Source organism: Anomaloglossus baeobatrachus, chromosome 1 (assembly GCF_048569485.1).
Source record: "Anomaloglossus baeobatrachus isolate aAnoBae1 chromosome 1, aAnoBae1.hap1, whole genome shotgun sequence".
Taxonomy (NCBI): domain Eukaryota; kingdom Metazoa; phylum Chordata; class Amphibia; order Anura; family Aromobatidae; genus Anomaloglossus; species Anomaloglossus baeobatrachus.
The window spans coordinates 14,711,656-14,980,969 of record NC_134353.1 but is presented as its reverse complement, the minus strand read 5'-3'; the positions used below and the strand labels follow the sequence as shown (position 1 = coordinate 14,980,969).

General features: G+C 52.1%; 1 protein-coding gene across 5 annotated transcripts; it reads left to right on the top strand.

Annotated features, from left to right (window-relative positions):
* The first annotated feature begins 118,117 nt into the window (after positions 1-118,117).
* Positions 118,118-242,718, top strand: LOC142303933 (PC-esterase domain-containing protein 1A-like). Of its 5 annotated transcripts, none has more exons than XM_075345821.1 (14): positions 118,121-118,205; positions 168,899-169,296; positions 169,685-169,780; positions 202,474-202,553; positions 203,829-204,061; positions 204,134-204,513; positions 209,278-209,379; positions 216,861-216,977; positions 217,537-217,638; positions 221,253-221,369; positions 229,236-229,337; positions 234,454-234,555; positions 241,006-241,071; positions 241,312-242,718. In XM_075345821.1, exons 2-14 carry the CDS (start codon positions 169,230-169,232, stop codon positions 241,470-241,472), a joined length of 1,725 nt encoding a protein of 574 aa, XP_075201936.1. In that variant the 5' UTR covers positions 118,121-118,205; positions 168,899-169,229; the 3' UTR covers positions 241,473-242,718. The 5 variants fall into 5 exon arrangements, with proteins under 5 accessions (XP_075201952.1, XP_075201936.1, XP_075201961.1 ...); XM_075345829.1 differs by lacking the exon at positions 118,121-118,205 and adding an exon at positions 125,642-125,726; XM_075345837.1 differs by lacking the exon at positions 168,899-169,296 and having other exon boundaries at positions 118,118-118,205.
* The last annotated feature ends 26,596 nt before the right edge of the window (positions 242,719-269,314 follow it).

The window sequence follows — 269,314 nt, the reverse complement described above, 5'->3', positions numbered from 1 at the left end:
CTGTGGTCGCACCTCCCCCGTACTCGCAGTATATACACGTCCTGTGCTCACACCTCCCCCGTACTCGCAGTATATACACGTCCTGTGCTCACACCTCCCCCGTACTCGCAGTATATACACGTCCTGTGGTCACACCTCCCCCGTACTCGCAGTATATACACGTCCTGTGGTCACACCTCCCCCGTACTCGCAGTATATACACGTCCTGTGGTCACACCTCCCCCGTACTCGCAGTATATACACGTCCTGTGGTCACACCTCCCCCGTACTCGCAGTATATACACGTCCTGTGGTCGCACCTCCCCCGTACTCGCAGTATATACACGTCCTGTGGTCACACCTCCCCGTACTTCGCAGTATATACACGTCCTGTGGTCACACCTCCCCCGTACTCGCAGTATATACACGTCCTGTGGTCACACCTCCCCGTACTCGCAGTATATACACGTCCTGTGGTCACACCTCCCCCGTACTCGCAGTATATACACGTCCTGTGGTCGCACCTCCCCCGTACTCGCAGTATATACACGTCCTGTGGTCACACCTCCCCGTACTCGCAGTATATACACGTCCTGTGGTCACACCTCCCCCGTACTCGCAGTATATACACGTCCTGTGCTCACACCTCCCCCGTACTCGCAGTATATACACGTCCTGTGGTCACACCTCCTCTGTACTCGCAGTATATACAGGTCCTGTGGTCACACCTCCCCCGTACTCGCAGTATATACACGTCCTGTGGTCACACCTCCCCCGTACTCGCAGTATATACACGTCCTGTGGTCGCACCTCCCCCGTACTCGCAGTATATACACGTCCTGTGCTCACACCTCCCCCGTACTCGCAGTATATACACGTCCTGTGGTCACACCTCCCCCGTACTCGCAGTATATACACGTCCTGTGGTCACACCTCCTCTGTACTCGCCGTATATACACGTCCTGTGGTCACACCTCCCCCGTACTCGCAGTATATACACGTCCTGTGGTCACACCTCCCCCGTACTCGCAGTATATACACGTCCTGTGCTCACACCTCCCCTGTACTCGCAGTATATACACGTCCTGTGCTCACACCTCCCCCGTACTCGCAGTATATACACGTCCTGTGCTCACACCTCCCCCGTACTCGCCGTATATACACGTCCTGTGGTCACACCTCCCCCGTACTCGCAGTATATACACGTCCTGTGGTCACACCTCCCCCGTACTCGCAGTATATACACGTCCTGTGGTCACACCTCCTCTGTACTCGCCGTATATACACGTCCTGTGGTCACACCTCCCCCGTACTCGCAGTATATACACGTCCTGTGGTCACACCTCCTCTGTACTCGCCGTATATACACGTCCTGTGGTCACACCTCCCCCGTACTCGCAGTATATACACGTCCTGTGCTCACACCTCCCCCGTACTCGCAGTATATACACGTCCTGTGGTCACACCTCCCCCGTACTCGCAGTATATACACGTCCTGTGCTCACACCTCCCCTGTACTCGCAGTATATACACGTCCTGTGCTCACACCTCCCCCGTACTCGCAGTATATACACGTCCTGTGGTCACACCTCCTCTGTACTCGCAGTATATACACGTCCTGTGGTCACACCTCCCCCGTACTCGCAGTATATACACGTCCTGTGGTCACCCTCCCCCGTACTCGCAGTATATACACGTCCTGTGCTCACACCTCCCCCGTACTCGCAGTATATACACGTCCTGTGGTCACACCTCCTCTGTACTCGCAGTATATACACGTCCTGTGGTCACACCTCCCCTGTACTCGCAGTATATACACGTCCTGTGCTCACACCTCCCCGTACTCGCAGTATATACACGTCCTGTGGTCACACCTCTCCCGTACTCGCAGTATATACACGTCCTGTGGTCACACCTCCCCCGTACTCGCAGTATATACACGTCCTGTGGTCACACCTCCCCTGTACTCGCAGTATATACACGTCCTGTGCTCACACCTCCCCGTACTCGCCGTACATACACGTCCTGTGGTCACACCTCCCCCGTACTCGCAGTATATACACGTCCTGTGGTCACACCTCCCCCGTATTCGCAGTATATATACGTCCTGTGGTCACACCTCCCCCGTACTCGCAGTATATACACGTCCTGTGGTCACACCTCCCCCGTACTCGCAGTATATACACGTCCTGTGGTCACACCTCCCTGTACTCGCAGTATATACACGTCCTGTGGTCACACCTCCCCCGTACTCGCAGTATATACACGTCCTGTGGTCACACCTCCCCCGTACTCGCAGTATATACACGTCCTGTGCTCACACCTCCCCCGTACTCGCAGTATATACACGTCCTGTGGTCACACCTCTCCCGTACTCGCAGTATATACACGTCCTGTGGTCACACCTCCCCCGTACTCGCAGTATATACACGTCCTGTGGTCACACCTCCCCTGTACTCGCAGTATATACACGTCCTGTGCTCACACCTCCCCGTACTCGCCGTACATACACGTCCTGTGGTCACACCTCCCCCGTACTCGCAGTATATACACGTCCTGTGCTCACACCTCCCCCGTACTCGCAGTATATACACGTCCTGTGCTCACACCTCCCCCGTACTCGCAGTATATACAGGTCCTGTGGTCACACCTCCCCCGTACTCGCAGTATATACAGGTCCTGTGGTCACACCTCCCCCGTACTCGCAGTATATACACGTCCTGTGGTCACACCTCCCCTGTACTCGCAGTATATACACGTCCTGTGGTCACACCTCCCCCGTACTCGCCGTACATACACGTCCTGTGGTCACACCTCCCCCGTACTCGCAGTATATACACGTCCTGTGGTCACACCTCCCCCGTACTCGCAGTATATACACGTCCTGTGCTCACACCTCCCCTGTACTCGCAGTATATACACGTCCTGTGGTCACACCTCCCCCGTACTCGCAGTATATACACGTCCTGTGGTCACACCTCCTCTGTACTCGCAGTATATACACGTCCTGTGGTCACAGCGCCCCCGTACTCGCAGTATATACACGTCCTGTGGTCACAGCGCCCTCTGGCGTCTCTTCTTGTTTCGCGTTGACTGATAATCTCCCCGCGCAGTGAAAGCTTCTAATTATTACTTCAGCCCCGCCCAGTGTGTAACTCCGCCCACTGGTTTCTAGCCTTTTTATTGGCGCTGATCTTCATAAAACGGCACATTGCTGTTAAAGGGGAGGAGCCAGTGGGTGAGTGACAGTTGGCTGTTGCTGAGGGGCGTGTCTTCTGCGGGCAGTGGTCCGGTCCTGTGGACGCCATGGTCGGCAGATATCGTCATCCCCGGGGAGGCTGTAATCACGTGTCCTGCGGGTGCTGGGACATGTAGTGCTTATACAGTGCTGCACTGGAGTCCCCACCTCTGCTGAGCTCTGCACAGGCCAGACCGGCTGTGGTGAGAGGAGCACGAGCACTGCGCATGACGGAGCGCAGCGCGGAGCCGTACCCCACCGAGCGCAGCGCAAAGCCGTACCCCACCGAGCGCAGCGTGGAGCCGTACCCCACCGAGTACACTGCGGAGCCGCACCCCACCGAGCGCAGCGCGGAGCCGCACCCCACCGAGCGCAGCGCGGAGCCGCACCCCACCGAGCGCAGCGCGGAGCCCACCACCCCCACCGACCGCAGCGCGGAGCCGTACCCCACCGACCGCAGCGCAAAGCCGTACCCCACCGAGCGCAGCGCAAAGCCGTACCCCACCGAGCGCAGCGCAAAGCCGTACCCCACCGAGCGCAGCGCAAAGCCGTACCCCACCGAGCGCAGCGTGGAGCCGTACCCCACCGAGTACACTGCGGAGCCGTACCCCACCGAGCGCAGCGCAAAGCCGTACCCCACCGAGCGCAGCGCAAAGCCGTACCCCACCGAGCGCAGCGCAAAGCCGTACCCCACCGAGCGCAGCGTGGAGCCGTACCCCACCGAGTACACTGCGGAGCCGTACCCCACCGAGCGCAGCGCAAAGCCGTACCCCACCGAGCGCAGCGCAAAGCCGTACCCCACCGAGCGCAGCGCAAAGCCGTACCCCACCGAGCGCAGCGCAAAGCCGTACCCCACCGAGCGCAGCGTGGAGCCGTACCCCACCGAGTACACTGCGGAGCCGTACCCCACCGAGCGCAGCGCAAAGCCGTACCCCACCGAGCGCAGCGCAAAGCCGTACCCCACCGAGCGCAGCGCAAAGCCGTACCCCACCGAGCGCAGCGTGGAGCCGTACCCCACCGAGTACACTGCGGAGCCGTACCCCACCGAGCGCAGCGCGGAGCCGTACCCCACCGAGCGCAGCGCGGAACCGCACCCCACCGAGCGCAGCGCGGAGCCGTACCCCACCGAGCGCAGAGCGGAACCGCACCCCACCGAGCGCAGCGCGGAGCCGTACCCCACCGAGCGCAGAGCGGAGCCGTACCCCACCGAGCGCAGCGTGATGCCGTACCTCACCGAGCACAGTGCGGAGCCGTACCCCACCGAGCGCAGCGCTGAGCCGTATCCCACCAAGTACAGCGCAGTGCGGAGCCGTACCCCACCGAGCGCAGTGCGGAGCCGCACCCCACCGAGCGCAGCGCAGAGCCGTACCCCACCGAGCGCAGTGCGGAGCCGTACCCCACCGAGCGCAGCGCTGAGCCGTATCCCACCAAGTACAGCGCAGTGCGGAGCCGTACCCCACCGAGCGCAGTGCGGAGCCGTACCCCACCGAGCGCAGCGCAGAGCCGTACCCCACCGAGCGCAGCGCTGAGCCGTATCCCACCAAGTACAGCGCAGTGCGGAGCCGCACCCCACCGAGCGCAGTGCGGAGCCGTACCCCACCGAGCGCAGCGCAGAGCCGTACCCCACCGAGCGCAGCGCTGAGCCGTATCCCACCAAGTACAGCGCAGTGCGGAGCCGTACCCCACCGAGCGCAGTGCGGAGCCGTACCCCACCGAGCGCAGCGCAGAGCCGTACCCCACCGAGCGCAGCGCTGAGCCGTACTCCACCGAGCGCAGCGCTGAGCCGTACTCCACCGAGCGCAGCGTGATGCCGTACCTCACCGAGCGCAGCGCGGAGCCGTACCCCACCGAGCGCAGCGTGATGCCGTACCTCACCGAGCGCAGTGCGGAGCCGTACCCCACCGAGCGCAGCGCTGAGCCGTACCCCACCGAGCGCAGCGCTGAGCCGTACTCCACCGAGCGCAGCGCAGAGCCGTACCCCACCGAGCGCAGAGCGTAGCCGTACCCCACCGAGCGCAGTGCAATAAACATTTGGAGAATCCAGGAGAGGGGGTGACCGGATCAAGACCCTGAATCAGAGGGAGGCGTTTTGGATCCCCCAGTTACAGACGCTGGACCCGTACGGCCGCAATAGGGAGGAGAACGTTGCTTTACGGTAAGGCGGGATTCACAGCAGTGTTTTCTGCCTGAAGACAAGAAAACGCAAACTGCATGTGACTGCATCCGTTTTTGTGGAGTACAACGCATGCGACCGCAAGTGACCTGAACGGTTTTAACTGGATCCGTCCAGATCCTGCATAAAAACGGACCCTTCACTTGTGTTTCCATGCGTTTGGGGCTGGTTTTTTTGCTTATTTTTGACTGATCCGTTTTTTCTATGTCGTCTGCCATTCATCTCTGCTACATGGCCGCTGACAGCAGAGATAGACAGAGCGATGTAGTAGAGCTGAATGGCCGCTGACAGCAGAGATAGACAGAGCGATGTAGCAGAGCTGAATGGCCGCTGACAGCAGAGATAGACAGAGCGATGTAGTAGAGCTGAATGGCCGCTGACAGCAGAGATAGACAGAGCGATGTAGCAGAGCTGAATGGCCGCTGACAGCAGAGATAGACAGAGCGATGTAGCAGAGCTAAATGGCCGCTGACAGCAGACACAGACAGACCCATGTAGCAGAGCTGAATGGCCGCTGACAGCAGAGATAGACAGAGCGATGTAGTAGAGCTGAATAGCCGCTGACAGCAGACACAGACAGAGCCATGTAGCAGAGCTGAATAGCCGCTGACAGCAGACACAGACAGAGCCATGTAGCAGAGCTGAATGGCAGATGACAGCAGACACAGACAGCCATGTAGCAGAGCTGAATAGCCGCTGACAGCAGACACAGACAGAGCCATGTAGCAGAGCTGAATGGCAGATGACAGCAGACACAGACAGAGCCATGTAGCAGAGCTGAATGGCCGCTGACAGCAGACCCAGACAGAGCCATGTGGCAGAGCTGAATGGCCACTGACAGCAGACACAGACAGAGCCATGTAGCAGAGCTGAATAGCCGCTGACAGCAGACACAGACAGAGCCATGTAGCAGAGCTGAATGGCAGATGACAGCAGACACAGACAGCCATGTAGCAGAGCTGAATGGCCGCTGACAGCAGACACAGACAGAGCCATGTAGCAGAGCTGAATGGCAGATGACAGCAGACACAGACAGAGCCATGTAGCAGAGCTGAATGGCCGCTGACAGCAGACACAGACAGAGCCATGTAGCAGAGCTGAATGGCAGATGACAGCAGACACAGACAGAGCCATGTAGCAGAGCTGAATGGCCGCTGACAGCAGACACAAACAGAGCCATGTAGCAGAGCTGAATAGCCGCTGACAGCAGACACAGACAGAGCCATGTAGCAGAGCTGAATAGCCGCTGACAGCAGACACAAACAGAGCCATGTAGCAGAGCTGAATGGCCGCTGACAGCAGACACAAACAGAGCCATGTAGCAGAGCTGAATAGCCGCTGACAGCAGACACAGACAGAGCCATGTAGCAGAGCTGAATAGCCGCTGACAGCAGACACAGACAGAGCCATGTAGCAGAGCTGAATGGCCGCTGACAGCAGACACAGACAGCCATGTAGCAGAGCTGAAAGGCCGCTGACAGCAGACACAGACAGAGCCATGTAGCAGAGCTGAATGGCCGCTGACAGCAGACACAGACAGAGCCATGTAGCAGAGCTGAATGGCCGCTGACAGCAGACACAGACAGAGCCATGTACCAGAGCTGAATAGCCGCTGACAGCAGACACAGACAGAGCGATGTAGCAGAGCTGAATGGCCGCTGACAGCAGACACAGACAGAGCGATGTAGCAGAGCTGAAAGGCCGCTGACAGCAGACACAGACAGAGCCATGTAGCAGAGCTGAATGGCCACTGACAGCAGACACAGACAGCCATGTTGCTGAGCTGAATGGCCGATGACAGCAGACACAGACAGAGCGATGTAGTAGAGCTGAATGGCCGCTGACAGCAGACCCAGACAGAGCCATGTGGCAGAGCTGAATGGCCACTGACAGCAGACACAGACAGAGCTATGTAGCAGAGCTGAATGGCCACTGACAGCAGACACAGACAGAGCTATGTAGCAGAGCTGAATGGCGACTGACAGCAGACACAGACAGAGCCATGTAGCAGAGCTGAATGGCCGCTGACAGCAGACACAGACCGAGCGATGTAGCAGAGCTGAAAGGCCGCTGACAGCAGACACAGACAGAGCCATGTAGCAGAGCTGAATGGCCACTGACAGCAGACACAGACAGCCATGTTGCTGAGCTGAATGGCCGATGACAGCAGACACAGACAGAGCGATGTAGTAGAGCTGAATGGCCGCTGACAGCAGACCCAGACAGAGCCATGTGGCAGAGCTGAATGGCCACTGACAGCAGACACAGACAGAGCTATGTAGCAGAGCTGAATGGCCACTGACAGCAGATACAGACAGAGCTATGTAGCAGAGCTGAATGGCGACTGACAGCAGACACAGACAGAGCCATGTTGCAGAGCTGAATGGCCGCTGACAGCAGACACAGACAGAGCCATGTAGCAGAGCTGAATGGCAGATGACAGCAGACACAGACAGAGCCATGTAGCAGAGCTGAATGGCCGCTGACAGCAGACACAGACAGAGCCATGTAGCAGAGCTGAGTGGCCACTGACAGCAGACACAGACAGAGCCATGTAGCAGAGCTGAATGGCCGCTGACAGCAGCCACAGACAGAGCCATGTAGCAGAGCTGAATGGCCGCTGACAGCAGACACAGACAGAGCCATGTAGCAGAGCTGAATGGCCGCTGACAGCAGACACAGACAGCCATGTAGCAGAGCTGAATGGCCGCTGACAGCAGCCACAGACAGAGCCATGTAGCAGAGCTGAATGGCCGCTGACAGCAGACACAGACAGAGCCATGTAGCAGAGCTGAATGGCCGCTGACAGCAGACACAGACAGCCATGTAGCAGAGCTGAATGGCCGCTGACAGCAGACACAGACAGAGCCATGTAGCAGAGCTGAATGGCCGCTGACAGCAGACACAGACAGAGCCATGTAGCAGAGCTGAATGGCCGCTGACAGCAGCCACAGACAGAGCCATGTAGCAGAGCTGAATGGCCGCTGACAGCAGACACAGACAAAGCCATGTAGCAGAGCTGAATGGCCGCTGACAGCAGACACAGACAGAGCCATGTAGCAGAGCTGAATGGCCGCTGACAGCAGACACAGACAGAGCCATGTAGCAGAGCTGAATGGCCGCTGACAGCAGACACAGACAGAGCCATGTAGCAGAGCTGAATGGCCGCTGACAGCAGACACAGACAGAGCCATGTAGCAGAGCTGAATGGCCGCTGACAGCAGACACAGACAGAGCGATGTAGCAGAGCTGAATGGCCGCTGACAGCAGCCACAGACAGAGCCGCACAATCAGAATGAAGTCGGATGAACGTCACCCGCCTTCATTGCCATCCCGCGGCTCTGTCTGTGTGTCATGGCCTGATTTTCTGTCACCAGTAAAAGTCTCACCGGTGACCGCAAATCCCCTGAGTGACCGCAATGAGTTGTGCAATCAGCGGTGCCGTCACTGAGGTTACCCGCGGCCACAGCAGAAGTCCACCCGCTGAGATCTGTGGCCGCGGGTAACCTGAGTGATGTCATCGCTGATAGCGCGACTCACTTCAGTCGCTGCAGGGAGCTCACAGAGAGCGGTCGTGGTCTGTGACTGCTCTCTGTGAGCTTCTGATGTAGCAGAGCTGAAAGCGTCGGCGTGGGACCTCGGTGGATTACGTCGGACATGGAAAGGTAATTGAGGACTTTAATAAAGTGGTGAAAGAGGGTGTTGTTTTTTGTCATTTATTACAAATAAAGGAATTTTTGGATGTGTATGTTTTTATTTTCTTACAGATTAATCATGGAAGGTTTCTCTGGGAGACATCTGCCATGATTAATCTAGGACTTATTGGCAGCTATGGGCTGCCATTAACTCCTTATTACCTCGATTGCCACCGCACCAGGGCAATTCGGGATGAGCCGGGTACAGTCCCCTGGGACTGTCACATCTAATGGATGCGGCAATTCTGGGTGGCTGCTGGCTGATATTGTTAGGCTGGTGGCCTCCCCATAACGTGGGGCTGCCCATCCTGAGAATACCAGCCTTCAGCTGTGTGGCTTTATCTTGGCTTGTATCAAAATTGGGGGGAACCGCATGGCGTTTTTTTAAATTATTTAATTATATATTTTACTTCATGATATAGACCCGCCCACCGGCGGCTGTGATTGGTTGCAGTGAGACAGCTGTCACTCAGCGTGGGGGCGTGTCTGACTGCAACCAATCATAGGCACCGGTGGGCGGGGAAAGCAGGGAATACGAGATTGAATAATGAGCGGCCGGCATTTTCAAAAGAGGAGAAGCTGCCGAAGGTTTGTGACAGCCGTGCAGCGCCGCGTCGGGGATCGGTGAGTATGAGAGAGGGGGAGAGGGATAGACCGACATGGACAGAGAGAGACCGACAGACCGAGAGAGACCGACCGAGAGAGACCGACCGACAGACCGAGAGAGGATAGAGACTTTAAAAAATAAAATAAAAAGATAGTTGGCTAATGAAGAGATACAGAGATATATAGATCGAGAGAGAGATAAATATAGATAGATAGATTGATGCATAGAAATATGTATGTATGTGTGTGTGTGTGTGTGTATATATATATATATATATATATATATATATATATATATATATATATATATATATATATATATATATGAGAGAGAGAGGAAGTAAGCAAGATTATAGAAATAAATATATATAGATCGATAGGTTGATTTTTAATTTAAAATAAAAAAAAAATAATAAAGGAAGTTTGATAGATTGCTATAGATAGATAATGATAGATGAATATTGATAGATATAATGTTAAATATAAATATAGATATATAGATATTTTTTTATATATATATATATATATATATATAATTTACAGTATATATATATATACCTTTTAAGTTTCTATTTTGAAAGATACATATTTATTAATAAATATATAAATGTATATTATAGATTTTTTGTTTAAATAAAGATTTTGAAGAATTTAAAAGAAAACTATGAGCTTCAGACCATGTTTTCAACGGCAAAAAGGATCCTTCCAGCCGCATACAACCGCAAGTGAGAAAGCCGGATCCATCCCCCATTGAAATGCATTGCAGCTAGTGTTGCAATGTACAGGATCCGGTGAACTGAAGTTTTTGGACGGAGGCAAAAAACGCTACATGTTGCGTTTTTGAAACATGGTAAAAAACTGCAGCTCATCGGATCCAGACATTGCCGCATGCAAACGCATGTTGCCGCAAGTCCATTGACATTGCATTGAGCTGACAACGGATCCGGCAACATGCGTTTTGCGTTTTTCTGCCGCCCGGCAGAATACCGCTGATGGAAACCAGCCTGAGTGGGACAGTTCATGGGCTAGCCAATGGGGAGATCTGTGTTGCTGTTGATGGGCGGGTCTGACTTTAGTGGATGAATCCATGGTGATGGCAGGGACGTCATCTGGTGGATCCATGCTGATGGTAGGGTCTGTGATGTCATCGGGGGCCATTTTGGGTTCCTCTGAAGACTGACTGGCTTATGTATAGAGAATTGATTTCATTGAACACACTTCTCACAGTGCTCTATGTCCAGAGGTTAATTTAAGTATTTCATCTTATGGCTCTCCTCAACAATACTGTGTATAGGGGGGGTGTAGATGTATGATACTGTGTATAGGGGAGGTGTAGAGGTATCATACTGTGTATAGGGGGGGTGTAGATGTATCATACTGTGTATAGGGGGGTGTAGAGGTATCATACTGTGTATAGGGGGGTGTAGAGGCATCATACTGTGTATAGGGGTGGTGTAGAGGTATCATACTGTGTATAGGGAAGGTGTAGAGGTATGATACTGTGTATAGGGGAGGTGTAGATGTATGATACTGTGTATAGGGGGGTGTAGATGTATGATACTGTGTATAGGGGAGGTGTAGAGGTATCATACTGTGTATAGGGGTGGTGTAGAGGTATCATACTGTGTATAGGGGAGGTGTAGAGGTATGATACTGTGTATAGGGGAGGTGTAGAGGCATCCTACTGTGTATAGTGGGGTGTAGAGGTATCATACTGTGTATAGGGAAGGTGTAGAGGTATGATACTGTGTATAGGGGGGTGTTGAGGTATGATACTGTGTATAGGGGGGTGTAGAGGTATGATACTGTGTATAGGGGAGGTGTAGAGGTATGATACTGTGTATAGGGAAGGTGTAGAGGTATGATACTGTGTATAGGGAAGGTGTAGAGGTATCATACTGTGTATAGGGGAGGTGTAGAGGTATCATACTGTGTATAGGGGAGGTGTAGAGGTATCATACTGTGTATAGGGAAGGTGTAGAGGTATGATACTGTGTATAGGGGAGGTGTAGAGGTATCATACTGTGTATAGGGGAGGTGTAGAGGTATCATACTGTGTATAGGGGAGGTGTAGAGGTATCATACTGTGTATAGGGGAGGTGTAGAGGCATCCTACTGTGTATAAGGGAGGTGTAGAGGCATCCTACTGTGTATAGGGGAGGTGTAGAGGTATCATACTGTGTATAGGGGAGGTGTAGAGGCATCATACTGTGTATAGGGGGGTGTAGAGGTATCATACTGTGTATAGGGGAGGTGTAGAGGTATCATACTGTGCATAGGAAGGTGTAGAGGTATCATACTGTGTATAGGGGGGTGTAGAGGTATGATACTGTGTATAGGGGGGTGTAGAGGTATCATACTGTGTATATGGAAGGTGTAGAGGCATCCTACTGTGTATAAGGGAGGTGTAGAGGCATCCTACTGTGTATAGGGGAGGTGTAGAGGTATCATACTGTGTATAGGGGAGGTGTAGAGGTATCATACTGTGTATAGGGAGGTGTAGAGGCATCCTACTGTGTATAGGGGAGGTGTAGAGGTATCATACTGTGTATAAGGGAGGTGTAGAGGTATCATACTGTGTATAGGGGAGGTGTAGAGGTATGATACTGTGTATAAGGGAGGTGTAGAGGCATCCTACTGCGTATAGGGGAGGTGTAGAGGTATCATACTGTGTATAGGGGAGGTGTAGAGGCATTATACTGTGTATAGGGAAGGTGTAGAGGTATGATACTGTGTATATGGAAGGTGTAGAGGCATCATACTGTGTATAGGGGAGTTGTAGAGGTATGATACTGTGTATAGGGGAGGTGTAGAGGTATCATACTGTGTATAGGGGGGTGTAGAGGTATGATACTGTGTATAGGGGAGGTGTAGAGGTATCATACTGTGCATAGGGAAGGTGTAGAGGTATCATACTGTGTATAGGGGAGGTATCATACTGTGCATAGGGAAGGTGTAGAGGCATGATACTGTGTATAGGGGAGGTGTAGAGGCATCATACTGTGTATAGGGGTGGTGTAGAGGTATCATACTGTGTATAGGGGAGGTGTAGAGGTATCATACTGTGCATAGGGAAGGTGTAGAGGTATCATACTGTGCATAGGGAAGGTGTAGAGGTATCATACTGTGTATAGGGGAGGTGTAGAGGTATCATACTGTGCATAGGGAAGGTGTAGAGGTATGATACTGTGCATAGGGAAGGTGTAGAGGCATGATACTGTGTATAGGGGTGGTGTAGAGGTATGATACTGTGTATAGGGGAGGTGTAGAGGTATCATACTGTGTATAGGGGGGTGTAGAGGTATCATACTGTGTATAGGGGTGGTGTAGAGGTATGATACTGTGTATAGGGGAGGTGTAGAGGTATCATACTGTGTATAGGGGTGGTGTAGAGGTATCATACTGTGTATAGGGGAGGTGTAGAGGTATCATACTGTGTATAGGGGAGGTGTAGAGGTATCATACTGTGCATAGGGAAGGTGTAGAGGTATCATACTGTGCATAGGGAAGGTGTAGAGGCATGATACTGTGTATAGGGGAGGTGTAGAGGTATCATACTGTGTATAGGGGGGTGTAGAGGTATCATACTGTGTATAGGGGTGGTGTAGAGGTATGATACTGTGTATAGGGGAGGTGTAGAGGTATCATACTGTGTATAGGGGTGGTGTAGAGGTATCATACTGTGTATAGGGGAGGTGTAGAGGTATCATACTGTGTATAGGGGAGGTGTAGAGGTATCATACTGTGTATAGGGGAGGTGTAGAGGTATCATACTGTGTATAGGGGTGGTGTAGAGGTATCATACTGTGTATAGGGGTGGTGTAGAGGTATCATACTGTGTATAGGGGAGGTGTAGAGGTATCATACTGTGTATAGGGAAGGTGTAGAGGTATCATATTGTGTATAGGGGAGGTGTAGAGGTATCATACTGTGTATAGGGGAGGTGTAGAGGTATCCTACTGTGTATAGGGGAGGTGTAGAGGCATCCTACTGTGTATAGGGGAGGTGTAGAGGTATCATACTGTGCATAGGGAAGGTGTAGATGTATCATACTGTGTATAGGGAGGTGTAGAGGTATCATACTGTGTATAGGGGGGTGTAGAGGTATCCTACTGTGCATAGGGAAGGTGTAGAGGTATCATACTGTGTATAGGGGAGGTGTAGAGGTATCATGCTGTCTATAGGGGTGGTGTAGAGGCATGATACTGTGTATAGGGGAGGTGTAGAGGCATGATACTGTGTATAGGGGAGGTGTAGAGACATCATACTGTGTATATGGAAGGTGTAGAGGTATCATACTGTGTATAGGGAAGGTGTAGAGGTATCATACTGTGTATAGGGGAGGTGTAGAGGCATTGTACTCTGTATAGGGGAGGTGTAGAGGCATTGTACTCTGTATAGGGGAGGTGTAGAGGCATCGTACTGTGTATATGGAAGGTGTAGAGGCATCATACTGTGTATAGGGGAGTTGTAGAGGTATGATACTATGTATAGGGGAGGTGTAGAGGTATCTTACTGTGTATAGGGGAGGTGTAATGGCATCATACTGTGTATAGTGGTAGTGTAGAGGCATTGTACTGTCTATAGGGGTGGTGTAGAGGTATGATACTGTGTATAGGGGAGGTGTAAAGGCATCATACTGTCTGTAGGGGTGGTGTAGAGGTATCATACTGTGTATAGGGGAGGTGTAGAGGCATGATACTGTGTATAGGGGAGGTGTAGAGACCTCATACTGTGTATACGGAAGGTGTAGAGGCATCATACTGTGTATAGGGGAGTTGTAGAGGTATGATACTGTGTATAGGGAAGGTATAGCGGTATCATACTGTGTATAGGGGAGGTGTAGAGGCATTGTACTGTCTATAGGGGTGGTGTAGAGGCATTATACTGTGTATAGGGGAGGTGTAGAGGTATGATACTGTGTATAGGGGAGGTGTAGAGGCATCGTACTGTGTATAGGGGAGGTGTAGAGGCATCGTACTGTGTATAGGGGAGGTGTAGATGTCACGCTCCCCCGGGTCCCGACGCTGTCCCTCACTCACCACTCCGGTCCCCGGTCCTCCTGCCTACGGCCACACAGCTCACTGTTCCCCCCTCTGCGTCCTCCATGCTTCCTGTTCCCCGCTCCCGGCGTTCCCTTGTGACCCAGGACACACTGTCGGGCTCTCTTGCATCCTCTGCACCGCTTCCTGCTTTGGTCTCCAGCACTCGGGCTTTGCGCATGCGTATTAGGGCGCGCGCGCTGTCATTGACCTCCTCTTAAAGGGCCAGCGTTCCAGAAACAGGATATTGCCAAATTCAGGTACAGGGTATATTAGGACCTTCCTTCCATGTGGGCGGTGCCTGTTCAACGTGTTTCCCTAAGCTAGGTGTTCAGGTCCCCTCTTGCCTTGTCTCCTATTAACCCTGTGTCTTTCGCAGAGCCCGTCCTGCCACTCTAACCCGGTCCTGACCACGGTTCACCTAGGAAGTCTTTTGGTGACTGTCGGCTGTGACCCTACCATCTTCTTCAGCCTGAACCCGTCTCCGATCCTCGGCTTCACCTGCTGACCTCTGCCCTCTTGTTCAGCTGGACCTGGATCCCGCCTGACGTCCCTACCCGGCACCTGAACCTGAGCCTCGTCATCTGGACTACCTCCAGGAGCTCCGTGGTCCCAGAGACCTCTTCATCCCAGTCTCCTGAAGGACTCTGTTCCTGTACCGTTAGTGCTCCGGCTACCGTGCATCTAGGCCCTCTGGTGGGGTGATCGGACAGTCCCTGTACAGGGGTTAGCTCCGGGCTGCCTTACTGGAGGAGTCCAGTGCACGGCCCAGAGTATCCACCACCAGGACATAACAGTTTGAACAGGCCATGGATCTCGCCGAAGCACTAGCGTCCCAGCTGGCCGGATTACAGCAGGAACTGGTACGATAACGCGAGACCCAATCTCGCATGCTGGCCTTCATGTCTTCAGTGGACACTCGCCTCAATACCCTTCAAGCAACAGCCATGTCCCTGTCAGCTCCAACCACGACTGCGGCCCCTGTGGGGATTTCCTCTGAGACTTCTAAACTTCGCCTGGCCCCTCCGCCCCGGTATGCCGGGGACCCCAAGTCCTGCAGGGGATTTTTGAATCAGTGCTCACTACACTTCAAGCTGCTTCCGCACCTCTTTGCCTCTGACCAAGCGAAGGTAGCCTTTGTGATGTCCCATCTAGAGGGCGAAGCACTGGCCTGGATGAATCCCTTGTGGGAAAAGGAAGATCCTATGACAACCAACATCCGGGACTTCCTGGAAGCCTTTCGTACCACCTTTGACGAACCCGGACGTGCCTCCGCGTCCGCCTCATCCCTTCTCAGGTTACGCCAAGGGGCTTTGACGGTTGGGCAGTACGCCATCCGGTTCCATACTCTGGCCTCTTAGCTAGGCTGGAACAATGAGGTATTGACAGCAGCCTTCTGGGAAGGGCTCTCCGGTCACATAAAGGACGAGTTGGCCGGCCGCGACGTCCCTCCTACCCTGGATGCCCTGGTCACCCTAGCAACCCGGGTTGATCTCCGTTTCCAGGAATGGTCTAAAGACGTATCCGGCGAGAGACGCCCGACACAGCACTCCCCCTCTCCGTTTACCTCCACCGTCCCTCAGTCCGCGCCTTCTGGCACCTCTACTCACGAGCCCATGAAAATAGACTGACTGAGGCAATCCGAGCAACGCCGAGCAGAACGGCTCGCCAAGGGCCTGTGTTTTTACTGCGGAGACAGTACACACCTGCTGCGTTCCTGCCCTGAGAAGCCGGGAAACTCCAAAGCCTAGGGTTGGTAGGAGAAGCCACCCTAGGTACCGGGACTCTCTCAGACCCAGTTACATGGACTGTCCAGGTGATGACGGAGGAGACCCGGTTCACAGCAGAGGCATATCTCGATTCTGGGGCAGCAGGCAACTTCATCCAACAGGCTACGGTGCACAAGTACCGGGTACCTTGCTATCCCACTTGCAAAAACCCCTTGTGATTGCCTCTGTGGATGGGAAACCCCTATCTGACGCCGTGTTGTTTATCACCAAACCTGTGGAACTTCGTATCGGAGCCCTGCATACCGAGAAAATCGCTCTCTATGTCCTCCCGCGTATGTCTCACCCGCTCCTGCTGGGCTTACCCTGGTTACGGGTACATGAACCTTCTGTCAGCTGGCGTTCTGGAGAGATTACCCGATGGGGCCCGTCTTGTCATGAGAACTGCCTGCAGTCCGTACAGCCCATCCATCGACCTCCGACCCCGGAGTCCCTACCAGGACTACCCTCCGCCTATTGGTCCTTTGCGGACGTTTTTGATAAGAAGGAGTCAGAGGTATTGCCGCCACATCGACCCTATGACTGTGCTATCGACTTACTGCCTGGAACCACTCCTCCTCGGGGAAGGATATACCCCTTGTCTCCTGCTGAAACACGGGCCATGTCTGATTACATTGCCAAGAACCTGGCAAGGGGATTAATTCAGAGATCCTCGTCCCCTGCCGGAGCAGGTTTCTTCTTCGTCAAGAAGAAAGAAGGCGACTTACGCCCCTGTATCGATTACCGGGGCTTGAACCAGATCACCGTGAAAAACAAATATCCCCTGCATCTAATAATAATAATAATAATAAATAATAATAATCTTTATATCTATAACGCCAACATATTCCGCAGTGCTTTACAATTCAGGAGGATCATATACAAACAAGTAACAGTTATAGAAATACAATATTTAGAGGAAAAAAAAAAAACACAACCCTGCTCGTGAGAGCTTACAATCTACAATGAGATGGGGGGGAGAGGCAAGGTTCAAGGGCTTATTTACAATGACAATCCAGCCATCTCATGGAAATGGGGGCTAGATAGTGGTTTCCTCGACCAGTGGGCCCGAGCCTTGAGATGCCTTTGGGTGCTATGGAGTTTGATGTGGAGTTATGTTGTGAGAAGTTGTAGAGGGACTATGTGAATCGAATCTGTTTAGGGAGTGTGTGATAGGCCTCCCTAAAAAGATGCGTCTTTAGGGTGCGTCTGAAGCTGAGTAAGTTGTGATTTGTCCTAACTTCTTGGGGTAGAGCGTTCCAGAGGGTTGGTGCAGCTCGGAAGAAGTCTTGGATCCGGGAGTGGGAGGTTCGAATTAGTGTGGATGTTAGTCGAAAATCGCTTGCAGAGCGTAGAGAACGGGTGGGATGATAGAGAGGAGGGTAGAGATGTAGGGGGTGCAGCACTGTGGAGAGGTCGGGTGGGTGAGAACAAGCAGTTTGAATTGGATCCTGTGATATACAGTGCCTACAAGTAGTATTCAACCCCCCTGCAGATTTAGCAGGTTTACACATTCGGAATTAACTTGGCATTGTGACATTTGGACTTTAGATCAGCCTGGAGGTGTGAAATGCTCTGCAGCAAAAAAGAATGTTATTTTTTTTTTTTTTTTTAAATTGTGAAAAGTTTATTCAGAGGGTCATTTATTATTCAACCCCTCAAACCACCAGAATTCTGTTTGGTTCCCCTAAAGTATTAAGAAGTATTTCAGGCACAAAGAACAATGAGCTTCACATGTTTGGATTAATTATCTCTTTTTCCAGCCTTTTCTGACTAATTAAGACCCTCCCCAAACTTGTGAACAGCACTCATACTTGGTCAACATGGCAAAGACAAAGGAGCATTCCAAGGCCATCAGAGACAAGATCGTGGAGGGTCACAAGGCTGGCAAGGGGTACAAAACCCTTTCCAAGGAGTTGGGCCTACCTGTCTCCACTGTTGGGAGCATCATCCGGAAGTGGAAGGCTTATGGAACTACTGTTAGCCTTCCACGGCCTGGACAGCCTTTGAAAGTTTCCACCCGTGCCGAGGCCAGGCTTGTCCGAAGAGTCAAGGCTAACCCAAGGACAACAAGGAAGGAGCTCCGGGAAGATCTCATGGCAGTGGGGACATTGGTTTCAGTCAATACCATAAGTAACGTACTCCACCGCAATGGTCTCCGTTCCAGACGAGCCCGTAAGGTACCTTTACTTTCAAAGCGTCATGTCAAGGCTCGTCTACAGTTTGCTCATGATCACTTGGAGGACTCTGAGACAGACTGGTTCAAGGTTCTCTGGTCTGATGAGACCAAGATCGAGATCTTTGGTGCCAACCACACACGTGACGTTTGGAGACTGGATGGCACTGCATACGACCCCAAGAATACCATCCCTACAGTCAAGCATGGTGGTGGCAGAATCATGCTGTGGGGCTGTTTCTTAGCCAAGGGGCCTGGCCATCTGGTCCGCATCCATGGGAAGATGGATAGCACGGCCTACCTGGAGATTTTGGCCAAGAACCTCCGCTCCTCCATCAAGGATCTTAAGATGGGTCGTCATTTCATCTTCCAACAAGACAACGACCCAAAGCACACAGCCAAGAAAACCAAGGCCTGGTTCAAGAGGGAAAAAATCAAGGTGTTGCAGTGGCCTAGTCAGTCTCCTGACCTTAACCCAAATGAAAACTTGTGGAAGGAACTCAAGATTAAAGTGCACATGAGACACCCAAAGAACCTAGATAACTTGGAGAAGATCTGCATGGAGGAGTGGGCCAAGATAACTCCGGAGACCTGTGCCGGCCTGATCAGGTCTTATAAAAGACGATTATTAGCTGTAATTGCAAACAAGGGTTATTCCACAAAATATTAAACCTAGGGGTTGAATAATAATTGACCCACACTTTTATGTTTAAAATTTATTAAAATTTAACTGAGCAACATAACTTGTTGGTTTGTAAGATTTATGCATCTGTTAATAAATCCTGCTCTTGTTTGAAGTTTGCAGGCTCTAACTTATTTGCATCTTATCAAACCTGCTAAATCTGCAGGGGGTTGAATACTACTTGTAGGCACTGTATGGGCAGCCAGTGCAATGACTGGCAGAGAGCAGAGGCATCCGAGTAGCGGTTAGCCAGATAGGTGACCCTGGCTGCTGCATTAAGGATGGACTGTAGAGGAGAGAGTCTAGTTAGGAGGAGACCAATTAATAGAGAGTTACAGTAGTCAAGGCGAGAGTGGATCAGGGCCACGGTGAGGGTTTTGTCGTTTCCATTGTGAGAAAGGGGCGGATTCTAGAGATGTTCTTGAGGTGCAAGCGGCAGGAGCGGGCAAGAGATTGTATGTGGGAGGTGAAGGAGAGATCAGTGTCAAGTATAACACACAGACAGCGGGCTGCGGCCTAGGACTTATCGTTGTGCCACACACAGAGAGGGAGATGTCAGGTTTAGGAAGGTTGGGAGATGGAGGGAAAAGAAGAAGTTTTATTTTGGAAAGGTTAAGTTTCAGATAGAGAGCAGACATGATGTTGCAAACTGCAGTCAGGCAGTCACTTGTGTTCTGTAGTACAGCGGGGGTGAGCTCAGGGGATGAGGTGTATAGCTGTGTGTCATCAGCATAAAGATGGTACTGGAAGCCAAATCTGCTGATGGTCATTCCAATTGGGGCAGTGTAGAGGGAGAAAAGAAGAGGGCCTAGGACTGAACCTTGAGGGACCCCAACAGTGAGAGGGAGAGGAGAAGATGTGGAGCCAGCAAATGATACATTGAATGAACGGCGAGAAAGATAGTTAGAGAACCACGAGAGCACAGTGTCCTTTAGGCCGATAGAATGGAGCATAGAGAGAAGGAGATGGTGGTCAACAGTGTCGAAGGCTGCAGAAAGGTCAAGAAGAATAAGCAGAGAGTGGTCACCGTTACGTTTTGCTGTCAATAGGTCATTGGTCACTTTGACAAGGGCAGTTTCTGTTGAGTGTAAAGGACGGAAGCCAGACTGTAAAGGATCTAGAAGAGAGTGAGTGGAGAGGTAGCGTGTGAGGCGAGAGTAGACCAGGCGCTCCAAGAGTTTGGAGATGAAGGGGAGATTGGAGACTTGTCTGTAGTTACTTGTGCAGGACGGATCAAGAGAAGGGTTTTTTTTAATAATGGAGTAATGATAGAGTGAGGGACCAGGGGAAGATACCCGAAGAGCGAGAGATTTGAAGATTTTAGTTAGGTGAGTGGTGACAACCGGAGAGAGGGACTGGAGTAGAGGTGATGGGAAGGGATCAGTAGGGCAAGTGGTAGGACGAGAGGAGGATAGGAGCCTGGAGACTTCCTCCTCTGTGACTGGGTCAAATGTGGAAAGTGAGCTGGATGGGATATGGGGAGGGATGGGATTCACAGTGCTTCGTGGCTGGGAGCTGATCTCTTGGCGGATGTTTTCTATTTTCTCTGTGAATTACGAGGCCAGGTCATCAGCATGAAGGGCTGTGACAGGGGTCTGTACTTTGGGACTGAGGAGGGAGTGAAAGGTGTCAAAAAGCTTTTTTGGATTGTTGGCAAGTGAGGAAATAAGGGTGGTGAAGTAGGTCTGTTTGGCGAGGTGAAGGGAAGAGTTGTAGGTCCTTAACATGAACTTGTAGTGGATGAAGTTTTCTGGTGTGCAGTTTTTCCTCCATAGGCGTTCGGCACTCCTGGAGCATCGCTGAAAAAATAGAGTTTGGGATATGAGCCAGGGCTGTTTTACTCTGTGTTTGGTCTTTCTGAAGGTGAGGGGTGCTACTTGGTCTAGGGTACTTGTGAGTGTGTCATTGTAGTGCTTTACAGCCAGATCAGGACAGGAAAGTGAGGAGATAGGGGACAGTGTTGAGTGTAAAGAGTCTGAAAGTGTCTGAGAATCGATGGCCTGTAGGTTTCTGAATGTGTGATTGGTGTGAGTGTGCTGGGGTGGGCGAGGGTTTGTTAGTTTGAAAGAGAGGATGTTGTGGTCAGAGAGGGGAAGAGGTGAGTTGTCAAAGTGAGAGATGGAGCAGAGGCGGATAAAGACCAGGTCAAGGGTGTTTCCATCTTCATGTGTCTCAGTGGATGAGAGCTGTGAGAGGCAGAAGCTGGGATGCTGATGGGGAGGGAGGGCTGTTCATGGGGATGTTGAAGTCTCCTAGGATAAGGGTTGGTAACTCTGAGGACATGAAGTGCGGCAGCCAGGCTGAAAAGTGGTCAAGGAACTGGCTGGGTGAGTCTGGTGGACGGTATATGACCGCCACTCTGAGGGAGAGGGGATGGAAGAGCCTGATGGTGTGGACCTCAAAGGATGGGAATGAGAGTGATGGAGCTTGGGGGAAGACCTGGAAAGTGCATTGTGGGTACAGGAGTAAACCGACTCCACCACCATGTCTGTTTCCAGGTCTTGGTGAATGGGAAAAGTGTAGACCACCGTGAGAGATGGCAGCAGGGGAAGTAGTGTCAGAATCCTGAATCCAGGTTTCAGTGAGGGCTAGTAGGTTAAGAGAGTTATTGAGAAAGAGGTTGTGGATGTAAAGAAGCTTGTTACATACAGACCGTGGATTCCAGAGAGCACAATTAAAAGAGGGAGGTGAGGATGTACAACTAATGTTAATAAGGTTATCAGGGTTTCTATGGGAGGAGGGGGAGGGGGTAAAGTTAGCATGGGGTGGCCCGGGATTAGGAGAGATATCACCTGATAGAAGTAGGAGTAGAAGGAGAAAGATCAGATGGTTTTTGAACTTGTGGCATGGCTTTTTGTGTAAGTCCCTGGAGCTTGATTGAATGAGATTATTCAGATAGGTGAAAAGAGCCTGGGAGCTGTACATAGGAGAGGAGAGGAGAGAGGGACTGATGTGGATGAGTGGTGATGGAGGGGGGAGAGGGCGGGGAAAGTGGACAGTAAAAGCATATAGAATGATAGAGCTATAAATAATAGTCATGGTTAAAACAGAAGGTGTCAGAGAGTAGTTTACCTGACTCCTGCCCTGACTAACTGCCATTGAAATAACTGCCAGGTACTTCGCAATGATGGCACGCATGCAACACCCCGCATGCATGCACCCCTTAAGACACCCCCAGATATATAGGGCAGACTAGAGGAGTAGGTAAGGGGAATTGTGGGAGGCCAGCTTGTAATGGGAAATTAACAAATGCTGATCACACCAGGGAATGATGAAGGAGTCAAATCCCAGAATTATTCGATCGGCTCAGAGGGGCCCGTATATTCACCAAGTTAGGCCTCCGCGGAGCCTACAACCTGGTTCGTATTCGCTCAGGGGACGAATGGAAGACTGCATTCAACACCCGCGATGGGCACTACGAGTATTGTGTGATGCCCTTCAGTCTTTGTAACGCTCCGGCTGTCTTCCAGGAACTGGTGAATGACGTGTTCAGGGATCTCCTCTACGTCTGTGTGGTCGTATATCTGGATGACATCCTGGCCTATTCCCTGGACTTAAAACAAGAGTAGGGACGTTTAGATCTGTCATAATTAATAAATATCACTAGACCCCATAATGAGCCATACACAGAAACAAGAGAAAGGAGGGGTTTCTACTAGTGAGACCAGCTGCGCAGCTCCCCAAGGAAGGTCACGAAACGTGCGCGTCGGAGCACGCCACGCCGGGTTGTTAGCACAGATGGGTAAGTCTTACATGTCCTCTGCTCAATAACTCTTATGGTCTTATTATGAATGTATGAGCGTGGACACTCTTATACAGTCAGGGCCAGAAATATTTGGACAGTGACACAAGTTTTGTTATTTTAGCCGTTTACAAAAACATGTTCAGAAATTCAATTATATATATAATATGGGCTGAAAGTGCACACTCCCAGCTGCAATATGAGAGTTTTCACATCCAAATCGGAGAAAGGGTTTAGGAATCATAGCTCTGTAATGCATAGCCTCCTCTTTTTCAAAGGACCAAAAGTAATTGGACAAGGGACTCTAAGGGCTGCAATTAACTCTGAAGGCGTCTCCCTCGTTAACCTGTAATCAATGAAGTAGTTAAAAGGTCTGGGGTTGATTACAGGTGTGTGGTTTTGCATTTGGAAGCTGTTGCTGTGACCAGACAACATGCGGTCTAAGGAACTCTCAATTGAGGTGAAGCAGAACATCCTGAGGCTGAAAAAAAAGAAAAAATCCATCACAGAGATAGCAGACATGCTTGGAGTAGCAAAATCAACAGTCGGGTACATTCTGAGAAAAAAGGAATTGACTGGTGAGCTTGGAAACTCAAAAAGGCCTTGGCGTCCACGGATGACAACAGTGGTGGATGATCGCCGCATACTTTCTTTGGTGAAGAAGAACCCGTTCACAACATCAACTGAAGTCCAGAACACTCTCAGTGAAGTAGGTGTATCTGTCTCTAAGTCACCAGTAAAGAGAAGACTCCATGAAAGTAAATACAAAGGGTTCACATCTTCAATGACCTCACTGCTTCACCACCGTGCGGAGCTGCCGCCCCACCACCGTGCGGAGCTGCCGCCCCACCACCGTGCGGAGCTGCCGCCCCACCACCGTGCGGAGCTGCCGCCCCACCACCGTGCGGAGCTGCCGCCCCACCACCGTGCGGAGCTGCCGCCCCACCACCGTGCGGAGCTGCCGCCCCACCACCGTGCGGAGCTGCCGCCCCACCACCGTGCGGAGCTGCCGCCCCACCTACACCCCACCTACTGTCTCCTCCCCAAAATCCTTTAGGATGTAAGCCCGCAAGGGCAGGGCCCTCTTCCCCCTGTGCTAGTCTGTCTATTGTAACGTGTACATGTATTCTGTATGTAACCCCCTCATGTACAGCACCATGGAATCAATGGTGCTCTATAAATAAACAATAATAATAATAATAATAATCTAGATGCAAACCATTCATCAATTCCAAAAATAGACAGGCCAGAGTTACATTTGCTGAAAAACACCTCATGAAGCCAGCTCAGTTCTGGAAAAGTATTCTATGGACAGATGAGACCAAGATCAACCTGTACCAGAATGATGGGAAGAAAAAAGTTTGGAGAAGAAAGGGAACGGCACATGATCCAAGGCACACCACATCCTCTGTAAAACATGGTGGAGGCAACGTGATGGCATGGGCATGCATGGCTTTCAATGGCACTGGGTCACTTGTGTTTATTGATGACATAACAGCAGACGAGTAGCCGGATGAATTCTGAAGTGTACCGGGATATACTTTCAGCCCAGATTCAGCCAAATGCCGCAAAGTTGATCGGACGGCGCTTCATAGTACAGATGGACAATGACCCCAAGCATACAGCCAAAGCTACCCAGGAGTTCATGAGTGCAAAAAAGTGGAACATTCTGCAATGGCCAAGTCAATCACCAGATCTTAACCCAATTGAGCATGCCTTTCACTTGCTCAAATCCAGACTTAAGACGGAAAGACCCACAAACAAGCAAGACCTGAAGGCTGCGGCTGTAAAGGCCTGGCAAAGCATTAAGAAGGAGGAAACCCAGCGTTTGGTGATGTCCATGGGTTCCAGACTTAAGTCAGTGATTGCCTCCAAAGGATTCACAACAAAATATTGAAAATAAAAATATTTTGTTTGGGTTTGGTTTATTTGTCCAATTACTTTTGACCTCCTAAAATGTGGAGTGTTTGTAAAGAAATGTGACAATTCCTACAATTTCTATCAGATATTTTTGTTCAAACCTTCAAATTAAACGTTACAATCTGCACTTGAATTCTGTTGTAGAGGTTTCATTTCAAATCCAATGTGGTGGCATGCAGAGCCCAACTCGCGAAAATTGTGTCACTGTCCAAATATTTCTGGACCTAACTGTATGGCCTGATATTTATGCAATGTCATTATTGGAATGCTGATCGGTATTTTCTGTATACTGCTTGCTGTCAAGATTGAATTAACTTTAGTCCTTGGTCCAACTACTTATCAAGTCAGCCTTTATTATCGCTGTCTTTCAGGGTTAACCCCTTTACTCTCTGTACTTGTTATATATGCAGTTGGTTCCGTTCATACATCTTATTTGACTTTGGCCCTGATAGGCTGTCTGACTAGTTTTTTTCGGGGGATTTCTGCATATACTCTATTAATTACAACCTAATATTCTTATATGTGCGGTTACTCCGGAACATTTTTGTCATTTCTGATAAAATGTATTATGTCTGGCAGATTACCTTCTATTGAGCCCATGGGAGGTTTTCAGTCTTGATTGCTCTAGACTCCTTTCAGCTATTTGTACCCTTTCAGCCATTGAGTGTACATTTTGTTTTCCCATCTGTGCACCACCTGACGTGTTTGGGTCGTGGTATTTTCCCGTCTTTACCTGGTTGTCCACTGTATTTATGTAAATTATAATAATGTACTTGATAATAAAAAAAATTCATTGTATTTTCTCAAGAGGCTTATTGACTGTGTATTATTTCTGACCATTCACTGGTCTCACTAGTAGAAACCCCTCACTTCTCTTGTTTCTGTGTATTCCCTGGACTTGCAGACCCACAGAGAGAACGTGCAACTCGTGCTACAAAGGCTTAGGGAGAATCGCCTGTACGCCAAGTACGAGAAGTGTGTGTTTAAGCTGTCGTCCCTTCCCTTTCTAGGCTACGTGATCTCTGACACAGGCCTGCAGATGGATCCCGAGAATGTCTCTTCTATCCTCGACTGGCCCCCTCCTTCCGGACTGAAGGCCATTCAACGCTTCCTCGGCTTTGCCAATTATTACCGCCAATTCATCCCTCACTTCTCTGCTCTGACAGCGCCTCTCTCCGTCTTGACCCTAAAGGGGGCTAACCCGAAAGACTGGTCACCTGAGACCGACGCCGCGTTCTGCTCCCTGAAGCGGGCGTTTGCTTCTTCCCCCGTTCTCCACCAACCAGAGTTGAACCGACAATTCACCTTGGAGGTGGACGCCTCCTCCTCTGGGGCCGGGGCCGTACTTATGCAGAAGTCCTCCACCGGGAAGATGGTCACCTGCAGCTTCTTCTCTAAGATCTTCTCGGCACCTGAACGCAACTACACCATTGGCGATCAAGAGCTTCTGGCTGTCAAGCTGGCTTTGGAGGAATGGCGTTACCTCTTGGAGGGGGCGGTATACCCGGTGATCATTTGCACTGACCATAAGAACCTAGAATATCTGCGGTCTGCCCAAAGACTGAACCCGCGCCAAGCCCATTGGTCTCTGTTCTTTGCCCGGTTTGACTTCCAACTTCATTTTCAGCCCGCGGATAAGAACGTGCGGGCGGATGCCTTGCCCCGGTCATTTGTGCCAATGGAACAGGAAGAGGAGACGTTCCAGCCCATCATCTGCCCCAGTAAGGTCATTCCAGTGTCTCCCGTCACTCTGGCTCAGATACCCCCTGGGAAGACTTATGTCACGGAGACCGACAGGCAGAAAGTCCTACAATGGGGGGCATGCTTCGAAAATAGCCGGCCATGCCGGTCAGAAGAAAACATGGAGTACGATTGTCCGTCACTATTGTTGGCCGTCCCTTCGCAAGGACGTTGTCTCCTTTGTCTCTGCCTGCCCTTCCTGTGCCCGGAACAAAACGGCCAAGCACCTGCCCTATGGTCATCTTCTGCCTCTGCCGATTCCCTCCGTTCCATGGCAACACATTGCCATGGACTTTATCACGGACTTGCCCCTGTCTTCCGGACATACGGTCATCTGGGTCGTGGTGGATCGTTTCTCGAAGATGGCTCATTTCATCCCCATGGTCGGGCTGCCCTCTGCCCAGGACCTCGCTGACGACCTTATACAGCATATCTTCCGGCTGCACAGCTTTCCCGCACACATTGTGTCCGACAGAGGAACTCAGTTCACCTCGCGCTTCTGGAGGGCCCTCTGCGAACATTTGGGAGTGTCTTTTCCTCGGCCTACCACCCCCAGTCAAATGGCCAAGTGGAATGGGTCAACCAAATCCTGACTTCCTTCCTGCACCAATACGTCAACGTTCATCATGACGACTGGTCCACGCTTCTCCCTTGGGCTGAGTTCTCTCATAGCCATCACGTCAGCGAGTCCACCTCCAGCTCTCCCTTCCATGTAGTCTACGGACTTCAGCCTTACGTTCCTTTACCGGTATCCGCGGTTTCCGATGTCCCCGCTGTAGATGCCCTGGCCAGAGTCTTCTCTGCTATATGGACCTCTGTCAAAACCTCCCTTGAACGTGCTTCCACACAGATGAAGAGACACGCGGACAAGAGACGCCTTGATCCTACTCATTTCTCTCCTGTGGATTTGGTCTGGCTTGCCTCCAAATACGTCCGATTGAAGATGCCATCGTACAAGTTGGGTCCGCGGTACATCGGTCCGTTCAAGGTCATCGGAAGGATCAATGAGGTCTCATACAAGCTGCAGCTTCCGGTCACGATGCGGATACCTGACTCCTTCCACATCTTGCTCAAGCCTGTTGTCCTTGGTCCCTTCTCCGTTGACGCCAGTACTCCTCCTCCTCCTATTGCAGACGATGACGTCTATACGGTAAGAGATATTGTAGCCATGAAGACCGTGAGGGGTAAGCAATTCTTCCTTGTCGACTGGGCGGGTTATGGTCCCGATGACAGGTCCTGGGAACCCCGGGAGAATGTTGGCACCCTTCTGATACGTGACTTCTTGTCCCGGTTGCGGGGAGGGGGGGCGTGGGGGATGGGTACTGTCACGCTCACCGGGTCCCGACGCTGTCCCTCACTCACCGCTCCGGTCCTCCTGCCCACGGCCACACAGCTCACTCTTCCCCCTCTGTGTCCTCCATGCTTCCTGTTCCCCGCTCCTGGCGTTCCCTTGCGACCCAGGACACACTGTCGGGCTCTCCTGCATCCTCTGCACCGTTTCCTGCTCTGGTCTCCGGCACTCAGGCTTCGCGCATGCGCATTAGGGCGCGCGCGTGGTCATTGACCTCCTCTTAAAGGGCCAGCGTTCCAGAAACAGGATATTGCCAAATTCAGGTACAGGGTATATTAGGACCTTCCTTCCATGTGGGGGGTGCCTGTTCAACGTGTTTCCCTAAGCTAGGTGTTCAGGTCCCCTCTTGCCTTGTCTCCTATTAACCCTGTGTCTTTCGCAGAGCCCGTCCTGCCACTCTAACCCGGTCCTGACCACGGTTCGCCCAGGAAGTCTTTCGGTGACTGTCGGCTGTGACCCCACCATCTTCTTCAGCCTGAACCCGTCTCCGATCCTCGGCTTCACCCGCTGACCTCTGCCCTCTTGTTCAGCTGGACCTGGATCCCGCCTGACGTCCCTACCCGGCACCTAAACCTGAGCCTCGTCATCTGGACTACCTCCAGGAGCTCCGTGGTCCCAGAGACATCTTCATCCCAGTCTCCTGAAGGACTCTGTTCCTGTACCGTTAGTGCTCCGGCTACCGTGCATCTAGGCCCTCTGGTGGGGTGATCGGACAGTCCCTGTACAGGGGTTAGCTCCGGGTTGCCTCACTGGGGGAGTCCAGTGCACGGCCCAGAGTATCCACCACCAGGACATAACAGTAGAGGTATGATACTATGTATAGGGGAGGTGTAGAGGCATCGTACTGTGTATAGGGGAGGTGTAGAGTCATCGTACTGTGTATAGGGGAGGTGTAGAGGCATTGTACTGTGTATAGGGGAGGTGTAGAGGCATCGTATTGTGTATAGGGGAGGTGTAGAGGCATCGTACTGTGTATAGGGGAGGTGTAGAGGCATCGTACTGCGTATAGGGGAGGTGTAGAGGCATCGTACTGCGTATAGGGGAGGTGTAGAGGCATCGTACTGCGTATAGGGGAGGTGTAGAGGCATCGTACTGTGTATAGGAGAGGTGTAGAGGCATCGTACTGTGTATAGGGGAGGTATAGAGGCATCCTACTGTGTATAGGGGAGGTGTAGATGCATCGTACTCTGTATAGGGGAGGTGTAGAGGCATCGTACTGTGTATAGGGGAGGTGTAGAGGCATCGTACTGTGTATAGGGGAGGTGTAGAGGCATCGTACTGTGTATAGGGGAGGTGTAGAGGCATCCTACTGTGTATATGGATGGTGTAGAGGCATCATACTGTGTATAGGGAAGGTGTAGAGGTATCATACTGTGTATAGGGGAGGTGTAGAGGCATCCTACTGTGTCTAGGGGAGGTGTAGAGGAATATTCCCTGAATTACCACTTCTCTCCTACAAACAGCCCCCTAACTTAAGGAATCTCCTTGTTAGAAGCGTCCTCTCATCACCATCAGAGATGGGCACATTCCCCTGTAATGGTAAGAAATGCAAGACCTGTACGCACATTTTACCAACAAATACGGTCCACATAGCCAACACAAATCAGGACTACAAGATCATGGACCTCTTTTCATGCGCGTCCTCCAATGTGGTATACATGATACAGTGCACAAGGTGCCCTGGAGGAACATATATTGGGGAAACTAAACAAAAACTACAAACAAGGATGAATCTACACAGGCACACCATAAGGAATGAGCTGGACATGCCTGTGGGAAAACATTTCTCCAGACCGGGACACAGCATGACAGATTTAAAAGTATCAATACTGAAAGGTCATCTTAAGGATGACAGAGAAAATAAATTGGGAATTTAAACGGATAAGTATGTTTGGTTCCTTAACAAAAGGACTGAATGTAAGCCCTGGTTTTATGCCTCACTCCATGGACACACGTCACACCTCCACCAGAAGAACCTCAGAAGTGATCTGAACAGACCACCTCCAACTCATCACATGGACACACGTCACACCTCCACCAGAAGAACCTCAGAAGTGATCTGAACAGACACCTCCAACTCATCACATGGACACACGTCACACCTCCACCAGAAGAACCTCAGAAGTGATCTGAACAGACACCTCCAACTCATCACATGGACACACATCACACCTCCAGCAGAAGAACCTCAGAAGTGATCTGAACAGACCACCTCCAACTCATCACATGGACACACGTCACACCTCCACCAGAAGAACCTCAGAAGTGATCTGAACAGACACCTCCAACTCATCACATGGACACACGTCACACCTCCACCAGAAGAACCTCAGAAGTGATCTGAACAGACACCTACAACTCATCACATGGACACACGTCACACCTCCACCAGAACCTCAGAAGTGATCTGAACAGACACCTCCAACTCATCACATGGACACACATCACACCTCCAGCAGAAGAACCTCAGAAGTGATCTGAACAGACACCTCCAACTCATCACATGGACACACATCACACCTCCAGCAGAAGAACCTCAGAAGTGATCTGAACAGACACCTCCAACTCATCACATGGACACACATCACACCTCCACCAGAAGAACCTCAGAAGTGATCTGAACAGACACCTACAACTCATCACATGGACACACGTCACACCTCCAGCAGAAGAACCTCAGAAGTGATCTGAACAGACACCTCCAACTCATCACATGGACACACATCACACCTCCAGCAGAAGAACCTCAGAAGTGATCTGAACAGACACCTCCAACTCATCACATGGACACACATCACACCTCCACCAGAAGAACCTCAGAAGTGATCTGAACAGACACCTACAACTCATCACATGGACACACGTCACACCTCCACCAGAACCTCAGAAGTGATCTGAACAGACACCTACAACTCATCACATGGACACACATCACACCTCCACCAGAAGAACCTCAGAAGTGATCTGAGCAGACACCTCCAACTCATCACATGGACACACGTCACACCTCCAGCAGAAGAACCTCAGAAGTGATCTGAACAGACACCTCCAACTCATCACATGGACACACGTCACACCTCCACCAGAAGAACCTCAGAAGTGATCTGAACAGACAGCTCCAACTCATCACATGGACACACATCACACCTCCAGCAGAAGAACCTCAGAAGTGATCTGAACAGACACCTCCAACTCATCACATGGACACACATCACACCTCCACCAGAAGAACCTCAGAAGTGATCTGAACAGACACCTCCAACTCATCACATGGACACACATCACACCTCCAGCAGAAGAACCTCAGAAGTGATCTGAACAGACACCTCCAACTCATCACATGGACACACATCACACCTCCAGCAGAAGAACCTCAGAAGAGATCTGAACAGACACCTCCAACTCATCACATGGACACACATCACACCTCCACCAGAAGAACCTCAGAAGTGATCTGAACAGACACCTACAACTCATCACATGGACACACGTCACACCTCCACCAGAACCTCAGAAGAGATCTGAACAGACACCTACAACTCATCACATGGACACACATCACACCTCCTTCAGAAGAACCTCAGAAGTGATCTGAACAGACACCTACAACTCATCACATGGACACACATCACACCTCCACCAGAAGAACCTCAGAAGTGATCTGAGCAGACACCTCCAACTCATCACATGGACACACGTCACACCTCCAGCAGAAGAACCTCAGAAGTGATCTGAACAGACACCTACAACTCATCTTCATTTCTAACAACAGCCTTAATTTGATTTCCTTGGCTTGTCTTTAGGAGGCCTCATCTTTCCCATGTCTTGTTGTAACATTCATATAAATGTTGTGTTTGGTCTTAATTTGTAATTTGCCTGAAGAAGGAGCCTCGATGCTCTGAAAGCTGCTAATATAAGTTTTCTGGTTAACCTATAAAGGTATCACTCCTAAAATACTTTTGTCATTCTTGGGGCATAATATTTCAATTGGAGTGTGGGAAGAAACTGGAGAACCTGGAGGAAACCCACGCAAACACGGCGAGAACATACAAACTCCTTGCAGGTCCTTGGTGGGAATTGAACCCAAGACCCCAGCGCTGCAAGACTGCAGTGCTAACCACTGAGTCACCACAAGACTGCAGTGCTAACCACTGAGCCACCGTGACACCACGGTACATCCCATGCAGCGGCTTGTCTTGCTATGGGACTTCATGTTCCTGTTCTTCCTTCCCGGACTGTTGTTAAGACCACTTTACACACAGAGATAAATCTGCGGCAGATCTGTGGTTGCAGTGAAATTGTGGACAATCGATGCCAGGGTTGTGGCTGTGTACAAATGGAACAATATGTCCATGATTTCACTGCAACCACAGATCTGCCAAAGATTTATCTCTGTGTGACGGGGCCTTTAGGCTCTCCCTCATCATCTCATCTTTTGGTACCAGTTTTCTGATGTATTCCTGGATACTTCTTGTTTCATCCATGACGGTGGCTTGGACACCTATCAAGCCTCAACCACCCTCCTTACTGTTGGTATACAATCTTTTGGTGTTAAGGCCCTGTCACACACACACAGATAAATCTGTGGCAGATCTGTGGTAGATCTGTGGTTGCAGTGAAATTGTGGACAATCAGTGCCAGGTTTGTGGCTGTATACAAATGGAACAATATGTCCATGATTTCACTGCAACCACAGATCTGCCCAAGATTTATCTCTGTGTGTGTAACAGGACCTTTAGGGGTACTTTGCACGTTGCGACATCGCTAGCCGATGCTTGCGATGCCGAGCGCGATAGTACCCGCCCCCGTCGCATATGCGATATCTTGTGATTGCTGCCGTAGCGAACATTATCGCTACAGCTGCGTCACGTGCACTTACCTGCCCTGTGACGTCGCTCTGGCCGGCGACCCGCCTCCTTCCTAAGGGGGCGGGTCGTGCGGCGTCACAGCGACGTCACACGGCAGGTGGCCAATAGAAGAGGAGGGGCAAAGATGACCGGGACTTAAACATCCCGCCCACCTCCTTCCTTCCGCATTGCCGGCGGACGCAGGTAGGAGATGTTCCTCGCTCCTGTGGCTTCATACACAGCGATGTGTGATGCCGCAGGAACGAGGAACAACATCGTAACAGCGGTCCTTCCGAAATTATGGAAATTACCGACGCTGCACAGATCATACGATTTTGACGCTTTTGAGCTCGTTAATCGTATCAAAAACGATTTACACACTCTGATATCGACTGCGACGCCGGATGTGCATCACTTTCGATTTGACCCCACCGACATTGCACCTGCGATGTCGTAGTGTGCAAAGTTCCCCTTAGGCTCTCCCTCATCATCTCATCTTTTGGTGCCATTTTCCTGATGTATTGCTGGATACTTCATGTTTCATCTATGACAATGGCTTGGACACCTATCAAGCCTCAACCACCCTCCTTACTGTTGGTATACAATCTTTTGGTGTTAGGGGCCCTTGGCACACTACGACATCGCAAGCCGATGCTGAGCACGATAGTCCCCGCCCCCGTCGCAGCAGCGATATCATGGTGATAGCTGCCGTAGCAAACATTATTGCTACGGCAGCTTCACATGCACTCACCTGCCCTGCGACGTCGCTCTGGCCGGCGACCCGCCTCCTTCCTAAGGGGGCGGGTCGAGCGGCGTCATAGCGACGTCACACGGCAGGCGGCCAATAGAAGGGGTGGAGAGGAACGGAACGGAACCATCCCGCCCACCTCCTTCCTTCCGCATAGCCCACGTGAGTCGCGGTGACGCAGGTAGGAGATGTTCCTCGCTCCTGCGGCTTCTCACACAGCGATGTGTGCTGCCGCAGGGGAACGAGGAACAACATCGCACCGTCGCAGCAGCTAAATTATGAAAATGTCGGACACTACACCGATCATACGATAACGACGCTTTTGCGCTCATTAATCGTATGTAAAAGGATTTACACACTATGACATCGACAGCGACGCCGGATGTGCATCACTTTCGATTGGACCCCACCGACATCGCACCTGCGATGTCGTAGTGTGCAAAGTACCCCTTAGGGTGGAGACCTCCATGCATTGTGAGGAGCTTCCGAGTCTTCACATCTGCAGCTTCCATTTCTTCTTTTGGCCAGCACACTATGCCAGCAGGGTATCTAATAACTGGCAGAGCAAATGTACTGATGGCACGGATCTTAGGGGTACTTTACATGCTGCGACATCGCTAGCATTTGCTGGCAATGTCGAGCGCAATAGCACCCACCCCCGTCGTAAAGCCGATATGTGGTGATCGCTGCCGTAGCGAACATTATCACTACGGCAGCGTCACACGCACTTACCTGCTCTGTGACGTTGCTGTGACCAGCGAACCGCCTCCTTCCTAAGGGGGTGGTTTGTTCAGCGTCACAGCGACGTCACAGCAGCGTCACTAAGCGGCTGCCCAATAGAAAAGGAGGGGCGGAGATGAGTGGCCGGAACATCCCGCCCACTTCCTTCCTTCCTCCTTTTCCAGTGGACGGAGGTAAGGTGATGGTTGTCGCTCCTGCAGTGTCACACACAGCGATGTGTGGTGCCGCAGAAGCGACGAACCACATCGCTACTGAGCAGAAAACGATATTTTGTTTTAGAACAACCTCTCCATGACCACCGATTTTTCCCTCTTTTACGGTCGCTCAGAGGAGTCACACGCTGCGATCTCGCTAACGAGGCCGGATGTGCGTCACAACCACCGTGACCCCGACGATATCCCCTTAGCGACATCGCAGCGTGTAAAGCACCCTTTATTCTTCTCATTGAGTTGGCTCTTCAGGACCTGTCTTACCATGATGGTTACCGTATCCCTGCGGGATGCCGAGGTACATATAGCAGGTCCACACTTCTGCTATGTGCCCTGCCGAAATCATCAATCTTTACTACCTTGCCTCTCTTCATTACCAACCGGCCACATTTCTCCAGCCCAAAGGACATCCTGATGTCTTTGCTGTAGATCCTCCTTGTCAGGTGGATCAGTGAGCTGATTTTTGATTTCTCGTTCATTTTTTGCATACAGCTTGCTGTCATCCATGTAGAGTAGGTGGCTGATGCTCCTTCTACTCTTGAACTTGTTTCCATATCCAGACTCTGTAATTATCTGGCTAAGGGGGTTCAAGCCTATGTAGAACAGCAATTGGGACAGTGCGTCACCTTGGTTTATGCCACATTTGATGGACACTTGTGCTAGTTGCCTTGAGTTGACTTCCAGTGTTGTTCTCCATAGCCCCATTGAGTTGCTGAGGAAGGTTCTTAATTTCCTGTTGACATTGTAGAGAGCCAAGCATTCACAGATCCATGTGTGTGGCATTGAGTCCTAGGCTTTCAATCAATCGAGGCTGTGCTGAGATTGGTCTGTCTGGATCTTGAGTCTTGAGCGACTGCTCTATCCACTAGCAGCTGGTTCTTAGAACTTCTGGTGTTGTTCCCAATGCCTTTCTGAGCTGGATTCATGTACCGATTCATATGGTTCTGTAGCTTGGTGGCTATGATGCCTGACAGGAGTTTCCATGTCGTTGTAAGGCAGGTTATTGGGCAACAGTTGGATGGAATTGTTCCTTTATGAGGGTCCTTCATGATCAGCCCTTCCCTGTGTTAGCCATGCTGCGTGGTCGACTGCTTCCAGCAGTTGGTTTATTTGCTTTGCCAGGCGTTCATGTGACTCAGTGTTGGGCCGCACTAGTCCGGGGTAGTCAGCGGTGGCGGGGTGCGACTCCGTGACCCTGGTGGAGTCAATTAAAATGGCGGTATGGGGGATGGTAATAAAGTTTATATAAAATTCGTGATGCCACCTGTGGTAATTTTCAGCTATGGAGCAGCAGCTGCTGGAAGGGACCTCCGGGGCTGATGTTATGGCAGCTGAGGTGTTTCATGCTCTCCACAGGTAGAGCAGGTACCCCGGGGCAACCTTTGGTGCTTCGTAAAGTCTATGGTGTTTGTTTATGAGGTGCAGAATGGAGCAGACGACACAGGGCTTGCAGTCAAGATGTTTACTCACTGTTCAGTTCAATGCGGTAGCTAACCGGTTACCCACGGAGTGCCAGGATCTGCCGTCATGGACCTCCACCGATCCCGGATAGGTCAAGGGTCAGTACCGGTGCACCCCTCTTTGTGTCCTTTCTGACTGTCTCCTGAGCGCCTATGCTGTCTTGCGCCTCCACCACAGGGCCTGTACAAAGGTGGCTGACCTCAGTCGTATCTTGCTCGCCTTTACCGGTGATCTGTGGCGGGTTGTGGCCTTGGGTGCTTGAAGCAATCTCCCCAGCCGTCGGTTTCACTGAGTGTAATGTCTTTCTTCTCTCAGTCTAGGGACCGTCCCCTGATTGCAGCCAGATCCCTCCACCTGATCTTCTAGTGGAACAGGTCATGGGACTACCGTCCTTCCGTGGCCCTGGAATCCCTTCTCTCGGTGTCACCTGGGCCTAGCAAGACCCTAGGATCTTCACTAAGAACCTCCTCCTGTCTTTTTCCTCTCAGACTGCTGTCCTCTCCTGACAGCCACCTCCTCACTCCTCAACTCCCTCTCACAGATTGCTTGAACTTGAACTAACTGGTTCCTCCTCCTACCACCTGACTCCACCCACACTCCCTCTGGCTAGGCCCCTCCCCTCACCATTGGGACCAGTGGATGGGACTTACAGCCCCATGAGCTAAACATCTATGGGGGTTACTGCCACTATCCCTGACCCGGTGTGTGCCTACCAATTGGTGTGTGAGTTTTGTCTGTGAACCGGTAGATGACCCCATTCTTACCCGGGATGGGATACCACACCTCTGGGTGAGGTGCAATATCTCTGTGGCAACGGAAGCCTCAGGGGCGCCACACATGTACCGCTGTTAATTTCTTTAACCAGTAAGGGTAGATCATGTCTGGGCCAGGTGCTGTCCAGCTCTTCATGTTCTTGACACGCTGTTGGATGTTTGCTTCCATAATGATGACTGGTTCTTGTTCTAGATGGTTGCTGTTTCATTCTCAGATCTTGCAGCCACTTTGCACCGGTGTTGTGTGTTTTTTTCCTCCTCCCATATGTCCCTCCAATATTGTTCCGTCTCTGGTATTGGTAGATTTGCTCCTTTTGTGCTGTTACACTGTAGTTGGGAATAGTTGGGAATACACCTTGGCTGGTTCCATGGAGAACAAATCATTTATCCTCTTGGCCTCAGCTTCTCTAGTGTCTCTCCCTAGTCTTGCGACAAGTCCTGTATGCCTTTGTTTTGCAGTCTCTAGAGCTTCAGATGGAGTCAGGCCTTTGTCCTTGTCCAGCTTAGTCTTGTTCTTGATCTTTACACTTCTGTTAGTTGGCTGACTTCCCTTCGTGTCACTTGGATCTTGGTCTCCAATCTTCTTTTCCATGGTGGGCACGTGCTTCTGTTCTTGTTGGTATAGCCAAGCATTTTCAGGATTACTGAGGCAGTGGCGAGGATCAGTTTATTAGTTTGTGTTATGGTGGTGGTAGGTATTGATGCAAGTGATCTGTTGGCATCTTCAGTCATTTCGTCTGGTGGTATCTCTCTGCTGAGCCTAGGCAGTCGGTCTTAGGTGGTTCATGGTCTTTAGTTTATCCATGATTTTCTGCTTCAGATCGGCTGTCGGACCCTCTACAGTAGTTGCAGGATTAAATCAGGATTTTCAGGGGGTTGCACATGTTGTTCTTTCAGGTCTTGCAGTGGTGTGGCTATGCTGTGCATTTGGTCTATCTCAAGTTGTGATAATAGCTTTCTCTTTATGATATTGAAGCGTTGGGTGACTAGTTGTTTCTCAGTCAATGGACATGCAGGTCTTATATCCGTCCATAGTTTCCTCATACGCTTCATGTATCCTCTCTCATTTGATCTACTGTTGTAGTAGCATTTTATCAGATCCAGGTTCTCTTGCCTGGTCCATGTATGGTTTGTTCCAGTAGCCCATTTATCATCAGGTTGTCCTGGTTCCTCAACATCTGACGCGGACCTTGTTAATCTGGGCAACGCCCGAGCCGACATGACTCTTTTTGTTCGTGACATTCTAGTGTTTATTTAGGTAGGCATTATAGTGTTAGGAGTCTTGTGGTATTGTCAAGGGAGAAATATAGGTAAGATTGCTAATGGAGTCTTTGTTCAGGGCAAATCCAAAGGAGGGGTCCAAATTAGCTATCTGCGCAGATATTATAAATAACTCAGAAGCAATGATCACCGAAACTGTGTTCACCGTTTGAGCCAGTGTAGGTGACTGACTCGTGTATTAAAAAGACTCGTGATTATACCATACAACATTCGACTTCGACCTTGAAGTAAGAACAGGGAGTAATCATCCCACATATAACATCCCTTATTTCAGCTGTGAGAGAATCATAATTATAAAATTCTCTCAGTATATTATGAAATACCTCTCTGTTCATTATTCATTCTGGCTTAATTATCTAGTTAACACATTCCTTCTTTGTGTGAAATCACTGATAAGACTTTCACTAAGCAGGGCTTTACTGTTCATTGTTTATACATCTGTTCACTGGTCCTTGGTTAAAGGTACCGTCACACATAACGAGATCGCTAGCGAGATCGCAGCTGAGTCACCGTTTGGTGACGCAGTAGCGATCCCGTTAGCGATCTCGTTATGTGTGACACCTACCAGCGATCAGGCCCCTGGTGTGAGGTCGCCGGTCGTTGCAGAATGGTCCAGGCCATTTTCTTCAAAGGCGCTCTCCCACTGTGACACACAGATAGCTGTGTGTGACAGCGAGAGAGCGACAAATGAAGCGAGCAGGGAGCAGGAGCCGGCGTCTGACAGCTGAGGTAAGCTTGTAACCAAGATAAACATCGGGTAACCAAGGTGGTTACCCGATATTTACCTTAGTTACCAGCCTCCGCAGCTCTCACGCTGCCTGTGCTGCCGGCTCCGGCTCTCTGCACATGTAGCTGCTGTACACATCGGGTTAATTAACCCGATGTGTACTGTAGCTAGGAGAGCAAGGAGCCAGCGCTCAGTGTGCGCGGCTCCCTGCTCCCTGCACACACAGCTAAGCGGTGTGTGCCGGTAACTAATGTAAACATCAGGTAACCATACCCGATGTTTACCTTAGTTACCAGTCTCTCCGCAGCTTCCAGACGGCTGCTCCGTGCAAGCGCAGCGTCGCTTGCACGTCGCTGCTGCTTGGGGGCTGTTCACTGGTCGCTGGTGAGATCTGCCTGTTTGACAGCTCACCAGCGACCATGTAGCGATGCAGCAGCGATCCTGACCAGGTCAGATCGCTGGTCGGATCGCTGCTGCATCGCTAAGTGTGAAGGTACCTTAACTCTTTCTTGAACATACAGCTTAGAATCGTATTATGGCGTCTGTGCGATTGTCAGATAGACACAGATAATTTTGCAACAACATCTATATTTTGATTATTTACATACACAGATAATCTTATTACATTTGAACAAACAACCTATAGCCCAGGCTACCTTCACAGTATATGTGCATTTAACCCCTACGTTATAACAGCCACCCGAAGGTAGTTATAGTGTTAGGAATCTTGCCTGAGGTATATGGTATATATCAATTGTATTTTTTCCACATGGCAGAGCCAGGATTTGAAGGCCAGTCTCCCACTTTTGAGGCACCACGCTATACCAGCCTCTACATAATATATGGGTCACAATGTGAAAACGAGCGCGCAGGTAATAGGCTTCACTTGAGAACATCTAGAAGGTTCACATTATTCACTCATATCAGGGAATACAGAATACAAATACAATGAAAAAACATACTGAGACCAGAGGGAAAAAAATAAGGATTTATGTGTCAGAACCCAAGAATGGACTGTGTGCGGTGTCACCAGCACTGCGACCAAACGCTGCCAATATGGAAGAAATGAGATGGTACTCACTGAAGACTTCAGCATTGTGATTGATTGATTGATGGCCTTTGATTAATTTATAATTAAATATAATGTGATTAAGTTTGTAAACATTTATTAAATGTTGGAACTGAAAAGAAAGTAACGCTCAGTGAAAAAAATGACGACCAGTCAGATAATAGAGAGAATCCCAACGGGCTGGAAATGTGCTCCAAAGCTGATCGTGAACGGAAGTGACCTGCGCATGCCGGAGAGACCGTGGGAAAATGAACAATGCGCATGCCGGACAGCCCGTGGGAAAATGAATAATGCGCATGCCGGACAGACCGTGGGAAAATGAACAATGCGCATGCCGGAAAGACCGTGGGAAAATGAACAATGCGCATGCCGGACAGACCGTGGGAAAATCAACAATGCTCATGCCGGACAAACCAGGATAAAATGAACAATGCGCATGCCGGACAGACCGTGGGAAAATGAACAATGCGCATGCCGGAAAGACCGTGGGAAAATGAACAATGCGCATGCCGGACAGACCGTGGGAAAATCAACAATGCTCATGCCGGACAAACCAGGATAAAATGAACAATGCGCATGCCGGACAGACCGTGGGAAAATGAACAATGTGCATGCCGGACAGACCGTGGGAAAATGAACAATGCGCATGCCGGACAGACCAGGGAAAATGAACAATGCGCATGCCGGACAGACCAGGGAAAAATGAACAATTCGCATGCCGGACAGACCAGGGAAAATGAACAATGCACATGCCGGACAGACCAGGGAAAATGAACAATGCGCATGCCGGACAGACCAGGGAAAATGAACAATGCACATGCCGGACAGACCGTGGGAAAATGAACAATGCGCATGCCGGACAGACCAGGGAAAAATGAACAATGCGCATGCCGGACAGACCAGGGAAAAATGAATAATGCACATGCTGGACAGACCAGGCAAAATGAACAATGTGCATGCCGGACAGACCAGGGAAAAATGAACAATGCGCATGCCGGACAGACCGTGGATAAATCAACAATGCGCATGCTGGACAGATCGTAGGAAAATGAACAATGCACATGCTGGACAGACCAGGGGAAAATAAACAATGCGCATGCTGGACAGACCGTGGGAAAATGAACAATGCGCATGCTGGACAGACCAGGGGAAAATGAACTATGCACATGCTGGACAGACCGTGGGAAAATGAACAATGCACATGCCGGACAGACCGTGGGAAAATGAACAATGCGCATGCTGGACAGACCAGGGGAAAATGAACAATGCTCATGCCGGACAGACCGTGGGAAAATGAACAATGCGCATGCTGGACAGACCAGGGGAAAATGAACAATGCGCATGACGGACAGACAGTTGGAAAATGACAATGCGCATGCCAGACAGACCGTGGGAAAATGAACAATGCGCATGCCAGACAGACCGTGGGAAAATGAACAATGCGCATGCCGGACAGACCATGGGAAAATCAACAATATGCATGCTGGACAGACCGTGGGAAAATGAACAATGCTCATGGCGGACAGACCGTGGGAAAATGAACAATGCGCATGCCGGACAGACCGTGGGAAAATGAACAATGCGCATGCCGGAAAGACCGTGGGAAAATGAACAATGCGCATGCCGGACAGACCGTGGGAAAATGAACAATGCGCATGCCGGACAGACCAGGGGAAAATGAACAATGCGCATGCTGGACAGATCGTGGGAAAATGAACAGTGTGCATGTCGACCAAGGATACTATCGGACAGACCATGGGAAAATGAACAATGCGCATGCATGTTGGCCCAGGTTACTATTAGACAGACAATGGGAAAATGAACAATGTACATGTCAGCCTGGTCATCTTGAACAGTCTTCCGATTCTGTGAAATTCCTGGTCTTCTTGTCTGCCCTGCTCTTCTTTGGAGATGTCTTCTAGTTCTGTGAGATGCCCATATCCTCTTGCATGCACTGCTCTTTCTTGGAGATGTCTTATAGTTCTGTGAGATTCTTGTCTTGTCTTGCATGTTCTGCTCTTTTGAGGTCTAGCCACAGATTTTCAATGATGTCCAGATCAGGGGACCTTCGGGTTGCGCCTTTTGAGGTCGTCTATTGTGGATTTTGTCAGGTGTTTAAGATCATTTATTATACATTTGTAGACACCAACCTTTTATCTCCTCTTTTCAACTTCAGCTTTCTTACTGATTGGAACTTGGTTAATAGCTGTAAAATCTATCTATTGTGATAAGGCAACAGTTCCTGCATGAGAGGTTTGTGTACTGAGGTGAGAGCAGGACAGGTCCTGCATGAGAGGTTTGTGTCACTGAGGTGAGAGAAGGACAGGTCCTGGATGGGAGGTATGTGTCACTGAGGTGAGAGCAGGCAGGTCCTGGATGGGAGGTATGCGTCACTGAGGTGAGAGCAGGCAGGTCCTGGATGGGAGGTATGTGTCACTGAGGTGATAGCAGGACAGGTCCTGGATGGGAGGTATGTGTCACTGAGGTGAGAGCAGGCAGGTCCTGGATGGGAGGTATGTGTCACTGAGGTGGGAGCAGAACAGGTCCTGGATGGGAGGTATGTGTCACTGAGGTGAGAGCAGGACAGGTCCTGGATGGGAGGTATGTGTCACTGAGGTGGGAGCAGAACAGGTCCTGGATGGGAGGTATGTGTCACTGAGGTGAGAGCAGGACAGGTCCTGGATGGGAGGTATGTGTCACTGAGGTGAGAGCAGGACAGGTCCTGGATGGGAGGTATGTGTCACTGAGGTGGGAGCAGAACAGGTCCTGGACGGGAGGTACGTGTCACTGAGGTGAGAGCAGAACAGGTCCTGGATGGGAGGTATGTATCACTGAGGTGGGAGCAGGACAGGTCCTGCATGGGAGGTATGTGTCACTGAGGTGAGAGCAGGACAGGTCCTGGATGGGAGGTATGTGTCACTGAGGTGAAAGCAGAACAGGTCCTGGATGGGAGGTATGTGTCACTGAGGTTGGAGCAGGACAGGTCCTGGATGGGAGGTATGTGTCACTGAGGTGAGAGCAGGACAGGTCCTGGATGGGAGGTACGTGTCACTGAGGTGAGAGCAGGACAGGTCCTGGATGGGAGGTACGTGTCACTGAGGTGAGAGCAGGACAGGTCCTGGATGGGAGGTACGTGTCACTGAGGTGAGAGCAGAACAGGTCCTGGATGGGAGGTACGTGTCACTGAGGTGATAGCAGGACAGGTCCTGGATGGGAGGTACGTGTCACTGAGGTGAGAGCAGAACAGGTCCTGGATGGGAGGTATGTGTCACTGAGGTGAGAGCAGGACAGGTCCTGGATGGGAGGTATGTGTCACTGAGGTGGGAGCAGAACAGGTCCTGGATGGGAGGTATGTGTCACTGAGGTGAGAGCAGAACAGGTCCTGGATGGGAGGTACGTGTCACTGAGGTGAGAGCAGAACAGGTCCTGGATGGGAGGTACGTGTCACTGAGGTGAGAGCAGGACAGGTCCTGGATGGGAGGTATGTGTCACTGAGGTGAGAGCAGGACAGGTCCTGGATGGGAGGTATGTGTCACTGAGGTGGGAGCAGGATAGGTCATGGATGGGAGGTATGTGTCACTGAGGTGAGAGCAGGACAGGTCCTGGACGGGAGGTATGTGTCACTGAGGTGGGAGCAGGACAGGTCCTGGATGGGAGGTATGTGTCACTGAGGTGGGAGCAGCACAGGTCCTGGATGGGAGGTATGTGTCACTGAGGTGGGAGCAGGACAGGTCCTGGATGGGACGTATGTGACACTGAGGTGGGAGCAGGACAGGTCCTGGATGGGAGGTACGTGACACTGAGGTGGGAGCAGCACAGGTCCTGGATGGGAGGTACGTGTCACTGAGGTGAGAACAGGACAGGTCCTGGATGGGAGGTATGTGTCACTGAGGTGAGAGCAGGACAGGTCCTGCATGAGAGGTTTGTGTCACTGAGGTGGGAGCAGGACAGGTCCTGGATGGGAGGTATGTGTCACTGAGGTGAGAGCAGGACAGGTCCTGGATGGGAGGCATGTGTCACTGAGGTGAAAGCAGGACAGGCCTGGATGGGAGGTACGTGCCACTGAGGTTGGAGCAGGACAGGTCCTGGATGGGAGGTATGTGTCACTGAGGTGAGAGCAGGACAGGTCCTGGATGGGAGGTATGTGTCACTGAGGTGGGAGCAGAACAGGTCCTGGATGGGAGGTATGTGTCACTGAGGTGATAGCAGGACAGGTCCTGGATGGGAGGTATGTGTCTCACTGAGGTGAGAGCAGGACAGGTCCTGGATGGGAGGTATGTGTCACTGAGGTGGGAGCAGGACAGGTCCTGGATGGGACGTATGTGACACTGAGGTGGGAGCAGGACAGGTCCTGGATGGGAGGTATGTGTCACTGAGGTGAGAGCAGGACAGGTCCTGGATGGGAGGTATGTGTCACTGAGGTGAGAGCAGGACAGGTCCTGGACGGGAGGTATGTGTCACTGAGGTGGGAGCAGAACAGGTCCTGGATGGGAGGTATGTGTCACTGAGGTGAGAGCAGGACAGGTCCTGGACGGGAGGTATGTGTCACTGAGGTGAGAGCAGAACAGGTCCTGGATGGGAGGTATGTGTCACTGAGGTGAGAGCAGGACAGGTCCTGGATGGGAGGTATGTGTCACTGAGGTGAGAGCAGGACAGGTCCTGGATGGGAGGTATGTGTCACTGAGGTGAGAGCAGGACAGGTCCTGGATGGGAGGTATGTGTCACTGAGGTGATAGCAGGACAGGTCCTGGATGGGAGGTATGTGTCACTGAGGTGAGAGCAGGACAGGTCCTGGATGGGAGGTATGTGTCACTGAGGTGAGAGCAGGACAGGTCCTGGATGGGAGGTTTGTGTCACTGAGGTGAGAGCAGAACAGGTCCTGGATGGGAGGTATGTGTCACTGAGGTGAGAGCAGGACAGGTCCTGGATGGAAGGTATGTGTCACTGAGGTGAGAACAGGACAGGTCCTGGATGGGAGGTATGTGTCACTGAGGTGAAAGCAGAACAGGTCCTGGATGGGAGGTATGTGTCACTGAGGTGATAGCAGGACAGGTCCTGGATGGGAGGTATGTGTCACTGAGGTGGGAGCAGGACAGGTCCTGGATGGGAGGTATGTGTCACTGAGGTGAGAGCAGGACAGGTCCTGGATGGGAGGTATGTGTCACTGAGGTGAGAGCAGGACAGGTCCTGGATGGGAGGTATGTGTCACTGAGGTGAGAGCAGGACAGGTCCTGGATGGGAGGTATGTGTCACTGAGGTGAGAGCAGGACAGGTCCTGGATGGGAGGTATGTGTCACTGAGGTGAGAGCAGAACAGGTCCTGGATGGGAGGTATTTGTCACTGAGGTGAGAGCAGGACAGGTCCTGGATTGGAGGTATGTGTCACTGAGGTGAGAGCAGGACAGGTCCTGGTTGGGAGGTACGTGTCACTGAGGTGAGAGCAGGACAGGTCCTGGATGGGAGGTATGTGTCACTGAGGTGAGAGCAGGACAGGTCCTGGATGGGAGGTATGTGTCACTGAGGTGAGAGCAGGACAGGTCCTGGATGGGAGGTATGTGTCACTGAGGTGAGAGCAAGACAGGTCCTGGATGGGAGGTATGTGACACTGAGGTGAGAGCAGGACAGGTCCTGGATGGGAGGTATGTGTCACTGAGGTGAGAGCAGGACAGGTCTGGATGGGAGGTATGTGTCACTGAGGTGGGAGCAGAACAGGTCCTGGATGGGAGGTATGTGTCACTGAGGTGGGAGCAGAACAGGTCCTGGATGGGAGGTATGTGTCACTGAGGTGAGAGCAGGACAGGTCCTGGATGGGAGGTATGTGTCACTGAGGTGAGAGCAGGACAGGTCCTGGATGGGAGGTTTGTGTCACTGAGGTGAGAGCAGAACAGGTCCTGGATGGGAGGTATGTGTCACTGAGGTGAGAGCAGGACAGGTCCTGGATGGAAGGTATGTGTCACTGAGGTGAGAACAGGACAGGTCCTGGATGGGAGGTATGTGTCACTGAGGTGAAAGCAGAACAGGTCCTGGATGGGAGGTATGTGTCACTGAGGTGATAGCAGGACAGGTCCTGGATGGGAGGTATGTGTCACTGAGGTGGGAGCAGGACAGGTCCTGGATGGGAGGTATGTGTCACTGAGGTGAGAGCAGGACAGGTCCTGGATGGGAGGTATGTGTCACTGAGGTGAGAGCAGGACAGGTCCTGGATGGGAGGTATGTGTCACTGAGGTGAGAGCAGGACAGGTCCTGGATGGGAGGTATGTGTCACTGAGGTGAGAGCAGGACAGGTCCTGGATGGGAGGTATGTGTCACTGAGGTGAGAGCAGAACAGGTCCTGGATGGGAGGTATGTGTCACTGAGGTGAGAGCAGGACAGGTCCTGGATGGGAGGTATGTGTCACTGAGGTGAGAGCAGGACAGGTCCTGGTTGGGAGGTATGTGTCACTGAGGTGAGAGCAGGACAGGTCCTGGATGGGAGGTATGTGTCACTGAGGTGAGAGCAGGACAGGTCCTGGATGGGAGGTATGTGTCACTGAGGTGAGAGCAGGACAGGTCCTGGATGGGAGGTATGTGTCACTGAGGTGAGAGCAAGACAGGTCCTGGATGGGAGGTATGTGACACTGAGGTGAGAGCAGGACAGGTCCTGGATGGGAGGTATGTGTCACTGAGGTGAGAGCAGGACAGATCTGGATGGGAGGTATGTGTCACTGAGGTGGGAGCAGAACAGGTCCTGGATGGGAGGTATGTGTCACTGAGGTGGGAGCAGAACAGGTCCTGGATGGGAGGTATGTGTCACTGATGTGAGAGCAGGACAGGTCCTGGATGGGAGGTATGTGTCACTGAGGTGAGAACAGGACAGGTCCTGGATGGGAGGTATGTGTCACTGAGTTGAGAGCAGGATAGGTCCTGGATGGGAGGTATGTGTCACTGAGGTGATAGCAGGACAGGTCCTGGATGGGAGGTATGTGTCACTGAGGTGAGAGCAGGACAGGTCCTGGATGGGAGGTATGTGTCACTGAGGTGGGAGCAGGACAGGTCCTGGATGGGACGTATGTGACACTGAGGTGGGAGCAGGACAGGTCCTGGATGGGAGGTATGTGTCACTGAGGTGAGAGCAGGACAGGTCCTGGATGGGAGGTATGTGTCACTGAGGTGAGAGCAGGACAGGTCCTGGACGGGAGGTATGTGTCACTGAGGTGGGAGCAGAACAGGTCCTGGATGGGAGGTATGTGTCACTGAGGTGAGAGCAGGACAGGTCCTGGACGGGAGGTATGTGTCACTGAGGTGAGAGCAGAACAGGTCCTGGATGGGAGGTATGTGTCACTGAGGTGAGAGCAGGACAGGTCCTGGATGGGAGGTATGTGTCACTGAGGTGAGAGCAGGACAGGTCCTGGATGGGAGGTATGTGTCACTGAGGTGAGAGCAGGACAGGTCCTGGATGGGAGGTATGTGTCACTGAGGTGATAGCAGGACAGGTCCTGGATGGGAGGTATGTGTCACTGAGGTGAGAGCAGGACAGGTCCTGGATGGGAGGTATGTGTCACTGAGGTGAGAGCAGGACAGGTCCTGGATGGGAGGTTTGTGTCACTGAGGTGAGAGCAGAACAGGTCCTGGATGGGAGGTATGTGTCACTGAGGTGAGAGCAGGACAGGTCCTGGATGGAAGGTATGTGTCACTGAGGTGAGAACAGGACAGGTCCTGGATGGGAGGTATGTGTCACTGAGGTGAAAGCAGAACAGGTCCTGGATGGGAGGTATGTGTCACTGAGGTGATAGCAGGACAGGTCCTGGATGGGAGGTATGTGTCACTGAGGTGGGAGCAGGACAGGTCCTGGATGGGAGGTATGTGTCACTGAGGTGAGAGCAGGACAGGTCCTGGATGGGAGGTATGTGTCACTGAGGTGAGAGCAGGACAGGTCCTGGATGGGAGGTATGTGTCACTGAGGTGAGAGCAGGACAGGTCCTGGATGGGAGGTATGTGTCACTGAGGTGAGAGCAGGACAGGTCCTGGATGGGAGGTATGTGTCACTGAGGTGAGAGCAGAACAGGTCCTGGATGGGAGGTATGTGTCACTGAGGTGAGAGCAGGACAGGTCCTGGATGGGAGGTATGTGTCACTGAGGTGAGAGCAGGACAGGTCCTGGTTGGGAGGTATGTGTCACTGAGGTGAGAGCAGGACAGGTCGTGGATGGGAGGTATGTGTCACTGAGGTGAGAGCAGGACAGGTCCTGGATGGGAGGTATGTGTCACTGAGGTGAGAGCAGGACAGGTCCTGGATGGGAGGTATGTGTCACTGAGGTGAGAGCAGGACAGGTCCTGGATGGGAGGTATGTGACACTGAGGTGAGAGCAGGACAGGTCCTGGATGGGAGGTATGTGTCACTGAGGTGAGAGCAGGACAGGTCTGGATGGGAGGTATGTGTCACTGAGGTGGGAGCAGAACAGGTCCTGGATGGGAGGTATGTGTCACTGAGGTGGGAGCAGAACAGGTCCTGGATGGGAGGTATGTGTCACTGAGGTGAGAGCAGGACAGGTCCTGGATGGGAGGTATGTGTCACTGAGGTGAGAACAGGACAGGTCCTGGATGGGAGGTATGTGTCACTGAGATGAGAGCAGGATAGGTCCTGGATGGGAGGTATGTGTCACTGAGGTGAGAGCAGGACAGGTCCTGGATGGGAGGTATGTGTCACTGAGTTGAGAGCAGGACAGGTCCTCGATGGGAGTTATGTGTCACTGAGGTGGGAGCAGGACAGGTCCTGGATGGGAGGTATGTGTCACTGAGGTGATAGCAGGACAGGTCCTGGATGGGAGGTACGTGTCACTGAGGTGAGAACAGGACAGGTCCTGGATGGGAGGTATGTGTCACTGAGGTGAGAGCAGGACAGGTCCTGGATGGGAGGTATGTGTCACTGAGGTGAGAGCAGGACAGGTCCTGGATGGGAGGTATGTGTCACTGAGGTGGGAGCAGGACAGGTCCTGGATGGGAGGTATGTGTCACTGAGGTGAGAGCAGGACAGGTCCTGGATGGGAGGTACGTGTCACTGAGGTGAGAACAGGACAGGTCCTGGATGGGAGGTATGTGTCAATGAGGTGAGAGCAGGACAGGTCCTGGACGGGAGGTATGTGTCACTGAGGTGGGAGCAGAACAGGTCCTGGATGGGAGGTATGTGTCACTGAGGTGATAGCAGGACAGGTCCTGCATGGGAGGTATGTGTCACTGAGGTGAGAGCAGAACAGGTCCTGCATGGGAGGTATGTGTCACTGAGGTGAGAGCAGGACAGGTCCTGGATGGGAGGTACGTGTCACTGAGGTGATAGCAGGACAGGTCCTGGATGGGAGGTACGTGCCACTGAGGTGAGAGCAGGACAGGTCCTGGATGGGAGGTACGTGACACTGAGGTGAGAGCAGGACAGGTCCTGGATGGGAGGTATGTGTCACTGAGGTGAGAGCAGAACAGGTCCTGGACGGGAGGTATGTGTCACTGAGGTGGGAGCAGGACAGGTCCTGGACGGGAGGTATGTGTCACTGAGGTGAGAGCAGCACAGGTCCTGGATGGGAGGTATGTGTCACTGAGGTGAGAGCAGGACAGGTCCTCGATGGGAGGTATGTGTCACTGAGGTGAGAGCAGGACAGGTCCTGGATGGGAGGTATGTGTCACTGAGGTGGGAGCAGGACAGGTCCTGGATGGGAGGTACGTGTCACTGAGGTGGGAGCAGGACAGGTCCTGGATGGGAGGTATGTGACACTGAGGTGGGAGCAGCACAGGTCCTGGATGGGAGGTATGTGTCACTGAGGTGAGAGCAGGACAGGTCCTGGATGGGAGGTATGTGTCACTGAGGTGAGAACAGGACAGGTCCTGCATGGGAGGTATGTGTCACTGAGGTGGGAGCAGGACAGGTCCTGGATGGGAGGTATGTGTCACTGAGGTGAGAGCAGAACAGGTCCTGGATGGGAGGTATGTGTCACTGAGGTGAGAACAGGACAGGTCCTGGATGGGAGGTACGTGTCACTGAGGTGGGAGCAGCACAGGTCCTGGACGGGAGGTACGTGACACTGAGGTGGGAGCAGGACAGGTCCTGGACGGGAGGTATGTGTCACTGAGGTGAGAGCAGGACAGGTCCTGGATGGGAGGTATGTGACACTGAGGTGGGAGCAGGACAGGTCCTGGATGGGAGGTATGTGTCACTGAGGTGGGAGCAGGACAGGTCCTGGACGGGAGGTATGTGTCACTGAGGTGGGAGCAGGACAGGTCCTGGATGGGAGGTATGTGTCACTGAGGTGAGAGCAGGACAGGTCCTGGATGGGAGGTACGTGTCACTGAGGTGGGAGCAGCACAGGTCCTGGACGGGAGGTATGTGTCACTGAGGTGGGAGCAGGACAGGTCCTGGATGGGAGGTATGTGTCACTGAGGTGGGAGCAGGACAGGTCCTGGATGGGAGGTATGTGTCACTGAGGTGAGAGCAGGACAGGTCCTGGATGGGAGGTATGTGACACTGAGGTGAGAGCAGGACAGGTCCTGGATGGGAGGTATGTGTCACTGAGGTGGGAGCAGCACAGGTCCTGGACGGGAGGTATGTGTCACTGAGGTGGGAGCAGGACAGGTCCTGGATGGGAGGTATGTGTCACTGAGGTGAGAGCAGGACAGGTCCTGGATGGGAGGTATGTGTCACTGAAGTAGCAGCAGCAGCACTGGTCCTGCAGAGCATCTCGCCTATAATCCTATTCTGTCCTGCAGAGCATCTCACCTATAACCCGTTACTGTCCTTCAGAGCATCTCACCTATAACTATACTATTCTCCTGTTCTGCAGAGCATCTCACCTATAACCCGTTACTGTCCTTCAGAGCATCTCACCTATAACTATACTATTCTCCTGTTCTGCAGAGCATCTCACCTATAATTCTATACAGTTCTCTTCCTGTCCTACAGAGCATCTCAACTATAGTTCTATACTATTCTCATGTGCCGCAGAGCATTTCCCCTATAGATCTATACCGTTCTGTCCTGCAGAGCATGTCACCTATAATTCTATACTATTCTCATGTGCTGCAGAGCATCTCAGAGTATGTCACCTATAGCTCTATACTATTCCCCTGTCCTGCAGAGCATGTCACCTATAGCTCTGTACTGTTCTCCTGTCTGCAGAGCGTCTCAACTATTCTCATCATCTAGTTCTTTACACTTTGTTCTTCTGCAGCATTTTCCTATCAAGTAACTGACGACTCCCCCCCCCCCATCATGCCAGAGATGTGATAGGTCCTGAGAGTGACGACTCTGACACCCACAAGATAAAGATACAGCAGAGGAGAGTGACCGGAGACAAGACACGAGCAACAGCTGCGAGAATCCAAAGAGCCTCTGTCCCCGGGAGCTGACACTCTACACAGGAAGAAGAGACTGTACAGACTGGAGAAAGGTCAGAGGTGTGTGGAGAAGAAAGAAGAGCACAGAGTAATGTAGAAGGCAGAGGACAGGTCTAGGAGGAGGAGGACAGAGTAATGTAGAAGGCAGAGGACAGGTCTAGGAGGAGGAACACAGAGTAATGTAGAAGGCAGAGGACAGGTCTAGGAGGAGGAGCATAGAGTAATGCAGAAGGCAGAGGACAGGTCTAGGAGGAGGAGCACAGAGTAATGTAGAAGGCAGAGGACAGGTCTAGGAGGAGGAGCACAGAGTAATGTAGAAGGCAGAGGACAGGTCTAGGAGGAGGAGCACAGAGTAATGTAGAAGGCAGAGGACAGGTCTAGGAGGAGGAGCACAGAGTAATGTAGAAGGCAGAGGACAGGTCTAGGAGGAGGAGGAACGCAGAGTAATGTAGAAGGCAGAGGAAAGGTCTAGGAGGAGGAGCACAGAGTAATGTAGAAGGTAGAAGACAGGTCTAGAAGGAGGAGGACAGAGTAATGTAGAAGGCAGAGGACAGGTCTAGGAGGAGGAGCACAGAGTAATGTAGAAGGCAGAGGACAGGTCTAGAAGGAGGAGGACAGAGTAATGTAGAAGGCAGAGGACAGGACTAGGAGGAGGAGCACAGAGTAATGTAGAAGGCAGAGGACAGGTCTAGAAGGAGGAGGACAGAGTAATGTAGAAGGCAGAGGACAGGACTAGGAGGAGGAGCACAGAGTAATGTAGAAGGCAGAGGACAGGTCTAGGAGGAGGAGGACAGAGTAATGTAGAAGGCAGAGGACAGGTCTAGGAGGAGGAGGAACACAGAGTAATGTAGAAGGCAGAGGAAAGGTCTAGGAGGAGGAGCACAGAGTAATGTAGAAGGCAGAGGACAGGACTAGGAGGAGGAGCACAGAGTAATGTAGAAGGTAGAAGACAGGTCTAGAAGGAGGAGCACAGAGTAATGTAGAAGGCAGAGGACAGGACTAGGAGGAGGAGCACAGAGTAATGTAGAAGGTAGAAGACAGGTCTAGAAGGAGGAGGACAGAGTAATGTAGAAGGCAGAGGACAGGTCTAGGAGGAGGAGCACAGAGTAATGTAGAAGGCAGAGGACAGGTCTAGAAGGAGGAGGACAGAGTAATGTAGAAGGCAGAGGACAGGACTAGGAGGAGGAGCACAGAGTAATGTAGAAGGCAGAGGACAGGTCTAGGAGGAGGAGCACAGAGTAATGTAGAAGGCAGAGGACAGGTCTAGGAGGAGGAGCACAGAGTAATGTAGAAGGCAGAGGACAGGTCTAGGAGGAGGAGGAACACAGAGTAATGTAGAAGGCAGAGGACAGGTCTAGAAGGAGGAGGACAGAGTAATGTAGAAGGCAGAGGACAGGTCTAGGAGGAGGAGCACAGAGTAATGTAGAAGGCAGAGGGCAGGTCTAGAAGGAGGAGCACAGAGTAATGTAGAAGGCAGAGGACAGGTCTAGAAGGAGGAGCACAGAGTAATGTAGAAGGCAGAGGACAGGTCTAGGAGGAGGAGCACAGAGTAATGTAGAAGGCAGAGAACAGGTCTAGGAGGAGGAGCACAGAGTAATGTAGAAGGCAGAGGACAGGTCTAGGAGGAGGAGCACAGAGTAATGTAGAAGGCAGAGGACAGGTCTAGAAGGAGGAGCACAGAGTAATGTAGAAGGCAGAGGACAGGTCTAGGAGGAGGAGGAGCACAGAGTAATGTAGAAGGCAGAGGACAGGTCTAGGAGGAGGAGGAGCACAGAGTAATGTAGAAGGCAGAGGACAGGTCTAGGAGGAGGAGCACAGAGTAATGTGGAAGGCAGAGGACAGGTCTAGGAGGAGGAGCACAGAGTAATGCAGAAGGCAGAGGACAGGTCTAGGAGGAGGAGCACAGAGTAATGTAGAAGGCAGAGGACAGGTCTAGGAGGAGGAGCACAGAGTAATGTAGAAGGCAGAGAACAGGTCTAGGAGGAGGAGCACAGAGTAATGTAGAAGGCAGAGGACAGGTCTAGGAGGAGGAGCACAGAGTAATGTAGAAGGCAGAGGACAGGTCTAGGAGGAGGAGCACAGAGTAATGTAGAAGGCAGAGGACAGGTCTAGGAGGAGGAGCACAGAGTAATGTAGAAGGCAGAGGACAGGTCTAGGAGGAGGAGCACAGAGTAATGTAGAAGGCAGAGGACAGGTCTAGAAGGAGGAGCACAGAGTAATGTAGAAGGCAGAGGGCAGGTCTAGAAGGAGGAGCACAGAGTAATGTAAAAGGCAGAGGACAGGTCTAGGAGGAGCACAGAGTAATGTAGAAGGCAGAGGACACGTCTAGGAGGAGGAGCACAGAGTAATGTAAAAGGCAGAGGACAGGTCTAGGAGGAGGAGCACAGAGTAATGTAGAAGGCAGAGGGCAGGTCTAGAAGGAGGAGCACAGAGTAATGTAAAAGGCAGAGGACAGGTCTAGGAGGAGCACAGAGTAATGTAGAAGGCAGAGGACACGTCTAGGAGGAGGAGCACAGAGTAATGTAAAAGGCAGAGGACAGGTCTAGGAGGAGGAGCACAGAGTAATGTAGAAGGCAGAGGACACGTCTAGGAGGAGGAGCACAGAGTAATGTAGAAGGCAGAGGACATGTCTAGGAGGAGGAGCACAGAGCAATGTAGAAGGCAGAGGACACGTCTAGGAGGAGGAGCACAGAGTAATGTAGAAGGTAGAGGACAGGTCTAGGAGGAAAAGCACAGAGTAATGTAGAAGGCAGAGGACAGGTCTAGGTGGAGGAGCACAGAGTAATGTAGAAGGCAGAGGGCAGGTCTAGGAGGAGGAGCACATAGTAATGTAGAGGGCAGAGGACAGGTCTAGGAGGAGGAGCACAGAGTAATGTAGAAGGCAGAGGGCAGGTCTAGGAGGAGGAGCACAGAGTAATGTAGAAGGCAGAGAACAGGTCTAAGAGGAGGAGCACAGAGTAATGTAGAAGGCAGAGGACAGGTCTAGGAGGAGGAGCACAGAGTAATGTAGAAGGCAGAGGACAGGTCTAGGAGGAGGAGCACAGAGTAATGCAGAAGGCAGAGGACAGGTCTAGGAGGATGAGCACAGAGTAATGTAGAAGGCAGAGGACAGGTCTAGGAGGAGGAGCACAGAGTAATGTAGAAGGCAGAGAACAGGTCTAAGAGGAGGAGCACAGAGTAATGTAGAAGGCAGAGAACAGGTCTAGGAGGAGGAGCACAGAGTAATGTAGAAGGCAGAGGACAGGTCTAGGAGGAGGAGCACAGAGTAATGCAGAAGGCAGAGGACAGGTCTAGGAGGATGAGCACAGAGTAATGTAGAAGGCAGAGGACAGGTCTAGGAGGATGAGCACAGAGTAATGTAGAAGGCAGAGGACAGGTCTAGGAGGAGGAGCACAGAGTAATGTAGAAGGCAGAGGACAGGTCTAGGAGGAGGAGCACAGAGTAATGTAGAAGGCAGAGGACAGGTCTAGGAGGAGGAGCACAGTGTAATGTAGAAGGCAGAGGACAGGTCTAGGAGGAGGAGCACAGAGTAATGTAGAAGGCAGAGGACAGGTCTAGGAGGAGGAGCACAGAGTAATGTAGAAGGCAGAGGACAGGTCTAGGAGGAGGAGCACAGAGTAATGTAGAAGGCAGAGGACAGGTCTAGGAGGAGGAGCACAGAGTAATGTAGAAGGCAGAGGACAGGTCTAGGAGGAGGAGCACAGAGTAATGTAGAAGGCAGAGGACAGGTCTAGAAGGAGGAGCACAGAGTAATGTAGAAGGCAGAGGACAGGTCTAGGAGGAGGAGCACAGAGTAATGTAGAAGGCAGAGGACATGTCTAGAAGGAGGAGCACAGAGTAATGTAGAAGGCAGAGGACAGGTCTAGGAGGAGGAGCACAGAGTAATGTAGAAGGCAGAGGACAGATATAGGAGGAGGAGCACAGAGTAATGTAGAAGGCAGAGGACAGGTCTAGAAGGAGGAGCACAGAGTAATGTAGAAGGCAGAGGACAGGTGTAGAAGGAGGAGCACAGAGTAATGTAGAAGGCAGAGGACAGGTCTAGGAGGAGGAGCACAGAGTAATGTAGAAGGCAGAGGACAGGTCTAGGAGGAGGAGCACAGAGTAATGCAGAAGGCAGAGGACAGATATAGGAGGAGGAGCACAGAGTAATGTAGAAGGCAGAGGACAGGTCTAGAAGGAGGAGCACAGAGTAATGTAGAAGGCAGAGGACAGGACTAGGAGGAGGAGCACAGAGTAATGTAGAAGGCAGAGGACAGGTCTAGGAGGAGGAGCACAGAGTAATGTAGAAGGCAGAGGACAGGTCTAGGAGGAGGAGTACAGAGTAATGTAGAAGGCAGAGGACAAGTCTAGGAGGAGCACAGAGTAATGTAGAAGGCAGAGGACAGGTCTAGGAGGAGGAGCACAGAGTAATGTAGAAGGCAGAGGACAGGACTAGGAGGAGGAGCAAAGAGTAATGTAGAAGGCAGAGGACAGGTCTAGAAGGAGCACAGAGTAATGTAGAAGGCAGAGGACAGGTCTAGGAGGAGGAGTACAGAGTAATGTAGAAGGCAGAGGACAGGTCTAGAAGGAGGAGTACAGAGTAATGTAGAAGGCAGAGGACAAGTCTAGGAGGAGGAGGACAGAGTAATGTAGAAGGCAGAGGACAGGTCTAGGTGGAGGAGTACAGAGTAATGTAGAAGGCAGAGGACAGGTCTAGGAGGAGGAGCACAGAGTAATGTAGAAGACAGAGGACAGGTTTAGAAGGAGGAGCACAGAGTAATGTAGAAGGCAGAGGACAGGTTTAGAAGGAGGAGGACAGAGTAATGTAGAAGGCAGAGGACAGGTTTAGAAGGAGGAGCACAGAGTAATGTAGAAGGCAGAGAATGGGTCTAGGAGGAGGAGCACAGAGTAATATAGAAGGCAGAGGACAGGTCTAGAAGGAGGAGCACAGAGTAATGTAGAAGGCAGAGGACAGGTCTAGGAGAAGGAGCACAGAGTAATGTAGAAGACAGAGGACAGGTCTAGGAGGAAGAGGACAGAGTAATGTAGAAGACAGAGGACAGGTCTAGGAGGAGGAGCACAGAGTAATGTAGAAGGCAGAGGACAGGTCTAGAAGGAGGAGCACAGAGTAATGTAGAAGGCAGAGGACAGGTCTAGGAGGAGGAGCACAGAGTAATGTAGAAGGCAGAGGACAGGTCTAGGAGGAGGAGGACAGAGTAATGTAGAAGGCAGAGGACAGGTCTAGGAGGAGGAGCACAGAGTAATGTAGAAGACAGAGGACAGGTCTAGGAGGAGGAGCACAGAGTAATGTAGAAGGCAGAGGACAGGTCTAGAAGGAGGAGCACATAGTAATGTAGAAGGCAGAGGACGGGTCTAGCAGGAAGAGCACAGAGTAATGTAGAAGGCAGAGGACAGGTCTAGAAGGAGCACAGAGTAATGTAGAAGGCAGAGGACAGGTCTAGAAGGAGCACAGAGTAATGTAGAAGGCAGAGGACAGGTCTAGAAGGAGGAGCACAGAGTAATGTAGAAGGCAGAGGACAGGTCTAGAAGGAGGAGGAGCACAAGGTAATGTAGAAGGCAGAGGACAGGTCTAGAAGGAGGAGCACAGAGTAATGTAGAAGGCAGAGGACAGGTCTAGGAGGAGGAGCATAGAGTAATGTAGAAGGCAGAGGGCAGGTCTAGGAGGAGGAGCACAGAGTAATGTAGAAGGCAGAGGAAAGGTCTAGGAGGAGGAGCACAGAGTAATGTAGAAGGTAGAAGACAGGTCTAGAAGGAGGAGGACAGAGTAATGTAGAAGGCAGAGGACAGGTCTAGGAGGAGGAGCACAGAGTAATGTAGAAGACAGAGGACAGGTCTAGGAGGAGGAGCACAGAGTAATGTAGAAGGCAGAGGACAGGTCTAGGAGGAGGAGCACAGAGTAATGTAGAAGGCAGAGGACAGGTCTAGGAGGAGGAGCACAGAGTAATGTAGAAGGCAGAGGACAGGTCTAGAAGGAGGAGCACAGAGTAATGTAGAAGGCAGAGGACAGGTCCAGGAGGAGGAGCACAGAGTAATGTAGAAGGCAGAGGACAGGTCTAGAAGGAGCACAGAGTAATGTAGAAGGCAGAGGACAGGTCTAGAAGGAGCACAGAGTAATGTAGAAGGCAGAGGACAGGTCTAGAAGGAGGAGCACAGAGTAATTGTAGAAGGCAGAGGACCGGTCTAGGAGGAGGAGCACAGAGTAATGTAGAAGGCAGAGGACGGGTCTAGAAGGAGCACAGAGTAATGTAGAAGGCAGAGGACAGGTCTAGGAGGAGGAGCACAGAGTAATGTAGAAGGCAGAGGACAGGTCTAGGAGGAGGAGCCCAGAGTAATGTAGAAGGCAGAGAACAAGTCTAGGAGGAGGAGCACAGAGTAATGTAGAAGGCAGAGGACGGGTCTAGAAGGAGCACAGAGTAATGTAGAAGGCAGAGGACAGGTCTAGGAGGAGGAGCACAGAGTAATGTAGAAGGCAGAGGACAGGTCTAGGAGGAGGAGCCCAGAGTAATGTAGAAGGCAGAGGACAGGTCTAGAAGGAGGAGCACAGAGTAATGTAGAAGGCAGAGGACAGGTCTAGGAGGAGGAGCACAGAGTAATGTAGAAGGCAGAGGACAGGTCTAGGATGAGGAGCACAGAGTAATGTAGAAGGCAGAGGACAGGTCTAGAAGGAGCACAGAGTAATGTAGAAGGTAGAGGACATGTTTACAAGGAGAACAGATTAATGTAGAAGGCAGAGGACAGGTCTAGGAGGAGGAGCACAGAGTAATGTAGAAGGCAGAGGACAGGTCTAGGACGAGGAGCACAGAGTAATGTAGAAGGCAGAGGACAGGTCTAGAAGGAGCACAGAGTAATGTAGAAGGCAGAGGACCGGTCTAGGAGGAGGAGGACATAGTAATGTAGAAGGCAGAGGACAGGTCTAGGAGGAGGAGCACAGAGTAATGTATAGAAGGCAGAGGACGGGTCTAGAAGGAGCACAGAGTAATGTAGAAGGTAGAGGACAGGTCTAGGAGGAGGAGCACAGAGTAATGTAGAAGGCAGAGGACAGGACTAGGAGGAGGAGCACAGAGTAATGTAGAAGGCTGAGGACAGGTCTAGGAGGAGGAGCACAGAGTAATGTGGAAGGCAGAGGACAGGTCTAGGAGGAGGAGCATAGAGTAATGTAGAAGGCAGAGGACAGGTCTAGGAGGAGCACAGAGTAATGTAGAAGGCAGAGGACAGGTCTAGACGGAGGAGCACAGAGTAATGTAGAAGGCAGAGGACAGGTCTAGGAGGAGGAGCACAGAGTAATGTAGAAGGCAGAGAACAGGTCTAGGAGGAGGAGCACAGAGTAATGTAGAAGGCAGAGGACAGGTCTAGAAGGAGAACAGAGTAATATAGAAGGCAGAGGACAAGTCTAGGAGGAGGAGCACAGAGTAATGTAGAAGGCAGAGGACAGGTCTAGGAGGAGGAGCACAGAGTAATGTAGAAGGCAGAGGACAGGTCTAGGAGGAGGAGCACAGAGTAATGTAGAAGGCAGAGGACAGGTCTAGGAGGAGGAGCACAGAGTAATGTAGAAGGCTGAGGACAGGACTAGGATTAGGAGCACAGAGTAATGTAGAAGGCAGAGCACATGTCTAGAAGGAGCACAGAGTAATGTAGAAGGTAGAGGACATGTCTACAAGGAGAACAGAGTAATGTAGAAGGCAGAGGACAGGTCTAGGAGGAGGAGCACAGAGTAATGAAGAAGGCAGAGGACGGGTCTAGAAGGAGGAGCACAGAGTGATGTAGAAGGTAGAGGATAGGTCTAGGAGGAGGAGCACAGAGTAATGTAGAAGGCAGAGGACAGGTCTAGGAGGAGGAGCACAGAGTAATGTAGAAGGCAGAGGACAGGTCTAGAAAGCACAGAGTAATGTAGAAGACAGAGAACAGGTCTAGGAGGAGGAGCACAGAGTAATGTAGAAGGCAGAGGATAGGTCTAGGAGGAGGAGCACAGAGTAATGTAGAAGGCAGAGGACAGGTCTAGAAGGAGGAGCACAGAGTAATGTAGAAGGCAGAGGACAGGTCTAGAAGGAGGAGAACAGAGTAATGTAGAAGGCAGAGGACAGGTCTAGAAGGAGCACAGAGTTATGTAGAAGGTAGAGGACAGGTCCAGAAGGAGGAGCACAGAGTAATGTAGAAGGCAGAGGACAGGTCTAGGAGGAGGAGCACAAGTTAATGTAGAAGGCAGAGGACAGGTCTAGGAGGAGGAGCACAAAGTAATGTAGAAGGCAGAGGACAGGTCTAGAAGGAGAACAGAGTAATGTAGAAGGCAGAGGACAGGTCTAGGAGGAGGAGCACAGAGTAATGTAGAAGGCAGAGGACAGGTCTAGGAGGAGGAGCACAGAGTAATGTAGAAGGCTGAGGACAGGTCTAGAAGGAGCACAGAGTAATGTAGAAGGTAGAGGACATGTCTACAAGGAGAACAGAGTAATGTAGAAGGCAGAGGACAGGTCTAGGAGGAGGAGCACAGAGTAATGTAGAAGGCAGAGGACAGGACTAGGATTAGGAGCACAGAGTAATGTAGAAGGCAGAGGACATGTCTACAAGGAGAACAGAGTAATGTAGAAGGCAGAGGACAGGTCTAGAAGGAGGAGCACAGAGTAATGTAGAAGGCAGAGGACAGGTCTAGGAGGAGGAGCACAGAGTTATGTAGAAGGCAGAGGACAGGTCTAGGAGGAGGAGCACAGACTGATGTAGAAGGCAGAGGACAGGTCTAGGAGGAGGAGCACAGAGTAATGTAGAAGGCAGAGAAAAGGTCTAGGAGGAGGAGCACAGAGTAATGTAGAAGGAAGAGGACAGGTCTAGAAGGAGGAGCACAGAGTAATGTAGAAGGCAGAGGACAGGACTAGGAGGAGGAGCACAGAGTAATGCAGAAGGCAGCAGACAGGTCTAGAAGGAGGAGCACAGAGTAATGTAGAGGGCAGAGGACAGGTCTAGGAGGAGGAGCACAGAGTAATGTAGAAGGCAGAGAACAGGTCTAGGAGGAGGAGCACAGAGTAATGTAGAAGGCAGAGGACAGGTCTAGGAGGAGGACCACAGAGTAATGTAGAAGGCAGAGGACAGGTCTAGGAGGAGGAGCATAGAGTAATGTGGAAGGCAGAGGACAGGTCTAGGAGGAGCACAGAGTAATGTAGAAGGCAGAGGACGGGTCTAGAAGGAGGAGCACAGAGTAATGTAGAAGGCAGAGGACAGGTCTAGGAGGAGGAGCACAGAGTAATGTAGAGGGCAGAGGACAGGTCTAGGAGGGAGAGCACAGAGTAATGTAGAAGGCAGAGGACAGGTCTAGGAGGAGGAGGACAGAGTAATGTAGAAGGCAGAGAACAGGACTAGGAGGAGGAGCACAGAGTAATGTAGAGGGCAGAGGACAGGTCTAGAATGAGAAGCACAGAGTAATGTGGAAGGTAGAGAACAGGTCTAGGAGGAGGAGCACAGAGTAATGTAGAAGGCAGAGAACAGGTCTAGGAGGAGGAGCACAGAGTAATGTAGAAGGCAGAGGACAGGTGTAGAAGGAGGAGCACAGAGTAATGTAGAAGGCAGAGGACAGGTCTAGGAGGAGGAGCACAGAGTAATATAGAATGCAGAGGACAGTTCTAGGAGGAGCACAGAGTAATGTAGAAGGCAGAGGACAGGTCTAAGAGGAGGAGCACAGAGTAATGTAGAAGGCAGAGGACAGATATAGGAGGAGGAGCACAGAGTAATGTAGAAGGCAGAGGACAGGTCTAGAAGGAGGAGCACAGAGTAATGTAGAAGGCAGAGGACGGGTCTAGAAGGAGGAGCACAGAGTGATGTAGAAGGCAGAGGACAGGTCTAGGAGGAGGAGCACAGAGTAATGTAGAAGGCAGAGGACAGGTCTAGGAGGAGGAGCATAGAGTAATGTAGAAGGCGGAGGACAGGTCTAGGAGGAGGAGCACAGAGTGATGTAGAAGGCAGAGGACAGGTCTAGGAGGAGGAGCACAGAGTAATGTAGAAGGCAGAGGACGGGTCTAGGAGGACGAGCACAGACTAATGTAGAAGGCAGAGGACAGGTCTAGGAGGAGGAGCACAGAGTAATGTAGAAGGCAGAGGACGGGTCTAGAAGGAGCACAGAGTAATGTAGAAGGTAGAGGACAGGTCTAGGAGGAGGAGCACAGAGTAATGTAGAAGGCAGAGGACAGGACTAGGAGGAGGACAGAGTAATGTAGAAGGCAGAGGACAGGTCTAGAAGGAGAAGGACAGAGTAATGTAGTAGGCAGAGAACAGGACTAGGAGGAGGAGCACAGAGTAATGTAGAAGGCAGAGAACAGGACTAGGAGGAGGAGCACAGAGTAATGTAGAAGGCAGAGGACAGGTCTAGAAGAAGGACAGAGTAATGCAGAAGGCAGAGGACAGGTCTAGGAGGAGGAGGACAAAAAAATGTAGAAGGCAGAGAACAGGTCTAGAAGGAGCACAGAGTAATGTAGAAGGTAGAGGACATGTCTAGAAGGAGAACAGTAATGTAGAAGGCAGGGGACAGGTCTAGAAGGAGAACAGAGTAATGTAGAAGGCAGAGGACAGGTCTAGGAGGAGAAGCACAGAGTAATGTAGAAGGCAGAGGACAGGTCTAGGAGGAGAAGGAGCACAGAGTAATGTAGAAAGGCAGAGGACAGGTCTAAAAGGAGAACAGAGTAATGTAGAAGGCAGAGGACAGGTCTAGGAGGAGGAGCACAGAGTAATGTAGAAGGCAGAGGACAGGTCTAGGAGGAGGAGCACAGAGTAATGTAGAGGGCAGAGGACAGGTCCCGGAGTAGGAGCACAGAGTAATGTAGAAGGCAGAGGACAGGTCTAGAAGGAGAACAGAGTAATGTAGAAGGCAGAGGACAGGTCTAGGAGGAGAAGGAGCACAGAGTATTGTAGAAGGCAGAGGACAGGTCTAGAAGGAGAACAGAGTATTGTAGAAGGCAGAAGACAGGTCTAGGAGGAGGAGCACAGAGTAATGTAGAAGGCAGAGGACAGGACTAGGAGGAGGAGCACAGAGTAATGTAGTAGGCAGAGGACAGGTCTAGGAGGAGGAGCACAGAGTAATGTAGAAGGCAGAGGACAGGTCTAGAAGGAGGAGCACAGAGTAATGTAGAAGGCAGAGGACAGGTCCAGGAGGAGGAGCACAGAGTAATGTAGATGGCAGAGGACAGGTCTAGAAGGAGCACAGAGTAATGTAGAAGGCAGAGGACTGGTCTAGAAGGAGCACAGAGTAATGTAGAAGGCAGAGGACAGGTCTAGAAGGAGGAGCACAGAGTAATTGTAGAAGGCAGAGGACCGGTCTAGGAGGAGGAGGACATAGTAATGTAGAAGGCAGAGGAAAGGTCTAGGAGGAGGAGCACAGAGTAATGTAGAAGGCAGAGAACAGGTCTACGAGGAGGAGCACAGAGTAATGTAGATGGCAGAGGAAAGGTCTAGAAGGAGGAGCACAGAGTAATGTAGAAGGCAGAGGACAGGTCTAGAAGGAAGAGCACAGAGTAATGTAGAAGGCAGAGGACAGGTCTAGAAGGAGCACAGAGTAATGTAGAAGGCAGAGGACAGGTCTAGGAGGAGGAGCACAGAGTAATATAGAAGGCAGAGGACAGGACTAGGAGAAGGAGCACAGAGTAATGTAGAAGGCAGAGGACAGGTCTAGGAGAAGGAGCACAGAGTAATGTTGAAGACAGAGGACAGGTCTAGGAGGAGGAGCACAGAGTAATGTAGTAGGCAGAGGACAGGTCTAGGAGGAGGAGCACAGAGTAATGTAGAAGGCAGAGAACAGGACTAGGAGGAGGAGCACAGAGTAATGTAGAGGGCAGAGGACAGGTCTAGGAGGAGGAGCACAGAGTAATGTAGAAGGCAGAGGACAGGTCTAGAAGGAGGAGCACAGAGTAATGTAGAAGGCAGAGGACAGGTCTAGGAGGAGGAGCACAGAGTAATGTAGAAGGCAGAGAACAGGTCTAGGAGGAGGAGTACAGAGTAATGTAGAAGGCAGAGGACAGGTCTAGGAGGAGGAGCACAGAGTAATGTAGAAGGCAGAGGACAGGACTAGGAGGAGGAGTACAGAGTAATGTAGAAGGCAGAGGACAGGTCTAGGAGGAGGAGGACAGAGTAATGTAGAAGGCAGAGGACAGGTCTAGAAGGAGGAGCACAGAGTAATGTAGAAGGCAGAGGACAGGTCTAGGAGGAGAAGCACAGAGTAATGTAGAAGGCAGAGGACAGGTCTAGAAGGAGGAGGAGGACAGAGTAATGTAGAAGGCAGAGGACAGGTCTAGGAGGAGGAGCACAGAGTAATGTAGAAGGCAGAGGACAGGTCTAGGAGGAGGAGCACAGAGTAATGTAGAAGGCAGAGGACAGGTCTAGAAGGAGGAGCACAGAGTAATGTAGAAGGCAGAGGACAGGTCTAGGAGGAGGAGCACAGAGTAATGTAGAAGGCAGAGGACAGGTCTAGGAGGAGGAGCACAGAGTAATGTAGAAGGCAGAGGACAGGTCTAGGAGGAGGAGCACAGAGTAATGTAGAAGGCAGAGGACAGGTCTAGAAGGAGGAGCACAGAGTAATGTAGAAGGCAGAGGACAGGTCCAGGAGGAGGAGCACAGAGTAATGTAGAAGGCAGAGGACAGGTCTAGAAGGAGCACAGAGTAATGTAGAAGGCAGAGGACAGGTCTAGAAGGAGCACAGAGTAATGTAGAAGGCAGAGGACAGGTCTAGAAGGAGGAGCACAGAGTAATTGTAGAAGGCAGAGGACCGGTCTAGGAGGAGGAGCACAGAGTAATGTAGAAGGCAGAGGACGGGTCTAGGAGGAGGAGCACAGAGTAATGTAGAAGGCAGAGGACAGGTCTAGGATGAGGAGCACAGAGTAATGAAGAAGGCAGAGGACAGGTCTAGAAGGAGCACAGAGTAATGTAGAAGGTAGAGGACATGTCTACAAGGAGAACAGATTAATGTAGAAGGCAGAGGACAGGTCTAGGAGGAGGAGCACAGAGTAATGTAGAAGGCAGAGGACAGGTCTAGGACGAGGAGCACAGAGTAATGTAGAAGGCAGAGGACAGGTCTAGAAGGAGCACAGAGTAATGTAGAAGGCAGAGGACAGGTCTAGGAGGAGGAGCACAGAGTAATGTAGAAGGCAGAGGACAGGTCTAGGAGGAGGAGCACAGAGTAATGTATAGAAGGCAGAGGACGGGTCTAGAAGGAGCACAGAGTAATGTAGAAGGCAGAGGACAGGTCTAGGAGGAGGAGGACATAGTAATGTAGAAGGCAGAGGACAGGTCTAGGAGGAGGAGCACAGAGTAATGTATAGAAGGCAGAGGACGGGTCTAGAAAGAGCACAGAGTAATGTAGAAGGTAGAGGACAGGTCTAGGAGGAGGAGCACAGAGTAATGTAGAAGGCAGAGGACAGGACTAGGAGGAGGAGCACAGAGTAATGTAGAAGGCTGAGGACAGGTCTAGGAGGAGGAGCACAGAGTAATGTGGAAGGCAGAGGACAGGTCTAGGAGGAGGAGCATAGAGTAATGTAGAAGGCAGAGGACAGGTCTAGGAGGAGCACAGAGTAATGTAGAAGGCAGAGGACAGGTCTAGACGGAGGAGCACAGAGTAATGTAGAAGGCAGAGGACAGGTCTAGGAGGAGGAGCACAGAGTAATGTAGAAGGCAGAGAACAGGTCTAGGAGGAGGAGCACAGAGTAATGTAGAAGGCAGAGGACAGGTCTAGAAGGAGAACAGAGTAATATAGAAGGCAGAGGACAAGTCTAGGAGGAGGAGCACAGAGTAATGTAGAAGGCAGAGGACAGGTCTAGGAGGAGGAGCACAGAGTTATGTAGAAGGCAGTGGACAGGTCTAGAAGGAGGAGCACAGAGTAATGTATAAGGCAGAGGACAGGTCTAGGAGGAGGAGCACCGAGTAATGTAGAAGGCAGAGTACAGGTCTAGAAGGAGAACAGAGTAATGTAGAAGGCAGAGGACAGGTCTAGGAGGAGGAGCACAGAGTAATGTAGAAGGCTGAGGACAGGACTAGGATTAGGAGCACAGAGTAATGTAGAAGGCAGAGCACATGTCTAGAAGGAGCACAGAGTAATGTAGAAGGTAGAGGACATGTCTACAAGGAGAACAGAGTAATGTAGAAGGCAGAGTACAGGTCTAGGAGGAGGAGCACAGAGTAATGAAGAAGGCAGAGGACGGGTCTAGAAGGAGGAGCACAGAGTGATGTAGAAGGTAGAGGATAGGTCTAGGAGGAGGAGCACAGAGTAATGTAGAAGGCATAGGACAGGTTTAGGAGGAGGAGCACAGAGTGATGTAGAAGGCAGAGGACAGGTCTAGGAGGAGGAGCACAGAGTAATGTAGAAGGCAGAGGACAGGTCTAGGAGGAGGAGCACAGAGTAATGTAGAAGGCAGAGAACAGGTCTAGGAGGAGGAGCACAGAGTAATGTAGAAGGCAGAGGACAGGACTAGGAGGAGGAGCACAGAGTAATGTAGAAGGCAGAGGACAGGTCTAGGAGGAGGACAGAGTAATGTAGAAGTTAGAGGACAGGTCTAGGAGGAGGAGCACAGAATAATGTAGAAGGCAGAGGACAGGTCTAGGACGAGGAGCACAGAGTAATGTAGAAGGCAGAGGACAGGTCTAGAAGGAGCACAGAGTAATGTAGAAGGCAGAGGACAGGTCTAGGAGGAGGAGCACAGAGTAATGTAGAAGGCAGAGGACAGGTCTAGGAGGAGGAGCACAGAGTAATGTATAGAAGGCAGAGGACGGGTCTAGAAGGAGCACAGAGTAATGTAGAAGGCAGAGGACAGGTCTAGGAGGAGGAGGACATAGTAATGTAGAAGGCAGAGGACAGGTCTAGGAGGAGGAGCACAGAGTAATGTATAGAAGGCAGAGGACGGGTCTAGAAAGAGCACAGAGTAATGTAGAAGGTAGAGGACAGGTCTAGGAGGAGGAGCACAGAGTAATGTAGAAGGCAGAGGACAGGACTAGGAGGAGGAGCACAGAGTAATGTAGAAGGCTGAGGACAGGTCTAGGAGGAGGAGCACAGAGTAATGTGGAAGGCAGAGGACAGGTCTAGGAGGAGGAGCATAGAGTAATGTAGAAGGCAGAGGACAGGTCTAGGAGGAGCACAGAGTAATGTAGAAGGCAGAGGACAGGTCTAGACGGAGGAGCACAGAGTAATGTAGAAGGCAGAGGACAGGTCTAGGAGGAGGAGCACAGAGTAATGTAGAAGGCAGAGAACAGGTCTAGGAGGAGGAGCACAGAGTAATGTAGAAGGCAGAGGACAGGTCTAGAAGGAGAACAGAGTAATATAGAAGGCAGAGGACAAGTCTAGGAGGAGGAGCACAGAGTAATGTAGAAGGCAGAGGACAGGTCTAGGAGGAGGAGCACAGAGTTATGTAGAAGGCAGTGGACAGGTCTAGAAGGAGGAGCACAGAGTAATGTATAAGGCAGAGGACAGGTCTAGGAGGAGGAGCACCGAGTAATGTAGAAGGCAGAGTACAGGTCTAGAAGGAGAACAGAGTAATGTAGAAGGCAGAGGACAGGTCTAGGAGGAGGAGCACAGAGTAATGTAGAAGGCTGAGGACAGGACTAGGATTAGGAGCACAGAGTAATGTAGAAGGCAGAGCACATGTCTAGAAGGAGCACAGAGTAATGTAGAAGGTAGAGGACATGTCTACAAGGAGAACAGAGTAATGTAGAAGGCAGAGGACAGGTCTAGGAGGAGGAGCACAGAGTAATGAAGAAGGCAGAGGACGGGTCTAGAAGGAGGAGCACAGAGTGATGTAGAAGGTAGAGGATAGGTCTAGGAGGAGGAGCACAGAGTAATGTAGAAGGCATAGGACAGGTCTAGGAGGAGGAGCACAGAGTGATGTAGAAGGCAGAGGACAGGTCTAGGAGGAGGAGCACAGAGTAATGTAGAAGGCAGAGGACAGGTCTAGGAGGAGGAGCACAGAGTAATGTAGAAGGCAGAGAACAGGTCTAGGAGGAGGAGCACAGAGTAATGTAGAAGGCAGAGGACAGGACTAGGAGGAGGAGCACAGAGTAATGTAGAAGGCAGAGGACAGGTCTAGGAGGAGGACAGAGTAATGTAGAAGTTAGAGGACAGGTCTAGGAGGAGGAGCACAGAATAATGTAGAAGGCAGAGGACGGATCTAGAAGGAGCACAGAGTAATGTAGAAGGTAGAGGACAGGTCTAGGAGGAGGAGCACAGAGTAATGTAGAAGGCAGAGGACAGGTCTAGGAGGAGGAGCACAGAGTAATGTAGAAGGCAGAGGACAGGTCTAGGAGGAGGAGCACAGAGTAATGTATAGAAGGCAGAGGACGGGTCTAGAAGGAGCACAGAGTAATGTAGAAGGCAGAGGACAGGTCTAGGAGGAGGAGGACATAGTAATGTAGAAGGCAGAGGACAGGTCTAGGAGGAGGAGCACAGAGTAATGTATAGAAGGCAGATGACGGGTCTAGAAGGAGCACAGAGTAATGTAGAAGGTAGAGGACAGGTCTAGGAGGAGGAGCACAGAGTAATGTAGAAGGCAGAGGACAGGACTAGGAGGAGGAGCACAGAGTAATGTAGAAGGCTGAGGACAGGTCTAGGAGGAGGAGCACAGAGTAATGTGGAAGGCAGAGGACAGGTCTAGGAGGAGGAGCATAGAGTAATGTAGAAGGCAGAGGACAGGTCTAGGAGGAGCACAGAGTAATGTAGAAGGCAGAGGACAGGTCTAGACGGAGGAGCACAGAGTAATGTAGAAGGCAGAGGACAGGTCTAGGAGGAGGAGCACAGAGTAATGTAGAAGGCAGAGAACAGGTCTAGGAGGAGGAGCACAGAGTAATGTAGAAGGCAGAGGACAGGTCTAGAAGGAGAACAGAGTAATATAGAAGGCAGAGGACAAGTCTAGGAGGAGGAGCACAGAGTAATGTAGAAGGCAGAGGACAGGTCTAGGAGGAGGAGCACAGAGTAATGTAGAAGGCAGAGGACAGGTCTAGGAGGAGGACAGAGTAATGCAGAAGGCAGAGGACAGGTCTAGGAGGAGAAGCACAGAGTAATGTAGAAGGCAGAGGACAGGTCTAGAAGGAGGAGCACAGAGTAATGTAGAAGGCAGAGAACAGGACTAGGAGGAGGAGCACAGAATAATGTAGAAGGCAGAGGACAGGTCTAGGAGGAGGAGCACAGAGTAATGTAGAAGACAGAGGACAGGTCTAGGAGGGGGAGCACAGAGTAATGTAGAAGGCAGAGAACAGGACTAGGAGAAGGAGCACAGAGTAATGTAGAAGGCAGAGGACAGGACTAGGAGGAGGAGCACAGAGTAATGTAGAAGGCAGAGGACAGGTCTAGGAGGAGGACAGAGTAATGTAGAAGCCAGAGGACAGGTCTAGGAGGAGGAGCACAGAGTAATGTAGAAGGCAGCGGACAGGTCTAGGAGGAGGAGCACAGAGTAATGTAGAAGGCAGAGAACAGGACTATGAGGAGGAGCACAGAGTAATGTCGAGGGCAGAGGACAGGTCTAGGAGGAGGAGCACAGAGTAATGTAGAAGGCAGAGGACAGGTCTAGAAGGAGGAGCACAGAGTAATGTAGAAGGCAGAGGACAGGTCTAGGAGGAGGAGCACAGAGTGATGTAGAAGGCAGAGGACAGGTCTAGGAGGAGGAGCACAGAGTAATGTAGAAGGCAAAGGACGGGTCTAGAAGGAGGAGCACAGAGTGATGTAGAAGGCAGAGGACAGGTCTAGAAGGAGGAGCACAGAGTAATGTAGAAGGCAGAGGATGGGTCTAGAAGGAGCACAGAGTAATGTAGAAGGTAGAGGACAGGTCCAGGAGGAGGAGCACAGAGTAATGGAGAAGGCAGAGGACAGGACTAGGAGGAGGAGCACAGAGTAATGTAGAAGGCAGAGGACAGGTCTAGGAGGAGGACAGAGTAATGCTGAAGGCAGAGGACAGGTCTAGGAGGAGAAGCTCAGAGTAATGTAGAAGGCAGAGGACAGGTCTAGGAGGAGGAGCACAGAGTAATGTAGAAGGCAGAGAACAGGACTAGGAGGAGGAGCACAGAGTAATGTAGAAGGCAGAGGACAGGTCTAGGAGGAGCACAGAGTAATGTAGAAGACAGAGGACAGGACTAAGAGGAGGAGCACAGAGTAATGTAGAAGGCAGAGGACAGGTCTAGGAGGAGGACAGAGTAATGTAGAAGGCAGCGGACAGCTCTAGAAGGAGGAGCACAGAGTAATGTAGAAGGCAGAGAACAGGACTAGGAGGAGGCGCACAGAGTAATGTAGAAGGCAGAGGACAGGTCTAGGAGGAGGAGGAGCACAGAGTAATGTAGAAGGCAGAGGACAGGTCTAGGAGGAGGAGCACAGAGTAATGTAGAAGGCAGAGGACAGGACTAGGAGGAGGAGTACAGAGTAATGAAAAAGGCAGAGGTCAGGTCTAGGAGGGGGAGCACAGAGTAATGTAGAAGGCAGAGGACAGGTCTAGAAGGAGGAGCACAGAGTAATGTAGAAGGCAGAGGACAGGTCTAGGAGGAGGAGCACAGAGTAATGTAGAAGGCAGAGGACAGGTCTAGGAGGAGGAGCACAGAGTAATGTAGAAGGCAGAGGACAGGTCTATGAGGAGGAGCACAGAGTAATGTAGAAGGCAGAGAACAGGACTAGGAGGAGGAGTACAGAGTAATGTAGAAGGCAGAGGACAGGTCTAGGAGGAGGAGCACAGAGTAATGTAGAAGGCAGAAAACAGGACTAGGAGGAGGAGCACAGAGTAATGTAGAAGGCAGAGGACAGGTCTAGGAGGAGGAGCACAGAGTAATGTAGAAGGCAGAGAACAGGACTAGGAGGAGGAGCACAGAGTAATGTAGAAGGCAGAGGACAGGTCTAGGAGGAGGAGCACAGAGTAATGTAGAAGGCAGAGGACAGGTCTAGGAGGAGGAGCACAGAGTAATGTAGAAGGCAGAGGACAAGTCTAGGAGGAGGAGCACAGAGTAATGTAGAGGGCAGAGGACAGGTCTAGGAGGAGGAGCACAGAGTAATGTAGAAGGCAGAGAACAGGACTAGGAGGAGGAGCACAGAGTATTGTAGAAGGCAGAGGACAGGTCTAGGAGGAGGATCACAGAGTAATGTAGAAGGCAGAGGACAGGTCTAGGAGGAGGAGGACAGCGTAATGTAGAAGGCAGATGACAGTTCTAGGAGGAGGAGCACAGAGTAATGTAGAAGGCAGAGGACAGGTCTAGAAGGAGCACAGAGTAATGTAGAAGGTAGAGGACAGGTCTAGGAGGAGGAGCACAGAGTAATGTAGAAGGCAGAGGACAGGACTAGGAGGAGGAGCACAGAGTAATGTAGAAGGCAGAGTATAGGTCTAGGAGGAGGACAGAGTAATGCAGAAGGCTGAGTACAAGTCTAGGAGGAGAATCACAGAGTAATGTAGAAGGCAGAGGACAGGTCTAGAAGGAGGAGCAAAGAGTAATGTAGAAGGCAGAGAACAGGACTAGGAGGAGGAGCACAGAGTAATGTAGAAGGCAGAGAACAGGACTAGGAGGAGGAGCACAGAGTAATGTAGAAGGCAGAGGACAGGACTAGGAGGAGAAGCACAGAGTAATGTAGAAGGCAGAGGACAGGTCTAGGAGGAGGACAGAGTAATGTAGAAGGCAGCGGACAGGTCTAGGAGGAGGAGCACAGAGTAATGTAGAAGGCAGAGAACAGGACTAGGAGGAGGAGCACAGAGTAATGTAGAGGGCAGAGGACAGGTCTAGGAGGAGGAGCACAGAGTAATGTAGAAGGCAGAGGACAGGTCTAGAAGGAGGAGCACAGAGTAATGTAGAAGGCAGAGGACAGGTCTAGGAGGAGGAGCACAGAGTGATGTAGAAGGCAGAGGACAGGTCTAGGAGGAGGAGCACAGAGTAATGTAGAAGGCAGAGGACGGGTCTAGAAGGAGGAGCACAGAGTGATGTAGAAGGCAGAGGACAGGTCTAGAAGGAGGAGCACAGAGTAATGTAGAAGGCAGAGGACGGGTCTAGAAGGAGCACAGAGTAATGTAGAAGGTAGAGGACAGGTCCAGGAGGAGGAGCACAGAGTAATGTAGAAGGCAGAGGACAGGACTAGGAGGAGGAGCACAGAGTAATGTAAAAGGCAGAGGACAGGTCTAGGAGGAGGACAGAGTAATGCAGAAGGCAGAGGACAGGTCTAGGAGGAGAAGCACAGAGTAATGTAGAAGGCAGAGGACAGGTCTAGAAGGAGGAGCACAGAGTAATGTAGAAGGCAGAGAACAGGACTAGGAGGAGGAGCACAGAGTAATGTAGAAGGCAGAGAACAGGACTAGGAGGAGGAGCACAGAGTAATGTAGAAGGCAGAGGACAGGTCTAGGAGGAGCACAGAGTAATGTAGAAGACAGAGGACAGGACTAGGAGGAGGAGCACAGAGTAATGTAGAAGGCAGAGGACAGGTCTAGGAGGAGGACAGAGTAATGTAGAAGGCAGAGGACAGGTCTAGGAGGAGGAGCACAGAGTAATGTAGAAGGCAGCGGACAGGTCTAGAAGGAGGAGCACAGAGTAATGTATAAGGCAGAGAACAGGACTAGGAGGAGGAGCACAGAGTAATGTAGAGGGCAGAGGACAGGTCTAGGAGGAGGAGCACAGAGTAATGTAGAAGGCAGAGGACAGGTCTAGAAGGAGGAGCACAGAGTAATGTAGAAGGCAGAGGACAGGTCTAGGAGGAGGAGCACAGAGTAATGTAGGAGGCAGAGAACAGGTCTAGGAGGAGGAGCACAGAGTAATGTAGAAGGCAGAGGACAGGTCTAGGAGGAGGAGCACAGAGTAATGTAGAAGGCAGAGGACAGGACTAGGAGGAGGAGTACAGAGTAATGAAAAAGGCAGAGGACAGGTCTAGGAGGAGGAGCACAGAGTAATGTAGAAGGCAGAGGACAGGTCTAGAAGGAGGAGCACAGAGTAATGTAGAAGGCAGAGGACAGGTCTAGGAGGAGGAGCACAGAGTAATGTAGAAGGTAGAGGACAGGTCTAGGAGGAGGAGCACAGAGTAATGTAGAAGGCAGAGGACAGGTCTAGAAGGAGGAGCACAGAGTAATGTAGAAGGCACAGGACAGGTCCAGGAGGAGGAGCACAGAGTAATGTAGAAGGCAGAGGACAGGTCTAGGAGGAGGAGCACAGAGTAATGTAGAAGGCAGAAAACAGGACTAAGAGGAGGAGCACAGAGTAATGTAGAGGGCAGAGGACAGATCTAGGAGGAGGAGCACAGAGTAATGTAGAAGGCAGAGAACAGGACTAGGAGGAGGAGCACAGAGTAATGTAGAAGGCAGAGGACAGGTCTAGGAGGAGGAGCACAGAGTAATGTAGAAGGCAAAGGACAGGTCTAGGAGGAGGAGGACAGAGTAATGTAGAAGGCAGAGGACAGTTCTAGGAGGAGGAGCACAGAGTAATGTAGAAGGCAGAGGACAGGTCTAGAAGGAGGAGCACAGAGTGATGTAGAAGGCAGAGGACAGGACTAGGAGGAGGAGCACAGAGTAATATAGAAGGCAGAGGACAGGTCTAGAAGGAGGAGCACAGATGTCTTGCTAAATTCTACTAAAAAGGGGGCTGAAAGCCTATACTTACGAAGCTCTCACTGATATCCTAATCAGGCACGAATACTAATATTCTTTATTGCAAGATAGTATTTATTTTAATAGCACATGAATAGTCAATGGTACATATAGGCATTAGCATAGAATCTTATACAATAACAGAAATTTTCATCAATATTACCGTTTGTTGTAGCAATCCTTTCACATCGGAGGGATTCGATTTAATGATAAGGAAACAACATGGCATCTTTCATCACAGGAGCAGTGCGTACACTTCAATGTCCTGGAAGGTTTCCCTAACATTAAGCGAGTCCGGTGTATTTTTATAGGAAAACTTTGTAGGTTGTGTTTAAATGGTCACCAGCATGTGACAGTTGAGTCATGTTCATGTAACTTGACCACAAACTGCTGTGGGCACCAGCAGCTTCCTTCACATTTACTTGTACATCCTGCCAGTTGACAACTGACCGACCACAGTTGACCATAGTTTTAGTGAAATATTGCAATGATCCGTAAATTTCATATGCAAGCTTCCTTACACCTGTCTTTAAGCCAGTAAGTGGAACTGTAAATGTGACTTCCTCATTATCTTGAAACTGCTTCAAGACCTGTTTGACATGTTTTCTTTGGTCATAGTGAAATTGGTTATCCAGAGGACATCTCTTTGATACTGAATTATTGATAGGTCAAATAATATCTGGGATCACTCCTATCTTTTGATTATGATCCCTATCTAAATCACATTCAGTCTTCAGTCATATCACATTGGTATCACAATCGGTCCTTGATCCCAGGGATTATTTTCCATCATCAGTATTCCACTAGAGGAAGATCACTCGGAATACACCATACCGTGACCAAGAAATATCGTTTGCCACAAATTTTGTTTTCTTGGTTTGTTTGGATAAACGTTGAATCACAAATATAATCACTTTCAATACTTTTGTACAGTATATTAAAACTAAAAGCAATATTATCTGAAAAGCTCCCTTGAACATCATGTGTTTTGGCATTTGCTCGATATTCAAAGGAATCATTACACATTACATTTCCCGATATGTTACTACAAGTTTCACTAGACCCATTTATGAACATATTGGCATAAGGCCATAACATATCATGAATTGTCCTTTCCACTAAGCTGGGTTTAAAAGCATCTACAGTATTTATAGCTGTCCCAAAACTTATTTTTATATTCCCCATAGGGATGAATCCCAGGTTAGTCAGTCCAGTCTTATTTGATGGTACCCAAATTCCTCCCTTAAAAGCCAGATATTGCAAATTGGTGACTGTTGCATTCCAATTGCCTTGCCACCATGGAAGATTGATCCATCCCACTACGGAAATGGGTACTGTCGCATTCTATAGATGAACACTTCGAGTGTCTTTATCAGCAAGCTGATCAGAACAACTTTTCCACTTTAAGATTTCCTCCATCGATACCGGGACATCCAGATAAGGGATACTGGTGGCTGTAACCGAAGAATGTGTACAGATCCAGCCATCTGTGTGTTGAAAATGTGATGGTGCATCAGAAATGTATTCGCCATAGGTTCCTCCTGATGTAGACTTGTCCATCCAACGACCAAAGAGGCAAACATCAAACACAGGAATTTCTCCATCTCATCACTATCGAGCTCTTCCCAGTAACCGATACCATGGATTCCGCTTATTTACAACACCTTCTGCAAATAAAGATACACTATTATTCTCGGAAATAACATTTTTCTTGTGGGACATATTCCCACTTCCCCACTCTTGGTCTCATTATCAGGAAAGTACGATCTTTTCTGACCGCTATTACCTCTGCCTCTGAGGGCGGTCCTTGGAGGTTTTGAATCCATATTTTTGCTCCTACATTTGTAATGTTAGAGGATCCAAAACCTTTAGTACCCCGTATTGTTAATTCTGCCGGGGCAGTTCCTTCTCTTATTTCAGACAAGTTTATTGGAATTATTAACATCTGAGCAACCCTCTGGTGTTTCATCAAGATCAAAGGTTCATTTCCAAAATTTAGCATCAGTACCTTGATTTCTCCCTGATGATCTGCCTCTATTACCCCTCCCACCACTATGGCTCCTTTTAACGCTAAGCTAGAACGAGTGGCTATTTGACCATAATGATCCTTTGGTATCTGGCAACCCAATCCTGTTGAAATTGGTTTTACCTTACCTGGGGGTCCCACGACAGTTTCCAATGTACTGAGGGCTACACCTGCAGAATAAGGTGTCGCTCTTTCTGGTGTGCCCAAACAGCTGTACCTTGCCTTGTCACCTGTTGGACTGACTTGTCTGATGGCTGCTGCTTTATCGGCTTCTGAATTAAACAAGCGTTCCAGTGAGTTAGTAGGGACATGAGCATCGACATGAAATACAGTGGTCTTGGTAGTTTGAATATTCCCTTCAATGTCTTGCCACACTTCCCTGACCATCTCAAACACATTTTGCTGTTCCTCTCCCCATGGGAACTCATATTTTTTCCTTGTTACTTTGTACAAATAAGCCAACATTTGTCCCAAATGAGGGATATGTTGTCTCCAAAAATCAAACAATCCAATATAAGACTGAGTCTCCTGTTTGGATTTAGGGACCGGAAAATTAATAATTTTCCGTCTGGCATTGGGCAAGATCTCTCTGTGCCCCTTGTTCCACTGAATCCCTAGAAATGTTACCACCTGAGACGGTCCTTGAAACTTGGCATCACTGGTTTCCCATCCTTTACTCCACATATGAGCAATCAGTTTTGTCAATTGATCTTTCACACTTTGCTCATCTTGTCCTTGTATCATTATATCATTGATATAATGTGAAATCTGCATTTCCTTATGACAAGACATAACCCCAAAGGAGAATTTTCCTTCTGTTAGATTAAGAGTCATCCATTTTAGGACATCAATTCCCAAAATATATTCTGGTATAGGTACTACCAGTACCGTATACTGCTTGATAGGTAAATTACCTATCTTCAAAGCTACCTGTGTCTGAACCCCGGTGATCACTTGACCACCTAGTCCAGCAATTTTTACTCGAGGTCCTTTTATTTTTTCTGGGTTTCCATGAATTAAAGTAGCCTCCGCCCCCGTGTCAATCAAAGCTGGGACTCTTTGAACATTTCCCCCTTTCCAATGTATGCTAAGATTGACGTAGGGACGTTCGTCCCTTTTTATCGATAGGGGGGCTTGGCTGGCTACCTATGGTAAATCACTTCCTTCTGAACTTTCATTTACACAGACTTCAGTCTGTGTATTAGCCCTTCCTTCCGTGACCTTTGTGGCCACGGCTGCAGCCAGTTCTTCCCATGGATAAACTGACTGAAAATCTTCCCAAGACACATTCTTTGGGGTTTTTTCCCCTTTTCCCTCTGATTTCTTTACCTTGGGGGTTTTTGAGCCCCCTTCCACATTTGTAGTGGTCACTTTCTTTGCAGATAGAACTTTCTGTTTGTACAACTTCCATAATTCTCCTGTCTCCTTTCCATCAATCCTTTCCTTATTGATCCCGGCTTTAAGCAAAGCCTGGAACATGTCTTTGCGAGACACTCGTGGGGCCTTCCCTACTGATTTCTCTTTCCAATCAGGATTGTTTGGCTTACTGTTACCAACATGGCCTCCAGGGGACGATTTATCCCACTGTCCCATATCCTGTAACTCCCTCATCCTCCCTAGAACTACACCGATTGATTCTCCAGTCAGCGCTACAGTTAAGGTTAAAATAGCTGTTTTGTATGCTGGAGGGGCATGTTTAACCAGCCTATTTCTTATGCTGGCTGTCAATGGGTACTGGAGATAATCATCATCCATTCCCAAAAGAGGAAGAGCATTCCTCATTGCTTCTTCCTTCAGCCTTTCCATACCATCTTTTAAGGTATACCAAGGTTTATCATTGATAGGAAAGTCTGCTTCTGATGGGTATTTGTCCAGAAAAGCATGGGCTAAGATCATGATTAAGTTTTGAGTACCATGCTCATTATGATCAACAAAATTTTTTATTGATCTCTGAATTACTGGGTCCTGAGACATGGTGACAAATTTTGCCACGTCTCCAGCGTCAAAGTGCACGCCACCTCCTCCGAGATCGTGCACCCTGACCAACCAGGAAATTTCTCCTTCTCATGGTTTTTGTCTAAACTGTGTTAAAATGCTATCAACTTCTCCCTGAGAGTAACCTTCAATGGTTACTCGATTTTTTACATGAGGAATTGTTCTCTCATTTGTGATGGCATTACCATCTTCGTCATATTGCAGATTCCCCTGACCATCCCGGACATGTCCCCAGATTATCTCATTCTCTGTCCTCTCTAGGCGCCTCCTTACTGGGTTAGCCTGAATCTTCCCTTTATGGTAATCCTCCTCATCAGATGATGATGATGAATCCCACACATCCCCATCCCAAGTATCGGGATCCCAGTTTATAGAAGCTGGGATGATACTTTTATGTACTTTGGTTTTATTTACCTTTCCTCTTCTTTTCTTGTACTTATTTTGAGCAATTTTTATGGCAGCTTTTTCTGCCACATTATGATAATGTTCCAATTTATCCTTCAACAGTCTGGTATTACATTCCAGAACTGTTTTCAGGCCACCTAATTCTATCATCTTTTGTTCCATCTGGGAACTTTTCTTCTGCATCTTTAGATTACGCTCATACATTACACTATATGCACTTGCCAAAATCCAGATGCGCCGTCCTAAAGACACTACATCACCTGCTTTCACAGGGACACTACCGAATACATTCACAACATCAGTAGCTTCACTACCCTTAAGCTTATCCTGCCATTGTTTGCGCCGTGCTAAAGACACTACATCACCTGCTTTCACAGGGACACTACTGAGTACATTCACAACATTAGTAGCTTCACAACCCTTGAGCTTATTCTGCCATTGTTCTGCCAATCCACAATTGACCAATTCATGTGCTATAAGATTGTAGTGAGCCTCAGTCCAGCCGGGAATCTCCACAACAACCTCCTTAACATTATCCTTATGTTTTCTGAACATTTTGACACTATGCAAAAAGATTGAAAAAAAATATCTGGAATTTTGCCAAATATATGTTTTTAATTTCTAAATTACAAAAATTCGTTAATTACTTCTTATAGAAGTAATCCTGCCGACTACGCCAATTTATGTCTTGCTAAATTCTACTAAAAAGGGGGCTGAAAGCCCGTACTTATGAAGCGCTCACTGATATCCTAATCAGGCACGAATACTAATATTCTTTATAGCAAGATACTATTTATTTTAATAGCACATGAATAGTCAATGGTACATATAGGCATTAGCATAGAATCTTATACAATAACAGAAATATGCATCAACATTACCGTTTGTTGTAGCAATCCTTTCACATCGGAGGGATTCGATTTAATGATAAGGAAACGACATGGAATCTTGCATCACAGGAGCAGTGCGTACACTTCAATGTCCTGGAAGGTTTCCCTAACATTAAGCGAGTCCAGTGTATTTTTATAGGAAAACTTTGTAGGTTGTGTTTAAATGGTCACTAGCATGTGACAGTTGAGTCATGTTCATGTAACTTGACCACAAACTGCTGTGGGCACCAGCAGCTTCCTGCACATTTACTTGTACATCCTGCCAGTTGACAACTGACCGACCACAGTTGACCATAGTTTTAGTGAAATATTACAATGAGCCGTAAATTTCATATGCAAGCTTCCTTACACCTGTCTTTAAGCCAGTAAGTGGAACTGTAAATGTGACTTCCTCATTATCTTGAAACTGCTTCAAGACCTGTTTGACATGTATTCTTTGGTCATCATAGTGAAATTGGTTATCCAGAGGACATCTCTTTGATACTGAATTATTGATAGGTCAAATAATATCTGGGTTCACTCCTATCTTTTGATTATGATCCCTATCTAAATCACATTCAGTCTTCAGTCATATCACATTGGTAGAACAACAGATTAATGTAGAAGGCAGAGAACAGGACTAGGAGGAGGAGCACAGAGTAATGTAGAAGGCAGAGGACAGGTCTAGGAGGAGGAGCACAGAGTAATGTAGAAGGCAGAGGACAGGTCTAAGAGGAGGAGCACAGAGTAATGTAGAAGGCAGAGGACAGGTCTAGGAGGAGGAGCACAGAGTAATGTAGAAGGCAGAGGACAGGTCTAGAAGGAGGAGCACAGAGTAATGTAGAAGGCAGAGGACAGGTCTAGAAGGAGGAGCACAGAGTAATGTAGAAGGCAGAGAACAGGTCTAGGAGGAGGAGCACAGAGTAATGTAGAAGGCAGAGGACAGGTCTAGGAGGAGGAGCACAGAGTAATGTAGAAGGCAGAGGACAGGTCCAGGAGGAGGAGCACAGAGTAATGTAGAAGGCAGAGGACAGGTCTAGGAGGAGGAGCACAGAGTAATGCAGAAGGCAGAGGACAGGTCTAGGAGGAGGAGCACAGAGTAATGTAGAAGGCAGAGAACAGGTCTAGGAGGAGGAGCACAGAGTAATGTAGAAGACAGGTCTAGAAGGAGGAGCACAGAGTAATGTAGAAGGCAGAGGACAGGTCTAGGAGGAGGAGCACATAGTAATGTAGGAGGCAGAGGACAGGTCTAGGAGGAGGAGCACAGAGTAATGTAGAAGGCAGAGAACAGGTCTAGGAGGGGGAGCACAGAGTAATGTAGAAGACAGGTCTAGAAGGAGGAGCACAGAGTAATGTAGAAGGCAGAGGACAGGTCTAGAAAGAGGAGCACAGAGTAATGTAGAGGGCAGAGGACAGGTCTAGAAGGAGGAGCACATAGTAATGTAGAAGGCAGAGGACAGGTCTAGGAGGAGGAGCACAGAGTAATGTAGGAGGCAGAGGACAGGTCTAGGAGGAGGAGCACAGAGTAATGTAGAAGGCAGAGGACAGGTCTAGGAGGAGGAGCACAGAGTAATGTAGAAGGCAGAGGACAGGTCTAGGAGGAGGAGCACAGAGTAATGTAGAAGGCAGAGGACAGGTCAAGAAGGAGGAGCACAGAGTAATGTAGAAGGCAGAGGACAGGTCTAGGAGGAGGAGCACAGAGTAATGTAGAAGGCAGAGGACAGGTCTAAGAGGAGGAGCACAGAGTATTGTAGAAGGCAGAGGACAGGTCTAGAAGGAGGAGCATAGAGTAATGTAGAAGGCAGAGGACAGGTCTAGGAGGAGGAGCAAAGAGTAATGTAGAAGGCAGAGGACAGGTCTAGGAGGAGGAGCACAAAGTAATGTAGAAGGCAGAGGACAGGTCTAGGAGGAGGAGCACAGAGCAATGTAGAGGGCAGAGGACAGGTCTAAGAGGAGGAGCACAGAGTAATGTAGAAGGCAGAGGACAGGTCTAGGAGGAGGAGCACAGAGTAATGTAGAAGGCAAAGGACAGGTCTAGGAGGAGGAGCACAAAGTAATGTAGAAGACAGAGGACAGGTCTAGGATGAGGAGCACAGAGTAATGTAGAGGGCAGAGGACAGGTCTAGGAGGAGGAGCACAGAGTAATGTAGAAGACAGAGGACAGGTCTAGGAGGAGGAGCACAGAGTAATGTAGAAGGCAGAGGACAGGTCTAGGAGGAGGAGGAGCATAGAGTTATGTAGAAGGCAGAGGACAGGTCTAGGAGGAGGAGCACAGAGCAATGTAGAAGACAGAGGACAGGTCTAGGAGGAGGAGCACAGAGTAATGTAGAGGGCAGAGGACAGGTCTAGGAGGAGGAGCACAGAGTAATGTAGAAGGCAGAGCACAGGTCTAGGAGGAAGAGCACAGAGTAATGTAGAGGGCAGAGGACAGGTCTAGGAGGAGGAGCACAGAGTAATGTAGAAGACAGAGGACAGGTCTAGGAGGAGGAGCACAGAGTAATGTAAAAGGCAGAGGACAGGTCTAGGAGGAGGAGCACAGAGTAATGTGGAAGGCAGAGGACAGGTCTAGAAGGAGGAGCACAGAGTAATGTAGAAGGCAGAGGACAGGTCTAGGAGGAGGAGCACAGAGTAATGTAGAAGGCAGAGGACAGGTCTAGGAGGAGGAGCACAGAGTAATGTAGAAGACAGAGGAGAGGTCTAGGAGGAGGAGCACAGAGTAATGTAGAAGGCAGAGGACAGGTCTAGGAGGAGGAGCACAGAGTAATGTAGAAGACAGAGGACAGGTCTAGGAGGAGGAGCACAGAGTAATGTAGAAGGCAGAGGACAGGTCTAGGAGGAGGAGCACAGAGTAATGTAGAAGGCAGAGGACAGATCTAGGAGGAGGAGCACAGAGTAATGTAGAAGGCAGAGGACAGGTCTAGGAGGAGGAGCACAGAGTAATGTAGAAGGCAGAGGACAGGTCTAGGAGGAGGAGCACAAAGTAATGTAGAAGACAGAGGACAGGTCTAGGAGGAGGAGCACAGAGTAATGTAGAAGGCAGAGGACAGGTCTAGGAGGAGGAGCACAGAGTAATGTAGAAGGCAGAGGACAGGTCTAGGAGGAGGAGCACAGAGTAATGTAGAGGGCAGAGGACAGGTCTAGGAGGATCACAGAGTAATGTAGAAGGCAGAGGACAGGTCTAGGAGGAGGAGGAGCACAGAGCAATGGAGAAGACAGAGGACAGGTCTAGGAGGAGGAGCACAGAGTAATGTAGAGGGCAGAGGACAGGTCTAGGAGGAGGAGCACAGAGTAATGTAGAAGGCAGAGGACAGGTCTAGGAGGAGGAGCACAGAGTAATGTAGAGGGCAGAGGACAGGTCTAGGAGGAGGAGCACAGAGTAATGTAGAAGACAGAGGACAGGTCTAGGAGGAGGAGCACAGAGTAATGTAGAAGGCAGAGGACAGGTCTAGGAGGAGGAGCACAGAGTAATGTGGAAGGCAGAGGACAGGTCTAGAAGGAGGAGCACAGAGTAATGTAGAAGGCAGAGGACAGGTCTAGGAGGAGGAGCACAGAGTAATGTAGAAGGCAGAGGACAGGTCTAGGAGGAGGAGCACAGAGTAATGTAGAAGGCAGAGGACAGGTCTAGGAGGAGGAGAACAGAGTAATGTAGAAGACAGAGGACAGGTCTAGGAGGAGGAGCACAGAGTAATGTAGAAGGCAGAGGACAGGTCTAGGAGGAGGAGCACAGAGTAATGTAGAAGACAGAGGACAGGTCTAGGAGGAGGAGCACAGAGTAATGTAGAAGGCAGAGGACAGGTCTAGGAGGAGGAGCACAGAGTAATGTAGAAGGCAGAGGACAGATCTAGGAGGAGGAGCACAGAGTAATGTAGAAGGCAGAGGACAGGTCCAGGAGGAGGAGCACAGAGTAATGTAGAAGGCAGAGGACAGGTCTAGGAGGAGGAGCACAGAGTAATGTAGAAGGCAGAGGACAGGTCTAGGAGGAGGAGCACAGAGTAATGCAGAAGGCAGAGGACAGGTCTACGAGGAGGAACACAGAGTAATGTAGAAGGCAGAGGACAGGTCTAGAAGGAGGAGCACAGAGTAATGTAGAAGGCAGAGGACAGGTCTAGAAGGAGGAACACAGAGTAATGTAGAAGGCAGAGGACATGTCTAGGAGGAGGAGCACAGAGTAATGTAGAGGGCAGAGGACAGGTCTAGAAGGAGGAGCACAGAGTAATGTAGAAGGCAGAGGACAGGTCTAGGAGGAGGAGCACAGAGTAATGTAGAGGGCAGAGGACAGGTCTAGAAGGAGCACAGAGTAATGTAGAAGGCAGAGGACAGGTCTAGGAGGAGGAGCACAGAGTAATGTAGAAGGAAGAGGACAGGTCTAGGATGAGGAGTACAGAGTAATGTAGAAGGCAGAGGACAGGTCTAGAAGGAGGAGCATAGAGTAATGTAGAAGGCAGAGGACAGGTCTAGGAGGAGGAGCACAGAGTAATGTAGAAGGCAGAGGACAGGTCTAGGAGGAGGAGCACAGAGTAATGTAGAAGGCAGAGGACAGGTCTAGAAGGAGGAGCACAGAGTGATGTAGAAGGCAGAGGACAGGTCTAGAAGGAGGAGCAGAGAGTAATGTAGAAGGCAGAGGACAGGTCTAGGAGGAGGAGCAAAGAGTAATGTAGAAGGCAGAGAACAGGTCTAGGAGGAGGAGCACAGAGTAATGTAGAAGGCAGAGGACAGGTCTAGGAGGAGGAGCACAGAGTAATGTAGAAGGCAGAGGACAGGTCTAGGAAGAGGAGCATAGAGTAATGTAGAAGGCAGAGGACAGGTCTAGGAGGAGGAGCACAGTGTAATGTAGAAGGCAGAGGACAGGTCTAGGATGAGGAGCACAGAGTAATGTAGAAGGCAGAGGACAGGTCTAGGAGGAGGAGCAAAGAGTATTGTAGAAGGCAGAGGACAGGTCTAGGAGGAGGAGCACAGAGTAATGTAGAAGGCAGAGGACAGGTCTAAGAGGAGGAGCACAGAGTAATGTAGAAGGCAGAGAACAGGTCTAGGAGGAGGAGCACAGAGTAATGTAGAAGGCAGAGGACAGGTCTAGGAGGAGGAGCACAGAGTAATGTAGAAGGCAGAGGACAGGTCTAGGAAGAGGAGCACAGAGTAATGTAGAAGGCAGAGGACAGGTCTAGGAAGAGGAGCATAGAGTAATGTAGAAGGCAGAGGACAGGTCTAGGAGGAGGAGCACAGTGTAATGTAGAAGGCAGAGGACAAGTCTAGGATGAGGAGCACAGAGTAATGTAGAAGGCAGAGGACAGGTCTAGGAGGAGGAGCAAAGAGTATTGTAGAAGGCAGAGGACAGGTCTAGGAGGAGGAGCACAGAGTAATGTAGAAGGCAGAGGACAGGTCTAAGAGGAGGAGCCCAGAGTAATGTAGAGGGCAGAGGACAGGTCTAGAAGGAGGAGCACAGAGTAATGTAGAAGGCAGAGGACAGGTCTAGGAGGAGGAGCACAGAGTAATGTAGAAGGCAGAGGACAGGTCTAAGAGGAGGAGCATAGAGTAATGTAGAAGGCAGAGGACAGGTCTAGAAGGAGGAGCAGAGAGTAATGTAGAAGGCAGAGGACAGGTCTAGGAGGAGGAGCAAAGAGTATTGTAGAAGGCAGAGGACAGGTCTAGGAGGAGGAGCACAGAGTAATGTAGAAGGCAGAGGACAGGTCTAGGAGGAGGAGCACAGAGTAATATAGAAGGCAGAGGACAGGTCTAGGAGGAGGAGCACAGAGTAATGTAGAAGGCAGAGGACAGGTCTAGGAGGAGGAGCACAGAGTAATGTAGAAGGCAGAGGACAGGTCTAGGAGGAGGAGCACAGAGTAATATAGAAGGCAGAGGACAGGTCTAGGAGGAGGAGCACAGAGTAATGTAGAAGGCAGAGGACAGGTCTAGAAGGAGGAGCACAGAGTAATGTAGAAGGCAGAGGACAGGTCTAGGAGGAGGAGCAAAGAGTATTGTAGAAGGCAGAGGACAGGTCTAGGAGGAGGAGCACAGAGTAATGTAGAAGGCAGAGGACAGGTCTAGGAGGAGGAGCACAGAGTAATGTAGAAGGCAGAGGACAGGTCAAGGAGGAAGAGCAAAGAGTATTGTAGAAGGCAGAGGACAGCTCTAGGAGGAGGAGCACAGAGTAATGTAGAGGGCAGAGGACAGGTCTAGGAGGAGGAGCACAGAGTAATGTAGAAGGCAGAGGACAGGTCTAGGAGGAGGAGCAGAGAGTAATGTAGAAGGCAGAGGACAGGTCTAGAAGGAGGAGCACAGAGTAATGTAGTAGGCAGAGGACAGGTCTAGGAGGAGGAGCAAAGAGTATTGTAGAAGGCAGAGGACAGGTCTAGGAGGAGGAGCACAGAGTAATGTAGAGGGCAGAGGACAGGTGTAGGAGGAGCACAGAGTAATGTAGAAGGCAGAGGACAGGTCTAGGAGGAGGAGCATAGAGTAATGTAGAAGGCAGAGGACAGGTCTAGGAGGAGGAGGAGCACAGAGTAATGTAGAGGGCAGAGGACAGGTCTAGAAGGAGGAGCACAGAGTAATGTAGAAGGCAGAGGACAGATCTAGGAGGAGGAGCACAGAGTAATGTAGAAGGCAGAGGACAGGTCCAGGAGGAGGAGCACAGAGTAATGTAGAAGGCAGAGGACAGGTCTAGGAGGAGGAGCACAGAGTAATGTAGAAGGCAGAGGACAGGTCTAGGAGGAGGAGCACAGAGTAATGTAGAAGGCAGAGGACAGGTCTAGGAGGAGGAGCACAGAGTAATGTAGAAGGCAGAGGACAAGTCTAGGAGGAGGAGCACAGAGTAATGCAGAAGGCAGAGGACAGGTCCAGGAGGAGGAGCACAGAGTAATGTAGAAGGCAGAGGACAGGTCTAAGAGGAGGAGCACAGAGTAATGTAGAAGGCAGAGGACAGGTCTAGGAGGATGAGCACAGAGTAATGTAGAAGGCAGAGGACAGGTCTAGAAGGAGGAGCACTGAGTAATGTAGAAGGCAGAGGACAGGTCTAGGAGGAGGAGCACAGAGTAATGCAGAAGGCAGAGGACAGGTCTACGAGGAGGAACACAGAGTAATGTAGAAGGCAGAGGACAGGTCTAGAAGGAGGAGCACAGAGTAATGTAGAAGGCAGAGGACAGGTCTAGAAGGAGGAACACAGAGTAATGTAGAAGGCAGAGGACATGTCTAGGAGGAGGAGCACAGAGTAATGTAGAGGGCAGAGGACAGGTCTAGAAGGAGGAGCACAGAGTAATGTAGAAGGCAGAGGACAGGTCTAGGAGGAGGAGCACAGAGTAATGTAGAGGGCAGAGGACAGGTCTAGAAGGAGCACAGAGTAATGTAGAAGGCAGAGGACAGGTCTAGGAGGAGGAGCACAGAGTAATGTAGAAGGAAGAGGACAGGTCTAGGATGAGGAGTACAGAGTAATGTAGAAGGCAGAGGACAGGTCTAGAAGGAGGAGCATAGAGTAATGTAGAAGGCAGAGGACAGGTCTAGGAGGAGGAGCACAGAGTAATGTAGAAGGCAGAGGACAGGTCTAGGAGGAGGAGCACAGAGTAATGTAGAAGGCAGAGGACCGGTCTAGAAGGAGGAGCACAGAGTGATGTAGAAGGCAGAGGACAGGTCTAGAAGGAGGAGCAGAGAGTAATGTAGAAGGCAGAGGACAGGTCTAGGAGGAGGAGCAAAGAGTAATGTAGAAGGCAGAGAACAGGTCTAGGAGGAGGAGCACAGAGTAATGTAGAAGGCAGAGGACAGGTCTAGGAGGAGGAGCACAGAGTAATGTAGAAGGCAGAGGACAGGTCTAGGAAGAGGAGCATAGAGTAATGTAGAAGGCAGAGGACAGGTCTAGGAGGAGGAGCACAGTGTAATGTACAAGGCAGAGGACAGGTCTAGGATGAGGAGCACAGAGTAATGTAGAAGGCAGAGGACAGGTCTAGGAGGAGGAGCAAAGAGTATTGTAGAAGGCAGAGGACAGGTCTAGGAGGAGGAGCACAGAGTAATGTAGAAGGCAGAGGACAGGTCTAAGAGGAGGAGCACAGAGTAATGTAGAAGGCAGAGAACAGGTCTAGGAGGAGGAGCACAGAGTAATGTAGAAGGCAGAGGACAGGTCTAGGAGGAGGAGCACAGAGTAATGTAGAAGGCAGAGGACAGGTCTAGGAAGAGGAGCACAGAGTAATGTAGAAGGCAGAGGACAGGTCTAGGAAGAGGAGCATAGAGTAATGTAGAAGGCAGAGGACAGGTCTAGGAGGAGGAGCACAGTGTAATGTAGAAGGCAGAGGACAAGTCTAGGATGAGGAGCACAGAGTAATGTAGAAGGCAGAGGACAGGTCTAGGAGGAGGAGCAAAGAGTATTGTAGAAGGCAGAGGACAGGTCTAGGAGGAGGAGCACAGAGTAATGTAGAAGGCAGAGGACAGGTCTAAGAGGAGGAGCACAGAGTAATGTAGAGGGCAGAGGACAGGTCTAGAAGGAGGAGCACAGAGTAATGTAGAAGGCAGAGGACAGGTCTAGGAGGAGGAGCACAAAGTAATGTAGAAGGCAGAGGACAGGTCTAAGAGGAGGAGCACAGAGTAATGTAGAAGGCAGAGGACAGGTCTAGAAGGAGGAGCAGAGAGTAATGTAGAAGGCAGAGGACAGGTCTAGGAGGAGGAGCAAAGAGTATTGTAGAAGGCAGAGGACAGGTCTAGGAGGAGGAGCACAGAGTAATGTAGAAGGCAGAGGACAGGTCTAGGAGGAGGAGCACAGAGTAATATAGAAGGCAGAGGACAGGTCTAGGAGGAGGAGCACAGAGTAATGTAGAAGGCAGAGGACAGGTCTAGGAGGAGGAGCACAGAGTAATGTAGAAGGCAGAGGACAGGTCTAGGAGGAGGAGCACAGAGTAATATAGAAGGCAGAGGACAGGTCTAGGAGGAGGAGCACAGAGTAATGTAGAAGGCAGAGGACAGGTCTAGAAGGAGGAGCACAGAGTAATGTAGAAGGCAGAGGACAGGTCTAGGAGGAGGAGCAAAGAGTATTGTAGAAGGCAGAGGACAGGTCTAGGAGGAGGAGCACAGAGTAATGTAGAAGGCAGAGGACAGGTCTAGGAGGAGGAGCACAGAGTAATGTAGAAGGCAGAGGACAGGTCAAGGAGGAAGAGCAAAGAGTATTGTAGAAGGCAGAGGACAGCTCTAGGAGGAGGAGCACAGAGTAATGTAGAGGGCAGAGGACAGGTCTAGGAGGAGGAGCACAGAGTAATGTAGAAGGCAGAGGACAGGTCTAGGAGGAGGAGCAGAGAGTAATGTAGAAGGCAGAGGACAGGTCTAGAAGGAGGAGCACAGAGTAATGTAGTAGGCAGAGGACAGGTCTAGGAGGAGGAGCAAAGAGTATTGTAGAAGGCAGAGGACAGGTCTAGGAGGAGGAGCACAGAGTAATGTAGAGGGCAGAGGACAGGTGTAGGAGGAGCAAAGAGTAATGTAGAAGGCAGAGGACAGGTCTAGGAGGAGGCGCACAGAGTAATGTAGAAGGCAGAGGACAGGTCTAGGAGGTGGAGCACATAGTAATGTAGAAGACAGAGAACAGGTCTAGGAGGAGGAGCACAGAGTAATGTAGAAGGCAGAGGACAGGTCTAGGAGGAGGAGCATAGAGTAATGTAGAAGGCAGAGGACAGGTCTAGGAGGAGGAGCACAGAGTAATGTAGAAGACAGAGGACAGGTCTAGGAGGAGGAGCATAGAGTAATGTAGAAGGCAGAGGACAGGTCTAGGAGGAGGAGGAGCACAGAGTAATGTAGAGGGCAGAGGACAGGTCTAGAAGGAGGAGCACAGAGTAATGTAGAAGGGAGAGGACAGGTCTAGGAGGAGGAGCACAGAGTAATGTAGAGGGCAGAGGACAGGTCTAGGAGAAGGAGCACAGAGTAATGTAGAAGGCAGAGGACAGGTCTAGGAGGAGGAGCACAGAGCAATGTAGAGGGCAGAGGACAGGTCTAGGAGGAGGAGCACAGAGTAATGTAGAAGGCAGAGGACAGGTCTAGGAGGAGGAGCACAGAGTAATGTAGAAGGCAGAGGACAGGTCTAGGAGGAGGAGCACAAAGTAATGTAGAAGACAGAGGACAGGTCTAGGAGGAGGAGCACAGAGTAATGTAGAGGGCAGAGGACAGGTCTAGGAGGAGGAGCACAGAGTATTGTAGAAGGCAGAGGACAGGTCTAGGAGGAGGAGCACAGAGTAATGTAGAGGGCAGAGGACAGGTCTAGGAGGAGCACAGAGTAATGTAGATGGCAGAGGACAGGTCTAGGAGGAGGAGGAGCATAGAGTTATGTAGAAGGCAGAGGACAGGTCTAGGAGGAGGAGCACAGAGCAATGTAGAAGACAGAGAACGGGTCTAGGAGGAGGAGCACAGAGCAATGTAGAAGACAGAGGACAGGTCTAGGAGGAGGAGCACAGAGTAATGTAGAGGGCAGAGGACAGGTCTAGAAGGAGGAGCACAGTGTAATGTAGAAGGCAGAGGACAGGTCTAGGAGGAGGAGCACAGAGTAATGTAGAAGGCAGAGGACAGGTCTAGGAGGAGGAGCACAGAGTAATATAGAAGGCAGAGGACAGGTCTAAGAGGAGGAGCACAGAGTAATGTAGAAGGCAGAGGACAGGTCTAGAAGGAGGAGCACAGAGTAATGTAGAAGGCAGAGGACAGGTCTAGGAGGAGGAGCACAGAGTAATGTAGAAGGCAGAGGACAGGTCTAGGAGGAGGAGCACAGAGTAATGTAGAAGGCAGAGGACAGGTCTAGGAGGAAGAGCAAAGAGTATTGTAGAAGGCAGAGGACAGGTCTAGGAGGAGGAGCACAGAGTAATGTAGAGGGCAGAGGACAGGTGTAGGAGGAGCACAGAGTAATGTAGAAGGCAGAGGACAGGTCTAGGAGGAGGCGCACAGAGTAATGTAGAAGGCAGAGGACAGGTCTAGGAGGAGGAGCACATAGTAATGTAGAAGACAGAGAACAGGTCTAGGAGGAGGAGCACAGAGTAATGTAGAAGGCAGAGGACAGGTCTAGGAGGAGGAGCATAGAGTAATGTAGAAGGCAGAGGACAGGTCTAGGAGGAGGAGCACAGAGTAATGTAGAAGACAGAGGACAGGTCTAGGAGGAGGAGCATAGAGTAATGTAGAAGGCAGAGGACAGGTCTAGGAGGAGGAGGACCACAGAGTAATGTAGAGGGCAGAGGACAGGTCTAGAAGGAAGAGCACAGAGTAATGTAGAAGGCAGAGGACAGGTCTAGGAGGAGGAGCACAGAGTAATGTAGAGGGCAGAGGACAGGTCTAGGAGAAGGAGCACAGAGTAATGTAGAAGGCAGAGGACAGGTCTAGGAGGAGGAGCACAGAGCAATGTAGGGGGCAGAGGACAGGTCTAGGAGGAGGAGCACAGAGTAATGTAGAAGGCAGAGGACAGGTCTAGGAGGAGGAGCACAGAGTAATGTAGAAGGCAGAGGACAGGTCTAGGAGGAGGAGCACAAAGTAATGTAGAAGACAGAGGACAGGTCTAGGAGGAGGAGCACAGAGTAATGTAGAGGGCAGAGGACAGGTCTAGGAGGAGGAGCACAGAGTAATGTAGAAGGCAGAGGACAGGTCTAGGAGGAGGAGCACAGAGTAATGTAGAGGGCAGAGGACAGGTCTAGGAGGAGCACAGAGTAATGTAGAAGGCAGAGGACAGGTCTAGGAGGAGGAGGAGCATAGAGTTATGTAGAAGGCAGAGGACAGGTCTAGGAGGAGGAGCACAGAGTAATGTAGAAGACAGAGGACAGGTCTAGGAGGAGGAGCACTGAGCAATGTAGAAGACAGAGGACAGGTCTAGGAGGAGGAGCACAGAGTAATGTAGAGGGCAGAGGACAGGTCTAGGAGGAGGAGCACAGAGTAATGTAGAAGGCAGAGGACAGGTCTAGGAGGAGGAGCACAGAGTAATGTAGAGGGCAGAGGACAGGTCTAGGAGGAGGAGCACAGAGTAATGTTGAAGACAGAGGACAGGTCTAGGAGGAGGAGCACAGAGTAATGTGGAAGGCAGAGGACAGGTCTAGAAGGAGGAGCACAGAGTAATGTAGAAGGCAGAGGACAGGTCTAGGAGGAGGAGCACAGAGTAATGTAGAAGGCAGAGGACAGGTCTAGGAGGAGGAGCACAGAGTAATGTAGAAGACAGAGGACAGGTCTAGGAGGAGGAGCACAGAGTAATGTAGAAGGCAGAGGACAGGTCTAGGAGGAGGAGCACAGAGTAATGTAGAAGACAGAGGACAGGTCTAGGAGGAGGAGCACAGAGTAATGTAGAAGGCAGAGGACAGGTCTAGGAGGAGGAGCACAGAGTAATGTAGAAGGCAGAGGACAGATCTAGGAGGAGGAGCACAGAGTAATGCAGAAGGCAGAGGACAGGTCCAGGAGGAGGAGCACAGAGTAATGTAGAAGGCAGAGGACAGGTCTAGGAGGAGGAGCACAGAGTAATGTAGAAGGCAGAGGACAGGTCTAGGAGGAGGAGCACAGAGTAATGTAGAAGGCAGAGGACAGGTCTAGGAGGAGGAGCACAGAGTAATGTAGAAGGCAGAGGACAGGTCTAGGAGGAGGAGCACAGAGTAATGCAGAAGGCAGAGGACAGGTCCAGGAGGAGGAGCACAGAGTAATATAGAAGGCAGAGGACAGGTCTAAGAGGAGGAGCACAGAGTAATGTAGAAGGCAGAGGACAGGTCTAGGAGGAGGAGCACAGAGTAATGTAGAAGGCAGAGGACAGGTCTAGAAGGAGGAGCACTGAGTAATGTAGAAGGCAGAGGACAGGTCTAGGAGGAGGAGCACAGAGTAATGCAGAAGGCAGAGGACAGGTCTACGAGGAGGAACACAGAGTAATGTAGAAGGCAGAGGACAGGTCTAGAAGGAGGAGCACAGAGTAATGTAGAAGGCAGAGGACAGGTCTAGAAGGAGGAACACAGAGTAATGTAGAAGGCAGAGGACATGTCTAGGAGGAGGAGCACAGAGTAATGTAGAGGGCAGAGGACAGGTCTAGAAGGAGGAGCACAGAGTAATGTAGAAGGCAGAGGACAGGTCTAGGAGGAGGAGCACAGAGTAATGTAGAGGGCAGAGGACAGGTCTAGAAGGAGCACAGAGTAATGTAGAAGGCAGAGGACAGGTCTAGGAGGAGGAGCACAGAGTAATGTAGAAGGAAGAGGACAGGTCTAGGATGAGGAGTACAGAGTAATGTAGAAGGCAGAGGACAGGTCTAGAAGTAGGAGGACAGAGTAATGTAGAAGGCAGAGGACAGGTCTAGGAGGAGGAGCACAGAGTAATGTAGAAGGCAGAGGACAGGTCTAGGAGGAGGAGCACAGAGTAATGTAGAAGGCAGAGGACAGGTCTAGAAGGAGGAGGACAGAGTAATGTACAAGGCAGAGGACAGGTCTAGGAGGAGGAGCACAGAGTAATGTAGAAGGCAGAGGACAGGTCTAGAAGGAGGAGCACAGAGTGATGTAGAAGGCAGAGGACAGGTCTAGGAGGAGGAGCATAGAGTAATGTAGAAAGCAGAGGACAGGTCTAGAAGGAGGAGCACAGAGTAATGTAGAAGGCAGAGGACAGGTCTAGAAGGAGGAGCACAGAGTAATGTAGAAGACAGAGGATAGGTCTAGTTGGAGGAGCACAGAGTAATGTAGAAGGCAGAGGACAGGTCTAGGAGGAGGAGGACAGAGTAATGTAGAAGGCAGAGGACAGGTCTAGGAGGAGGAGCACAGAGTAATGTAGAAGGCAGAGGACAGGTCTAGAAGGAGCAGCACAGAGTAATGTAGAAGGCAGAGGACAGGTCTAGAAGGAGGAGCACAGAGTAATGTAGAAGGCAGAGGACAGGTCTAGAAGGAGGAGCACAGAGTAATGTAGAAGGCAGAGGACAGGTCTAGGAGGAGGAGGACAGAGTAATGTAGAAGGCAGAGGACAGGTCTAGAAGGAGGAGCACAGAGTAATGTAGAAGGCAGAGGACAGGTCTAGGAGGAGGAGCATAGAGTAATGTAGAAGGCAGAGGACAGGTCTAGGAGGAGGAGCACAGAGTAATGTAGAAGGCAGAGGACAGGTCTAGGAGGAGGAGCACAGAGTAATGTAGAAGGGAGAGGACAGGTCTAGGAGGAGGAGGACAGAGTAATGTAGAAGGCAGAGGACAGGTCTAGGAGGAGGAGCACAGAGTAATATAGAAGGCAGAGGACAGGTCTAGGAGGAGGAGCACAGAGTAATGTAGAAGGGAGAGGACAGGTCTAGGAGGAGGAGGACAGAGTAATGTAGAAGGCAGAGGACAGGTCTAGGAGGAGGAGGACAGAGTAATGTAGAAGGCAGAGGACAGGTCTAGAAGGAGGAGCACAGAGTAATGTAGAAGGCAGAGGACAGGTCTAGGAGGAGGAGCACAGAGTAATGTAGAAGGCAGAGGACAGGTCTAGGAGGAGGAGCACAGAGTAATGTAGAAGGCAGAGGACAGGTCTAGGAGGAGGAGCACAGAGTAATGTAGAAGGCAGAGGACAGGTCTAGAAGGAGGAGCACAGAGTAATGTAGAAGGCAGAGGACAGGTCTAGAAGGATGAGCACAGAGTAATGTAGAAGGCAGAGGACAGGTCTAGGAGGAGGAGCACAGAGTAATGTAGAAGGCAGAGGACAGGTCTAGAAGGAGGAGCACAGAGTAATGTAGAAGGCAGAGGACAGGTCTAGAAGGATGAGCACAGAGTAATGTAGAAGGCAGAGGACAGGTCTAGGAGGAGGAGCACAGAGTAATGGAGAAGGCAGAGGACAGGTCTAGGAGGAGGAGCACAGAGTAATGTAGAAGGTAGAGGACAGGTCTAGGAGGAGGAGCACAGAGTAATGTAGAAGGCAGAGGACAGGTCTAGGAGGAGGAGCACAGAGTAATGTAGAAGGCAGAGGACAGGTCTAGGAGGAGGAGCACAGAGTAATGTAGAAGGCAGAGGACAGGTCTAGGAGGAGGAGCACAGAGTAATGTAGAAGGCAGAGGACAGGTCTAGGAGGAGGAGCACAGAGTAATGTAGAAGGCAGAGGACAGGTCTAGAAGGAGGAGCACAGAGTAATGTAGAAGGCAGAGGACAGGTCTAGAAGGAGGAGCACAGAGTAATGTAGAAGGCAGAGGACAGGTCTAGGAGGAGGAGCACAGAGTAATGTAGAAGGCAGAGGACAGGTCTAGGAGGAGGAGCACAGAGTAATGTAGAAGGGAGAGGACAGGTCTAGGAGGAGGAGCACAGAGTAATGTAGAAGGCAGAGGACAGGTCTAGGAGGAGGAGCACAGAGTAATGTAGAAGGCAGAGGACAGGTCTAGGAGGAGGAGCACAGAGTAATGTAGAAGGCAGAGGACAGGTCTAGGAGGAGGAGCACAGAGTAATGCAGTAGGCAGAGGACAGGTCCAGGAGGAGGAGCACAGAGTAATATAGAAGGCAGAGGACAGGTCTAAGAGGAGGAGCACAGAGTAATGTAGAAGGCAGAGGACAGGTCTAGGAGGAGGAGCACAGAGTAATGTAGAAGGCAGAGGACAGGTCTAGAAGGAGGAGCACTGAGTAATGTAGAAGGCAGAGGACAGGTCTAGGAGGAGGAGCACAGAGTAATGCAGAAGGCAGAGGACAGGTCTACGAGGAGGAACACAGAGTAATGTAGAAGGCAGAGGACAGGTCTAGAAGGAGGAGCACAGAGTAATGTAGAAGGCAGAGGACAGGTCTAGAAGGAGGAACACAGAGTAATGTAGAAGGCAGAGGACATGTCTAGGAGGAGGAGCACAGAGTAATGTAGAGGGCAGAGGACAGGTCTAGAAGGAGGAGCACAGAGTAATGTAGAAGGCAGAGGACAGGTCTAGGAGGAGGAGCACAGAGTAATGTAGAGGGCAGAGGACAGGTCTAGAAGGAGCACAGAGTAATGTAGAAGGCAGAGGACAGGTCTAGGAGGAGGAGCACAGAGTAATGTAGAAGGCAGAGGACAGGTCTAGAAGGAGGAGCACAGAGTGATGTAGAAGGCAGAGGACAGGTCTAGGAGGAGGAGCATAGAGTAATGTAGAAAGCAGAGGACAGGTCTAGAAGGAGGAGCACAGAGTAATGTAGAAGGCAGAGGACAGGTCTAGAAGGAGGAGCACAGAGTAATGTAGAAGACAGAGGATAGGTCTAGTTGGAGGAGCACAGAGTAATGTAGAAGGCAGAGGACAGGTCTAGGAGGAGGAGGACAGAGTAATGTAGAAGGCAGAGGACAGGTCTAGGAGGAGGAGCACAGAGTAATGTAGAAGGCAGAGGACAGGTCTAGAAGGAGGAGCACAGAGTAATGTAGAAGGCAGAGGACAGGTCTAGAAGGAGGAGCACAGAGTAATGTAGAAGGCAGAGGACAGGTCTAGAAGGAGGAGCACAGAGTAATGTAGAAGGCAGAGGACAGGTCTAGGAGGAGGAGGACAGAGTAATGTAGAAGGCAGAGGACAGGTCTAGAAGGAGGAGCACAGAGTAATGTAGAAGGCAGAGGACAGGTCTAGGAGGAGGAGCATAGAGTAATGTAGAAGGCAGAGGACAGGTCTAGGAGGAGGAGCACAGAGTAATGTAGAAGGCAGAGGACAGGTCTAGGAGGAGGAGCACAGAGTAATGTAGAAGGGAGAGGACAGGTCTAGGAGGAGGAGGACAGAGTAATGTAGAAGGCAGAGGACAGGTCTAGGAGGAGGAGCACAGAGTAATATAGAAGGCAGAGGACAGGTCTAGGAGGAGGAGCACAGAGTAATGTAGAAGGGAGAGGACAGGTCTAGGAGGAGGAGGACAGAGTAATGTAGAAGGCAGAGGACAGGTCTAGGAGGAGGAGGACAGAGTAATGTAGAAGGCAGAGGACAGGTCTAGAAGGAGGAGCACAGAGTAATGTAGAAGGCAGAGGACAGGTCTAGGAGGAGGAGCACAGAGTAATGTAGAAGGCAGAGGACAGGTCTAGGAGGAGGAGCACAGAGTAATGTAGAAGGCAGAGGACAGGTCTAGGAGGAGGAGCACAGAGTAATGTAGAAGGCAGAGGACAGGTCTAGAAGGAGGAGCACAGAGTAATGTAGAAGGCAGAGGACAGGTCTAGAAGGATGAGCACAGAGTAATGTAGAAGGCAGAGGACAGGTCTAGGAGGAGGAGCACAGAGTAATGTAGAAGGCAGAGGACAGGTCTAGAAGGAGGAGCACAGAGTAATGTAGAAGGCAGAGGACAGGTCTAGAAGGATGAGCACAGAGTAATGTAGAAGGCAGAGGACAGGTCTAGGAGGAGGAGCACAGAGTAATGGAGAAGGCAGAGGACAGGTCTAGGAGGAGGAGCACAGAGTAATGTAGAAGGTAGAGGACAGGTCTAGGAGGAGGAGCACAGAGTAATGTAGAAGGCAGAGGACAGGTCTAGGAGGAGGAGCACAGAGTAATGTAGAAGGCAGAGGACAGGTCTAGGAGGAGGAGCACAGAGTAATGTAGAAGGCAGAGGACAGGTCTAGGAGGAGGAGCACAGAGTAATGTAGAAGGCAGAGGACAGGTCTAGGAGGAGGAGCACAGAGTAATGTAGAAGGCAGAGGACAGGTCTAGAAGGAGGAGCACAGAGTAATGTAGAAGGCAGAGGACAGGTCTAGAAGGAGGAGCACAGAGTAATGTAGAAGGCAGAGGACAGGTCTAGGAGGAGGAGCACAGAGTAATGTAGAAGGCAGAGGACAGGTCTAGGAGGAGGAGCACAGAGTAATGTAGAAGGGAGAGGACAGGTCTAGGAGGAGGAGCACAGAGTAATGTAGAAGGCAGAGGACAGGTCTAGGAGGAGGAGCACAGAGTAATGTAGAAGGCAGAGGACAGGTCTAGGAGGAGGAGCACAGAGTAATGTAGAAGGCAGAGGACAGGTCTAGGAGGAGGAGCACAGAGTAATGCAGTAGGCAGAGGACAGGTCCAGGAGGAGGAGCACAGAGTAATATAGAAGGCAGAGGACAGGTCTAAGAGGAGGAGCACAGAGTAATGTAGAAGGCAGAGGACAGGTCTAGGAGGAGGAGCACAGAGTAATGTAGAAGGCAGAGGACAGGTCTAGAAGGAGGAGCACTGAGTAATGTAGAAGGCAGAGGACAGGTCTAGGAGGAGGAGCACAGAGTAATGCAGAAGGCAGAGGACAGGTCTACGAGGAGGAACACAGAGTAATGTAGAAGGCAGAGGACAGGTCTAGAAGGAGGAGCACAGAGTAATGTAGAAGGCAGAGGACAGGTCTAGAAGGAGGAACACAGAGTAATGTAGAAGGCAGAGGACATGTCTAGGAGGAGGAGCACAGAGTAATGTAGAGGGCAGAGGACAGGTCTAGAAGGAGGAGCACAGAGTAATGTAGAAGGCAGAGGACAGGTCTAGGAGGAGGAGCACAGAGTAATGTAGAGGGCAGAGGACAGGTCTAGAAGGAGCACAGAGTAATGTAGAAGGCAGAGGACAGGTCTAGGAGGAGGAGCACAGAGTAATGTAGAAGGAAGAGGACAGGTCTAGGATGAGGAGTACAGAGTAATGTAGAAGGCAGAGGACAGGTCTAGAAGTAGGAGGACAGAGTAATGTAGAAGGCAGAGGACAGGTCTAGGAGGAGGAGCACAGAGTAATGTAGAAGGCAGAGGACAGGTCTAGGAGGAGGAGCACAGAGTAATGTAGAAGGCAGAGGACAGGTCTAGAAGGAGGAGGACAGAGTAATGTACAAGGCAGAGGACAGGTCTAGGAGGAGGAGCACAGAGTAATGTAGAAGGCAGAGGACAGGTCTAGAAGGAGGAGCACAGAGTGATGTAGAAGGCAGAGGACAGGTCTAGGAGGAGGAGCATAGAGTAATGTAGAAAGCAGAGGACAGGTCTAGAAGGAGGAGCACAGAGTAATGTAGAAGGCAGAGGACAGGTCTAGAAGGAGGAGCACAGAGTAATGTAGAAGACAGAGGATAGGTCTAGTTGGAGGAGCACAGAGTAATGTAGAAGGCAGAGGACAGGTCTAGGAGGAGGAGGACAGAGTAATGTAGAAGGCAGAGGACAGGTCTAGGAGGAGGAGCACAGAGTAATGTAGAAGGCAGAGGACAGGTCTAGAAGGAGGAGCACAGAGTAATGTAGAAGGCAGAGGACAGGTCTAGAAGGAGGAGCACAGAGTAATGTAGAAGGCAGAGGACAGGTCTAGAAGGAGGAGCACAGAGTAATGTAGAAGGCAGAGGACAGGTCTAGGAGGAGGAGGACAGAGTAATGTAGAAGGCAGAGGACAGGTCTAGAAGGAGGAGCACAGAGTAATGTAGAAGGCAGAGGACAGGTCTAGGAGGAGGAGCATAGAGTAATGTAGAAGGCAGAGGACAGGTCTAGGAGGAGGAGCACAGAGTAATGTAGAAGGCAGAGGACAGGTCTAGGAGGAGGAGCACAGAGTAATGTAGAAGGCAGAGGACAGGTCTAGGAGGAGGAGCACAGAGTAATGTAGAAGGGAGAGGACAGGTCTAGGAGGAGGAGGACAGAGTAATGTAGAAGGCAGAGGACAGGTCTAGGAGGAGGAGGACAGAGTAATGTAGAAGGCAGAGGACAGGTCTAGAAGGAGGAGCACAGAGTAATGTAGAAGGCAGAGGACAGGTCTAGGAGGAGGAGCACAGAGTAATGTAGAAGGCAGAGGACAGGTCTAGGAGGAGGAGCACAGAGTAATGTAGAAGGCAGAGGACAGGTCTAGGAGGAGGAGCACAGAGTAATGTAGAAGGCAGAGGACAGGTCTAGAAGGAGGAGCACAGAGTAATGTAGAAGGCAGAGGACAGGTCTAGAAGGATGAGCACAGAGTAATGTAGAAGGCAGAGGACAGGTGTAGGAGGAGGAGCACAGAGTAATGTAGAAGGCAGAGGACAGGTCTAGAAGGAGGAGCACAGAGTAATGTAGAAGGCTGAGGACAGGTCTAGAAGGATGAGCACAGAGTAATGTAGAAGGCAGAGGACAGGTCTAGGAGGAGGAGCACAGAGTAATGTAGAAGGCAGAGGACAGGTCTAGGAGGAGGAGCACAGAGTAATGTAGAAGGTAGAGGACAGGTCTAGGAGGAGGAGCACAGAGTAATGTAGAAGGCAGAGGACAGGTCTAGGAGGAGGAGCACAGAGTAATGTAGAAGGCAGAGGACAGGTCTAGGAGGAGGAGCACAGAGTAATGTAGAAGGCAGAGGACAGGTCTAGGAGGAGGAGCACAGAGTAATGTAGAAGGCAGAGGACAGGTCTAGGAGGAGGAGCACAGAGTAATGTAGAAGGGAGAGGACAGGTCTAGGAGGAGGAGCACAGAGTAATGTAGAAGGCAGAGGACAGGTCTAGAAGGAGGAGCACAGAGTAATGTGGAAGGCAGAGAACAGGTCTAGAAGGAGGAGCACAGAGTAATGTAGAAGGCAGAGGACAGGTCTAGAAGGATGAGCACAGAGTAATGTAGAAGGCAGAGGACAGGTCTAGGAGGAGCACAGAGTGATGTAGAAGGCAGAGGACAGGTCTAGAAGGAGGAGCACAGAGTAATGTAGAAGGCAGAGGACAGGTCTAGAAGGAGGAGCACAGAGTAATGTGGAAGGCAGAGAACAGGTCTAGAAGGAGGAGCACAGAGTAATGTAGAAGGCAGAGGACAGGTCTAGAAGGATGAGCACAGAGTAATGTAGAAGGCAGAGGACAGGTCTAGGAGGAGGAGCACAGAGTAATGTAGAAGGCAGAGGACAGGTCTAGGAGGAGGAGCACAGAGTAATGTAGAAGGCAGAGGACAGGTCTAGAAGGAGGAGCACAGAGTAATGTAGAAGGCAGAGGACAGGTCTAGGAGGAGGAGCACAGAGTAATGTAGAAGGCAAAGGACAGGTCTAGAAGGAGGAGCACAGAGTAATGTAGAAGGCAGAGGACAGGTCTAGAAGGATGAGCACAGAGTAATGTAGAAGGCAGAGGACAGGTCTAGGAGGAGGAGCACAGAGTGATGTAGAAGGCAGAGAACAGGTCTAGGAGGAGGAGCACAGAGTAATGTAGAAGGCAGAGGACAGGTCTAGGAGGAGGAGCACAGAGTAATGTAGAAGGCAGAGGACAGGTCTAGGAGGAGGAGCACAGAGTAATGTAGAAGGCAGAGGACAGGTCTAGAAGGAGGAGCACAGAGTAATGTAGAAGGCAGAGGACAGGTCTAGAAGGATGAGCACAGAGTAATGTAGAAGGCAGAGGACAGGTCTAGGAGGAGGAGCACAGAGTGATGTAGAAGGCAGAGAACAGGTCTAGGAGGAGGAGCACAGAGTAATGTAGAAGGCAGAGGACAGGTCTAGGAGGAGGAGCACAGAGTGATGTAGAAGGCAGAGGACAGGTCTAGGAGGAGGAGCACAGAGTAATGTAGAAGGCAGAGGACAGGTCTAGAAGGATGAGCACAGAGTAATGTAGAAGGCAGAGGACAGGTCTAGGAGGAGGAGCACAGAGTGATGTAGAAGGCAGAGAACAGGTCTAGGAGGAGGAGCACAGAGTAATGTAGAAGGCAGAGGACAGGTCTAGGAGGAGGAGCACAGAGTAATGTAGAAGGGAGAGGACAGGTCTAGAAGGAGGAGCACAGAGTAATGTAGAAGGGAGAGGACAGGTCTAGAAGGAGGAGCAAGAGTAATGTAGAAGGCAGAGGACAGGTCTAGAAGGAGGAGCACAGAGTAATGTAGAAGGCAGAGGACAGGTCTAGGAGGAGGAGGACAGAGTAATGTAGAAGGCAGAGGACAGGTCTAGAAGGAGGAGCACAGAGTAATGTAGAAGGCAGAGGACAGGTCTAGGAGGAGGAGCATAGAGTAATGTAGAAGGCAGAGGACAGGTCTAGGAGGAGGAGCACAGAGTAATGTAGAAGGCAGAGGACAGGTCTAGGAGGAGGAGCACAGAGTAATGTAGAAGGCAGAGGACAGGTCTAGGAGGAGGAGCACAGAGTAATGTAGAAGGGAGAGGACAGGTCTAGGAGGAGGAGGACAGAGTAATGTAGAAGGCAGAGGACAGGTCTAGGAGGAGGAGGACAGAGTAATGTAGAAGGCAGAGGACAGGTCTAGAAGGAGGAGCACAGAGTAATGTAGAAGGCAGAGGACAGGTCTAGGAGGAGGAGCACAGAGTAATGTAGAAGGCAGAGGACAGGTCTAGGAGGAGGAGCACAGAGTAATGTAGAAGGCAGAGGACAGGTCTAGGAGGAGGAGCACAGAGTAATGTAGAAGGCAGAGGACAGGTCTAGAAGGAGGAGCACAGAGTAATGTAGAAGGCAGAGGACAGGTCTAGAAGGATGAGCACAGAGTAATGTAGAAGGCAGAGGACAGGTGTAGGAGGAGGAGCACAGAGTAATGTAGAAGGCAGAGGACAGGTCTAGAAGGAGGAGCACAGAGTAATGTAGAAGGCAGAGGACAGGTCTAGAAGGATGAGCACAGAGTAATGTAGAAGGCAGAGGACAGGTCTAGGAGGAGGAGCACAGAGTAATGTAGAAGGCAGAGGACAGGTCTAGGAGGAGGAGCACAGAGTAATGTAGAAGGTAGAGGACAGGTCTAGGAGGAGGAGCACAGAGTAATGTAGAAGGCAGAGGACAGGTCTAGGAGGAGGAGCACAGAGTAATGTAGAAGGCAGAGGACAGGTCTAGGAGGAGGAGCACAGAGTAATGTAGAAGGCAGAGGACAGGTCTAGGAGGAGGAGCACAGAGTAATGTAGAAGGCAGAGGACAGGTCTAGGAGGAGGAGCACAGAATAATGTAGAAGGCAGAGGACAGGTCTAGAAGGAGGAGCACAGAGTAATGTGGAAGGCAGAGAACAGGTCTAGAAGGAGGAGCACAGAGTAATGTAGAAGGCAGAGGACAGGTCTAGAAGGATGAGCACAGAGTAATGTAGAAGGCAGAGGACAGGTCTAGGAGGAGGAGCACAGAGTAATGTAGAAGGCAGAGGACAGGTCTAGGAGGAGGAGCACAGAGTAATGTAGAAGGCAGAGGACAGGTCTAGAAGGAGGAGCACAGAGTAATGTAGAAGGCAGAGGACAGGTCTAGGAGGAGGAGGACAGAGTAATGTAGAAGGCAAAGGACAGGTCTAGAAGGAGGAGCACAGAGTAATGTAGAAGGCAGAGGACAGGTCTAGAAGGATGAGCACAGAGTAATGTAGAAGGCAGAGGACAGGTCTAGGAGGAGCACAGAGTGATGTAGAAGGCAGAGGACAGGTCTAGAAGGAGGAGCACAGAGTAATGTAGAAGGCAGAGGACAGGTCTAGAAGGAGGAGCACAGAGTAATGTGGAAGGCAGAGAACAGGTCTAGAAGGAGGAGCACAGAGTAATGTAGAAGGCAGAGGACAGGTCTAGAAGGATGAGCACAGAGTAATGTAGAAGGCAGAGGACAGGTCTAGGAGGAGGAGCACAGAGTAATGTAGAAGGCAGAGGACAGGTCTAGGAGGAGGAGCACAGAGTAATGTAGAAGGCAGAGGACAGGTCTAGAAGGAGGAGCACAGAGTAATGTAGAAGGCAGAGGACAGGTCTAGGAGGAGGAGCACAGAGTAATGTAGAAGGCAAAGGACAGGTCTAGAAGGAGGAGCACAGAGTAATGTAGAAGGCAGAGGACAGGTCTAGAAGGATGAGCACAGAGTAATGTAGAAGGCAGAGGACAGGTCTAGGAGGAGGAGCACAGAGTGATGTAGAAGGCAGAGAACAGGTCTAGGAGGAGGAGCACAGAGTAATGTAGAAGGCAGAGGACAGGTCTAGGAGGAGGAGCACAGAGTAATGTAGAAGGCAGAGGACAGGTCTAGGAGGAGGAGCACAGAGTAATGTAGAAGGCAGAGGACAGGTCTAGAAGGAGGAGCACAGAGTAATGTAGAAGGCAGAGGACAGGTCTAGAAGGATGAGCACAGAGTAATGTAGAAGGCAGAGGACAGGTCTAGGAGGAGGAGCACAGAGTGATGTAGAAGGCAGAGAACAGGTCTAGGAGGAGGAGCACAGAGTAATGTAGAAGGCAGAGGACAGGTCTAGGAGGAGGAGCACAGAGTGATGTAGAAGGCAGAGGACAGGTCTAGGAGGAGGAGCACAGAGTAATGTAGAAGGCAGAGGACAGGTCTAGAAGGATGAGCACAGAGTAATGTAGAAGGCAGAGGACAGGTCTAGGAGGAGGAGCACAGAGTGATGTAGAAGGCAGAGAACAGGTCTAGGAGGAGGAGCACAGAGTAATGTAGAAGGCAGAGGACAGGTCTAGGAGGAGGAGCACAGAGTAATGTAGAAGGGAGAGGACAGGTCTAGGAGGAGGAGCACAGAGTAATGTAGAAGGCAGAGGACAGGTCTAGGAGGAGGAGCACAGAGTAATGTAGAAGGCAGAGGACAGGTCTAGGAGGAGGAGCACAGAGTAATGTAGAAGGCAGAGGACAGGACTAGGAGGAGGAGCACAGAGTAATGTAGAAGGCAGAGGACAGGTCTAGGAGGAGGAGCACAGAGTAATGTAGAAGGCAGAGGACAGGACTAGGAGGAGGAGCACAGAGTAATGTAGAAGGCAGAGGACAGGTCTAGGAGGAGGAGCACAGAGTAATGTAGAAGGCAGAGGACAGGTCTAGGAGGAGGAGCACAGAGTAATGTAGAAGGCAGAGGACAGGACTAGGAGGAGGAGCACAGAGTAATGACAATAGTAATGATATATTTTCTCACTTCCATAGCGCCATTAATTCTGCAGCGCTCTACAGACCTCATTATCACTGTCCTCGTTGGGGCTCACAATCTACATTCCCTATCGGTGTTTGCAGTGTGGATGTGTCCAGAGCACCTGGAGGAAACCTCCGCACACACCGGGGGAGCACACAGACTCCTGGCTCCATGTTATTGTGTATATACTGTATACCGGGGGAGCACACAGACTCCTGGCTCCATGTTATTGTGTATATACTGTATACCGGGGGAGCACATAGACCCCTGGCTCCATGTTATTGTGTATATACTGTATACCGGGGGAGCACATAGACCCCTGGCTCCATGTTATTGTGTATATACTGTACACCGGGGGAGCACACAGACCCCTGGCTCCATGTTATTGTGTATATACTGTATACCGGGGGAGCACACAGACCCCTGGCTCCATGTTATTGTGTATATACTGTATACCGGGGGAGCACACAGACCCCTGGCTCCATGTTATTGTGTATATACTATACGCCGGGGGAGCACACAGACTCCTGGCTCCATGTTATTGTGTATATACTGTATACCGGGGGAGCACACAGACCCCTGGCTCCATGTTATTGTGTATATACTGTACACCGGGGGAGCACACAGACCCCTGGCTCCATGTTATTGTGTATATACTGTACACCGGGGGAGCACACAGACCCCTGGCTCCATGTTATTGTGTATATACTGTATACCGGGGGAGCACACAGACCCCTGGCTCCATGTTATTGTGTATATACTGTATACCGGGGGAGCACACAGACCCCTGGCTCCATGTTATTGTGTATATACTGTATACCGGGGGAGCACACAGACCCCTGGCTCCATGTTATTGTGTATATACTGTACACCGGGGGAGCACACAGACCCCTGGCTCCATGTTATTGTGTATATACTGTGTACCGGGGGAGCACACAGACCCCTGGCTCCATGTTATTGTGTATATACTATACGCCGGGGGAGCACACAGACTCCTGGCTCCATGTTACTGTGTATATACTGTATACCGGGGAGCACACAGACTCCTGGCTCCATGTTATTGTGTATATACTGTACACCGGGGGAGCACACAGACCCCTGGCTCCATGTTATTGTGTATATACTGTACACCGGGGGAGCACACAGACTCCTGGCTCCATGTTATTGTGTATATACTGTACACCGGGGGAGCACACAGACCCCTGGCTCCATGTTATTGTGTATATACTGTATACCGGGGGAGCACACAGACTCCTGGCTCCATGTTATTGTGTATATACTGTATACCGGGGGAGCACACAGACCCCTGGCTCCATGTTATTGTGTATATACTATACGCCGGGGGAGCACACAGACTCCTGGCTCCATGTTACTGTGTATATACTGTATACCGGGGGAGCACACAGACTCCTGGCTCCATGTTATTGTGTATATACTGTATACCGGGGGAGCACACAGACTCCTGGCTCCATGTTATTGTGTATATACTGTACACCGGGGGAGCACACAGACCCCTGGCTCCATGTTATTGTGTATATACTGTATACCGGGGGAGCACACAGACTCCTGGCTCCATGTTATTGTGTATATACTGTACACCGGGGGAGCACACAGACCCCTGGCTCCATGTTATTGTGTATATACTATACGCCGGGGGAGCACACAGACTCCTGGCTCCATGTTACTGTGTATATACTGTACACCGGGGGAGCACACAGACCCCTGGCTCCATGTTATTGTGTATATACTGTACACCGGGGGAGCACACAGACCCCTGGCTCCATGTTACTGTGTATATACTGTACACCGGGGGAGCACACAGACTCCTGGCTCCATGTTATTGTGTATATACTGTACACCGGGGGAGCACACAGACTCCTGGCTCCATGTTATTGTGTATATACTGTACACCGGGGGAGCACACAGACCCCTGGCTCCATGTTACTGTGTATATACTGTATACCGGGGGAGCACACAGACCCCTGGCTCCATGTTATTGTGTATATACTGTATACCGGGGGAGCACACAGACCCCTGGCTCCATGTTATTGTGTATATACTGTATACCGGGGGAGCACACAGACCCCTGGCTCCATGTTACTGTGTATATACTGTATACCGGGGGAGCACACAGACCCCTGGCTCCATGTTATTGTGTATATACTGTATACCGGGGGAGCACACAGACTCCTGGCTCCATGTTATTGTGTATATACTGTATACCGGGGGAGCACACAGACTCCTGGCTCCATGTTATTGTGTATATACTGTATACCGGGGGAGCACACAGACTCCTGGCTCCATGTTATTGTGTATATACTGTACACCGGGGGAGCACACAGACCCCTGGCTCCATGTTATTGTGTATATACTGTACACCGGGGGAGCACACAGACTCCTGGCTCCATGTTATTGTGTATATACTGTATACCGGGGGAGCACACAGACCCCTGGCTCCATGTTATTGTGTATATACTGTACACCGGGGGAGCACACAGACCCCTGGCTCCATGTTATTGTGTATATACTGTATACCGGGGGAGCACACAGACTCCTGGCTCCATGTTATTGTGTATATACTGTACACCGGGGGAGCACACAGACCCCTGGCTCCATGTTATTGTGTATATACTATACGCCGGGGGAGCACACAGACTCCTGGCTCCATGTTACTGTGTATATACTGTATACCGGGGGAGCACACAGACCCCTGGCTCCATGTTATTGTGTATATACTGTGTACCGGGGGAGCACACAGACCCCTGGCTCCATGTTATTGTGTATATACTGTACACCGGGGGAGCACACAGACCCCTGGCTCCATGTTATTGTGTATATACTGTACACCGGGGGAGCACACAGACCCCTGGCTCCATGTTATTGTGTATATACTGTATACCGGGGGAGCACACAGACCCCTGGCTCCATGTTATTGTGTATATACTGTACACCGGGGGAGCACACAGACCCCTGGCTCCATGTTATTGTGTATATACTGTGTACCGGGGGAGCACACAGACCCCTGGCTCCATGTTATTGTGTATATACTGTACACGGGGGGAGCACACAGACCCCTGGCTCCATGTTATTGTGTATATACTGTACACGGGGGAACACACAGACCCCTGGCTCCATGTTATTGTGTATATACTGTATACCGGGGGAGCACACAGACCCCTGGCTCCATGTTATTGTGTATATACTGTACACCGGGGGAGCACACAGACCCCTGGCTCCATGTTATTGTGTATATACTGTACACCGGGGGAGCACACAGACTCCTGGCTCCATGTTATTGTGTATATACTGTACACCGGGGGAGCACACAGACCCCTGGCTCCATGTTACTGTGTATATACTGTATACCGGGGGAGCACACAGACCCCTGGCTCCATGTTACTGTGTATATACTGTATACCGGGGGAGCACACAGACCCCTGGCTCCATGTTATTGTGTATATACTGTGTACCGGGGGAGCACACAGACCCCTGGCTCCATGTTACTGTGTATATACTGTACACCGGGGGAGCACACAGACTCCTGGCTCCATGTTATTGTGTATATACTGTACACCGGGGGAGCACACAGACCCCTGGCTCCATGTTATTGTGTATATACTGTACACCGGGGGAGCACACAGACCCCTGGCTCCATGTTATTGTGTATATACTGTACACCGGGGGAGCACACAGACCCCTGGCTCCATGTTATTGTGTATATACTGTATACCGGGGGAGCACACAGACCCCTGGCTCCATGTTACTGTGTATATACTGTATACCGGGGGAGCACACAGACCCCTGGCTCCATGTTATTGTGTATATACTGTACACCGGGGGAGCACACAGACCCCTGGCTCCATGTTATTGTGTATATACTGTATACCGGGGGAGCACACAGACTCCTGGCTCCATGTTATTGTGTATATACTGTACACCGGGGGAGCACACAGACCCCTGGCTCCATGTTATTGTGTATATACTATACGCCGGGGGAGCACACAGACCCCTGGCTCCATGTTATTGTGTATATACTGTGTACCGGGGGAGCACACAGACCCCTGGCTCCATGTTATTGTGTATATACTGTACACCGGGGGAGCACACAGACCCCTGGCTCCATGTTATTGTGTATATACTCTATACCGGGGGAGCACACAGACCCCTGGCTCCATGTTATTGTGTATATACTGTACACGGGGGGAGCACACAGACCCCTGGCTCCATGTTATTGTGTATATACTGTATACCGGGGGAGCACACAGACCCCTGGCTCCATGTTATTGTGTATATACTGTACACCGGGGGAGCACACAGACCCCTGGCTCCATGTTATTGTGTATATACTGTACACGGGGGAGCACACAGACCCCTGGCTCCATGTTATTGTGTATATACTGTACACGGGGGGAGCACACAGACCCCTGGCTCCATGTTATTGTGTATATACTGTACACCGGGGGAGCACACAGACCCCTGGCTCCATGTTATTGTGTATATACTGTACACCGGGGGAGCACACAGACCCCTGGCTCCATGTTATTGTGTATATACTGTACACGGGGGGAGCACACAGACCCCTGGCTCCATGTTATTGTGTATATACTGTATACCGGGGGAGCACACAGACCCCTGGCTCCATGTTATTGTGTATATACTATACGCCGGGGGAGCACACAGACCCCTGGCTCCATGTTATTGTGTATATACTATACGCCGGGGGAGCACACAGACCCCTGGCTCCATGTTATTGTGTATATACTGTATACCGGGGGAGCACACAGACCCCTGGCTCCATGTTATTGTGTATATACTGTATACCGGGGGAGCACACAGACCCCTGGCTCCATGTTATTGTGTATATACTGTACACGGGGGAGCACACAGACCCCTGGCTCCATGTTATTGTGTATATACTGTACACCGGGGGAGCACACAGACCCCTGGCTCCATGTTATTGTGTATATACTGTACACCGGGGGAGCACACAGACCCCTGGCTCCATGTTATTGTGTATATACTGTATACCGGGGGAGCACACAGACCCCTGACTCCATGTTATTGTGTATATACTGTATACCGGGGGAGCACACAGACCCCTGGCTCCATGTTATTGTGTATATACTATACGCCGGGGGAGCACACAGACCCCTGGCTCCATGTTATTGTGTATATACTATACGCCGGGGGAGCACACAGACCCCTGGCTCCATGTTATTGTGTATATACTGTATACCGGGGGAGCACACAGACCCCTGGCTCCATGTTATTGTGTATATACTGTATACCGGGGGAGCACACAGACCCCTGGCTCCATGTTATTGTGTATATACTGTATACCGGGGGAGCACACAGACCCCTGGCTCCATGTTATTGTGTATATACTGTATACCGGGGGAGCACACAGACCCCTGGCTCCATGTTATTGTGTATATACTGTATACCGGGGGAGCACACAGACCCCTGGCTCCATGTTACTGTGTATATACTGTACACCGGGGGAGCACACAGACCCCTGGCTCCATGTTATTGTGTATATACTGTACACCGGGGGAGCACACAGACCCCTGGCTCCATGTTATTGTGTATATACTGTACACGGGGGGAGCACACAGACCCCTGGCTCCATGTTATTGTGTATATACTGTACACGGGGGAGCACACAGACCCCTGGCTCCATGTTATTGTGTATATACTGTACACCGGGGGAGCACACAGACCCCTGGCTCCATGTTATTGTGTATATACTGTACACCGGGGGAGCACACAGACCCCTGGCTCCATGTTATTGTGTATATACTGTACACGGGGGGAGCACACAGACCCCTGGCTCCATGTTATTGTGTATATACTGTATACCGGGGGAGCACACAGACCCCTGGCTCCATGTTATTGTGTATATACTGTGTACCGGGGGAGCACACAGACCCCTGGCTCCATGTTATTGTGTATATACTGTACACGGGGGGAGCACACAGACCCCTGGCTCCATGTTATTGTGTATATACTGTACACCGGGGGAGCACACAGACCCCTGGCTCCATGTTATTGTGTATATACTGTATACCGGGGGAGCACACAGACCCCTGGCTCCATGTTATTGTGTACATACTGTATACCGGGGGAGCACACAGACTCCTGGCTCCATGTTACTGTGTATATACTGTACACGGGGGGAGCACACAGACCCCTGGCTCCATGTTATTGTGTATATACTGTACACGGGGGGAGCACACAGACCCCTGGCTCCATGTTACTGTGTATATACTGTACACGGGGGGAGCACACAGACCCCTGGCTCCATGTTATTGTGTATATACTGTATACCGGGGGAGCACACAGACCCCTGGCTCCATGTTATTGTGTATATACTGTATACCGGGGGAGCACACAGACCCCTGGCTCCATGTTATTGTGTATATACTGTACACGGGGGGAGCACACAGACCCCTGGCTCCATGTTATTGTGTATATACTATACGCCGGGGGAGCACACAGACCCCTGGCTCCATGTTATTGTGTATATACTGTATACCGGGGGAGCACACAGACCCCTGGCTCCATGTTATTGTGTATATACTGTACACCGGGGGAGCACACAGACCCCTGGCTCCATGTTATTGTGTATATACTGTATACCGGGGGAGCACACAGTCCCCTGGCTCCATGTTATTGTGTATATACTGTACACCGGGGGAGCACACAGACCCCTGGCTCCATGTTATTGTGTATATACTGTATACCGGGGGAGCACACAGACCCCTGGCTCCATGTTATTGTGTATATACTGTACACCGGGGGAGCACACAGACCCCTGGCTCCATGTTATTGTGTATATACTGTACACGGGGGAGCACACAGACCCCTGGCTCCATGTTATTGTGTATATACTGTATACCGGGGGAGCACACAGACCCCTGGCTCCATGTTATTGTGTATATACTGTATACCGGGGGAGCACACAGACTCCTGGCTCCATGTTATTGTGTATATACTGTACACCGGGGGAGCACACAGACCCCTGGCTCCATGTTATTGTGTATATACTGTACACCGGGGGAGCACACAGACCCCTGGCTCCATGTTATTGTGTATATACTGTATACCGGGGGAGCACACAGACCCCTGGCTCCATGTTATTGTGTATATACTGTACACCGGGGGAGCACACAGACCCCTGGCTCCATGTTATTGTGTATATACTGTACACCGGGGGAGCACACAGACCCCTGGCTCCATGTTATTGTGTATATACTGTATACCGGGGGAGCACACAGACCCCTGGCTCCATGTTATTGTGTATATACTGTACACGGGGGGAGCACACAGACCCCTGGCTCCATGTTACTGTGTATATACTGTATACCGGGGGAGCACACAGACTCCTGGCTCCATGTTACTGTGTATATACTGTGTACCGGGGGAGCACACAGACCCCTGGCTCCATGTTATTGTGTATATACTGTACACGGGGGGAGCACACAGACCCCTGGCTCCATGTTATTGTGTATATACTGTACACCGGGGGAGCACACAGACCCCTGGCTCCATGTTACTGTGTATATACTGTATACCGGGGGAGCACACAGACCCCTGGCTCCATGTTATTGTGTATATACTGTATACCGGGGGAGCACACAGACCCCTGGCTCCATGTTATTGTGTATATACTGTATACCGGGGGAGCACACAGACTCCTGGCTCCATGTTATTGTGTATATACTGTACACGGGGGGAGCACACAGACCCCTGGCTCCATGTTACTGTGTATATACTGTACACGGGGGGAGCACACAGACCCCTGGCTCCATGTTATTGTGTATATACTGTACACGGGGGGAGCACACAGACCCCTGGCTCCATGTTATTGTGTATATACTGTACACCGGGGGAGCACACAGACCCCTGGCTCCATGTTACTGTGTATATACTGTACACGGGGGGAGCACACAGACCCCTGGCTCCATGTTATTGTGTATATACTGTACACCGGGGGAGCACACAGACCCCTGGCTCCATGTTATTGTGTATATACTGTGTACCGGGGGAGCACACAGACTCCTGGCTCCATGTTATTGTGTATATACTGTGTACCGGGGGAGCACACAGACCCCTGGCTCCATGTTATTGTGTATATACTGTACACGGGGGGAGCACACAGACCCCTGGCTCCATGTTATTGTGTATATACTGTATACCGGGGGAGCACACAGACCCCTGGCTCCATGTTATTGTGTATATACTGTATACCGGGGGAGCACACAGACCCCTGGCTCCATGTTATTGTGTATATACTGTATACCGGGGGAGCACACAGACCCCTGGCTCCATGTTATTGTGTATATACTGTGTACCGGGGGAGCACACAGACCCCTGGCTCCATGTTATTGTGTATATACTGTATACCGGGGGAGCACACAGACCCCTGGCTCCATGTTATTGTGTATATACTGTACACGGGGGGAGCACACAGACCCCTGGCTCCATGTTATTGTGTATATACTGTACACGGGGGGAGCACACAGACCCCTGGCTCCATGTTATTGTGTATATACTGTACACGGGGGGAGCACACAGACCCCTGGCTCCATGTTACTGTGTATATACTGTACACGGGGGGAGCACACAGACTCCTGGCTCCATGTTACTGTGTATATACTGTACACGGGGGGAGCACACAGACTCCTGGCTCCATGTTACTGTGTATATACTGTACACCGGGGGAGCACACAGGCTCCTGGCTCCATGTTACTGTGTATATACTGTACACCGGGGGAGCACACAGACCCCTGGCTCCATGTTACTGTGTATATACTGTATACCGGGGGAGCACACAGACCCCTGGCTCCATGTTACTGTGTATATACTGTACACGGGGGGAGCACACAGACCCCTGGCTCCATGTTATTGTGTATATACTGTACACCGGGGGAGCACACAGACTCCTGGCTCCATGTTATTGTGTATATACTGTACACCGGGGGAGCACACAGACCCCTGGCTCCATGTTACTGTGTATATACTGTACACGGGGGGAGCACACAGACCCCTGGCTCCATGTTATTGTGTATATACTGTACACCGGGGGAGCACACAGACTCCTGGCTCCATGTTATTGTGTATATACTGTACACCGGGGGAGCACACAGACCCCTGGCTCCATGTTATTGTGTATATACTGTACACCGGGGGAGCACACAGACCCCTGGCTCCATGTTATTGTGTATATACTGTATACCGGGGGAGCACACAGACCCCTGGCTCCATGTTATTGTGTATATACTGTATACCGGGGGAGCACACAGACCCCTGGCTCCATGTTATTGTGTATATACTGTACACTGGGGGAGCACACAGACCCCTGGCTCCATGTTATTGTGTATATACTGTACACCGGGGGAGCACACAGACCCCTGGCTCCATGTTATTGTGTATATACTGTACACGGGGGGAGCACACAGACCCCTGGCTCCATGTTATTGTGTATATACTGTACACGGGGGGAGCACACAGACCCCTGGCTCCATGTTATTGTGTATATACTGTACACCGGGGGAGCACACAGACTCCTGGCTCCATGTTATTGTGTATATACTGTATACCGGGGGAGCACACAGACCCCTGGCTCCATGTTATTGTGTATATACTGTGTACCGGGGGAGCACACAGACCCCTGGCTCCATGTTATTGTGTATATACTGTACACCGGGGGAGCACACAGACCCCTGGCTCCATGTTATTGTGTATATACTGTACACCGGGGGAGCACACAGACTCCTGGCTCCATGTTACTGTGTATATACTGTATACCGGGGGAGCACACAGACCCCTGGCTCCATGTTACTGTGTATATACTGTACACCGGGGGAGCACACAGACTCCTGGCTCCATGTTATTGTGTATATACTGTACACCGGGGGAGCACACAGACTCCTGGCTCCATGTTACTGTGTATATACTGTATACCGGGGGAGCACACAGACCCCTGGCTCCATGTTATTGTGTATATACTGTACACCGGGGGAGCACACAGACCCCTGGCTCCATGTTATTGTGTATATACTGTGTACCGGGGGAGCACACAGACCCCTGGCTCCATGTTACTGTGTATATACTGTACACCGGGGGAGCACACAGACTCCTGGCTCCATGTTATTGTGTATATACTGTACACCGGGGGACCACACAGACCCCTGGCTCCATGTTACTGTGTATATACTGTATACCGGGGGAGCACACAGACCCCTGGCTCCATGTTATTGTGTATATACTGTATACCGGGGGAGCACACAGACCCCTGGCTCCATGTTATTGTGTATATACTGTACACGGGGGGAGCACACAGACCCCTGGCTCCATGTTATTGTGTATATACTGTACACGGGGGGAGCACACAGACCCCTGGCTCCATGTTATTGTGTATATACTGTACACGGGGGGAGCACACAGACCCCTGGCTCCATGTTATTGTGTATATACTGTATACCGGGGGAGCACACAGACCCCTGGCTCCATGTTATTGTGTATATACTGTACACGGGGGGAGCACACAGACTCCTGGCTCCATGTTATTGTGTATATACTGTACACCGGGGGAGCACACAGACCCCTGGCTCCATGTTATTGTGTATATACTGTACACCGGGGGAGCACACAGACCCCTGGCTCCATGTTATTGTGTATATACTGTACACCGGGGGAGCACACAGACCCCTGGCTCCATGTTATTGTGTATATACTGTACACCGGGGGAGCACACAGACCCCTGGCTCCATGTTATTGTGTATATACTGTACACCGGGGGAGCACACAGACCCCTGGCTCCATGTTATTGTGTATATACTGTATACCGGGGGAGCACACAGACTCCTGGCTCCATGTTATTGTGTATATACTGTGTACCGGGGGAGCACACAGACCCCTGGCTCCATGTTATTGTGTATATACTGTACACCGGGGGAGCACACAGACCCCTGGCTCCATGTTATTGTGTATATACTGTACACCGTGGGAGCACACAGACCCCTGGCTCCATGTTATTGTGTATATACTGTACACCGGGGGAGCACACAGACCCCTGGCTCCATGTTATTGTGTATATACTGTACACCGGGGGAGCACACAGACCCCTGGCTCCATGTTATTGTGTATATACTGTACACGGGGGGAGCACACAGACCCCTGGCTCCATGTTATTGTGTATATACTGTACACCGGGGGAGCACACAGACCCCTGGCTCCATGTTATTGTGTATATACTGTACACCGGGGGAGCACACAGACCCCTGGCTCCATGTTATTGTGTATATACTGTACACCGGGGGAGCACACAGACCCCTGGCTCCATGTTATTGTGTATATACTGTATACCGGGGGAGCACACAGACCCCTGGCTCCATGTTATTGTGTATATACTGTACACGGGGGGAGCACACAGACCCCTGGCTCCATGTTATTGTGTATATACTGTACACCGGGGGAGCACACAGACCCCTGGCTCCATGTTATTGTGTATATACTGTACACCGGGGGAGCACACAGACTCCTGGCTCCATGTTATTGTGTATATACTGTACACCGGGGGAGCACACAGACCCCTGGCTCCATGTTATTGTGTATATACTGTATACCGGGGGAGCACACAGACCCCTGGCTCCATGTTATTGTGTATATACTGTACACGGGGGGAGCACACAGACCCCTGGCTCCATGTTATTGTGTATATACTGTACACCGGGGGAGCACACAGACCCCTGGCTCCATGTTATTGTGTATATACTGTACACCGGGGGAGCACACAGACCCCTGGCTCCATGTTATTGTGTATATACTGTACACCGGGGGAGCACACAGACCCCTGGCTCCATGTTATTGTGTATATACTGTACACCGGGGGAGCACACAGACCCCTGGCTCCATGTTATTGTGTATATACTGTATACCGGGGGAGCACACAGACCCCTGGCTCCATGTTATTGTGTATATACTGTACACCGGGGGAGCACACAGACCCCTGGCTCCATGTTATTGTGTATATACTGTACACCGGGGGAGCACACAGACCCCTGGCTCCATGTTATTGTGTATATACTGTATACCGGGGGAGCACACAGACCCCTGGCTCCATGTTATTGTGTATATACTGTACACCGGGGGAGCACACAGACCCCTGGCTCCATGTTATTGTGTATATACTGTACACCGGGGGAGCACACAGACCCCTGGCTCCATGTTACTGTGTATATACTGTACACCGGGGGAGCACACAGACCCCTGGCTCCATGTTATTGTGTATATACTGTACACCGGGGGAGCACACAGACCCCTGGCTCCATGTTATTGTGTATATACTGTATACCGGGGGAGCACACAGACCCCTGGCTCCATGTTATTGTGTATATACTGTACACCGGGGGAGCACACAGACCCCTGGCTCCATGTTATTGTGTATATACTGTACACGGGGGGAGCACACAGACCCCTGGCTCCATGTTATTGTGTATATACTGTACACCGGGGAGCACACAGACCCCTGGCTCCATGTTATTGTGTATATACTGTACACCGGGGAGCACACAGACCCCTGGCTCCATGTTATTGTGTATATACTGTATACCGGGGGAGCACACAGACCCCTGGCTCCATGTTATTGTGTATATACTGTATACCGGGGGAGCACACAGACCCCTGGCTCCATGTTATTGTGTATATACTGTGTACCGGGGGAGCACACAGACTCCTGGCTCCATGTTATTGTGTATATACTGTATACCGGGGGAGCACACAGACCCCTGGCTCCATGTTACTGTGTATATACTGTACACGGGGGGAGCACACAGACTCCTGGCTCCATGTTATTGTGTATATACTGTACACGGGGGGAGCACACAGACCCCTGGCTCCATGTTATTGTGTATATACTGTATACCGGGGGAGCACACAGACCCCTGGCTCCATGTTACTGTGTATATACTGTACACCGGGGGAGCACACAGACTCCTGGCTCCATGTTATTGTGTATATACTGTACACCGGGGGAGCACACAGACCCCTGGCTCCATGTTATTGTGTATATACTGTGTACCGGGGGAGCACACAGACCCCTGGCTCCATGTTATTGTGTATATACTGTACACCGGGGGAGCACACAGACCCCTGGCTCCATGTTACTGTGTATATACTGTATACCGGGGGAGCACACAGACCCCTGGCTCCATGTTACTGTGTATATACTGTACACGGGGGGAGCACACAGACCCCTGGCTCCATGTTACTGTGTATATACTGTACACGGGGGGAGCACACAGACCCCTGGCTCCATGTTATTGTGTATATACTGTATACCGGGGGAGCACACAGACCCCTGGCTCCATGTTATTGTGTATATACTGTACACGGGGGGAGCACACAGACCCCTGGCTCCATGTTATTGTGTATATACTGTACACGGGGGGAGCACACAGACCCCTGGCTCCATGTTATTGTGTATATACTGTATACCGGGGGAGCACACAGACCCCTGGCTCCATGTTATTGTGTATATACTGTATACCGGGGGAGCACACAGACCCCTGGCTCCATGTTATTGTGTATATACTGTATACCGGGGGAGCACACAGACCCCTGGCTCCATGTTACTGTGTATATACTGTATACCGGGGGAGCACACAGACCTCTGGCTCCATGTTACTGTGTATATACTGTACACGGGGGGAGCACACAGACCCCTGGCTCCATGTTATTGTGTATATACTGTACACGGGGGGAGCACACAGACCCCTGGCTCCATGTTACTGTGTATATACTGTATACCGGGGGAGCACACAGACCCCTGGCTCCATGTTATTGTGTATATACTGTACACGGGGGGAGCACACAGACCCCTGGCTCCATGTTATTGTGTATATACTGTACACCGGGGGAGCACACAGACCCCTGGCTCCATGTTACTGTGTATATACTGTATACCGGGGGAGCACACAGACCTCTGGCTCCATGTTACTGTGTATATACTGTACACGGGGGGAGCACACAGACCCCTGGCTCCATGTTATTGTGTATATACTGTACACCGGGGGAGCACACAGACTCCTGGCTCCATGTTATTGTGTATATACTGTACACCGGGGGAGCACACAGACCTCTGGCTCCATGTTACTGTGTATATACTGTATACCGGGGGAGCACACAGACCCCTGGCTCCATGTTATTGTGTATATACTGTACACGGGGGGAGCACACAGACCCCTGGCTCCATGTTATTGTGTATATACTGTACACCGGGGGAGCACACAGACCCCTGGCTCCATGTTATTGTGTATATACTGTACACCGGGGGAGCACACAGACCCCTGGCTCCATGTTATTGTGTATATACTGTACACCGGGGGAGCACACAGACCCCTGGCTCCATGTTATTGTGTATATACTGTACACCGGGGGAGCACACAGACCCCTGGCTCCATGTTATTGTGTATATACTGTATACCGGGGGAGCACACAGACCCCTGGCTCCATGTTACTGTGTATATACTGTACACCGGGGGAGCACACAGACCCCTGGCTCCATGTTATTGTGTATATACTGTACACGGGGGGAGCACACAGACCCCTGGCTCCATGTTATTGTGTATATACTGTACACCGGGGGAGCACACAGACCCCTGGCTCCATGTTACTGTGTATATACTGTATACCGGGGGAGCACACAGACCCCTGGCTCCATGTTATTGTGTATATACTGTACACCGGGGGAGCACACAGACCCCTGGCTCCATGTTATTGTGTATATACTGTACACGGGGGGAGCACACAGACCCCTGGCTCCATGTTATTGTGTATATACTGTACACCGGGGGAGCACACAGACTCCTGGCTCCATGTTATTGTGTATATACTGTACACGGGGGGAGCACACAGACCCCTGGCTCCATGTTATTGTGTATATACTGTATACCGGGGGAGCACACAGACCTCTGGCTCCATGTTACTGTGTATATACTGTATACCGGGGGAGCACACAGACCCCTGGCTCCATGTTACTGTGTATATACTGTATACTGGGGGAGCACACAGACCCCTGGCTCCATGTTATTGTGTATATACTGTATACCGGGGGAGCACACAGACCCCTGGCTCCATGTTATTGTGTATATACTGTACACTGGGGGAGCACACAGACTCCTGGCTCCATGTTACTGTGTATATACTGTGGTTATTCCGGGTCTTCTGCAGGGGAATATGCAGGTTTTTGATTCTGTGTTCTGCGGTTTGTATATATACAGCTCTGTAGGGACATGGTGTGTACACGGTATTGCTCCGGCCCCCCTGGCAGTCAGGGGCTTATTTCCGCCCCCCTCATCCTCAGCTTGTAATACAAAGCCCTGCTGCAGTCACTTTCACTTTCATTTCTTGTTCTTGCAGGATGTTGTCACTTCTGCTGTTTCCTCCACCATAAGCCTCCGACACCGACTAATGACACTGACTAACCCCAGGGCAGATCCAGAGGAAGTAAGTGCGATGCTCTGCGTATTCTCATTTCCCACAGAGAAATTGCCTTCAGCACGTTTCCATAATAGTGTAGTCTGGTGCCGGACTGTAGTTCGGTATCACCTAGTGTCGGGCTGTAGTTTGGCGTCCTTTGGTGTCGGGCTGTAGTTTGGCGTCCTTTGGTGTCGGGCTGTAGTTTGGCGTCCTCTGGTGTCGAGCTGTAGTTTGGTGTCCTCTGGTGTCGGGCTGTAGTCTGGTATCGTCTGGTGTCGGGCTGTAGTCTGTTGTCGGGCTGTAGTCTGGTATCCTCTGGTGTCTGGCTGTAGTCTGGTATCCTCTGGTGTCTGGCTGTAGTCTGATATCCCCTGGTGTCTGGCTGTAGTCTGGTATCCCCTGGTGTCTGGCTGTAGTCTGGTATCCCCTGGTGTCTGGCTGTAGTCTGGTATCCCCTGGTGTCTGGCTGTAGTCTGGTATCCCCTGGTGTCTGGCTGTAGTCTGGTGTCGCCTGGTGTTGGGCTGTAGTCTGGAATCCCCTGGTGTCTGGCTGTAGTCTGGTATCCCCTGGTGTTGGGCTGTAGTCTGGAATCCCCTGGTGTCTGGCTGTAGTCTGGTATCGTCTGGTATCTGGCTGTAGTCTGGTATCGTCTCGTGTCGGGCTGTAGTCTGGTGTCGGGCTGTAGTCTAGTATCGTCTGGTGTCGGGCTGTAGTCTGGTGTCAGGCTGTAGTCTGGTATCCTCTGGTGTCTGGCTGTAGTCTGATATCCCCTGGTGTCTGGCTGTAGTCTGGTATCGTCTGGTATCTGGCTGTAGTCTGGTATCGTCTCGTGTCGGGCTGTAGTCTGGTGTCGGGCTGTAGTCTAGTATCGTCTGGTGTCGGGCTGTAGTCTGGTGTCAGGCTGTAGTCTGGTATCCTCTGGTGTCAGGCTGTAGTCTGGTATCCCCTGGTGTCTGGCTGTAGTCTGGTATCCCCTGGTGTCTGGCTGTAGTCTGGTATCCCCTGGTGTCTGGCTGTAGTCTGGTATCCCCTGGTGTCTGGCTGTAGTCTGGTATCCTCTGGTGTCTGGCTGTAGTCTGGTATCCCCTGGTGTCTGGCTGTAGTCTGGAATCCCCTGGTGTCTGGCTGTAGTCTGGTATCCCCTGGTGTTGGGCTGTAGTCTGGAATCCCCTGGTGTCTGGCTGTAGTCTGGTATCGTCTGGTATCTGGCTGTAGTCTGGTATCGTCTGGTGTCGGGCTGTAGTCTAGTATCGTCTGGTGTCTGGCTGTAGTCTGGTATCCCCTGGTGTCTGGCTGTAGTCTGGTATCCCCTGGTGTCTGGCTGTAGTCTGGTATCCTCTGGTGTCTGGCTGTAGTCTGGTATCCCCTGGTGTCTGGCTGTAGTCTGGTATCCCCTGGTGTCTGGCTGTAGTCTGGTATCCTCTGGTGTCTGGCTGTAGTCTGGTATCCCCTGGTGTCTGGCTGTAGTCTGGAATCCCCTGGTGTCTGGCTGTAGTCTGGTATCCCCTGGTGTTGGGCTGTAGTCTGGAATCCCCTGGTGTCTGGCTGTAGTCTGGTATCGTCTGGTATCTGGCTGTAGTCTGGTATCGTCTGGTGTCGGGCTGTAGTCTAGTATCGTCTGGTGTCTGGCTGTAGTCTGGTATCCCCTGGTGTCTGGCTGTAGTCTGGTATCCCCTGGTGTCTGGCTGTAGTCTGGTATCCTCTGGTGTCTGGCTGTAGTCTGGTATCCCCTGGTGTCTGGCTGTAGTCTGGAATCCCCTGGTGTCTGGCTGTAGTCTGGTATCCCCTGGTGTTGGGCTGTAGTCTGGAATCCCCTGGTGTCTGGCTGTAGTCTGGTATCGTCTGGTATCTGGCTGTAGTCTGGTATCGTCTGGTGTCGGGCTGTAGTCTAGTATCGTCTGGTGTCGGGCTGTAGTCTGGTGTCTGGCTGTCGTCTGGTATCGCCTGGTGTCTGGCTGTAGTCTGATATCCCCTGGTGTCTGGCTGTAGTCTGGTATCCCCTGGTGTCTGGCTGTAGTCTGGTATCCCCTGGTGTCTGGCTGTAGTCTGGTATCCCCTGGTGTCTGGCTGTAGTCTGGTATCCCCTGGTGTCTGGCTGTAGTCTGGAATCCCCTGGTGTCTGGCTGTAGTCTGGTATCCCCTGGTGTTGGGCTGTAGTCTGGAATCCCCTGGTGTCTGGCTGTAGTCTGGTATCGTCTGGTATCTGGCTGTAGTCTGGTATCGTCTGGTGTCGGGCTGTAGTCTGGTATCGTCTGGTGTTGGGCTGTAGTCTGGTATCGTCTGGTGTCGGGCTGTAGTCTGGTGTTGGGCTTTAGTCTGGTGTCCTCTGGTGTCAGGCTGTAGTTTGGCGTCGCCTGGTGCCGGGCTGTAGTTTGGAGTCGCCTGGTGTCGGGCTGTAGTTTGGAGTCACCTGGTGTCGGGCTGTAGTCTGGTATCCCCTGGTGTCTGGCTGTAGTCTGGTATCCCCTGGTGTCTGGCTGTAGTCTGGTATCCCCTGGTGTCTGGCTGTAGTCTGGTATCCCCTGGTGTCTGGCTGTAGTCTGGTATCCCCTGGTGTCTGGCTGTAGTCTGGTATCCCCTGGTGTTGGGCTGTAGTCTGGTATCCCCTGGTGTCGGGCTGTAGTCTGGTATCCCCTGGTGTCGGGCTGTAGTCTGGTATCTTCTGGTGTTGGGCTGTAGTCTGGTGCCGGGCTGTAGTCTGGTGTCGGCTGGTGTCTGGCTGTAGTCTGGTATCCCCTGGTGTCGGGCTGTAGTCTGGTATCCCCTGGTGTCTGGCTGTAGTCTGGTATCCCCTGGTGTCTGGCTGTAGTCTGGTATCCCCTGGTGTCGGGTTGTAGTCTGGTATCCCCTGGTGTCTGGCTGTAGTCTGGTATCCCCTGGTGCCGGGCTGTAGTCTGGTGTCGCCTGGTGTTGGGCTCTAGTCTGGTATCCCTTGGTGCCGGGCTGTAGTCTGGTGTCGCCTGGTGTCGGGCTGTAGTCTGGCTGGTATCCTCTGGTGTCTGGCTGTAGTCTCGTATCCCCTGGTGTTGGGCTGTAGTCTAGTATCCCCTGGTTTCTGGTTGTAGTCTGGCATTGTCTGGTGTCTGGCTGTAGTCTGGTATCGTCTGGTGTCGGGCTGTAGCCTGGTGTCGGGCTGTAGACTGGTGTCGCCTGGTGCTGTGCTGTAGTTTGGCGTCCTCTGGTGTCAGGCTGTAGTTTGGCGTCCTCTGGTGTCGGGCTGTAGTCTGGTATCGTCTGGTGTCGGGCTGTAGTCTGGTATCGTCTGGTGTCGGGCTGTAGTCTGGTATCGTCTGGTGTCGGGCTGTAGTCTGGTATCCCCTGGTGTCTGGCTGTAGTCTGGAGTCGCCTGGTGTCGGGCTGTAGTCTGGAGTCGCCTGGTATCGGGCTATAGTCCGGTATCGCCTGGTGTCTGGCTGTAGTCTGGAATAACCTGGTGTTGGGCTCTAGTCTGGTATCCCTTGGTGTCGGGCTGTAGTCTGGTATCCCCTAGTGTCTGGCTGTAGTCTGGTATCCCCTGGTGTCTGGCTGTAGTCTGGTATCCCCTGGTGTTGGGCTGTAGTCTGGAATCCCCTGGTGTCTGGCTGTAGTCTGGTATCGTCTGGTATCTGGCTGTAGTCTGGTATCGTCTCGTGTCGGGCTGTAGTCTGGTGTCGGGCTGTAGTCTAGTATCGTCTGGTGTCGGGCTGTAGTCTGGTGTCGGGCTGTAGTCTGGTATCCTCTGGTGTCTGGCTGTAGTCTGATATCCCCTGGTGTCTGGCTGTAGTCTGGTATCCCCTGGTGTCTGGCTGTAGTCTGGTATCCCCTGGTGTCTGGCTGTAGTCTGGTATCCCCTGGTGTCTGGCTGTAGTCTGGTATCCCCTGGTGTTGGGCTGTAGTCTGGAATCCCCTGGTGTCTGGCTGTAGTCTGGTATCCCCTGGTGTTGGGCTGTAGTCTGGAATCCCCTGGTATCTGGCTGTAGTCTGGTATCGTCTGGTATCTGGCTGAAGTCTGGTATCGTCTGGTGTCGGGCTGTAGTCTGGTATCGTCTGGTGTTGGGCTGTAGTCTGGTATCGTCTGGTGTCGGGCTGTAGTCTGGTGTTGGGCTTTAGTCTGGTATCCTCTGGTGTCAGGCTGTAGTTTGGCGTCGCCTGGTGCCGGGCTGTAGTTTGGAGTCGCCTGGTGTCGGGCTGTAGTTTGGAGTCGCCTGGTGTCGGGCTGTAGTTTGGAGTCGCCTGTGTCGGGCTGTAGTTTGGAGTCACCTGGTGTCAGGCTGTAGTTTGGAGTCGCCTGGTGTCGGGCTGTAGTCTGGTATCCCCTGGTGTCGGGCTGTAGTTTGGTATCCCCTGGTGTCGGGCTGTAGTCTGGTATCTTCTGGTGTTGGGCTGTAGTCTGGTGCCGGGCTGTAGTCTGGTGTCGGCTGGTGTCTGGCTGTAGTCTGGTATCCCCTGGTGTTGGGCTGTAGTCTGGTATCCCCTGGTGTCTGGCTGTAGTCTGGTATCCCCTGGTGTCTGGCTGTAGTCTGGTATCCCCTGGTGTCTGGCTGTAGTCTGGTATCCCCTGGTGTCTGGTTGTAGTCTGGTATCCCCTGGTGTCTGGCTGTAGTTTGGTATCCCCTGGTGCCGGGCTGTAGTCTGGTGTCGCCTGGTGTTGGGCTCTAGTCTGGTATCCCTTGGTGCCGGGCTGTAGTCTGGTGTCGCCTGGTGTCGGGCTGTAGTCTGGCTGGTATCCTCTGGTGTCTGGCTTTAGTCTCGTATCCCCTGGTGTTGGGCTGTAGTCTAGTATCCCCTGGTTTCTGGTTGTAGTCTGGCATTGTCTGGTGTCTGGCTGTAGTCTGGTATCGTCTGGTGTCGGGCTGTAGTCTGGTATCGTCTGGTGTCGGGCTGTAGCCTGGTGTCGGGCTGTAGACTGGTGTCGCCTGGTGCTGTGCTGTAGTTTGGCGTCCTCTGGTGTCAGGCTGTAGTTTGGCGTCCTCTGGTGTCGGGCTGTAGTCTGGTATCGTCTGGTGTCGGGCTGTAGTCTGGTATCGTCTGGTGTCGGGCTGTAGTCTGGTATCGTCTGGTGTCGGGCTGTAGTCTGGTGTCGGGCTGTAGTCTGGTGTCGGGCTGTAGTCTGGTGTCGGGCTGTGCTCTGGTATTCCCTGGTGTCGGGCTGTTGTCTGGCTGGTATCCTCTGGTGTCTGGCTGTAGTCTCATATCCCCTGGTGTCTGGCTGTAGTCTGGTATCCCCTGGTGTCTGGCTGTAGTCTGGTATCCCCTGGTGTCTGGCTGTAGTCTGGTATCCCCTGGTGTCTGGCTGTAGTCTGGAGTCGCCTGGTGTCGGGCTGTAGTCTGGAGTCGCCTGGTGTCGGGCTATAGTCCGGTATCGCCTGGTGTCTGGCTGTAGTCTGGAATAACCTGGTGTTGGGCTCTAGTCTGGTATCCCTTAATGTCGGGCTGTAGTCTGGTGTCGCCTGGTGTCGGGCTATAGTCCGGTATCGCCTGGTGTCGGGCTGTAGTCTGGTATCTCCTGGTGTTGGGCTGTAGTCTGGTGTCGGGCTGTAGTCTGGTATCCCTTGATGCCGGGCTGTAGTCTGGTGTCGCCTGGTGTCGGGCTGTAGTCTGGTGCCGGGCTGTAGTCTCGTATCCCTTGGTGTCGGGCTGTAGTTTGGAGTCGCCTGGTGTTGCGCTGTAGTTCGGTATCGCCTAGTGTTGGGCTGTAGTTTGGCATTGCTTGGTGCCGGGCTGTAGTCTGGTATCCCCTGGTGTCTGGCTGTAGTCTGGTATCCCCTGGTGTCTGGCTGTAGTCTGGTATCCCCTGGTGTCTGGCTGTAGTCTGGTATCCCCTGGTGTCTGGCTGTAGACTGGTATCCCCTTGTGTCTGGCTGTAGTTTGGCAACGCCTGGTGCCGGGCTGTAGTCTGATATTCCCTGGTGTCGGGCTGTAGTCTGGTATCCCCTGGTGTCCGGCTGTAGTCTGGTATGCCCTGGTGTTGGGCTGTAGTCTTGTATCCCCTAGTGTCTGGCTGTAGACTGGTATCCCCTGGTGTCTGGCTGTAGTCTTGTATCCCCTGGTGTCTGGCTGTAGTCTGGTATCCCCTGGTGTCTGGCTGTAGACTGGTATCCCCTTGTGTCTGGCTGTAGTTTGGCAACGCCTGGTGCCGGGCTGTAGTCTGATATTCCCTGGTGTCGGGCTGTAGTCTGGTATCCCCTGGTGTCGGGCTGTAGTCTGGTATCCCCTGGTGTCCGGCTGTAGTCTGGTATGCCCTGGTGTTGGGCTGTAGTCTTGTATCCCCTAGTGTCTGGCTGTAGTCTGGTATCCCCTGGTGTCTGGCTGTAGACTGGTATCCCCTTGTGTCTGGCTGTAGTTTGGCAACGCCTGGTGCCGGGCTGTAGTCTGATATTCCCTGGTGTCGGGCTGTAGTCTGGTATCCCCTGGTGTCGGGCTGTAGTCTGGTATCCCCTGGTGTCCGGCTGTAGTCTGGTATGCCCTGGTGTTGGGCTGTAGTCTTGTATCCCCTAGTGTCTGGCTGTAGTCTGGTATCCCCTGGTGTCTGGCTGTAGTCTGGTATCCCCTGGTGTCTGGCTGTAGTCTGGTATCCCCTGGTGTCGGGCTGTAGTCTGGTATCCCCTGGTGTCGGGCTGTAGTCTGGTATCCCCTGGTGTCGGGCTCTAGTCTGGTATCCCCTGGTGTCGGGTTGTAGCCTGGTATCCCCTGGTGTCTGGCTGTAGTCTGGTGTTGCCTGGTGCTGTGCTGTAGTTTGGCGTCCTCTGGTGTCAGGCTGTAGTTTGGCGTCCTCTGGTGCCGGGCTGTAGTCTGTAGTCGCCTGTTGTCAGGCTGTAGTTCGGTGTGGCCTGGTGTCGGGCTGTAGTTTGGAGTCGCCTGGTGTCGGGCTGTAGTCTGGTGTCGCCTGATGTGGGGCTATAGTCCGGTTTCGCCTGGTGTCGGGCTGTAGTCTGGTATCTTCTGGTGTTGGGCTGTAATCTGGTGTCGGGCTGTAGTCTGGTATCCCTTGGTGCCGGGCTGTAGTCTGGTGTCGCCTGGTGTCGGGCTGTAGTCTGATGTCGCCTGGTGTTGGGCTGTAGTCTCGTATGCCTTGGTGCCGGGCTGTAGTCTGTTATCCCTTGGTGTCGGGCTGTAGTCTGGTATCCCTTGGTGCCGGGCTGTAGTCTCGTATCCCTTGGTGCCGGGCTGTAGTCTGGTGTCGCCTGGTGTTGGGTTGCCGGCTGGTTGTCAGGATGACTTTCTGTGATGCACAGGTTGCGGTGATCGGGTGATGGTTTTCTGGACTCTTGTGTTGAGCTCCAGTGTCGCTTTTCTCTGGGTCCCTCACATGGGGTCACAGTGAAGGATCTCTGTGTGATGACCGTGTGCCGCAATGTGTGTGGTGCTGATAACCGAGCACGTGATGTGACAATGATTAACCCGTTATTGATCAGTGTGTGTGATGTGTGCACGGAGCTGATAATACTGATCGGCGGCTCGGCACGTCTGTGCTTAGCGGTCAGAAGCTGGCGGTGCGCTGTGGTCAGAAGCTGGCGGTGCGCTGCTGACGGCCGGGCCCATTCTGAGGATTTCTGAGTCCCCAACAAGTGAGCGGTGACTGCCGGGAGATTTACATGTTATTTTATAGCTATATACTCCGGTGCCAAACTACAGGCTGTATACATTCCCCTGGTGCCGAGCTGTTACATGCCCTGCATCATACTGGGGCCTGTGGGGAGTTGTACTGTGTAATGCTCCATCATACTGGGTCCTGTGGGGAGTTGTACTGTGTAATGCTGCATCATACTGGGTCCTGTGGAGAGTTGTACTGTGTAATGCTGCATCATACTGGGTCCTGTGGGGAGTTGTACTGTGTAATGATCCATCATACTGGGTCCTGTGGGGAGTTGTACTGTGTAATGCTGCATCATACTGGGTCATGTGGGGGTTGTACTGTGTAATGCTGCATCATACTGGGTCCTGTGGGGAGTTGTACTGTCTAATGATCCATCATACTGGGTCCTGTGGGGAGTTGTACTGTGTAATTCTGCATCATACTGGGTCCTGTGGACAGTTGTACTGTGTAATGCTGCATCATACTGGGTCCTGTGGAGAGTTGTACTGTGTAATGCTGCATCATACTGGGTCCTGTGGGGAGTTGTACTGTGTAATGCATCATACTGGGTCCTGTGGGGAGTTGTACTGTGTAATGATCCATCATACTGGGTCCTGTGGACAGTTGTACTGTGTAATGCTGCATCATACTGGGTCCTGTGGAGAGTTGTACTGTGTAATGCTGCATCATACTGGGTCATGTGGGGGTTGTACTGTGTAATGCTCCATCATACTGGGTCCTGTGGGGAGTTGTACTGTGTAATGCTCCATCATACTGGGTCATGTGGGGGTTGTACTGTGTAATGCTCCATCATACTGGGTCCTGTGGGGCGTTGTACTGTGTAATGCTGCATCATACTGGGTCCTGTGGACAGTTGTACTGTGTAATGCTCCATCATACTGGGTCCTGTGGAGAGTTGTACTGTGTAATGCTGCATCATACTGGGTCCTGTGGACAGTTGTACTGTGTAATGCTCCATCATACTGGGTCCTGTGGAGAGTTGTACTGTGTAATGCTGCATCATACTGGGTCATGTGGGGGTTGTACTGTGTAATGCTGCATCATACTGGGTCATGGGGGGGAGTTGTACTGTGTAATGCTGCATCATACTGGGTCCTGTGGGTAGTTGTACTGTGTAATGCTGCATCATACTGGGTCCTATGGGGAGTTGTACTTTGTAATGCTCCGTCATACTGGGTCCTGTGGGGAGTTGTACTGTGTAATGCTCCATCATACTGGGTCCTGTGGGGAGTTGTACTGTGTAATGCTCCATCATACTGGGTCCTGTGGGGAGGGGGAGTTGTACTGTGTAATGCTGCATCATACTGGGGCCTGTGGGGAGTTGTACTGTGTAATGCTGCATCATAATGGGTCCTGTGGGGAGTTGTACTGTGTAATGCTGCATCATACTGGGGCATGTGGGGAGTTGTACTGTGTAATGCTGCATCATACTGGGTCCTGTGGGGAGTTGTACTGTGTAATGCTGCATCATACTGGGTAATGTGGGGAGTTGTACTATGTAATGCTGCATCATACTGGGTCCTGTGAGGAGTTGTACTGTGTAATGCTCCATCATACTGGGTCATGTGGGGAGTTGTACTGTGTAATGCTCCATCATACTGGGTCCTGTGGGGAGTTGTACTGTGTAATGCTGCATCATACTGGGTCCTGTGGGGAGTTGTACTGTGTAATGCTCCATCATACTGGGTCCTGTGGGGAGTTGTACTGTGTAATGCTGCATCATACTGGGGCCTGTGGGGAGTTGTACTGTGTAATGCTGCATCATACTGGGTCCTGTGGGGGAGTTGTACTGTGTAATGCTGCATCATACTGGGTCCTGTGGGGAGTTGTACTGTGTAATGCTCCATCATACTGGGTCCTGTGGGGAGTTGTACTGTGTAATGCTGCATCATACTGGGGCCTGTGGGGAGTTGTACTGTGTAATGCTGCATCATACTGGGTCATGTGGGGAGTTGTACTGTGTAATGCTGCATCATACTGGGTCCTGTGGACAGTTGTACTGTGTAATGCTCCATCATACTGGGTCCTGTGGGGAGTTGTACTGTGTAATGCTCCATCATACTGGGTCCTGTGGGAAGTTGTACTGTGTAATGCTCCATCATACTGGGTCCTGTAGGGAGTTGTACTGTGTAATGCTGCATCACACTGGGTCCTGTAGGGAGTTGTACTGTGTAATGCTGCATCATACTGGGTCCTGTGGGGAGTTGTACTGTGTAATGCTGCATCATACTGGGTCCTGTGGGGAGTTGTACTGTGTAATGCTGCATCATACTGGGTCCTGTGGGGAGTTGTACTGTGTAATGCTCTATCATACTGGGTCCTGTGGGGAGTTGTACTGTGTAATGCTGCATCATACTGGGTCCTGTGGAGAGTTGTACTGTGTAATGCTGCATCATACTGGGTCCTGTGGAGAGTTGTACTGTGTAATGCTGCATCATACTGGGTCCTGTGGGGAGTTGTACTGTGTAATGCTCCATCATATTGGGTCCTGTGGGGAGTTGTACTGTGTAATGCTGCATCATACCGGGTCCTGTGGGGAGTTGTACTGTGTAATGCTCCATCATACTGGGTCCTGTGGACAGTTGTACTGTGTAATGCTCCATCATACTGGGTCCTGTGGAGAGTTGTACTGTGTAATGCTCCATCATACTGGGTCCTGTGGGGAGTTGTACTGTGTAATGCTGCATCATACTGGGTCCTGTGAGGAGTTGTACTGTGTAATGCTGCATCATACTTGGTCCTGTGAGGAGTTGTACTGTGTAATGCTCCATCATACTGGGTCCTGTGGACAGTTGTACTGTGTAATGCTCCATCATACTGGGTCCTGTGGACAGTTGTACTGTGTAATGCTCCATCATACTGGGTCCTGTGGGGAGTTGTACTGTGTAATTCTGCATCATACTGGGTCCTGTGGGGAGTTGTACTGTGTAATGCTGCATCATACTGGGTCCTGTGGGGAGTTGTACTGTGTAATGCTGCATCATACTGGGTCCTGTGGGGAGTTGTACTGTGTAATGCTGCATCATACTGGGTCATGGGGGGAGTTGTACTGTGTAATGCTGCATCATACTGGGTCCTGTGGGGAGTTGTACTGTGTAATGCTTATCATACTGGGTCCTGTGGGGAGTTGTACTGTGTAATGCTCCATCATACTGAGTCCTGTGGGGAGTTGTACTGTGTAATGCTGCATCATACTGGGTCCTGTGGGGAGTTGTACTGTGTAATGCTGTATCATACTGGGTCCTGTGGGGAGTTGTACTGTGTAATGCTGCATCATACTGGGTCATGGGGGGAGTTGTACTGTGTAATGCTGCATCATACTGGGTCCTGTGGGGAGTTGTACTGTGTAATGCTGCATCATACTGGGTCATGTGGGGAGTTGTACTGTGTAGTGCTGTATCATACTGGGTCCTGTGGGGAGTTGTACTGTGTAATGCTCCATCATACTGGGTCCTGTGTGGATTTGTAATGTGTAATGCTCCATCATACTGGGTCATGTGGGGAGTTGTACTGTGTAATGCTGCATCATACTGGGTCCTGTGGGGGAGTTGTACTGTGTAATGCTGCATCTCACTGGGTCCTGTGGGGAGTTGTACTGTGTAATGCTCCATCATACTGGGTCCTGTGGAGAGTTGTACTGTGTAATGCTGCATCATACTGGGTCCTGTGTGGAGTTGTACTGTGTAATGCTGCATCATACTGGGTCCTGTGGGGAGTTGTACTGAGTAATGCTCCATCATACTGGGTCCTGTGGAGAGTTGTACTGTGTAATGCTCCATCATACTGGGGCCTGTGGGGAGTTGTACTGTGTAATGCTGCATCATACTGGGTCCTGTGTGGAGTTGTACTGTGTAATGCTCCATCATACTGGGTCCTGTGGGGAGTTGTACTGTGTAATGCTGCATCATACTGGGTCCTGTGGGGAGTTGTACTGTGTAATGCTCCATCATACTGGGGCCTGTGGGGAGTTGTACTGTGTAATGCTCCATCATACTAGGTCGTGCGGGGAGTTGTACTTTGTAATGCTCCATCATACTGGGGCCTGTGGGGAGTTGTACTGTGTAATGCTGCATCATACTGGGTCCTGTGTGGAGTTGTACTGTGTAATGCTCCATCATACTGGGTCCTGTGGGGAGTTGTACTGTGTAATGCTGCATCATACTGGGTCCTGTGGGGAGTTGTACTGTGTAATGCTCCATCATACTGGGGCCTGTGGGGAGTTGTACTGTGTAATGCTCCATCATACTAGGTCGTGCGGGGAGTTGTACTGTGTAATGCTCCATCATACTGGGTCCTGTGGGGAGTTGTACTGTGTAATGCTGCATCATACTGGGTCCTGTGGGGAGTTGTACTGTGTAATGCTCCATCATACTGGGTCCTGTGGGGAGTTGTACTGTGTAATGCTGCATCATACTGGGTCCTGTGGGGAGTTGTACTGTGTAATGCTCCATCATACTGGGTCCTGTGGGGAGTTGTACTGTGTAATGCTGTATCATACTGGGTCCTGTGGGGAGTTGTACTGTGTAATGCTCCATCATACTGGGTCCTGTGGGGAGTTGTACTGTGTAATGCTGCATCATACTGGGTCATGTGGGGAGTTGTACTGTGTAATGCTCCAGCATACTGGGTCCTGTGGGGAGTTGTACTGTGTAATGCTGCATCATACTGGGTCCTGTGGGGAGTTGTACTGTGTAATGCTGCATCATACTGGGTCCTGTGGGAAGTTGTATTGTGTAATGCTGTATCATACTGGGTCATGTGGACAGTTGTACTGTGTAATGCTCCATCATACTGGGTCCTGTGGGGAGTTGTACTGTGTAATGCTGCATCATACTGGGTCATGTGGGGAGTTGTACTGTGTAATGCTCCATCATACTGGGTCCTGTGGGGAGTTGTACTGTGTAATGCTGCATCATACTGGGTCCTGTGGACAGTTGTACTGTGTAATGCTGCATCATACTGAGTTATGTGGGGGTTGTACTGTGTAATGCTGCGTCATACTGGGTCCTGTGGGGAGTTGTACTGTGTAATGCTGCATCATACTGGGTCCTGTTGCGAGTTGTACTGTGTAATGCTGCATCATACTGGGTCCTGTGGGGAGTTGTACTGTGTAATGCTGCATCATATTGGGTCCTGTGGGGAGTTGTACTGTGTAATGCTGCATCATACTGGGTCCTGTGGGGAGTTGTACTGTGTAATGCTGCATCATACTGGGTCCTGTGGGGAGTTGTACTGTGTAATGCTGCATCATACTGGGTCCTGTGGACAGTTGTACTGTGTAATGCTCCAGCATACTGGGTCCTGTGGGGGTTGTACTGTGTAATGCTGCATCATACTGGGTCCTGTGGGGAGTTCTACTGTGTAATGCTGCATCATACTGGATCCTGTGAGGAGTTGTACTGTGTAATGCTGCATCATACTGGGTCCTGTGGGGAGTTGTACTGTGTAATGCTCCATCATACTGGGTCCTGTGGGGAGTTGTACTGTGTAATGCTCCATCATACTGGGTCCTGTGAGGAGTTGTACTGTGTAATGCTGCATCATACTGGGTCCTGTGGGGAGTTGTACTGTGTAATGTTCCATCATACTGGGTCCTGTGGGGAGTTGTACTGTGTAATGCTGCATCATACTGGGTCCTGTGGGGATTTGTACTGTGTAATGTTCCATCATACTGGGTCCTGTGGGCAGTTGTACTGTGTAATGCTGCATCATACTGGGTCCTGTGGGGGAGTTGTACTGTGTAATGCTGCATCATACTGGGTAATGTGGGGAGTTGTACTATGTAATGCTGCATCATACTGGGTCCTGTGAGGAGTTGTACTGTGTAATGCTCCATCATACTGGGTCATGTGGGGAGTTGTACTGTGTAATGCTCCATCATACTGGGTCCTGTGGGGAGTTGTACTGTGTAATGCTGCATCATACTGGGTCCTGTGGGGAGTTGTACTGTGTAATGCTCCATCATACTGGGTCCTGTGGGGAGTTGTACTGTGTAATGCTGCATCATACTGGGGCCTGTGGGGAGTTGTACTGTGTAATGCTGCATCATACTGGGTCCTGTGGGGAGTTGTACTGTGTAATGCTGCATCATACTGGGTCCTGTGGGGAGTTGTACTGTGTAATGCTCCATCATACTGGGTCCTGTGGGGAGTTGTACTGTGTAATGCTGCATCATACTGGGGCCTGTGGGGAGTTGTACTGTGTAATGCTGCATCATACTGGGTCATGTGGGGAGTTGTACTGTGTAATGCTGCATCATACTGGGTCCTGTGGACAGTTGTACTGTGTAATGCTCCATCATACTGGGTCCTGTGGGGAGTTGTACTGTGTAATGCTCCATCATACTGGGTCCTGTGGGAAGTTGTACTGTGTAATGCTCCATCATACTGGGTCCTGTAGGGAGTTGTACTGTGTAATGCTGCATCACACTGGGTCCTGTAGGGAGTTGTACTGTGTAATGCTGCATCATACTGGGTCCTGTGGGGAGTTGTACTGTGTAATGCTGCATCATACTGGGTCCTGTGGGGAGTTGTACTGTGTAATGCTGCATCATACTGGGTCCTGTGGGGAGTTGTACTGTGTAATGCTCTATCATACTGGGTCCTGTGGGGAGTTGTACTGTGTAATGCTGCATCATACTGGGTCCTGTGGAGAGTTGTACTGTGTAATGCTGCATCATACTGGGTCCTGTGGAGAGTTGTACTGTGTAATGCTGCATCATACTGGGTCCTGTGGGGAGTTGTACTGTGTAATGCTCCATCATATTGGGTCCTGTGGGGAGTTGTACTGTGTAATGCTGCATCATACCGGGTCCTGTGGGGAGTTGTACTGTGTAATGCTCCATCATACTGGGTCCTGTGGACAGTTGTACTGTGTAATGCTCCATCATACTGGGTCCTGTGGAGAGTTGTACTGTGTAATGCTCCATCATACTGGGTCCTGTGGGGAGTTGTACTGTGTAATGCTGCATCATACTGGGTCCTGTGAGGAGTTGTACTGTGTAATGCTGCATCATACTTGGTCCTGTGAGGAGTTGTACTGTGTAATGCTCCATCATACTGGGTCCTGTGGACAGTTGTACTGTGTAATGCTCCATCATACTGGGTCCTGTGGACAGTTGTACTGTGTAATGCTCCATCATACTGGGTCCTGTGGGGAGTTGTACTGTGTAATTCTGCATCATACTGGGTCCTGTGGGGAGTTGTACTGTGTAATGCTGCATCATACTGGGTCCTGTGGGGAGTTGTACTGTGTAATGCTGCATCATACTGGGTCCTGTGGGGAGTTGTACTGTGTAATGCTGCATCATACTGGGTCATGGGGGGAGTTGTACTGTGTAATGCTGCATCATACTGGGTCCTGTGGGGAGTTGTACTGTGTAATGCTTATCATACTGGGTCCTGTGGGGAGTTGTACTGTGTAATGCTCCATCATACTGAGTCCTGTGGGGAGTTGTACTGTGTAATGCTGCATCATACTGGGTCCTGTGGGGAGTTGTACTGTGTAATGCTGTATCATACTGGGTCCTGTGGGGAGTTGTACTGTGTAATGCTGCATCATACTGGGTCATGGGGGGAGTTGTACTGTGTAATGCTGCATCATACTGGGTCCTGTGGGGAGTTGTACTGTGTAATGCTGCATCATACTGGGTCATGTGGGGAGTTGTACTGTGTAGTGCTGTATCATACTGGGTCCTGTGGGGAGTTGTACTGTGTAATGCTCCATCATACTGGGTCCTGTGTGGATTTGTAATGTGTAATGCTCCATCATACTGGGTCATGTGGGGAGTTGTACTGTGTAATGCTGCATCATACTGGGTCCTGTGGGGGAGTTGTACTGTGTAATGCTGCATCTCACTGGGTCCTGTGGGGAGTTGTACTGTGTAATGCTCCATCATACTGGGTCCTGTGGAGAGTTGTACTGTGTAATGCTGCATCATACTGGGTCCTGTGTGGAGTTGTACTGTGTAATGCTGCATCATACTGGGTCCTGTGGGGAGTTGTACTGAGTAATGCTCCATCATACTGGGTCCTGTGGAGAGTTGTACTGTGTAATGCTCCATCATACTGGGGCCTGTGGGGAGTTGTACTGTGTAATGCTGCATCATACTGGGTCCTGTGTGGAGTTGTACTGTGTAATGCTCCATCATACTGGGTCCTGTGGGGAGTTGTACTGTGTAATGCTGCATCATACTGGGTCCTGTGGGGAGTTGTACTGTGTAATGCTCCATCATACTGGGGCCTGTGGGGAGTTGTACTGTGTAATGCTCCATCATACTAGGTCGTGCGGGGAGTTGTACTTTGTAATGCTCCATCATACTGGGGCCTGTGGGGAGTTGTACTGTGTAATGCTGCATCATACTGGGTCCTGTGTGGAGTTGTACTGTGTAATGCTCCATCATACTGGGTCCTGTGGGGAGTTGTACTGTGTAATGCTGCATCATACTGGGTCCTGTGGGGAGTTGTACTGTGTAATGCTCCATCATACTGGGGCATGTGGGGAGTTGTACTGTGTAATGCTCCATCATACTAGGTCGTGCGGGGAGTTGTACTGTGTAATGCTCCATCATACTGGGTCCTGTGGGGAGTTGTACTGTGTAATGCTGCATCATACTGGGTCCTGTGGGGAGTTGTACTGTGTAATGCTCCATCATACTGGGTCCTGTGGGGAGTTGTACTGTGTAATGCTGCATCATACTGGGTCCTGTGGGGAGTTGTACTGTGTAATGCTCCATCATACTGGGTCCTGTGGGGAGTTGTACTGTGTAATGCTGTATCATACTGGGTCCTGTGGGGAGTTGTACTGTGTAATGCTCCATCATACTGGGTCCTGTGGGGAGTTGTACTGTGTAATGCTGCATCATACTGGGTCATGTGGGGAGTTGTACTGTGTAATGCTCCAGCATACTGGGTCCTGTGGGGAGTTGTACTGTGTAATGCTGCATCATACTGGGTCCTGTGGGGAGTTGTACTGTGTAATGCTGCATCATACTGGGTCCTGTGGGAAGTTGTATTGTGTAATGCTGTATCATACTGGGTCATGTGGGGAGTTGTACTGTGTAATGCTGCATCATACTGGGTCATGTGGGGAGTTGTACTGTGTAATGCTCCATCATACTGGGTCCTGTGGGGAGTTGTACTGTGTAATGCTGCATCATACTGGGTCCTGTGGACAGTTGTACTGTGTAATGCTGCATCATACTGAGTTATGTGGGGGTTGTACTGTGTAATGCTGCGTCATACTGGGTCCTGTGGGGAGTTGTACTGTGTAATGCTGCATCATACTGGGTCCTGTTGCGAGTTGTACTGTGTAATGCTGCATCATACTGGGTCCTGTGGGGAGTTGTACTGTGTAATGCTGCATCATATTGGGTCCTGTGGGGAGTTGTACTGTGTAATGCTGCATCATACTGGGTCCTGTGGGGAGTTGTACTGTGTAATGCTGCATCATACTGGGTCCTGTGGGGAGTTGTACTGTGTAATGCTGCATCATACTGGGTCCTGTGGACAGTTGTACTGTGTAATGCTCCAGCATACTGGGTCCTGTGGGGGTTGTACTGTGTAATGCTGCATCATACTGGGTCCTGTGGGGAGTTCTACTGTGTAATGCTGCATCATACTGGATCCTGTGAGGAGTTGTACTGTGTAATGCTGCATCATACTGGGTCCTGTGGGGAGTTGTACTGTGTAATGCTCCATCATACTGGGTCCTGTGGGGAGTTGTACTGTGTAATGCTCCATCATACTGGGTCCTGTGAGGAGTTGTACTGTGTAATGCTGCATCATACTGGGTCCTGTGGGGAGTTGTACTGTGTAATGTTCCATCATACTGGGTCCTGTGGGGAGTTGTACTGTGTAATGCTGCATCATACTGGGTCCTGTGGGGATTTGTACTGTGTAATGTTCCATCATACTGGGTCCTGTGGGGAGTTGTACTGTGTAATGCTGCATCATACTGGGTCCTGTGGGGGAGTTGTACTGTGTAATGCTGCATCATACTGAGTCCTGTGGGGAGTTGTACTGTGTAATGCTGCATCATAATTGGTCCTGTGGGGAGTTGTACTGTGTAAAGCTGCATCATACTGGGTCCTGTGGGGAGTTGTACTGTGTAATGCTGCATCATACTTGGTCCTGTGAGGAGTTGTACTGTGTAATGCTCCAGCATACTGGGTCCTGTGGACAGTTGTACTGTGTAATGCTGCATCATACTGGGTCCTGTGGGGAGTTGTACTGTGTAATGCTGCATCATACTGAGTCCTGTGGGGAGTTGTACTGTGTAATGCTGCATCATACTGAGTCCTGTGGGGAGTTGTACTGTGTAATGCTGCATCATACTTGGTCCTGTGGGGAGTTGTACTGTGTAATGCTGCATCATACTGGGTCCTGTGGGGAGTTGTACTGTGTAATGCTCCATCATACTGGGTCCTGTGGGGAGTTGTACTGTGTAATGCTGCATCATACTGGGTCCTGTGGGGAGTTGTACTGTGTAATGCTGCATCATACTGGGTCCTGTGGGGAGTTGTACTGTGTAATGCTGCATCATACTGAGTCCTGTGGGGAGTTGTACTGTGTAATGCAGCATCATACTGGGTCCTGTGGGGAGTTGTACTGTGTAATGCTGCATCATACTAGGTCCTGTGGGGAGTTGTACTGTGTAATGCTGCATCATACTGGGTCCTGTGGGGAGTTGTACTATGTAATGCTGCATCATACTGGGTCCTGTGGGGAGTTGTACTATGTAATGCTGCATCATACTGGGTCCTGTGGGGAGTTGTACTGTGTAATGCTGCATCATACTGGGTCCTGTGGGGAGTTGTACTGTGTAATGCTCCATCATACTGGGTCCTGTGGACAGTTGTACTGTGTAATGCTGCATCATACTGGGTCCTGTGGGGAGTTGTACTGTGTAATGCTGCATCATACTGGGTCCTGTGGGGAGTTGTACTGTGTAATGCTCCATCATACTGGGTCCTGTGGAGAGTTGTACTGTGTAATGCTCCATCATACTGGGGCCTGTGGGGAGTTGTACTGTGTAATGCTGCATCATACTGGGTCCTGTGTGGAGTTGTACTGTGTAATGCTCCATCATACTGGGTCCTGTGGAGAGTTGTACTGTGTAATGCTCCATCATACTAGGTCGTGCGGGGAGTTGTACTGTGTAATGCTCCATCATACTGGGTCATGTGGGGAGTTGTACTGTGTAATGCTGCATCATACTGGGTCCTGTGGGGAGTTGTACTGTGTAATGCTCCATCATACTGGGTCCTGTGGGGAGTTGTACTGTGTAATGCTGCATCATACTGGGTCATGTGGGGAGTTCTACTGTGTAATGCTCCATCATACTGGGTCCTGTGGGGAGTTGTACTGTGTAATGCTGCATCATACTGGGTCCTGTGGGGAGTTGTACTGTGTAATTCTGCATCATACTGGGTCATGTGGACAGTTCTACTGTGTAATGCTGCATCATACTGGGTCCTGTGGGGAGTTGTACTGTGTAATGCTCCATCATACTGGGTCATGTGGACAGTTCTACTGTGTAATGCTGTATCATACTGGGGCCTGTGGGGAGTTGTTCTGTGTAATGCTGCATCATACTGGGTCCTGTGGGGAGTTGTACTGTGTAATGCTGCATCATACTGGGTCCTGTGGAGAGTTGTACTGTGTAATGCTGCATCATACTGGGTCCTGTGGGGGAGTTGTACTGTGTAATGCTGCATCATACTGGGTAATGTGGGGAGTTGTACTATGTAATGCTGCATCATACTGGGTCCTGTGAGGAGTTGTACTGTGTAATGCTCCATCATACTGGGTCATGTGGGGAGTTGTACTGTGTAATGCTCCATCATACTGGGTCCTGTGGGGAGTTGTACTGTGTAATGCTGCATCATACTGGGTCCTGTGGGGAGTTGTACTGTGTAATGCTCCATCATACTGGGTCCTGTGGGGAGTTGTACTGTGTAATGCTGCATCATACTGGGGCCTGTGGGGAGTTGTACTGTGTAATGCTGCATCATACTGGGTCCTGTGGGGAGTTGTACTGTGTAATGCTGCATCATACTGGGTCCTGTGGGGAGTTGTACTGTGTAATGCTCCATCATACTGGGTCCTGTGGGGAGTTGTACTGTGTAATGCTGCATCATACTGGGGCCTGTGGGGAGTTGTACTGTGTAATGCTGCATCATACTGGGTCATGTGGGGAGTTGTACTGTGTAATGCTGCATCATACTGGGTCCTGTGGACAGTTGTACTGTGTAATGCTCCATCATACTGGGTCCTGTGGGGAGTTGTACTGTGTAATGCTCCATCATACTGGGTCCTGTGGGAAGTTGTACTGTGTAATGCTCCATCATACTGGGTCCTGTAGGGAGTTGTACTGTGTAATGCTGCATCACACTGGGTCCTGTAGGGAGTTGTACTGTGTAATGCTGCATCATACTGGGTCCTGTGGGGAGTTGTACTGTGTAATGCTGCATCATACTGGGTCCTGTGGGGAGTTGTACTGTGTAATGCTGCATCATACTGGGTCCTGTGGGGAGTTGTACTGTGTAATGCTCTATCATACTGGGTCCTGTGGGGAGTTGTACTGTGTAATGCTGCATCATACTGGGTCCTGTGGAGAGTTGTACTGTGTAATGCTGCATCATACTGGGTCCTGTGGAGAGTTGTACTGTGTAATGCTGCATCATACTGGGTCCTGTGGGGAGTTGTACTGTGTAATGCTCCATCATATTGGGTCCTGTGGGGAGTTGTACTGTGTAATGCTGCATCATACCGGGTCCTGTGGGGAGTTGTACTGTGTAATGCTCCATCATACTGGGTCCTGTGGACAGTTGTACTGTGTAATGCTCCATCATACTGGGTCCTGTGGAGAGTTGTACTGTGTAATGCTCCATCATACTGGGTCCTGTGGGGAGTTGTACTGTGTAATGCTGCATCATACTGGGTCCTGTGAGGAGTTGTACTGTGTAATGCTGCATCATACTTGGTCCTGTGAGGAGTTGTACTGTGTAATGCTCCATCATACTGGGTCCTGTGGACAGTTGTACTGTGTAATGCTCCATCATACTGGGTCCTGTGGACAGTTGTACTGTGTAATGCTCCATCATACTGGGTCCTGTGGGGAGTTGTACTGTGTAATTCTGCATCATACTGGGTCCTGTGGGGAGTTGTACTGTGTAATGCTGCATCATACTGGGTCCTGTGGGGAGTTGTACTGTGTAATGCTGCATCATACTGGGTCCTGTGGGGAGTTGTACTGTGTAATGCTGCATCATACTGGGTCATGGGGGGAGTTGTACTGTGTAATGCTGCATCATACTGGGTCCTGTGGGGAGTTGTACTGTGTAATGCTTATCATACTGGGTCCTGTGGGGAGTTGTACTGTGTAATGCTCCATCATACTGAGTCCTGTGGGGAGTTGTACTGTGTAATGCTGCATCATACTGGGTCCTGTGGGGAGTTGTACTGTGTAATGCTGTATCATACTGGGTCCTGTGGGGAGTTGTACTGTGTAATGCTGCATCATACTGGGTCATGGGGGGAGTTGTACTGTGTAATGCTGCATCATACTGGGTCCTGTGGGGAGTTGTACTGTGTAATGCTGCATCATACTGGGTCATGTGGGGAGTTGTACTGTGTAGTGCTGTATCATACTGGGTCCTGTGGGGAGTTGTACTGTGTAATGCTCCATCATACTGGGTCCTGTGTGGATTTGTAATGTGTAATGCTCCATCATACTGGGTCATGTGGGGAGTTGTACTGTGTAATGCTGCATCATACTGGGTCCTGTGGGGGAGTTGTACTGTGTAATGCTGCATCTCACTGGGTCCTGTGGGGAGTTGTACTGTGTAATGCTCCATCATACTGGGTCCTGTGGAGAGTTGTACTGTGTAATGCTGCATCATACTGGGTCCTGTGTGGAGTTGTACTGTGTAATGCTGCATCATACTGGGTCCTGTGGGGAGTTGTACTGAGTAATGCTCCATCATACTGGGTCCTGTGGAGAGTTGTACTGTGTAATGCTCCATCATACTGGGGCCTGTGGGGAGTTGTACTGTGTAATGCTGCATCATACTGGGTCCTGTGTGGAGTTGTACTGTGTAATGCTCCATCATACTGGGTCCTGTGGGGAGTTGTACTGTGTAATGCTGCATCATACTGGGTCCTGTGGGGAGTTGTACTGTGTAATGCTCCATCATACTGGGGCCTGTGGGGAGTTGTACTGTGTAATGCTCCATCATACTAGGTCGTGCGGGGAGTTGTACTTTGTAATGCTCCATCATACTGGGGCCTGTGGGGAGTTGTACTGTGTAATGCTGCATCATACTGGGTCCTGTGTGGAGTTGTACTGTGTAATGCTCCATCATACTGGGTCCTGTGGGGAGTTGTACTGTGTAATGCTGCATCATACTGGGTCCTGTGGGGAGTTGTACTGTGTAATGCTCCATCATACTGGGGCATGTGGGGAGTTGTACTGTGTAATGCTCCATCATACTAGGTCGTGCGGGGAGTTGTACTGTGTAATGCTCCATCATACTGGGTCCTGTGGGGAGTTGTACTGTGTAATGCTGCATCATACTGGGTCCTGTGGGGAGTTGTACTGTGTAATGCTCCATCATACTGGGTCCTGTGGGGAGTTGTACTGTGTAATGCTGCATCATACTGGGTCCTGTGGGGAGTTGTACTGTGTAATGCTCCATCATACTGGGTCCTGTGGGGAGTTGTACTGTGTAATGCTGTATCATACTGGGTCCTGTGAGGAGTTGTACTGTGTAATGCTCCATCATACTGGGTCCTGTGGGGAGTTGTACTGTGTAATGCTGCATCATACTGGGTCATGTGGGGAGTTGTACTGTGTAATGCTCCAGCATACTGGGTCCTGTGGGGAGTTGTACTGTGTAATGCTGCATCATACTGGGTCCTGTGGGGAGTTGTACTGTGTAATGCTGCATCATACTGGGTCCTGTGGGAAGTTGTATTGTGTAATGCTGTATCATACTGGGTCATGTGGGGAGTTGTACTGTGTAATGCTGCATCATACTGGGTCATGTGGGGAGTTGTACTGTGTAATGCTCCATCATACTGGGTCCTGTGGGGAGTTGTACTGTGTAATGCTGCATCATACTGGGTCCTGTGGACAGTTGTACTGTGTAATGCTGCATCATACTGAGTTATGTGGGGGTTGTACTGTGTAATGCTGCGTCATACTGGGTCCTGTGGGGAGTTGTACTGTGTAATGCTGCATCATACTGGGTCCTGTTGCGAGTTGTACTGTGTAATGCTGCATCATACTGGGTCCTGTGGGGAGTTGTACTGTGTAATGCTGCATCATATTGGGTCCTGTGGGGAGTTGTACTGTGTAATGCTGCATCATACTGGGTCCTGTGGGGAGTTGTACTGTGTAATGCTGCATCATACTGGGTCCTGTGGGGAGTTGTACTGTGTAATGCTGCATCATACTGGGTCCTGTGGACAGTTGTACTGTGTAATGCTCCAGCATACTGGGTCCTGTGGGGGTTGTACTGTGTAATGCTGCATCATACTGGGTCCTGTGGGGAGTTCTACTGTGTAATGCTGCATCATACTGGATCCTGTGAGGAGTTGTACTGTGTAATGCTGCATCATACTGGGTCCTGTGGGGAGTTGTACTGTGTAATGCTCCATCATACTGGGTCCTGTGGGGAGTTGTACTGTGTAATGCTCCATCATACTGGGTCCTGTGAGGAGTTGTACTGTGTAATGCTGCATCATACTGGGTCCTGTGGGGAGTTGTACTGTGTAATGTTCCATCATACTGGGTCCTGTGGGGAGTTGTACTGTGTAATGCTGCATCATACTGGGTCCTGTGGGGATTTGTACTGTGTAATGTTCCATCATACTGGGTCCTGTGGGGAGTTGTACTGTGTAATGCTGCATCATACTGGGTCCTGTGGGGGAGTTGTACTGTGTAATGCTGCATCATACTGAGTCCTGTGGGGAGTTGTACTGTGTAATGCTGCATCATAATTGGTCCTGTGGGGAGTTGTACTGTGTAAAGCTGCATCATACTGGGTCCTGTGGGGAGTTGTACTGTGTAATGCTGCATCATACTTGGTCCTGTGAGGAGTTGTACTGTGTAATGCTCCAGCATACTGGGTCCTGTGGACAGTTGTACTGTGTAATGCTGCATCATACTGGGTCCTGTGGGGAGTTGTACTGTGTAATGCTGCATCATACTGAGTCCTGTGGGGAGTTGTACTGTGTAATGCTGCATCATACTGAGTCCTGTGGGGAGTTGTACTGTGTAATGCTGCATCATACTTGGTCCTGTGGGGAGTTGTACTGTGTAATGCTGCATCATACTGGGTCCTGTGGGGAGTTGTACTGTGTAATGCTCCATCATACTGGGTCCTGTGGGGAGTTGTACTGTGTAATGCTGCATCATACTGGGTCCTGTGGGGAGTTGTACTGTGTAATGCTGCATCATACTGGGTCCTGTGGGGAGTTGTACTGTGTAATGCTGCATCATACTGGGTCCTGTGGGGAGTTGTACTGTGTAATGCTGCATCATACTGAGTCCTGTGGGGAGTTGTACTGTGTAATGCAGCATCATACTGGGTCCTGTGGGGAGTTGTACTGTGTAATGCTGCATCATACTAGGTCCTGTGGGGAGTTGTACTGTGTAATGCTGCATCATACTGGGTCCTGTGGGGAGTTGTACTATGTAATGCTGCATCATACTGGGTCCTGTGGGGAGTTGTACTATGTAATGCTGCATCATACTGGGTCCTGTGGGGAGTTGTACTGTGTAATGCTGCATCATACTGGGTCCTGTGGGGAGTTGTACTGTGTAATGCTCCATCATACTGGGTCCTGTGGACAGTTGTACTGTGTAATGCTGCATCATACTGGGTCCTGTGGGGAGTTGTACTGTGTAATGCTGCATCATACTGGGTCCTGTGGGGAGTTGTACTGTGTAATGCTCCATCATACTGGGTCCTGTGGAGAGTTGTACTGTGTAATGCTCCATCATACTGGGGCCTGTGGGGAGTTGTACTGTGTAATGCTGCATCATACTGGGTCCTGTGTGGAGTTGTACTGTGTAATGCTCCATCATACTGGGTCCTGTGGAGAGTTGTACTGTGTAATGCTCCATCATACTAGGTCGTGCGGGGAGTTGTACTGTGTAATGCTCCATCATACTGGGTCATGTGGGGAGTTGTACTGTGTAATGCTGCATCATACTGGGTCCTGTGGGGAGTTGTACTGTGTAATGCTCCATCATACTGGGTCCTGTGGGGAGTTGTACTGTGTAATGCTGCATCATACTGGGTCATGTGGGGAGTTCTACTGTGTAATGCTCCATCATACTGGGTCCTGTGGGGAGTTGTACTGTGTAATGCTGCATCATACTGGGTCCTGTGGGGAGTTGTACTGTGTAATTCTGCATCATACTGGGTCATGTGGACAGTTCTACTGTGTAATGCTGCATCATACTGGGTCCTGTGGGGAGTTGTACTGTGTAATGCTCCATCATACTGGGTCATGTGGACAGTTCTACTGTGTAATGCTGTATCATACTGGGGCCTGTGGGGAGTTGTTCTGTGTAATGCTGCATCATACTGGGTCCTGTGGGGAGTTGTACTGTGTAATGCTGCATCATACTGGGTCCTGTGGAGAGTTGTACTGTGTAATGCTGCATCATACTGGGTCCTGTGGAGAGTTGTACTGTGTAATGCTGCATCATACTGGGTCCTGTGGGGAGTTGTACTGTGTAATGCTGCATCATACTGGGTCCTGTGTTGAGTTGTACTGTGTAATGCTCCATCATACTGGGTCCTGTGGAGAGTTGTACTGTGTAATGCTCCATCATACTAGGTCGTGCGGGGAGTTGTACTGTGTAATGCTCCATCATACTGGGTCCTGTGGGGAGTTGTACTGTGTAATGCTGCATCATACTGGGTCCTGTGGGGAGTTGTATTATGTAATGCTCCATCATACTGGGTCCTGTGGGGAGTTGTACTGTGTAATGCTGCATCATACTGGGTCATGTGGGGAGTTGTACTGTGTAATGCTGCATCATACTGGGTCCTGTGGGGAGTTGTACTGTGTAATGCTGCATCATACTGGGTCCTGTGGGGAGTTGTACTGTGTAATGCTGTATCATACTGGGTCATGTGGACAGTTGTACTGTGTAATGCTCCATCATACTGGGTCCTGTGGAGAGTTGTACTGTGTAATGCTGCATCATACTGGGTCCTGTGGGGAGTTGTACTGTGTAATGCTCCATCATACTGGGTCCTGTGGGGAGTTGTACTGTGTAATGCTGCATCATACTGGGTCCTGTGGACAGTTGTACTGTGTAATGCTGCATCATACTTAGTCATGTGGGGGTTGTACTGTGTAATGCTGCATCATACTGGGTCCTGTGGCGAGTTGTACTGTGTAATGCTGCATCATACTGGGTCCTGTGGGGAGTTGTACTGTGTAATGCTGCATCATACTGGGTCCTGTGGACAGTTGTACTGTGTAATGCTGCATCATACTGAGTCCTGTGGGGGTTGTACTATGTAATGCTGCATCATACTGAGTCCTGTGGGGGTTGTACTATGTAATGCTGCATCATACTGGGTCCTGTGGGGAGTTGTACTGTGTAATTCTGCATCATATTGGGTCCTGTGGGGAGTTGTACTGTGTAATGCTGCATCATACTGGGTCCTGTGGGGAGTTGTAGTGTGTAATGCTGCATCATACTGGGTCCTGTGGGGAGTTGTACTGTGTAATGCTGCATCATACTGGGTCCTGTGGGGAGTTGTACTGTGTAATGCTGAATCATACTGGGTCCTGTGGGGAGTTGTACTGTGTAATGCTCCATCATACTGGGTCCTGTGGGGAGTTGTACTGTGTAATGCTCCATCATACTGGGTCCTGTGGGGAGTTGTACTGTGTAATGCTGCATCATACTGGGTCCTGTGGGGAGTTGTACTGTGTAATGCTGAATCATACTGGGTCCTGTGGGGAGTTGTACTGTGTAATGCTCCATCATACTGGGTCCTGTGGGGAGTTGTACTGTGTAATGCTGCATCATACTGGGTCCTGTGGGGAGTTGTACTGTGTAATGCTCCAGCATACTGGGTCCTGTGGGGAGTTGTAGTGTGTAATGCTGCATCATACTGGGTCCTGTGGGGAGTTGTACTGTGTAATGCTGCATCATACTGGGTCCTGTGGGGAGTTGTACTGTGTAATGCTGAATCATACTGGGTCCTGTGGGGAGTTGTACTGTGTAATGCTCCATCATACTGGGTCCTGTGGGGAGTTGTACTGTGTACTGTGTAATGCTGAATCATACTGGGTCCTGTGGGGAGTTGTACTGTGTAATGCTCCATCATACTGGGTCCTGTGGGGAGTTGTACTGTGTAATGCTGCATCATACTGGGTCCTGTGGGGAGTTGTACTGTGTAATGCTGCATCATACTGGGTCCTGTGGGGAGTTGTACTGTGTAATGCTGAATCATACTGGGTCCTGTGGGGAGTTGTACTGTGTAATGCTCCATCATACTGGGTCCTGTGGGGAGTTGTACTGTGTAATGCTGCATCATACTGGGTCCTGTGGGGAGTTGTACTGTGTAATGCTGAATCATACTGGGTCCTGTGGGGAGTTGTACTGTGTAATGCTCCATCATACTGGGTCCTGTGGGGAGTTGTACTGTGTAATGCTGCATCATACTGGGTCCTGTGGGGAGTTGTACTGTGTAATGCTGAATCATACTGGGTCCTGTGGGGAGTTGTACTGTGTAATGCTCCATCATACTGGGTCCTGTGGGGAGTTGTACTGTGTAATGCGGCATCATACTGGGTCCTGTGGGGAGTTGTACTGTGTAATGCTGCATCATACTGGGTCCTGTGGGGAGTTGTACTGTGTAATTCTGCATCATACTGGGTCCTGTGGGGAGTTGTAGTGTGTAATGCTGCATCATACTGGGTCCTGTGGGGAGTTGTACTGTGTAATTCTGCATCATACTGGGTCCTGTGGGGAGTTGTACTGTGTAATGCTGCATCATACTGGGGCCTGTGGGGAGTTGTACTGTGTAATGCTGCATCATACTGGGTCATGTGGGGAGTTGTACTGTGTAATGCTGCATCATACTGGGTCCTGTGGGGAGTTGTACTGTGTAATGCTGCGTCATACTGGGTCCTGTGGGGAGTTGTACTGTGTAATGCTGCATCATACTTAGTCATGTGGGGGTTGTACTGTGTAATGCTGCGTCATACTGGGTCCTGTGGGGAGTTGTACTGTGTAATGCTGCATCATACTGGGTCCTGTGGCGAGTTGTACTGTGTAATGCTGCATCATACTGGGTCCTGTGGGGAGTTGTACTGTGTAATGCTGCATCATACTGGGTCCTGTGGGGAGTTGTACTGTGTAATGCTCCATCATACTGGGTCCTGTGGGGAGTTGTACTGTGTAATTCTGCATCATACTGGGTCCTGTGGGGAGTTGTACTGTGTAATGCTGCATCATACTGGGTCATGTGGGGAGTTGTACTGTGTAATGCTGCATCATACTGGGTCCTGTGGGGAGTTGTACTGTGTAATGCTGCATCATACTGGGTCCTGTGGGGAGTTGTACTGTGTAATGCTGCATCATACTGGGTCCTGTGGGGAGTTGTACTGTGTAATGCTGCATCATACTGGGTCCTGTGGGGAGTTGTACTGTGTAATGCTGCATCATACTGGGTCCTGTGGGGAGTTGTACTGTGTAATGCTCCATCATACTGGGTCCTGTGGGGAGTTGTAGTGTGTAATTCTGCATCATACTGGGTCCTGTGGGGAGTTGTACTGTGTAATGCTCCATCATACTGGGTCCTGTGGGGAGTTGTACTGTGTAATGCTGCATCATACTTAGTCATGTGGGGGTTGAACTGTGTAATGCTGCGTCATACTGGGTCCTGTGGGGAGTTGTACTGTGTAATGCTGCATCATACTGGGTCCTGTGGGGAGTTGTACTGTGTAATGCTGCATCATATTGGGTCCTGTGGGGAGTTGTACTGTGTAATGCTGCATCATACTGGGTCCTGTGGGGAGTTGTACTGTGTAATGCTGCATCATACTGGGTCCTGTGGACAGTTGTACTGTGTAATGCTGCATCATACTGAGTCCTGTGGGGGTTGTACTATGTAATGCTGCATCATACTGGGTCCTGTGGGGAGTTGTACTGTGTAATGCTGCATCATACTGGGTCCTGTGGGGAGTTGTAGTGTGTAATGCTGCATCATACTGGGTCCTGTGGGGAGTTGTACTGTGTAATGCTGCATCATACTGGGTCCTGTGGGGAGTTGTACTGTGTAATGCTGCATCATACTGGGTCCTGTGGGGAGTTGTACTGTGTAATGCTGCATCATACTGGGTCCTGTGGGGAGTTGTACTGTGTAATGCTGCATCATACTGGGTCCTGTGGGGAGTTGTACTGTGTAATGCTGCATCATACTGGGTCCTGTGGGGAGTTGTACTGTGTAATGCTCCATCATACTGGGTCCTGTGGGGAGTTGTACTGTGTAATTCTGCATCATACTGGGTCCTGTGGGGAGTTGTACTGTGTAATGCTCCATCATACTGGGTCCTGTGGGGAGTTGTACTGTGTAATGCTGCATCATACTGGGTCCTGTGGGGAGTTGTACTGTGTAATGTTCCATCATACTGGGTCCTGTGGACAGTTGTACTGTGTAATGCTGCATCATACTTGGTCCTGTGGGGAGTTGTACTGTGTAATGCTGCATCATACTGGGTCCTGTGGACAGTTGTACTGTGTAATGCTGCATCATACTGGGTCCTGTGGGGAGTTGTACTGTGTAATGCTGCATCATACTGAGTCCTGTGTGGAGTTGTACTGTGTAATGCTGCATCATACTTGGTCCTGTGGGGAGTTGTACTGTGTAATGCTGCATCATACTGGGTCCTGTGGACAGTTGTACTGTGTAATGCTGCATCATACTGGGTCCTGTGGGGAGTTGTACTGTGTAATGCTGCATCATACTGGGTCCTGTGGGGAGTTGTACTGTGTAATGCTGCATTATAATGGGTCCTGTGGGGAATTGTACTGTGTAATGCTGCATCATACTGGGTCCTGTGGGGAGTTGTACTGTGTAATGCTGCATCATACTGGGTCCTGTGGGGAGTTGTACTGTGTAATGCTGCATCATACTGGGTCCTGTGGGGAGTTGTACTGTGTAATGCTGCATCATACTGGGTCCTGTGGGGAGTTGTACTGTGTAATGCTGCATCATACTGGGTCCTGTGGGGAGTTGTACTGTGTAATGCTGCATCATACTGAGTCCTGTGGGGAGTTGTACTGTGTAATGCTGCATCATACTGGGTCCTGTGGGGAGTTGTACTGTGTAATGCTGCATCATACTGGGTCCTGTGGGGAGTTGTACTGTGTAATGCTGCATCATACTGGGTCCTGTGGGGAGTTGTACTGTGTAATGCTGCATCATGCTGGGTCCTGTGGGGAGTTGTACTGTGTAATGCTGTATCATACTGGGTCCTGTGGGGAGTTGTTCTGTGTAATGCTGCATCATACTTAGTCATGTGGGGGTTGTACTGTGTAATGCTGCATCATACTGGGTCCTGTGGGGAGTTGTACTGTGTAATGCTGCATCATACTGGGTCCTGTGGGGAGTTGTACTGTGTAATGCTGCATCATGCTGGGTCCTGTGGGGAGTTGTACTGTGTAATGCTGTATCATACTGGGTCCTGTGGGGAGTTGTTCTGTGTAATGCTGCATCATACTTAGTCATGTGGGGGTTGTACTGTGTAATGCTCCATCATACTGGGTCCTGTGGGGAGTTGTACTGTGTAATGCTGCATCATACTGAGTCCTGTGGGGAGTTGTACTGTGTAATGCTGCATCATACTGGGTCCTGTGGGGAGTTGTACTGTGTAATGCTGCATCATACTGGGTACTGTGGGGAGTTGTACTGTGTAATGCTCCATCATACTGGGTCCTGTGGGGAGTTGTACTGTGTAATGCTGCATCATACTGGGTCCTGTGGGGAGTTGTAGTGTGTAATGCTCCATCATACTGGGTCCTGTGGGGAGTTGTACTGTGTAATGCTGCATCATACTGGGTCCTGTGGGGAGTTGTACTGTGTAATGCTGCATCATACTGGGTCCTGTGGGGAGTTGTACTGTGTAATACTGCATCATACTGGGCCCTGTGGGGAGTTGTACTGTGTAATGCTGCATCATACTGGGTCCTGTGGGGAGTTGTACTGTGTAATGCTGCATCATACTGAGTCATGTGTGGAGTTGTACTGTGTAATGCTGCATCATACTGGGCCCTGTGGGGAGTTGTACTGTGTAATGCTGCATCATACTGGGTCCTGTGGGGAGTTGTACTGTGTAATGCTGCATCATACTGGGTCCTGTGGGGAGTTGTACTGTGTAATGCTGCATCATACTGAGTCATGTGGGGAGTTGTACTGTGTAATGCTGCATCATACTGGGTCCTGTGGACAGTTGTACTGTGTAATGCTCCATCATACTGGGTCCTGTGGGGAGTTGTACTGTGTAATGCTCCATCATACTGGGTCATGTGGGGGTTGTACTGTGTAATGCTCCATCATACTGGGTCCTGTGGGGAGTTGTACTGTGTAATGCTGCATCATACTGGGTCCTGTGGGGAGTTGTACTGTGTAATGCTGCATCATACTGGGTCCTGTGAGGAGTTGTACTGTGTAATGCTGCATCATACTGGGTCCTGTGGACAATTGTACTGTGTAATGCTGCATCATACTGGGTCCTGTGTGGAGTTGTACTGTGTAATGCTCCATCATACTGGGTCCTGTGGCGAGTTGTACTGTGTAATGCTGCATCATACTGGGTCCTGTGGGGAGTTGTACTGTGTAATGCTGCATCATACTGGGTCCTGTGGACAGTTGTACTGTGTAATGCTGCATCATACTGGGTCCTGTGGACAGTTGTACTGTGTAATGCTCCAGCATACTGGGTCCTGTGGACAGTTGTACTGTGTAATGCTCCAGCATACTGGGTCCCGTGGACAGTTGTACTGTGTAATGCTGCATCATACTGGGTCCTGTGGGGAGTTGTACTGTGTAATGCTGCGTCATACTGGGTCCTGTGGGGAGTTGTACTGTGTAATGCTCCATCATACTGGGTCCTGTGGGGAGTTGTACTGTGTAATGCTGCATCATACTGGGGCCTGTGGGGAGTTGTACTGTGTAATGCTGCATCATACTGGGTCCTGTGGGGAGTTGTACTGTGTAATGCTGCATCATACTGGGTCCTGTGGGGAGTTGTACTGTGTAATGCTGCATCATACTGGGTCCTGTGGGGAGTTGTACTGTGTAATGCTGCATCATACTGGGTCCTGTGGACAGTTGTACTGTGTAATGCTGCATCATACTGGGGCCTGTGGGGAGTTGTACTGTGTAATGCTGCATCATACTGGGTCCTGTGGGGAGTTGTACTGTGTAATGCTGCATCATACTGGGTCCTGTGGGGAGTTGTACTGTGTAATGCTGCATCATACTGGGTCCTGTGGGGAGTTGTACTGTGTAATGCTGCATCATACTGGGTCCTGTGGGGAGTTGTACTGTGTAATGCTGCATCATACTGAGTCCTGTGGGGAGTTGTACTGTGTAATGCTGCATCATACTGGGTCCTATGGGGAGTTGTACTGTGTAATGCTGCATCATACTGGGTCCTGTGGGGAGTTGTACTGTGTAATGCTGCATCATACTGGGTCCTGTGGGGAGTTGTACTGTGTAATGCTGCATCATACTGGGTCCTGTGGGGAGTTGTACTGTGTAATGCTGCATCATACTGAGTCCTGTGGGGAGTTGTACTGTGTAATGCTGCATCATACTGGGTCCTGTGGGGAGTTGTACTGTGTAATGCTGCATCATACTGGGTCCTGTGGGGAGTTGTACTGTGTAATGCTGCATCATACTGGGTCCTGTGGGGAGTTGTACTGTGTAATGCTGCATCATGCTGGGTCCTGTGGGGAGTTGTACTGTGTAATGCTGCATCATACTGGGTCCTGTGGGGAGTTGTACTGTGTAATGCTCCATCATACTGGGTCCTGTGGGGAGTTGTACTGTGTAATGATCCATCATACTGGGTCCTGTGGGGAGTTGTACTGTGTAATGCTCCACCATACTGGGTCCTGTGGGGAGTTGTACTGTGTAATGCACCATCATACTGGGTCCTGTGTGGAGTTTTACTGTGTAATGCTCCATCATACTGGGTCCTGTGGAGAGTTGTACTGTGTAATGCTGCATCATACTGGGTCCTGTGTGGAGTTGTACTGTGTAATGCTCCATCATACTGGGTCCTGTGGGGAGTTGTACTGTGTAATGCTGCATCATACTGGGTCCTGTGTGGAGTTGTACTGTGTAATGCTCCATCATACTGGGTCCTGTGGAGAGTTGTACTGTGTAATGCTTTATCATACTGGGTCCTGTGGGGAGTTGTACTGTGTAATGCTGCATCATACTGGGTCTTGTGGGGAGTTGTACTGTGTAATGCTGCATCATACTGGGGCCTGTGGACAGTTGTACTGTGTAATGCTGCATCATACTGGGTCCTGTGGGGAGTTGTACTGTGTAATGCTGCATCATACTGGGTCCTGTGGGGAGTTGTACTGTGTAATGCTCCATCATACTGGGTCCTGTGGGGAGTTGTACTGTGTAATGCTCCATCATACTGGGTCCTGTGGGGAGTTGTACTGTGTAATGCTGCCTCATACTGGGTCCTGTGGGGAGTTGTACTGTGTAATGCTCCATCATACTGGGTCCTGTGGGGAGTTGTACTGTGTAATGCTGCATCATACTGGGTCCTGTGGGGAGTTGTACTGTGTAATGCTGCATCATACTGGGTCCTGTGGGGAGTTGTACGGTGTAATGCTGCATCATACTGGGTCTTGTGGGGAGTTGTACTGTGTAATGCTTCATCATACTGGGTCCTGTGGGGGTTGTACTGCGTAATGCTGCATCATACTGGGTCCTGTGGGGAGTTGTACTGTGTAATGCTGCATCATACTGGGTCCTGTGGGGAGTTGTACTGTGTAATGCTGCATCATACTGGGTCCTGTGGACAGTTGTACTGTGTAATGCTGCATCATACTGGGTCCTGTGGGGAGTTGTACTGTGTAATGCTGCATCATACTGGGTCCTGTGGACAGTTGTACTGTGTAATGCTGCATCATACTGGGTCCTGTGGGGAGTTGTACTGTGTAATGCTGCATCATACTAAGTCCTGTGTGGAGTTGTACTGTGTAATGCTGCATCATACTGGGTCCTGTGGGGAGTTGTACTGTGTAATTCTGTATCATACTGGGTCCTGTGGGGAGTTGTACTGTGTAATGCTCCAGCATACTGGGTCCTGTGGACAGTTGTACTGTGTAATGCTGCATCATACTGGATCCTGTGGGGAGTTGTACTGTGTAATGCTGCATCATACTGAGTCCTGTGGGGAGTTGTACTGTGTAATGCTGCATCATACTGGGACCTGTGGGGAGTTGTACTGTGTAATGCTGCATCATACTGGGTCCTGTGGGGAGTTGTACTGTGTAATGCTGCATCATACTGGGTCCTGTGGGGAGTTGTACTGTGTAATGCTACAGCATACTGGGTCCTGTGGGGAGTTGTACTGTGTAATGCTGCATCGTACTGGGTCCTGTGTGGAGTTGTACTGTGTAATGCTGCATCATACTGGGGCCTGTGGGGAGTTGTACTGTGTAATGTTGCATCATACTGGGTCCTGTGGGGAGTTGTACTGTGTAATGCTCCATCATACTGGGTCCTGTGGGGAGTTGTACTGTGTAATGCTGCATCATACTGAGTCCTGTGGGGAGTTGTACTGTGTAATGCTGCATCATACTGAGTCCTGTGGGGAGTTGTACTGTGTAATGCTGTATCATACTGGGTCCTGTGGGGAGTTGTACTGTGTAATGCTGCATCATACTGGGTCCTGTGGGAAGTTGTACTGTGTAATGCTGCATCATACTGAGTCCTGTGGGGAGTTGTACTGTGTAATGCTGCATCATACTGGGTCCTGTGGGGAGTTGTACTGTGTAATGCTCCATCATACTGGGTCCTGTAGGGAGTTGTACTGTGTAATGCTGCATCATACTGAGTCCTGTGGGGAGTTGTACTGTGTAATGCTGCATCATACTGGGTCCTGTGGGGAGTTGTACTGTGTAATGCTCCATCATACTGGGTCCTGTGGGGAGTTGTACTGTGTAATGCTGCATCATACTGGGTCCTGTGGGGAGTTGTACTGTGTAATGCTGCATCATACTGGGTCCTGTGGGGAGTTGTACTGTGTAATGCTGCATCATACTGGGTCCTGTGGGGAGTTGTACTGTGTAATGCTGCATCATACTGGGTCCTGTGGGGAGTTGTACTGTGTAATGCTGCATCATACTGGGGCCTGTGGCGAGTTGTACTGTGTAATGCTGCATCATATTGGGTCCTGTGGGGAGTTGTACTGTGTAATGCTGCATCATACTGGGTCCTGTGGGGAGTTGTACTGTGTAATGCTGCATCATACTGGGTCCTGTAGGGAGTTGTACTGTGTAATGCTGCATCATACTGGGGCCTGTGGAGAGTTGTACTGTGTAATGCTGCATCATACTGGGTCCTGTGGGGAGTTGTACTGTGTAATGCTGCATCATACTGGGTCCTGTGGGGAGTTGTACTGTGTAATGCTGCATCATACTGGGTCCTGTGGGGAGTTGTACTGTGTAATGCTGCATCATACTGGGTCCTGTGGACAGTTGTACTGTGTAATGCTGCATCATACTGGGTCCTGTGGACAGTTGTACTGTGTAATGCTGCATCATACTGTGTGCTGTGGGGAGTTGTACTGTGTAATGCTCCATCATACTGGGTCATGTGGGGAGTTGTACTGTGTAATTCTGCATCATACTGGGTCCTGTGGGGAGTTGTACTGTGTAATGTTGCATCATAATGGGTCCTGTGGGGAGTTGTACTGTGTAATGCTCCATCATACTGGGTCCTGTGGGGAGTTGTACTGTGTAATGCTCCATCATACTGGGTCCTGTGGGGAGTTGTACTGTGTAATGCTGCATCATACTGGGTCCTGTGGGGAGTTGTACTGTGTAATGCTGCATCATAATGGGTCCTATGGAGAGTTGTACTGTGTAATGCTGCATCATACTGGGTCCTGTGGGGAGTTGTACTGTGTAATGCTGGATCATACTGGGTCCTGTGGGGAGTTGTACTGTGTAATGCTCCATCATACTGGGTCCTGTGGGGAGTTGTACTGTGTAATGCTGCATCATACTGGGTCCTGTGGAGAGTTGTACTGTGTAATGCTGCATCATACTGGGTCCTGTGTGGAGTTGTACTGTCTAATGCTGCATCATACTGGGTCCTGTGGGGAGTTGTACTGTGTAATGTTGCATCATACTGGGTCCTGTGGGGAGTTGTACTGTGTAATGCTGCATCATACTGGGTCCTGTGGGGGTTGTACTGTGTAATTGTGACGCCCTGGAGATCCCAGGTAGTCTCAAATAGGCCCCCGCATTACACCGTTCCCTCATTAGGCAACACACAGCTGACCTGAAACCCTAGTCACCCCCTTAGGGAAAGATAGACACACCAGTGGGCGTGACCAGGCGGTTGGTGCACACCCATCCAGGGGTCTTGACAGCCCAGGGCGGGAAAACGAGCAGTTAAGCTTTGAAGTTGAGAGGAGGTGTGCTGGGGCTGTGTGCGGCTCCAACACAGGAGGTCAAGTTGAACAGTGCCAGGGTAGCAGCCCTGGTACCTCTGGCTAGGAGGCAGACGGTAGTTTCCATCAGCAGGAGATGGGAAGACGGCTCGTTGGAACTGAGGTGGACCGGGACAGGGTAGTGGCCCGCCGGTACCGACACGGGGTACTGTTAAAAAATATACTCATAAATATATTTTTCTTCAAATACGTAAAGGCGCATGAATGAAAAGACCTCAAAAATGTAAAAAATAAATGTATTTTATCTATTTAAAAATGGTTGCCAGGGTTCAGTTACAGAAAGGAAAAATAATATACTTTGATAGCTTACGCAAAGAGTTCATTTAGTCCATAATGATCAATGGGAAGTCTTTACCCATCTTTCCTTGGGTCCTGAATGGCAATGCAGGGGATGTCATCTCTTAGGCCGGACAACGTGTCTTCATCTTGCACAGGAGTCTTCTGACAGCAGGCAATGTGGAGGAGCGAGCAGTAGCCCCCTCCATCGTGTATTATATACCAGCTGTTTAGTCCATATAGGGTGTTCTAGTGGAACATAGTTGAATATAGTTCCATATTACGTAACCTTCTGGAAGCTTCGGGAAGAATATATAAATATCCTTCCATGCCAGTACTCAAGTATACTCAATATAGATATTTTAATACTTATCCCTTATAAAAACTTAATTAATAAACTATGCCCTCCAACATAAACAGAACTGTGAACTTATATGTCCTACTATAAACTATTTGATAACTAGATGTATTAATTTTAATGTTTTTACAATTCCCCCTTGAAGCGGGTAGAATAACCCCGAAAATTAATTAATACATCATTAAAATAACAAATCTTGTTTCCTGATTTGGCAATAACGGATTAATATCAATAATAATGATGAATAATAATTAATTTGCATTATTCATGTTGTAAGTTGAATAATATAATAATGTGGATTCATGTTATGGTAGGCCGTGACTGATCAATCATATAAAAATATATCTATACTTCACTAGACCTAAAAAGAAATGCAAAAACCGAAACCGGTCACCATATGATGTCCTCTGAGTTGATGTCTTCTTATCTCCGATGTAATCCAGCATAAACACAGTCTCTTAGAAATAACTCCTTTGATAAAAATGAATGGTTACCGATTTAGTACAGTCCCGTATTGCGTTTATCATCGTTAGATCAAAGTCCATAAACTTTATTTTTTATTCCAAAGTCCATAGCCAATGTTATAAACCACAGTTCATGAATGTAGAAGAATAGCCAAAAGTCTTTGATGTCTGTGCAGTGTAATTTACATTAGTCACCTTGTATCCTTCATGCTGCCTGTTGTCAAATCCTGGAACAGATGTTAAGACGTTCTTGGTCAGCACGACAGGGGTTAACTTTAACACGTCATTGCTCTTCTTAGTAACTTTAGGGAGGTCTTAATGCACAGACCATGTGTCATTGTCCATCCTTGAACCATAGGAGCATTATGTTTCTGAGATGCAAGCACGGTAAGTGTATTTTGTATGTTACACAGTCTTATTTGAGACGTTACCTTTTGGACCTTTTTGCAGAATCCCTTTTAACTTTAGGATAATTATAAAGTCTTTTTATCTTCTGTAATCTTGATTGAAGACTTCATTCCCTAATCTAAATACCAAATATGGCAATAACTATCACTAATAAATGTCACAGCGTACCATAACTCTAATACTATAATACCATGTCATTATTATTATCGTAAAAGTATTAATATAATTGATACTCAGAATGATAAAATACTGCATAATGGTATAGACAATAGTATTCTCTTGTAATGACCTTTTTGTCATTGGTGCATTACCCTTCCAAACCCATGGGTGGCAATGTGTTGAATGTAACCAAAATATAATATAAAATATGAAACAATATAATGTGTACCTATAACATGTATCATATTATAAATATGAAAGGCAACAATGTGGCTTTTAGTTAGATCATTTGTAAATTATAAACCAAAGCAAATAACCTTTTAGAAAAGACTGGATGATACCATCAAAACACAATAATACCCATTATAAATTATTATTGATTAAAAATATAATATATATTATTTGTAAATATAGGAAGGTAAACCTAGATGTACCTCGATCTTCCATCTTTATTACTCTAATTTAATTTATTTGATTTGTCTATTATTTATTAAATAACCTACTATAAGGAAATGTGTAACTATAAGTAATATTTCATCCTTATTGTGTTAACATACTAATATAAAAATAATGTATTACTAGGAAATAAACAATTGTATATATTGATGAAGGAAGTATCTTTTCTTCCAAAAAATGGAACTTTTCCCTTTTAATATGATTCATATTTAATAAAGTAATATTCTTATATTAGATATTACTGAACTAAATATTGAAGCGTTTTCTCAATTGAGATATTTAAAATCTGAAGAAAAAATAAAAATTGTAAAATTTAAGATTTTGATTAAAAATGTGAATATTAAATAATAATTAATATAAAAAATAGGAATAAAAGGAAAAATGAAAATTGGAATAAATAAAAAATTGAAATAAAAATAAGGCCTTCTATGTATATAACACCTATGTCTTTAATAATACATAACCTTAATGTTACCAGTATCTTATAGGATTTCCATACCTATCAGTAACCTATAAAAATAATTACGTCATGTAACCTTGCAAATAATACACTTCTCTTAGTATATAAATGCATCATGATATACTTCAAATATATATTTTTTTTTTTTTTTTTTTTATTCCCAATTCTTCCTTTGTACTTGAAATATTAATTATTAAAGTAGCCTGTAAACACATATATTTATCAAATATAAATGTGCGATTGAGACCAAACCTCCCCCTTTCAATATCATGAAATATGATATTATAAAAATTAATATGTTTAGATTAAATTAAATTAAAATTTGTGTTGTATATCTTCAAGACCATATTATAAATCTCACTTCCATATTTGAAAATAAAAATGATTACCAATCTATGTATCAGTAAAAGAAGTGACTTAACACAAAAGATCCTAACATCTCTATATTAAAGAAATATGTCTAAGAATAATATATATATATATATCCGGTATAAATTCCTTCATTTATACTTATGTACTATAACCTATTTATTCTAATAGTATACATACATATGTTATAACCTCGAAGTTAAAACAAAAATTCCCTTTTTTTTCTTTTCTGGATCCAAGTACTCAACATTGACATTAGCAGCTGCTCAAACAATCAATCATTCATAGACACATCTATGCACACAAGACTGTCATGGTTCTTTAACATATACTTTCACATAAAAACATTGACGGACACAAATCCCTGTTTTCCCAATTATTCTATGCGCATTTCAAAGATTATGTTACTAATTTGAAGTACTTCTCGAAAAAAAACAAATTCCAATGTATTACCTACTGTACATATGACCATGGAACAAACATGTATTATTAGCTTTAGTACCAAGTCACATGCTTTGGTCACGTGCAAGGAACACCATTCCAAGACAGCAAGCAGTTTTACTACACTCCAAAGCTCAGATTACATTTCTAATAACTCTAAAGGAGATATATATATTCATAAAAGAAACGTTCAAGTATACTTCTCTGACCATTGGTACCTGAGAAAATAATAATTATTATCAATCATGCTTTCGCGAATTAACCTTACACAAGAAAATATATGTTACCTGATTGAGGACAAGAACATATGTAAAAAAAAAAATAAAAAGTTAATACTCCATCAATTTGCTTTACTGATAAATTCTGAGGGAAATAAAAGAATAAAATTATTATCATATTTATGATAAAAATGAAACACTTAAAATCCGTTACTTTCTCTTATTATTTTATTTTAAATATTATTATTCATATACAGAGATCAAATTATTAATTATAACATTAAACTATCATTTTACTAAATGAAAATATGACCTTAATTTACTGTCACTACCTTTAATATATATATATATATATATATATATATATATATATATATATACATAAATGCATAGATTCACTGTATATGAATAAACATATTTATCAAACAATAAAATTAATTTACCTAGAAATCCACTTTATTTAACTGAAAACCATACCTAATTTTTTCTTCAAAGATTCGCTTTATTAAATTCACTTTGAACTTATAGGAATCTCTGAACTTATGTAATTCAAGGTTTTCTGTTATATGAGAGAGAATGTCTCTCTCTCAAAGACCACCCAGCTGCCACTGGCTATCAAATCCTAACCCAGGGAGAGGATCTCCACAAGACACCTGTTTCTGTCTTTCAAAGCTATTACTCATCATTTGTCTGGGATCCTCAATCCCAGTGACCGATCCCTTCACTGGAGACAAGGGTTTTTCCTGTGAAAAAAGATTTTTAGATGATAATTGGGATGGATTGTATGGTTTGTAACACGTATGCATCTTCCTTCGAATTTCATACACCCTGTCACAGAAATATCTGGATCTGGGAGACACTGTTGGTTTATCAGAATTAATTAATTTCTGTTTTGATTGACTCTGGCGACTTCTAACAAAATCGATAAATGTCGTACATTCGAATAGGGACTTTTTATTTACTGCCACCGCACAGGCGGCATTGTCAAGGAAATTAAATTTCTTGATGAATAAACGTATCATTCCATCCAATCTGACATTTGGAATAACCGCCCTATAGAAACGTTCAAAAACGGACATAAATGAGAACGTACTCTCAATCTGTTCAATTTGTAATTCCTTCAACATCTCATAGTTTGGATCAGATTCATTCCTTGCACAGAAGATGAGATTTTTCAGCCTTATGATATCGTTATCATTTGAACAATCAAATGTCTCATTGTCAGAAGACTTTTTTAAAGCCAATTGTCTAAAGAAATGCTGAGGTAACCACATACGGAATAACTGATTCGTCTCACTATTGGTTAAATTTAACTTCTCGATGGAACTTTCAAATATCTCTGAATTTCTGCAAACATGTATTTTAGGATTATATGCGGGAATTAATTTGCATATGTCCAATAAATTTTTTCTAAGTTTAATCCCTAACTTAGCCTGTTCTATTTTTAGAAACTGATCGTCGCCATTTTCTCTCTCCACATGTCCTTTCTGCACGTGTCCCACTCTGTCTCCCCCTTCTGGCTTCTCTACGTCATTTCCTGCTTCTTTCCCAGTGTCCTGAAAATGACCTTGATTACGTAGCACATGTCTGCCGCTGTCACAAACCACCGGGGGGGTCACTCAGAAATCCCCCGCGCTGGCTACCAGTACGTCACAATCGGGGGGTAACAAGTGGGGGGTCACCCCTCCTTTATACCTCCCGACCGACAGACAGAGCACGTGACGCGCTCTCTAGCGCCCCTCTTATAGTCAGGCCAATTATGGAATTGCCCGACAATAAGCAAGGAGGCCGCTATACTACTTATGCCGATTATTGAAGGGTCCCCGGTGAGAGTAGGGTATATATTCCCCCGACCTCCGCGGGCGGAATATATAATATCTTCCCGGATCTCACTGGCCTCCCCACAATAATCCTTGGCACAACTCGCTGCCACCAACCGCTTCACGGTAACTATTAGCCGAACACACAGACGTGGGATTCAAGATCGAGATAACAGAACAGCCCAAGATTAATTATATAATTTAATCGCCTAAAGCACACTAGAAACTACAATATATACAATAGGGAATCTACAGAATATACAGTTATGTCAGAGTACAGTTACAGATAAAGCATGGGTTACAAACAGGTATACAATTACATCAGTTACCTTGTGTGTCTGGCCACAGGGGGGCGCTGTAGACCAGGTTTCTAGGATTCTTCCTCACAGGTCTTTCCCAACCAGGCCCCCGAGCAGAAGAACACTGGAAAATGGCCGAAGTAGGGTTATCAACCTGGGCAGATCCAGGTCCCCTCCTACCTTAGTGACCTCACAGGGAAGCACTGCCACTCCCCCTGCATGGATCAGAATTATCCAGCAAAGGGGATATTGGCCATAACTTTGCCTGGGAGCGTCGTAGGCAGACGCCAATGCTCTCATTGTGACAGTTATGAATTTAGCTACAGAACGAGGGGACTCATGACCTGTCTACGAGTTCCCATATGGCTGATATCACGCCTGGGGTATTTCCCAAGCTCCCCCTTCCATAAAAAAGGTGTGCCAGCATCGTCCGCCTGCGCAAACACCATTTTTATGGTTGCCATATTTATCGGAGATATGGCTTGCGAGATATGAACCATTTTTTACTGGAGTCGTTCTGTCTGGCTACTTCCAAGCCTTGCTAATGAGATACAACTCTTGTTACAGGGTGACGGCAGGGAGCCATCCTGTGTCCATTGTCCGCACATCATCTCATCTCCATATCAGAGGAGATGGCTGTTGGAGGTGTAAGTGGGATGTGACACCTTCACAGATGCTGGACATTTGGTGACAGGAAGGGAGGGGGCACTGCCAGGGAGTGATGAGAGCAATTATGACTTCTAGTCATAATTCCTCTTCATATCCCAGGATTTACCTCACACCTCCCCCCTTTTGAGGGCGCTAGGGGGCAGCACACTCCGGTGTTCCCCCGTGCGCCCGTCCGCGACCTCTCCTTGTCGGGACAGCCCGTCTGCGTTACCGTGGTCACGGCCCCTTTTGTGGCGAATGGTGAAGTCGTATTGCTGGAGCGCAAGGCTCCATCGCAACAATCGCCCATTCGTCCCAGAGACGGTGTGCAACCAGCTGAGGGGATTGTGGTCCGTCTCCACGATGAAGTGGCGCCCGTATAGATAGGGTTGCAGACGCTGCAGGGCCCACACTATGGCCAGGCACTCCTTCTCCATTGTAGAATAGGCCACTTCCCTTGGTAACAGCTTCCTGCTCAGGTACAAGACTGGGTGCTCTTGGCTCGCAGAGTCCACCTGGCTGAGCACCGCACCGAGGCCGAAGTCACTGGCGTCGGTCTGTACTACAAACGGCCGCGTGAAGTCGGCTGCCTGTAGCACGGGCGGGCTGGACAGGGCGTCCTTTAGGGCCCGGAAGGCTGTCTCGCAGTCCACTGTCCAATCGACTGCAGAGGGCAGCTTCTTCTTGGTGAGGTCCGTCAAGGGCTTTGCCAGGCTACTATAGCATGGAACAAACCTCCTATAGTACCCAGCGGTCCCCAAGAAGGACATCACCTGCTTCTTGGTCCTGGGGGTGGGCCAGGATGCGATGGCCTCCACTTTCTCAGGCTCGGGCTTCAGCGTTCCCCCACCTACCCGGTGACCGAGGTACTGGACCTCGCTCATGGCCAGCTGACACTTTCCCGGCTTGATGGTCAAACCTGCCCGGTGGATCCGCCTGAGCACCTGTGCTAGATGCTCTAGGTGGTCCTCCCAGGTGGGACTGAAGACGGCAATGTCATCCAGGTACGCGGCCGCGTACCCTTCAAGTCCCTTGAGCAGGGTGTTGACCATCCGCTGGAAAGTGGCAGGGGCATTCCTCATCCCGAATGGCATCACCGTGGACTCGTACAGTCCAAATGGGGTAATAAAGGCAGAGCGTTCCCTGGCCTTGCGAGTCAGGGGGATCTGCCAATATCCCCGGCTCAGGTCCATGATGGTCAGGTACTGAGCCCCGGCCAACTGATCGAGCAGGTCATCGATGCGTGGCATTGGGTACGCATCGGCGACCGTGACCGCATTGAGCCCCCTGTAGTCCACGCAGAACCGAGTGGTTCGGTCCTTCTTAGGGACGAGGACTACAGGCGAGGCCCAAGCGCTGTTGGATGCCTGGATCACCCCCAGCTTCAGCATCTCGTCAATCTCCTGGCGCATGTGTTGCTGCACCTCCAGGGAGACCCGATATGCTGAACGCCGGATCGGGGGATGATCCCCAGTGTCCACGTGATGGACAGCCAAGTCAGTCCTTCCGGGCTGGTTGGTAAACAACCCCCGGAAGGGGAGGAGGGTGGCCCACAGCTGGGACCGTTGGTCCTCCAAGAGCTGGTGGCCAACCTCCACATCCTCAATGGATCCGCCTGCCCTAACCTGGGCTAGCATATCCAAGAGGGTTTCCGCTTCTCCCTCCTCGGGCAGGTTGCACACGGGGAGCGCACATGCCTCCCGCTCATGATGTGCCTTCATCATGTTCACATGGAAGGGCTTTCGCCTTCCACGGGCGGGGTCCAGGGTGACCAGGTACGTCACAGGGTTGAGCTGCTGGTACACGAGGTATGGGCCTTCCCAGGCTGCCTGAAGCTTGTCCTGTGGTACGGGGACCAGTACCCACACCTCTTGACCCACTTGGTAGGTCCTCTCACAAGCGTTCTGGTCGTACCAACGCTTCTGATCAGCCTGGGCTTGAGCCATATTGTCGTGTACCAGTTGCGTCAAGGCCTGCATTTTGTCCCGGAAGCGCATGACATACTCGATAACCGACACTCCAGGGGTGGCCAAATCCCCTTCCCAAGCCTCTTTCACCAGAGCCAGGGGGCCCCGCACACGTCGCCCGTACAGGAGCTCAAACGGTGAGAATCCTGTTGAGGCCTGTGGAACCTCCCGGTAAGCAAATAACAGGTGTGGGAGATACCGCTCCCAGTCACGCCCATGGGAGTCGACCAACATCTTAAGCATCTGCTTTAAGGTGCCATTGAACCGCTCGCACAGGCCATTAGTCTGTGGATGGTACGGGCTGGCCACCAGATGTCGCACCTGGACTTGCTTACAGAGGGTCTCCATCAGCTGGGACATGAATTGGGTCCCCCGGTCGGTGAGCATTTCCTGGGGAAAACCCACTCGGGAGAAAATCTCCAGCAATGCGGTGGCCACCTTGTCAGCCCGAATGGACGACAAGGCCACTGCTTCTGGGTACCGGGTGGCATAGTCCACTACCGTCAGTATGAAGCGTTTCCCGGAGCTGCTGGGGATGGCCAGCGGGCCGACCAGATCCACAGCCACCCTCCTGAAAGGCTCATCGATGATGGGCAGAGATACCAGTGGGGCTTTGGGGCGTGGCCCCGCCTTCCCCACTCTCTGACAGGTTTCACACGAACGGCAGTAGGCAGCCACATCGGCCCCCATTTTTGGCCAGTAGAAATGCTGGTTTAACCTGGCCTTGGTCTTAGCGATCCCTAGGTGTCCGGCCATCGGAATCTCATGTGCGATCCGCAACAACTCCGTCCGGAACGGATAGGGTACCACCAACTGTCGGTCCCTGGGCCACGCCTCCGGTGAACCCTGCTGGACCGTGGCCCGGTACAGCCGTCCTTGGTCCCAGACCACTCGCTCCGGGTCCGAGTCCGAGGGAGGCTGTGCCGCCTGCTCCTTTAGAGCTTTCAGGCTGTCGTCAGCTTCTAACGCTGCCTGAAACCCCTGACTAGATGTGGCCAGAATCGACGAGACTGTCACATCTTCAGTCAGTACCCCGGGACCTGTGTCCTGGCCTCCACCTGACTCGGCTGCCACTTGGTCAGAAGGGGAAGAGCTATCGGACCTCCGGGAGGCCCCTTGGCTTCCAGCACTCCCACTGCGGGTGACAGCGGCCACAGCCGCTGCGACCGTGGGTCGTGCCTGCTCCTCCTCCGTTCCTGACCAAGTCGCCGGTTCAGGCAGACCTACCTGGCTTCCTGACACCCCGGTTGTGGGGGAACCATGCACCGAGATCTTACCTGGGAGCACTTCCGCTCCTGGACCGGCCCCAATCTCACCTGCCTGTTCCCCTCCTGCAGCAACAGAACCCCGGTGTGAAATCTCTGGGGACCCCACATTTGCTGTGGTAGCCCCCACCCCACACACTGGTCCTCCCCCTGCAGCACCCTGCTCTCTGCTTATCCCTGCAGAGGGCAACAGATCCCAGCTCACAGGCTGGTTACTTGTAGAGGCATTGTCACACCTTTCTCTGACCCCCTCCCCTGTCACAGCTGCAGCTGTGTGTGTGTCTATGGTGTCTGTGCAAGCAGAAATATCAGAGTTCACTCCCTCCTCCCTTACATCATTCATAGATAACACATTAACATTGTCAGGAGTCATGTCAGCACTGGCTGAAGGTTCAGCCTTTGGGGCGGGGCCAAACTGGGAGGTTATTTGCCCCAAATCTGTCCCAAGTAGCACGTTTGCAGGGATCCGATCAGTTACCCCCACCTCCCTCACCCCCCGCCCTGCGCCCCAGTCCACATAAATGTCAGCAACAGGCAGCGCCGGGTCAGTGCCTCCAATCCCGGAGACAGCGAGGGTTTTTCCAGGGATCAAGTCTTGGGGGGACACCATCTCAGGCCGCACCAGAGTCACCTCCGAGGCGCTGTCTCGCAGTCCTATGGTCACAGACCGGCCGACGGTGACAGGTTGGAAGCTGTCCAGGGACCTACCACCACCCCCACCCACACAATACACCTTGGGCGGCCCTTGGGACGGGGACGGAGCCGGGGCCTTGGGACGCTGAGGGCACATGGCCTTGAAGTGTCCAGGTAGGTTGCACTGGTGGCACCGTCTTGGTTCTGCCACGGGCCTGGAGAGGGGAGTTGAGGGGGACACCCCCTGCAGTCTAGGGGCAGGTGGGGCAGTCGCAGAGTTCATCTTACCCCCTCTCCAGGTGCTGCTGGTGGCTGCTCTCCTGGCTTCAGGAGCCCGATTGTTGGTGTAGTCATCTGCCAGGGCAGCTGTAGCCGTGGATCCCTTTGGCTTCTGGTCTCGGATGAACTGGCGGAGATCCTCAGGGCAGTTCCACAAGAGTTGCTCCGTGATGAACAAGTCCAGGATCTCCGGTCCGGTGGAAAGCTGCAGGCCTTGGGTCCAGTGGTCGGCAGCTCGGGCAAGTGCCCGCCGGTGGTCAGCCCAGGAGTCCTTTGGTCCCTTCTGCAGCGTCCGGAACTTCTTGCGGTAGGACTCCGGGGTGAGGTTGTACTGTTGGATCAGGGCCCGCTTGATGGTGTCGTAGCCCTGATCCGCCTCAGCAGGCAAGTCCCCAAGGATATCCAGGGCCTTACCCCTTAAACGGGGGGTCAGGTATTTGGCCCACTGGTCCTTGTTCAGATGATGCTGCAAGCAAGTCCGTTCAAAAGCAGTCAAGAAAGAGTCCAAGTCTCCATCCTTCTCCAGCACTGGGAAGTCCTCAACACGGACCTTTGGAAGTTTGGTGTCTGGAAGGTCACGGGTGGCTGATGAGGGCCGGAGCTGAGCTAGCTGCAGCTGGTAGTTACGCTCTGCCTGGCGCTCTTCACGCGCTGCTTGCCGCTCACGCTCGGCCATGAGTTCCTTGTAGCCCTCCCGGTCTCCAGCCTGGCGTAGGGCCATAGCCATTTGAAGAAGGCTATCCGAGCCTCCCAGGCTCGGTGGAATGGCACGTGGTGATCTGCGGCCCGCTGCGGAGCCTGGTGCTTCACTGTCCATTGCAGAGCGGAGGGCTGGCGTCTGGCTCGTTGAGGACCCTTGGGCGAGCTGCTCCTCATCTTGTCCAGCAGTGCCCGGTTGTGCAATGTCCTCTGCAGAGCTGTTTTCTGGCGTCGAGCTCCTGGAGGACTCGTGGACAACCTCCTCATCGTCTCTGGCCTGAGCATCGGCCATTCCTTTGGCTTTGCTCCTGGTGCTATCAGCCATTGTTGCAGACTTTGGTCACTGACACAGAACTGACACCTGATGCCTCCACACACCTTACAGTATCTGCACTCTGACACTCTAGTGTTGAGCTGGTCTGAAGACCCCAGCAGCCACAGCTGCTGCAGGCAGTCTTTAGTGTCTGGGAGTATGGGTCTCACACTCACACGCACTATTATCTCGATCCCACCGCTATGCCACCAATATGTCACAAACCACCGGGGGGGTCACTCAGAAATCCCCCGCGCTGGCTACCAGTACGTCACAATCGGGGGGTAACAAGTGGGGGGTCACCCCTCCTTTATACCTCCCGACCGACAGACAGAGCACGTGACGCGCTCTCTAGCGCCCCTCTTATAGTCAGGCCAATTATGGAATTGCCCGACAATAAGCAAGGAGGCCGCTATACTACTTATGCCGATTATTGAAGGGTCCCCGGTGAGAGTAGGGTATATATTCCCCCGACCTCCGCGGGCGGAATATATAATATCTTCCCGGATCTCACTGGCCTCCCCACAATAATCCTTGGCACAACTCGCTGCCACCAACCGCTTCACGGTAACTATTAGCCGAACACACAGACGTGGGATTCAAGATCGAGATAACAGAACAGCCCAAGATTAATTATATAATTTAATCGCCTAAAGCACACTAGAAACTACAATATATACAATAGGGAATCTACAGAATATACAGTTATGTCAGAGTACAGTTACAGATAAAGCATGGGTTACAAACAGGTATACAATTACATCAGTTACCTTGTGTGTCTGGCCACAGGGGGGCGCTGTAGACCAGGTTTCTAGGATTCTTCCTCACAGGTCTTTCCCAACCAGGCCCCCGAGCAGAAGAACACTGGAAAATGGCCGAAGTAGGGTTATCAACCTGGGCAGATCCAGGTCCCCTCCTACCTTAGTGACCTCACAGGGAAGCACTGCCACTCCCCCTGCATGGATCAGAATTATCCAGCAAAGGGGATATTGGCCATAACTTTGCCTGGGAGCGTCGTAGGCAGACGCCAATGCTCTCATTGTGACAGTTATGAATTTAGCTACAGAACGAGGGGACTCATGACCTGTCTACGAGTTCCCATATGGCTGATATCACGCCTGGGGTATTTCCCAAGCTCCCCCTTCCATAAAAAAGGTGTGCCAGCATCGTCCGCCTGCGCAAACACCATTTTTATGGTTGCCATATTTATCGGAGATATGGCTTGCGAGATATGAACCATTTTTTACTGGAGTCGTTCTGTCTGGCTACTTCCAAGCCTTGCTAATGAGATACAACTCTTGTTACAGGGTGACGGCAGGGAGCCATCCTGTGTCCATTGTCCGCACATCATCTCATCTCCATATCAGAGGAGATGGCTGTTGGAGGTGTAAGTGGGATGTGACACCTTCACAGATGCTGGACATTTGGTGACAGGAAGGGAGGGGGCACTGCCAGGGAGTGATGAGAGCAATTATGACTTCTAGTCATAATTCCTCTTCATATCCCAGGATTTACCTCACAGCCGCCATTATCAAAATTCTGATTTGCAAAATTACAGCCAACATTACAGTCAGAATTCACCATATCACTGACTGACATTCCAAGTTCTAAGCAGTCTTTGGATTTCTCTGTCACTGACTCTCCTGACCATTCAGGTTGTCTATTTCCACCATTTTTACATTTTTCTACGATTAACTTGTGAAAATCATAGACTAAATGACAGACATTTCTGATTTTCTGTTTCTCTCTATTAAAAGACCTTGCACATTCTATACGTGAATTCTCAAGTTCACACTCACCATAAAAGCGTAACCAAATCTCTTCCACATTAGAAATATCTGGATAAGTGAACTGAAGTTTACTTTGCTTAACATATGAAGAGATAAAATCCATTTTCTTACCTGAAATGATCCGATGATCTGATGGATGATCCTGTAGGACTTGGTTCACCTTGCTCAGCACGTCCAATACTTCTTATGGACTGACTTTATCTTTCTTGCTCAAAAATACGTCAAAAGTTAACTTCTGTGGCTTTGTAAAAACTTTAAAGTTCATTCAAAAAAACTTTCATGCAACTTGACTTATACGTATTTCCTAGGTTCTGCGTGATTTTTTTATAAATTGTCGATTCCTGATCCTTTGCAGGAGATACTTGACCCCCCTTATGCAAAGTGAAGGAACAACAAAAAATGCAAAAAAAAAATTACCAATGGGTGGCTCACCAAATGTTAAAAAATATACTCATAAATATATTTTTCTTCAAATACGTAAAGGCGCATGAATGAAAAGACCTCAAAAATGTAAAAAATAAATGTATTTTATCTATTTAAAAATGGTTGCCAGGGTTCAGTTACAGAAAGGAAAAATAATATACTTTGATAGCTTACGCAAAGAGTTCATTTAGTCCATAATGATCAATGGGAAGTCTTTACCCATCTTTCCTTGGGTCCTGAATGGCAATGCAGGGGATGTCATCTCTTAGGCCGGACAACGTGTCTTCATCTTGCACAGGAGTCTTCTGACAGCAGGCAATGTGGAGGAGCCAGCGAGTAGCCCCCTCCATCGTGTATTATATACCAGCTGTTTAGTCCATATAGGGTGTTCTAGTGGAACATAGTTGAATATAGTTCCATATTACGTAACCTTCTGGAAGCTTCGGGAAGCTTCGGGAAGAATATATAAATATCCTTCCATGCCAGTACTCAAGTATACTCAATATAGATATTTTAATACTTATCCCTTATAAAAACTTAATTAATAAACTATGCCCTACAACATAAACAGAACTGTGAACTTATATGTCCTACTATAAACTATTTGATAACTAGATGTATTAATTTTAATGTTTTTACAGGTACCGACCCGGAAACCGTAGCACAAGGGGGGTTCTCGGACCCTAAAGCCAGAAATCAGAAACGACTGGACTGGTTAATTAACCGATTGAGGCCAGGACTAGAGGTCCTGTCCCACCCAAACTCCCTCAAAGAAGACAACAGCCCACCGATTAGGGATAAGAGGTCACCACCAGGGCCCATAGATCCCACGGGCCAGCGTCAGCGGACACGGCTCCTTAGGCCACATCCAGCCGGGAGCGGACTCCTGCGTTTCAAACTGGGAAGTCATTTTCTACTTAAAAACAGTGCAGAGGACAGAGATACAGACCACCAGCCGGGTGGGGACCCTGAATGCAACCGGCCGCGGCACCGGCCACCATCACCTTGGTTTACCAGAGACTCGTGTGTTTTACTAACAGTGAGTACACCAGCACCACCTGCGGTCGCTATCCCCCGCACCAAGCCACCGGGTCCCGGGGCCACCATCCCTGCCCACGGAAGGGTTAACAACTTGATGCATTACATCTCCCCCGGGTGCACCGTATCTGCAGCGGTTGTGTGCCAACTCACCACGCACCGTGGGTGGCGTCACGAACTTAATACGGCCCAGCCCGTACATATACGTCCTCCCTTTTTTTTTCGCCATGTCCGCGAGACCCCAGGGTCCGGAGACCCTAGAGCCACCACCCCTAAAGGTCCAGACTCGAGCAGCACTGGCTGCTGGCACGGGGGCGGCACATAATGCTCCATCATACTGGGTCCTTTGGGGGGTTATGCTGTCGATGACGACCATGTGTTTCTTTCAGGCTCTGCATGTCGGGCTGCAGTTATGGGGGGCTTCCGCTCCGCTGATGTCCAGCAGTTACTGCACAACAAGTACGTTGTTATCCTCGGAGACTCCAGTAAGTGACGACTTCCTCCATGTACTGTGTGTATATAGTGTACTGTATCTGTGTACTGTATCTGTGTACGGTATCTGTTTAATGTGTATGTATCCCCCTCGTGTCTGAGCAGTTCTCCCCAGTAGTCAGGTCAGGGCCGGCTGCTCCTGGTGGTGATGGCTCCGGCCTCGTGTCTGAGCAGTTCTCCCCAGTAGTCAGGTCAGGGCCGGCTGCTCCTGGTGGTGATGGCTCCGGGCTCGTGTCTGAGCAGTTCTCCCCAGTAGTCAGGTCAGGGCCGGCTGCTCCTGGTGGTGATGGCTCCAGGCTTGTGTCTGAGCAGTTCTCTCCAGTAGTCAGGTCAGGGCCGGCTGCTCCTGGTGGTGATGGCTCCGGCCTCGTGTCTGAGCAGTTCTCTCCAGTAGTCAGGTCAGGGCTGGCTGCTCCTGGTGGTGATGGCTCCAGGCTTGTGTCTGAGCAGTTCTCTCCAGTAGTCAGGTCAGGGCCGGCTGCTCCTGGTGGTGATGGCTCCAGGCTTGTGTCTGAGCAGTTCTCTCCAGTAGTCAGGTCAGGGCCGGCTGCTCCTGGTGGTGATGGCTCCGGGCTCGTGTCTGAGCAGTTCTCCCCAGTAGTCAGGTCAGGGCCGGCTGCTCCTGGTGGTGATGGCTCCGGCCTCGTGTCTGAGCAGTTCTCCCCAGTAGTCAGGTCAGGGCCGGCTGCTCCTGGTGGTGATGGCTCCGGCCTCGTGTCTGAGCAGTTCTCTCCAGTAGTCAGGTCAGAGCCGGCTGCTCCTGGTGATGATCGCTTCGGCCTCGTGTCTGAGCAGTTCTCCCCAGTAGTCAGGTCAGGGCCGGCTGCTCCTGGTGGTGATTGCTCCGGCCTCGTGTCTGAGCAGTTCTCCCCAGTAGTCAGGTCAGGGCCGGCTGCTCCTGGTGGTGATGGCTCCGGCCTTGTGTATGAGCAGTTCTCCCCAGTAGTCAGGTCAGGGCCGGCTGCTCCTGGTGGTGATGGCTCTGGCCTCGTGTCTGAGCAGTTCTCCCCAGTAGTCAGGTCAGGGCCGGCTGCTCCTGGTGGTGATGGCTCCAGGCTCGTGTCTGAGCAGTTCTCTCCAGTAGTCAGGTCAGGGCCGGCTGCTCCTGGTGGTGATGGCTCCGGCCTCGTGTCTGAGCAGTTCTCCCCAGTAGTCAGGTCAGGGCCGGCTGCTCCTGGTGGTGATGGCTCCGGCCTCGTGTCTGAGCAGTTCTCCCCAGTAGTCAGGTCAGGTCCGGCTGCTCCTGGTGGTGATGGCTACGGCCTCGTGTCTGAGTAGTTCTCTCCAGTAGTCAGGTCAGGGCCGGCTGCTCCTGGGGGTGATGGCTCCGGCCTCGTGTCTGAGCAGTTCTCTCCAGTAGTCAGGTCAGGGCCGGCTGCTCCTGGTGGTGTTGGCTCCGGGCTCGTGTCTGAGCAGTTCTCCCCAGTAGTCAGGTCAGGGCCGGCTGCTCCTGGTGGTGATGGCTCCGGCCTCATGTCTGAGCAGTTCTCCCCAGTAGTTAGGTCAGGGCCGGCTGCTCCTGGTGGTGATGGCTCCGGCCTCGTGTCTGAGCAGTTCTCCCCAGTAGTCAGGTCAGGGCCGGCTGCTCCTGGTGGTGATGGCTCCAGGCTTGTGTCTGAGCAGTTCTCCCCAGTAGTCAGGTCAGGGCCGGCTGCTCCTGGTGGTGATGGCTCCAGGCTTGTGTCTGAGCAGTTCTCTCCAGTAGTCAGGTCAGGGCCGGCTGCTCCTGGTGGTGATGGCTCCGGGCTCGTGTCTGAGCAGTTCTCCCCAGTAGTCAGGTCAGGGCCGGCTGCTCCTGGTGGTGATGGCTCCGGCCTCGTGTCTGAGCAGTTCTCTCCAGTAGTCAGGTCAGGGCCAGCTGCTCCTGGTGGTGATGGCTCCGGCCTCGTGTCTGAGCAGTTCTCTCCAGTAGTCAGGTCAGGGTCGGCTGCTCCTGGTGGTGATGGCTCCGGCCTCGTGTCTGAGCAGTTCTCCCCAGTAGTCAGGTCAGGGCCGGCTGCTCCTGGTGGTGATGACTCCGGCCTTGTGTCTGAGCAGTGCTCCCCAGTAGTCAGGTCAGGGCCGGCTGCTCCTGGTGGTGATGGCTCCGGCCTTGTGTATGAGCAGTTCTCTCCAGTAGTCAGGTCAGGGCCGGCTGCTCCTGGTGGTGATAGCTCCGGCCTCGTGTCTGAGCAGTTCTCCCTAGTAGTCAGGTCAGGGCCGGCTGCTCCTGGTGGTGATTGCTCCGGCCTCGTGTCTGAGCAGTTCTCCCCAGTAGTCAGGTCAGGGCCGGCTGCTCCTGGTGGTGATGGCTCCGGCCTCGTGTCTGAGCAGTTCTCTCCAGTAGTCAGGTCAGGGCCGGCTGCTCCTGGTGGTGATGGCTCCGGCCTCGTGTCTGAGCAGTTCTCCCAAGTAGTCAGGTCAGGGCCGGCTGCTCCTGGTGGTGATGGCTCCGGCCTCGTGTATGAGCAGTTCTCCCCAGTAGTCAGGTCAGAGCCGGCTGCTCCTGGTGGTGATGGCTCCGGCCTTGTGTATGAGCAGTTCTCTCCAGTAGTCAGGTCAGGGTCGGCTGCTCCTGGTGGTGATGGCTCCGGCCTTGTGTATGAGCAGTTCTCCCCAGTAGTCAGGTCAGGGCCGGCTGCTCCTGGTGATGATGGCTCCGGCCTCGTGTCTGAGCAGTTCTCTCCAGTAGTCAGGTCAGGGCCGGCTGCTCCTGGTGGTGATGGCTCCGGCCTCGTGTCTCAGCAGTTCTCTCCAGTAGTCAGGTCAGGGCCGGCTTCTCCTGGTGGTGATGGCTCCGGGCTCGTGTCTGAGCAGTTCTCCCCAGTAGTCAGGTCAGGGCCGGCTGCTCCTGGTGGTGATGGCTCCGGCCTCGTGTCTGAGCAGTTCTTCCCAGTAGTCAGGTCAGGGTCGGCTGCTCCTGGTGGTGATGGCTCCGGCCTCGTGTCTGAGCAGTTCTCCCCAGTAGTCAGGTCAGGGCCGGCTGCTCCTGGTGGTGATGGCTCCGGCCTCGTGTCTGAGCAGTTCTCCCCAGTAGTCAGGTCAGGGCCGGCTGCTCCTGGTGATGATCGCTCCGGCCTCGTGTCTGAGCAGTTCTCCCCAGTAGTCAGGTCAGGGCCGGCTGCTCCTGGTGGTGATGGCTCCGGCCTCGTGTCTGAGCAGTTCTCCCCAGTATCAGGTCAGGGTCGGCTGCTCCTGGTGGTGATGGCTCCGGGCTCGTGTCTGAGCAGTTCTCTCCAGTAGTCAGGTCAGGGCCGGCTGCTCCTGGTGGTGATGGCTCCGGCCTCGTGTATGAGCAGTTCTCCCCAGTAGTCAGGTCAGGGCCGGCTGCTCCTGGTGGTGATTGCTCCGGCCTCATGTCTGAGCAGTTCTCCCCAGTAGTCAGGTCAGGGCCGGCTGCTCCTGGTGGTGATGGCTCCGGCCTTGTGTATGAGCAGTTCTCCCCAGTAGTCAGGTCAGGGCCGGCTGCTCCTGGTGGTGATGGCTCTGGCCTCGTGTCTGAGCAGTTCTCTCCAGTAGTCAGGTCAGGGCCAGCTGCTCCTGGTGGTGTTGGCTCCGGGCTCGTGTCTGAGCAGTTCTCCCCAGTAGTCAGGTCAGGGCCGGCTGCTCCTGGTGGTGATGGCTCCGGCCTCGTGTCTGAGCAGTTCTCCCCAGTAGTTAGGTCAGGGCCGGCTGCTCCTGGTGGTGATGGCTCCAGGCTTGTGTCTGATCAGTTCTCCCCAGTAGTCAGGTCAGGGCCGGCTGCTCCTGGTGGTGATGGCTCCGGGCTCGTGTCTGAGCAGTTCTCCCCAGTAGTCAGGTCAGGGCCGGCTGCTCCTGGTGGTGATGGCTCCGGCCTCGTGTCTGAGCAGTTCTCTCCAGTAGTCAGGTCAGGGCCGGCTGCTCCTGGTGGTGATGGCTCCGGCCTCGTGTCTGAGCAGTGCTCCCCAGTAGTCAGGTCAGGGCCGGCTGCTCCTGGTGGTGATGGCTCCGGCCTTGTGTATGAGCAGTTCTCTCCAGTAGTCAGGTCAGGGCCGGCTGCTCCTGGTGGTGATAGCTCCGGCCTCGTGTCTGAGCAGTTCTCCCTAGTAGTCAGGTCAGGGCCGGCTGCTCCTGGTGGTGATGGCTCCGGCCTCGTGTCTGAGCAGTTCTCTCCAGTAGTCAGGTCAGGGCCGGCTGCTCCTGGTGGTGATGGCTCCGGCCTCGTGTCTGAGCAGTTCTCCCCAGTAGTCAGGTCAGGGCCGGCTGCTCCTGGTGGTGATGGCTCCGGGCTCGTGTCTGAGCAGTTTTCCCCAGTAGTCAGGTCAGGGCCGGCTGCTCCTGGTGGTGATGGCTCCGGCCTCGTGTCTGAGCAGTTCTCCCCAGTAGTCAGGTCAGGGTCGGCTGCTCCTGGTGGTGATGGCTCCGGGCTCGTGTCTGAGCAGTTCTCTCCAGTAGTCAGGTCAGGGCCGGCTGCTCCTGGTGGTGATGGCTCCGGGCTCGTGTCTGAGCAGTTCTCCCCAGTAGTCAGGTCAGGGCCGGCTGCTCCTGGTGGTGATGGCTCCGGCCTCGTGTCTGAGCAGTTCTGCCCAGTAGTCAGGTCAGGGCCGGCTGCTCCTGGTGGTGATGCCTCCGGCCTCGTGTCTGAGCAGTGCTCCCCAGTAGTCAGGTCAGGGCCGGCTGCTCCTGGTGGTGATGGCTCCGGCCTCGTGTCTGAGCAGTGCTCCCCAGTAGTCAGGTCAGGTCCGGCTGCTCCTGGTGGTGATGGCTCTGGCCTCGTGTCTGAGCTGTTCTCCTCAGTAGTCAGGTCAGGGCCGGCTGCTCCTGGTGGTGATGGCTCCGGGCTTGTGTCTGAGCAGCTCTCTCCAGTAGTCAGGTCAGGGCCGGCTGCTCCTGGCGGTGATGGCTCCGGGCTCGTGTCTGAGCAGTTCTCTTCAGTAGTCAGGTCAGGGCCGGCTGCTCCTGGTGGCGATGGCTCCGGCCTCGTGTCTGAGCAGTTCTCCCCAGTAGTCAGGTCAGGGCCGGCTGCTCCTGGTGGTGATGGCTCCGGCCTCGTGTCTGAGCAGTTCTCTCCAGTAGTCAGGTCAGGGCCGGCTGCTCCTGGTGGTGATGGCTCCGGGCTCGTGTCTGAGCAGTTCTCCCCAGTAGTCAGGTCAGGGCCGGCTGCTCCTGGTGGTGATGGCTCCGGCCTCGTGTTTGAGCAGTTCTCCCCAGTAGTCAGGTCAGGGCCGGCTGCTCCTGGTGGTGATGGCTCCGGGCTCGTGTCTGAGCAGTTCTCTCCAGTAGTAAGGTCAGGGCCGGCTGCTCCTGGTGGTGATGGCTCCGGCCTCGTGTCTGAGCAGTTCTCTCCAGTAGTCAGGTCAGGGCCGGCTGCTCCTGGTGGTGATGGCTCCGGGCTCGTGTCTGAGCAGTTCTCTCCAGTAGTCAGGTCAGGGCCGGCTGCTCCTGGTGGTGATGGCTCCGGGCTCGTGTCTGAGCAGTTCTCTCCAGTAGTCAGGTCAGGGCCGGCTGCTCCTGGTGGTGATGGCTCCGGGCTCGTGTCTGAGCAGTTCTCTCCAGTAGTCAGGTCAGGGCCGGCTGCTCCTGGTGGTGATGGCTCCAGCCTCGTGTTTGAGCAGTTCTCCCCAGTAGTCAGGTCAGGGTCGGCTGCTCCTGGTGGTGATGGCTCCGGGCTCGTGTCTGAGCAGTTCTCCCTAGTAGTCAGGTCAGGGCCGGCTGCTCCTGGTGGTGATGGCTCCGGCCTCGTGTCTGAGCAGTTCTCTCCAGTAGTCAGGTCAGGGCCGGCTGCTCCTGGTGGTGATGGCTCCGGCCTCGTGTCTGAGCAGTTCTCCCCAGTAGTCAGGTCAGGGCCGGCTGCTCCTGGTGGTAATGGCTCTGGCCTCGTGTCTGAGCAGTTCTCTCCAGTAGTCAGGTCAGGGCCGGCTGCTCCTGGTGGTGATGGCTCCGGGCTCGTGTCTGAGCAGTTCTCTCCAGTAGTCAGGTCAGGGCCGGCTGCTCCTGGTGGTGATGGCTCCGGCCTCGTGTCTGAGCAGTTCTCCCCAGTAGTCAGGTCAGGGCCGGCTGCTCCTGGTGGTGATGGCTCCGGCCTCGTGTCTGAGCAGTTCTCCCCAGTAGTCAGGTCAGGGCCGGCTGCTCCTGGTGGTGATGGCTCCGTCCTCGTGTCTGAGCAGTTCTCCCCAGTAGTCAGGTCAGGGCTGGCTGCTCCTGGTGGTGATGGCTCTGGCCTCGTGTCTGAGCAGTTCTCCCCAGTAGTCAGGTCAGGGCCGGCTGCTCCTGGTGGTGATGGCCCTGGCCTCGTGTATGAGCAGTTCTCCCCAGTAGTCAGGTCAGGGCCGGCTGCTCCTGGTGGTGATGGCTCCGGTCTCGTGTCTGAGCAGTTCTCCCCAGTAGTCAGGTCAGGGCTGGCTGCTCCTGGTGGTGATGGCTCCGGCCTCGTGTCTGAGCAGTTCTTCCCAGTAGTCAGGTCAGGGCCGGCTGCTCCTGGTGGTGATGGCTCTGGCCTCGTGTCTGAGCAGTTCTCTCCAGTAGTCAGGTCAGGGCCGGCTGCTCCTGGTGGTGATGGCTCCGGCCTCGTGTCTGAGCAGTTCTCTCCAGTAGTCAGGTCAGGGCCGGCTGCTCCTGGTGGTGATGGCTCCGGCCTCGTGTATGAGCAGTTCTCCCCAGTAGTCTGGTCAGGGCCGGCTGCTCCTGGTGGTGATGGCTCCGGCCTCGTGTCTGAGCAGTTCTCCCCAGTAGTCAGGTCAGGGCCGGCTGCTCCTGGTGGTGATGGCTCCGGCCTCGTGTCTGAGCAGTTCTCTCCAGTAGTCAGGTCAGGGCCGGCTGCTCCTGGTGGTGATGGCTCCGGCCTCGTGTCTGAGCAGTTCTCTCCAGTAGTCAGGTCAGGGCCGGCTGCTCCTGGTGGTGATGGCTCCGGCCTCGTGTCTGAGCAGTTCTCCCCAGTAGTCAGGTCAGGACCGGCTGCTCCTGGTGGTGATGGCTCCAGGCTCGTGTCTGAGCAGTACTCCCCAGTAGTCAGGTCAGGGTCGGCTGCTCCTGGTGGTGATGGCTCCGGGCTCGTGTCTGAGCAGGTCTCTCCAGTAGTCAGGTCAGGGCCGGCTGCTTTTGGTGGTGATGGCTCCGGCCTCGTGTCTGAGCAGTTCTCTCCAGTAGTCAGGTCAGAGCCGGCTGCTCCTGGTGGTGATGGCTCCGGCCTCGTGTCTGAGCAGTTCTCCCCAGTAGTCAGGTCAGGGTCGGCTGCTCCTGGTGGTGATGGCTCCGGCCTTGTGTCTGAGCAGTTCTTCCCAGTAGTCAGGTCAGGACCGGCTGCTCCTGGTGGTGATGGCTCCAGGCTCGTGTCTGAGCAGTTCTCTCCAGTAGTCAGGTCAGGGCCGGCTGCTCCTGGTGGTGATGGCTCCGGCCTTGTGTCTGAGCAGTTCCCCCCAGTAGTCAGGTCAGGACCGGCTGCTCCTGGTGGTGATGGCTCCAGGCTCGTGTCTGAGCAGTTCTCTCCAGTAGTCAGGTCAGGGCCGGCTGCTCCTGGTGGTGATGGCTCCAGGCTCGTGTCTGAGCAGTTCTCTCCAGTAGTCAGGTCAGGGCCGGCTGCTCCTGGTGATGATGGCTCCGGGCTCGTGTCTGAGCAGTTCTCCCCAGTAGTCAGGTCAGGGCCGGCTGCTCCTGGTGGTGATGGCTCCGGGCTCGTGTCTGAGCAGTTCTCTCCAGTAGTCAGGTCAGGGCCGGCTGCTCCTGGTGGTGATGGCTCTGGCCTCGTGTCTGAGCAGTTCTCTCCAGTAGTCAGGTCAGGGCCGGCTGCTCCTGGTGGTGATGGCTCCGGCCTCGTGTCTGAGCAGTTCTCCCCAGTAGTCAGGTCAGGGCCGGCTGCTCCTGGTGGTGATGGCTCCGGCCTTGTGTCTGAGCAGTTCTCCCCAGTAGTCAGGTCAGGGCCGGCTGCTCCTGGTGGTGATGGCTCCGGCCTCGTGTCTGAGCAGTTCTCCCCAGTAGTCAGGTCAGGGCCGGCTGCTCCTGGTGGTGATGGCTCCGGCCTCGTGTCTGAGCAGTTCTCCCCAGTAGTCAGGTCAGGGCCGGCTGCTCCTGGTGGTGATGGCTCCGGCCTTGTGTCTGAGCAGTTCTCTCCAGTAGTTAGGTCAGGACCGGCTGCTCCTGGTGGTGATGGCTCCGGCCTCGTGTCTGAGCAGTTCTCCCCAGTAGTCAGGTCAGGGTCGGCTGCTCCTGGTGGTGATGGCTCCGGCCTCGTGTCTGAGCAGTTCTCCCCAGTAGTCAGGTCAGGGCCGGCTGCTCCTGGTGGTGATGGCTCCGGCCTCGTGTCTGAGCAGTTCTCCCCAGTAGTCAGGTCAGGGCCGGCTGCTCCTGGTGGTGATGGCTCCGGGCTCGTGTCTGAGCAGTTCTCTCCAGTAGTCAGGTCAGGGCCGGCTGCTCCTGGTGGTGATGGCTCTGGCCTCGTGTCTGAACAGTTCTCTCCAGTAGTCAGGTCAGGGCCGGCTGCTCCTGGTGGTGATGGCTCCGGGCTCGTGTCTGAGCAGTTCTCTCCAGTAGTCAGGTCAGGGCCGGCTGCTCCTGGTGGTGATGGCTCTGGCCTCGTGTCTGAGCAGTTCTCCCCAGTAGTCAGGTCAGGGCCGGCTGCTCCTGGTGGTGATGGCTCTGGCCTCGTGTATGAGCAGTTCTCCCCAGTAGTCAGGTCAGGGCCGGCTGCTCCTGGTGGTGATGGCTCCGGGCTCGTGTCTGAGCAGTTCTCTCCAGTAGTCAGGTCAGGGCCGGCTGCTCCTGGTGGTGATGGCTCCGGCCTCGTGTCTGAGCAGTTCTCCCCAGTAGTCAGGTCAGGGCCGGCTGCTCCTGGTGGTGATGGCTCCGGCCTCGTGTCTGAGCAGTTCTTCCCAGTAGTCAGGTCAGGGCCGGCTGCTCCTGGTGGTGATGGCTCTGGCCTCGTGTCTGAGCAGTTCTCTCCAGTAGTCAGGTCAGGGCCGGCTGCTCCTGGTGGTGATGGCTCCGGCCTCGTGTCTGAGCAGTTCTCCCCAGTAGTCAGGTCAGGGCCGGCTGCTCCTGGTGGTGATGGCTCCGGCCTCGTGTCTGAGCAGTTCTCTCCAGTAGTCAGGTCAGGGCCAGCTGCTCCTGGTGGTGATGGCTCCGGCCTCGTGTCTGAGCAGTTCTCCCCAGTAGTCAGGTCAGGGCCGGCTGCTCCTGGTGGTGATGGCTCCGGCCTCGTGTCTGAGCAGTTCTCCCCAGTAGTCAGGTCAGGGCCGGCTGCTCCTGGTGGTGATGGCTCCGGCCTCGTGTCTGAGCAGTTCTCTCCAGTAGTCAGGTCAGGGCCAGCTGCTCCTGGTGGTGATGGCTCCGGCCTCGTGTATGAGCAGTTCTCCCCAGTAGTCAGGTCAGGGCCGGCTGCTCCTGGTGGTGATGGCTCCGGCCTCGTGTCTGAGCAGTTCTCTCCAGTAGTCAGGTCAGGGTCGGCTGTTCCTGGTGGTGATGGCTCCGGGCTCGTGTCTGAGCAGTTCTCCCCAGTAGTCAGGTCAGGGCCGGCTGCTCCTGGTGGTGATGGCTCCGGCCTCGTGTCTGAGCAGTTCTCCTCAGTAGTCAGGTCAGGGCCGGCTGCTCCTGGTGGTGATGGCTCCGGCCTCGTGTCTGACCAGTTCTCCCCAGTAGTCAGGTCAGGGCCGGCTGCTCCTGGTGGTGATGGCTCCGGCCTCGTGTATGAGCAGTTCTCCCCAGTAGTCTGGTCAGGGCCGGCTGCTCCTGGTGGTGATGGCTCCGGCCTCGTGTCTGAGCAGTTCTCTCCAGTAGTCAGGTCAGGGCCAGCTGCTCCTGGTGGTGATGGCTCCGGCCTCGTGTCTGAGCAGTTCTCTCCAGTAGTCAGGTCAGGGCCGGCTGCTCCTGGTGGTGATGGCTCCGGCCTCGTGTCTGAGCAGTTCTCTCCAGTAGTCAGGTCAGGGCCGGCTGCTCCTGGTGGTGATGGCTCCGGCCTCGTGTCTGAGCAGTTCTCCCCAGTAGTCAGGTCAGGGCCGGCTGCCCCTGGTGGTGATGGCTCCGGCCTCGTGTCTGAGCAGTTCTCCCCAGTAGTCAGGTCAGGGCCGGCTGCTCCTGGTGGTGATGGCTCCGGGCTCGTGTCTGAGCAGTTCTCCCCAGTAGTCAGGTCAGGGCCGGCTGCTCCTGGTGGTGATGGCTCCGGCCTCGTGTCTGAGCAGTTCTCTCCAGTAGTCAGGTCAGGGCCGGCTGCTCCTGGTGGTGATGGCTCCGGCCTTGTCTGAGCAGTTCTCTCCAGTAGTCAGGTCAGGGCCGGCTGCTCCTGGTGGTGATGGCTCCGGCCTTGTCTGAGCAGTTCTCTCCAGTAGTCAGGTCAGGGCCGGCTGCTCCTGGTGGTGATGGCTCCGGCCTCGTGTCTGAGCAGTTCTCCCCAGTAGTCAGGTCAGGGCCGGCTGCTCCTGGTGGTGATGGCTCCGGCCTCGTGTCTGAGCAGTTCTCCCCAGTAGTCAGGTCAGGGCCGGCTGCTCCTGGTGGTGATGGCTCCGGCCTCGTGTCTGAGCAGTTCTCCTTAGTAGTCAGGTCAGGGCCGGCTGCTCCTTTTGGTGATGGCTCCGTCCTCGTGTCTGAGCAGTTCTCTCCAGTAGTCAGGTCAGGGCCGGCTGCTCCTGGTGGTGATGGCTCTGGCCTCGTGTCTGAGCAGTTCTCTCCAGTAGTCAGGTCAGGTCCGGCTGCTCCTGGTGGTGATGGCTCCGGCCTCGTGTCTGAGCAGTTCTCTCCAGTAGTCAGGTCAGGGCCGGCTGCTCCTGGTGGTGATGGCTCCGGCCTCGTGTCTGAGCAGTTCTCCCCAGTAGTCAGGTCAGGACCGGCTGCTCCTGGTGGTGATGGCTCCAGGCTCGTGTCTGAGCAGTTCTCCCCAGTAGTCAGGTCAGGGTCGGCTGCTCCTGGTGGTGATGGCTCCGGCCTCGTGTCTGAGCAGTTCTCTCCAGTAGTCAGGTCAGAGCCGGCTGCTCCTGGTGGTGATGGCTCCGGCCTCGTGTCTGAGCAGTTCTCCCCAGTAGTCAGGTCAGGGTCGGCTGCTCCTGGTGGTGATGGCTCCGGCCTCGTGTCTGAGCAGTTCTCCCCAGTAGTCAGGTCAGGGTCGGCTGCTCCTGGTGGTGATGGCTCCGGCCTCGTGTCTGAGCAGTTCTCCCCAGTAGTCAGGTCAGGGTCGGCTGCTCCTGGTGGTGATGGCTCCGGCCTTGTGTCTGAGCAGTTCTTCCCAGTAGTCAGGTCAGGACCGGCTGCTCCTGGTGGTGATGGCTCCAGGCTCGTGTCTGAGCAGTTCTCTCCAGTAGTCAGGTCAGGGCCGGCTGCTCCTAGTGGTGATGGCTCCGGCCTCGTGTCTGAGCAGTTCTCCCCAGTAGTCAGGTCAGGGCCGGCTGCTCCTGGTGGTGATGGCTCCGGCCTCGTGTCTGAGCAGTTCTCCCCAGTAGTCAGGTCAGGGCCGGCTGCCCCTGGTGGTGATGGCTCCGGCCTCGTGTCTGAGCAGTTCTCCCCAGTAGTCAGGTCAGGGCCGGCTGCTCCTGGTGGTGATGGCTCCGGCCTCGTGTCTGAGCAGTTCTCCCCAGTAGTCAGGTCAGGGCCGGCTGCTCCTGGTGGTGATGGCTCCAGGCTCGTGTCTGAGCAGTTCTCTCCAGTAGTCAGGTCAGGGCCGGCTGCTCCTGGTGGTGATGGCTCCGGCCTCGTGTCTGAGCAGTTCTCTCCAGTAGTCAGGTCAGGGCTGGCTGCTCCTGGTGGTGATGGCTCCGGCCTCGTGTCTGAGCAGTTCTCCCCAGTAGTCAGGTCAGGGCCGGCTGCTCCTGGTGGTGATGGCTCCGGGCTCGTGTCTGAGCAGTTCTCTCCAGTAGTAAGGTCAGGGCCGGCTGCTCCTGGTGGTGATGGCTCCGGCCTCGTGTCTGAGCAGTTCTCCCCAGTAGTCAGGTCAGGGCCGGCTGCTCCTGGTGGTGATGGCTCCGGGCTCGTGTCTGAGCAGTTCTCTCCAGTAGTCAGGTCAGGGCCGGCTGCTCCTGGTGGTGATGGCTCCAGCCTCGTGTTTGAGCAGTTCTCCCCAGTAGTCAGGTCAGGGTCGGCTGCTCCTGGTGGTGATGGCTCCGGGCTCGTGTCTGAGCAGTTCTCCCTAGTAGTCAGGTCAGGGCCGGCTGCTCCTGGTGGTGATGGCTCTGGCCTCGTGTATGAGCAGTTCTCCCCAGTAGTCAGGTCAGGGCCGGCTGCTCCTGGTGGTGATGGCTCCGGGCTCGTGTCTGAGCAGTTCTCTCCAGTAGTCAGGTCAGGGCCGGCTGCTCCTGGTGGTGATGGCTCCGGCCTCGTGTCTGAGCAGTTCTCCCCAGTAGTCAGGTCAGGGCCGGCTGCGCCTGGTGGTGATGGCTCCGGCCTCGTGTCTGAGCAGTTCTTTCCAGTAGTCAGGTCAGGGCCGGCTGCTCCTGGTGGTGATGGCTCTGGCCTCGTGTCTGAGCAGTTCTCTCCAGTAGTCAGGTCAGGGCCGGCTGCTCCTGGTGGTGATGGCTCCGGCCTCGTGTATGAGCAGTTCTCCCCAGTAGTCTGGTCAGGGCCGGCTGCTCCTGGTGGTGATGGCTCCGGCCTCGTGTCTGAGCAGTTCTCTCCAGTAGTCAGGTCAGGGCCGGCTGCTCCTGGTGGTGATGGCTCAGGCCTCGTGTCTGAGCAGTTCTCTCCAGTAGTCAGGTCAGGGCCGGCTGCTCCTGGTGGTGATGGCTCCGGCCTCGTGTCTGAGCAGTTCTCTCCAGTAGTCAGGTCAGGGCCGGCTGCTCCTGGTGGTGATGGCTCCGGCCTCGTGTCTGAGCAGTTCTCTCCAGTAGTCAGGTCAGGGCCGGCTGCTCCTGGTGGTGATGGCTCCGTCCTCGTGTCTGAGCAGTTCTCTCCAGTAGTCAGGTCAGGGCCGGCTGCTCCTGGTGGTGATGGCTCTGGCCTCGTGTCTGAGCAGTTCTCTCCAGTAGTCAGGTCAGGTCCGGCTGCTCCTGGTGGTGATGGCTCCGGCCTCGTGTCTGAGCAGTTCTCTCCAGTAGTCAGGTCAGGGCCGGCTGCTCCTGGTGGTGATGGCTCTGGCCTCGTGTCTGAGCAGTTCTCCCCAGTAGTCAGGTCAGGGCCGGCTGCTCCTGGTGGTGATGGCTCCGGGCTTGTGTCTGAGCAGTTCTCCCCAGTAGTCAGGTCAGGGCCGGCTGCTCCTGGTGGTGATGGCTCCGGCCTCGTGTCTGAGCAGTTCTCTCCAGTAGTCAGGTCAGGGCCGGCTGCTCCTGGTGGTGATGGCTCCGGCCTCGTGTCTGAGCAGTTCTCCCCAGTAGTCAGGTCAGGACCGGCTGCTCTTGGTGGTGATGGCTCCAGGCTCGTGTCTGAGCAGTTCTCCCCAGTAGTCAGGTCAGGGTCGGCTGCTCCTGGTGGTGATGGCTCCGGCCTCGTGTCTGAGCAGTTCTCTCCAGTAGTCAGGTCAGAGCCGGCTGCTCCTGGTGGTGATGGCTCCGGCCTCGTGTCTGAGCAGTTCTCCCCAGTAGTCAGGTCAGGGTCGGCTGCTCCTGGTGGTGATGGCTCCGGCCTCGTGTCTGAGCAGTTCTCCCCAGTAGTCAGGTCAGGGTCGGCTGCTCCTGGTGGTGATGGCTCCGGCCTCGTGTCTGAGCAGTTCTCCCCAGTAGTCAGGTCAGGGTCGGCTGCTCCTGGTGGTGATGGCTCCGGCCTTGTGTCTGAGCAGTTCTTCCCAGTAGTCAGGTCAGGACCGGCTGCTCCTGGTGGTGATGGCTCCAGGCTCGTGTCTGAGCAGTTCTCTCCAGTAGTCAGGTCAGGGCCGGCTGCTCCTGGTGGTGATGGCTCTGGCCTCGTGTCTGAGCAGTTCTCTCCAGTAGTCAGGTCAGGGCCGGCTGCTCCTGGTGGTGATGGTTCCGGCCTCGTGTCTGAGCAGTTCTCCCCAGTAGTCAGATCAGGGCCGGCTGCTCCTGGTGGTGATGGCTCCGGCCTCGTGTCTGAGCAGTTCTCCCCAGTAGTCAGGTCAGGGCCGGCTGCCCCTGGTGGTGATGGCTCTGGCCTCGTGTCTGAGCAGTTCTCTCCAGTAGTCAGGTCAGGGCCGGCTGCTCCTGATGGTGATGGCTCCGGCCTCGTGTATGAGCAGTTCTCCCCAGTAGTCTGGTCAGGGCCGGCTGCTCCTGGTGGTGATGGCTCCGGCCTCGTGTCTGAGCAGTTCTCTACAGTAGTCAGGTCAGGGCCAGCTGCTCCTGGTGGTGATGGCTCCGGCCTCGTGTCTGAGCAGTTCTCTCCAGTAGTCAGGTCAGGGCCGGCTGCTCCTGGTGGTGATGGCTCAGGCCTCGTGTCTGAGCAGTTCTCCCCAGTAGTCAGGTCAGGGCCGGCTGCTCCTGGTGGTGATGGCTCCGGCCTCGTGTCTGAGCAGTTCTCTCCAGTAGTCAGGTCAGGGCCGGCTGCTCCTGGTGGTGATGGCTCCGGCCTCGTGTCTGAGCAGTTCTCTCCAGTAGTCAGGTCAGGGCCGGCTGCTCCTGGTGGTGATGGCTCCGGCCTCGTGTCTGAGCAGTTCTGCCCAGTAGTCAGGTCAGGGACGGCTGCCCCTGGTGGTGATGGCTCCGGCCTCGTGTCTGAGCAGTTCTCCCCAGTAGTCAGGTCAGGGCCGGCTGCTCCTGGTGGTGATGGCTCCGGGCTCGTGTCTGAGCAGTTCTCCCCAGTAGTCAGGTCAGGGCCGGCTGCTCCTGGTGGTGATGGCTCCGGCCTCGTGTCTGAGCAGTTCTCTCCAGTAGTCAGGTCAGGGCCGGCTGCTCCTGGTGGTGATGGCTCCGGCCTTGTCTGAGCAGTTCTCTCCAGTAGTCAGGTCAGGGCCGGCTGCTCCTGGTGGTGATGGCTCCGGCCTTGTCTGAGTAGTTCTCCCCAGTAGTCAGGTCAGGGCCGGCTGCTCCTGGTGGTGATGGCTCCGGCCTTGTCTCTGAGCAGTTCTCTCCAGTAGTCAGGTCAGGGCCGGCTGCTCCTTTTGGTGATGGCTCCGTCCTCGTGTCTGAGCAGTTCTCTCCAGTAGTCAGGTCAGGGCCGGCTGCTCCTGGTGGTGATGGCTCTGGCCTCGTGTCTGAGCAGTTCTCTCCAGTAGTCAGGTCAGGTCCGGCTGCTCCTGGTGGTGATGGCTCCGGCCTCGTGTCTGAGCAGTTCTCTCCAGTAGTCAGGTCAGGGCCGGCTGCTCCTGGTGGTGATGGCTCCGGCCTCGTGTCTGAGCAGTTCTCCCCAGTAGTCAGGTCAGGACCGGCTGCTCCTGGTGGTGATGGCTCCAGGCTCGTGTCTGAGCAGTTCTCCCCAGTAGTCAGGTCAGGGTCGGCTGCTCCTGGTGGTGATGGCTCCGGCCTCGTGTCTGAGCAGTTCTCTCCAGTAGTCAGGTCAGGGCCGGCTGCTCCTGGTGGTGATGGCTCCGGCCTCGTGTCTGAGCAGTTCTCCCCAGTAGTCAGGTCAGGGCCGGCTGCTCCTGGTGGTGATGGCTCCAGGCTCGTGTCTGAGCAGTTCTCACCAGTAGTCAGGTCAGGGTCGGCTGCTCCTGGTGGTGATGGCTCCGGCCTCGTGTCTGAGCAGTTCTCTCCAGTAGTTAGGTCAGAGCCGGCTGCTCCTGGTGGTGATGGCTCCGGCCTCGTGTCTGAGCAGTTCTCCCCAGTAGTCAGGTCAGGGTCGGCTGCTCCTGGTGGTGATGGCTCCGGCCTCGTGTCTGAGCAGTTCTCCCCAGTAGTCAGGTCAGGGTCGGCTGCTCCTGGTGGTGATGGCTCCGGCCTCGTGTCTGAGCAGTTCTCCCCAGTAGTCAGGTCAGGGTCGGCTGCTCCTGGTGGTGATGGCTCCGGCCTTGTGTCTGAGCAGTTCTTCCCAGTAGTCAGGTCAGGACCGGCTGCTCCTGGTGGTGATGGCTCCAGGCTCGTGTCTGAGCAGTTCTCTCCAGTAGTCAGGTCAGGGCCGGCTGCTCCTAGTGGTGATGGCTCCGGCCTCGTGTCTGAGCAGTTCTCCCCAGTAGTCAGGTCAGGGCCGGCTGCTCCTGGTGGTGATGGCTCCGGCCTCGTGTCTGAGCAGTTCTCCCCAGTAGTCAGGTCAGGGCCGGCTGCCCCTGGTGGTGATGGCTCCGGCCTCGTGTCTGAGCAGTTCTCCCCAGTAGTCAGGTCAGGGCCGGCTGCTCCTGGTGGTGATGGCTCCGGCCTCGTGTCTGAGCAGTTCTCCCCAGTAGTCAGGTCAGGGCCGGCTGCTCCTGGTGGTGATGGCTCCAGGCTCGTGTCTGAGCAGTTCTCCCCAGTAGTCAGGTCAGGGCCGGCTGCTCCTGGTGGTGATGGCTCCGGCCTCGTGTCTGAGCAGTTCTCTCCAGTAGTCAGGTCAGGGCTGGCTGCTCCTGGTGGTGATGGCTCCGGCCTCGTGTCTGAGCAGTTCTCCCCAGTAGTCAGGTCAGGGCCGGCTGCTCCTGGTGGTGATGGCTCCGGGCTCGTGTCTGAGCAGTTCTCTCCAGTAGTAAGGTCAGGGCCGGCTGCTCCTGGTGGTGATGGCTCCGGCCTCGTGTCTGAGCAGTTCTCCCCAGTAGTCAGGTCAGGGCCGGCTGCTCCTGGTGGTGATGGCTCCGGGCTCGTGTCTGAGCAGTTCTCTCCAGTAGTCAGGTCAGGGCCGGCTGCTCCTGGTGGTGATGGCTCCAGCCTCGTGTTTGAGCAGTTCTCCCCAGTAGTCAGGTCAGGGTCGGCTGCTCCTGGTGGTGATGGCTCCGGGCTCGTGTCTGAGCAGTTCTCCCTAGTAGTCAGGTCAGGGCCGGCTGCTCCTGGTGGTGATGGCTCTGGCCTCGTGTATGAGCAGTTCTCCCCAGTAGTCAGGTCAGGGCCGGCTGCTCCTGGTGGTGATGGCTCCGGGCTCGTGTCTGAGCAGTTCTCTCCAGTAGTCAGGTCAGGGCCGGCTGCTCCTGGTGGTGATGGCTCCGGCCTCATGTCTGAGCAGTTCTCCCCAGTAGTCAGGTCAGGGCCGGCTGCTCCTGGTGGTGATGGCTCCGGCCTCGTGTCTGAGCAGTTCTCCCCAGTAGTCAGGTCAGGGCCGGCTGCTCCTGGTGGTGATGGCTCCGGCCTCATGTCTGAGCAGTTCTCCCCAGTAGTCAGGTCAGGGCCGGCTGCTCCTGGTGGTGATGGCTCTGGCCTCGTGTCTGAGCAGTTCTCCCCAGTAGTCAGGTCAGGGCCGGCTGCTCCTGGTGGTGATGGCTCCGGCCTCGTGTCTGAGCAGTTCTCTCCAGTAGTCAGGTCAGGGCCGGCTGCTCCTGGTGTTGATGGCTCCAGGCTCGTGTCTGAGCAGTTCTCTCCAGTAGTCAGGTCAGGGCCGGCTGCTCCTGGTGGTAATGGCTCCGGGCTCGTGTCTGAGCAGTTCTCCTCAGTAGTCAGGTCAGGGCCGGCTGCTCCTGGTGGTGATGGCTCCGGCCTCGTGTATGAGCAGTTCTCCCCAGTAGTCTGGTCAGGGCCGGCTGCTCCTGGTGGTGATGGCTCCGGCCTCGTGTCTGAGCAGTTCTCTCCAGTAGTCAGGTCAGGGCCGGCTGCTCCTGGTGGTGATGGCTCAGGCCTCGTGTCTGAGCAGTTCTCCCCAGTAGTCAGGTCAGGGCCGGCTGCTCCTGGTGGTGATGGCTCCGGCCTCGTGTCTGAGCAGTTCTCTCCAGTAGTCAGGTCAGGGCCGGCTGCTCCTGGTGGTGATGGCTCCGGCCTCGTGTCTGAGCAGTTCTCTCCAGTAGTCAGGTCAGGGCCGGCTGCTCCTGGTGGTGATGGCTCCGGCCTCGTGTCTGAGCAGTTCTCCTTAGTAGTCAGGTCAGGGCCGGCTGCTCCTTTTGGTGATGGCTCCGTCCTCGTGTCTGAGCAGTTCTCTCCAGTAGTCAGGTCAGGGCCGGCTGCTCCTGGTGGTGATGACTCTCGGCCTCGTGTCTGAGCAGTTCTCTCCAGTAGTCAGGTCAGGTCCGGCTGCTCCTGGTGGTGATGGCTCCGGCCTCGTGTCTGAGCAGTTCTCTCCAGTAGTCAGGTCAGGGCCGGCTGCTCCTGGTGGTGATGGCTCCGGCCTCGTGTCTGAGCAGTTCTCCCCAGTAGTCAGGTCAGCACCGGCTGCTCCTGGTGGTGATGGCTCCAGGCTCGTGTCTGAGCAGTTCTCCCCAGTAGTCAGGTCAGGGTCGGCTGCTCCTGGTGGTGATGGCTCCGGCCTCGTGTCTGAGCAGTTCTCTCCAGTAGTCAGGTCAGAGCCGGCTGCTCCTGGTGGTGATGGCTCCGGCCTCGTGTCTGAGCAGTTCTCCCCAGTAGTCAGGTCAGGGTCGGCTGCTCCTGGTGGTGATGGCTCCGGCCTCGTGTCTGAGCAGTTCTCCCCAGTAGTCAGGTCAGGGTCGGCTGCTCCTGGTGGTGATGGCTCCGGCCTCGTGTCTGAGCAGTTCTCCCCAGTAGTCAGGTCAGGGTCGGCTGCTCCTGGTGGTGATGGCTCCGGCCTTGTGTCTGAGCAGTTCTTCCCAGTAGTCAGGTCAGGACCGGCTGCTCCTGGTGGTGATGGCTCCAGGCTCGTGTCTGAGCAGTTCTCTCCAGTAGTCAGGTCAGGGCCGGCTGCTCCTGGTGGTGATGGTTCCGGCCTCGTGTCTGAGCAGTTCTCCCCAGTAGTCAGGTCAGGGCCGGCTGCTCCTGGTGGTGATGGCTCCGGCCTCGTGTCTGAGCAGTTCTCCCCAGTAGTCAGGTCAGGGCCGGCTGCCCCTGGTGGTGATGGCTCCGGCCTCGTGTCTGAGCAGTTCTCCCCAGTAGTCAGGTCAGGGCCGGCTGCTCCTGGTGGTGATGGCTCCAGGCTCGTGTCTGAGCAGTTCTCTCCAGTAGTCAGGTCAGGGCCGGCTGCTCCTGGTGGTGATGGCTCCGGCCTCGTGTCTGAGCAGTTCTCCCCAGTAGTCAGGTCAGGGCCGGCTGCTCCTGGTGGTGATGGCTCCAGGCTCCTGTCTGAGCAGTTCTCTCCAGTAGTCAGGTCAGGGTCGGCTGCTCCTGGTGGTGATGGCTCCGGCCTCGTGTCTGAGCAGTTCTCTGCAGTAGTCAGGTCAGGGCCGGCTGCTCCTGGTGGTGATGGCTCCGGCCTCGTGTCTGAGCAGTTCTCCCCAGTAGTCAGGTCAGGGTCGGCTGCTCCTGGTGGTGATGGCTCCGGCCTCGTGTCTGAGCAGTTCTCCCCAGTAGTCAGGTCAGGGCCGGCTGCTCCTGGTGGTGATGGCTCCAGGCTCGTGTCTGAGCAGTTCTCCCCAGTAGTCAGGTCAGGGCCGGCTGCTCCTGGTGGTGATGGCTCCGGCCTCGTGTCTGAGCAGTTCTCTCCAGTAGTCAGGTCAGGGCCGGCTGCTCCTGGTGGTGATGGCTCCAGCCTCGTGTTTGAGCAGTTCTCCCCAGTAGTCAGGTCAGGGTCGGCTGCTCCTGGTGGTGATGGCTCCGGGCTCGTGTCTGAGCAGTTCTCCCTAGTAGTCAGGTCAGGGCCGGCTGCTCCTGGTGGTGATGGCTCCGGCCTCGTGTCTGAGCAGTTCTCTCCAGTAGTCAGGTCAGGGCCGGCTGCTCCTGGTGGTGATGGCTCCGGCCTCGTGTCTGAGCAGTTCTCCCCAGTAGTCAGGTCAGGGCCGGCTGCTCCTGGTGGTGATGGCTCTGGCCTCGTGTCTGAGCAGTTCTCTCCAGTAGTCAGGTCAGGGCCGGCTGCTCCTGGTGGTGATGGCTCCGGGCTCGTGTCTGAGCAGTTCTCCCCAGTAGTCAGGTCAGGGTCGGCTGCTCCTGGTGGTGATGGCTCCAGCCTCGTGTCTGAGCAGTTCTCCCCAGTAGTCAGGTCAGGGCCGGCTGCTCCTGGTGGTGATGGCTCCGGCCTTGTGTCTGACCAGTTCTCTCCAGTAGTCAGGTCAGGGCCGGCTGCTCCTGGTGGTGATGGCTCCGGCCTCGTGTCTGAGCAGTTCTCCCCAGTAGTCAGGTCAGGGCCGGCTGCTCCTGGTGGTGATGGCTCCGGCCTCGTGTCTGAGCAGTTCTCTCCAGTAGTCAGGTCGGGGCCGGCTGCTCCTGGTGGTGATGGCTCCGGCCTCGTGTCTGAGCAGTTCTCTCCAGTAGTCAGGTCAGGACCGGCTGCTCCTGGTGGTGATGGCTCCGGGCTCGTGTCTGAGCAGTTCTCCCCAGTAGTCAGGTCAGGGCCGGCTGCTCCTGGTGGTGATGGCTCCGGCCTCGTGTCTGAGCAGTTCTCCCCAGTAGTCAGGTCAGGGCCGGCTGCTCCTGGTGGTGATGGCTCCGGGCTCGTGTCTGAGCAGTTCTCTCCAGTAGTCAGGTCAGGGCCGGCTGCTCCTGGTGGTGATGGCTCCGGCCTCGTGTCTGAGCAGTTCTCTCCAGTAGTCAGGTCAGGGCCGGCTGCTCCTGGTGGTGATGGCTCCGGGCTCGTGTCTGAGCAGTTCTCTCCAGTAGTCAGGTCAGGGCCGGCTGCTCCTGGTGGTGATGGCTCCGGCCTCGTGTCTGAGCAGTTCTCTCCAGTAGTCAGGTCAGGGCCGGCTGCTCCTGGTGGTGATGGCTCCGGGCTCGTGTCTGAGCAGTTCTCTCCAGTAGTCAGGTCAGGGCCGGCTGCTCCTGGTGGTGATGGCTCCGGTCTCGTGTCTGAGCAGTTCTCCCCAGTAGTCAGGTCAGGGCCGGCTGCTCCTGGTGGTGATGGCTCCGGCCTCGTGTCTGAGCAGTTCTCCCCAGTAGTCAGGTCAGGGCCGGCTGCTCCTGGTGGTGATGGCTCCAGCCTCGTGTTTGAGCAGTTCTCCCCAGTAGTCAGGTCAGGGTCGGCTGCTCCTGGTGGTGATGGCTCCGGGCTCGTGTCTGAGCAGTTCTCCCTAGTAGTCAGGTCAGGGCCGGCTGCTCCTGGTGGTGATGGCTCCGGCCTCGTGTCTGAGCAGTTCTCTCCAGTAGTCAGGTCAGGGCCGGCTGCTCCTGGTGGTGATGGCTCCGGCCTCGTGTCTGAGCAGTTCTCCCCAGTAGTCAGGTCAGGGCCGGCTGCTCCTGGTGGTGATGGCTCTGGCCTCGTGTCTGAGCAGTTCTCTCCAGTAGTCAGGTCAGGGCCGGCTGCTCCTGGTGGTGATGGCTCCGGGCTCGTGTCTGAGCAGTTCTCCCCAGTAGTCAGGTCAGGGCCGGCTGCTCCTGGTGGTGATGGCTCCGGCCTCGTGTCTGAGCAGTTCTCTCCAGTAGTCAGGTCAGGGCCGGCTGCTCCTGGTGGTGATGGCTCTGGCCTCGTGTCTGAGCAGTTCTCCCCAGTAGTCAGGTCAGGGTCGGCTGCTCCTGGTGGTGATGGCTCCGGCCTCGTGTCTGAGCAGTTCTCCCCAGTAGTCAGGTCAGGGTCGGCTGCTCCTGGTGGTGATGGCTCCGGCCTCGTGTCTGAGCAGTTCTCCCCAGTAGTCAGGTCAGGGCTGGCTGCTCCTGGTGGTGATGGCTCTGGCCTCGTGTCTGAGCAGTTCTCCCCAGTAGTCAGGTCAGGGCCGGCTGCTCCTGGTGGTGATGGCCCTGGCCTCGTGTATGAGCAGTTCTCCCCAGTAGTCAGGTCAGGGTCGGCTGCTCCTGGTGGTGATGGCTCCGGCCTCGTGTCTGAGCAGTTCTCTCCAGTAGTCAGGTCAGGGCCGGCTGCTCCTGGTGGTGATGGCTCCGGCCTCGTGTCTGAGCAGTTCTCCCCAGTAGTCAGGTCAGGACCGGCTGCTCCTGGTGGTGATGGCTCCAGGCTCGTGTCTGAGCAGTTCTCCCCAGTAGTCAGGTCAGGGTCGGCTGCTCCTGGTGGTGATGGCTCCGGCCTCGTGTCTGAGCAGTTCTCTCCAGTAGTCAGGTCAGGGCCGGCTGCTCCTGGTGGTGATGGCTCCAGGCTCGTGTCTGAGCAGTTCTCACCAGTAGTCAGGTCAGGGTCGGCTGCTCCTGGTGGTGATGGCTCCAGGCTCGTGTCTGAGCAGTTCTCTCCAGTAGTCAGGTCAGGGCCGGCTGCTCCTGGTGGTGATGGCTCCGGCCTCGTGTCTGAGCAGTTCTCCCCAGTAGTCAGGTCAGGGTCGGCTGCTCCTGGTGGTGATGGCTCCGGCCTCGTGTCTGAGCAGTTCTCCCCAGTAGTCAGGTCAGGGCCGGCTGCTCCTGGTGGTGATGGCTCCAGGCTCGTGTCTGAGCAGTTCTCCCCAGTAGTCAGGTCAGGGCCGGCTGCTCCTGGTGGTGATGGCTCCGGCCTCGTGTCTGAGCAGTTCTCCCCAGTAGTCAGGTCAGGGCCGGCTGCTCCTGGTGGTGATGGCTCCAGGCTCCTGTCTGAGCAGTTCTCTCCAGTAGTCAGGTCAGGGTCGGCTGCTCCTGGTGGTGATGGCTCCGGCCTCGTGTCTGAGCAGTTCTCTGCAGTAGTCAGGTCAGGGCCGGCTGCTCCTGGTGGTGATGGCTCCGGCCTCGTGTCTGAGCAGTTCTCCCCAGTAGTCAGGTCAGGGTCGGCTGCTCCTGGTGGTGATGGCTCCGGCCTCGTGTCTGAGCAGTTCTCCCCAGTAGTCAGGTCAGGGCCGGCTGCTCCTGGTGGTGATGGCTCCAGGCTCGTGTCTGAGCAGTTCTCCCCAGTAGTCAGGTCAGGGCCGGCTGCTCCTGGTGGTGATGGCTCCGGCCTCGTGTCTGAGCAGTTCTCTCCAGTAGTCAGGTCAGGGCCGGCTGCTCCTGGTGGTGATGGCTCCAGCCTCGTGTTTGAGCAGTTCTCCCCAGTAGTCAGGTCAGGGTCGGCTGCTCCTGGTGGTGATGGCTCCGGGCTCGTGTCTGAGCAGTTCTCCCTAGTAGTCAGGTCAGGGCCGGCTGCTCCTGGTGGTGATGGCTCCGGCCTCGTGTCTGAGCAGTTCTCTCCAGTAGTCAGGTCAGGGCCGGCTGCTCCTGGTGGTGATGGCTCCGGCCTCGTGTCTGAGCAGTTCTCCCCAGTAGTCAGGTCAGGGCCGGCTGCTCCTGGTGGTGATGGCTCTGGCCTCGTGTCTGAGCAGTTCTCTCCAGTAGTCAGGTCAGGGCCGGCTGCTCCTGGTGGTGATGGCTCCGGGCTCGTGTCTGAGCAGTTCTCCCCAGTAGTCAGGTCAGGGTCGGCTGCTCCTGGTGGTGATGGCTCCAGCCTCGTGTCTGAGCAGTTCTCCCCAGTAGTCAGGTCAGGGCCGGCTGCTCCTGGTGGTGATGGCTCCGGCCTTGTGTCTGACCAGTTCTCTCCAGTAGTCAGGTCAGGGCCGGCTGCTCCTGGTGGTGATGGCTCCGGCCTCGTGTCTGAGCAGTTCTCCCCAGTAGTCAGGTCAGGGCCGGCTGCTCCTGGTGGTGATGGCTCCGGCCTCGTGTCTGAGCAGTTCTCCCCAGTAGTCAGGTCAGGGCCGGCTGCTCCTGGTGGTGATGGCTCCGGGCTCGTGTCTGAGCAGTTCTCTCCAGTAGTCAGGTCAGGGCCGGCTGCTCCTGGTGGTGATGGCTCCGGCCTCGTGTCTGAGCAGTTCTCTCCAGTAGTCAGGTCAGGGCCGGCTGCTCCTGGTGGTGATGGCTCCGGGCTCGTGTCTGAGCAGTTCTCTCCAGTAGTCAGGTCAGGGCCGGCTGCTCCTGGTGGTGATGGCTCCGGCCTCGTGTCTGAGCAGTTCTCCCCAGTAGTCAGGTCAGGGCCGGCTGCTCCTGGTGGTGATGGCTCCAGCCTCGTGTTTGAGCAGTTCTCCCCAGTAGTCAGGTCAGGGTCGGCTGCTCCTGGTGGTGATGGCTCCGGCCTCGTGTCTGAGCAGTTCTGCCCAGTAGTCAGGTCAGGGCCGGCTGCTCCTGGTGGTGATGGCTCCGGCCTCGTGTCTGAGCAGTTCTGCCCAGTAGTCAGGTCAGGGCCGGCTGCTCCTGGTGGTGATGGCTCCGGCCTCGTGTCTGGGCAGTTCTCTCCAGTAGTCAGGTCAGGGCCGGCTGCTCCTGGTGGTGATGGCTCCGGGCTCGTGTCTGAGCAGTTCTCCCTAGTAGTCAGGTCAGGGCCGGCTGCTCCTGGTGGTGATGGCTCCGGCCTCGTGTCTGAGCAGTTCTCTCCAGTAGTCAGGTCAGGGCCGGCTGCTCCTGGTGGTGATGGCTCCGGCCTCGTGTCTGAGCAGTTCTCCCCAGTAGTCAGGTCAGGGCCGGCTGCTCCTGGTGGTGATGGCTCTGGCCTCGTGTCTGAGCAGTTCTCTCCAGTAGTCAGGTCAGGGCCGGCTGCTCCTGGTGGTGATGGCTCCGGGCTCGTGTCTGAGCAGTTCTCCCCAGTAGTCAGGTCAGGGCCGGCTGCTCCTGGTGGTGATGGCTCCGGCCTCGTGTCTGAGCAGTTCTCTCCAGTAGTCAGGTCAGGGCCGGCTGCTCCTGGTGGTGATGGCTCTGGCCTCGTGTCTGAGCAGTTCTTTCCAGTAGTCAGGTCAGGGTCGGCTGCTCCTGGTGGTGATGGCTCCGGCCTCGTGTCTGAGCAGTTCTCCCCAGTAGTCAGGTCAGGGTCGGCTGCTCCTGGTGGTGATGGCTCCGGCCTCGTGTCTGAGCAGTTCTCCCCAGTAGTCAGGTCAGGGCTGGCTGCTCCTGGTGGTGATGGCTCTGGCCTCGTGTCTGAGCAGTTCTCCCCAGTAGTCAGGTCAGGGCCGGCTGCTCCTGGTGGTGATGGCCCTGGCCTCGTGTATGAGCAGTTCTCCCCAGTAGTCAGGTCAGGGTCGGCTGCTCCTGGTGGTGATGGCTCCGGCCTCGTGTCTGAGCAGTTCTCTCCAGTAGTCAGGTCAGGGCCGGCTGCTCCTGGTGGTGATGGCTCCGGTCTCGTGTCTGAGCAGTTCTCCCCAGTAGTCAGGTCAGGGCCGGCTGCTCCTGGTGGTGATGGCTCCGGCCTCGTGTCTGAGCAGTTCTTCCCAGTAGTCAGGTCAGGGCCGGCTGCTCCTGGTGGTGATGGCTCCGGCCTCGTGTCTGAGCAGTTCTCTCCAGTAGTCAGGTCAGGGCCGGCTGCTCCTGGTGGTGATGGCTCCGGCCTCGTGTCTGAGCAGTTCTCCCCAGTAGTCAGGTCAGGGCCGGCTGCTCCTGGTGGTGATGGCTCCGGCCTCGTGTCTGAGCAGTTCTTCCCAGTAGTCAGGTCAGGGCCGGCTGCTCCTGGTGGTGATGGCTCCGGCCTCGTGTCTGAGCAGTTCTCTCCAGTAGTCAGGTCAGGGCCGGCTGCTCCTGGTGGTGATGGCTCCGGCCTCGTGCATACCTCCCAACCGTCCCGGATACAGCGGGACAGTCCCTCTTCTGAGCCTTTGATCCCGGGTCCCGCCCGTGAGGCTGTTTATCCCGGCTCCACCCACCCACTGTAGCCCCGCCTCGCTGTTTCTCCCTTCTACTATTCATTACAGAGCCGAGCGCGCACCTACTCCTGTGACTGCTGCTGAGGTATGAATCACCCCCTGCAGCAGAGCGACCCCCCTGCAGCAGAGCGACCCCCCCCTGCAGCAGAGCGACCCCCCCCTGCAGCAGAGCCCCCCCCTGCACCAGAGCCGACCCCCCCCAGTCCCGGAGCCTGCGTTTCCCTGCAGCTGTTCTCTGACTCCCCGTGTGCGGCTTCTCACTGCTGCAGACACGCGGGGAGTCAGGACGCTGAGGAGACCGTGCAATCAGCACTCCTCTCTCCTGCAGATAGCACTGGCCAGTAATAACCTATGCAGAGTGACATCTGCAGGCTTCTATTACCGATCAGTGGTCTCCTGCCTGTGGAGCAGAGCTGCTGGGTCCTAGCTTCCCAACAGCTTCAGCTCTGCTTTATCCTGGCTCCTCTACCAGTTAAAGGGAACCTGTCAGCAGAAATTTCACAATAAAAATAAAAGCTTCCCCTCTGCAGCTCCTGGGCTGCTTCTAGAAAGGTTCCTGTTGTTATTGTGCCCCCTTTGAGACCTACAAAAATACTTTATGAAGTCTTACCTTTTTGTATGCAAATGTGTTTTTATGGTCACGGGGGCGGGCTGTCTGGCGTCCGTTATTCCCCCTCCTGCCGCTTTACGCAGTCCCCCATTGCTCATTTACATACACAAGGACGCCTTCCTCATGTAACTGTCCTCCCGAAGTTTTGCGCATGTGAACGCTTTTTCAGGTGATTGCGCAGGCACGAGATTATGGGCGGCGCTGTGATTGTCATCAGCAGCGTTAACCAAGTACCCGCTCATAATCTCGTGCCCGCACTTTTCCCTCTGACTCCACCGTTATGCGCAAGTGCTGGCCATATGAACCATGTTACCTATTACCGCTTGCACGAGATTATGGGCGGGTACTTGGATGACACTGCTGATGACAATCACAGCGCCGCCCATAATCTCGCGCCCATGATAATAGGTAACGTGGTTCATATGGACAGTGCTTGCACATAACGGTGGAGGCAGAGTGAGAAGCGCGGGCACGAGATTATGGGAAGGTACTTGGATGACGCTGCTGATGACAATCACAGCGCCGCCCATAATCTCGCGCCTGCGCAATCACCTCAAAAGCGTTCACACTTTGCACAGTGCTTACTCCCGCGAGAGTGGCACTGGGCATGCACAAAACTTCAGGAGGACAGTTACATGAGGAAGGCGTCCTCATGTATGGAAATGAGCAATGGGGGACGGCGTACAGCGGCAGGAGGGGGAATAACGGACGCCAGACAGCCCGCCCCCGTGACCATAAAAACAGATTTGCATACAAAAAGGTAAGACTTCATAAAGTATTATTTTAGGTCTCAAAGGGGGCACAATAGCAACAGGAACCTTTCCAGAATGCAGCCCAGGAGCTGCAGAGGGGAATCTTTTATTTTTTTTGCTAAATTTCTGGTGACAGTTTCCCTTTAAAGGGAACCTATCAGGTGCAATCTGCACTCAGAGCCAGGAGCAGTTCTGGGTGTATATTGCTAATCCCTCCCTAACTGTCCCTGTATACACTAGCATAGATAAAGGCAGCTATAGAAAAAGTATTTTTAAAGAGCTTATATCTTATGCTAATTAGCGCGGGGACTAGTCCCAAGGGCGTTACTTCACTTGGCTAGTCGGCTCATATAGCGTGTTAGTACTCACACAGGGGCGTAATAACATGCTAACATGCTATGCGAGCCGACTAGCCAAGTGAAGTAACGCCCTTGGGACTAGTCCCCGCGCTCATTAGCATAAGATATAAGATCTTTAAAAATATTTGTTCTTGATCTCTTTATCTATGCTAGTGTATACAGGGACGGTTAGGCAGGGATTAGCAATATGTACCCAGAACTGCTCCTGGCTCTGAGTGCATATTGCACCTGACAGGTTCACTTTAAAGGGAACCTGTCACCAGATTTGGGGCCTATAAGCTGCGGCCACCACCAGCGGGATCTTATGTACACATTCTAACATGCTGCATACCTCCCAACCGTCCCGGATACAGCGGGACTTTCACGCTTTACGTTGTTTGTCCCGTTGCCACGGGCGGGACGGCCGGCTCCCGGGCTCCGCCCACCCACTCTCTCTCCGCCTCCCTGCTTTTCCCTCCTACCATCCTAGTAGACGTGGCATAGAGAGGAGCGCTGCCTGTGCTGCTGCTGGTACAGTAAACTAATCTCCCCAGCGCTGATTTCCCTCCCTCCCCCCTCACCCCCGGCCGCCTGTCTGTGCGGGCGCCCCCCTGCCGCCTGTCTGTGCGGGCGCCCCCCTGCCGCCTGTCTGTGCGGGCGCCCCCCTGCCGCCTGTCTGTGCGGGCGCCCCCCTGCCGCCTGTCTGTGCGGGCGCCCCCCCGCCGCCTGTCTGTGCGGGCGCCCCCCCGCCGCCTGTCTGTGCGGGCGCCCCCCTGCCGCCTGTCTGTGCGGGCGCCCCCCTGCCGCCTGTCTGTGCGGGCGCCCCCCTGCCGCCTGTCTGTGCGGGCGCCCCCCTGCCGCCTGTCTGTGCGGGAGCCCCCCTGCCGCCTGTCTGTGCGGGCGGCCCGCCGCCTCATTGTGCGGGCGGCCGGCCCCCTCTCTCTGCGGGCGGCTGGCCGCCTCTCTGTGCGGGCGGCCCGCCGCCTGTCTGTGAAGGCGGCCGGCCGCCTGTCTGTGAAGGCGACCGGCCGCCTCACTGTGGCTGCCTGCGTGTCCGTGCTGGAGGCCCGCCGGCTGCCTGCGTGTCCGTGCTGGAGGCCCGCCGGCTGCCTGCGTGTCCGTGCTGGAGGCCCGCTGGCTGCCTGCGTGTCCGTGCTGGAGGCCCGCCGGCTGCCTGCGTGTTTGTGCTGAATGGGTGTGGATGGGGAGTGGATATGGGCGTGACTGTGAAATGGGTGTGGTTAGGGGGCGTGGCCTAAAAATTTGCCGCGGCGCTGCTCCTGGTGGTGATGGCTCTGGCCTCGTGTATGAGCAGTTCTCCCCAGTAGTCAGGTCAGGGCCGGCTGCTCCTGGTGGTGATGGCTCCGGCCTCGTGTCTGAGCAGTTCTCTCCAGTAGTCAGGTCAGGGCCGGCTGCTCCTGGTGGTGATGGCTCTGGCCTCGTGTCTGAGCAGTTCTCTCCAGTAGTCAGGTCAGGGCCGGCTGCTCCTGGTGGTGATGGCTCCAGCCTCGTGTCTGAGCAGTTCTCCCCAGTAGTCAGGTCAGGGCCGGCTGCTCCTGGTGGTGATGGCTCCGGCCTCGTGTCTGAGCAGTTCTCTCCAGTAGTCAGGTCAGGGCCGGCTGCTCCTGGTGGTAATGGCTCCGGCCTCGTGTCTGAGCAGTTCTCCCCAGTAGTCAGGTCAGGGCCGGCTGCTCCTGGTGGTGATGGCTCCGGCCTTGTGTCTGAGCAGTTCTCCCCAGTAGTCAGGTCAGGGTCGGCTGCTCCTGGTGGTGATGGCTCCGGCCTCGTGTCTGAGCAGTTCTCCCCAGTAGTCAGGTCAGGGCCGGCTGCTCCTGGTGGTGATGGCTCCGGCCTCGTGTCTGAGCAGTTGTCCCCAGTAGTCAGGTCAGGGCCGGCTGCTCCTGGTGGTGATGGCTCCGGGCTCGTGTCTGAGCAGTTCTCTCCAGTAGTCAGGTCAGGGCCGGCTGCTCCTGGTGGTGATGGCTCTGGCCTCGTGTCTGAACAGTTCTCTCCAGTAGTCAGGTCAGGGCCGGCTGCTCCTGGTGGTGATGGCTCCGGGCTCGTGTCTGAGCAGTTCTCTCCAGTAGTCAGGTCAGGGCCGGCTGCTCCTGGTGGTGATGGCTCTGGCCTCGTGTCTGAGCAGTTCTCCCCAGTAGTCAGGTCAGGGCCGGCTGCTCCTGGTGGTGATGGCTCTGGCCTCGTGTATGAGCAGTTCTCCCCAGTAGTCAGGTCAGGGCCGGCTGCTCCTGGTGGTGATGGCTCCGGCCTCGTGTCTGAGCAGTTCTCCCCAGTAGTCAGGTCAGGGCCGGCTGCTCCTGGTGGTGATGGCTCCGGCCTCGTGTCTGAGCAGTTCTCCCCAGTAGTCAGGTCAGGGCCGGCTGCTCCTGGTGGTGATGGCTCTGGCCTCGTGTCTGAGCAGTTCTCTCCAGTAGTCAGGTCAGGGCCGGCTGCTCCTGGTGGTGATGGCTCCGGCCTCGTGTATGAGCAGTTCTCCCCAGTAGTCAGGTCAGGGCCGGCTGCTCCTGGTGGTGATGGCTCTGGCCTCGTGTCTGAACAGTTCTCTCCAGTAGTCAGGTCAGGGCCGGCTGCTCCTGGTGGTGATGGCTCCGGGCTCGTGTCTGAGCAGTTCTCTCCAGTAGTCAGGTCAGGGCCGGCTGCTCCTGGTGGTGATGGCTCTGGCCTCGTGTCTGAGCAGTTCTCTCCAGTAGTCAGGTCAGGGCCGGCTGCTCCTGGTGGTGATGGCTCTGGCCTCGTGTATGAGCAGTTCTCCCCAGTAGTCAGGTCAGGGCCGGCTGCTCCTGGTGGTGATGGCTCCGGCCTCGTGTCTGAGCAGTTCTCCCCAGTAGTCAGGTCAGGGCCGGCTGCTCCTGGTGGTGATGGCTCCGGCCTCGTGTCTGAGCAGTTCTTCCCAGTAGTCAGGTCAGGGCCGGCTGCTCCTGGTGGTGATGGCTCTGGCCTCGTGTCTGAGCAGTTCTCTCCAGTAGTCAGGTCAGGGTCGGCTGCTCCTGGTGGTAATGGCTCCGGCCTCGTGTATGAGCAGTTCTCCCCAGTAGTCAGGTCAGGGCCGGCTGCTCCTGGTGGTGATGGCTCTGGGCTCGTGTCTGAGCAGTTCTTCCCAGTAGTCAGGTCAGGGCCGGCTGCTCCTGGTGGTGATGGCTCCGGCCTCGTGTCTGAGCAGTTCTCTCCAGTAGTCAGGTCAGGGCCGGCTGCTCCTGGTGGTGATGGCTCAGGCCTCGTGTCTGAGCAGTTCTCCCCAGTAGTCAGGTCAGGGCCGGCTGCTCCTGGTGGTGATGGCTCCGGCCTCGTGTCTGAGCAGTTCTCTCCAGTAGTCAGGTCAGGGCCGGCTGCTCCTGGTGGTGATGGCTCCGGCCTCGTGTCTGAGCAGTTCTCTCCAGTAGTCAGGTCAGGGCCGGCTGCTCCTGGTGGTGATGGCTCCGGCCTCGTGTCTGAGCAGTTCTCCTTAGTAGTCAGGTCAGGGCCGGCTGCTCCTTTTGGTGATGGCTCCGTCCTCGTGTCTGAGCAGTTCTCTCCAGTAGTCAGGTCAGGGCCGGCTGCTCCTGGTGGTTATGGCTCTGGCCTCGTGTCTGAGCAGTTCTCTCCAGTAGTCAGGTCAGGTCCGGCTGCTCCTGGTGGTGATGGCTCCGGCCTCGTGTCTGAGCAGTTCTCTCCAGTAGTCAGGTCAGGGCCGGCTGCTCCTGGTGGTGATGGCTCCGGGCTCGTGTCTGAGCAGTTCTCCCCAGTAGTCAGGTCAGGGCCAGCTGCTCCTGGTGGTGATGGCTCCGGCCTTGTGTCTGAGCAGTTCTCCCCAGTAGTCAGGTCAGGGCCAGCTGCTCCTGGTGGTGATGGCTCCGGCGTCGTGTCTGAGCAGTTCTCTCCAGTAGTCAGGTCAGGGTCGGCTGCTCCTGGTGGTGATGGCTCCGGCCTCGTGTCTGAGCAGTTCTCCCCAGTAGTCAGGTCAGGGCCGGCTGCTCCTGGTGGTGATGGCTCTGGCCTCGTGTCTGAGCAGTTCTCTCCAGTAGTCAGGTCAGGGCCGGCTGCTCCTGGTGGTGATGGCTCCGGCCTCGTGTCTGAGCAGTTCTTCCCAGTAGTCAGGTCAGGGCCGGCTGCTCCTGGTGGTGATGGCTCTGGCCTCGTGTCTGAGCAGTTCTCTCCAGTAGTCAGGTCAGGGCCGGCTGCTCCTGGTGGTGATGGCTCCGGCCTCGTGTCTGAGCAGTTCTTCCCAGTAGTCAGGTCAGGGCCGGCTGCTCCTGGTGGTGATGGCTCCGGCCTCGTGTCTGAGCAGTTCTCTCCAGTAGTCAGGTCAGGGCCGGCTGCTCCTGGTGGTGATGGCTCTGGCCTCGTGTCTGAGCAGTTCTCTCCAGTAGTCAGGTCAGGGTCGGCTGCTCCTGGTGGTGATGGCTCCGGCCTCGTGTATGAGCAGTTCTCCCCAGTAGTCAGGTCAGGGCCGGCTGCTCCTGGTGGTGATGGCTCTGGGCTCGTGTCTGAGCAGTTCTTCCCAGTAGTCAGGTCAGGGCCGGCTGCTCCTGGTGGTGATGGCTCCGGCCTCGTGTCTGAGCAGTTCTCTCCAGTAGTCAGGTCAGGGCCGGCTGCTCCTGGTGGTGATGGCTCCGGCCTCGTGTCTGAGCAGTTCTCCCCAGTAGTCAGGTCAGGGCCGGCTGCTCCTGGTGGTGATGGCTCCGGCCTCGTGTCTGAGCAGTTCTCCTTAGTAGTCAGGTCAGGGCCGGCTGCTCCTTTTGGTGATGGCTCCGTCCTCGTGTCTGAGCAGTTCTCTCCAGTAGTCAGGTCAGGGCCGGCTGCTCCTGGTGGTTATGGCTCTGGCCTCGTGTCTGAGCAGTTCTCTCCAGTAGTCAGGTCAGGGCCGGCTGCTCCTGGTGGTGATGGCTCCGGGCTCGTGTCTGAGCAGTTCTCCCCAGTAGTCAGGTCAGTGACGGCTGCTCCTGGTGGTGATGGCTCCGGCCTTGTGTCTGAGCAGTTCTCCCCAGTAGTCAGGTCAGGGCCAGCTGCTCCTGGTGGTGATGGCTCCGGCGTCGTGTCTGAGCAGTTCTCTCCAGTAGTCAGGTCAGGGTCGGCTGCTCCTGGTGGTGATGGCTCCGGCCTCGTGTCTGAGCAGTTCTCCCCAGTAGTCAGGTCAGGGCCGGCTGCTCCTGGTGGTGATGGCTCTGGCCTCGTGTCTGAGCAGTTCTCTCCAGTAGTCAGGTCAGGGCCGGCTGCTCCTGGTGGTGATGGCTCCGGGCTCGTGTCTGAGCAGTTCTCTCCAGTAGTCAGGTCAGGGTCGGCTGCTCCTGGTGGTGATGGCTCCGGCCTCGTGTCTGAGCAGTTCTCTCCAGTAGTCATGTCAGGGCCGGCTGCTCCTGGTGGTGATGGCTCCGGCCTCGTGTCTGAGCAGTTCTCTCCAGTAGTCAGGTCAGGGCCGGCTGCTCCTGGTGGTGATGGCTCCGGCCTCGTGTCTGAGCAGTTCTCCCCAGTAGTCAGGTCAGGGCCGGCTGCTCCTGGTGGTGATGGCTCCGGCCTCGTGTCTGAGCAGTTGTCCCCAGTAGTCAGGTCAGGGCCGGCTGCTCCTGGTGGTGATGGCTCCGGCCTCGTGTCTGAGCAGTTCTCCCCAGTAGTCAGGTCAGGGCTGGCTGCTCCTGGTGGTGATGGCTCCGGCCTCGTGTCTGAGCAGTTCTCTCCAGTAGTCAGGTCAGGGCCGGCTGCTCCTGGTGGTGATGGCTCCGGCCTCGTGTCTGAGCAGTTGTCCCCAGTAGTCAGGTCGGGGCCGGCTGCTCCTGGTGGTGATGGCTCCGGCCTCGGGTCTGAGGCGTTTATTGCTTTTGTTTTTCAGTACAGAGATCCGTTTATAAAGATCTGGTGAAGTTTCTGCAGCATGACGAGTGTCTGACTGAAGAAGAACTGAAAAAGAGGGTTTGTGTATATAATATGCATCCGATTATCATAGCTATTGATTTTTTTGGGGTTTTACTTTCCTTAAATAAGAGCAGACCTTTGACAGTCTTATTCATTGTCCAGATGGTTCTGTTCTCAGCGGAGGGTGCAACATTATCCTCAGGGGCAGGGGTGGGAGTTATCATTGTTTCCTCAGGGTCAGGCTGTTTCATTAAATCCCACCCCTGAGGATACAATGATAAATCCCACCTGTGAGGATACAATGATAAATCCCACCTGTGAGGATACAATGATAAATCCCACCCCTGAATATACAATGATAAATCCCACCTGTGAGGATACAATGATACATCCCTGCTCCTGAGGATTTATCATTGTATACCCCCGGTTGCAGAGTGTATCATTGTATCATCAGGGGAGGGATGTATTAGTGTATCCTCTGTGCTGCTGGCCCCCTCTTCTCCTGACATCCTCTGTGCTGCTGGCCCAGTCCTCTCCTGACATCCTCTGTGCTGCTGGTCCCCTCTTCTCCTGACATCCTTTATGCTGCTGTGACCTCTTCTCCTGACATCCTCTGTGCTGCTGGTCCCATCTTCTGACATCCTCTGTGCTGCTGGTCCTCTCTTCTCCTGACATCCTCTGTGCTGCTGGTCCCCTCTTTTCCTGACATCCTCTGTGCTGCTGGTCCTCTCTTCTCCTGAAATCCTCTGTGCTGCTGGTCCTCTCTTCTCCTGACATCCTCTGTGCTGCTGGTCCTCTCTTCTCCTGACATCCTCTGTGCTGCTGGTCCCCTCTTTTCCTGACATCCTCTGTGCTGCTGGTCCCCTCTTCTCCAGACATCCTCTGTGCTGCTGGTCCCCTCTTCTCCAGACATCCTCTGTGCTGCTGGTCCTTTCTTCTCCTGACATCCTCTGTGCTGCTGGTCCCCTCTTTTCCTGACATCCTCTGTGCTGCTGGTCCCCTCTTCTCCAGACATCCTCTGTGCTGCTGGTCCCCTCTTTTCCTGACATCCTCTGTGCTGCTGGTCCCCTCTTCTCCAGACATCCTCTGTGCTGCTGGTCCTCTCTTCTCCTGACATCCTCTGTGCTGTTGGCCCCGTCCTCTCCTGACATCCTCTGTGCTGTTGGCCCCGTCCTCTCCTGACATCCTCTGTGCTGCTGGTCCCCTCTTCTCCTGACATCCTCTGTGCTGTTGGCCCCGTCCTCTCCTGACATCCTCTGTGCTGCTGGTGCCCTCTTCTCCTGACATCCTCTGTGCTGCTGGCCCCGTCAGCCGTTGTGTTTCTCTCCGCAGGGTGAGTTCTCCTTTCTGAACGATGTGCTGATAGAGGGCGGCCAGCACGAGGAGATGCACAATGGGACGACGTACCATGAGGTGCGGCAGTACCGGAGCGGCCACCACCTCGTCCGCTTCTACTTCCTGACCCGCGCATACTCCACGTACCTGGAGAGCATACTGTCAGATTTCAAGAGCGACCCCCAACCGGACGTGCTGATGATAAACTCCTGCGTCTGGGACGTCAATAGGTGACCGTAGCCGCCGTGGTAGCTGCCACCGCCATATTGGTGACGGTTCCTCATTGTCCTCATCTCCTGCAGGTATGGTGACCAACATCTGGAGGGCTACAAGACCAACCTTCACCACCTGTTTTTGCGCCTCAAGGAGGTGCTGAACCCCCAGTGCCTCATCCTCTGGACCACGACCATGCCGGTTGGATACAAGGACAATGAAGTCGCTTTGCGGCGCACCCCACACAACGTGCGGATGGACATGGTGGAGGGGAACTTCTTCAGCGCCACGTTGGCGGATTTCCACAAGGTGGATGTGGTGGACATGCACTACCACTTCCGCCATGACCTGCCTCACCGAATCCACGATTCCGTCCACTGGGACTTTCTGGCACATCGGAAGTACAGCCAGATCCTGCTGAGCCACATCGCATGCGCCTGGGGGGTGCAATGGTGCAAGAAGCCGCGAGGTGCCGGAGCTGACACTATCTATATATATAATTGCCTTATTCTGTCTGTCTGTCTCTGTCTGTCTGTCTTGCTCCAAAATTGTGTCCTTACGGTGACACAAAGCTGATTGGCCGCTGGGCTCGCCATGGCCCCTCCCACCCGCACGGATTGGCCGCTCGCCCAGGCAACTCGGCCACCCCCCGCCCCCCCTCACGCAATGCACGCTCGCTCTGGCCCCGCCCCCCGCACGCATTCCCCGAACCGACCGACACGGAGCCACGACTCCCAGGTGAGTACTGTACCCCCGGGAGCCCACATCAGCGTACGCCGCCAACCCAGCCGACACATACCCTCGCATTGCTGGGGTTGCCGCCGTATGCTGGTGTGGGCTCCCGTGCGAGCGGGGGACGGGATACGCTGGTAACCATGGTAGCATAGTTACCAGCGCATCAAGGTCCTGCAGCGGCGGAACATACACACACGCACACACACACACATTAGATCACACTCACTCTCACACACATCACATCGCATCCACACACAACATCCTGGGATATCGCTTGCTTCTCGGCGGCGATACTGTGGAGTGAACTTCCAGCACCTGCCGGAGGATCACATGGCCAGAAGCATGTGGTATTTCCGGATGTTGTGAGTGTGAGCGCGTATGCGTAATATCGTCAATGTGTGTGTGTGTGAGTGTATGCGATCGGGTGTGTGTGAGTGTATGCGATCGGGTGTGTGTGAGTGTATGCGATCGGATGTGTGTGAGTGTATGCGATCGGGTGTGTGTGAGTGTTTGCGATCGGGTGTGTGTGAGTGTATGCGATCGGGTGTGTGTGCGTGAGTGTATGCGATCGGGTGTGTGTGAGTGTATGCGATTGGGTGTGTGTGAGTGTATGCGATCGGGTGTGTGTGCGTGAGTGTATGCGATCGGGTGTGTGTGAGTGTATGCGATCGGGTGTGTGTGAGTGTATGCGATCGGGTGTGTGTGAGTGTATGCGATCGGGTGTGTGTGAGTGTATGCGATCGGGTGTGTGTGAGTGTATGCGATCGGGTGTGTGTGAGTGTATGCGATCGGGTGTGTGTGAGTGTATGCGATCGGGTGTGTGTGAGTGTATGCGATCGGATGTGTGTGAGTGTATGCGATCGGGTGTGTGTGAGTGTATGCGATCGGGTGTGCGTGAGTGTATGCGATCGGGTGTGCGTGAGTGTATGCGATCGGGTGTGCGTGAGTGTATGCGATCGGGTGTGCGTGAGTGTATGCGATCGGGTGTGCGTGAGTGTATGCGATCGGGTGTGCGTGAGTGTATGCGATCGGGTGTGCGTGAGTGTATGCGATCGGGTGTGCGTGAGTGTATGCGATCGGGTGTGCGTGAGTGTATGCGATCGGGTGTGTGTGAGTGTATGCGATCGGGTGTGTGTGAGTGTATGCGATCGGGTGTGTGTAAGTGTATGCGATCGGGTGTGTGTGAGTGTATGCGATCGGATGTGTGTGTGTGTGTGTGTGTGTGTGTATGCGATCGGATCTGTGTCTGCAGAGGAGCACGGCGTGCTGGAGGAGGCTGGGAGGAGAGAGGCTGATCCTGGGGAAGGCTGGGAGGGGGAGGCTGAGAGAAGAGAGGCTGATGCTGGGAGGAGAGAGGCTGATGCTGGGAGGAGAGAGGCTGATGCTGGGAGGATAGAGGCTGATGCTGCGGGCAGAGAGGCTGATGCTGCGGGCAGAGAGGCTGATGCTGCGGGCAGAGAGGCTGATGCTGGTGCAGCATGGGGGATGGAGCACGATGGGGGGTGCGCAGCATGGGGGATGGAGCACGATGGGGAGTGCGCAGCATGGGGGATGGAGCACGTTTGGGAGTGCGCAGCATGGCGGATGGACCACGTTTGGGAGTGCGCAGCATGGGGGATGGAGCACGTTTGAGAGTGCGCAGCATGGCGGATGGACCACGTTTGGGAGTGCGCAGCATGGCGGATGGAGCACGTTTGGGAGTGCGCAGCATGGTGGATGGAGCACGTTTGGGAGTGCGCAGCATGGCGGATGGAGCACGTTTGGGAGTGCGCAGCATGGCGGATGGACCACGTTTGGGAGTAAGCAGCATGGCGGATGGAGCACGTTTGGGAGTGCGCAGCATGGCGGATGGAGCACGATGGGGGGTGCGCAGCATGGCGGATGGAGCACGTTTGGGAGTGCGCAGCATGGCGGATGGAGCACGATGGGGAGTGCGCAGCATGGCAGATGGAGCACGTTTGGGAGTGCGCAGCATGGCGGATGGACCACGTTTGGGAGTGCGCAGCATGGCGGATGGAGCACGATGGGGGGTGCGTAACATGGCGGATGGAGCACGTTTGGGAGTGCGCAGCATGGGGGATGGAGCACGATGGGGAGTGCGCAGCATTGCGGGATGGAGCACGATGGGGGTTGGGCAGCATTGGGGATGGAGCACGATGGGGGGTGCGCAGCATGGGGGATGGAGCACGTTTGGGAGTGCGCAGCATGGCGGATGGAGCATGATGGGGAGTGCGCAGCATAGGGGATGGAGCACGATGGGGGTTGGGCAGCATGGGGGATGGAGCACGTTTGGGAGTTTGCAGCATGGGGGATGGAGCACGATGGGGGGTGCGCAGCATGGGGGATGGAGCACAATGGGAGGTGCACACCTGCCCCCAACACACACACACACACACGCGCACTGCACAACACACCACACACACACTGGGAACCACACACACCGCCCTACACAGACACCCACACACACAGACAACACTGCACACACACAACACCCAACACACAAACACTGCGGCATACATAAATATACGCACATACCGCACAACACATACATTGCACAAAACATACCTCCCCCAAAACACACCACACACACACAAACCGCGCAACACACACACACAACGCTACAGACACACAGCGCTCCACAAACAACGCAACACACATACAACACCGCTCTCACCCCCCGTCACACCCAGACAACACCCAGAACATGTACAGCGCCCTACACAAACACTTGGTAACTACACACAACAACATCTATACAGTGCCTACAAGTAGTCTTCAACCCCCTGCAGATTTAGCAGGTTTGATAAGAGGCAAATAAGTTAGAGCCTGCAAACTTCAAACAAGAGCAGGATTTATTAACAGATGCATAAATCTTACAAACCAACAAGTTATGTTGCTCAGTTAAATTTTAATAAATTTTCAACATAAAAGTGTGGGTCAATTATTATTCAACCCCTAGGTTTAATATTTTGTGGAATAACCCTTGTTTGCAATTACAGCTAATAATCGTCTTTTATAAGACCTGATCAGGCCGGCACAGGTCTCTGGAGTTATCTTGGCCCACTCCTCCATGCAGATCTTCTCCAAGTTATCTAGGTTCTTTGGGTGTCTCATGTGGACTTTAATCTTGAGCTCCTTCCACAAGTTTTCAATTGGGTTAAGGTCAGGAGACTGACTAGGCCACTGCAACACCTTGATTTTTTCCCTCTTGAACCAGGCCTTGGTTTTCTTGGCTCTGTGCTTTGGGTCGTTGTCTTGTTGGAAGATGAAATGACGACCCATCTTAAGATCCTTGATGGAGGAGGGGAGGTTCTTGGCCAAAATCTCCAGGTAGGCTGTGCTATCCATCTTCCCATGGATGCGGACCAGATGGCCAGGCCCCTTGGCTGAGAAACAGCCCCACAGCATGATGCTGCCACCACCATGCTTGACTGTAGGGATGGTATTCTTGGGGTCGTATGCAGTGCCATCCAGTCTCCAAACGTCACGTGTGTGGTTGGCACCAAAGATCTCGATCTTGGTCTCATCAGACCAGAGAACCTTGAACCAGTCTGTCTCAGAGTCCTCCAAGTGATCATGAGCAAACTGTAACTGACGAGCCTTGACATGACGCTTTGAAAGTAAAGGTACCTTACGGGCTCGTCTGGAACGGAGACCATTGCGGTGGAGTACGTTACTTATGGTATTGACTGAAACCAATGTCCCCACTGCCATGAGATCTTCCCGGAGCTCCTTCCTTGTTGTCCTTGGGTTAGCCTTGACTCTTCAGACAAGCCTGGCCTCGGCACGGGTGGAAACTTTCAAAGGCTGTTCAGGCTGTGGAAAGCTAACAGTAGTTCCATAAGCCTTCCACTTCCGGATGATGCTCCCAACAGTGGAGACAGGTAGGCCCAACTCCTTGGAAAGGGTTTTGTACCCCTTGCCAGCCTTGTGACCCTCCACGATCTTGTCTCTGATGGCCTTGGAATGCTCCTTTGTCTTTCCCATGTTGACCAAGTATGAGTGCTGTTCACAAGTTTGGGGAGGGTCTTAATTAGTCAGAAAAGGCTGGAAAAAGAGATAATTAATCCAATCATGTGAAGCTCATTGTTCTTTGTGCCTGAAATACTTCTTAATACTTTAGGGGAACCAAACAGAATTCTGGTGGTTTGAGGGGTTGAATAATAAATGACCCTCTGAATAAACTTTTCACAATTTAAAAAAAAAATAAAAAAAGAAATAACATTCTTTTCTGCTGCATTTCACACTTCCAGGCTGATCTACAGTCCAAATGTCACAATGCCAAGTTATTCTGAATGTGTAACCCTGCTAAATCTGCAGGGGGTTGAATACTACTTGTAGGCACTGTGTATATAACAAAAATCATACATGAACTACACAATACGTAAATTCTAGAATACCCGATGCGTTAGAATCCGGCCACCTTCTAGTGTGCTATAATGGGCTCTGCTACATCTGCCAGCCTCGGATAACCCTCTCCCCCTCCCTTGTATTTCAGGTTCTCCTCTTCTCCCCACACCTCTGCACCGGTTTCCATTGGAGAACGACCCCCGTCCCATGATGTCCCCCCCAATACATGAATGGGAGTGCAGCGGCCCAGGTAAGATGCCAGTGCATTGCGATCTCCAGCGGTGACCTCCATTGTCGGGCCGGTCACCAGTATCACAGCCGGGGTCCTCCCACTATCCTCCATCATTAGTGCTAATGAGACTGCGCCCAGTGGGGTCTCACATACTGACTTCTCTGACCACGGGGTGGGGGCGGCGGGGGGGGGTTAGAATCTATGAAGAGGCCCTGATATTGTAAGAATGGCCTGTCATTCCACCATGCAGTGCTATATACTGCTATGTAATGCTGTATACCGCCATCCAATGCTGTATACTGCCATATATAATGACATATCTCATCATCTACAGGAATGTATACCGCCATCTAATGCTGTATACCGCCATCTAATGCTGTATACCGCCATCTAATGCTGTATACTGCCATATACAATGACATATCCCACCATCTACAATAATGTATACCGCCATTTTATGCTCTATGTCGCACTCTAATACTGTATGCCGCCATCAATTGCTTTAAACCGCCATTTAATGGTTTATACCGCCATCAATTGCTGTATACCGCTATCTACAGTAATGTATACCGCCATCTAATGATGTATGCTGCCATCTACAGTAATGTATACCGCCTTCTAATGCTGTATACCGCTATCTAATGCTGTATACCACCATCAATTGCTGTATACTGCCATCTATAGTGATATATACCGACATCTAATGCTGTATACTGCCATGTACAGTAATGTATACGGCCATCTAATGCTGTATACCGCCATCTACAGTGATATATACCGCCATCTACCTCCACATACACCACACAAAATCTTAACTCTTGAAGGTGCATAGCACAGACAGGGTTAATGATATGTACCTACCTGACCTGTATATAGTATATACCCTGTACAGTCCCAGCCAAAGGTTTTAAGTGACACATTTTTTAGTTTTCCTATTTTGCCCCTTCAGTGTTTTTCGCTCGGTTCCTCGGCCGTTTCTATGGTTACAGAGGTTATTTACATTCCGTAAGTTGTTACATTTTACTGATAAATCTGAGTATTCCCAGCTCCGCCCCGGTTTCTCCAGACTCTCCCCTCCCCCGGCGGCCGGATATCGGCTCCTGGGCAGATCCGGACCAATGACCTGATCTGGTCTCCGGGGTCGGAGGTCACAGGTTCTGGGTTCTTCTTCCTCGTTTTGAGGATCGATCGCAGCTTCTCACTGGGACTGAGATCCGGGAGGGTCCGGACACAAAATGTGAATGATTTATCCCCGAGACACTGAGTGCTCACTCCTGACCCGGTCTCCATCATGGGGGAAAAGCGTCATCTCCACATTGTCCTGGAAGATCAGAGAAGCTTGTGACCCCCCCCCACCTCCTCCATGGATGAGAAGCCCCCACACATTGTGAGTAACTCCTCCATGGATGAGAAGCCCCCACACATTGTGAGTAACTCCTCCATGGGTGAGAAGCCTCCACACATTGTCAGTGACCCCCTCCATGGATGAGAAGCCTCCACACATTGTGAGTGATCCCCTCCATGGATGAGAAGCCTCCACACACTGTGAGTGAACCCCTCCATGGATGAGAAGCCCCCACACATTGAGTGACCCCTCCATGGATGAGAAGCCCCCACACATTGTGAGTGACCCCCTCCATGGATGAGAAGCCCCCACACATTGTGAGTGACCCCCTCCATGGATGAGAAGCCTCCACACATTGTGAGTGACCCCCCTCCATGGATGAGAAGCCCCCACACATTGTGAGTAACTCCTCCATGGGTGAGAAGCCCCCACACATTGTGAGTGATCCCCCTCCATGGATGAGAAGCCCCCACACATTGTGAGTGAACCCCTCCATGGATGAGAAGCCCCCACACATTGTGAGTAACTCCTCCATGGGTGAGAAGCCCCCACACATTGTGAGTGATCCCCCTCCATGGATGAGAAGCCTCCACACACTGTGAGTGAACCCCTCCATGGATGAGAAGCCCCCACACATTGTGAGTGACCCCTCCATGGATGAGAAGCCCCCACACATTGTGAGTGACCCCCTCCATGGATTAGAAGCCCCCACACATTGTGAGTGAGCCCCTCCATGGATGAGAAGCCCCCACACATTGTGAGTGAGCCCCTCCATGGATGAGAAGCCCCCACACATTGTGAGTGACCCCCTCCATGGATGAGAAGCCCCCACACATTGTGAGTGACCCCCACCTCCATTCTTGAGAAGCCCCCACACATTGTGAGTGACCCCCACCTCCATTCTTGAGAAGCCCCCACACATTATGAGTGACCCCCCCTCCATAGATGAGAAGCCCCCACACATTGTGAGTGACTCCCACCTCCATTCTTGAGAAGCCCCCACACATTATGAGTGACCCCCCCCTCCATAGATGAGAAGCCCCCACACATTGTGAGTGACCCCCACCTCCATTCTTGAGAAGCCCCCACACATTATGAGTAACCCCCCCTCCATAGATGAGAAGCCCCCAAACATTGTGAGTGAATCCCCACCTCCATTCTTGAGATGCCCCCACACATTGTGAGTGACCCCCACCTCCATTCTTGAGAAGCCCCCACACATTATGAGTGACCCCCCCTCCATAGATAAGAAGCCCCCACACATTGTGAGTGACCCCCTCCATGGATGAGAAGCCCCCACACATTGAGTGACCCCCCCCTCCATAGATGAGAAGCCCCCACACATTGTGAGTGACCCCCTCCATGGATGAGAAGCCCCCACACATTGTGAGTGACCCCCTCCATGGATGAGAAGCCCCCACACATTGTGAGTGAGCCCCTCCATGGATGAAAAGCCCCCACACATTGTGAGTGACCCCCTCCATGGATGAGAAGCCCCCACACATTGTCAGTGACCCCCCTCCATGGATGAAAAGCCTCCACACATTGTGAGTGATCCCCTCCATGGATGAGAAGCCCCCACACATTGTGAGAAGCCCCCACACATTGTGAGTGCCCACCCCCCTCAAAGGATGAGAAGCCTCCACACATTGTGAGTGAGCCCCTCCATGGATGAAAAGCCCCCACACATTGTGAGTGACCCCCTCCATGGATGAGAAGCCCCCACACATTGTCAGTGACCCCCTCCATGGATGAGAAGCCGCCACACATTGTGAGTGACCCCCTCCATGGATGAGAAGCCCCCACACATTGTCAGTGACCCCCTCCATGGATGAGAAGCCGCCACACATTGTGAGTGACCCCCTCCATGGATGAGAAGCCCCCACACATTGTGAGTGATCCCCTCCATGGATGAGAAGCCCCCACACATTGTGAGTGACCCCCTCCATGGATGAGAAGCCCCCACACATTGTGAGAAGCCCCCACACATTGTGAGTGCCCACCCCCCTCAAAGGATGAGAAGCATCCACACATTGTGAGTGACCCCCTCCATGGATGAGAAGTCCCCACACATTGTGAGTGACCCCCTCCATGGATGAGAAGCCTCCACACATTGTGAGTGACCCCCTCCATGGATGAGAAGCCCCCACACATTGAGTGACCCCCCCTCCATAGATGAGAAGCCCCCACACATTGTGAGTGACCCCCTCCATGGATGAGAAGCCCCCACACATTGTGAGTGACCCCCTCCATGGATGAGAAGCCCCCACACATTGTGAGTGAGCCCCTCCATGGATGAAAAGCCCCCACACATTGTGAGTGATCCCCTCCATGGATGAGAAGCCCCCACACATTGTCAGTGACCCCCTCCATGGATGAGAAGCCCCCACACATTGTGAGTGACCCCCTCCATGGATGAGAAGCCCCCACACATTGTGAGTGATCCCCTCCATGGATGAGAAGCCCCCACACATTGTGAGTGACCCCCTCCATGGATGAGAAGCCCCCACACATTGTGAGTGACCCTCTCCATAGATGAGAAGCCTCCACACATTGTGAGTGACCCCCTCCATAGATGAGAAGCCTCCACACATTGTGAGTGACCCCTCCATGGATGAGAAGCCCCCACACATTGTGAGTGACCCCCTCCATCATTGAGAAGCCCCCACACATTGTGAGTGACCCCCCCTCCATGGTTAAGAAGCCCCCACACATTGTGAGTGACCCCCTCCATGGATGAGAAGCCCCCACACATTGTGAGTGACCCCTCCATGGATGAGAAGCCCCCACACATTGTGAGTCACCCCCTCCATGGATGAGAAGCCTCCACACATTGTGAGTGACCCCCTCCATGGATGAGAAGCCTCCACACATTGTGAGTGACCCCCTCCATGGATGAGAAGCCCCTACACATTGTGAGTGACCCCCCTCCATGGTTAAGAAGCCCCCACACATTGTGAGTGACCCCCTCCATGGATGAGAAGCCCCCACACATTGTGAGTGAGCCCCTCCATGGATGAGAAGCCCCCACACATTGTGAGTGACCCCCTCCATGGATGAGAAGCCCCCACACATTGTGAGTGACCCCCTCCATGGATGAGAAGTCCCCACACATTGTGAGTGACCCCCACCTCCATGGTTGAGAAGCCCCCACACATTGTGAGTGACCCCCTCCATGGATGAGAAGCCCCCACACATTGTGAGTGAGCCCCTCCATGGATGAGAAGCCCCCACACATTGTGAGTGACCCCCTCCATGGATGAGAAGCCTCCACACATTGTGAGTGAGCCCCTCCACGGATGAGAAGCCTCCACACATTGTGAGTGACCGCCTCCATGGATGAGAAGCCTCCACACATTGTGAGTGACCCCCTCCATGGATGAGAAGTCCCCACACATTGTGAGTGACCCCCACCTCCATGGTTGAGAAGCCCCCACACATTGTGAGTGACCCCCCCCTCCATGGTTAAGAAGCCCCCACACATTGTGAGTGACCCTCTCCATGGATGCGAAGCCCCCACACATTGTGAGTGAGCCCCTCCATGGATGAGAAGCCCCCACACATTGTGAGTGAGCCCCTCCATGGATGAGAAGCCCCCTCACATTGTGAGTGACCCCCTCCATGGATGAGAAGCCTCCACACATTGTGAGTGACCCCCTCCATGGATGAGAAGCCCCCACACTTTGTGAGTGACCCCCCCCATGGATGAGAAGTCCCCACACATTGTGAGTGACCCCCACCTCCATGGATGAGAAGCCCTCACACATTGTGAGTGACCCCCCCTCCATGGTTAAGAAGCCCCCACACATTGTGAGTGACCCCCTCCATGGATGAGAAGCCCCCACACATTGTGAGTGAGCCCCTCCATGGATGAGAAGCCCCCACACATTGTGAGTGACCCCCTCCATGGATGAGAAGCCCCCACACATTGTGAGTGACCCCCTCCATGGATGAGAAGCTTCCACATACTGTGAGTGACCCCCTCCATGGATGAGAAGCCCCCACACATTGTGAGTGACCCCCTCCATGGATGAGAAGCCTCCACACATTGTGAGTGACCCCCTCCATTGATGAGAAGCCTCCACACATTGTGAGTGACCCCCTCCATGGATGAGAAGTCCCCACTCATTGTGAGTGACCCCCACCTCCATGGTTGAGAAGCCCTCACACATTGTGAGTGACCCCCTCCATGGATGAGAAGCCCCCACACATTGTGAGTGAGCCCCTCCATGGATGAGAAGCCCCCACACATTGTGAGTGACCCCCTCCATGGATGAGAAGCCCCCTTACATTGTGAGTGAGTCCCTCCATGGATGAGAAGCCCCCACACATTGTGAGTGAGTGCCTCCATGGATGAGAAGCCCCCACACATTGTGAGTGACCCCCTTCATGGATGAGAAGCCCCCACACATTGTGAGTGACCCCCTCCATGGATTAGAAGCCTCCACACATTGTGAGTGACCTCCTCCATGGATGAGAAGCCCCCACACATTGTGAGTGAGCCCTCCATGGATGAGAAACCCCCACACATTGTGAGTGACCTCCTCCATGGATGAGAAGCCCCCACACATTGTGAGTGAGCCCTCCATGGATGAGAAGCCCCCACATACTGTGAGTGACCTCCTCCATGGATGAGAAGCCTCCACATACTGTGAGTGACCTCCTCCATGGATGAGAAGCCCCCACACATTGTGAGTGACCCCCTCCATGGATGAGAAGCCCCCACACATTGTGAGTGACCCCCTTCATGGATGAGAAGCCTCCACATATTGTAAGTGACTTCCTCCATGGATGAGAAGGCCCCACACATTGTGAGTGAGCCCTCCATGGATGAGAAGCCCCCACATACTGTGAGTTACCTCCTCCATGGATGAGAAGCCTCCACATACTGTGAGTGACCTCCTCCATGGATGAGAAGCCCCCACACATTGTGAGTGACCCCCTCCATGGATGAGAAGCCCCCACACATTGTGAGTGACCCCCTTCATGGATGAGAAGCCTCCACATATTGTAAGTGACTTCCTCCATGGATGAGAAGGCCCCACACATTGTGAGTGATCCCTCTATGGTTGAGAAGCCTCCACACATTGTGAGTGACCCCCTCCATGGATGAGAAGCCCCCACACATTGTGAGTGACCCCCTTCATGGATGAGAAGCCTCCACATATTGTAAGTGACTTCCTCCATGGATGAGAAGGCCCCACACATTGTGAGTGATCCCTCTATGGTTGAGAAGCCCCCACACATTGTGAGTGAGCCCCTCCATGGATGAGAAGCCCCCACATATTGTGAGTGACCCCCTCCATGGATGAGCAGCCCTTACACATTGTGAGTGAGCCCCTCCATGGATGAGAAGCCCCCACACATTGTGAGTGAGCCCCTCCATGGATGAGAAGCCCTTACACATGAGTGGTCTCAGGAGGCTTCACTGCTGCAGACACAGGACTTGTGGCAGTGATCACTTTCACTTTCTTTTCTCTCTACAATCAGTGGATAGTCAGGAGGGGCATCATCAGAGGAATACACCCTCCCCCACTCCCCCACCATCCTCTGCAGTCTGATCCCTGTACTTATTGCAGAATTCCCATCTGTCCTTGATGTCTTTCTTCTAGAGAAGTACCTTGTATGTTGCCCTTCGTAACACCAGGCAGCCTCCAAACATCTTCTCTTCACTGTGTGTGCAGATGCCCTGACGCCTGCCTGCTGCCATTCCTGAGCAAGCTCTGCACTGGGGTATAACTCATCCCACATCTGAATCCTGTTTAGGAGACGATCTTTGCCCTTCCTGGACTTTCTTGAACACTCTGACCCTGTTTTCACAGCAAATAAACCTCTCTATTTTTTAAGTTCTTTTTGAAGCGATAAATGGTTGATTTAGGGGCATTCTTACAGACAGCAATGTCCTTGCATGTAAAACCCTTTTGATGCAAAGCAGTGAATGCTGGCAATATTTCCTTGGAGGATAGCAGAAGACAATGAGTTGAGGCTCCAGCCTCCAGGAGACCGTGACTTCAGCCGCCGGAGCTTTATTGACACTTCCTCCTAAGCTAATGAGAAGACCACTGAAATTAAGTAGTCGGGCAGAAAGTCATTGATACTACTGTGTTCATAGATGTGGTGATGCTGTACACTGATGGCGTTTTCTGTATTTCAGGCCCTCCACCCTTTGGGAATGACGGCCCGATGATGAGCCCCGGCATGGCTCCCGGTTACTTTCTCCCTCCTCCAGGGAATGACCCCCTAGTCAGGGACCACGGTGGGATTCATAGAGGTGAGGTCAGAGCTACATCCAAGCTCAGCGCTACTCCAACCATTACTGCACTGCCGGCTCCAGACATGTCCTGACCGCACACAGCTGAGGGGTTGTTACAGTCAGGGCTTGTATTATTGGGGGGGCGTCAGGCTGGGCAATCTTCTCCTATTCTCAGGAGATCCCCCAGCCTTTCCAAGGAGGACACTGCACTGATAATGGCAATCCTTCATCAGTCTCCGAGGCTAGAAGAGAGAATGGACCTTAGGTGGTATCATGATCACATGACCAAAGGTCCTTCACCGTGTGGGAGTGTAGAGGAGGTGGGCAGAGCGAGGTATCCACGATACTGAGGACCGCAGGGTTGTAGAACAGTGTGTGTCACATTAGTGGCACTGTGTGTCTCGCGGATGACGTGTGAGGGGACTGTTCCGGTGCGATGGTCTGTTATATTGGTATTTGTGGCCCCCCTTTACTTTTTGCTCAGGGTCACACTTTCGATAACTGATTCTGGATACAATGTATCTCTGCTGCATCTGCCAGCCTTGTATAACCTGCTCTCCCCTCCCCTGTGTTTCAGGTTCTCCCCGTTTCCTCGCACTTCCTCACCGGTTTCCATTCGAGAACGATCCCCGTCCTATGAAGTCCCCCCCAATTTATGAGCGGGAGCGCAGCGGCCCAGGTAAGATGCCAGTGTATTGCGATATCTCCAGCAATGACATCCATTGTGGGGCCGGTCACCAGTATCACAGCCGGGGTCCTCCCACTATTCTCCAGCAGGGTAATAGAAGGGCTACTGAGCATGGAGAGGAGAGGGGGGTGGTAGTGGGACCAGTAAGGTAGGAAGCCCTCACACTGCCCCTCTCCATCCTGAAACCCCCATGCTGCCCCTCTCTGTTCTCAGCTCTCACAGTAACCTTCTCCATACCCCTCACACTGCCCCTCTCCATGCTGAGCTCTCACACTGCCCCTCTCCATGCTGAGGCCTCACACTGCCCCTCTCCATGCTGAGGCCTCACACTGCCCCTCTCCATGCTGAGCCCTCACACTGCCCCTCTCCATGCTGAGGCCTCACACTGCCCCTCTCCATGCTGAGCCCTCACACTGCCCCTCTCCATGCTGAGCCCTCACACTGCCCCTCTCCATGCTGAGGCCTCACACTGCCCCTCTCCATGCTGAGGCCTCACACTGCCCCTCTCCATGCTGAGGCCTCACACTGCCCCTCTCCATGCTGAGCCCTCACACTGCCCCTCTCCATGCTGAGGCCTCACACTGCCTCTCTCCATGCTGAGGCCTCACACTGCCCCTCTCCATGCTGAGGCCTCACACTGCCCCTCTCCATGCTGAGGCCTCACACTGCCCCTCTCCATGCTGAGCCCTCACACTGCCCCTCTCCATGCTGAGGCCTCACACTGCCCCTCTCCATGCTGAGCCCTTACACTGGCCCTCTCCATACTGTGCTCTCATGCTGCCCCTCTCTATAATGAGCTCCCATTGCTGCCTGTTCCTTCCCCTTTTCCATGATGTCGCACTCATCATACTGAGACCACCACGTTACCTCACGTCTAATGCTGAGACCCTCCCCACACTACCTCACTCTTCATACTGCATAGGCCCCGAACTCTAAGGGGTACTTTGCACGCTGCGACATCGCAACTGTGATATCGTCGGGGTCAAAATCGAAAGTGACGCACATCCGGCACCAGTTACAACGTCGCAACGAGTAAAGCCTAGATGCGCCGATAAACGATCGCAAAAGCGTCGTAAATCGGTGATCTGTGCAGTGTCGGACATTTCCATAATGTCGCACCAATAGGAGATACGATGTTGTACCTCGTTCCTGCGGCAGCACACATCGCTGTGTATGAAGCTGCAGGAGCGAGGAACATCTCCTTACCTGCCTCCACCGGAAATGCGGAAGGGAGGAGGTGGGCGGGATGTTTACGTCCCGCTCATCTCCGCCCCTCCGCTTCTATTGGACGCCTGCAGTCTGACGTCGCTGTGACGCCGCACAACCTGCCCCCTTAGGAAGGAGGCGGATCGCCGGCCAGAGCGACGTCGCAGGGCAGGTAAGTGCGTGTGAAGCTGCCGTAGCGATAATGTTCGCTAAGGCAGCTATCACAAGATATCGCATGTGCGACGGGGGCGGGGACTATCGCGCTCGGCATCGCAAGCATCGGCTAGCAATGTCACAGCGTGCAAAGTACCCCTAAAGACTACTCTAATAAACCCAAGTCTATTAAAATAGTCCCCAATAAATGACAGCCTATTGTAATATCCCCCTAACTCCAGACTACAATAATAGTCCCCCTAATCCCCAGTCTTTAGCATTAGCCCTCCCCCCCAATCCCCATTCTATAGTATTAGCCCTCCCCCAATCCCCAGTCTATAGCATTAGCCCTCCCCCCAATCCCCAGTCTATAGCATTAGCCTCCCCCAATCCCCAGTCTATAGCATTAGCCTCCCCCAATCCCCAGTCTATAGCATTAGCCTCCCCCAATCCCCAGTCTATAGCATTAGCCTCCCCCATTCCCCAGCCTATAGCATTAGCCTCCCCCATTCCCCAGCCTATAGCATTAGCCTCCCCCAGTCTATAGTTTTAGCCTCCCCCCAACCCCCAGTCTATAGTATTAGCCCTCCCCCTAATCCCCAGTCTATAGCATTAGCCTCCCCCCAATCCCCAGCCTATAGCATTAGCCTCCCCCCAATCCCCAGCCTATAGCATTAGCAACACCTCCACCTCTCCTCTGAATCTTCAGCTCTTTGAGCGCTTTCCTGCTCCAGTGTCCGTCATCCTCCTCCTCCTGGCTCCGGTGAGTGTCCTCTTCTGGCTCCGGTGTCCGTTCCCCTCCGCGTCGTCCTGCTGTGATGTCTATATGTTAGCAGCGTTGGACGCCGCAGCACAGAGCAGGTAGTGTAGAAACAGGGAGCTGATTGGCCGCCTCTGGCCCCGTAAGTGCAGGTGCTAGTACTTCCGGGCTTAATCTACTCCCTGAGTCCGTAGTTTATTTGTACTCACATGCCTACAAATGAATGGAGGTGCCCCCTGAAAAACAGCGGATTTATTAGACTGTCTAACAGAGGAAAGGGGAGGTAAAAAAAATGTTTGTTTTTTTTTTGCTCCCTCTTCTGGTCCTGCCCCCCCCTCCCCCCAGCTCACATCTGTATATATGTATATACACCCCGATATGATCACTGCCAACTCCAGAATAACAAAAGGAACTACTCGCTGCCACCAATCCCTTGTACAGGCCGATTGGACGCCCGTTACAGGTAGCGTATGGCTTCAGCAATGGCGTTTATAGAGCAAGAGGAACAAAGCTAATCTAATTTTATATACTTAATTTGAAAAGTAGAGTGTTTATAAATCATAGAAAATATGTTAATAATAAGACAAAACAATACAGTATATAAAATTACAGATAATAAAAAGGATAACAAATAAAAGTACTCAACCTAATGTCATGGAAATGTCTCAGAGCTGAACGCAGGGAGGTACTACTTAGAAAAACAGAACCCCAGCAAGCTGCACCTCCCAGGACTGACAAATGATAAAAACTGGAGTTTATTTCTATTAGATGAAGGTTACGCCACATACCTCCTCTTGCTGAGCTCATTTGTGGGCTGCTCATGGGATGTGCTAGGTATTTTAGAATGTTATGCGATCCCCATTTTTCAGGATATCTTTGCCTCTAGAGGTCCCAGGCAGAAGATATCGCAGTAATGTTTCCTATCATGATTTTATCTTTCTATAGAGATGAAACATGGCATGGATAGCATCATCTATCTGACCGAATTTGATTTGGGGCTGATGCGCCGATCGCACAGTCATGTAGGAACATTCATGTTATTCCCCTTGGGATCACGATGTCGAAAATGTGTCAGCCATAACTATGCCAGCCACAAGAGCCCAAATATTTCTACCTGTATGTCGGCTCTGGAGAAAATGGGTGCAGTCCTTTGAAGTCCGGCAGAGGTGACCCCGGAGGTGACACATTTCTTGCTTCTCACTCTTGATATAGGAATCCTGGCCTTGGTGTGTGGTTCTCAGAGCAGATCTCCTGCTGTAATTACCTGGTCACTGCAGGACGTCCTTCTTCAATGGAGGCTGAGGTGTCAGCTCTCTGTCCCCAGTTATAATGAATCCCATATGATCAATATGAGAGGGGTGATATGTCCCCTCCCCGGAGTTTTCTTTATGGATTTTACGATTTTTCTCTATAACCCTGTATATATCCTGTATACCGCTGTCCGCTGCATTGATGCGTTACACTGATGGCGTTTTCTGTCTTTCAGGCCCTCCGCCCTTTGGGAATGACGGCCCGATGATGAACCCCAACATGGCTCCCGGTTACTTTCTCCCTCCTCCAGGGAATGACCCCCTAGTCAGGGACCACGGTGGGATTCATAGAGGTGAGGTCAGAGCTACACCCAGGCCCAGCACTACTCCCCCCATTACTTCACTACTGGCTTCAGACATGTCTTGATGGTATGGAGAGGAGACATCCAGTCAAACCCCGGAGCTATTCTCTCTCCCTGGTATGGAGTGGAGATGTCCGGTCTGCCTCCGGAGCTATTCTCTATCCCTGATAGGGAGCAGAGATGTCCGGTCTGCCTCCGGAGCTATTCTCCGTGCTTGGTATGGAGCGTCCAGTCTGCCTCCGGAGCTATTCTCTCTCCCTGGTATGGAGCGGAGACGTCCGGTCTGCCTCCGGAGCTATTCTCTCTCCGTGGTATGGAGCGGAGACGTCCAGTCTTTCTCCGGAGCTATTCTCTCTCCCTGGTATGGAGCGGAGATGTCCAGTCTACCTCCGGAGCTATTCTCTCTCCCTGGTATGGAGCGGAGATGTCCAGTCTACCTCCGGAGCTATTCTCTGTCCCTGGTATGGAGCGGAGACGTCCAGTCTGCCTCCGGAGCTATTCTCACTCCCTGGTATGGAGCGGAGACGTCCAGTCTGCCTCCGAAGCTATTCTCTCTCCCTAGTATGGAGCGGAGACGTCCAGTCTGCCTCCGGAGCTATTCTCTATCCCTTGTATGGAGTAGAGACGTCCGGTCTGCCTCCGGAGATATTCTCTGTCCCTGGTATAGAGTGAAGATGTCCAGTCTGCCTCCGGAGCTATTCTCTTTCCCTGGTATGGAGTGGAGACGTCCAGTCTGCCTCCGGAGCTATTCTCTCTCCCTGATATGGAGCGGAGACGTCCAGTCTCCCTCCGGAGCTATTCTCTCTCCCTGATATGGAGCGGAGACGTCCAGTCTCCCTCCGGAGCTATTGTCTCTCCCTGGTATGGAGCGGAGACGTCCAGTCTGCCTCCGGAGCTATTCTCTGTCCCTGGTATGGAGCGGAGACGTCCGGTCTGCCTCCGGAGCTATTCTCTGTCCCTGGTATGGAGCGGAGACGTCCAGTCTGCCTACGGAGCTATTCTCTCTCCCTGGTATGGAGTGGAGACGTCCAGTCTAACCCCGGAGCTATTCTCTATCCCTGGTATGGAGCGGAGACGTCCAGTCTGCCTCCGGAGCTATTCTCTGTCCCTGGTATGGAGCGGAGGCGTCCAGTCTGCCTCCGGAGCTATTCTCTCTCCCTGGAATGGAGGGGAGACATCCAGTCTGCCTCCGGAGCTATTCTCTTCCCCTGGTATGGAGAGGAGACGTCCGGTCTGCCTCCGGAGCTATTCTCTCTCCCTGGTATGGAGCGGAGACGTCCAGTCTGCCTCCGGAGCTATTCTCTTCCCCTGGTATGGAGAGGAGACGTCCGGTCTGCCTCCGGAGCTATTCTTTCTCCCTGGTATGGAGCGGAGACGTCCGTTCTGCCTCCGGAGCTATTCTCTCTCCCTGGTATGGAGTGGAGACGTCCAGTCTGCCTCCAAAGCTATTCTCTCTCCCTAGTATGGAGCGGAGACGTCCAGTCTGCCTCCGGAGCTATTCTCTGTCCCTGGTATGGAGCGGAGACATCCAGTCTGCCTCCGGAGCTATTCTCTCTCCCTGGTATGGAGCGGAGACGTCCAGTCTGCCTCCGGAGCTATTCTCTTCCCCTGGTATGGAGAGGAGACGTCCGGTCTGCCTCCGGAGCTATTCTTTCTCCCTGGTATGGAGCGGAGACGTCCGTTCTGCCTCCGGAGCTATACTCTCTCCCTGGTATGGAGTGGAGACGTCCAGTCTGCCTCCAAAGCTATTCTCTCTCCCTAGTATGGAGCGGAGATGTCCAGTCTGCCTCCGGAGCTATTCTCTCTCCCTGGTATGGAGTGGAGACGTCCAGTCTGCCTCCGGAGCTATTCTCTGTCCCTGGTATGGAGCGGAGACGTCCAATCTGCCTCCGGAGCTATTCTCTGTCCCTGGTATGGAGCGGAGACATCCAGTCTGCCTCCGGAGCTATTCTCTCTCCCTGGTATGGAGTGGAGACGTCCAGTCTGCCTCCGGAGCTATTCTCTCTCCCCGGTATGGAGTGGAGATGTCCAGTCTGCCTCCCGAGCTATTCTCCGTCTTTGGTATGGAGCGTCCAGTCTGCCTCCCGAGCTATTCTCTCTCCCTGGTATGGAGCGGAGATGTCCAGTCTGCCTCCGGAGCTATTCTCTCTCCCCGGTATGGAGTGGAGATGTCCAGTCTGCCTCCGGAGCTATTCTCTGCCCCTGGTTTGGAGTGTAGACATCCAGTCTGCCTCCGGAGCTATTCTCTCTATTTGCTAGTGAGGAGACGTCTAGTCTGCCTCCGGAGATATTCTCTCTCCCTGGTATGGAGCGGAGACGTCCAGTCTGCCTCCAGAGCTATTCTCCGTCCTTGGTATGGAGCATCCACTCTGCCTCCGGAGCTATTCTCTCTCCCTGGTATGAAGCAGAGACGTCCAGTCTGCCTCCGGAGCTATTCTCTCTCCCTGGTATGGAGAGGAGACGTCCAGTCTGCCTCCGGAGCTATTCTCTCTTCCTGGTATGGAGCGGAGACGTCCAGTCTGCCTCCGGAGCTATTCTCTGTCCCTGGTATGGAGCGGAGACGTCCAGTCTGCCTCCGGAGCTAAACTCCGTCCTTGGTATTGAGCGTCCAGTCTGCCTCCGGAGCTATTCTCTCTCCCTGGTATGGAGCGGAGACGTCCAGTCTGCCTCCGAAGCTATTCTCTCTCCCTAGTATGGAGCGGAGACGTCCAGTCTGCCTCCGGAGCTATTCTCTGTCCCTGGTATGGACCGGAGACGTCCAGTCTGCCTCCGGAGCTATTCTCTGTCCCTGGTATGGACCGGAGACGTCCAGTCTGCCTCCGGAGCTATTCTCTCTCCCTGGTATGGAGCGGAGACGTCCAGTCTGCCTCCGGAGCTATTCTCTGTCCCTGGTATGGAGCGGAGACGTCCAGTCTGCCTCCGGAGCTATTCTCTGTCCCTGGTATGGAGCGAAGATGTCCAGTCTGCCTCCGGAGCTATTCTCTCTATTTGCTAGTGAGGAGACGTCTAGTCTGCCTCCGGAGATATTCTCTCTCCCTGGTATGGAGCAGAGACGTCCAGTCTGCCTCCAGAGCTATTCTCTCTCGCTGGTATGGAGCGGAGACGTCCAGTCTGCCTCCGAAGCTATTCTCTTTCCCTGGTATGGAGCGGAGACGTCCAGTCTAACCCCAGAGTTATTCTCTTTCCCTGGTATGGAGCGGAGACGTCCAGTCTGCCTCCGGAGCTATTCTCTTTCCCTGGTATGGAGTGGAGACGTCCAGTCTTTCTCCGGAGCTATTCTCTCTCCCTGGTATGGAGTGGAGACGTCCAGTCTGCCTCCGGAGCTATTCTCTCTCCCTGGTATGGAGTGGAGACGTCCGGTCTGCCTCCGGAGCTATTCTTTCTCCCTGGTATGGAGAGGAGACGTCCGGTCTTCCTCCGGAGCTATTCTTTCTCCCTGGTATGGAGTGGAGATGTCCAGTCTGCCTCCGGAGCTATTCTCTCTCCCTGGTATGGAGCGGAGATGTCCAGTCTGCCTCCGGAGCTATTCTCTCTCCCTGGTATGGAGCGGAGACGTCCAGTCTGCCTCCGGAGCTATTCTCTCTCCCTGGTATGGAGCGGAGATGTCCAGTCTGCCTCCGGAGCTATTCTCTCTCCCTGGTATGGAGTGGAGACGTCCAGTCTGCCTCCGGAGCTATTCTCTCTCCCTGGTATGGAGTGGAGACGTCCAGTCTGCCTCCGGAGCTATTCTCTCTCCCTGGTATGGAGTGGAGACGTCCGGTCTGCCTCCGGAGCTATTCTCTGTCCCTGGTATGGAGCGGAGACGTCCAGTCTGCCTCCGGAGCTATTCTCTCTCCCTGGTATGGAGAGGAGACGTCCGGTCTGCCTCCGGAGCTATTCTCTGTCCCTGGTATGGAGTGGAGACGTCCGGTCTGCCTCCGGAGCTATTCTCTCTCCCTGGTATGGAGTGGAGACGTCCGGTCTGCCTCCGGAGCTATTCTCTCTCCCTGGTATGGAGTGGAGACGTCCGGTCTGCCTCCGGAGCTATTCTCTCTCCCTGGTATGGAGTGGATACGTCCGGTCTGCCTCCGGAGCTATTCTCTCTCCCTGATATGGAGAGGAGACGTCCGGTCTGCCTCCGGAGCGATTCTCTGTCCCTGGTATGGAGCGGAGACGTCCAGTCTGCCTCCGGAGCTATTCTCTTTCCCTGGTATGGAGCGGAGACGTCCAGTCTGCCTCCGGAGCTATTCTCTCTCCCTGATATGGAGAGGAGACGTCCAGTCTGCCTCTGGAGCTATTCTCTCTCCCTGGTATGGAGCGGAGACGTCCAATCTGCCTCCGGAGCTATTCTCTGTCCCTGGTATGGAGTGGAGACGTCCAGTCTGCCTCCGGAGCTATTCTCTGTCCCTGGTATGGAGTGGATACGTCCGGTCTGCCTCCGGAGCTATTCTCTCTCCCTGGTATGGAGCGGAGACGTCCGGTCTGCCTCCGGAGCTATTCTGTCTCCCTGGTATGGAGCGGAGACGTCCAGTCTGCCTCCGGAGCTATTCTCTCTCCCTGGTATGGAGTGGAGACGTCCAGTCTGCCTCCGGAGCTATTCTCTCTCCCTGGTATGGAGCGGAGATGTCCAGTCTGCCTCCGGAGCTATTCTCTCTCCCTGGTATGGAGCGGAGACGTCCAGTCTGCCTCCGGAGCTATTCTCTCTCCCTGGTATGGAGCGGAGACGTCCAGTCTGCCTCCGGAGCTATTCTCTCTCCCTGGTATGGAGCGGAGAAGTCCAGTCTGCCTCCGGAGCTATTCTCTCTCCCTGGTATGGAGCGGAGACGTCCAGTCTGCCTCCGGAGCTATTCTCTGTCCCTGGTATGGAGTGGAGACGTCCATTCTGCCTCCGGAGCTATTCTCTCTCCCTGGTATGGAGCGGAGACGTCCATTCTGCCTCCGGAGCTATTCTCTCTCCCTGGTATGGAGTGGAGACGTCCGGTCTGCCTCCGGAGCTATTCTCTGTCCCTGGTATGGAGTGGAGACGTCCGGTCTGCCTCCGGAGCTATTCTCTCTCCCTGGTATGGAGCGGAGACGTCCAGTCTGCCTCCGGAGCTATTCTCTGTCCCTGGTATGGAGCGGAGACGTCCAGTCTGCCTCCGGAGCTATTCTCTGTCCCTGGTATGGAGCGGAGATGTCCAGTCTGCCTCCGGAGCTATTCTCTCTATTTGCTAGTGAGGAGACGTCTAGTCTGCCTCCGGAGATATTCTCTCTCCCTGGTATGGAGCAGAGACGTCCAGTCTGCCTCCAGAGCTATTCTCTCTCGCTGGTATGGAGCGGAGACGTCCAGTCTGCCTCCGAAGCTATTCTCTTTCCCTGGTATGGAGCGGAGACGTCCAGTCTAACCCCAGAGTTATTCTCTTTCCCTGGTATGGAGCGGAGACGTCCAGTCTGCCTCCGGAGCTATTCTCTTTCCCTGGTATGGAGTGGAGACGTCCAGTCTTTCTCCGGAGCTATTCTCTCTCCCTGGTATGGAGTGGAGACGTCCAGTCTGCCTCCGGAGCTATTCTCTCTCCCTGGTATGGAGTGGAGACGTCCAGTCTGCCTCCGGAGCTATTCTTTCTCCCTGGTATGGAGAGGAGACGTCCGGTCTTCCTCCGGAGCTATTCTTTCTCCCTGGTATGGAGTGGAGATGTCCAGTCTGCCTCCGGAGCTATTCTCTCTCCCTGGTATGGAGCGGAGATGTCCAGTCTGCCTCCGGAGCTATTCTCTCTCCCTGGTATGGAGCGGAGACGTCCAGTCTGCCTCCGGAGCTATTCTCTCTCCCTGGTATGGAGCGGAGATGTCCAGTCTGCCTCCGGAGCTATTCTCTCTCCCTGGTATGGAGTGGAGACGTCCAGTCTGCCTCCGGAGCTATTCTCTCTCCCTGGTATGGAGTGGAGACGTCCAGTCTGCCTCCGGAGCTATTCTCTCTCCCTGGTATGGAGTGGAGACGTCCGGTCTGCCTCCGGAGCTATTCTCTGTCCCTGGTATGGAGCGGAGACGTCCAGTCTGCCTCCGGAGCTATTCTCTCTCCCTGGTATGGAGAGGAGACGTCCGGTCTGCCTCCGGAGCTATTCTCTGTCCCTGGTATGGAGTGGAGACGTCCGGTCTGCCTCCGGAGCTATTCTCTCTCCCTGGTATGGAGTGGAGACGTCCGGTCTGCCTCCGGAGCTATTCTCTCTCCCTGGTATGGAGTGGAGACGTCCGGTCTGCCTCCGGAGCTATTCTCTCTCCCTGGTATGGAGTGGATACGTCCGGTCTGCCTCCGGAGCTATTCTCTCTCCCTGATATGGAGAGGAGACGTCCGGTCTGCCTCCGGAGCGATTCTCTGTCCCTGGTATGGAGCGGAGACGTCCAGTCTGCCTCTGGAGCTATTCTCTCTCCCTGGTATGGAGCGGAGACGTCCAATCTGCCTCCGGAGCTATTCTCTGTCCCTGGTATGGAGTGGAGACGTCCAGTCTGCCTCCGGAGCTATTCTCTGTCCCTGGTATGGAGTGGATACGTCCGGTCTGCCTCCGGAGCTATTCTCTCTCCCTGGTATGGAGCGGAGACGTCCGGTCTGCCTCCGGAGCTATTCTCTCTCCCTGGTATGGAGCGGAGACGTCCAGTCTGCCTCCGGAGCTATTCTCTCTCCCTGGTATGGAGTGGAGACGTCCAGTCTGCCTCCGGAGCTATTCTCTCTCCCTGGTATGGAGCGGAGATGTCCAGTCTGCCTCCGGAGCTATTCTCTCTCCCTGGTATGGAGCGGAGACGTCCAGTCTGCCTCCGGAGCTATTCTCTCTCCCTGGTATGGAGCGGAGACGTCCAGTCTGCCTCCGGAGCTATTCTCTCTCCCTGGTATGGAGCGGAGAAGTCCAGTCTGCCTCCGGAGCTATTCTCTCTCCCTGGTATGGAGCGGAGACGTCCAGTCTGCCTCCGGAGCTATTCTCTGTCCCTGGTATGGAGTGGAGACGTCCATTCTGCCTCCGGAGCTATTCTCTCTCCCTGGTATGGAGCGGAGACGTCCATTCTGCCTCCGGAGCTATTCTCTCTCCCTGGTATGGAGTGGAGACGTCCGGTCTGCCTCCGGAGCTATTCTCTGTCCCTGGTATGGAGTGGAGACGTCCGGTCTGCCTCCGGAGCTATTCTCTCTCCCTGGTATGGAGTGGAGACGTCCAGTCTGCCTCCGGAGCTATTCTCTCTCCCTGGTATGGAGTGGAGACGTCCAGTCTGCCTCCGGAGCTATTCTCTGTCCCTGGTATGGAGTGGAGACGTCCAGTCTGCCTCCGGAGCTATTCTCTCTCCCTGGTATGGAGTGGAGACGTCCATTCTGCCTCCGGAGCTATTCTCTGTCCCTGGTATGGAGTGGAGACGTCCAGTCTGCCTCCGGAGCTATTCTCTCTCCCTGGTATGGAGTGGAGACGTCTGGTCTGCCTCCGGAGCTATTCTCTGTCCCTGGTATGGAGTGGAGACGTCCGGTCTGCCTCCGGAGCTATTCTCTGTCCCTGGTATGGAGTGGAGACATCCGGTCTGCCTCCGGAGCTATTCTCTGTCCCTGGTATGGAGCGGAGACGTCCGGTCTGCCTCCGGAGCTATTCTCTCTCCCTGGTATGGAGTGGAGACGTCTGGTCTGCCTCCAGAGCTATTCTCTCTATTTGCTAGTGAGGAGACATGCAGATTTTATTATCAATCGTCTGTCTCCTCACTAATTTTGACTCATGGTATAGATTCTGCCGTGTCCAGTGATGTCAGATATTTAACTAATTCACAACCCCTCCATAACCCCCAGGGCCACAGATATGTTCTGGTTACAATGTATCAGTGCGTACGTCATGGGCTCTGCCAGCCTTGTATAACCTGCTCTCCCCTGTGTTTCAGGTTCTCCTTTTCTCTTCACACGTCCTCACCGGTTTCCATTGGAGAACGACCAATGTCCCAGGATGTCCCCCCCAATACATGAGCGCGAGCGCTGTGGCCCAGGTAAGATGCCAGTGTATTGTCATGTACTGTGCGCTGTACTGCCATATACTGTGCTGTATACCGCCATTTACTGTGTATTGTCATGTACGGTGCTGTATACCCTCATCTACCGTGCAGTATACCCCCATCTACTATGCAGTATACCGCCATCTTTTGTGCAGTATAGCACCCTCTACCGTGCAGTACACGGCCATCTATTGATCTGTATACCTCCATCATACCGCCATCTACAGTGGCATATACCGCAGGTCGCCACTCAGCCTGGAGCTATCCACATCAATGTATAGTGACATCTACTGTGCCATATAATGCCATCCAACAACATATATACTGCCACTGTGTGCATGTAGTGTACACTGTTTAAAGCTTGTATACCGCAGTCCTTTGATATTACATATGCATAGGCTGATATAGCAGGTTGGATATTTTTCGATCTTCTTTATGTGGCATCAGCCTCGTGGTCTCATATTGCCCTTATCTCTTCGTGTCTCATATTTTGTGTGATATTTTCCTCTGTGTTATGCCAAGTTCCTTGAGAAAGGAAAGACTAAGGTAAACTCCTGATAAGATGCTGATCAGGAGGGAACGGCGCGGACCTCACAGGAATAAACAGACGCTTTACTATTATGAAGAGATGTCGATGCCCATGAGGCTGGAAAAGGTTATACAACCGTATGTAAAGAGTCCAAAATATCCACAGATAGGGGAAGCTGACAGCCATTATTACCATCCCAAGAAGGATAAGTTCAAGAGCACGGGATGTAATAATCTGTGAGGTCACTAAGTAACCCAAGAGAACCGCTCAGCAACTAAAGGTCTCTCACATCAGCTAATGTTCATGAGTGTAAGGATAGAAAAAAAGTGGTGAGCCTGGGAGAATAGTAAGGAGAAAGCTGCTCCAGGAAGGATCAATTCATGAGCCAGGGGTGTAAAGGTATGCAAGGTCACTAAGGGACCCAAGGGAACTACTCAGCAACTAAAAGCCTCTCACATCAACTCATATTCATGAGTGTAAGGATTGAGGACAATGGTGAGCATGGAAGGATCGTAAGGAGAAAGCTACTCCAGGAAGGATCAATTCATGAGCCAGGGGTGTAAGAGTATATGAGGTCACTAAGTAACCGAAGAGAACTGCTCAGCAACTAAAGGCCTCTCACATCCGTTCATGTTCATTAGTGTAAGGATAGAGAACAATGGTGAGCATGGAAGAATAGTAAGGAGAAAGCCGCTCCAAGAAGAATGACTTCAAGAGCAAGGGGTGGAAGGGTATGTAAGGTCACTAAGGGACCCAAGAGAACCGCTCAGCAACTAAAAGCCTCTTACATCAGCTCATATTCATGAGTGTAAGGCTAGAGAACAATGGTGAGCATGGAAGGATCGTAAGGAGAAAGCTGCTCCAAGAAGAATGACTTCAAGAGCAAGGGGTGGAAGGGTATGTAAGGTCACTAAGGGACCCAAGAGAACCGCTCAGCAACTAAAAGCCTCTCACATCAGCTCATATTCATGAGTGTAAGGCTAGAGGACAATGGTGAACATGGAAGGATCGTAAGGAGAAAGCTACTCCAAGAAGGATGACTTCAAGAGCACGGTGTGTAATAGTCTGTGAGGTCACTAAGAGATGCAAGGGAACCGTTCAGCAACTAAAAGCCTCTCACATCAGCTCATATTCATGAGTGTAAGGCTAGAGGACAATGGTGAACATGGAAGGATCGTAAGGAGAAAGCTACTCCAAGAAGGATGACTTCAAGAGCACGGTGTGTAATAGTCTGTGAGGTCACTAAGAGATGCAAGGGAACCGTTCAGCAACTAAAGGCCTCTCACATCAGCTCATATTCATAAGTGTAAGGAGCTGCTCCAAGAAGGATCACTTCAAGAGCCAGGTGTGTAAGGGTATGTGAGGTCACTAAGGGACCCAAGGAACCAAATCGCTCAGCAACTAAAGGTCTCTCACATCAGCTAATGTTCATGAGTGTAAGGATAGAGAACAATGGTGAGCCTGGGACGATCGTAAGGAGAAAGCTGCTCTAAGAAAAATGACTTCAAGAGCATGGGGTGTGAGGGTATGTGAGGTCATTAAGGGACCCAAGGGAACTGCTCAGCAACTACAGGCCTCTCACATCAGCTTATTTTCACAAGTGTAAGGATAGAGAGATTGGATAGTGAGCCTGGGAGGATCGTAAGAAGCAAGCTTCCCCAATAAGAACATTGCGGCAATTCTGGAGTTTACTAAAGACCACAACCCAAAGTGTGAGTGTGCAGTGTGCGTGACATACAGTGTGTATTGGGTGCGTGTTTGTACAGTATGTAGCGTGCAGTGTGTTTGTATAGTGAATGTGTTTGTACAGTATGTAGCGTGCAGTGTGTTTTTGTGTAGTGTGCAGGACATAGTGTGTGGCGGTTGTATAGTGTGTAGCGTGCAGTGTGTGTTTGTATAGTGTGCAGGACATAGTGTGTGGCGGTTGTATAGTGTGTGTATAGTGTGCAGCATGCAGTGTTTGTAGTATGTGTGTGTTTGTGTAGTGTGCAGGACATAGTGTGTGACGGTTGTATAATGTGTGTGTATAGTGTGTAGTGTGTATGTTTGTATAGTGTGCAGGACATACAGTGTGTTATGGTTGTATAGTGTGTAGCGTGCAGTGTGTGTATGTATCGTGCAGTGTGTAGTGTGCAGTATGGGTGACATACAGTGTGTTGCGGTTGTATAGTGTGTACCCTGCAGTGTGTGTTTGTATCGTGCAGTGTGGGTGACATACAGTGTGTGGCAGTTGTATAGTGTGTATCGTGCAGTGTGTAGTGCGCAGTGTGTGTGTGCAGCGTGCAGTGTGTGTTTGTATTGTGCAGTGTATAGTGTGTAGCATGCAGTGTGTGGTGGTTGTATAGTGTGTAGCATGCAGTGTGTGTTTTTATAGTGTGTAGCGTGCAGTGTGTATAGTGTGTAGTGTGTATATTTGTATAGTGTGCAGTGTGGGTGACATACAGTGTGTGGCGGTTTTATAGTGTGCAGGACATACAGTGTGTCGCGGTTGTATAGTGTGCAGCATGCAGTGTGCAGTGTCAGTGTGGCGTTCTTATATATGCACCCCGGCACTGCACACCGGCAGTCGTAGGTGTAAGCATGTTAACAATCATGTAATAAATGAGCACTGCATTGTGTACATTGGTACAGGTCTCCGTGTCCTCGGCAGCACACTGTGTCCTCGGCAGCACACCGTGTCCTTGGCAGCACACCGTGTCCTCGGCAGCACACCGTGTCCTCGGCAGCACACCGTGTCCTCGACAGCACACCGTGTCCTCGGCAGCACACCGTGTCCTCGGCAGCACACCGTGTCCTCGGCAGCACACCGTGTCCTCGGCAGCACACTGTGTCCTCGGCAGCACACCGAGTCCTCGGCAGCACGTTGCCGGTGCACACCGATGTGCTGCTGACCCTGTGGTGGTGGCCGGGTCTGAGCGTTCTTATATATGCACCCCGGCACTGCACACCAGCAGTCGTAGGTGTAAGCATGTTAACAATCATGTAATAAATGAGCACTGCATTGTGTACATTGGTACAGGTCTCCGTGTCCTCGGCAGCACACTGTGTCCTCGGCAGCACACCGTGTCCTTGGCAGCACACCGTGTCCTCGGCAGCACACCGTGTCCTCGGCAGCACACCGTGTCCTCGACAGCACACCGTGTCCTCGGCAGCACACCGTGTCCTCGGCAGCACACCGTGTCCTCGGCAGCACACCGTGTCCTCGGCAGCACACTGTGTCCTCGGCAGCACACCGAGTCCTCGGCAGCACGTTGCCGGTGCACACCGATGTGCTGCTGACCCTGTGGTGGTGGCCGGGTCTGAGCGTTCTTATATATGCACCCCGGCACTGCACACCAGCAGTCGTAGGTGTAAGCATGTTAACAATCATGTAATAAATGAGCACTGCATTGTGTACATTGGTACAGGTCTCCGTGTCCTCGGCAGCACACTGTGTCCTCGGCAGCACACCGTGTCCTCGGCAGCACACCGTGTCCTCGGCAGCACACCGTGTCCTCGGCAGCACACCGTGTCCTCGGCAGCACACTGTGTCCTCGGCAGCACACCGTGTCCTCGGCAGCACACCGTGTCCTCGGCAGCACACCGTGTCCTCGGCAGCACACTGTGTCCTCGGCAGCACACTGTGTCCTCGGCAGCACACCGAGTCCTCGGCAGCACGTTGCCGGTGCACACCGATGTGCTGCTGACCCTGTGGTGGTGGCCGGGTCTGAGCGTTCTTATATATGCACCCCGGCACTGCACACCAGCAGTCGTAGGTGTAAGCATGTTAACAATCATGTAATAAATGAGCACTGCATTGTGTACATTGGTACAGGTCTCCGTGTCCTCGGCAGCACACCGTGTCCTCGGCAGCACACCGTGTCCTCGGCAGCACACTGTGTCCTCGGCAGCACACCGTGTCCTCGGCAGCACACCGTGTCCTCGGCAGCACACTGTGTCCTCGGCAGCACACCGAGTCCTCGGCAGCACGTTGCCGGTGCACACCGATGTGCTGCTGACCCTGTGGTGGTGGCCGGGTCTGAGCGTTCTTATATATGCACCCCGGCACTGCACACCAGCAGTCGTAGGTGTAAGCATGTTAACAATCATGTAATAAATGAGCACTGCATTGTGTACATTGGTACAGGTCTCCGTGTCCTCGGCAGCACACCGTGTCCTCGGCAGCACACCATGTCCTCGGCAGCACACTGTGTCCTCGGCAGCACACCGAGTCCTCGGCAGCACACCGAGTCCTCGGCAGCACGTTGCCGGTGCACACCGATGTGCTGCTGACCCTGTGGTGGTGGCCGGGTTGGAGCCTTCTGCTCTCTTCTCCATTATTCGTCATCAGTCCTGGTGCAGAGGCCGGGATGGAGCGTTGAGCGATTGTCGCCCATCAGTGGCCGCGGTCTGAGGTCCGCTCCTGTAAATGCTCCTGACGTTCCTGTGTGAGGTGCCCGTGTGCCGGCATTTGTGGCCCCAGTTCTTACTATTGCCGGGGCCACATGTTGTCCCTGGTCACAATGTATCAGTGTGTACGTCCCGGACTCTGCTACATCTGCCCGCCGTGTATAACCGTCTCTCCCCTCCCCTGTGTTTCAGGTTCTCCTCCTATCCTCGAACCTCTGCACCGGTTTCCATTGGAGAACGACCCCCGTCCCATGATGTCCCCCCCAATACATGAGTGGGAGCGCAGCGGCCCAGGTAAGATGCCAGTGTATTGTGATGACTTCCATTGTGGGGCCGGTCACCAGTATCGGAGCCTGGGTCCTCCCACCATACGCCATCATTAGTGTGACTGCTATGTAATACCGCCATACACTGCCACATATACCATCCTCTATACACCATATACCACCAGGCACTGCCACATACTGGAATATACCGCAATTCACACAACATGGCGCCATCCAGAGCACTGTGTAACCACACCTTCTGTATGACCTATATACCGCCATAGTGTACACACATCACCTGTGTATGTAATCATACCGTATATATATATACACTCCTCCATATATCCACAGTCAGGGCCAAAAGGTCTGATACAGACATTGTTTTTCGCTCGGTTCCTCGGCCGTTTCTAAGGTTACAGAGGTTATTTACATTCCGTAAGTTATTACATTTTACTGATAAATCTGAGTATTCCCAGCTCCAGACTCTCCCCTCCCCCGGCGGCCGGATATCGGCTCCTGGGCAGATCCGGACCAATGACCCGATCTGGTCTCCGGGGTCGGTGATCACAGGTTCTGGGTTCTTCTTCCTCGTTTTGATGATCGATCGAGCTTCTCACTGGGACTGAGATCCGGGAGGGTCCGGCCGTGGACACAAAATGTGAATGATTTATCCCCGAGACACTGAGTGCTCACTCCTGACCCGGTCTCCATCATGGGGGAAAACCGTCATCTCCACATTGTCCTGGAAGATCGGAGAAACTTGTGACCTTCTCCATGGATGAGAAGCCCCTACACATTGTGAGTGACCCCCTCCATGGATGAGAAGCCTCCACACATTGTGAGTGACCCCCTCCATGGATGAGAAGCCCCCACACATTGTGAGTGAGCCCCTCCATGGATGAGAAGCCTCCACACATTGTGAGTGACCCCCTCCATGGATGAGAATCCCCCACACATTGTGAGTGACCCCCTCCATGGATGAGAAGCCCCCACACATTGCGAGTGACCCCTCCATGGATGAGAAGCCCCACACATTGCGAGTGACCCCCTCCATGGATGAGAAGCCCCCACACATTGTGAGTGACCCCCTCCATGGATAAGAAGCCCCACACATTGCGAGTGACCCCCTCCATGGATGAGAAGCCCCCACACATTGTGCGTGATGTCCTCCATGGATGAGAAGCCCCCACACATTGTGAGTGATCCCCTTCATGGATGAGAAGCCCCCACACATTGTGAGTGACCCCCTCCATGGATGAGAAGCCCCCACACATTGCGAGTGACCCCTCCATGGATGAGAAGCCCCCACACATTGTGAGTGACCCCCTCCATGGATGAGAAGCCCCCACACATTGCGAGTGACCCCTCCATGGATGAGAAGCCCCACACATTGCGAGTGACCCCCTCCATGGATGAGAAGCCCCCACACATTGTGAGTGACCCCCTCCATGGATGAGAAGCCCCCACACATTGTGAGTGACCCCCTCCATGGATGAGAAGCCCCCACACATTGCGAGTGACCCCTCCATGGATGAGAAGCCCCACACATTGCGAGTGACCCCCTCCATGGATGAGAAGCCCCCACACATTGCGAGTGACCCCCTCCATGGATGAGAAGCCCCCACACATTGTGAGTGACCCCCTCCATGGATAAGAAGCCCCACACATTGCGAGTGACCCCCTCCATGGATGAGAAGCCCCCACACATTGTGCGTGATGTCCTCCATGGATGAGAAGCCTCCACACATTGTGAGTGATCCCCTTCATGGATGAGAAGCCTCCACATATTGTGAGTGACCCCCTCCATGGATGAGAACCCCCACACATTGTGAGTGAGCCCCTCCATGGATGAGAAGCCCCCACACATTGTGAGTGACCCCCTCCATGGATGAGAAGCCCCCACACATTGTGAGTGACCCCCTCCATGGATGATAAGACCCCACACATTGTGAGTGACCCCCTCCATGGATGAGAAGCCCCTATACATTGTGAGTGACCCCCTCCATGGATGAGAAGCCCCCACACATTGCGAGTGACCCCCTCCATGGATGAGAAGCCCCCAAACATTGTGCGTGATGTCCTCCATGGATGAGAAGCCTCCACACATTGTAAGTGATCCCCTTCATGGATGAGAAGCCTCCACATATTGTGAGTGACCCCCTCCATGGATGAGAAGCCCCCACACATTGTAAGTGATCCCCTCCATGGATGAGAAGCCTCCACACATTGTAAGTGATCCCCTTCATGGATGAGAAGCCTCCACACATTGCGAGTGACCCCTCCATGGATGAGAAGCCCCCACACATTGTGAGTGACCCCCTCCATGGATGAAAAGCCCCCACACATTGTGAGTGACCCCCTCCATGGATGAGAAGCCCCTATACATTGTGAGTGACCCCCTCCATGGATGAGAAGCCCCCACACATTGTGTGTGACCCCTCCATGGATGAGAAGCCCCCACACATTGCGAGTGACCCCCTCCATGGATGAGAAGCCCCACACATTGTGAGTGACCCCCTCCATGGATGAGAAGCCCCACACATTGCGAGTGACCCCCTCCATGGATGAGAAGCCCCCACACATTGCGAGTGACCCCTCCATGGATGAGAAGCCCCACACATTGCGAGTGACCCCCTCCATGGATGAGAAGCCCCACACATTGCGAGTGACCCCCTCCATGGATGAGAAGCCCCCACACATTGTGAGTGACCCCCTCCATGGATAAGAAGCCCCACACATTGCGAGTGACCCCCTCCATGGATGAGAAGCCCCACACATTGTGAGTGACCCCCTCCATGGATGAGAAGCCCCACACATTGCGAGTGACCCCCTCCATAGATGAGAAGCCCCCACACATTGCGAGTGACCCCTCCATGGATGAGAAGCCCCACACATTGCGAGTGACCCCCTCCATGGATGAGAAGCCCCACACATTGCGAGTGACCCCCTCCATGGATGAGAAGCCCCCACACATTGCGAGTGACCCCCTCCATGGATAAGAAGCCCCACACATTGCGAGTGACCCCCTCCATGGATGAGAAGCCCCACACATTGTGAGTGACCCCCTCCATGGATGAGAAGCCCCACACATTGTGAGTGACCCCCTCCATGGATGAGAAACCCCCACACATTGTGAGTGACCCCCTCCATGGATAAGAAGCCCCACACATTGCGAGTGACCCCCTCCATGGATGAGAAGCCCCACACATTGTGAGTGACCCCCTCCATGGATGAGAAGCCCCCACACATTGTGAGTGACCCCCTCCATGGATGAGAAGCCCCCACACAGTGCGAGTGACCCCCTCCATGGATGAGAAGCCCCCACACATTGTGAGTGACCCCCTCCATGGATGAGAAGCCCCCACACATTGCGAGTGACCCCCTCCATGGATGAGAAGCCCCCACACATTGCGAGTGACCCCCTCCATGGATGAGAATCTCCCACACATTGTGAGTGACCCCCTCCATGGATGAGAAGCCCCCACACATTGTGAGTGACCCCCTCCATGGATGAGAAGCCTCCACACATTGTGAATGACCACCTCCATGGATGAGAAGCCCCCACACATTGTGCGTGATGTCGTCCATGGATGAGAAGCCTCCACACATTGTGAGTGAGCCCCTCCATGGATGAGAAGCCCCCACACATTGTGAGTGACCGCCTCCATTTATGAGAAGCACCCACATATTGTGAGTGATCCCCTCCATGGATGAGAAGCCTCCACACATTGTGAGTGATCCCCTTCATGGATGAGAAGCCTCCACATATTGTGAGTGACCCCCTCCATGGATGAGAACTCCCACACATTGTGAGTGACCCCCTCCATGGATGAGAAGCCCCCACACATTGTGAGTGACCCCCTCCATGGATGAGAAGCCCCCACACATTGTGAGTGACCCCCTCCATGGATGATAAGACCCCACACATTGTGAGTGACCCCCTCTATGGATGAGAAGCCCCCACACATTGTGAGTGACCCCCTCCATGTATGAGAATCCCCCACACATTGTGAGTGACCTCCTCCATGGATGAGAAGCCCCTATACATTGTGAGTGACCCCCTCCATGGATGAGAAGCCCCCACACATTGTGAGTGACCCCCTCCATGGATGAGAAGCCCCCACATATTGTGCGTGACCCCCTCCATGGATGAGAAGCCCCTACACGAGTGATCTTAGAAGGCTTCACTGCTGGCAGACACTGGAATCATGGCAGAACTCATCGTACTTCCAAATAGTCTGAAGGGGCGTCATCAGCAAAAATAAGTATAGCCCCTCCTCTGCAATCAAATCCCTGTAATTCCTGCAGAATGTTAATGTGTCCATGATGTTTTCTGGGGGTGAAGTGGCTTCTTTGCTGCTGTTCTTGACACTAAAGTCTTTACCTCACTGTCCATGTAGAGATGCACTGACACCTGCCTGCTGCCATTCCTGAGCAAGCTCTGCACTGGGGCTGAACCAGTCTTAGAGCTGAATCTTCTCTAGGAGACGATCCTGGCACTTGCTGCACTTTCTTGAGCACCTCGAAACCTACACAGCAATTGAATCACTGTCTTTACTACTTGTAAGAATTTCCCCTAAATCCAACCATTTATCAGATCATTAAAGAACTATAATGTCCTTGCCTGTAAAGCCCTTTAGATGCAAAGCAATGATGCTATATGCTCCCTCCTTGACATTCTGGATACATTTAGAGCAGCAAGGAACAAACTTATGAAATGATATATTTAATATATGAAAAAGGGGGAAGCGCTTATATAGTTACAAAAAAAGGTGAAATAACAAACAGACACAAACAAGGCAAGAACAGAATAAAACCAGCGGGGATAAATAACGGCGCGCATGGATTAGATCCGAGAGCAATCCTTGAGTCACTGCAGAAATTTGGACAAATCTATGATACTCGCCACCCCCCCCTCCAGGTCTGACAAATGAGCTTGACTGTATTGGCCATTTTAATGGGTCCCATCCACAGCCCCCACCCCTCCACCAGGTCAACTGATTGGAGGATGGCTAATTGTATGCAAGGAAAGATGGGTGCAGGACACAAAATTAATGTTAGATTTTTCCACAGGATCTTCCTAGTGGAATAATATGACCACCATATTTCTGAGCAGACTTTAACCATCATAGATGCCACCAAACACCACAATCTGTCATCCATAATTTGGGCTATTACATTTCTGTGGTTTCCTAAGACCGAAAATCCTGCTGCTGGAACTCCCAGAAGCGTTTATGTCCCCCGATCACAGATATATCCTTGGATGGCGTTGAAGTATTGCACTTCTATTACCATGTGATTTTCCTGGTACGGAGCGGAGACGTCCTATCCACCTAGGGGCAATTATCTTCTCTGCATATGTTAGCACCTTTTTGCTTTAGTCTCGCTGTAGACTGGCTGACTCCGCTTTAATTTTCTGATCTACACTTATAAGAGATGCTGCTGGCTGTATATAAGACATGCTGCCTGTTGTATATAGGAGGATGCTGCTTGCTGTATATAGGAGGATGCTTCTGGCTATATATAGGAGGATGCTGCTTGCTGTATATAGGAGCATGCTTCTGGCTATATATAGGAGGATGCTGCTGGTTGTATATAAGAAATACTGCTGGCTGTATATAAGAGATGCTGCTGGCTGTATATAGGAGGATGCTTCTGGCTATATATAGGAGGAAGCTGCTTGCTGTATATAGGAGCATGCTTCTGGCTATATATAGGATGCTGCTGCTGGTTGTATATAAGAAATACTGCTGGCTGTATATAAGAGTTGCTGCTGGCTATATATAGGAGGATGCTGCTGGTTGTATATAAGAAATACTGCTGGCTGTATATAAGAGATGCTGCTGGCTGTATATAGGAGGATGCTTCTGGCTATATATAGGAGGATGCTGCTTGCTGTATATAGGAGGATGCTTCTGGCTATATATAGGAGGATGCTGCTTGCTGTATATAGGAGCATGCTTCTGGCTATATATAGGATGCTGCTGCTGGTTGTATATAAGAAATACTGCTGGCTGTATATAAGAGTTGCTGCTGGCTATATATAGGAGGATGCTGCTGGTTGTATATAAGAAATACTGCTGGCTGTATATAAGAGATGCTGCTGGCTGTATATAGGAGGATGCTTCTGGCTATATATAGGAGGATGCTTCTTGCTGTATATAGGAGGATGCTTCTGGCTATATATAGGAGTATGCTGCTTGCTGTATATAGGAGGATGCTTCTGGCTATATATAGGAGGATGCTGCTGGTTGTATATAAGAAATACTGCTGGCTGTATATAAGAGTTGCTGCTGACTATATACAGGAGGATGCTGCTGGTTGTATATAAGAGGATGCTGTTGGTTGTATATAAGAGGATGCTGCTAGCTGTATATAAGAGGATGATGATGGCCTGTATATAAGACATGATGCTGACTGTATATATCCGGTGTACAATCGCCGATACTTTACACTGAAAATATTTTCTATATTTCAGCTCCTCCACCCTTTGCGGACGGCAGCCAGCAACTGATACCGCCCAGCCGCTTCGCCCTTCCTCCAGGTAATGATCCTCCGGTTAGGGACTGTGAGAGGATTGGGGGTCTTTGCCTCCTCTCCGAGCTCCTCTTCTTCACCTGCTCTTATGGTGGGAGGATTTTCTGACCTTTTTCTGGGTATATTTGTAGCCAGTAGCTCTGAATGCAGCTTCAGAGGTGACTGGAGTGATACATGATGTAGCTTTGGATATCCTAGACAATTAGTGGCGATGTCCTTGATAGTAAGTCTCGTCCTTCTCTTCCAGGTGCTGATTTCAATCTTCCATTATTTTCCATGATGGTAGCTCACATGACCTTCGCCAGCTTTATCTCAGATGCGCCGCTCCCAACAGAACCCTGGGAAATGAGACTACCACCAAGAAAGGCGCTGAGGTCGCGAGGGTTCAGGAGGCGCCCATACCGCTGACAAGGTGTAATACCGTGGATCTAATGACCTCAACTAGCAGGGTCTCTGATGACAGGGGCTCTGGAGTCCACCGTCCAGTTCACGGGGGACACCTGACGCGTTTCGGGGCCCTGCGCTGTGTGAACTCCGCCTTACTTTCTTACACTATGCTGCTGTTTCTGAAATGTTGCACTTTTTTTGCTGAAGTGAAGATTTCCTCGTTTCTTGTACTGAAGCTCTCAGGAGAATTTCTATAAACCACTGGAGGGAGAGCGGCCGGGGTCAGGAGCTCCGAAAGATCATTAATGGTGTCACCGTGTTATAATATGGCGGAAATAATGACGCCCCAGAAAGACGTCACCGGTGTGCTGCTGACAACTTAGTATCTGTACTATGAGGAAAGTATTAGCGCCCCCCATTGCTGTTACACAGGAGTTATTACTTCATGTCATTACATTTCCCCCTCTGGGTTGAGGTATTAGTGAGGGGTCCGGGGCGGCTGACGCTTAGGTGGCGGCATTATGAGGGCTTCATGCACCCAGTGTAACGCAACCCGTGAACTGTCTGCGCTCCCCGATTCCCATCCACCAGGCCAGTATTGAAACCCTGATCTCCCACCCAGATGTAATGCAAATACCACCATGTACCCACCGCCTGTGCCAGAAATCCGATACAAGGCTTCTCTTTTTGTGATATTTTATGTTTTTTTTAATTTTTTGTAAACTTTTTTAACTCTAGCCCTAAGCCCATTCCTTGCCTTATTCTTTACCGTATCCTTATCCCTTATTGTCGCCCTAACCTTATCCCTAGCCTCATCCAATTACTGTACATTGAAGCTCATGGGCCCCGATATAAACTGTAAGATTTTCATAGCATTGTTTTTTTTATAGAGGCCAAAGGGACTTTTGGGGCTCTCTAGGTTTCAGGTCCCGGAATGCGACCATAACCCTATCCTTATCCCTAACCATAGCCCTATCCCTAGCCGTATTCCTAAAGCTAGCTATAAACCTTTCCCAAGCCTTATCCGTAACTGCAGCCCTATCCTTTTCCTCAGTCTTATTTCTAACCCTAGCCAGAACCCAATCCTTAGCCTTATCCTTAAAACCCCAACCCCACCCCTAACCCTATCCTTATCACTAACCATAGCCCTATCCACAGCCTTATCCTTAATGCTAGCTGTAACCCTTTCCTGATCTTTATCACTAACCCTATGCCTAGCTTTATTTCTAACCCCAAGCCTATCCTAATCCTTTTCCCTAGCCATAACCCTTACCCTAGCCTTGTCCTTAACTCTAGCCATAACCCCCATCTCTAGGCATTACCCTACCCTTAGCTATAACTCTAGCCTTGTCCTCATTTCTAGCCATAACCCTATCCCTGGCCTCGTCGCCAATCCTGGCCTCATCACCAATTCTAGCCTTATCGCTAGTTCTAGCCTCATCACCAATCCTAGCCTTATCACCAATCCTAGCCTTATCGCTAATCCTAGCCTTATCGCTAATCCTAGCCTTATCACCAATCCTAGCCTTATCACTAATCCTAGCCTTAGCACCAATCCTAGCCTTATTACTAGTTCTGGCCTTATCACTAATCCTAGCCTTATCACCAATCCTAGCCTTATCGCTAATCCTAGCCTTATCGCTAATCCTAGCCTTATCACCAATCCTAGCCTTATCACCAGTTCTGGCCTTATCACTAATCCTAGCCTTATCACCAATCCTAGCCTTATCACCAATCCTAGCCTTATCACTAATCCTGGCCTTATCACTAATCCTAGCCTTATCACTAATCCTAGCCTTATCGCCAATCCTAGCCTTATCACCAGTTCTGGCCTTATCGCTAATCCTAGCCTTATCGCTAATCCTAGCCTTATCACTAATCCTAGCCTTATCACTAATCCTAGCCTTATCACTAATCCTAGCCTTATCACCAATCCTAGCCTTATCACCAATCCTAGCCTTATCACCAATCCTAGCCTTATCACTAATCCTAGCCTTATCACCAATCCTGGCCTGATCACTAATCCTGGCCTGATCACTAATCCTGGCCTGATCACTAATCCTAGCCTTATCACCAATCTTAGCCTTATCACCAGTTCTGGCCTTATAACTAATCTTAGCCTTATCACCAATCCTAGCCTTATCACCAATCCTAGCCTTATCACTAATCCTAGCCTCATCACCAATCCTAGCCTTATCACCAATCCTGGCCTGATCACCAATCCTGGCCTGATCACTAATCCTAGCCTTATCACCAGTTCTGGCCTTATCACTAATCCTAGCCTCATCGCCAATCCTAGCCTTATCGCCAATCCTAGCCTTATCGCCAATCCTAGCCTTATCGCCAATCCTAGCCTTATCACCAATACTAGCCTTATCACCAATCCTAGCCTTATCGCCAGTTCTGGCCTTATCACTAATCCTAGCCTTATCACTAATCCTGGCCTTATCGCCAATCCTAGCCTTATCGCCAATCCTAGCCTTATCACCAATCCTAGCCATATCACCAATCCTAGCCTTATCGCCAATCCTAGCCTTATCCCCAATCCTAGCCTTATCACCAATCCTAGCCTTATCACCAATCCTAGCCTTATCACCAATCCTAGCCTTATCGCCAATCCTAGCCTTATCACCAATCCTAGCCTTATCACCAATCCTAGCCTTATCACCAATCCTAGCCTTATCGCCAATCCTAGCCTTATCACCAATCCTAGCCTTATCACCAATCCTAGCCTTATCACCAATCCTAGCCTTATCACCAATCCTAGCCTTATCGCCAATCCTAGCCTTATCACCAATCCTAGCCTTATCACCAATCCTAGCCTTTTACTGGAAGCCCAACATTCTCACTTTCTCTTAGGGTTAGAAAAAGTATAAAAACATAAAAGTATTTCTTGGTAATGAATGAACACAGTATTACATTGTGAGCGGCTTATGTATCCTCTTCACTAATTAGCAGCTCAGCTTCTACCATCTCAGTTGCTGCCTATGCAGAGTGCAATAGCTGATGACAAACACATCTCGACTGTGTTGCTCTGCACATCTCGTAATGTCAGATATTCACTGAGCTGTTCTAAACCAGCAGAGCTGCTAGCATGGGAGGCCGGAGGAGATGAGCAACATTTTCTGCCACTTTGCCCCCCTCCCCTCTTCATGTCACACCGCTGCACAGCGATATAGGACACTGTATGAAGCGACGGCAGCCCTCACCCAGGGTCCTTCATCTGTTTCTGACGTAAAACAACAAACATTCATGTCCTATATCAAGCACTTGTGTATGGGGCAAGTTAGCCGACTCCTTACAAGGTGGGTGCTGGCTGTGTTACACAGCCGGCAAAGAGAGCCATCCCAATGGCTGCTGTTACATAAATGCTCACGTCAGTCTCTACTGTGTGTGCCTGCCTGATCCGGCACATTTCTTCCCCCACACAAGGACCAATGTGCAATTGAGTTGGGGGCCTACTGAAGGCTCCTGTCACTGTCATACTTGTACTATAAAGCCCAGGCTGTGGCTGGCTTCCATAGATCTTTATTTACACCATAGACTGCAATGCTGAACTTTTGTGATTGTTTGATCACTTGCACTATATACTGCAAGTTCAAGTTCCTTCATGAGACAAAAAATAAAGTAAAAAGTAATAAATTACAAAAAGGTTTTAAAAGTGTGTGCGTGCGTGTGTGCGTGTGCGTGTGTGCGTGTGCGTGTGTGTGTTGGTCCCCTCGATTAATGACAGAAAAACCCCACCTGTCACAGAAATAACTCAAATCTGACAAAAGTAATACTAAATAAAAAAATCTATGAAAATGAACAAATGAAAGTCAGACCTTGCTGCTTTTCTGCTTTCACTCATAAAACAGGCCTGGACAGAAATAATAGCGCCCCTGAAATTAATGTGACAAAAGGGACATGTTAGATTAAGCTATGTCCACTAATTAGCATCACAAGTGACTACAATCTTGTAGTCAGTCAGTGGGCCTGTATAAAGGGCTACAGATACTCGCTGTCTTGTTTGGTGACATGGTGTGAATCACACTCAACATGGACCAGAGGAAGCGAAGGAAAGAGTTGTCTCAGGAGATTAGAAAGAAAATTATAGACAAGCATGTTAAAAGATAAAGGTTATAAGAGCATCTCCAGCAGCTTGATGTTACTGTGACTACAGGTGCACATATTATTCAGAAATGTAAGATCCTTGGGACTGTAGCCAACCTCCCTGGACGTGGCTGCAGTAGGAAAATTGATTACAAATCAAAGAGACGGATAATACGAATCGTAACAAAAGAGCTCAGAAAAACGTCTAAAGAGATTAAAGGTGAACTTCAAGCTCAAGAAACATCAGTATCGCATTTTCCTTCGTTGTTTGAGCCAAAGTGGACTTCATGGGAGACAACCAAGGAGGACAACATTGTTGAAAAAAAATCAAATCATAAAAAAGCCAGACTGGAATTTGCCAAACTACATATTGACAAGCCACAAAGCTTCTAGGAGAATGTCCTATGGACAGATGAGACTAAATGGAACTTTATGGCAAGGCACATCAGCTCTATGTTCACAGATGGAAAAATGCAGCATATCAAGAAAAGAAGACTGTCCCTACTGTGAAACATGGTAGAGGCTCTATTATGTTCTGGGGCTGTTTTGCTGCATCTGGCACAGGGTGTCTTGAATCTGTGCAGGGTACAATGAAATCTCAAGAATATCAAGAGATTGTAGAGAGAAATGTGCTGCCCAGTGTCAGAAAGCTTGGTGTCAGTCTCTCAGTCGCAGGTCATGGGTCCTGCAACAGGATAATGACCCAAAACACACAGCTAAAAACACCCGAAAATGGCTAACAGGAAATCATAAGACTATTCTCAAGTGGCTTCTCTGAGCCCTGACCTAGATCCTATTGAGCAGCTTTGGAAAGAGCTGAAACGTCTGGAAAAGGCGACAAACACCAGACACAAGGAGCAGTTTACACTTGAGGAGCCAAAATACCTGTCAGGAGGAGGAGGAGGAGGGCGCCGCCATCATTTCTGCCCAGGCCTGTTTCATGAGTGGAAGCAGAAAAGCAGCAATGTCTGACTCTCATCTGTTCATTCTCATAGATTTTTTATTTATTATTACTTTTGTCAGATTCAAGTTATTTCTGTGACCATTGCGGGTATTTCTTTCATTAAACGAGGGGCGAGGGGGGCCAACAATTTTAACCACGTGTGTGTGTGTGTAATATATATAATATAATATATATATATATATATATATATAATATACTGTGAGAATACATAATATAATATATAGTGTGTGTAATATATATATATATATATATATGTGTGTATATATATATATATATATATATATATTAAAAGCAAAATTGGTAAAACTAAAAAAGCAAAGTTGCAAAACCAAAAGTGTCCAAACTATTTTGTGCTTGCTGTATTTTTATTAATTTGTAATAAAATTCCAGAAAGAAGTGTGTTCTTCATTTCTTATCCTTCCTCTGGAGGTTGATTCTTCTTCCCAGGATCTGCCTTCTCTTGTGTCAGCTCCTCTTATCCTTCCTCTGCAGGTTGATTCACTCTTCACAGCCTTCTCTATACACAGCTCCATTCTGCAGTACATCTCTCCTCTCAACACAGCTCTATCCTGCAGTACATCTCTCCTCTCAGCCTTCTCTATACATAGTTCCATTCTGCAGGACATCACTCCTCTCAGCCTTCTCTATACACAGCTCTATCCTGCAGTACATCTCTCCTCTCAGCCTTCTCTATACATAGTTCCATTCTGCAGGACATCACTCCTCTCAGCCTTCTCTATACACAGCTCCATTCTGCACTACATCACTCCTCTCAGCCTTCTCTATACACAGCTCTATCCTGCAGTACATCACTCCTCTCAGCCTTTTCTATACACAGCTCCATTCTGCAGTACATCTCTCCTCTCAGCTTTCTCTATACACAGCTCTATCGTGCAGTACATCACTCCTCTCAGTCTTCTCTATACACAGATCCATTCTGCAGTACATCACTCCTCTCAGCCTTCTCTATCCATCCTGCAGTACATCACTCCTCTCAGCCTTCTCTATACATAGTTCCATTCTGCAGGACATCACTCCTCTCAGCCTTCTCTATACACAGCTCCATTCTGCACTACATCACTCCTCTCAGCCTTCTCTATACACAGCTCTATCCTGCAGTACATCACTCCTCTCAGCCTTTTCTATACACAGCTCCATTCTGCAGTACATCTCTCCTCTCAGCTTTCTCTATACACAGCTCCATCCTTCAGTACATCACTCCTCTCAGCCTTCTCTATACACAGCTCCATCCTTCAGTACATCACTCCTCTCAGCCTTCTCTATACAAAGCTCCATCCTGCAGTACATCTCTCCTCTCAGCCTTCTCTATACATAGTTCCATTCTGCAGTACATCTCTCCTCTCAGTCTTCTCTATACATAGTTCCATTCTGCAGTACATCACTCCTCTCAGCCTTCTCTATACACAGCTCCATTCTGCAGTACATCTCTCCTCTCAGCCTTATCTATGCACAGCTCCATTCTGCAGTACATCTCTCCTCTCAGCCTCCTCTATACAAAGCTCCATTCTACAGTACATCTCTCCTCTCAGCCTTCTTTATACACAGATCCATTCTGCAGTACATCTTTCCTCTCAGCCTTCTCCATACACAGCTCCAATCTGCAGTACATCACTCCTCTTAGCCTCTCTCTACACAGCTCTATCCTGCAGTATATCTCTCCTCTCAGCCTTCTCTATACACAGCTCAATCCTGCAGTACATCACTCCTCTCAGCCTTCTCTATACACGGCTCCATTCTGCAGTACATCTCTGCTCTCAGCCTCCTCTATACACAGCTCTATCCTGCAGTACATCTCTCCTCGCAGCCTTCTCTATACATAGCTGCATTCTACACTACATCTCTCCTCTCAGCCTTCTCTATACACAGCTCTATCCTGCAGTACATCACTCCTCTCAGTCTTGTCTATACACAGCTCCATTCTGCTGTACATCACTCCTCTCAGCCTTCTCTATACACAGATCCATTCTGCAGTACATCACTCCTCTCAGTCTTCTCTATATACAGCTCTATCCTGCAGTACATCACTCCTCTCAGTCTTCTCTATACACAGATCCATTCTGCAGTACATCACTCCTCTCAGCCTCCTCTATACGCAGCTCCATTCTGCAGTACATCACTCCTCTCAGCCTTCTCTATACACAGCTCCATCCTGCAGTACATCACTCCTCTCAACCTTCTCTATACACAGCTCTATCCTGCAGTACATCACTCCTCTCAGCCTTCTCTATCCATCCTGCAGTACATGACTCCTCTCAGTCTTCTCTATACACAGCTCCATCCTGCAGTACATCACTCCTCTCAGCCTTCTCTATACACAGCTCCATCCTGCAGTACATCACTCCTCTCAGCCTTCTCTATACACAGCTCCATCCTGCAGTACATCACTCCTCTCAACCTTCCCTATACACAGCTCCATCCTGCAGTACATCACTCCTCTCAGCCTTTTCTATACACAGCTCCATCCTGCAGTACATCACTCCTCTCAGCCTTCTCTATACACAGCTCTATCCTGCAGTACATCACTCCTCTCAGCCTTCTCTATACACAGCTCTATCCTGCAGTACATCACTCCTCTCAGCCTTCTCTATACACAGCTCTATCGTGCAGTACATCACTCCTCTCAGTCTTCTCTATACACAGATCCATTCTGCAGTACATCACTCCTCTCAGCCTTCTCTATCCATCCTGCAGTACATCACTCCTCTCAGCCTTCTCTATCCATCCTGCAGTACATCTCTCCTCTCAGCCTCCTCTATACACAGCTCCATTCTGCAGAACATCTCTCCTCTCAGCCTTCTTTATACACAGATCCATTCTGCAGTACATCTCTCCTCTCAGCCTTCTCTATACGCAGCTCCATTCTACACTACATCTCTCCTCTCAGCCTTCGCTATACACAGCTCTATCCTACAGTACATCACTCCTCTCAGCCTTCTCTATACGCAGCTCCATTCTGCAGTACATCACTCCTCTCAGCCTTCTCTATACACAGCTCCATTCTGCAGTACATCACTCCTCTCAGCCTTCTCTATACACAGCTCTATCCTGCAGTACATCACTCCTCTCAGCCTTCTCTATACACAGATCCATCCTGCAGTACATCACTCCTCTCAGTCTTCTCTATACACAGCTCCATCCTGCAGTACATCACTCCTCTCAGCCTTCTCTATACACAGCTCCATCCTGCAGTACATCACTCCTCTCAGCCTTCTCTATACACAGCTCCATCCTGCAGTACATCACTCCTCTCAGCCTTCTCTATACACAGCTCCATCCTGCAGTAAATCACTCCTCTCAGCCTTCTCTATACACAGCTCCATCCTGCAGTACATCACTCCTCTCAGCCTTCTCTATACACAGCTCCATCCTGCAGTACATCACTCCTCTCAGCCTTCTCTATACACAGCTCCATCCTGCAGTACATCACTCCTCTCAGTCTTCTCTATACACAGCTCCATCCTGCAGTACATCACTCCTCTCAGCCTTCTCTATCCATCCTGCAGTACATCTCTCCTCTCAGCCTCCTCTATACACAGCTCCATTCTGCAGAACATCTCTCCTCTCAGCCTTCTTTATACACAGATCCATTCTGCAGTACATCTCTCCTCTCAGCCTTCTCTATACGCAGCTCCATTCTACACTACATCTCTCCTCTCAGCCTTCGCTATACACAGCTCTATCCTACAGTACATCACTCCTCTCAGCCTTTTTTATACACAGCTCCATTCTGCAGTACATCACTCCTCTCAGCCTTCTCTATACGCAGCTCCATTCTGCAGTACATCACTCCTCTCAGCCTTCTCTATACACAGCTCCATTCTGCAGTACATCACTCCTCTCAGCCTTCTCTATACACAGCTCTATCCTGCAGTACATCACTCCTCTCAGCCTTCTCTATACACAGATCCATCCTGCAGTACATCACTCCTCTCAGTCTTCTCTATACACAGCTCCATCCTGCAGTACATCACTCCTCTCAGCCTTCTCTATACACAGCTCCATCCTGCAGTACATCACTCCTCTCAGCCTTCTCTATACACAGCTCCATCCTGCAGTACATCACTCCTCTCAGCCTTCTCTATACACAGCTCCATCCTGCAGTAAATCACTCCTCTCAGCCTTCTCTATACACAGCTCCATCCTGCAGTACATCACTCCTCTCAGCCTTCTCTATACACAGCTCCATCCTGCAGTACATCACTCCTCTCAGCCTTCTCTATACACAGCTCCATCCTGCAGTACATCACTCCTCTCAGTCTTCTCTATACACAGCTCCATCCTGCAGTACATCACTCCTCTCAGCCTTCTCTATACACAGCTCCATCCTGCAGTACATCACTCCTCTCAGCCTTCTCTATACACAGCTCCATCCTGCAGTACATCACTCCTCTCAGCCTTCTCTATACACAGCTCCATCCTGCAGTACATCACTCCTCTCAGCCTTCTCTATACACAGCTCCATCCTGCAGTACATCACTCCTCTCAGCCTTCTCTATACACAGCTCCATCCTGCAGTACATCACTCCTCTCAGCCTTCTCTATACACAGCTCCATCCTGCAGTACATCACTCCTCTCAGCCTTCTCTATACACAGCTCCATCCTGCAGTACATCACTCCTCTCAGCCTTCTCTATACACAGCTCCATCCTGCAGTACATCACTCCTCTCAGCCTTCTCTATACAAAGCTCCATCCTGCAGTACATCACTCCTCTCAGCCTTCTCTATACACAGCTCCATCCTGCAGTACATCACTCCTCTCAGCCTTCTCTATACACAGCTCCATTCTGCAGTACATCACTCCTCTCAGCCTTCTCTATACACAGCTCTATCCTGCAGTACATCACTCCTCTCAGCCTTCTCTATACACAGCTCTATCGTGCAGTACATCACTCCTCTCAGCCTTCTTTATCCATCCTGCAGTACATCACTCCTCTCAGCCTTCTCTATACACAGCTCTATCCTGCAGTACATCACTCCTCTCAGCCTTCTCTATTCACAGCTCTATCGTGCAGTACATCACTCCTCTCAGCCTTCTTTATCCATCCTGCAGTAAATCTCTCCTCTCAGTCTTCTCTATACACAGCTCCATCCTGCAGTACATCACTTCTCTCAGTCTTCTCTATACACAGCTCCATCCTGCAGTACATCACTCCTCTCAGTCTTTTCTATACACAGCTCCATCCTGCAGTACATCACTCCTCTCAGCCTTTTCTATATACAGCTCCATTCTGCAGTACATCACTCCTCTCAGCTTTCTCTCTACACAAACCAAAAGAGAAAGGGCCACAATATGTTAAAGTCCCATAAACCAGAAAGGAGAAAACCAACATTAAACACAAGGGACTTTTCAATGTTATATAACAATAATCTTATTATACAGCTTTGGCAAAAATAGAGACCACTTCCAAATTGTCAGTTTTTCTGATTTTTCTGTTTCTGAGTAAAATGTAAATTGTTCTTTTATTCTATAATCTACTGACGTCGTCTCCGAATTTCTAAGCAATAAATTCTGTATTTATTTTCTGAAAATGAGAAATGGTGAAAATAACAGAACAATGCACAAATAATGCAAAGAAAACAAATGCATAATCATTTACACACAACAATATAATAATGTGTTACCTCGGGAGGATTCAGAAATCAATATTTTGTGGAATAACCATGATGTGTAATCCCAGCTTTCCTGCGTCTTGGCCACTTTCCTCCAGTCTTCACACGGCTTTTGGTGATCTTATGCCCCTCCTGGCACAGAAATGTAAGCAGTTCTTTGTTTGATGGCTTGTGACTATCCATCTTCCTCTTGATTACATTCCAGAGGTTTTCAATGAGGCTCAGGTCTGGAGATTGGCCTGGCCATGACAGGGTTTTGATGTGGTGGTCCTTCATCCACACATTGATTGACCTAACTGTGTGGCATGGGGCATTGTCCTGCTGGAAAAAAAAAGTCCTCAGAGTTGGGGAACATTGCCTGAGCAGAAGGAAACAGCTGTTTTTCTAGGATAACCTTGTATGCGGCTTGATTCATATGTCCTTCGCAAACCGATCCTCCAAATTTCACAGTGGGTGCAAGACACTGTGGCTTGTATGGTTTTCCAGGTCTCCGTCTAACCATTAGACGACTAGGTGTTGGGCAAAGCTGAAAATTAGACTCATCAGAGAAGATTACCTTACTCCAGTCCTCTATGGACCTTATGGTCCTTGGCAAACTTCAGCCTGGCTCTCTTTGGCTTCTCATTTATGAAAGGCTTTTTTCTAGCTTTACATGACTTGAGCCCTCTAGGACCCAGTTACCAACTGTTCTTGCCGTGAACTTCACCCAACCTGCCATTTGCTATTCCTTTTGTAGGTAACTTGATGTCATCCTGTGGTTGCTTAGTGACATTCGAAGAAGATGACGGTCATCCTGTTGAGGAGAGCCATTAGATCAAATACTTGATTAACCTCTTGACAGGGGATTGTGAGAAGTGTGTCGATTTGCCTTACATGAACCAGGTTTTCGGAGATAACTAAGATGGCCACCGATGACCTCATAAACCCTCCAATCAGCATGGATCCACCAGATGATGTCCCTCCCATCAGCATCACCACGGATCCGTCCAATGATGTCATAGATCTGCCTACGATGATGCCCACCAATCAGCTCATGGACTAACACATTGTTCAACCCACTGACCAATGGACACATTCAAGTATGCCCACTGTAGGACTGACCATGCCCATTTTCCTAGTTTTTACAAGAGCATGTTCTTGGAATAAATCAGGTAGTTTTTGGGCCGATCGATGAAAGATGAATATCTGACTGTGTCTGAGCTCATTTTTCAAGCATGCACTCGAGCCAACATTAATTAGAATCAGGCAGTAGGCAACACGAGTGAACCCTGGTTAAGTGGTCACCCTAACAAATCCGGTCAGTGGAGAGTCGCTTTCCCCCTCTGCTGGTCTATAGCTTTGTTGTCCCCAATGTCTGCTGCTTCACCTTGTTGTAATGGACTGCCGTTTTAGAAGTTTTAAGGATGGAGGAAACCTGACACTCACTGTATCCCTCTGCAAGCAAAGCCAGAATCGAGCCCTTCTTTTCCTCACTCAAACTTTTCTTTTCAGTTCCTTTGGCATGGCTAAGAGTTACTTTTACATTCCTATTACTTTCGGGATATTACTCGCACTTGTTTTGCCTCCAGCTTGTCCTATAGCAGGAGGATTGTGGAGACCACAGCAGGGTTTCTTATACTTTCCCTCGTTAGATAAGATTTGGTTTCGGTGATCCCCTAATCAGAAGCACATTAAGGAGAATGAGGTGGAATTCAACTGACCCTGGACCGGCGGTCAGACGTGTAGAGGAGATGATTATTATATAACCGTGCGGTGCTCTCTTCATTTCTGCCAGAGATGTAGGTTTAAACTTAAGATTCAGTACAAATTAAAATAGAGGAATATATCCAAGAGCGGTGATAATCTGATATCACATTAGATGTATGAAACACAAGGATTGATGAAACTAACACCCGTATGCTACATAAATGATGCTTAGAACAAATCACAAGACATTGCTGAATATAAACCGGCCTCAAGGTCTGATTTTGTTGTAATATTGTCTTATCTCTTGTTCTAATGTTCTGGGAATATTTACAGAGCGGGGAAAATACACGTAATCTGGTCATGTCTGAGGCGGGGGAGGGGGCGACTGGTGACCTCCAATGGAAGCACTGTGTGCGGAGTCACTGTAGTGTCTAATGGTAGAGGTTACAGTGTCAGTGCACAGGCCGGACTTTGTGTTGCATTTCATTTCTCCGAGCGCTCGTTATCTAAAAGGCCCATTTTAATTTGGACCTCACTGGTGAGCCTAGAATCCAGGGGTGGGGAACATTTTTCCTGCCGGGGGACATGTGGAAATTTCGACCAACTTTCGGGGGCCGCACCAAATTATCAGCTTGACAATTACCCTAATATATTTTGTCAAACAATTAATTAACTCACTCCTACACCCCTATTGTGGCTGGAGCGGCTGCCCTCTGGTGCGGCTGTGATGTTCAGTGATACTAATCATGTTACTTCTCACAACTGCTTCTCCAGGTTTGCTTCCGTCTGGAGCACAGTCAACAGATTGGTAAATCCTATACATGACATACTAGTCACCGGAGGCACATACATCATAGGACGTGCTGGGGACATAATATATATACATATATATATATATATATATATATATATATATATATATATATATATATATATATATATATATCTATATATATATATATATATATATATACACACACACATATACACACACACACATTATGTATATATATATATATATATACATATACACACACATACATAGATACACATATATATATATATATATACATATATATACACATATATATATATATATACACATATATATATATACACACATATATACATATATATAGATACAGTGCCTACAAGTAGTATTTAACCCCCTGCAGATTTAGCAGGTTTACACATTCGGAATTAACTTGGCATTGTGACATTTGGACTGTAGATCAGCCGGGAAGTGTGAAATGCAGCAAAAATGAATGTTATTTCTTTTTTTAATTTTTTTTTTTTTAAATTGTGAAAAGTTTATTCAGAGGGTCATTTATTATTCAACCCCTCAAACCACCAGAATTCTGTTTGGTTCCCCTAAAGTATTAAGAAGTATTTCAGGCACAAAGAACAATGAGCTTCACATGTTTGGATTAATTATCTCTTTTTCCAGCCTTTTCTGACTAATTAAGACCCTCCCCAAACTTGTGAACAGCACTCATACATGGTCAACATGGGAAAGACAAAGGAGCATTCCAAGGCCATCAGAGACAAGATCGTGGAGGGTCACAAGGCTGGCAAGGGGTACAAAACCCTTTCCAAGGAGTTGGGCCTACCTGTCTCCACTGTTGGGAGCATCATCCGGAAGTGGAAGGCTTATGGAACTACTGTTAGCCTTCCACGGCCTGGACAGCCTTTGAAAGTTTCCACCCGTGCCGAGGCCAGGCTTGTCCGAAGAGTCAAGGCTAACCCAAGGACAACAAGGAAGGAGCTCCGTGAAGATCTCATGGCAGTGGGGACATTGGTTTCAGTCAATACCATAAGTAACGTACTCCACCGCAATGGTCTCCGTTCCAGACGAGCCCATAAGGTACCTTTACTTTCAAAGCGTCATGTCAAGGCTCGTCTACAGTTTGCTCATGATCACTTGGAGGACTCTGAGGCAGACTGGTTCAAGGTTCTCTGGTCTGATGAGACCAAGATCGAGATCTTTGGTGCCAACCACACACGTGACGTTTGGAGACTGGATGGCACTGCATACGACCCCAAGAATACCATCCCTACAGTCAAGCATGGTGGTGGCAGCATCATGCTGTGGGGCTGTTTCTCAGCCAAGGGGTCTGGCCATCTGGTCCACATCCATGAGAAGATGGATAGCACGGCCTACCTGGAGATTTTGGCCAAGAACCTCCGCTCCTCCATCAAGGGTCTTAAGATGGGTCGTCATTTCATCTTCCAACAAGACAACGACCCAAAGCACACAGCCAAGAAAACCAAGGCCTGGTTCAAGAGGGAAAAAATCAAGGTGTTGCAGTGGCCTAGTCAGTCTCCTGACCTTAACCCAATTGAAAACTTGTGGAAGGAGCTCAAGATTAAAATCCACATGAGACACCCAAAGAACCTAGATAACTTGGAGAAGATCTGCATGGAGGAGTGGGCCAAGATAACTCCAGAGACCTGTGCCGGCCTGATCAGGTCTTATAAAAGACGATTATTAGCTGTAATTGCAAACAAGGGTTATTCCACAAAATATTAAACCTAGGGGTTGAATAATAATTGACCCACACTTTTATGTTGAAAATTTATTAAAATTTAACTGAGCAACATAACTTGTTGGTTTGTAAGATTTATGCATCTGTTAATAAATCCTGCTCTTGTTTGAAGTTTGATGGCTCTAACTTATTTGCATCTTATCAAACCTGCTAAATCTGCAGGGGGTTGAATACTACTTGTAGGCACTGTAATATATATATATATATATATATATATAATCTATATACACACACACACATCACAGGAGGGGCTGGGGCATATACACATCACAGCAGGAGGGCCTGGGGGCATATACACATCACAGGAGGGGATGGGGGCATATACACATCACAGGACGGGCTGGGGGCATATACACATCACAGGACGGGCTGGGGGCATATACACATCACAGGAGGGGCTGGGGCATATACACATCACAGCAGGAGGGCCTGGGGCATATACACATCACAGGAGGGGCTGGGGCATATACACATCACAGGAGGGGATGGGGGCATATACACATAACAGGATGGGCTACGGCATATACACATCACAGGACGGGCTAGGACATATACACATCACAGGACGGGCTGGGGGCATATACACATCACAGGACGGGCTGGGGGCATATACACATCACAGGACGGGCTGGGGGCATATACACATCACAGGACTGGCTGGGGGCATATACACATCACAGGACGGGCTGGGGCATATACACATCACAGGACGGGCTGGGGCATATACACATCAGAGGACGGGCTGGGGCATATACATATCACAGGACAGGCTGGGGGCATATATACATCGCAGGAGGGAATGGGGCAATATACACATAACAGGAGGGGTTGGGGGCTCGGACATCACTGGGGAGCACAGACAGTACTGCCGTGCACGGACAGCACTGGTGGCGGCACGGATAGCAGTAGAGAGACACAAACAGGACTGGGGGACACAGATAGGACTAAGTGGGCACTGTCATCCCCAGAGGGGCACAGACAGCACTGGGAGGGGGCCACATAGCACTGGTGGGCGTTCAGAGTACTAGGGGGGGGGGTACACAGCACTGGGTGGTGGTCTCCCAGCAGTAGGAGGCTCACACCACCACGGGAGGTAGGAGGCTCACAGCAGTGGTAGGCATCTACAAAATGGAGGCCGGAAAACCTGATGCTTCCTCTTCTTCTGTCGAATGGGAGCACAGCGCATCTCACGCTTACCCCGACCACAAAGTCTATCCTTTGCAGGCTGGCACTGACCAGCAGGCTAAGGACCTAATGGTACAGTCATATGAAAAAGTTTGGGCACCCCTATTAATGTTAACCTTTTATCTTTATAACAATTTGTTTTTTTGCTATTTCAGTGTCATATATCTAAAACTGATGGACTGAGTAATATTTCTGGATTGAAATGAGGTTTATTGTACTAACAGAAAATGTGCAATCCGGAATTAAACTAAATTTGAGCATGCTGCTGCCTCCTCACAATGTCCCATGCATGCTGCCCCCTCCTCACAGTGTCCCATGCATGCTGCCTCCTCCTCACAGTGTTCTATGCATGCTGCCCCCTCCTCACAGTGTCCCATGCATGCTGCCTCCTCCTCACAGTGTTCTATGCATGCTGCCCCCTCCTCACAGTGTCCCATGCATGCTTCCCCCCTCCTCACAGTGTTCTATGCATGCTGCCCCCTCCTCACAATGTCCTATGCATGCTTCCCCCTCCTCACAATCTCCCATGCATGCTGCCCCCTCCTCACAGTGTCCCATGCATGCTGCTCCCTCCTCACAATCTCCCATGCATGCTGCTCCCTCCTCACAATGTCCCATGCATGATGCTCCCTCCTCACAATGTCCCATGCATGCTGCTCCCCCCTCACAATGTCCCATGCATCCTGCCCCTCCTCACAGTGTCCCATGCATGCTGCCCCCCTCCTCACAATGTCCCATGCATCCTGCCCCCTCCTCACAGTGTCCCCATGCATGCTGCTGCCTCCTCACAATGTCCCATGCATGCTGCCCCCTCACAATCTCCCATGCATGCTGCCCCCTCCTCACAGTGTCCCATGCATGCTGCTCCCTCCTCACAATCTCCCATGCATGCTGCTCCCTCCTCACAATGTCCCATGCATGGTGCTCCCTCCTCACAATCTCCCATGCATGCTGCCCCCTCCTCACAATGTCCCATGCATGCTGCTCCCGCCTCACAATGTCCCATGCATGCTGCCTCCCTCCTCACAATGTCCCATGCATGATGCTCCCGTCTCACAATGTCCCATGCATGCTGCCCCCTCCTCACAATGTCCCATGCATGCTGCCCCCTCCTCACAATGTCCCATGCATGCTGCCCCCTCCTCACAATGTCCCCATGCATGCTGCTCCCTCCTCACAATGTCCCATGCATGCTGCTCCCTCCTCACAATGTCCCATGCATGCTGCCCCCTCCTCACAATGTCCCATGCATGCTGCCCCCTCCTCACAATGTCCCATGCATGCTGCCCCCTCCTCACAGTGTCCCCATGCATGCTGCCCCCCTCCTCACAATGTCCCATGCATGCTGCCCCCCCTCCTCAGTGTCCCATGCATGCTGCCCCCTCCTCACAGTGTCCCATGCATGCTGCTCTCTCCTCACAATGTCCCATGCATGCTGCTCTCTCCTCAGTGTCCCATGCATGCTGCCCCCTCCTCACAATGTCCCATGCATGCTGCCCCCTCCTCACAGTGTCCCATGCATGCTGCTCTCTCCTCAGTGTCCCATGCATGCTGCCCCCTCCTCACAGTGTCCCATGCATGCTGCTCCCTCCTCACAGTGTCCCATGCATGCTGCCCCCTCCTCACAATGGCCAATGCATGCTGCTCCCTCCTCACAATGTCCCATGCATGCTGCCCCCTCCTCACAATATCCCATGCATGCTGCCCCCTCCTCACAGTGTCCCATGCATGCTGCCCCCTCCTCACAGTGTCCCATGCATGCTGCTCCCTCCTCACAATGTCCCATGCATGCTGCCCCCTCCTCACAGTGTCCCATGCCTGCTGCCCCCTCCTCACAGTGTCCCATGCATGCTGCCCCCTCCTCACAATGTCCCATGCATGCTGCCCCCTCCTCACAGTGTCCCATGCATGCTGCCCCCCTCCTCACAGTGTCCCATGCATGCTGCCCCCTCCTCACAATGTCCCATGCATGCTGCCCCCTCCTCACAGTGTCCCATGCATGCTGCCCCCTCCTCACAGTGTCCCATGCATGCTGCCCCCTCCTCACAGTGTCCCATGCATGCTGCCCCCTCCTCACAGTGTCCCATGCATGCTGCTCCCTCCTCACAATGTCCCATGCATGCTGCTCCCTCCTCACAGTGTCCCATGCATGCTGCCCCCCCTCACAATGTCCCATGCATGCTGCCCCCTCCTCACAGTGTCCCATGCATGCTGCTCCCCTCCCTCAGTGTCCCATGCATGCTGCCCCCTCCTCACAGTGTCCCATGCATGCTGCCCCCCTCCTCACAGTGTCCCATGCATGCTGCCCCCTCCTCACAGTGTCCCATGCATGCTGCCCCCTCCTCACAGTGTCCCATGCATGCTGTTCCCTCCTCACAGTGTCCCATGCATGCTGCTCCCTCCTCACAATGTCCCATGCATGCTGCTCCCTCCTCACAATGTCCCATACATGCTGCCCCTCCTCACAATGTCCCATGCATGCTGCTCCCTCCTCACAGTGTCCCATGCATGCTGCCCCCTCCTCACAGTGTCCCATGCATGCTGCCCCCCCTCACAATGTCCCATGCATGCTGCCCCCTCCTCACAGTGTCCCATGCATGCTGCTCCCTCCTCACAATGTCCCATGCATGCTGCTCCCTCCTCACAGTGTCCCATGCATGCTGCCCCCCCTCACAATGTCCCATGCATGCTGCTCCCTCCTCACAATGTCCCATGCATGCTGCCCCCTCCTCACAATGTCCCATGCATGCTGCCCCTCCTCGCAATGTCCCATGCATGCTGCCGCTCCTCCTCACAATGTCCCATGCATGCTGCTCTCTCCTCAGTGTCCCATGCATGCTGCCCCCTCCTCACAATGTCCCATGCATGCTGCCCCCTCACAATGTCCCCATGCATGCTGCCCCCCTCCTCACAGTGTCCCATGCATGCTGCCCCTCCTCACAGTGTCCCATGCATGCTGCCCCCTCCTCAGTGTCCCATGCATGCTGCCCCCTCCTCACAGTGTCCCATGCATGCTGCTCCCTCCTCACAATGTCCCATGCATGCTGCTCCCTCCTCACAGTGTCCCATGCATGCTGCCCCCTCCCTCACAATGTCCCATGCATGCTGCCCCCTCCTCACAGTGTCCCATCCATGCTGCTCCCTCCTCACAATGTCCCATGCATGCTGCCCCCTCCTCACAGTGTCCCATGCATGCTGCCCCCTCCTCACAGTGTCCCATGCATGCTGCTCCCTCCTCACAGTGTCCCATGCATGCTGCTCCCTCCTCACAGTGTCCCATGCATGCTGCTCCCTCCTCACAGTGTCCCATGCATGCTGCTCCCTCCTCACAGTGTCCCATGCATGCTGCTCCCTCCTCAGTGTCCCATGCATGCTGCCCCCCCTCACAATGTCCCATGCATGCTGCCCCCTCCTCACAGTGTCCCATGCATGCTGCTCCCTCCTCACAATGTCCCATGCATGCTGCCCCCTCCTCACAATGTCCCATGCATGCTTCCCCCTCCTCACAATGTCCCATGCATGCTTCCCCCTCCTCACAATGTCCCATGCATGCTGCCCCCCTCCTCACAATGTCCCATGCATGCTGCCCCCTCCTCACAGTGTCCCATGCATGCTGCTCCCTCCTCACAATGTCCCATGCATGCTGCCCCCTTCTCACAATGTCCCATGCATGCTGCCCCCTCCTCACAATGTCCCATGCATACTGCCCCCCCTCACAATGTCCCATGCATGCTTCTCCCTCCTCAGTGTCCCATGCATGCTGCTCCCTCCTCACAATGTTCCATGCATGCTGCCCCCTCCACAGTGTCCCATGCATGCTGCTCCCTCCTCACAATGTTCCATGCATGCTGCCCCCTCCTCACAGTGTCCCATGCATGCTGCTCCCTCCTCACAGTGTTCCATGCATGCTGCTCCCTCCTCACAGTGTCCCATGCATGCTGCCTCCTTCTCACAATGTCCCATGCATGCTGCTCCCCTCCTCACAATGTCCCATGCATGCTGCTCCCTCCTCACAGTGTCCTATGCATGCTGCCCCCTCCTCACAGTGTCCCATGCATGCTGCTCCCTCCTCTCAATGTTCCATGCATGCTGCCCCCTCCTCACAGTGTCCCATGCATGCTGCTCCCTCCTCTCAATGTTCCATGCATGCTGCTCCCTCCTCACAGTGTCCTATGCATGCTGCCCCCTCCTCACAGTGTCCCATGCATGCTGCTCCCTCCTCTCAATGTTCCATGCATGCTGCCCCCTTCTCACAATGTCCCATGCATGCTGCTCCCTCCTCACAGTGTCCCATGCATGCTGCCCCCTCCTCACAGTGTCCCATGCATGCTGCCCCCTCCTCACAGTGTCCCACGCATGCTGCCCCTCTCCATGAGCTCCTAATGCTGCCTTCCTCTTTTCCATAATGACATCTCCATGCTGCCCCACTCATCATACTAAGACCACCACACAAGAGCTTATGCTGAGACCCCCCCCCCACACACACACACACACTACCCCACTCTTGATATTGACTCCCCTACATTGCTCCACTCCATACTGAGCCCACACATGCTGCCCATTCTCCATAATGAGCTCCCAATGCTGCCCCCCTCTCATTCTGAGTCCTTACACTCCCCCCATCGATTTTGTCATTGCACTATCCCTCAACCCTTGTCCTCTGTCTCTAGCATTGGCCCCTCTCTCCCACTCCCCCAGCAGCTGCCTCTCTCCCAGCATAAGCCTCTCTCCCCCTGCCTCCAGCAGCAGCCTCTCTCCCCCCCCAGCACCCCCAGCATCAGCCTCTCTCCCCCCCAGCCCCCCCCCCCAGCATCAGCCTCTCTCCCCCAGCCTCCCTCAGCATCAGCCTCTCTTTCCCCAGCATCAGCCTCTCTCCCCCAGCTTCCCCCAGCATCAGCCTCTCTGACCGCAGCATCAGCTTCTCTGCCCCCATCATCAGTCTCTCTCCCCCCAGCCTCCCCCAGCATCAGCCTCTCTTTCCCCAGCATTATCCTCTCTCCCCCAGCTTCCCCCAGCATCAGCATCAGACTCTCTCCCCTAGCTTCCCCCAGCATTAGCCTTTCTGCCCCCAGCATCAGCCTCTCTGTCCCCAGCCTCCCCCAGCATCAGCCTCTTTCCAAGCATCAGCCTCTCTCCCCCAGCTTTCCCCAGCATCAGCCTCTCTCCCCCAGCTTTCCCCAGCACCAGCCTCTCTCCCCCAGCTTCCCCAAGCATCAGCCTCTCTGCCCCCAGCATCAGCCTCTCTGCCACCAGCATCAGCCTCTCTGCCCCTGCATCAGCCTCTCTCCCACCAGCCCCCCCAGCATCAGACTCTCTCCCCCCCAGCCTCTCCCACAGCATCAGCCTCTCTTTCCCCAGCATCAGACTCTCTCCCCCAGCTTCCCCCAGCATCAGCCTCTCAGACCCCAGCATCAGCCTCTCTGACCCCATCATCAGCCTCTCTCCCCCAGCCTCCCCCAGCATTAACCTCTTTTCCCCAGCTTCCCCCAGCATTTGCCTCTCTTCCCCAGCATCAGCCTCTCTCCCCTAGCTTCCCCCAGCATCAGCCACTCTCCCCCAGCATCAGCCTCTCTGCCCCAGCATCAGCCTCTCTGCCCCCAGCATCAGCCTCTCTGCCCCCAGCCTCCCCCAGCATTAGCCTCTCTCCCCCAGCTTCCCCAAGCATCAGCCTCTCTGCCCCCAGCATCAGCCTCTCTGCCCCCAGCATCAGCCTCTCTCCCCCCAGCATCAGCCCCCCCCAGCATCAGCCTCTCTCCCCCCAGCCTCCCACAGCATCAGCCTCTCTTTCCCCAGCATCAGCCTCTCTCCCCCAGCTTCCCCCAGCATCAGCCTCTCTCCCCAGCTTCCCCCAGTATTAGCCTCTCTGCCCCCATCATCAGCCTCTCTCCCCCCAGCCTCCCCAGCATCAGCCTCTCTTTCCCCAGCATCAGCCTCTCTCCCCCCGCTTCCCCCAGCATCAGCCTCTCTCACCCAGCTTCCCCAGCATCAGCCTCTCTGTCCCCAGCATCAGCCTCTCTCCTCCCAGCCTCCCCCAGCATCAGCTTCTCTCCTCCCAGCCTCCCCCAGCATCAGCCTCTCTCCTCCCAGCCCTCTCACAGAATCAGCCTCTCTACTCCCAGCCTGCCCCAGCATCAGCCTCTCTCCTCTCAGCCTCTCCCAGAATCAGCCTCCCCCAGCATCAGCCTCTCTCCTCCCAGCCTCCCCCAGCATCAGCCTACCCCAGCATAAGCCTCCCTCTTCCCAGCCTCCCCCAGCATCAGCCTACCCCTCCCAGCCTCCCCCAGCATCAGCTCCCCCTCCCGGCCTCCCCCAGCATCAGTCTCCCCCCTCCCAGCCTCCCCCAGCATCAGTCTCCCCCCTCCCAGCCTCCCCCAGCATCAGCCCCTCTCCTCCCAGCCTCCCCCAGCATCAGCCTCTTTCCTCCCAGCCTCCCCCAGCATCAGCATCTCCCCTTCCAGCCTCCCCCAACATCAGCCTCCCCCGCATCAGCCTCCTCCTCCCAACCTCCCCCAGCATCAGCCTCCCCCCTCCTAGCATCAGCCTCCCCCCTCTCAGCCTCCCCCAGCATCAGCCTCCCCAGTATCAGCCTCTCTCCTCCCAGCCTCCTCCAGTATCAGCCTCTCTTCCCCCAGTATCAGCCTCTCTTCCCCCAAGTCTCCCCCACTAGCAGCCTCTCTTCCCCCAAGTCTCCCCCACTAGCAGCCTCTCTTCCCCCAAGTCTCCCCCACTATCAGCCTCTCGCCCCCCACCGCATGCGCAGATCTCCAGTCTGCATTAGAGACACCCAAACACTCCTTATGTTCTTCAGATCTGCGAGCACTTATTTGCTCCAGTGCCTGCCGCCATCTTCCCGGCTCACGTGAGTATCCTCTTCTGACACCAGTTTCCATCACGGCGTCCTCCGCGGCGTCCTGCTGTGAGCTCTGCATGTGATGTCCACACAGCATTAGACAGGGGAAGGAGCTGATTGGCGCGCGCCTGTGACCTCGGAAGTGCAGGCGCCGGCAGTTCCGGGGTCAATCAGCTCCCTGTGCCCGGCCGCCGCTGTTGGTCTGCATTCGCGTCTTAATTGACACGGATACAAATAAATGTAGGTGCGCCTCTCCCCCCCTCCCCCCTCCGAAAACACAGCAGATTTAACGGAGAGGGAGAGGATGTGTAAAAAAAAAAATTTAAAAAAAAAATATTTTTTTTTTGCTGCCATAGGTGCCGCCTCCCGCAACCTGCCACCCCAGGCACGGGACCACGGGTGCCTAGTGGTAAATACAGCCCTGGCCTCCATGCATAATGCCTTTTTGTATGACCAAACAACTCAATCTTTGTTTCATCAGTCCACAGGACCTTCTTCCAAAATGTCACTGGCTTGTCCAAATGTGCTTTTGCATACCTCAGGTGACTCTGTTTGTGGCGTGCTTGCAGAAACGGCTTCTTTCACATCACTCTCCCATACAGCTTCTCCTTGTGCAACGTGCGCTGTATTGTGACCGATGCACAGTGACACCATCTGCAGCAAGATGAAGCTGCAGGTCTTTGGAGGTGGTCTGTGGATTGTCCTTGACTGTTCTCACCATTCTTCTTCTCTGCCTTTCTGATATTTTTCTTGGTCTGCCACTTCTGGGCTTAACAAGACCTGTACCTGTGTTCTTCCATTTCCTTACTATGTTCCTCACAGTGGAAACTGACAGTTTAAATCTCTGAGACAACTTTTTGTACCTTCCCCTGAACAACTATGTTGAATAATCTTTGTTTTCAGATCATTTGAGAGTTGTTTTGAGGAGCCCATGATGCCACTCTTCATAGGAGATTCAAATAGGAGAACAACTTGCAAGTGGCCACCTTAAATACCTTTTCTCATGATTGGATGCACCTGCCTATGAAGTGCAAAGCTCAATGAGGTTACAAAACCAATTTAGTGCTTTAGTAAGTCAGTAAAAAGTAGTTAGGAAGGTTCAAATCAAGAAATTGACCCTTCTTTGACCCTTCCGAAGAAGCTTATTACAAAAGTGCAACCATTTGGCAGTACATATCTCCTCTCAGCCTCCTCTATACACAGCTCCATTCTGCAGTACATCTCTCCTCTCAGTCTTCTCTATACACAGCTCCATCCTGCAGTACATCACTTCTCTCAGCTTTTTCTATACACAGCTCCATCCTGCAGTACATCTCTCCTCTCAGCCTCCTCTATACACAGCTCCATCCTGCAGTACATCACTCCTCTCAGCCTTCTCCATACACTGATCCATTCTGCAGTACATCTCTCCTCTCAGCCTCCTCTATACACATCTCCATCCTGCAGTACATCACTCCTCTCAGCCTTCTCCACACACAGCTCCATTCTACAAAACATCACTCCTCTCAGCCTCCTTTATACACAGCTCCATTCTGCAGTACATCTCTCCTCTCAGCCTTCTCTATACACAGCTCCATTCTGATGTACATCACTCCTCTCAGTCTTTTCTATACACAGCTCTATCCTGCAGTACATCTCTCCTCTCAGTCTTCTCTATACACAGCTCCATCCTGCAGTACATCACTCCTCTCAGCCTTCTCTATACACAGCTCCATTCTGCAAAACATCTCTCCTCTCAGCCTTCTCTATACACAGCTCCATTCTGCAGTACATCTCTCCTCTCAGCCTCCTCTATACACATCTCCATCCTGCAAAACATCTCTCCTCTCAGCCTTCTCTATACACAGCTCCATCCTGCAGTACATCTTTCCTTTCAGACTCCCCTATACACTGCTCCATTCTACAGTACATCACTCCTCTCAGTCTTCTCCACACACAGCTCCATTCTACAAAACATCACTCCTCTCAGCCTCCTTTATACACAGCTCCATTCTGCAGTACATCTCTCCTCTCAGCCTCCTCTATACACAGCTCCATTCTGCAGTACATCTCTCCTCTCAGTCTTCTCTATACACAGCTCCATCCTGCAGTACATCTCTCCTCTCAGTCTTCTCTATACACAGCTCTATTCTGCAGTACATCTCTCCTCTCAGCCTTCTCTATACACAGCTCCATCCTGCAGTACATCACTCCTCTCAACCTTTTCTATACACAGCTCCATACTGCAGTACATCTTTCCTTTCAGACTCCCCTATACACTGCTCCATTCTACAGTACATCACTCCTCTGTCTTCTCCACACACAGCTCCATTCTGCAGTACATCTCTCCTCTCAGCCTCCTCTATACACAGCTCCATTCTGCAGTACATCTCTCCTCTCAGTCTTCTCTATACACAGCTCCATCCTGCAGTACATCTCTCCTCTCAGTCTTCTCTATACACAGCTCTATTCTGCAGTACATCTCTCCTCTCAGCCTTCTCTATACACAGCTCCATCCTGCAGTACATCACTCCTCTCAACCTTTTCTATACACAGCTCCATACTGCAGTACATCTTTCCTTTCAGACTCCCCTATACACTGCTCCATTCTACAGTACATCACTCCTCTGTCTTCTCCACACACAGCTCCATTCTACAAAACATCACTCCTCTCAGCCTCCTTTATACACAGCTCCATTCTGCAGTACATCTCTCCTGTCAGCCTCCTCTATACACAGCTCCATTCTGCAGTACATCTCTCCTCTCAGCCTTTTCTATACACCGCTCCATCCTGCAGTACATCACTCCTTTCAGCCTTTTCTATACACAGCTCCATCCTGCAGTACATCTCTCCTCTCAGCCTTCTCCATACACAGCTTCATCCTGCAGTACATCACTCCTTTGTCTTCTCCACACACAGCTCCATTCTGCAGTACATCTCTCCTCTCAGTCTTCTCTATACACAGCTCCATCCTGCAGTACATCACTCCTCTCAGCCTTCTCTATACACAGCTCCATTCTGCAAAACATCTCTCCTCTCAGCCTTCTCTATACACAGCTCCATTCTGCAGTACATCTCTCCTCTCAGCCTCCTCTATACACAGCTCCATTCTGCAAAACATCTCTCCTCTCAGCCTCCTCTATACACAGCTCCATTCTGCAAAACATCTCTCCTCTCAGCCTTCTCTATACACAGCTCCATTCTGATGTACATCACTCCTCTCAGTCTTTTCTATACACAGCTCTATCCTGCAGTACATCACTCCTCTCAGTCTCCTCTATACACAGCTCCATTCTGCTGTACATCACTCCTCTCAGTCTTCTCTATACACAGCTCCATCCTGCAGTACATCACTCCTCTCAGTCTTCTCCACACACAGCTCCATTCTACAAAACATCACTCCTCTCAGCCTCCTTTATACACAGCTCCATTCTGCAAAACATCTCTCCTCTCAGCCTTCTCTATACACAGCTCCATTCTGATGTACATCACTCCTCTCAGTCTTTTCTATACACAGCTCTATCCTGCAGTACATCACTCCTCTCAGTCTCCTCTATACACAGCTCTATCCTGCAGGACATCTCTCCTTTCAGTCTTTTCTATACACAGCTCTATCCTGCAGTACATCACTCCTCAGCCTTTTTTATATCCAGCTCTATCCTGCAGTACATCTCTCCTCTCAGCCTTCTCTATACACAGCTCCATCCTCCAGTACATTTATCTTATCAGCCCTCTCCATACACTGTAAATTCTAAGTCTGAAATGGGTGCAAAAAACCTAAATAAACATCACTATATGGAGATAAGGTATGCACACCAGTGACTATGCAAGGGGAATACATGTAATAGCAGAAACTGCTGTGTTTTTGCACCCAGTTCAGACTTAGAATGGTGTTCCAAACGTTATTCCTTATTTGTTAGTAGTCTTTCGTTTGTGAACCCTCCCCAACCACACCTATTGCCGGTCCACATGATACGTATATATAGCCTGGGTCTCAGCTTCCCATACACGGTAAGTTTTTTAACTGCATGAGAGGACACACACAAGCTAGGGACCCCAACGTAGAGAAATACTTTGGCGTAGTGTTGGGGCTCTATTGCATTGATCAATTCAGTAGCTAAATTTCTCTTGATTCATATATTCATGGCAGTAATGCAGGTTCCATTTTTCACATTTCATGCTTACATATAGCTATTGGATTTTTCATGTCAGTATTCACACAGCAGTTTCTGCTATTCCATGTATTCCCCTTACATAGTCACTGGTGTGCATACCTTATCTCCATATAGAGCAATTACAGTCACCGTTCACAGTAACGAGAGCAGTGGATGTAAGCACATCCCGCACAGCAATAAGAGTGGTGGATGTAAGTGTAACACCCGACTCGTTACTAAGCCGGGGGTGCAGATCCTCTGCGTCGTCACAGGCTGGCTTGGCCCGGTTTCATGACCCCAAGATGTACAGGAGGGAGGGAAGGCAATGGACGGGAGGAAGGATGGAGAATGGGGGTGGTAGTGACGGTTAGGAACGTCTTTTTAGATCGTGATGCCACTTGTGGTACGCGGACAGGGATGGGCCGGCGCTGCGGGAGCTGCTCTCCGGGGCTGATGGTGAAGGTCGCAGCCGGGATGGCGTCGCTCCCACAGGCAGAGCGGGGTTACCCCGGGGAGGATGACTGAGGATGTACGGGGGTGGTGGTAGTTAGTACCCATTGGCACCGTAGTGCTGGGCGCTGGCAAATGAGGCAGGGGCTGCGGTTCCAGGTCTTTTACTCACTGGTAGTTCAGGCGCTGCCCCAGAGTATCGGTCTCTGCCACAATGAGCTCCAGCCGATCCCAGATAGTCGGTGGTCACCTCCGGTGCCAGTGAAAGTCTTTCTAGTGAAGTGTTCCTCGGTGGCTATCCGGAACCTGGGCCGAGCCTCCAGC

What these genes read in the sequence shown, in the direction of transcription:
- LOC142303933 (XM_075345821.1), top strand. Translation starts at nt 169,230, where the DNA reads ATGCAACCGGCCGCGGCACCGGCCACCATCACCTTGGTTTACCAGAGA. An exon ending in TGCGTCTGGGACGTCAATAG is followed by an intron (nt 204,062 to 204,133) that starts GTGACCGTAGCC and finishes CATCTCCTGCAG; the next exon opens with GTATGGTGACCAACATCTGG. An exon ending in ATGGGAGTGCAGCGGCCCAG is followed by an intron (nt 209,380 to 216,860) that starts GTAAGATGCCAG and finishes TCTGTATTTCAG; the next exon opens with GCCCTCCACCCTTTGGGAAT.